This window comes from Castor canadensis, chromosome 10 (genome assembly GCF_047511655.1).
Source record: "Castor canadensis chromosome 10, mCasCan1.hap1v2, whole genome shotgun sequence".
NCBI lineage: Eukaryota > Metazoa > Chordata > Mammalia > Rodentia > Castoridae > Castor > Castor canadensis.
The window spans coordinates 33675535-33963892 of record NC_133395.1 but is presented as its reverse complement, the minus strand read 5'-3'; the positions used below and the strand labels follow the sequence as shown (position 1 = coordinate 33963892).

General features: G+C 38.5%; 1 protein-coding gene across 7 annotated transcripts; it reads right to left on the bottom strand.

The window, feature by feature from the left end:
- Positions 1-92090: 92090 nt before the first annotated feature.
- Tbc1d4 (TBC1 domain family member 4) lies at positions 92091-270282 on the bottom strand. Of its 7 annotated transcripts, none has more exons than XM_020183844.2 (20): positions 269417-270279; positions 158967-159524; positions 157228-157317; positions 154117-154221; positions 148249-148381; positions 142979-143070; positions 142625-142735; positions 140703-140822; positions 131058-131132; positions 129550-129776; positions 127616-127780; positions 117780-117940; positions 114859-115068; positions 111647-111805; positions 109298-109456; positions 106615-106859; positions 103265-103424; positions 101250-101419; positions 97937-98113; positions 92091-94441 (listed from the first exon to the last, which is right to left on the bottom strand). In XM_020183844.2, exons 1-20 carry the CDS (start codon positions 269912-269914, stop codon positions 94208-94210), a joined length of 3849 nt encoding a protein of 1282 aa, XP_020039433.2. In that variant the 5' UTR covers positions 269915-270279; the 3' UTR covers positions 92091-94207. The 7 variants fall into 7 exon arrangements, with proteins under 7 accessions (XP_020039433.2, XP_073899324.1, XP_073899327.1 ...); XM_074043223.1 differs by lacking the exon at positions 127616-127780 and adding an exon at positions 123803-123826 and having other exon boundaries at positions 269417-270278; XM_074043226.1 differs by lacking the exon at positions 269417-270279 and adding an exon at positions 169495-169645.
- Between the last annotated feature and the right edge of the window lie 18076 nt (positions 270283-288358).

Below are 288358 nucleotides of genomic sequence, written 5' to 3'. Positions count from 1 at the left end.
TTTGGTGCAAACAGCTAAGGAGAAGCCCTCATGGTTAACTTTGTCCTAGAATGTAATAAATATCATTATGGTCCCCTGCACCTGATCCCAAGTGAAGAACTAGTGCTGGTCCAATCCAGTTAAAGTGGGCTACTTTAACCAAGAGTTGCCTTTTTGCTCATTACCATGTGATTAGAATCTCATTATACTTTTAAATTTTCTCCCCTTCCTCCTCCATGGGTTTTTTTATAGGTGGTCATAGGTAATCACATAAGTAGAGTGATTCTTGAGACGTATCATAATTCTTTCACGACTTTCATGTAAATCACTACCTGTAAGCTGGTCTTGGGGACAGACTTGACACTTCAAGACCCTTAAACATCGATAAAAAGCTTAGGCTACAGTGGCTGTCATCATCATCCTTGACTTCTCTTTCTGAGGCAACTCCCTCTCACCTCTGAAAGTGCCTTCTCTATTCTAAAAGACTATACTTTCATACTTTGCCTCGCATCTTGCCTGAAATCTCTTGCAGGACACAAGGATGGAAATAGCTGAGCTGAACTTCTGATAACAGAACACAAAATTACAATTTAACTCAGCTACCTTGAAACCTATAAATTGTATCACTTGTTCCCTAAAAAGGATTATCACAAGGCACCAATACGCAGTTATCAAAGGGGCTCGGTACCCTCAGGGCAGCCAGCATGGGCCACACCTGAAGGGAAAAATTTTCCTCTATTTCTTACATATTCTGCAGTTGTCAGAATGCCACATATATTTCATGAGATAAGCATAATCACTTTATTATCTTTTTTTCCCTTTCGGCAACTACTAACTTTATTAACACCAGCATGGTACTAAGCAGATAGAACTAACCCAAGTAAATGCACCAGAAAGACATTCCTTAAAGGATTATTTTATAATGAAATGCACTGAGTTCTGCATTAGAGTCAAGAGTTACTCCTGGCTGTTTCCTTTAAAAGACTTGATTATTCAGTGATTACCTAGTCAGGAGAATAAATAACTCAAGAAACCACTTCCATCCCAACATTACAGGGAAGAAGTCTATAAGAAGGTGGGACATGATCTGGGAAGGACCACTAACATCAAAGATGAAATACAATAGTACAGATTATGACGTATCTTTGTAATCCAATAGAAAAGTCGTGATAGCCCACCACTGCATTTATCACTCAATGAAATTCTGTCTCCCACTAGAACAGATAAAGACAGGAACCATTTCAAATAACTCTCATATCTCCATATCACTCAGTTGTGCCAGGCACATAGTAGACTCATTATGAATTTCAAACAAGGAGTAATACTTTATTTTACATACGTGCTAGTCATAATGCCATATTCACACAATAGACATTCAATGACTACTTAGTAGATCGAATAAAAGAACATTTCATTTTCACACATCAAGGCTCATTCACAGTTTCACAGTTTAAAAAGGTTTGAAAAGAAAAAAGACATCCACCAGATTCTAAAAATTGAGAAAGGAAAGGGACATAGTGTTTGATGAGCCACCTATGTGCTAGGATCTATGCATTCTGTATACATTCAACTAATCTGTGCACTCTTTGAGGGCAGTAGCGAAGTTTTACTAGAATTATTTCTATAACTCCAGTACCAGGCACCATTCTGGTATAAGGCAGGCCAGGGTAAATGCCTGTTGAATAGGAACAAAAGAAAATAACTGAATTCTTCCTGTTTCATAATTCAATTCTCAGGACAAACCTATGAGGAAGACACTACACTCTCTAACATTGTTAGGAAAATAGTGCCTTGAACTTATCCTAGGCTTGCCCAGTCTTTGAGAGACTGGAGCTCTGTGATCAGCTAAAAGCTCTTGTAAATCATCCCTTAGATAATTGTTTCTTTCAATTTCTATTCTACATGAATGGAGCATTTATTAGCCACAGCTATACCATTTTGCCATTTGTAATTCCAAGTTTCTAAGTAACTATTTGAATTCTTGTCAAGCATAAGTAACAATCTAAGTTAAATGGCTGCCCTGTACTGTACTCTAAAGTTAATCATACAAATATATTCTCTCTTGAACGGGGCCTTGGCTTATATCTCTCATCTTTCTTGCCTTGACTTGACTTTTACTTGCTTAAGGCATTGATTTGGGATGCAAACAGCTCAAGGTCCAAGTTAATGGTTCCCCTGCTGTAGCTGGCCAGGTGGGTCCTGGGCCCCTCCTAAGTCCTGAGTTTGCTTACCTGTCCAAGTGCGTACACACACGCACACACACTCAAAACCTTCCCAGTTACTCTATTTCAGGCAATTCACTTAAATACTTTGGTTCTAAATCTTATAATTGACGAGGGAATCAGAGGGAATAGTTGACTAAAAGAAAATAATAAAGCACAAAAACAAAAGCAATCTACCAAATGAGTAAAATAAGTAGAGTGCCTGATCTTACCTTAAAGGTTCATTGGCCTTATTTACATAGCAGTGTGTCTCTTTCATATAACATCCTGGTGAGATTTATTCTGCATATCCAATGAGACTGTCTCTTTAGTAACACATTTTCCATTCTGAGAAATGCCTAAGAAAGCAACCACTTAAGCCATTAGAAGACTTGCACCTTTAGTTAAGGCACTGTTTTCTTATTCCTAGGAACTGAAGTTTGTATCTCAAGCTTCAAAGTTTTTTCAATGCCACAATTACAGGCTGATTATTTAGCAGGCTCATTAGCATTCTTGCAAATAATGCTCACCAATTAATTCTACTGAGAACTTAATAAAAGAAATCAGGTTTGCCTTTCTTAAAAATGTCTATGCAAACAGTGATGTATGGGGACTATATCGTACAGTGGCACTTATATCAATTATCTTGAAACAGATCAAATTGTCTGGTTCAAATACAATATCTTATTTTTTCTGTTTTGTATGAAAAAGAAGTGTTAAGTACTGAAAGGTCTTAAAGTTAGATAGCAAAACTATCTGGAGGATAGTTTTCCTCTAGATTATTTGCTTCCTGAAAAATTGAGAGTTGATGTTCAGTATGAAGGGGAGGTTTTGACAAGATTAGTTTAGTTTTGTTTTTCCCCACACATCTTTAAACAACTACTCAAGATTATGAAGACTGAGTCTTTTATGTGCAGGAACAAATGACCAGAAAGATAGGTATCTCCCTAATACCCTCTTCTGGGCAGGCAACAATTCCCTCCTCCAAAGAGAGGAATCTATACTTCCAGGAGGATACAGCAAAGATGCAGATTGTTCCCTGCAAATTCAGTGCCTTTTGTTAAAGGATGCTGATTGGATGGAGTATGCAGTCATTTGTAGCCACCTCCTGTGGGGTGATTGATGTCACCATGGTGCATGTGCCCAGGGGGTGCAGGGGGTGCAGAAAGGTAGGCATGAGGCTGGGGAGACTCCTGAATCTCCAACCCCTGCAGAGGCACAGAGCAGGATGGATTTGTGGGTAGAAAAAAATTGACAGCTATACAAAAACAGACTGCTGGTTGAGACAAATCAATAATGACTTTAAGAAAATTAAACCCTGGCTGAAAAGGGGTGAAAAAGCTTTTGCAGCTTTGCAGCTCTAAGTAGCAGTGGAAGGGCTAACCTGTTAAAGGGCCTCTTGGGAGTTTTCCCAGCCCCAAGCTTGGATTCTGTGTGACCACTCTCTAACTCCTTATCAGCTCACTATCTCTGATGACAGGGTGCCAGGCTTTCCTTGTATAAACAATTGCTTAGAGAAGAGAAGTCACAGGAGGGGGACCCCAGCTATCTTTTATTTGTATCTGTTGGCTCTGAAAAGGATTACTAAATGAAAGCCCTGGGGTTGTCAGGACCCTGACATGGCACACAAAAAGCAGCCCAAAGACATTTTTACAAAAGAAAGAAGGACATAAATACTATGTAATCATGACTGAGGGCTTTTCTTCCGATGTGACTGTGACCATCCAGTTATCTAACATATCTCCTTTGGTCCCAAAAGGCCTATTTTTAAGACATACACTGGATAAGTGAATAAAAAACAAACTCTGAAGAAGATCCAACACAATTACATCCCAATTGACATGTAAAAGCCACATAATAGCATTCTAACTTGATGAATATGCTATTTCAACCCAATCTTACAAAGTCTTTGTTTTTATTAGAACATGGAAGGTCATAGGGATTTAATGACTTTTGACTGGAAAACCTCTCTTTCTCTATCATACTATGCAGAATGATAAATGATGTAATTCCCAAAGACATGGAATTTAAAAATGTTCCCTCCTAGAAGCACCCACTCAACCAGCCCCTCTGAATGTTGAAATTTGTCCTCCCATGTCCCAGTTATGCCAGCTCTGGCTTTGGGGTGCTCAGACACTAGCTGGCAATAAGAAGGGTGGGCAACCAGGACAACAGAGGAAGCTAGGGCTGACACCATGGTGAGAACTCTTTTTAAAGAAGACTGCTCTGGCACCTGTGGTCCACTCTGCTCCTCAGTCTGCTCCTGCTGTCAGGTTAATGGCCTCAAGCAGCAGACAAGAACACCTGTGGGATCTTGTGTGTATTTGGCTCTTTACATCTTACAAAGCTAGTCCTTTTCAGATTACTCAATTGATGAACACAGCCATATATTATATGTAGTTGGCAAGGCAGATAGTTTTGGTCACCATAGTATTTAGATATGTTTAAATGCTAAATGATTTGCTCAAGACACCACAGCTAGAAAGAGGCAGATCCACTGTGCAAGAACTCAGACTTTGATATTTGCTGCAGGGTGGCTTTTGCTATTGACTTTCTCCCACAATTCTTTCCAAGAGAAGGCTTGACCATGCTCAAGGAATAAAGAGAATAGACCTTAAAATCGTTCCCAGGAAATTGAAGAAGGTAGACTCAGACACTATGGCCTGAAAGGGTTCAGCAACCAGATGGACAGCTTTGATACAAATAAAGACTAAGCAGTCATCATGTCGTAGACTGTCAGATGACTCCCCAAAATGTCTAAGTCCAAAGCCCTGGAACCTGTGAATGTTACTTTACATAATAAAAAGGGCTTTGTGAACATGATTAAAACTCTTCTTTTTGACAGTACTGGAGTCTGAACTCAAGACTTGGGTATGCTGGACAAGCACTTTACCACGAGTCACAACCTGAGCGCTTTTTTTACTTTAGGTTACTTTCAGACAGGGTCTCATGATTTTGCTGGGGCCAGCTTGAGACTAGGATCCTCCTACCTATGACTCCTCAGTAGCTAGAATTACAAGAATGCACCCACGTTGTTTTTGAAATTGGGTCATGCAAATTTTTGCGAGGCTGGCCTCAAACTGTGTTCCTCTGGATCTCTGCCTCCCAAGTAAATGGCATTGTGAGTGTACACCACTGTGCCTGCCCTAGACCTTTGGAGGGCAAGACTATCCCGCATTTTTCAAGCAAGCCTAATCACACGGGTCTTTGTAAGCTAAGGTGCGAAGGATAGAGAAAGCAGAGAAGGCAATGGGACCACCAAAGCAGAAGTTGGAAAGGAGATTTGATGACAGAGCAGAGGTCAAAGAAAGTGAGAGATCAGAAGCTGATATTTGCAGATGGAGGAAGGGGATCAAAAGTCAAAGAGTTCAAGCAATCTTAAAAAGTTGAAATAGACAAGAAAATGGATTCTCTGCGAAGGCCTTCCAAATGAGGGTAGCCTTGCCAACATTCCAATATTTGTCCAGTAATATCAGTATCAACCTTCTGACCTACAGAACTGTAAGAAAATAAATTTATGTTGTATTAAACCACTAAGTTTGTGGGAATTTGTTACCTTATCACTAAGAAACCAAATCACATGTCAGTTTTCTCTTTCAACTGCCCTAAAACATGTTTCCCTAAAACCACAACATACTATCAAGCCCATCGAAAACAACTGCCAAAGGCAATTATTTTGGCATTCAAAAAAAAAATAAAATAGTTAAGATTCATTGCATGGCCTATGCCATGTAATACTCCACATCTTATGATTGTGTTTGTATGTGGGTGTGAGCTCATTTAATCCTCAGCATAACCCTAATTATTTCACCATTCTGTGCACCATTCTCCTCAGCTATAAAATGGGTACTATCAAACACCTGTTTCATATATTCTGCTCCAGTTACCAGCTTCCAAGATGGCCCCCAATGATCATGACATCTTGGTATTCGTGCTCTGTGCCTTCTCCTCCCACATGGAATAGATTGACTTGGGAAACCAATCAATAGGATATTGCAAAGATGATATAGTATACTTTCCAAGGCTAAGTCATAAAACTATTGTATCTTCCATCACTTGGATAACTGACTCTGAGGGAAGTCAGCTACCAGAAGCTCTAAGAAGACAAACACAAAATCAGAATTTAGGCTTCCTCCCAACCACACTCACTTGTCAAGCATGTGAGTGAGGAAATCACTTGGAAGCAAATCCACCAAACCTGGTCAGGCATTCAGATGATTGGAGCCCCAAATGATATCTTGACAATAACCTCATAAGAGACCCCATAACCAGAACCCCCAAGACAGGCTGTACCCAGATTCCTGACCCTCAGAGGTTGTGTGAGATAAACAATGTTTGTTGGAATTTTAGCCATTAGGTTGTAAGCTTATTTGTTACACAATAGATAACTAATGCAGTTGTTAACTGAACAGAATTACCTAATATTTTAACTGATAAAGAAAGCATGACAGAGAATATTGAGTGGTCTTTCAATACCTAAGTATCCACCTCTACCCAAATAACTGTTATCCCCCCAATCTCCACAGTTTATAGATTATATCACCAAGGGGCTCACTACAGCCTAGCCAGGGAACAGAAATAGCACCTCAACCTAGCTAATGACTGAGCCCAGTCAGCACAGTAATTGAGTCAAGGGGAAGATAACAGGTGATTAAAATACCCAATCAGTCACTCACCAACATAGAAGCATAACACATCATAGAAGCATAAAGAGAAGAAGGAGGCCAGGAAATCTTTCCCCCAATCTAAAAAAAAAAAAAAAAAAAACCCAGCAATTCAATAGAGAATTTAGTGGAAAATGAAGCAAATGAATATCCATTCATTACAGAGATTGAAAAACTTACCCTAAAGTTCATTTGAACTCAAAAGACTGCAAATAGCCAAGGCAATACTGAGTAAAAAGAACGATGTTGGAGAAATCACAATACCCAACTTCAAACTATACTACAGAGCCACAGCAATAAAAACAGCTTGATATTGGCACAAAAAACAAATATGAAAACCAGTGGAACAGAAAAGAGGACCCAGATATGAATCCACACAGCTCCACCCACCTAATTTTTTACAAAGATGCCAAAAACTATGATGGAGAAAAGACAGACTCATCAACAAATGTTGCTGTGAAAACTGGATATCTGCCTGCAGAAAACTGAAACTAGATCCATGTTTGTCACCCTGTACAAGTATCAACTCAAAGTGGATTAAGTGCCTTAACATATCAGACCTGAAACCTTGAAGCTAGTACAGGAAAGAGCAGGGTACACACTGGAAGCAATAGGCATAGGCAAGGACTTCCTCAGTAGAACTCAAATGGCTCAGCAATTAAGGGAAAGGATCAATAAATGGGACTACATGAAATAAAATAGCTTCTGCACAAAAGAAATGGTCTCTAAACTGAAGAGACTACCCATAGAATGGGAGAGAATCTTTACTAACTATACATCAGACAAGGGACTGATAACCAGAATATACAGGGAGCTCAAAAAACTAAACTCCCCCAAAATCAATGACCCAATATAAAAATGGGCAAGTGTACTGAACAGAACTTTTTCAAAGGAAGAAATCCAAATGGTTAAAAAACATGAAAAAATGCTCACCATCTGTGGCCATAAAGGAAATGCAAATAAAAACCATACTAAAATTACATCTCACTCCTGTTAGAATAGCTAGTATTAAGAACACCAGCAACAGCAAATGTTGGCAAGGATGCCAGGAAAAAGGAACCCTCATACACTGCTGGTGGGAATGTAAGCTAGTACAACCACTATGGAAAACAGTATGGAGACTCCTTAAAAAACTAGAAATAGATCTTCCATACAATTTAATAATAGCACTCCTAGTGATATACCTAAAGGAATGTGAATCAGGTTACCACAAAGGCACCTGTACACCCATGTTTATTGCAGCACTATTCACAATAGTTAAGCTATGGAAACAGCCAAGATGCTCCACTACTGATGAATAGTTTAAGAAAACGTGGTATTTATACACAATGGAATTTTACTCAGCCACAAAGAAGAATGAAATCTTGTCATTTGCAGGTAAATGGATGGAATTGGAGAACATCATCTTAAGTGAAATTAGCCAGGCTCAGGAGGCCAAAGTAGTACATTGTCCCTCATGTGCAGATTGTAGACCTAAAACAAACTCAGCAGTATTATGGGACACAGGTCACACTAAGGGGAGGCTGTGCAAGGGAAAGATAAGGCAGGGGAAGGAAACCAAAAACTTGAATGAGGTTGATGTGCTCACTGTACAGGAATGAATATAAAAATTTTAAACTGGCCCAGGCCACCATGGGAAGTGGATTAGGGAGGAGTGAAGAGGACTGGAAGAGGCAAATCAATTGGAGCTGTAATCCACATATGCATGAGAACAACACAAGGAAACTCCCTGTGTAGTTATCTTATCTCAAACTAGCAAAATGTCATGTTTCTCATTTTATCTTTATCTTTTATGTTTTTTCTTCTCCAAATTTGGAGAACAGGAGGGCTGAACAGGTTCTGCTGGGGGGAGGGCAGGGTTGGCATCAGTTGGAGGGGGAGGTGGTGGAGAAGGGGTAGGAGGGTGAACACAGTGCCAACAGTGTATACACATGTATATAAATGCAAAAATGAGAATTGTTTCAGGAACCAGGGGAGGGGGAATGGGGAAGAGAAGTGGAGAGGGAAATTCAAGTATGATATATATGATACATAGTAAGAAACTTTGAAATTCCTTCAATGTAAAATTTTAAAAGTAAGTACTGCATGGTATATAGTAAATATTATCTAAGTGTTTATATATTAATTAGCTTTCCATCAGTAAAAAGAAATATCTGAGCTAGTTTATAAAGCAAATAGGTTTACTTTGGCTCTGTTTTGAAGGTTCCAGTTCAAGATCAGATGGATCACTTTTGAACCTGTGGCAAGACAGCACATTATGACTTGGGCATGTGGCTTAGAAAAACTGCTCACTTGGTGGCCTGGATGCAAAAAAGAAAAAGAAAGGGCCAGGGTTTCATAATCTCCACAGAGGCATGCTCCAATGTCCTGAGGACACCTCACTAGGCCTAACTTCCCATAATGGCAGTCTGGGAACCAAGCCTTTAACACATGGGCCTTTGGAGGATACTCAAGATCAAAACTGTAGATGTATACAAAGTTAATTATTAATTAAATGTGAAGCTAATTCCTTGATTAAAGATATGAATAACCTACTATCGCTAGATTTTGATAAGTAATGGGGATCACAAAGATGAGAACAGATGATTCCTGCCCTTCAGTACTCTCACATTCAGAGGGTGATGTAGAGAAATAAAGATACACAGAATTGATATGTTCAGCATAGCCCAGGTATAGAATTCAGCACATGTGTATTAACATCAAATATTTCAACAGTTCAAATAACTTATCACGTGATTTAATTTTTCTGTAATTGCTTTTCTCCTGCTTGCACTTAGTTGTTCCCTTAAACCATGCACCAAATAAATTAATAAAAGGTAATATTTTCATGTAATTACAACTTGCAGTCCCTGTTTCCAAGGAGCTTGTATATTAAAATTGCTGCTATTACAATTACCAGAATGAAGAGACAACTGATAGAATGGTAGAAAACCTTTCCCAGCTATTCCTCAGATAAAGTATTTAGATCCAGAATATACAAAGAGATCAAAAAATTAAGTACCAGAGTAACACATAATCCAATTAATAAATGGGGAAATATGGGCAAATGAATTAACAGACAGTGCTCAGAAGAAGTACAAATGGCTAATGATTACATGAAGAAATGCTCAAATCCTTATCCATAAGGGAAATACAAATCAAAATAACACTCAGATTCCATCTCATCCCAGTCAGAATGGCTATCATCAAGAAAACAAACAACAATAAATGATGGCAAGGATGCAGGGAAAAAGGAACCCTTATACACACTTAACACGAATGCAAACTAGTACAACCACTATGGAAATCAGTGTGGAGGTTCATTAAAAAACTTATGACCCTGATATGCAACTCTTGGACTGTAAATCAACATACAAAAGAGAAACCCGCACGCCTATGTTTATCACAGCACTAGTCACAATAGCCAAACTATAGAATCAGCCTAGATGCCCAACAACGGATGAATAGATAAAATAAAATATGTTATATATAAAAAATGGAGTCTTATTCAGCCATAAAGAAGAAGGAAATTACATGGCTTGAGGGATAATGAATGGAACTGGAAATCATCATGTTGAGTAGGATAAGCCAAGCTCAAAAAGCCAAATATAACTGTTTTCATTCATATGTGCAATCTAAACCTAAAATGATAATAACAGGGCATGAGTATAAAAGGAGGACTGTCTGTGGGGGACAGAGGAAGAGGGGTGGGGGAAAGAAGAAGGTACAGGGGTAATGAGGATCAAAATACATATACTATATTATATTATACTATACTATACTATAAACATATACTATACTATATTATATTGTATTGTATTATTATATTATATTATATATGAAGATAGCATAAGGAAACCCACCAAACACTGTTTGAAAAAGGAGGAAGAAGGGAGGGTGCTAAGGAAATATAAAAGAGAAGGTGAACTTATTCAAAATATACCATACACATCTGTGGAATTATCACAATGGAACCCCCTTGTACTAATACATAAGTTAGTAAAAATTATTTGCATAACGTAAAAATTGCTGTGATTAATTTACACTATTAATTTTTGCTTTTGCTATCTTTAGCCCATGTGTTGAAGCCATTAAGTAAACATTCTAAATCACTGAATAGGCAACATAAGAAATATTTTTAGAGGAAGTTAAACTTGTTCTTTATTTTCTCCTTATCGCACAGACCATTTGGTAGTGAATTCACCACACCAGCTTTTAACAAAGTAATGTTGAGAAACACGGACAGTCTCTTTCTCTGTGAAACATGAATCAAAAATTATCTGAATGAGTCTAAATGAGACGGAAGTACCACGTTCATCTATCTCTACTCTTTTGTGCCAAAGATATCTGGCAATTTATAACACTGATCAGTGCAGTAATGGTTCTGGGGATTATTATTTTTTAGCCTCTGCTGCTGAGGCTTTCATTCCTTCCTACAATTTTTGCAGCTGATAGAGACAAAAACCAAAATATCATTTTAGCTACTGAAAAATATAGATTGAACATTCATTTTAGCAGGTAGAAACGCTCTAAGAGAAAAAAGTGGAACAAAGAACACCTGTGACTACAAGGACAATCTCCAGTTTCATGGAACACTAAGAATGTAGGGAGCTGTCAGCTCTTATAATACCTGCCTGAAGTTAATTTGACTTCTTCATTCAAGTTAAAATGAGCTGTATAACTGAGCAGCCGAATACTTACCATCTTGTTAAACCAATGGGTAAATTATTCATTGTGCCCTTCCAGACATCCAAACTGTGAGCTCTTCACTCACAGTCCAATTGCATAAGCAACTAGCATTGTCACTTGAGGCTCTACATGGAGTAATGAAGAAGACACTAAGTCAAACTAAGAGAACTCTGATACAATTACATTCTGCCTACAAATGTGCAAATAATCAGGGGTCTGGGTATACCTGTGCCTCCCAACCCCACATATTTTTAAAGATGTACACTTGGAACTGGGGAGAATTCCTGGGCAGGAAATGTTGACCCACTTAAATGGGTGGAACGAATTATGTTATAAATTACCCACAAGAATAAGCGTAAGGACAACATAGAAATATAAGAAGGTTGTGTTGTGTGTATTTGAGAAGCACAGGATGGTGAGTCTGGCTGGAGGGATGGTGTTGCTAACTCTAAAAGAAGTGACTGCAACAGGATTGTGAGGAGGAGTTACGGACAGTATATTCCCAACTTGGATATAATGACAAGAGGCAAGGGGGGCGGGCAAATCAAACTTGATTCTTGATAAGGCAACATTGGTAGTGGACATATTGAGAAGGAAAGAGATTGAAATGTACTGTGAGAACTAGTAAAGTCTGGACCCAAATAACTAACTGTGGATTAAGTACTCAGAAACATACTCTATTTAAATCCGTGTTTTGAATAACAAAAAGTAAAACTGATCTTATTAAAACTAAATAAACTAAAGCAATTAGGAAGAAAGGAAAGAAGGGAAGGAGGGAGGAAGAGAATTCATGTAGGAAAAAGGAAAAAGTCATTTCTAATCAACCAAATGTCATCATCAGTTTGCTGTGAGAATGAATAAGAAGACAAGACAAAAATGAGGCCTGGATAATTAGTTTGAGACTCCGTCTAAGAGACTCATGAAGTGTTCAAGAGATGCAGTTGGAAGTGTGGGTCCAAGGCTGAGGAGAGGTCATGGTTGAAAATAAAGTATTTGTCATCAGATTATAGAAAACGGCATTTATTAAACACTCATTCCCTTCCAGAAGTGATGCTATGTTCTTTACATGTGTGATTTCTTTTAATAAAAACCTCATTAATAAAAAATTACTTTTTACAACTGAAGGACTTTGGTTCAGGAAGATAAGAAACTTGTTCAAAATCATAAGGTTAACAACTGATTCAGCTAGGATCCAGAAATCAGTAGATATTCAGTTTAATTTCAGCTGAATGAATCTAAGTACTTTAGAAGACCTCTTATTCTTTCACATTCAGTATAAATAGCTGTTGATTAAAGCAGGGATCACTTTAAAATAGATACATATAAACCTTAAGCATCTCGTGTTAACCTGAAACACATACACATCAATGATTCTTTAGGTTTTGGACCAAGATCTCTTCTTTTAGTAGAGGTTTACCAAAGAAGATGTGCCCCTCCATAAATCATCCACGTGAATCATATCCATTATCCAGAGTGTATGATTTCTGCTTTGTAGTTCTTACAGAGGAAAAAGAATCTATAGATATTCTGTAAGGTAATACGAGTATAGACAGACTTCCCAATATATTTCTGTTTCATTTCCCACTGAATTTGACAATTTTTAAGAACCCATTTATGTCAAGTCTTTACAAAGCATTCGACTTAATTTTCTAAAGAAGGCAACTTTTTCATTTTTTCACTCAAAGTCTGACCATTTGTCCAATATTTTAATAAATGATGTTACTGGAATAAGTACCCCTGGAATTAGAGGCTCAGAAATAAACATAAGTCTATTTGTAAGAAAGAAACTCAACTATCAGGAGCAGAAATGTGCTGACACTCATGAAAACAGTGCCTGCAGTGTGGAAGGAATTCTGAGCATGACCGGGCATAGGTCCACATGAGTTAGGAGGAAATGAGAGCACTGGTTAGCACAGCGAGACAGTTAAGCAAAGATATGCGGAGGGTGCCTGTCTTAATCCTACGCCCTGAGAATTACTGGTTGGAATGAGCATCCTAAATTTCAATCGTTTTTGAGCACATGAATCATTTTATATTAAAAAACAAGAGCAAGACCTGATTTTTGCCCCTTAGGAAGTTTAAAATCTGGTCACTGAACAGAATGACCCTTAATCATAGGAGAAATAAGCAAAATGCTATTTGTTGAGTACTTATGAATACTTTCTTGCACTCTTTTAAAGGCTGTGTCTTTATTATTTCACAATAATCCTTGTAATGGGTACCATTAAAATTTTCACTTGTCATGCCAGGAACTTGCAACACATAGGAGTTAGGTAATTTGTGAAAGATGGCCCATTTGGTAAGTGATGGGTAAATTTTAAATCTACACTGCCCAACCCCAGAGCCTAAGTAAGCTATTGATCACTATCACATACTGAAAATCTACTATGTGCCAGTAATTGAACTATGCCACTAATGTGTGTGTGTGTGTATACATATATATAGAGAGAGAGACTTATGTTTTTATGTACAATGGGATGCCATATATAGAGGGAGTACCATTTCATGACATGTCCCAAGTAACAGAAATAGGAAGCAGCAGAGATAGAGTTCAAATACAGCTCATTTAACATTATGTTTTATATTCTTTACCCTATGCACTCCTGTCTCCTATTGTTATTTACAAGGAACTGTGTGGTGATCTGCATGGAAAAGCCCTGAAGTTAGAAAAGCAAACAAACTGTACACGTCTAACTCAAAGAGTCAGTAGAGACTCATCATGGAACCATGGGGCGCCATTAGCACTCAGACTAATTACCCTTGTTCTAAATAATGGAACATGATTTTCTCCCAAAGAAAATAAACAAAATAAGTTTGGACAATTTTTCCAAGATGCTTATTACAGAAAAATATTTAATTACAATGCTGACAGTAAAAGCATCAAGAATTTCATCATCAGATGTAGTCTGTTGGTGTTTTCCTATGTTATCTTCTGGATTTTTGTGTATGTTTATGTGCATAAAGGAATATAAGTTATTTAACATGAATCGAATAATTGAATAATTAAGGAACTTGGTTATATTATGTGGAGTGTTTTTGTGGCTTTCTGTTTTGTTTATCATTCTTATGGTGATTAATGTGATAAGAATTTGAAAGAAATTCTATAGAGATGAGAAAATTTTCTTGGCTTTCTTCCTATCTCTTTCTGGCTGCTGCTGCTTATTTTCCTTGGCACATTCCTCCTTCTCTAACAAATAAATGTTGGTTTGCCTCAGGGCTCTGAACTGAGCGTTCCACTCTTCTTACTTTACATTTTCTCCAGAGTATTGTCATCCATTCCCACAGTCTCCACAGTCAAATTAAGAAGCCTAATCCAAAATGCTCGGGACAAAAGGTGTTTCAGATTTCAGAGATTTTTGGAATTTGGAATATTTTCATAGACTTCACTGGTTAGACATCCCTAATCCAAAGAATCTGAAACATTTTGAAATGTGAAATATTTTGAGTGTAACATTGTAGATTTTAGATTTTCTAATTAGGCATGTTCAGCCTGTATCTATGATCTGACATAAATCTCATGCATTTTTATTTCTATTCCATTCTTCTCTTCTGAACTTGAGATCCAATATTTATAAACATCTGATATTTACTAGATTTTTTTAATGGGTATATAAAATACTTCTCAAAATCAGCTCCTGATAGACTGCCTCACCTGTTCTGGTGTTTCCTACCATAGAGTTCATTAAGACTTTGAGAGATATGACCTATCTCTTTCACTCACATTCCTTAGTTAATTCATCCCAAAATCTATAGGTAATACCACCAAAATCTATCTCTAATCCTTCTCTTTCTCTCCTGTCTTACCTTGTTCAAGTAACAGTCATGTCTTACTCTAGTAGGCAGTATTTTTATGTTTCACTATTTTCAGTCTTAAACACTAACATCTCTTTTTCACATGGAAATTGAAATGATTGTTCTAAAATCAGAAATGGACCAAATCATCCTTGTTTTAAAAATTATGTAGTTTCCCATTGTACCTAGAATAAAATCCAAACTCCTTCTTAACATCCTTTACATTGTCTGACATGTCCTGACCCCTCCTTCTTCTCCAGCTCCTCATTCCAGACTCTTGACTTCATTGCTCTTGAGATTTCTTCTTCAAGTTCCTCAGATACAATTGACTCTCCATATCATCTACATCCTTTGATTCAACCAACTTAGAAATAAAAATTCAGGAAGAAAATTGTGTCCATATACATGAACATATACATGCTTTTTTTCTTGTCATTATTCACTAAATAATACATATAAATGGCCATTTACAAAGCATTTACATTGTATTAGGTATCATAAGTAATATCATAAATAACAGAGAGTTTTAAAGTAGAGTTTATGGGAGTACATACATAAGTTACATGCAAATATAACACCATTTATATAAGGGATTTGAGCATCTGTGGATTTTGAGATCTGTGGGAGGTCCTGGAATCAATCTTCCATTGATACCAAGGGACAACTGTATATACTGGACCCTCTCTCAGGACATGAGAAAAAACAACTGGTATTATGAAAACTTGAACCATAACCTTGATCTGGACAAGAGAGCATAGACCCATTTCTCCCTTTTCTTTCCTGAAAGCACTACAAACCTTAGAAATATTGCAATAGATGATCAAAGGAAAATTCTGAACTGTGATAAGAAGATGGCAAACTTGTTTGGAACAGCAAGACTCAAGGAACATAGCAGCTTTCTCTTTCTGTCCTCAACAGAACTTGAAAGTCACCAAACCCCATGTTTTCATACCCCTAACCTAACAACAAAAGCCAGTCATACAAAATCCATTATAAGAAAATAGAATTCTGTTGTCTTATTCAAAAAGTGTTAAAACAGCAGACTTAAGTACTAACATATAAATATTACCTTATATGTAAATGTTCTAAACATACCAATCAAAAGATTGGCAGAGATTTTTTAAATGACCTCATATATGCTGTTTACAAGAAACTTGCTCAAATCCAATATTTATTGAAAGCAAAAGGATATAAAAGTTATACCATGAATACATCAAATTAAAAAATCAAGAGTGACTATATTAATATTGAGAAAAGCATTTCAGAAATTAAAGACAAAGAAGAAAAATACAAGATGATGCAAATATCAATGCAGCAGAAAAACATAACAATGCTAAATGTGTGCTCACCAAATAGCAGTTCCAAAGTATGTGAGGCAAAAAAGAATAGAGCTCAGTGGAGAGACAGACAAATTCACAATGATAATTGTGGATATCAACACTCACCTTGATAAAAACTGCTAGACAGAAGATCATCAAGAATATAGGACACCTAAATGACACAATAAACCAACAGATTCTCATGACATGTGTACAGTCCTCTCCTCAATATGAGCAGAATATAAATTTTTTCAAGCACTCATGAAGCAGTTACTTAGACCACATCCTGGTTCATAAAACTCAACCCCAAAACAAAGAACTAAAATTAAACAGAATATGTTTCTGACTATGCTGAAATCAAATTTGTGACAGAGAGACAAAGTAGATTCACCAAGAAAGTGAGAATTAAACAAAACATCTCTAAACAGATTATGTATAGAAGAGAAATGCTGTAAAGAAAAAATTTTAAATTTATAGAATTAAATGAAAAATGTACAGCATATCATTGTACCATTGCTAAAACAATGCTGTCAGAGAAATTTATAGTATTAAATGCTTACTTTAGAAATAAGGAAAGGTCTCAACTTAATAATCTAAGTTCCTACCCAAAATAAATAAGGATCAAGACAAACCCAAAACAAAAACAAAAAGTAGGAAATAATAAAAATAGCAAAAGTCAATAAGTTGAAAATGTATAAACAATTCAGAAAATTAGCTAAGCAAAAAGTAGTTCTTTTCAAAATATCAATAAAATTAAGAAGTCAACTAATAAAATTGACAAAACTAGGAAGAAAGATGACACAAATCACCAATATCTGAATGAGATAGATGTTATTAAAGATCCTATGGTCATTAAAAAGATATTTAGGGAATATCATGAGCAAGTTTATACTCATAAATGCAGTTAACTTAGAAGAAATGGACCAATTCCTCAAAAAACACAAACACATCTAAGTTGAAATAACAAAGACAAAAGGAAAGAAAAAGCTTCTTTCACAACAGCTTTCATGAATATAGATTTTAAACATTCTCAACAAAATAATAGAGTCCTGAATCCAACAATATATAAAAAAATTATGCATATAACCAAGTGGACTTTATGGTAGATATGCAAGATTGGCTCAATATTTGAAAGCCAATCAATGTAATCCATATTACCATCTAACAAAAATCATATGATCACATCAGTTAGTGAAGGAAAAACATAAGGTAAAAATCTGACACCAACTCATGACTTAAAAAAAAAAAACTTTCAGCAAGTCAGACATACAAAATTATTACTTCAGCTTGACAAGCCATCTTCCAAAACTTAAGTGTAGCATCATACTTAATGGTAAAAGATTTAATTTTCATCAGGCATGATGGTACATACCTATAATATCATCTACTCAGGAGGCAGAAGCAAGAGAATCAGAGTTTCATAGTAGTGAGACCCTGTCTCAAGAACAAAATAAAAACAAAATGGCTGGGGATGTAGCTCAAGTAGTAGAGTGCTTGTCTATCTTGTGCAAGGCCCTGGGTTCAATCCCCAGCACCACAAAATAATGAATTTTTCACAGTAAGATTGGGAGCAAATCAAAGAAGTCCACTCTTACCATTCTTATTCAACATACTACTTGAAGTTCTAGCCATTGTAAAACAGCAGAAAAAGGAATAAAAGGCATATGGGTGAGAAAGGAAAAAATACATAAAGCTATCTCTATTTGCAAATAACATGATTATCTATTTCAAACATCCCCAAGTAGCTACCAAAAATTCCTCTGATCACCAACACTGAACAAAAAGATCCTCAAACTAAAAATTATGCCAAGTTCCTAGCATATAAAGTCAACACACAAAATCAATTGTACTTCTTTATACTATCGTGAAATGCTGAAATAAAAATTAAAACCAAAATACTATTGACTATCTCTCCAAAGAATAAGAATTACTAAAGTATACACAATTAAATCTGTACAGAATATGTGTACAAATAAGACCTAAATAAACGAGACATGCCATGTTCATGGGTGGCAGACTCAGCAGAGTAAAGTTGTCATTTTTTCCAAAACTGATTTATAGTTTTAAAGCAAAAACTATCAAAAAAAAATCCCAGCAAGGTGTTCTCTAGTCATTCACAAGTTTATTCTAAAATTTATATAAAAAGGCACAGGCCCTGGGGGAGATTCCAAGATGGCGGCTAGAGGTAGGAAGCAGAAAGCGACCCTCCTATAGTGAAATCTTGGAGAGACGCTGCAGACACACTTTGCAGGCATAATCACCGAGAAAAGGCATAACTTTGACTCCTCCACATCTCCAGCCGGCTCAGAGAATCTCCACTTCACGTTAAACGGAGAACCGAGGAGGCCCCGGGGCCGCCAGTGGCCGGCGCCCATATGGCTTGGGAAGACGCGGACCAGGTGAGCTTCGCGGTACCGCGGTTCCCCCACAGACAAGCCTGGGCCAGAGCAGCATAGCCCCCTGGACAGACTGACCTCCACCCGGGAAAAAAAGAGAAACTGAGTACTAAGCAATAAGAACAGTTAAGACACGCTGGAAAGAGGGTGGGGCGCCCTGAGCGCTGAAGATTGGGGGAAGGGAATCCTTCCCGGGACTGTAAATAAACGAGCCGGGCGGGCCGGAGAGGCTCTGGCGGGAGCGGGGCGCGCCAGCAACCAGGAGCGGGGACGCTTGTGAGAGGAGGGAAGACCCACTTCCCACGTGAACTATAAATAAACACGCAGGCCTGACAACGCGGGGCAGTGTCGCCTTTCCCAGTGCTTGGAAAGGGAAAAGCCTGTAGCAGAGGCCCCCCTCCCCACAGGAGAACTCTGAGCAAACAAAGCCTGTGCGACCAGGTGAGTGCTAAGCTCACCCCAGAGATCTGCATAAATAACACCGCCAGCTACAGGCTGAGAGCAGCAGGCAGGCAAGCCACAGTTGCAGATACCACTCTCAGAACTGCCTCCAGACGCTTTTTTTTCTTTTTCTCCCTACCTTTGATGAGAGAACAACCGAATTACACCTGCAAGCCGAAAAACTTACTGAAACTGTATTGCATTTGAACTGGGGACACTTGGTGGGGCTTTTTTTTTTTCTTCTGTGTGTGTGTGTGTGTAGTTTTGTTCTACTTTATGCATCCCCTTTGATGAGACAACTACAGAACAACATCTGAGGCACCAACTCCAGGACTGGAGATTGAGACGGACATCCAAATTATTAAGACTGAAATTGCATTGCATATAAACTTGGAAGTTTTTTGGTTTTTTGGGTTTTTTTTGTTTTTTTTAATTTTCTATTTTCCATTTTATTTTAATTCATTTTTATAAATAGATATTACTTTCATATACTTATTTTTTATTTTTTTATCTTTGATTTTCAATCCTCTCTCTGTCACTCTATTGTCTGTTCAGCTTACTGTCGATTAGTACACTAACACTCCCTGTTTATACCTTTGAAACTCTCTTGTCTGATACCTTGTTCTGCTTTCTCCCTCTTGTCTGTATATTTGTTTTCCCCTTTTCTTTAACTTCTTGCTTTCCATCTCAGCTCACTCTTCCATTCTCAATATTACCATTGTTATTATTACAAGCTAGAAAATACTTAATTACACACAGTACAGGGACAGTAACAACACCAAGGACAATGACAGGAAGACAGAAAAAACAAGGAAACCAGTTTCCCCACAGCAAAAAATTAGTACAGGAACCAGAGGGGAATGAAGAGAACAGAAACTCAGAGCCAGACTCCAACAAAAAGAAGATAAACTATGCCAAAGGACCCAATGAAGCCTACAAGAATAATTTAAAAGAAGACATACTACAAGTACTCAATGAGAATTTTATAGAGATGATACTGGATAGGGTCAACCAAAATGTACAGGAGACACTCAAGAAATTCCAAGACAATAAAAATAGAGAATTTGAAAAAGCAAAAGAAGAAATAAAGGAAACCATAGAAGCACTGTATAAACACCAAAGTGAAAGAGAGAACACAATGAATAAATGGATAAATGAACTCAGGACAAAAGTAGACAACAATAAAGAAGAAAACAGCCAGGATATGGAAAACCTCAGAAAAAAGAACGAAACAGAACTGCAAAACAAAACAGAAGGCCAATCCAGCAGAATAGAACAAACAGAAGACAGAATCTCAGAACTTGAAGATGAAATGGTAATTAAAGGAAAAACTGAAGAACTACTAATTAAACAACTCAAGACCTGTGAAAAGAAAATGCAAGAACTCACTGACTCCATCAAAAGACCAAACTTGAGAATCATGGGCATCGAAGAAGGAGAAGAGGTGCAAGCGAAGGGAATGCGTAATATATTCAACAAAATAATAACGGAAAATTTCCCAAATCTAGAGAAAGATATTCCCATACAAATGCAAGAGGCCTCCAGGACACCAAACAGACCAGATCAAAATAGAACTACTCCACGACATATCATCATTAAAACAACAAGTTCAGAAACTAAGGAAAGAATATTGAAGGCTGCAAGAGAGAAAAAACAAGTAACATACAAAGGTAAACCCATCAAAATCACAGCAGACTTCTCAACAGAAACATTTAAAAGCAAGAAGAGCGTGGGGTGAGATCTTCCGGGCACTGAATGAAAATAACTTCAACCCCAGGATACTCTACCCAGCAAAGCTATCATTCAAAATAGATGGAGCAATAAAAGTCTTCCATGATAAGCAGAAACTAAAACAATATGTGACCACAAAGCCACCATTACAAAAGATTCTGCAAGGGATCCTGCACACAGAAAGTGACACCCAACTTAACCATGAAAAGGCAGGCAGCACCAAACCACAGGATAAGAAAAAGCAAGACAGTAGAGAGTAACATCAAGTTAGGTACACACAATCAAACCTTCAAACAACTAAGATAACTAAATGGCAGGAATCACCACATACCTATCAGTACTAACACTTAATGTTAATGGACTTAATTCACCCATCAAAAGACACCGTTTGACAAAATGGATTAAAAAAGAAGATCCAACAATTTGTTGCTTACAGGAGACTCATCTCACCGACAGAAATAAGCATATGCTTAGGATGAAAGGCTGGAAGAAGATTTACCAAGCCAATGGCCCCCGAAAACAAGCAGGAGTAGCAATACTTATCTCTGACAAAGTAGACTTCAAACCTACATTGATCAAACGAGATAAAGAAGGACATTCCATACTAATAAAAGGGGAAATAGACCAAAAGGAAATAATAATCATCAATCTGTACGCACCCAATGTCAACGCACCCAATTTCATCAAACATACCCTGAAAGACCTAAAAGCATATATAAACGCCAACACAGTGGTTGTGGGAGACTTTAACACTCCATTATCATCAATAGATAGGTCATCCAAACAAAAACTCAATAAAGAAATCCAAGATCTAAAATATGCAATAGATCAAGTGGACCTAGTAGATGTCTACAGAACATTTCATCCAACCTCTACACAATATACATTCTTCTCAGCAGCCCATGGAACCTTCTCCAAAATAGATCATATCCTAGGGCACAAACCAAGCCTCAGCAAATATAAGAAAATAGAAATAATACCATGCATACTATCTGACCACAATGCAGTAAAAGTAGAACTCAACAACAAAAGTAAAGACAAAAAACATGCAAACAGCTGGAAACTAAATAACTCATTACTTAATGAAGAATGGATCATCGATGCAATAAAAGAGGAAATTAAAAAGTTCCTAGAAGTCAATGAAAATGAAAACACAACCTACCAGAACCTATGGGACACAGCTAAGGCAGTCTTGAGAGGAAAGTTTATAGCCATGAGTGCATATATTAAAAAGATTGAAAGATCCCAAATCAATGACATAATGATACATCTCAAACTCCTAGAAAAACAAGAACAAGCAAATCCCAAAACAAATAGAAGGAGAGAAATAATAAAAATAAGAGCTGAAATCAACGAAATAGAAACCAAAAAAACCATACAAAGAATTAATGAAACAAAAAGTTGGTTCTTTGAAAAAATAAACAAGATCGATAGACCCCTGGCAAACCTGACTAAAATGAGGAGAGAAAAAACCCAAATTAGTAGAATCAGGAATGCAAAAGGGGAGATAACAACAAACACCATGGAAGTCCAGGAAATCATCAGAGACTACTTTGAGAACCTATATTCAAATAAATTTGAAAATCTAAAAGAAATGGACAGATTTCTAGATACATATGATCATCCAAAACTGAACCAAGAGGAAATTAATCACCTGAATAGACCTATAACACAAAATGAAATTGAAGCAGCAATCAAGAGTCTCCCCAAAAAGAAAAGTCCAGGACCTGATGGATTCTCTGCTGAATTCTATCAGACCTTTAAAGAAGAACTGATACCAACCCTCCTTAAACTGTTCCACGAAATAGAAAGGGAAGGAAAACTGCCAAACACATTTTATGAAGCCACTATTACACTTATCCCAAAACCAGGCAAAGACACCTCCAAAAAGGAGAACTATAGGCCAATCTCCTTAATGAACATTGATGCAAAAATCCTCAACAAAATAATGGCAAATCGAATTCAGCAACACATCAAAAAGATTATTCACCACGACCAGGTAGGCTTCATCCCAGGGATGCAGGGGTGGTTCAACATACGAAAATCAATAAACGTAATAAACCACATTAACAGAAGCAAAGACAAAAACCACTTGATCATCTCAATAGATGCAGAAAAAGCCTTCGATAAGATCCAACATCATTTCATGATAAAAGCTCTAAGAAAACTAGGAATAGAAGGAAAGTTCCTCAACATTATAAAAGCTATATATGACAAACCTACAGCCAGCATTATACTTAACGGAGAAAAATTAAAACCATTCCCTCTAAAATCAGGAACCAGACAAGGATGCCCACTATCTCCACTCCTATTCAACATAGTACTGGAATTCCTAGGCAGAGCAATTAGGCAAGAAGAAGGAATAAAAGGAATACAAATAGGTAAAGAAACTGTCAAAATATCCCTATTTGCAGACGACATGATCCTATACCTTAAAGACCCAAAAAACTCTACTCAGAAGCTTCTAGACATCATCAATAGCTATAGCAAGGTAGCAGGATATAAAATCAACATAGAAAAATCATTAGCATTTCTATACACTAACAATGAGCAAACGGAAAAAGAATGTATGAAAACAATTCCATTTACAATAGCCTCAAAAAAAATCAAATACCTAGGTGTAAACCTAACAAAAGATGTGAAAGACCTCTACAAGGAAAACTATACACTTCTGAAGAAAGAGATTGAGGAAGACTATAGAAAGTGGAGAGATCTCCCATGCTCATGGATTGGTAGAATCAACATAGTAAAAATGTCTATACTCCCAAAAGTAATCTACATGTTTAATGCAATTCCCATCAAAATTCCAATGACATTCATCAAAGAGATTGAAAAATCTACTGTTAAATTTATATGGAAACACAAGAGGCCACGAATAGCCAAGGCAATACTCAGTCAAAAGAACAATGCAGGAGGTATCACAATACCTGACTTCAAACTATATTACAAAGCAATAATAATAAAAACAGCATGGTACTGGCACAAAAACAGACATGAAGACCAGTGGAACAGAATAGAGGATCCAGATATGAAGCCACACAACTATAAGCAACTTATCTTTGACAAAGGAGCTAAAAATATACGATGGAGAAATAGCAGCCTCTTCAACAAAAACTGCTGGGAAAACTGGTTAGCAGTCTGCAAAAAACTGAAACTAGATCCATGTATATCACCGTATACCAAGATTAACTCAAAATGGATCAAGGATCTTAATATCAGACCCCAAACTCTTAAGTTGATACAAGAAAGAGTAGGAAATACTCTGGAGTTAGTAGGTATAGGTAAGAACTTTCTCAATGAAACCCCAGCAACACAGCAACTAAGAGATAGCATAGATAAATGGGACCTCATAAAACTAAAAAGCTTCTGTTCATCAAAAGAAATGGTCTCTAAACTGAAGAGAACACCCACAGAGTGGGAGAAAATATTTGCCAACTATACATCAGACAAAGGACTGATAACCAGAATATACAGGGAACTTAAAAAACTAAATTCTCCCAAAACTAATGAACCAATAAAGAAATGGGCAGGTGAACTAAACAGAACTTTCTCAAAAGAAGAAATTCAAATGGCCAGAAAACACATGAAAAAATGCTCACCATCTCTAGCAATAAAGGAAATGCAAATTAAAACCACACTAAGATTCCACCTCACCCCTGTTAGAATAGCCATCATCAGCAACACCACCAACAACAGGTGTTGGCGAGGATGCGGGGAAAAAGGAACCCTTTTACACTGTTGGTGGGAATGTAGACTAGTACAACCACTCTGGAAAAAAATTTGGAGGCTACTTAAAAAGATGGACATCGATCTACCATTTGATCCAGCAATACCACTCTTGGGGATATACCCAAAAGACTGTTACTCCAGAGGCACCTGCACATCCATGTTTATTGCGGCACTATTCACAATAGCCAAGTTATGGAAACAGCCAAGATGCCCCAGCACTGACGAATGGATAAAGAAAATGTGGTATCTATACACAATGGAATTTTATGCAGCCATGAAGAAGAACGAAATGTTATCATTCGCTGGTAAATGGATGGAATTGGAGAACATCATTCTGAGTGAGGTTAGCCTGGCTCAAAAGATCAAAAATCGTATGTTCTCCCTCATATGTGGACATTAGATCAAGGGCAAACACAACAAGGGGAATGGACTATGAGCACATGATAAAAGCGAGAGCACACAAGGGAGGGGTGAGGATAGGTAAGACACCTAAAAAACTAGCTAGCATTTGTTGCCCTTAATGCAGAGAAACTAAAGCAGATACCTTAAAGCAACTGAGGCCAATAGGAAAAGGGGACCAGGAACTGGAGAAAAGGTTAGATTAAAAAGAATTAACCTAGAAGGTAACACCCACGCACAGGAAATCAATGTGAGTCAATGCCCTGTATAGCTATCCTTATCTCAACCAGCAAAACCCCTTGTTCCTTCCTATTATTGCTTATACTCTCTCTACAACAAAATTAGAGATAAGGGCAAAATAGTTTCTGCTGGGTATTGAGGGGGGGAGCGGGAGGGGGTGGAGTGGGTGGTAAGGGAGGGGGTGGGGGCAGGGGGGAGAAATAAACCAAGCCTTGTATGCACATATGAATAATAAAAGAAAAAAAAAAAAAAAAAAAAGAAAAAAAAAAAAGGCACAGGCCCTAGAAAAGCTAAAAATGATCTTCATAAAGAACGAAGTAGGAGGAATTAATCTACCCATTGTAGTGCGCTAAATATTAGCCTCCCAAAATACATGTCTACGTCCTAATTCATGAATCTGTGGGTATTACCCTATATGGTAAATGAGTGACTATTATTTCACATAGAAAAAGATATGACTAAGTCAGGAATTTTGAAAGGAAAGACGCATCCTGACTTATGTGCGTGGGTCCGAAATACAATTTCATGTATTCTTATAAGAGAGAAGCAGAGAGTGTTTGGGGACACACATGTAGAGGACATAACATATGCAGAGATAAATATGATATGAAGGTAGAGGTAGCACTTTGAAGTGCTGTGGCCACACTTCAAAGAAACCAAGAATTGGAAGCAACCACTAGATGCTGAAGAGAGAAGGGACAATTCTTCTCCAGAGCCTCCGGAGGGAATGCAGTCATGCCCACACCTTGGATCCAAACTTTTGATGTCCAAAACTGTGAGAAGATAAGTTTCTGCTGTTTTAATCTACCAAATTTCTGGTAACTTGATCCTTAGGAAGTTAATACACAATACTAAGACTGACTGAATAGATACGGTAATCAAGACGGTGATAATTGCTGAGGAATAAAAACCCAGATCAATGGAACGTAAGAGTGAACTGCTGCAATGTGAGTGTATGCCACGTGACTTCATGTGCTGAAATTTCATCATATTGTGGGCTATTACGAGGGTAGAAACTTAATCCTGACTATGGTGTGTAGAGGTGGGGCCTTTGCCAGGCATTTAGGATTAGATTAGGTCATTATGGTAGAGCCCCATGGTTCAATCCTGGTGGTTTTATAAGAAAAGGGAGAATGACCAGAATAAACAAATGCACAGGCAAATGTGTATGGTGCCATCTCTTGCCATGAGATGCCTTCTTCTCACAAGAAGGCCATCACCTGATATGACCCTCAACCTTAGGCCTCTAGAGCCATGAGCCAAAATAAGCCTCTTTTTTTTTATAACTCACCTAGTCCATGGTATTTTATCATTGGTAACAGAAAATGGACTAATTCAAGAATCCAGAAATAGATCCAAACAAACATGCTCGATTGATTATTGTACAAAGATGCAAAAACATTTCAATGGGAGATAAAGAGTCTTTTCAAGAAATGGTGCTATAGCAATTGGTTATTTCTAAGCAAAACGTGAACCTTGACCTAAACCTCACCCTTTAGACAAAAATCAACTCAAAATAGTTCATGGGCTTAAATGTAAAACATAAATTACAACATTTTTAGAAAAATAAGTAGGAAAAATCTTCAGAATTTAGGGTAAGTCAAAGAGTACTTAGACTAACAGTAGAAACACAATCCAAAGTGCTACAAATATGTAAATTTAACCTCATGAAAATCTAAAACTATTGATATGTGGTGGCCAGTGAAGAGGATGAACAGATAAGCTACAGATTCAGAGGACACTTACAATTCACATAACCAACAAAGAACTAGCACTTATATAAACAACCATCAAAGTCTAGCAAATTTTTTGGGGGGCGGGGTGTTAGGACTGGGGCTTGAAGTCAGGGCTTTGCACTTGCAAAGCGAGTGCTCACAAAGTAGGCACTCTATCCCTTGAGACACACTTCCAGTCCTTTTTGCTCTGGTTATTTTGGAGATGGGGTCTCCTAAACCATTTCACTGGGCTGGCCTTGAAGGGTTAAATCCTCCAAATAGCTGGGATTATGGCATGAGCCAGGCAAAGTACAGCAATTTTTTTAAAAAATCAGGAGAAGCATGGACTTCATCAATAGATACTTAATTGAAGAGGATATAGAAATGATAATCACATGGAAAAGGCTTAACATTCTTAACCATCAGGGAAATACAAACTAAGGCAATGAGATATCATTACATAACTATCAGAATGCCTAAAACAAACAAAATAGTTGCATTGTCAAATGCTACTGAGGACGAGGAAAAACTGGATCACATCTAATTGCTGGTGGGGATGTAAATGGTATGCCCATTCTGGAAAACAGCAGCTTCTTATCAATCTAAACATAAAAATTAACTTGGGACTTTTATTTTCTCCAAAAATAAAATCCGATGTCCTATACAGTGAATAGGTTCTACGGAATACTATTCAAAACAATAGGAACCAACTATTGATAGACACAAAATTTTAGACTCTCCAGGGAAACACACTGAGGAGGAAAAACACAGCACCCAAAAGTTAATACCTTATGATTCCACTTGTGCAACAATTTGAAGGGGTAAAATTTTAGAAACAAAGAACAGATTTGTGATTAGGAAGGGTTAGGATGGAGGCAGTAATGGAGAATCCATGGTCAAGGAGGCAGGGATGATTGTGAAAGGGTAACAGTTGAAAATGCTCAAATGAAAAACATTTAAAAATAAGTAGAAGTTGGTATTATTAGAAACAAAAGCATGTTTGATAGTTAAATGCTACAGTGAGTATTTTGCAGTAATTTGTCAATCTATGTAGATAAGTGTTTATAGACATGAGAGCTAACTATAGTTTTTCTTTAGAGACACAGTGGATTTAAGTCAGTTAAATTCCTTCCAATATATGTGTATGCTCTCAAATAGAGACAAACCTAAAATAAACAACATGAAATATAGCATAATCATCTGAAGCTTTCACAGCTTTTACTAAGTGGGTCTTAATACTGTGCAGACACTTTAATACATGATACTTTTTATTTAAAATCAAGTCTGATAAAATATCTTCCATTTTTTGCTGCTCCAACCTTTGTAATTGCTCTTGCAGATCTGAGATCACTAATAACTCTTGGAAACTTGGTTTTCCTCGTACCTGACATGGGCAACGCTTGTCTACATGTCTGCCCTTAAGTATTTTTGATGTTACTAGACAAACTTCAATTATATCTATGCCTTGAAGTATACTAATCTAAACAAAAATGAACTGTCTTTACTATAAATGTATTCATCTGGCTCTCCTGTCACAATTCTATATACAGAGGTGTCTAAGTTTAAAAATTAGCTATTTAACCACATTTTCCTCTAAAACTGTGGAATTTTGAGTCTTTCACCAAAGTTTTGTTTTTAATATACAAGCAGTAAGTTCCAACTTCAGAATATTCAGATAAAAATTAAAAGGTCAATAAATCCAAAATTTTCTACCTATAGGAAGTCACAACTGACATTGTTTTCTGTTATTCTAAGTTGCTTTTATGCCTCTTTGTTCACATACCCATAATTATTTTAATAAAAATGACTACTATCTTGTATGCTATTTGATAATTTGCTTCTGCTATGGTTTAAATAAGTATCTCCCAGTGTCCATGTGTTGAAAGCTTGAACTCCAATCCATGGTGCTATTAGGAGGTAGTGGATCCTTTCAAATGCACAGCCTACTTGAAGGAAGTTAGATCAGTGGAGATGCACCTTTGAAGGGGATATTGGGACCCTAACCCTTCCCTCCCTCTCTTCTCTCTCTCTGCTTGCCCACCACCATGAAGTGAGCATTCATCAAATTGATGAATTTGAACATTCTTTTCTCTCTTGTATTGGATATTTCAGTTCTTGCTTGTGTGTGTGTGTGTGTATCATTAAGCCATTTTTTAATAGTGCTTTATATAATAAGAATATTCATCTTTGTCATATGTTGTTAATATTTAACTTTGTAAGTAACATTTTTATATTTATTGGATGTACAGCTATTTTCTAGTTTGCACTGTCAAGTCTATGCAATATCTTTTTTGATATTTTTTGGGGGACGTAGAATGTTCTTCCTCAATTCTAGGTTACACACTCTCCTAAACAAAGCAGGAATTAGAAGGTACACTGAGATATCATATAATCCAAATAAATCATTTAATTGTCAAGAGAAGTAGGATTTCACTAACAGTATATTTCACTAATTTCCTATGGCTACACTATTAATTTGTATAATTACCAGAGCTAAAATCCAGATATTTTGATTTCTCCAGTTGTTACAGAAATTTAGATAAATGGTCTCTCTTCCTTCTGAAAGCATGAATGAACCGTGGGGAACTTCCAGGTTCATTTAGGGTACAGTCTACCTTACCTCCCCCTCTGCTTTCCAGGTCTCTGGATAGTGCCTGATTCAAAGAAATCTAAGCAGGTCCTATAGCATCCTTTGGTGTAAAGATGATCTCTTTTGACAGTCTCTGAGTTGTTCCAAAAGTTTGGTTACCTTGGTGTGGGGTTTTGTGGATGACAATACAGCAACCTTGATTTGGGGGAAGGGGACAGAGAAAAGGAAAGTTTTTTCTAATACACATAGCTATGTATTTACTTTAAATGGATCAAATCAATGAGATAGACGTAACAAGAGAGGGGTCCATAGGGAAAAGGGATTTATAATAGAAGGACAGCAGTATTCTGAAGGGACTGCCAGATCTCTGATGTCTTGCTTAGCCAGCAAATGTTCCCTTGGGGCTGGCAAGTTACTTCTCCTAGATTCCAAATTACAGAACTTCCTTAATTTTGCCACAGAAGGAAATGTTTCCAAGTCTCTGCTTTCCATGAGGCTGATAATATTAAAACTTCTGCAGTATTCTTGGGATTCAGAGATCAGCAGAAGCCAACTGGTCACAAAATGAATGTCAACCACAGACCACGTGATGCTTAAAAGCAAGACACATTGGTGATTAAGATTTATTTAAACTGCATTAGAGCAACTTCTAAAGTCTGAAGAATTGTGAAAAAAAAAAAGCCATCCTCAACAGTTACTGTTAAATATTTTGTTTCCTGAAATCATCTGAAAAGGACCTCACAGCCATTTCAATGTTTAGCTGAGAAGGCTCTCGAGGTCAGGGCAGACACACTTCCCGCTTTTCAGGATTAGCCACTGCTGTCCAAGAACCTTGCTTTGAAGTGATTGCTTATCCAGCCCGAGAGGGAATTCTCCAAAAGATTATAAAGAGGGAAAGTGTTTTCACTGCAACCTGGTTAAAAACTGAAGCAGTGAAAAGCAGGCACAAGGAGTGGAGAAAAAGCTGACAGTGCAAGGAGTTACTAAGAAGAAACAAGAGGCCAGGTAACAAATAATTGTTTTAAAGAAAACAGAATAAATCAGAGACTTTCTTGTTTGTTCATGCTATTTGTTACGTATATTTGGGATATTTTTAAACAGTGAAATCTCTGAACCAAACTAAAATTATTCCCTCCCTTCCTCTCTTCCAAAAGATTACATTGAAAAAAATTCTTCTCTGAGCCACCGTTGTACATCTAATTGTAGCATTCACTACTTAATGCTGTGATCATAACCATTTTAAGGAGATGAAGATGCTCTTTGCTCACTAGGGGAGGAACGAAGAGATCTAATTTGGGGGGTGGGGAGGTTTGTTGTTGTTTTTTTCAGGAAAAAATAGATTGGCAAATGAATGTGACTTGAAATAAAATCTGCTTTTACTCTGCTGGAAATGGACCCAGTGACCTCTGGCTTCCAGCCTCCACCACCACACCCAGCGGCCTCCATTTCATGTTTCACCCTGGCAGGTCCCCAAGATACCAAGCTACAGAACTCCCTCCCATTAGCTGCAGGAATCCAGAATATCCATGGCAACCAGTCTCTAACCCCAGGGAGAAGGCAGCAGAATTGAAAGGCTCCATTCTCTTTCTACATCCGCAGCTCAGTGAATTGACAGCTTGGTAGTTCCCCTTAGTTCCATTAGATTAGAATGCACTTTTTATTCCTTCTTTCTTTCTATCATCTTTGTACCCATGTAGGTCTCGGCCGCCATTCAGGCACTTTTTTAAATGGGTGTTTCCCCCTGTCTTGCCACCTTTACACCTATCCAGACCATAGTCCTTAAACATTTGTTGCTTTACAGCATTTCTCTAAAGAAAACAAAACATAGTTCAGCTATTGGTCTTTCTGCCTTTCTACAAGATATCCCATGTTTGGGTGCATGTTGTGCAAATTTCTAATGGATATCTGATTTTGAGCAAATGCAAATCATCTATATGACATGATCTTATAAAAACTGGCAGAAAGATAGCAAAATACATACAATTTTATCATGAAATTAAATTGTAGCATCAAATAACTATAATCATGTTTAAGTCATTGTTTGTGCCACAGATATTTAGACAGGATAACAGATTGCAGAGTGCTTTTGCTGCTTGCCAGTGGAGCCTGAATAACTAATTTGCACTCCATGCCCTGTGGAATGGCAGCTGAGTCCCCAGTGGATATGGGGAGAACTTGACAGAAGCAGACCGTTTGGTCTGCAGAATCAAAATGAGGCAGAAATGGTATGTATGGTGCACAGTCTACAGTCATGCTTCGTCCATAGTTGCCTAATTAATAGGATTGCAAAACAAGGTCAATCTGTCCATCAGTACTTCTTAGCCCTTTTTGGTAAAGTAGATATCTTATAAAGTTAATAAGAGCTATAGATTCTCCTCCCAGAGGAATGAATGCCTTTATGTGTGAAAAAGGAAGTTAAGGTGACATTCTCCGTTGCTCAGAATTTTGGCAGATCCTTTAAAGGAAAAGAACATAGTTGGCATTAAGAACCATCCTCACATGTGAACTAGAGGTCACTTCCTATATAGTAACTACAGGGACTCCCAGTATCCCTGGGGTACACCAGGATTTCCACAGAGAAAAATGAGCACAGATAGTTTTAAGAAATTAATTTCTAGATTCTAACATCCTTATATATTTTTCCCATGATTCTTCTGTAAAAAGTTTTGTACCTTCCATTTCAGAAGCCTTCCTCCCTTGAAAGGATTTGGCAATCCCTAATTCAGCTCTGGTATTTTGCTTGGGTTATAAACAACCCCATGATCCCAAACAAAGAGGCAAGACACAAATCCTTACCTGTTGAACTGCTTTTCATCAAAGCTGAGGCTTTGAGTCTTAGCAGTGTATTTTGTGTGGTTTCAAGAAAAAAAAAGTGAAAAGTTCCAAGTTTACTGATGACAGATTAAAATTATAGCCTTAAGTAAAATTATATAAATAAAAAGATAACCAGAGCATTCAATCTTTTTGTACATTTACTCAGACTTTTATTTAAGTAAAAACATTATTAAATCACAGTAAGGAAGACCTTATTAGGGACCATCACAATGGTACAGGGACTGCAAAGGAGTCCTTCAGTGAAGGCTAGAGGTTGGCTTAACTTTGAATATAGTATGGACAAGTGAGAATTTATAGCCAAGGACCAGGGAGGAAGTCAGTGGAAGGAAAATTACTAAGAGGATACATCACTGGTGTGTTAGTCAGCTTTACTGTCACTGCGACAAACACCTGAGAGAACAACTTAAAAGGAGGAAGTATTTATTTTGGCTCACAGTTTCAGAGGTTTCAGTCCATGGTTCGTTTGCTCCATTGCTGTGGGCTTGTGGTAGACAGAATATTATAGCAGCAGGATAGAAAAGAGAGGCTCAATTCATTGCGTTTGGGGAAGCAGAGATAAAGGAAGGGACCAGGTATAACAGCTTCCTTGAGCTATGCCTCACCTCCTAAAGTTTCCACCATCTCCCAAAATAGCACCACCAACTGAGGACCTAGGTTTCAGCACATGAGCCCCTGGGGACATTTCAGATTTGAATATAACAAGAGATAAGGGAAATTCTGGCTAAGGTAACATAACAGGGTTCTGACAGAAGACAAAACAGGCATCACTTGGAGGATGATGGAGAAGGAGGAACCTGGTCAGATATCTAACTGGGGACAGGGGGTTGCTAAACTGACTTATCATTGCTCTTTGCTAAAACTGGATTTCACAAGAAAGTACACAAAAAGGCCTAGGAGAAGCTTCAGAAGACTGACTAAAGTCTGGTAAGGCAAAGGCTCTTTGTCAATGTTAAAAGAAATATCTTCCTTAACTTTAGCCAAAATATTATTGAATAAATAGTTATTTGATTTCTATTGTTCAGTGACTTTCGTTAATTACTTCTCTACTCAGGTGCATTCTTATACTGTATACTCATATTATTTGGATTTACTTGATGAAAAAACATTGTGTATTTCACTGAAAATAATGCAAATAAGGTTTTTAGTAAATCTTCTGAGACCCCATACTTATTCATGACCCAATGCTTTCTCTTCTCTTTGCTGTTGATTTCTACTAAACACTAACCAAACCTCAAAATTGGAAGAAGAAGGAAAAAGAGGATAAAGGGAGAGGCATGGTGTGGAGAAGAAGGAGGAGAGGGGAAGAAGAACAATTACAAGAGAAGGAAGAAGAGCTTCATTTCTCTCTTTCAAAGCACATTTCTGATAATTTTTTTTTTTCTCCCAGGAGAGCCCTGGAGGGAAAACACTGAGAATCAAGGGGCAGTCAGTGTTCCAGCATCATGGTGGATCACAGGAACCTGGGAACAGTGAGGGCTCCAGTGGGAGGGTGTGATGAGTCACATATGAGTGCTAGAGGAAGCAAGCCCAATGTCAAGAAAAATGGGACTTTGTAATTCCCAGTCATGGTGATATCTCTAAAAATACACCAAAGCACCCTATAAGAGAAAGAGCCAAGTTTTGATATCTTATCTCTCATAGCCAGAGAACATCAGAGCCAAATTAAAAAAAAAAAATTGAAGTTAAATCTTTTTTTAACCTCTTTCCTCTCTTGGAGGGGATTCAAAAACAGCTAGTCAGTGAATGAAAAACAGGAAAGAAATTCTAAGCAGGTACAAGTAGGATTGGAGAAAAGCAAATTGTTTGATGCTTGGTGATATGAGATTAATAAAGTGGACTATATGCTTTATCATATATCCAAGAAAATCTGATCCCTATCAAAAATTTCTTTCAGCAAGTGAGAATGAAAAGAAAATGCCCATTTGAGTGTAATGTTGGTGAGAAAGAATAAAGTTCCTTTCAGTTTCTACCCTATTGAAACTAGTACATTCAATAAACCAGTTATATGTCCATGTTTTCATCAATAGAAAAAGACTTACACACCTTACATCAAGACTACCTTAAGAGATGAGCAGTGATGAGGAAAGAAGTCTCCATGAGAGAGAACTAATTACATTAAAATGATGATTTGGCTTAATATTTATCTGATAGAGGCATTAGAAGTAGAAGATAGTGGTTTAATTTAATTGATTGGCTCATTTTTTCATTGATATAGCAAGATTGGAGGGAAAAGGGTTGAGCACAATTGTGACCTTTCTTAAAATTTAAAAGCTACACTTTTGCATATCTAGGTTGTATCCCAATCTTTCTCAGACATGTGGAGAAAACACAATTGAAGAGGTGGAAGTAGATGAAATCCTTGAGGGAGTTGTAAAGTAAGGAGTAGGTGGACATGAAATAAAATTGCACCAACATTTAAGGAGTTTCCCAAGGAAAGAGCCCACAAGGGACATTGGGGAAAAATAGCAAGAGAGACAGAAGGAAACCAGGAGAGGAAAAGCATGGATGCTGAGGAAAAACTTTCTAGAAAAAAGTGATCTACATTTTCATTTTACTTTTTAAATTTTCATTTATTCTTAATGGATACATAAAATATAAAACTATACATACTAATGGGGCAACATGATGTTTTAATACATGTATACATTCAGTAATATTTAAATCAGGTTAAACATCTCTTTCTCCTCAAACACTTATCATTGCTTTATGGTAAAAAAATCTTTTCAAATCCTTTCTTCTAGCTTGTTTGAAATATGTAATCTGTAGTCATCCTACTGTGCAATATAGGACACCAGAACTTCTTGCTCCAATCTAATTGTAATTACTACCCATTGATCAACCTTTCCTATTCCTCCCTCGCTCCCGACTCTCCCCAGCCTCTGGCAACCACCATTTTACTCTCATCTTCTAAGTGACCAAATTTTTAGGTTGGTAGAAGCCAAGTATTATATAACTGAAAAATGCCCTTGGTGTTTAGCAATGAGGAAATAAGGTCAGTAGCTTTGACAAGAGTAGTTTGATTGGAGTGGTAGAGGCAGAAATCAAGTTGAAAATACTGATTTTAATCCCAGCACAAGACTCTAGGATTAATCCCCAGCCAGCACTACCAAAAAAAAGTCTAATAATGTAAAATGATGTTTGGTAGTAAGGACATTTTCATGTGGTAGATTGTATTTTAATTCTTCTCTGCCTTCTACTAGAGGATTACACACCCCTGCCCATTACTTGATAGCCTGCAGGGCTTCCCTACAGGGAAAAGGTGCTTCTCTATCCTTTTGACGCTGAGCCTTTTCATGTGGCTGGCTTTGGACAATTGAATGTAAGTAAAATGGAAAGCAGAAAATGGAAATTTCATCAGGAAAGATTTTATTTGTAAGATGGGGGAAAGTAAAACATGTCTAAATGCTTATAGGAAAGGGCCAGTGCAAAGGGAAATCTTCAAGAGACAGAAGAGATAAGATAATCAGTGAAGCAAGGATCTTAAGAAGACAGACAGGAAACTGATTCCCAAAATAAATGAAGAGGACCTGTCTATTAGATGAAGGCTACCTCTCCAGTTAACAAGATGGAAGGCAGAATGGATGGAAGTGAAAAAATTAAGTTTGTGGGTTAAGTGCTGGCAGAGTTAAGATGCATCTAATTTCTCTGTGAAGTGGAAAGTGAAGTCACTTGATAAGGGATAGCAGATAGAAAGAGCAGAAAGCCTGGGGTTGTGGCTAAGGCAGTAGAGCACCTGCCTAGCAAGTGTGAGGGCCTGAGTTCAAAGCCCAGTACTGCCACAAAACAAAAACACACACACAAAAAAAAAAAAACAGCAGACAGAGCAGGAGAGGGAAAGGAAAGTGGTATTTTTAGAACTTGGAAGATTTTATTAAAAAGGTACTCTAAAGAACCAGAGAGAACAAAGCATAGAAGAATCAGTAAGCCATAATAAAGACCATATTGAGGTTGGGGATCATAAAATTTTATGATAAAAATATTCATAGTTCTGTAAGTTTCCTCCAATTTGGATCAGCACACAGATGTGGGAATGGAGAAAGCAAGATTGGGTGTCCACCAGGCACATAGAGTAAAAGGTTAACTAGGAAGAGACTGAAGATGTTGACAAGGAAATATTGAATAGAATTTACCACCAACATCAAATGTTTACAGTTGCTCTTGACATTTCCATCCATTTATATCATACATTAACATCTTTATGTGATATAACAACCTTGGGGTTATACTTTATAACTACTCTCTATAGATAGAGAAACTGAAACTCAGAGATATTACATAATTTGATGAATATCACCCAGCTAGCACGTGACAAAGTTTGAAGTAAAATTATTTTGAGCTGAGTGTGACAGTACAGACTTATAATCCCAGCACTTGGGAGATGGAGGCAGGAAGATCTCACGTTCAAGGTCAGCCTATGCTACAGAGCAAGACCCTGACTCAAAAACAAACAAAACAAAAATCCATCTCATATGATTCCAAGTTCAAGTTCAAGACTTACCCCCACTGCATGTTCTTTTTCTCTAAGCCTCTATAAAATACCTCAGTTTAATGTTAAAATTACCTGTAATAGAGAGTTCCAAGTAGTCAATCCAAGTTGCTAATGAAAACTTAAAGCTTCAGGTAGGATTTCTAATTTCTCCCCTAAGCTATATGAATCTAATCAAATGAAGACTGCTAGCCATATAATGTAAACTCTCTCTTTTTTAAAATGTATTTAATTTTTTTGGTGGTACTGGGGTTTGAACTCAGGTGATCTATTGCTTGAGCCACACTCCAGCCCTTCTTTGTCCTAGCTATTTTGGAAATAAGGTGTCACTTTTTGCAGGAATGTTTGGACTGTGAGCCTCCTAATTTAGGTTTCCTGCCATTGCTGTGATGACAGGTGCATCCTACCTCACCCAGCCTTTTCCATTTAGGCAAAGTCTTGTAAACTCTTTTGCCCAGGCTGGTCCAGAACAGTGATCTTCCCCATCTTAGCAGTCCATGTAGCTTGCAATGACAGGCACATACCACTGTACCCAGCTATTGGTTGAGATAGGGTCTCTCTGATTATTTACCTGGCTGACCTCAAACCATAATCCACTAGATCTCAGCCTCCCAAATTGCTAGGATTACTGGTGTGAACCACTGATGCTCTGCCTAAACTCTTAAAACAGAAGCCTAATTAATATCCCATTGCCTCCTCTCATCCTTCTTTCTTACTCTTATAAGTATCCTTGCTAAAGAATTATGGGGTACAATGAACTGGTCTCTGAGATCAATTTCAGCTACCCACTTCTGCTAAGACTTCTTAAAAAACATAGTCAAATTTCAGTGTCAGAAAGCCCCATGGTAACAGCATCCAAGGCTACTGCTGGTTTATATGATCTCAGAGTACCTGTCATCCATTCTATGTGAGTGGTGCTCCTTGGGCATACACAGCAGCCCCACGGTTGGCACAAGTTTTCACATAGCTGTTGCTCACTTAATCACATAGTGCCTAGGAGAGTTCTCAGACTGGTCAATTTGAAAAGATACTTACACTCAACCTTTGGAATCTCTATGTCCTTTTTTCCTTCTTTCTCTACACATTTTTCTCTCATAACATTTATCTGCATTAAAGTATGTAACTTCTATCCATCATGGAGTTTTGGACATATTTCCCTTAACTATGTTAAGCAAAGATGGAACAGAGAAAGCTGGTTGTCCTTCCTTCTTTCTTTTCCTTTTTATTTTTCTTCTTTCTTTTTCTGTGGGCGGAGATACAGAACTGGGGTTTGAACTCAGGGCCTCATGCTTGCTAGGCAGGTTCTCAACCACTTAACCCATGTTCCTGACCACCTTCCTTTGGTTTCATAACAGGGTTGGATCTCTACCCTATTAGTAACAAATTGCTGATTCTCTTAACTGATCAACTCACCTTTCAGAATGAAATACTAGATTTCTCAAGTTTCCCTTGAGGATAGATGTGTCTACGTGATTAAGTTCTAGCCAATGACATAGAAGTAGAAGTGTTATAGGCAATTCCTAAGAAATATAAAGGACACTATCTATTCCCTCTTCCTAGAATGTGGAGGTAACATCTAGTTTTCCTGCAGCTATCTTGCACTTAAGAATGGAAGTCATATTCTGGATATAATGATACCCAAAAAGAGTCTGGAAGTCCAATTTACCTCTTCCTTTCCCATCATCAACATTCTGGTCCTGAAACTTAAATGTCTTAATCTCCTCTTGTACCACTTGACTCCTGAAATACCATGCTCACTTGTTTAGGTATAAACTTCTGGAGGCTCCCTATTGTTTAAGCTCTTCATGGGTTGATGATGTTGGCCTCTTCAATTTGCTCTCCCTATTCTACTAACTTAGCAAGGCTTTGGTCACACTGATCTCTTTACCTCCAAACTATTTTTGCCTCTATGCCTGAAATCCTGATTTCCTGCCTTCCTGGAAAACCCTGATCTTTCTTTTTAGTTACCTTCTATATGGAGAATATTTGCTACACTGGGAAGCACTACATAAAGAAAAGATTTTTGTTTTGTTTGGGATGTATTATAGTCTCTTGAGAAAAGCCTAACACGTTAAGAGTACATATGTATGCTATCTATCTCTTGTTTATTTACCTGGCTACTCCGTTAGGATACAATCTCCAGTCGGGTTGAGGGTAGCAATTGTGTCTGCTTATGATTGAATTCCTAGTAGCTGACAGAGTGCCTGACATATGTGTGAATGAATCAATGTTTAATGTCTGTAACTGCCTCCTAAGTTACAAAAGTAGAATTCAACCTAAATCCTTGACATGGTTTCCTTGAGTCTGTTTCTTTATTTATCAAACAGCAAACTATTTTCAGACTCCAAATATAAGTTCTACATTCAACCTGACTTTTCTCCCTGAGATTTCCTCATAACATAGTGAAGTATCTTTGTCCCCCCCGATAAATCATGGCAATGCTGGCTAAAATATGAGGTTATAAAATATTTAAAACAGAGATTTGCTCTAAACAATTATTTAGCAATTTCCACTAAATAATGTTTGAGGAAGGGATGGAGAGTAGGGAACAAAAACAGTCAGGAAGGCAAGATAAAGTAAGAAAAGAAGGAAGATGTTAACAGACACTAATCATTGTACCCATTGCCTATTCTTCCCCTATTGGATTATCATACACTGAGTATGTGCCTGGACCTAGTAAAGACCAATTTTCTAGTTTCCTTGAAGCTAAGTATACTTTTACAATTAAGTTATGGCTTATATGTAAAGACAACTTTGTAGTGAAACTTTCCCCCAGAAAACATCTGGATTACATCTTTTGCTAATCCTTCACTCCTGCCTTCATCCTACCACTTGAGAGGTGGTATCACCTTCTTGGACTATATCCTAGAGTTGACAGTTAAGTGAATTGGCAAAAGACTGCATCTCACTAGTAATAGAATTTGTGAAGTAAAGCCACCTTATCAGTCCTGCATGGCTTACCACCAATCTCTTGCATGAAGGGAAAATAAGTTTCTATCTTGTTTGAGAGTTACAGTCAAAACTAAATCCTAAATAACAGAGAAGTCAAGAATAAAGGGATAAGGGCAGAAACAAGTTAAGAAAGAAAGGTAGTGAGACAAACTTGATTCCCTTCAAGGAACACATAAGAGCTCCAGATTCCAAAGCTACCTGTTTTATGGGGAGAAAAAAGGAGAATGGTTGGCAAGATGGCATTACTTCCTCTCTCAAAATTAGCTGTGGAGAAACTGTAACAGAGGAAAGGAAGTATTAAACTACCATTATCAAAAACTGTAAATTGGGAAGCTAAAAATTGACTTGAAATGGTAATGGAAGAGTGAATGACAAGAGGACTGGCTAAGGAAAACTCTTAAATTCTTCTTTTATCTCACCCAAGCCTTGCATGAAGTCAAGCTTTGCCTGGCACTTTGCTGCAGAAATTGGTCCCAACACTGATCTGAAATTAACACCAGTTTAGAGCAAACACCTATCATGCCCATATTACTAATGAAAATAACTAGGGCTGTCAAGCTGCTTTGGAGCATTTCCTCCTCAATCTGCTTCTATCTAGACCCCACACTGCCTCCTCTCAGGGCTGTTTTTCTCTGAGTGTTTAAATGTTTTAATCCAAGTAAAATACCACTGAAGGAGGCTGTGTGGAATTTAAGGATTATAGTCTGCTATGGTTCAAATGTGTCTCAAAAGTTCATATGCTGGAAACTTAATCCTCAATGTAACAGAAAGGAGTAGGTCATGAGGCCTCTCCCATCATTTTTTTTTTATTCATATGTTCATACAATGTTTGGGTCATTTCTCCCCCTTTCCCCTTTCCCCCTCCCTTAACCCCACGATCCTCTCTCTCTCCCCTCTTAACCCCTCACTTCCAGACAGAAACTATTCTGCCCTTATCTCTAATTTTGTTGAAGAGAGAGTATAAGCAATAATAGGAAGGACCAAGGGTTTTTGCTAGTTGAGATAAGGATAGCTATACAGGGAGTTGACTCATATTGATTTCCTGTACATGTGTGTTACCTTCTAAGTTAATTCCTCTCGAACTAACCTTTTCTCTAGTTCCTGGTCCTCTTCTCCTATTGGCCTCAGTCACTTAAAAGTATCTGCATTAGTTTCTCTGCATTGAGGGCAACAAATGCTATCTAGTTTTTTGGGTGTCTTACCTATCCTCATACCTCCCTTGTGTGCTCTCACTTTATCATGTGATCAAAGTCCAATTCCCTTGTGTTTGCCCTTGATCTAATATGAGGGAGAACATAAGATTTTTGGTCTTTTGGGCCACCTCACTCAGAATGATGTTCTCCAATTCCATCCATTTACCTGTGAATGATAACATTTCGTTCTTCTTCATGGCTGCATAAAATTCCATTGTGTATAAATACATTTTCTTAATCCATTCATCAGTAGTGGGGCATCTTGGCTGTTTCCATAACTTGGCTATTGTGAATAGTGTTGCAATAAACATGGGTGTGCAGGTGCCTCTGGAGTAACCTGAGTCACATTCTTTTGGGTATATCCCCAAGAGTAGTATTGCTGGATCATGTGGTAGATCCATGCTTAGATTTTTAAGAAGCCTCCAATTTTTTTTCAGAGTGGTTGCACTAGTTTACATTCCCACCAGCAGTGTAAGAGGGTTCCTTTTTCCCCACATCCTCCTGTTGTTAGTGGTGTTGCTAATGATGGCTATTCTAACAGGGGTGAGGTGGAATCTTAGTGTGGTTTTAATTTGCATTTCCTTTATGGCTAGAGATGGTGAGCATTATTTCATGTGTTTTTTGGCATTTGAATTTCTTCTTTTGAGAAAGTTCTGTTTAGTTCACTTGCCCATTTCTTTATTGGTTCATTAATTTTGGGAGAATTTAGTTTTTTGAGTTCCCTATATATTCTGGTTATCAGTCCTTTGTCTGATGTGTAGCTGGCAAATATTTTCTCCCACTCTGTGGGTGTTCTCTTCAGTTTAGAGACCATTTCTTTTGATGAGCAGAAGCTTTTAGTTTTATGAAGTCCCATTTATCTATGCTATCTCTTAGTTGCTGAGCTGCTGGGGTTCCATTGAGAAAGTTCTTGAGGCCTCTCCCATCATGACTGGATTAATGTTATTATTGCAGGACTAGGTTAGTTATCTTGAGATTTGCCTCGTTTTCAAAGCAAGTTCAGCCCCCTACTGCTCTCTTCCTCTTGCTCTCACCTTCTCTTGCCTTTCCTCTTTCCACCATGCAATGACACAGCACAGAAGCTCTCAACAGATGCCAGTGCTATGCTCCTGGACTTCTCAGCCTCCAGAACCAGGAGCCAAATCAATTTATTTTCTTTATAATGCACTCAGTCTGTAGCATTCTAATATAGCAACTCAAAACTGATTAAGACACAGCCTTTCTTCTTTTTAAGCCCACCAGAGTGAACACAGATTTGGGCATAGCCTTTAATCCTTTCCCAGAACACAGAAAATAGAAACCGATAGCTCTCAAGGGATATGAGCTTGCAAAACAACATATCTAGACACCTGAAAAAGCATGAGTACTGTAAAGACAACAACAGGAACAGCATCTGAAGCAGACTTCTGATAAGTAACAAAGAATTTCAAATAATCATGGCACTAAGTGTCTTTCAGAAGATAAGCTGTAACATGAAACATAAACAAGAAATCGTAAAAAAGGGAAGCTACTGAAAATATTAGGTATAGAAGTATAATAGCCACAATTTTAAAATAGGGTTGCTGGACAGGATGGAAAACGTTGGATTATAAATTTATGAGTTGAAAGATTAAATTGAAAAACTCCCTAGAAGGAAGTGTGAAAAAAATAAGGAGTCTGGAAAACTTTTTCAGTGGTAAGAGATACAGATGATAGAGGTAGAAGTATTAATATCTGGATAAAAAGAAGTTTCCAAAGGATGAGGAGGGAGAAAACAGAAATGGAAGGACATAGTTTAAGAAATAATGGAGATAAATATCCAAGAATTAGAGAAAGATGAACACCTCAAATTAATAGCATCCTAACAATACCAGACATGAAGGAAAATGTATGTCCAGACACAGTATAGTGAAATGTAAAGATAAAAACCAAAAGATAATTTTAATTGTTCCCAGAAAGATCAATACAAGATCCTATAAAAGAACAAAAACGAGACTAAACCAAATTTTGCAATAGTGAAATAACAATGGAGTGACCTTTTTAAATAGTTTGTAAAAAAAAAAATGTGAACCTATATTATATATAAGTGAACTATATTATACCTACATAAATTTTCATTCAAAAACTAAACTTAACACAATCTTAGGGATACAACTTCACAGAAATTTACAGCACAAAGGCCCACATTGAGATGCTCTGGGAGGAATAACTCAAATAGAAAAAAAATAGTCAAGAAACTTTTCAAAGACAAGAGAAGAATGGGTGATCAAATACCATGGCAAAGATAATTGCTACTGGTAAATTTTAAAAGAAAATAGAGCTGAAGAAAATTAAAAATTCTAGACAATATCAACCTTGCAGGAATAGAGAATAGATAAAAATAGGACACATTAGAGTTTGTAAAGTTATTGTCCTCTTAGAGGAAATAACTTATCTTGGTATGTTTTGAAAAATCAACTGGGATAAATAAATATTAAGAGTGAGTAATAAAGCACAGCAAGTTCTAAGGCAACTTTAAAATGGAATGTGCACTTTTACAATCAGAAAATTTCTCTTTCTAAAACAATTAAGGACAGGAAGGTTGAAAGAAGAAAGAAAAGTGAGTGAGTAGAAAATATAAAGCAAAATAGCAAAAACAAATTCTAAAATAGTTAATATTTAAATTAATAAATATTAGTCAGTTGTGATGGCATTTGCCTATCATCCTAGCATTCAAAGAGGCTGAGATAGAGGGTCCTGAGTTCTTGATCAGTCTAGACTGCATAGCAAATCCCTGTTTCAGAAAAAAAAATAAGCAAAATATTATTTGAATAAATAATAAATACTAATAAGGTACATTCACCAGCCAAAAAGACACTGGGACATTGAATTGAAAAATAATCCATCTGTTGTCTATAAGATTCAGGTTAAAACACAACACAAAATTTGAAAAGGCATGATACATACCAAGGAAGTATGAAGCAAAAACAAGCTGATTCCACCATCCTAATATCTTACAAAATATTCATCCAATGCTATGCAGAAAGTATAACTCAAAACCAGAACTAATGTCAGAAGAACTACTTGACCACTATGTCTATTTTCTGAATCTCTTCCAAAGCTATAGGCAACTTTGAAAAAAAACTTCCAAAGGTAGACAAAGATGAGAGAAGAATATAGCCCTTATATATGTACCATATTAATTCTAAACACTGTAGCAAAACCTCAAGGGATAGTCAGATGTTAAGACATTTCTGTAAAACCATGATGTCAACATAAACGCCTAATAATTTTCAATTGTGTTGCCAAAAATCCATTTTGACAATTTCTCAGAAATGGTTGTAAAGCAATAAACTCTTAGCTACCTGTCTGATGAGCATAAAGAAGAATGAAAGAGTATTTTTCTTCTGCCTGTAGCTCATGTGCACAGACACCCTCACAGGAGAATGCTGTACACTTTAATTTACAGAGAGCTACCCCAGGACAAGGGCAGTGCCTGGCTCATACAAAGTGGTGGATACTGTGAGTTAAGTTCAGCGGCAGTACAGAGAGAATGTTAGGCAGGACCTGGTTTGGGTTTGTTGTTGTTGTTGTTGTGTGTGTTTGCTGTTTGGTTTTGGGTTTTTTTTTTTTTTACAGCATTGGGGTTTGAACTCAGGGTCTCACAGTAAGAGGTAGGCAGATGCTCTTACTGCTTGAGTCACTCAATCAGCCCTTCAGAGAGGATGTTATATCACAAAATACTGTTGGATATGAAATACACTTCCTAACAGAAAAAAAAATTCTAAGTCTAAGCAAATATAAATTGATTCAAACACTTTTTAAAAACTGTGTAGTAAAATTAGAGATAAGGGCAAAACAACATCTGCTTGGAAGCGAGGGGGTGGGGAGAGAGATGGAGTGGGGGAAAAGGGAAAGGGCAGGGGGAAGGAAGAGTAAGGACCCAATCATTGTATGAACATATGAATACATGAAATAAAAAAACAAACTGTGTAGCAGTAATGAGGTAAAGAGGAGCATACACCACTATGAATGCAGAGTATACTGTTTGATCCAAAGTATAATTGTGGACTGATACATGGTTATCGTTATCGCGTTATTATCTGAAGCTTTGTTAATTGAACAGAAATTAAATTTAATTATAAAAGAAGTTTCAAAACATTGTTGAAACTTTAACTTTTAAATACACTAATTTTCAGGGCTCATAATCATGAAAAAAACTATTGTTGCTCACTTTTCAGACATTGGACAAATAATAAGTAATGGAAAATATACTTTATTTTTTCCTGTTTTTTCTTATTATTGTTCTAGGGGTACATTGTGACATTTTAAAAAGTTCTTACTTTTTAAAATTCATAGTTGAATTCACCCCCTCCATCATCCTTTATCCCTCCTACCCCCATTCCTGGAATAGTTTCAACAGGTCTGAAAATCTATGTTAAAATACACTTAAAATTTCCAATATCTGTTTTGCCTCAGTCCTTTCAAATACACCTGCATTTTATACATAGTTGATAGAAACATTCATATGACCAGTTGGAAGATAATTTTCCTACATTGACAAAAATTTTCTGCATTTTCCCTTGTCATCAAAGCAAATTGTGTCTGGAAAAAGCCTTGCATAGAACCTGCTTTCTCTGCCTGCTCCATCCTGCAGTGAAGCCATCATAATCTTATTTTTATGATACAACAGTCTGTTGCCATGAAAATTATTGCAATGCCATAAATTTGGATTTCAACTTTACAGCAGGATCAAGAAGGAAAAGATGAAGAAGCTGTTTGAAGTGCATGGTACAGTGTTTCTGGTAATTAGCCAGAGGAACATGGAAATAGTACACTGCACAGAGAGAAAGAAAATGGTTATCTGGGGCCAAGTCCTTTAATTTAAATCAGAAAGCTTCCTCCCATCCCATCCATAAAGATTTCAACATATGGCCACTTTTACCTTTAATTACTGTACCCATAGTGAGACCAGTGGACTTCCACGCCCTTTGTGGGACAAAGCATCTGTTTTTTAATTCAATAACCAAACCTTGGACCAAAGCTTGAACTTACAATATACAGTCACTAAACTTTTAAGGAAAGAAGCATTTAAAATGCAACAGTTTATTTTCTCCTAATCAGAGTGTTTCAAACATCACTTTAAGCAGGGATTTTTCATTACTTTGAGAAGGTGAATGAAAGACAATTCATGATTCCATTTAAAAAGAAACATTTCAAGATCAGAAGAAAAACATGACATCTAGATCCTGGAGTCCTCAGAAGCAATCGTTCTACATTTAGTTCTCTCTGATGCACAATACTAGGTCTTCCTTATTTGAATCTCATCTCCTTACAGTTGCAGATAGCCAGAGCCCAAATCTTTCCTTTGAGCTCAATACCATTTAAGCAGATACATCTCACATGCCATGGCCACTTGGGTGACTCAGATGTACTTCAAACTCAACTTTTCAGTACTGAGCTTGGCATCTTTGCAGAAAGATGGCCTTGTTGCAGTGGTCTGTATCAGCAAATGGCACCATTGTAAAGCTAGAACCCTCACCTCTCTTTCCTTTACAGACTTCCCTGTACTCATCTCTCAAACCTGCCAATTTGATCTTGCAAATAGTTCTCAGATTCATCTGTTTTGCTCTGTTACCTTGCACCCCACATCACACCATTCTGGCACTACCACAGCAGCCTACGTACGGATCTTCTGCCTCCTGTACTGCACTTTCTACACAGCAGCAGAGTAAATTGTTCAAAGTCCAAATCTGGTTATATCATCTTCCTGTTTAAATTCCTTCAATTCCTTCAGGTGCTCTTAAATAAAGACCCAATCATGCATGATCGATGGTTGCCTCCTTCTCCTAGCAGCCACTCAGGCCTTTTCAGTTTTCAAATGCACCTCAGAACCTTTGCACATGATATCACCTCTTTCTGAAGTGTTCTCCCCATCCTCTTTCCCTGCCCAGCCTTCAGTTAGTGTACCCACTCATCCTTAATTGCTGTCCCCTGGGAAGCCTTCACTGACCCCGGGTACTGCAATGTGTTCATTCATAGAATTGCATTTCTTTCCTGCAGAATTTGTATGTCAATGGTTAGTTATAAGATTGTTAGAATAGCTGTTTAATTAACATCCCACTCCTACCCCACATTTTGAGTTACATAAAAACAGGCAGGCTTCCTCTTCCTGTTTCCATTAAATCCCTTTCTTGGCATCGTACCTGGTACATATTATATGCTTAAGACATTTTTGGGATTTTTGACTGGTAGTCTATTCATTAAGATGTTATCACAGTGACTTTTTTTTAATTCTAAAAAAAAGAAGAAAAGATATATCTACTATACTACCCAGCTAATTTATTCTAGGTTATCTTTCATACTAGTTTTATACATAACAGGAAAGAAAAAGAGAAACAACTGGAAACTATTGATTGTATAGCAACAGGTAAGTAGACAAAATATAAGCCATCTTTATAAATAAGTTAGTATTTAGCAACAATAAATGCTGAAAAATATCTTTTATGCTCAAAAGACAACTTTAGAAAAGAGAATGAACTTTTCATATGCAACAACATAGCAATCCTCAGTCTTTATATAGAAAAAGTAAAAGTAAAAAAAGTCACACCAAAAGAGTATATGCTGTATTATTTTATTTGTCTAAAGAGCTAACAAATTCAAAGTAGATTATAATGACCGAAAACACAGCAGTGATTGCCTGAGAATAGGGAGAGAAATGCTTGCAAAAGAGCATAAGAAAACTTTTGGGAGGCGATGGACATGTTGATTGTCCTGAATGCAGTGGTCATGTCCTATATGTGTGCATTTGTCAAAAGCACTGAGTCTATTCTCGAAACATAGGCAATTTATTGTTTGTCAAGTATGTCTTAATAAAGTTGCAAAAATTATATCAATTCAACACAAATCATTTATACCTGAATTCAACTGGTTGAGATTTAACATAAACATAACTTATATAAAAATATCAGAAGAAAGGAATGAAAAAAAGGAAATAAGTTCCAAACTGCTATTACTTCATTATTTAGTCACTCCAAAAATATGCCCTTTTTTTTAAGCAGTACTGGCATTTGAACTTAATTCCCACTTGCTATAAAAGTGCTCTTTTTACCTTAGTTTATTTTCAGATAGGATCTCACACTTTTGCCCAGAGCAGGTCTGAGACTGTGAGCCTTCTATTTATGCCTCCTACATAGCTGAGATTATCAGCACATTCTACCATATCCAGTTCAAAATGTCTTATATCTAACAGAAACCAGGAAATTAACAATATTAAGAGGTCCTAGAACTTGCAACTAAAAAAGAATTATAAAATAATTCTCCCTCTCAAAAACGTAGGCAAATGAAAGATAATAAATGAAATGTTTTTGTTCCTATACTGACTTGCAGGGAATTACTAATTACTACAGAATGTCATGACTTGAGTCTCATAATCTTCAGGATATATTATACACAGTGGCCTTGGAAGATAACATGACCAAAATTTAAAATAAATCATGAGGAGCATAATTTTGTACTTTTTTTGTGGTACTGGGGTTTGAACTCAGGTCCTCACACTTGCTAGGCAGGTGCTTTACACTTCAGTCATTCTGCCAGTCCTAGCAGCATAATTTTTAGGTCAATAGTATTTCTAGCAATAATGAGAGAAAACAACTCTTTACCTTCCTTTCTCCTTACTTTTCATTTGAATCTGGTAATCTCATTTAAGTCAAGCTCTGAGCATTTTGCTGCAGGAAAATTTTATATTCTCCTAGTTCTGTGATATGGACACGTCGGCTATTTCAAATTTTTGCAGACTAAATAGAATATTAATGGCCCTAATGATTTTTAAATACTACTTGCAAGGTTGTTTAAAATGTCTTAGCCACAATCAATAAGACAATGAATGTGAAAATACTTTATATGTGGCAAAGTGCTACCCAAGCATAAGTAAAAAGATTAAGATATTTTAAAATTATTTTCAGATGAAATTGAAAGAATAGAATGAACAGTAAGCAATCATAACTTAGTCAAATAGACAAGTATTAAAATCAAAATTCAGCCTGGCACAGGCCACTTGAAAAATGGAGCAAGGAGAGATGATTTTCCAAATAGAAGAATAGCCAATCCAAAGGCATACTGTATTTTTAAACATTCAGAGAGAAATGTGCTTTCATTATCTTCCATTCTGAGAATCTTAAGTCCAGGACAGAGTTTGTCAAAATATTTTCATGAAACCATTAGAAGTGAACAAAGAATTTCAGAGTCAAATAAGTCTGGGGAATACTGAGCTAAACAAGGTTAAAAGGTTGTCAGAGTACTTTTCATAAACTCTAATATGATAATAAAAATATGAAAGAGAAGACAGTATCAAGAAAGGAGCACAATATGACAACCAAATTATTTTTTGTCTCAAAGACTCTAGGATTCTAACAATCCTGTTCCAAAACCACCATGAGTTAATCAATTGGGTGATTTAGGGATTCAGAAACCCAAATGAAGACCAGAGTTGCTGAGAATAGCCAAAAAAATAAAAATAAAAATAAAACCAGGCTTAACTTTGGTACAGTGATGTGAATCAGTGAGAACATTACAGATTACCAAAGTATTGCATAAAACCAGAAGGAATTTGATTACAGAGAAATCTGGGAGAAGTCTATATCTAAACTAAAAAGCAAATCATGGGAATAAAAGAGTTAATTACATTGGCCAAAAATAACTTGCATTTTGTGACCTGACTTACACAAAAAAACAGACCTGCAAGTAAAGTAAATTCCAAACCCCAGGATATGATGAGAACCTAGAGAAAGCTACAGGTTTCTCAAATTGCTATTCATGAAATCCTAGTCATCTGTGCTTTCTCTAAGAAATCTGTACTGCCTGCCCCTGGATGGCTTGTGCAATAGTGGCTGTCCCACCAACTATTTTCCTAAGCATTCCTCATTTCCCGCTAATGGCCTAAGAAACTCCATCAACTGCAGAGTACCACAGTGAAAGATGGTGGCTCCAAGAAGTGGTTCTCAGGCTTAGGGTTCTGTGTTCATGGGCCAAAAGAGCAAATAGGGCACAAAATCCAATCTGCATTGCGCTCACCAAACAGTGTGCCCTGGCACTGGGCTGCTTCAGTCTAAGGGAAGAGGGCCTTTGACTTTTGCAAAAAGCACTGGTCATCTGGCTGAGCCTGCATCTGCCAGCATCCCTCCATGTAGAGAGGCACCTTTTTTCTAAGTTTTCTACCCAGAGAGAACTTTTCTTAATTTTTACAAGGGTATACCACTGACTTTGATCACAAAGAGCCCATCTACCTCTAGCCCTTATTCAGTTATTTCTCCTCTATCATCTGAGAATTGCTTTCTGGATTCACTGACACGAATAAAGGGCTTCACTACCTAGCAAGACCCAGACTCCTGAACCTGAACTTGTTAGCCTGGGACTCCTCCCCTTCTCCTTGGTGAAAAACAATAAGACTTTGGAAAAAGAAATGGGGCAGTTGATGTATGTCAGAGTGTACTTCAAAATAAAGCACTTGCTGTAGATCCTGTTGACCTAACCCAGTCTCTGGATGGAGCATTCCTGGGACCAGCATCCACCCATTTGGTCTTCTCCTCATAGCTAGCACCTGGCCGGGGAGTAGGGAGAGAGGTGTGTTTTCACAGAGAAAAATGAGTGAAGGCTGGCCAAAATGCCATAAGACATGGGCTACTATTTTTCTGTAGCCTTGAGGATAGTATTTTTAAATATAAGTTAACTAGCTCTGCTTCTTTAACTTTCCACATTGTATTTTATATCCCAACTTCTTGAACTACAACTTTCATATGCACTTTCTTCAAGCTTAAAGTCTCCTTTTAGATGTGAAACAGAGTTTTATAAGCACTTCACTAAAGGTCTGAATCCTGAGATATACGAGGGAGAATGACTTGGTGATTTGTCACAGCTTATGCCTGTTTTCAGTTCCTAATAGCAGGTACACCTCTTAAAACATTTTCTCTTTGATATTCTCTTGGCCCTCCCCTAGAAACCTACAAAGGGAAAATAAGTGAGTCATACCACAGGGAGGAGGACTTTGTGAGAGAAATAGTCCCTGACTTCCTCCCCAAATTCCTCTATCAGTTCTCACTCCTGCCTGAACCCAAAAATGATCTGGCCACAACTGTGACTTGCTGAATAATATTTAGGGAGGGAAAACAAGTGAACAAAGAAAAGATTCAAATATACTGACAAAATGACCAGCTGTTTACTCTTGCCCAGGGAAATGAAACTGTGCTTCTATATGCTCTGTTCTGTGACAGAGCCCCCCCGTAAAACTGAGATGAGGACCTGCACAGAGCTCTGACTTAAAGACAGTGAGAGACAGGTAAGATTAGAAATACGGGGTGAGGGGGAAAGGGAACCTCTCTTGCCCCCTAAAAGCTCCACACACCCACAGCCAGCACAGAATTTCCCTGATCTAAAAATGTGGTTCAGAAACAGACACTGTAGTAAAGAGAAATATCAAAAGATGTGACCATGGAACCTCTGACAACCCAAATGAAATCAGAAAGACAGCTCAGGCAGGCTTCTTTGGAATTCTCGTTCCCCTTTCCTTCAGAGAGAACATGCAATGCTTATTTCTTCCATGTCAGAATTAGTTGGATGCTCATTTCCAACGCTCTCTCTGCATCCAAGGACATCGTTCATTCGTCACGGGACACTCAGCTATGGGAGAAACAAAGCACACACCAGGACCACATAGGACCAGAGGAGCTGACTGCCTTCCCCCGGAGTGCTCAGTAATTTCCCTCCACCAGCATTGTGCAAACCACTTGCAGCTGGGTATTTCCTACTTGTGAACCAGCATTGTCTTCCCAGCAGAGCAGGACCTATTTGATGAACGGTGGCAGAGGGCTAAGGTGGAAGTACATTTTGATTGCTTTGATTGCAAGAATCTAGGCATTTAAAATGACCTAGATGGTTTAACCCCTTCATTTCCTATCTGTGCAACAGTAAATGACATAACTGAAAAATCTTTTATATACTCAAGACACAAAACAGAAGATGAAATTGGTGTTTCATCTAGTATGTTTGAAACTCTCGGATGAGATTTATAGTCACTCTTCAAAAACTACCTCATTACATGAATGATACATTAATATATTTCAGCAAAAAGATTCAAACAATATAGAATTACAGAGAGTAAAATGAAATAGGTTCATTTTTCACCCCTTATACACTCCCATTTCTCTCCCCAAAGGTAGCCAAATTTGCAGCTTAGTATATGTGATCCTAGTCATTTCTCTGTATGTTAAGTAAATAACAGATTTTTCCTAAACATAAGCTTCTGCCTGTTGCTTTTTCACCTAACAATACACCTCTGAGGTCCTCTCATGCTAGCATACACGGGTCTGTCAACGTCACTCTTTCATGGCTGCGGAGTTGTTGTAGGTTGATAGAAGAGAAAATCAAAACTGTGTTTTCATGGCTAAAAAGAACTTTGAAAAAAAGCATATTATTTGCCCAGTTTTTGCAGTAACTTTTGAAAAACTAAGTGTAACTAGCAAATGCATGCTTAAATTGCTAGTCATTGAAAAACTGCTTAACAAAATGAATCACATTGCTCATTGCTACTGGAAGCAGCCTGGCATGGACTCTGGGTTGTAATTTAGCAAGTCTTGGAGAAAATTCTTTCATTCCTTCTTTGCAATACCTCCTTGAAACTGGTCAAGTTCAAACACTTTCCAAACCTGACAATACTTATATATATAAAATCTGTATTATCCTGTGATCCTGTAAGTCTATTAACATGAGGAAAGATTGAGGGGATAAAAACAAACAAACAAAAAAAATACAAGAAAAGCAACATTGAATTACTAGTAGATTTTCCTACCTGTGCTTATATCTTTCCATAAATCCTGGAATGACAGGGCAGTATTTCGTTAAATTAGCTCTTCTCAATTCATCTTATTACAATATGGTCTCTATTTTCCCCTGTAAATAATTACACTCTTGCTCTTAGCAACACAAGGATCACTTAACCATTTCTTATAACCAAGTTTCAGTTGTTATCTATAAAAATGCATCATGAGAGGTGTCCTGGACCTTTTCCTATTTGAGAAAATAAACTGAGCCTGAAGTTTAGGAGAGAAAATTCAAAACTAACAGTATGCTGTTGTCCTTAAGAGCCTTTTCTTTTAAGTAAAAGTGTATTTTAGCCCCTCCCCAGGAGCTAAGAACATGACTATTTCATGTCAACTTGTAATGAATTAGCACAACTCTTTGATCAACAGCATCAAAGGCTATTGATAGAAGCGATAATACAGACACTAGAAATTTTTGCATTGATTTAGTGCCTAAAATCAATCAATCTTTCACCGGTTCTCTTTCCTTTCCACTGTGCCTACAGACTCAGCCATAATATTCAGATCCTGAATCTCCAGAAAGCAGGGGATCGGATCTACTGGAGATCAGGTAATTGACAGCTACTGGATTTGAACCCACCAAAAGCTGTATTGGATCTTTTCACCATCCAAGCACATTCCTGCCTCAAGGAAATGTCAAAACTCAAGTGGTCATGGCCTTTCGAAATGGCCATATTCATAGGACTTTCTGATTTTACCTCTTGCAATCCACTGTGGTTATCCTAGGTCCCTGGTGGCAACAAGACCTCACAGTGAGGAGAGGAAGTCGGAATGCAGCTCAGGCATTCCCCACATTCCATTTGTTTGAGTAACTTTTCCAAGGCTATGCAGTCAGGCCAATTATCTTACAAACAAGCAATTATAACCACATTCACAGCTCCCTAAAAGGGTGAGTGCATTCTAGTAACAATTTCTCATGAAAGAAAAACAGTAATTGAAGGATTGGCAAGGCTATTGGAACCAACCAAGACCTCTGAAAGGATATTTAGTAGCATGCTCACGCGTACAGGCCGGCACCCACGTGCACACAGTCCTCTTGCTTCCAGCTGGCACTCTGGGTTCTGGACATGCATTATTCTTTAATTTCTTTGTTTGTCTCTTGTTAATATACTGTTGAATGTAAGTCCCAATATAAAATGATTTTCCTTCAGAGAATACATGTGGAAGTGCTTTAGAAGAATTATGGCCAGACATGGTAATGCATATCTGTAATCCCAGCTACTCTGGAGGTGGAGATAGAAGGATCATAGTCCGAAGCCACCCTGAACAAAATAGAAGACCCTATCTGAGAGACAAACTATAGCAAAAAGGTCTGAGGGTGTATAGCTCAAGTGGTAAAGTGCTTGCTCTAGTTCCTGAGTGCAAACTCCAGCACCACCAAACAAAAGGAAATTATTCTACCAATCTAAGTTAAATTTAGTCCTTTGGGAAGCTTAATTCATGTCTTTATCAATAGAGCATAGTACCAGCTCAAATCAAGCGTGGAACTGTGAGACAACCAAAGTGTACTAAATTCATTGCTAGATATATTGTTCCAAACGTCTACAACAGTCCCTCAGCTCTCAGTCTTGACGGAACGTTGTACAGGCCCAGCTCACACCTGCATCCTGCATGCACAGGTGCAAATGCATTCCTTTCACTCTGATTGTTCAAGGCTATTTTGCTAGGACTGGGTGTTAAATTCTTAGAGTGTGAGGACTATCTTTGCTTTCCCCACAACACAGAGTATAAGGCTTTTCTCTTCATCCGGTTGTACCTAGTTGCTGATTGATTAACCATCGTGTCTGATACTTTTTCAGATACTGGACATCTAAGATAACAATTAAACATCTGCTTTGACTAGACTGTTGAAAACCTTGTCAACAAACGTTTACCCAAGGGAAAGAAAAAAATCAGTTATTTATTTATGATTAGTTATGTATTTCTTTCTGGTAAAAGTAAATGTGGACTATACACAAAATACATCACGACATACACAAAATACATCACAAACCCACACACACATATACTTCGGGCCAGGAGGCCACGCACTCCACTAGGTTCCAGAAACTAAACAAGAAAGGCAAACCACAGTGGGAGAGAAAGCCGGTGTGTAACCTTGCTGCTTTGTTTTTCATGCATCCTACCAAGGTATTAGGACAGAGGAGAGACAAAAGGTAATTGAGCTGGGATTCTGGGGACGCATTTTGTAAGTGAATAAAAGGCCATGGTGATGAGTTCAGTGGCAGAGGGAGTTCCCAAACACATCTCCAGAGAATCCAGAGTAAACCTAAGTAGAAAGACTTTCTTTCTCAAAAACGCATGAAATGCTAAGCTTAATATCTGCCTCTTGCAGCGCGGGTGACACCGGTCGGTTGTGGTTGGACCACAGAGCCCAGCCCGGGTACCGCGGCTCGCTGATGGCTGAGCGGAGACGGAGCGCCACCTACTGGCCACGGGAGCAAGGAGCGCCCGCGACGACTGGGACCGCAGCGTGCAAGCGACAGGCATCATTTTAGTCAAGAGGGCTTTCAGAGTGGGGTTGTTCCAAGGAAAAATGACAAAGTGCTTTTTTACCCTGTCCCTCGCTCTCCTCCCCATTTATCCTGGGGAAGAAAAAGCAGAGGGAAAAAAAAGTGAAAACGTTCTTTAGAAACGCAGGAGTTGGCAGCATTGTTTGGGGGAGGGGAGAGGAGATTTGTTTCTGCCCTCTGCAAACTCTGCTTTCTAAAAGCCTTCAGAAGGCTCACTCTGGATCCTTCTCCACCCCTTCAGCTCGCCTCGCTAAGGAGGTTTCTGAATATCTGGGAATCAGGGAGCAACCTGAAACAAAGGGACAGTGGAACAAGACTGCATTGTGAGGTCCTGTCCGACCCTGGCCAAGAGAGGATGGTTCACCTGGAGAGGAACAAAGCCACGCTTTCCTCTGTGTTCCAGGCTTCTGCTAGATTGAAAGGCAGTCTCTCTTGGGTGGCCTCTGTGTCTCCAGGACCTTGGGAACCAACCAGACCCCATAGGAGTGTCCTTTCATGGAGGGGTCTATTTTCTCCCAATGAATCTCCCACCCTTCGGACCACAGAATCATTTGATCCTCACCACCATGTCGATTTCTGAGGAGGGTGGGGCTGCTCTACCACACTCTTTGGGCAGTAGCCCACTAAATGGCCACTGGGAAGTCTCCACTTCCAAGGAATTCAAAGAACCACAGGATTACTGGTTTCGAAGGGTTGGTACAGGAAAGCCAAAATTCACTCCAGGATACAAATTATGAACAATTTCTAAGCTATCGTGTTGGAAGGCTAGTACAACATGCCATTTCTGTGAAGTTTCTGTTATGTGATTTTATCAGAATAAGAAGCTGTTTATTTACAGAAAGCCCAGTAAAATCAGGTTAGAGGTTGTGACATAAGCACCATGGTTTCTGCAGAGACTTCAGTCTGTTTTTCTCCAACATTCCTTCCTCAGGAGGTCTGAAAGAAGCACACTTGGAATCTATTTTGCAGCCTTACAAAATTTAGCAGAAGGGATGTTAGAATCAAATTGCTTGGGTCTAGGTTTCACATTACTTATGACCAGGGAATAATCTCTATGTGAAAGAATCAAACAGGGGTGTATTACAGTGCAAAGTAAATTGGTGGTTGAAGAGAAATTTATAATGTATCTATGGTATTAAGAACCTATTCTTTATATAACAGCATGTCCTCTCTTTCTTTCAAAAACTCTACAATATTTCAGTCTCTCTTTTTCAAGGAAACTAAATCTTAACAACATCTGGTAGATTCACTTAATAGAGCCAAATGTGGAAGGGAATGTGTCAAGTGACCATCTATGGTGTGGGAGATGGAATTCAGTGGTGAACAGGGAGATACATTCTTGCACATCCATTTTGTGCTGACTACATCTCTCTAGCTAAAGCATCAAGCACTCCTGGAGAGAGACTGTTTTTCTTCCTACTCCCCAGTTAAGTTTCCTAGCACAGGACCATATAGAGATCATATACAAAGTAGTACCTTGCTCGTGGCAGCTAAGCCTGCTCCAATTTCTAGGCAAATCTATACGTGAGGGGGAAGCATGAAAACTACTCAGCAGACTCCATGAGACACGTAGATGACCATCTAGGATGCAGAATCAAGGAGCACAAGAGCAAGTTCAGAATAACTGCATTCTCTTGGTTTCCACTTGGGATCTAGATCCACAGGAATGAGAGAAGTCAAAAGACTTCTACCACCCCCATGTTGGCCTAGCCATGGATGGATTCAGGCTATGGAACCATGTCTAGATTCTGACTGGTAATTCCAACCAATATCCTCATTCCTCATGAACACAGAATTCATCTTGCACTCCTTGTGGATCCCTGAGCTCTGTTCTTGAATGAAGACTAGCTTGCCTGGGCTGCTAAACACTAAATGCCTCTACCCCTATGACTTGGGTTCCTGACCATTTTACCTCACCTTTAACTCCATGGGTATAAATCATTTACTGATTTTGATATTGTTGATTCTTTACACGCTTTCTATGCTCAAGTGCCTGGCAGATAGAAGACTTAAATGTACAATAAATGTGGAAAAAACAAATGAGCAAATTAATAAAAGGATAACACAAGTATTATCCAATTGATACCACTTCTTGAACATGGTCTATAGCTCTCCAGAACCAATTCATCCCTAATAGGTAGATTATATACCTGTTCTCAGCATCTCCTACACCTACCTTCCCTTGTAGATGCAAATCTAGTGATAACTTAATACTACTGACTCCCTCCCCAGAGCCTGGTCAATTCCAGTATGTACGAATTGAACCAGGCCTGGGTCTTTTAGAAGTACAGTCTAGTCATGGGAAGACAGCCATACCAAGAAGGAAGGTGAGGATCATTTGGCACAGATTCAAAATTTATACCAACTTGAAAACTACAAACCAATGCCACATATTCTGTTCACCTATCCTGTGCCCCAACAAAATACTAGTCAAGTTAGAGCTGGGAGAAGCCACGGTAATTCTACAGCTGAGGGGTAAGACTGTGACCATGAGGAAGAGCAGACTGGCAAGTGCATTAAGAAGGAGACGTTGTACAAAGGATTGTACTGTGACATTTCCATATATACTTACAATGTAATTTGGTTAGGTTCATCCCCTCCATCATTCTCCCTCATCCCACTCCCCTGTACTTAAAAAATTTCAAAGAGTTTCACTGTTCTATTTTCATACAAATATAAAATCTACGTTGACCATATCCGTCCTCCTTTATCCTCTCCATCCACCCTCCCCCTCCACTAGTACCCACCCCCTAACAGGACCTGTTAGACATTCCTGTCCTGCATTTTTAGGTGTGTATACATTGTTCAAAAGTGTTTCACCATGGTATTTCATCCATGAATATGTTGTACTTCAATCAGATTAAGCCCCTCTATTACTCTCCCTTATACTCTTCTCCCTTACTCCCTATTATTAGACAGCTTTTGGTGCATTTCATTAAGCTATCTTCCTACACACATGCAATGCATTTTGATATTATTTACTCCTCATTCTCTTTTCCTCTCACTCTCCACCCTAGTCCTCTTAAATAGTCCCTCTATTACAAACACGTTCATGATGTATACATACACACACACACACCCCACACACACACCCCACACACACCACACACCACACACACACAAACACACACCACTCACACACCACACCACACACACACACACCACACACACACACACAAACATCACACACACACACACATATGAGGAACATGTCTGTACTTGTGTATACATTTATCTTTTGTGTCTATCTTCCACATATGAGAGAATATATGAGACCTTTGTCTTTCTGAACTTGGCTAACTTTGCTTAACATAATACTCTCCAGTTCCATCTATTTTCTTCAAGCAACATAATTTCATTCTTCTTTATGACTAAATAATATGCCATTGTGTATAAATGCCACATTTTCCTAATCCATTCATCAGTTGTAAAGCATCTGAGCTGTTTCCATAGCTTGAATATTCTAAATATTCTGCAATAAACATGGTGTGCAAGTATCTCTGTTGTATTCTGACTTACATTGCTTCAGATAGATGCCTAAGCACGGTATCGCTGGATTGCATGGTAGTTATAGTTTTAGTTTTTTGAAGAATCTCCATACTGCTTTCCACAGTGGCTGTACTAATTTATACTCCCACCAACAATGTATAAGGGTTCCTTTTTTCCCCACACGTCCTCACCAACATTTGTTTGTGTTAGTTTTTTGAAGAATCTCCATACTGCTTTCCACAGTGGCTGTACTAATTTATACTCCCACCAACAATGTATAAGGGTTCCTTTTTTCCCCACACGTCCTCACCAACATTTGTTTGTGTTATTGATGACAGCCATTCTAACTGGAGTGAGGTAGAAACTCAGTGTCATTTCGATTTGCATTTCCATTATGGCAAGGGATATTTAGCATTTGTTCATGTATTTATTAGCCATTTTTACTTCCTCTTTTTAAATTGTTCAATTCATTTGCTCACTTATTCATTGGGCTGTTCTTTGTGGGTTAGTTTTTTGAGCTCCCTGTATGTTCTGGCTAATCCTTTTTCAGATGTGTAGCTGGCAAAGATTTTTCTCCCATTTTGTAGGTTATATATTTAATCTAATGACTGTTTCCTTTGCTGTGCAGAAGTTTTTAAGTTTGATGCAGTCCCATTTGTCAATCCTTTTTCTTCTTGCTGAGCTGTTGTTCTATTCAGGAAGTTATTGTCTATGCCTATTTGTTCCAGCGTTTTCCCTATTCTTTCCTGCAAGAGTTTCAAGTTTTCAAGTTCAGGTCTTACATTGAGATCTTAGATCCACTTTGAATTGATATTAGTACAAGGTGAGGAACAGTCAATTTCTATAGAAATTATACAGAAGATATATGGATATCAGTTTTCCCAGTACCGTGTGTTGAAGAGGCTGTCTTTTTTCCATCATACATTTTGGACTCCTTTGTCAAAAATCAAATTCAAATGGCTGTAGCTGCAAGGATATATCTCTAGGTCTTCAGTTCTGTTCTATTGGTCTGCATGTCTGTTTTTGTACCAATATCATGCAGCTTTTATTGGTATGGCTCTGTAGTATAGTTTGAAGTCACGTGTTGTGATACCTCCAGTGTTGCTCTTTTTGTTAAGAATGGCTTTGGCTACTCAAGGCGTTTTGTGCTTCCATATGAACCTTAGGACTTATTTTTTTATATCAGAGAAAAATGTCATTGGAATTTGATGGGGATTGCACTGAACATATAGATTGCTTTTTGTAGAATTATCTTCTGAAGTCTTAGTGTTGTTTGATTGAGTAAGTGATAGCATTTGTAGCAAAGATTAGGAGTATAAAGGTAAGAACAGGTTTGGTCAAGGAGGGGAGGTGATGAATTACTTACTTCTGTGCTGAAAAACACAAAGATGACTTAGATAGACTCTGCCCCCAAAAGTGCATACAATATAAATGATGGCACCTTTACAACATTGTGAAACAACTTGAAAACATTTTAGATCTATAGATATTTCTATTTATCTAAAATTTGATTATATTCTCCTCACGGGATCACTCACATATATCATCGAGTGCACGATATTAGCCACACTTTGATGATTCCACAAGTCCAACTTACACATGGACATGATTATTCCTCCCAAAGCTAGTGCCATACTCTGGCCAGGGCAGTGGGAGGCAGAGGCACGTCTGCACTCCATTACCACTCATCTCCCCGGGAGGCTTCTAGCAGACCAGGTTGTGGCAAGGGAACGCCTGCCAGGCAAGTCCCAGGTGTGGAAGGCATGCACAGACATGGTTTGTACCTCACCCAGGAGAGGTAGGGCCAGCTGGACCTGGCTCACAGGGATTCAGAATTGATTGAGACTAAAAATTTGATTTAAAGCAGGACATTTCTGGAATAAGAGAATCACAAGATCTAATATTAGAAACATACACAGTATGTTATGTTTCCCTACTCTTAGAAACATGCATGGCATGCTTTCCTGTCACCTCAGTGGAAATAAAGAAATGTTAGACTATGACTAGGGAGTGACAGTTCAGATACTCTCTTTCTAGAAGAGATATTTCAGGCTAATAAACTTCAAACCCACTTACGTGGTACTAGCCTATACTAACAGGTAGCCAGTTTCCGTGACTCACACTCAATTCTCTACAACCATCCTTTCCCCATTTCAGCCCCCAGAAAGAAAGCCCATGAGAAATCCACACCTACACTTCCTGTTGCAAAGCACCTGCAGTCATTGAATACACTGTCAGCAGGGGCCTTCCTTGTGTTCAGAATAATTCAAGTGCAACAAATCAAAAGTGTCTGCATAATGTGTACATGGGTTCCCCAGCAAAGAAAAACAGAAGGCTTCCAGTTAGGTTTAAATTTTAACCAAATAATGCTTTTTAGTAGATTTTTGTCCTGAGCAATATATGGACATATGCATATTATAAAATTATTTTTGTAAATTTAAAATTCAAATTTAATAACATACATTCTTCATTTTATCTGCAATCCTGTGTGGTGCCCAAAATTGTTTGGATTTTGGCATCTTTGAGGCTTTAAAAAAAAATCCCCTACAATATGCAAGTTCCCAGGAGAGAGGCAGAAAATAAAATGTTGCTAAATATAATTTTTTAAGGACTCAGAATTCATCTTTACTCAAATCCTTCCAGATTGTCCTCCTATTCCTGTTCCCTGATCTCATCAGTCATACATTCACCCAACCTAAAGTTGTGGAACCCATCCTAGATTCTACCCCCAGCTCCTATTCTCACTGGCCCACACATCTTTCTCTTAATGCTGCTGTGGACTTGTGTCCCCTCAAAATTTGTATGTTGAAGCCCTAGTCTCCAATGTAACTGCAGTTGGAGAAAGAATCTTTAAAGAGGTAATTAAGGTTAAATGAGAGTGCCACAGGTTGGGGCCCTAAATCCTATATAATAGAAGGGAAGAGGAAGACACATCAAGGGTGTGAGGTCAGACAAAATGTCACTTGAGGACACAAGAAGATGGTGGCATTGACAAGCCAAGGATAGAGAGCTCAGGAGAAACCAAACCTGCCAACACCTTGATCTTGGACTTCTAGCCTCCAGAACTGTGGGAAAGCAAATTCCTGTTTAAGCTGCCCAACTTGTGGTGTTTCTTATGGCATCCCTAGCACACTAATACACTAGTTTTCATTTTTGCCCCTCTCCTTCTACCACACGGCTCAATCTCTTAGCTAAAATACTGACATAGTCTTCTAAGGGGAGCTCTAGCTCCATTTGGACAATATTACCATATTGGAGTGATCCTAGAGAAATAGCTCCATCTAAAACCTGAATCAAATTTAGTGTTCTGCTTAAGCTTTTTAACAATTCCTTACTTAGATTTCTAGACCATCAGCGTTGTCTAAGAGCTAGCTCACACAGGCTGAGGAAAGTCATTTATGGACACCTATTATCAACTCTACATTGGGTGACAGCATATTGGTAACTCAAATTAGCTAAGGTGAGAGTATTTACAACATAGTAATCAGAAAGCTCGAGAAACCAAGAGGTTTTTTTCTTTTTAATTGGAGAGTTGTTAAATATTACAAGTCCACTATTGCCTCTTCAGTTAAGATACTTTTAGCTACAAGAAACAAAATACAACCAGTGATAAGCAAGCCAGTAATTTTCAAAATGTGGTCCTAGCTGGCAGAGTGGCTCAAATGGTTCAATGCCTGCCTAGCAAGCATGAGGCCCTGAGTTCAAACCCCAGTACCTCAAAAAAAACCTCAAAATGTGGCCCTAGCAGTTTGGAATTTGTTAAGAATATAAATTCTTAGGGTTCTCCTAGATTTATTAAGTTAGAACCTCAGGTGTCAGTCCCAATAATCTGTGTTGAAATAAGCAATACAGCTGATTCTGGGCCCACTAAAGTTCGAGAACTATTGACTTAAACTCATATTACCAAACTTCAGCATTTTACATTAACGGGGCTGTTGTTACAATGCAGATTCTGACTCCGTAGGTCTGGAATGGGGCTTGAGATTCTGCATTTTTAACAAGCTCCTTGGTGATGCCAACACCACTGATTCCCCAATCACATTTTTGGGTAGCAAGGGCTTACACCACGAAGTCATTTGCAATTTATTTAACAAAAAAATTAGAAAGAGGCCATTCAGGACTTGTTTGGTGGCTTAATGACAACATTGCCCTGTCTTTCCATCCATTCCAGTGGTTTGCTAGTAAATGTTAACAACTAGCTAGAGATATGGGGAAGGGGAATTACTGATCTATAACATTTGCCAGTTTCCGTGGTGTAAATACTCCCCACCATAGTTAATTTTAACCTACCAATATGATGACAACCGCTTTGCAGAATTCCTGAATATTTCACAATCAAATCTCTCAAGCCAGCATGAGCTGGGTCCAGTACACCACGGAGTATAGGGCCGCCATCCCAGGGCAAAGGGAGGATAAAACTGGCAGCTGAGTCCTCAGCTGTGCTGATGCATGCTAGTCAGCAATATATGTCCAAGGCTGATAGTTAAGCAACAAACCTGATTCCTATTTCTACTATCCCACACTGATGAGGACTCCCTCAGTGTTGGAAATTCTACCTCTATGTAAGGAGAGATACAAAAAAGAATTATGGAAAGTGAATTTGGTCCATAAATCAACTTACTGAATAAATGCATAGACTGCACCTCTGATGTCCCAGACATGAAGGGAACAAAATAGCTAGAATCCCTTTCATTTCTTTGTAGATAGCTGGAATCCCAGGAGTCATCTGGTAAAAGGCATGAAGGTGAGCCACTCTTCTATGCAGCATTGCAGCTCGGGGATCAGACCAGGGGAGGACCCAGGGACTTGTGAGATTCACAATGGAATATACAGGCGAGAACTCATTAATGTCAGGTTCCGGTGTGAAGCCACAGAGTCTAGATGTGGTATCTGCTGTTCTATGAGGTTCTTCACTGAGTTCATGAAGAAATCTCATCAAATTTATAGTAAGACCTAAATAGGACAGATGTTAAGAGACAAGAACTACCCAGAGCTTGGCAAAGGGCTTCTTGGCTCTTCCATATTCACAAAAAATTAGCCAACAGCAAAGGACGGCCATGTGATTCTCTGTGTGTGGTTCTTCCAGAGTTTTCAGTGAGTACATTCCTTTCTTTTCCCTACTCCTTTAGGAGTTAATCCCGACCTTTATGCTCTAGCACCCCCTTGTGCAATTTAAATGAATTAAAAGAAAAGAAAAAGGTTTCAGTTTTGAATCCTAAGGATGAAGGCTGAGCTCTGAAAAGGCCAGGAGAGGTAAATTTGAAGTGTAAACACACTGATGGCCCAAGAAGAAACTTGCTCACCCAGTCTCTGTTGGCAAGAAATTTACTTCACTTCTGAGGAAGAGCTCTTGTGGGGAGAGGAGCATTCTCTAATTGCACTTGAATGAGCCATATTTCTAGGTCTTCCCTCCAGCAGATTTTAAGAAATCTGTTAAGGCTAAGGTTCAAAACTGTAGTAGACTGAATTGTGTCTGCCCCAAAGCTCATACATTGAAGCCTAATCCCCCAGGGTGATGGTATTTGGAGATGAGGCCCTTGAGAGATAATTAGGATTAGAGGAGGTCATGATGGTTGGGCCTTAGTGATGGGAGTAGTTGTCTTATAAAACCAAAGAGAATGGGAGTGATCTCTCTCCCTAGGTGCATCGCCAAGGAAGGGCCAGGTGAGAGACAGTAAGACTGTGCTGTATGGAGTACAGGAAGGAAGCTCTCAAATAACCTGACCAGGCAAATACCCTGATCTTAGAATCTCAGCCCCCAAAATTATAAGAAAATTTCTATTGTATACCCCCCAATGTGTGGCATTTTATTATGATGGCCTAAGAAGGTGAATGAATAAAGAAAATGTGGCACATACATATGTATACACACACACACGTATACAATGGGGTAGTATTCAGCCATAAAGAAGAAGAATTTTTTTTTCTTTTATGCATATGTGATACAATGCTTGGGTCATTTCTCCCCCCTTCCCCTGTCGCCTCCCTTACCTACCCCGCCCCCTCCCTCTCTCCCACTACCCCCTCGCTATCAGGTAGAAACTATTTTGCCCTTATCTCTAATTTTGTTGAAGAGAGAGTATAAGCAATAATAGGAAGGACCAAGGGTTTTTGCTAGGTGAGATAAGGATAGCTATACAGGGAGTTGACTCACATTGATTTCCTGTGCGTGTGTGTTACCTTCTAGGTTAATTCTTCTTGATCTAACCTTTTCTCTAGTTCCTGGTCCCCTTCTCCTATTGGCCTCTGTCGCTTTGAAGTATCTGCTTTAGTTTCTGTGCATTGAGGGCAACAAATACTATCTAGATTTTTGGGTGTCTTACCTATCCTCATCCCTCCCTTGTGTGCTCTCACTTTATCATGTGATCAAAGTCCAACCCTGTTGTTGTGTTTACCCTTGATCTAATGTCCCCATATGAGGGAGAACATATGATTTTTGGTCACTTGGGCCAGGATAACCTTGCTCAGAATGATGTTCTCCAGTTCCATCCATTTACTTTCGAATGATAAGATTTCATTCTTCTTCATGGCTATGTAATATTCCATTGTGTATAGATACCACATTTTCTTAATCCATTCGTCGGTGGTGGGGCATCTTGGCTGTTTCCATAACTTGGCTATTGTGAATAGTGCTGCAATAAACACGGGTGTGCAAGTGCCTCTGGAGTAACCTGAGTCACATTCTCTTGGGTACATCCCTAGGAGTGGGATTGCTGGATCATATGATAGATCTATGTTTAGATTTCTAAGAAGCCTCCAATTTTTTTTTCCAGAGTGGTTGTACTAGTTTGCATTCCCACCAGCAGTGTAAGAGGGTTCCTTTTTCCCCGCATCCTCGCCAACACCTGTTGTTAGTGGTGTTGCTAATGATGGCTATTCTAACAGGGGTGAGGTGGAATCTTAGTGTGGTTTTAATTAAGAAGAATAAAATTATGTTAGTGGGCCAGGTGCTGGTGGCTCACACCTTTAATCCTAAATACTCAGGAGGAAGAGATCAGGAGGATTGTGATTTGAACCCACCCCTGGCAAATAGTTCAGGAGACCCTATCTCAAAATCACACACACACAAACACACACACACACACACACATACACACACACAAGGGCTGATGGATTATGTCAAGGGTAGGTCCTGAGTTCAAACCCTAGTACTGAAAAAAATTATGTTAGTGGGAAAACGGATGGAACTAGAAGATCATCATGTTAAACAAAACAAGTCAGACTCAGAAAGACAAATATCATATATTTTCTCTCATATGCAGAATCTGGACCTAAAAACAAAACAAAACAAAAAAGAAGTGATGGGAATGCAAAAGAAGCACTGTTTGGAGGGACCAGTGAGACAGGGGAGGTAGATAGAGAGGGGTGGTGAAGATGCATATGGAAGTGCATTATGTGCATGTGTGGAAATATTACAATGAAACCCCTCGCTTTGTTCAAGTAACATATGATAATGAAAATAATTTAAAAATAAAATAAAAAAGGTAAAGTTCCTCTTACAGGGAGAATGGGTGAGGTGACGCCTGGCTTTCTATGTACTGGGAATTAGCATTTGCACAGTCATCAGCTTGGAGCCACTGGAGGAGATGAAACGGACTGAGAGCTCCCCAGATGCCTCATTCCCAAAGAACTGTGACTATCTAGAAGGTTCCTGAAAATGTTCATTCATGGAGCTTGTCCTTGTCAGCACAATTAGGCAAGGGCAAGGGTGGGGGAGACATTCAAACTGTAAAAGGAAAAGCAAAACTATCTCTATCCCAGCCAAGACCTGGGTCCTAACTCCATCTGCTGGGCCTCCCTTCATTTACTCCTCCCACTCTACTTTCCCAATAAACATCCTGCCAGTAAATCTCAGAGACCTCCTCCCAGAATGCTGCAAAAAAAGGTAATTATGGAAATTAATTTTATTTTGCAAATTGTCAGTCGCTACTCAAATGCTTTACACTGTCACATCAGCTTGTGGGTGCTTCAAAGGGGTAAGTCATCAGTAAGTCATCAGTCAGCACACAGTTGCCATGCACTCGAGAGAACTCCGAGGACCAAACTTCCTCTCTCCTCCCCACTCATACCAGCACTCTCTAACCTCTAGGCAGAACCTACTGTCATGTATTTCTCAGGTGCATGCATTGGCCACTCAAGCTCCAGAGAAACCTGGGTCTCTGAGGACATTCCTTCCTCTATTACAATTGCCAGAGCCACTGCTCTCCTTTTATTTGCCACTGCCTCTATAATCCAGAGTTGTTCCACAGACTCTGCAGGAACAGACTCATTCAATACAGCTAACCTGCTGTCTTCCCATGGCCTGTGCAGTTGCTTTGAAGCTCCTTTCCCTTGGCAGAGGGCACTCCTGAGAGTGAAGTACTAAGCAGAAGCATTGCACAAATGGGATGGGATGTGGGAAAAGAAAGCAAGTTGTTCCATGGTGTCCCTCCTTCTTCCAGAACAGGCCTTTCCCCTTCCCATAAATCAGTCTATTCCTTCATAGGATTCCAACCACACTTACTGTTACTTCTTTTCTTTCTTTTGTGCTTATGTACTTTCCTCTCGTGAACAGTAATCTCTCAAGAGACAAAGGGTGGATATTCCAGGAGAAAGAAATAGTACAAACAAAAATGTGAAAAAAGAAAGTACACAATTTGTCCTGCAGACAGAAAGGGATTCATGTATTAAATTATGATAGGAAAGAAAAGTTGGGAAGCACGTGGTGGTGAGATTATAAAGGGACCTATAAACCAAGACAAGCAGCTTAGAATGTGTACCACAGACCAATAGTCACCAAACTAGTGTCCCCAAAGAACTAAGCTCATGAGACTGGCTCGGAGAAGAATTGTAGGGGTGGGGAAAGGCGTGTTTCCTGACCAGTGAAACTATGGGTACTACAACACCTGACATCTCCTAGAGATGTCCTCAGAGGTCCCATAGAGGGAACTGCCACGTGTTTTACTTTGTTTACCCCAATATTTGAAACCTTTATTTTTGTCATAGACAATTAGCACAATTTGTGGAAATATTTGAGGAAATACTATTATAAGTTAGTTCCTTAGTATATGAAGATGATTGAAAGAGAAAAACAACCTAACTAATGAACACAATAGAAAAATTGAAGTTCAGAATGCATTGAAAAGAAGGGTCAGTAAAGAGATTTTTGCAAGAGTCAAGACAAAGGTATACAGGTTCAGGAAATGGGGAGGAAAGTAAGGATGAAAAATTAAAGAATCTGTGGACCGCAGTTGGCAAAAATTGTCTACTGACTGAATTTAGGAAAGAAAGGAGATTAGGTTTACCACCTAGTTTCTGGTTAAAAGAATAATTTCATAGCTGGGAGAAATAAAAACAGAAATAGAAGGGAAAAGTGAGTGGATTTGATTTCAGATAGGACATTTTATTTTCATACTATCAGGGAACTTGTTTCTCTATGTGTTCCCAGTGTTTAACCCACAGTAAGTTTTCAATTAATGTGATTGAATAAGTGGTAAGAACTCCAATTACAAATTTTAGTAAAATATGTAAGAAAAAAGTGGGACTTCTGTGCCAAGAATAGTACTACTAAGTGAAAAAGTCTGCAGATAAACCAAAATTGAGTCATCTTGGTTTCTCATTCTAAATCTACATGTAAAGTAGAAAATTAAAGGTCTTGATAACTTCAAAAAGAAATGCTGGAGAATGGAGAGATCCCACTAACCAAACTGCATTTTAAAGAAGATGAATGAGGAAACAGAAAAATCAAAGGAGATAAAAAATAGTAATCAGCTGGGCATGAGGTAGAAGAGAAAAGACTGAGGTAGTAATTGAAGAGATGTTAAGGAGAGAAAGGGAGAGAATAAAGCTAAAACCCTAAGTGTAGATGGAAATTTTAAATATATTTTATGTGCTTATATACTCAAAGCTTATTATTTTTATGTGGGGAAAAAAAGGACCCTCAGCCTCAAGAAAGAGGAGGAGAAAAGGAGCATTAAAAATTGCATGCTTCAGGCTTGTGGAAATCTATTGTCTGCCAGCATCAGACATGGTATTTACTTCAGCCCATATTCAGCCATGTACAGTATTTCAGAACTGCCACCTAGTAATTTAAAATGACAAGAGAAATAATATAATGGATGCATGCCTGATTTCTCCTTCTCCTATCGCAGAAGAAGAGTAAGGAGTCTGAAGTCTCTTGATCATTCTCTCAACAGAAATAGCAAAGACTTTGAAAAGAACAAACTTAGTTTTGATTTCCACTTGGATGTTTCCTTCCAGGACCTGAAATTCACTGATTCATTCCCCAGGAAGAAAAGCAGCACACTCTGGGTCACCACCCTGGGGCAAGAGGGTGCACTGGGATTGCTATGGTCTAGATACTTGGGTCTTCCCGGAACTCATATGTTGAAACCCAATTTCCAATGGAATAGTATTAGGAGGGGGGGACTTTGAGAGGTAATAAGATTCAAAGTCCACATGAATGGACATTAGTCTCCTTATAAAAGAGGACCGAAGGAGCTTGTTTGTTCCTTCTACCTTGTTAGGAGAAGTTTCCATCCGTGAACCAGGAAATGAACTCTCTGCAGACAGGGAGTCTGCTGACACCTTGACGTCGGACTCCATAGACTGCAATACTTTCAGAAATAATTTTTGTTGTACTTTGTTATAGCAACTGGAATAAACTAAGATGTGGTGTTTCTGTTTGCCCCTGGGAAGTCCTTTCCCTCTCAGGGATCTGTGCATAGAACCTTGCAGAGCACAGGAACCAAATCTAACCTAGTCACTGATAAAAAGCTTTTGGAAAGACCATGTGAAAGAGCCTCCCCTTAGGGCCCAAGTTTACACTTCCCCAATGTCATCTCCCACCATTCCTTCCCTAGACCCTAGTCCCCAAGCTCATGGATGCACTCACAGCTTCTTTAAGCGAAGAAATCATGAGACTCAGAGCCAACCTCGTCTCACTGTCTGAGTACCTTCTGTTCCCCTGCCTGGACTTCTCCTCACTTCTGCCCAATTCTGATTCTTCCTTAAAAAGTATCTACCTCTGTAAGGAAACATTAATATTCCACCACAGCCATGAGACATGAAGATGTAGCTGAGGAGAAAATGAGGTTGATGATATCTACCTAAATCACAGGGCTCCTCAGTTTTTAAAAAGTGTATATACATGGCTGGTAATATCACAAAAATAGACAACTAGTCGTTTGAGATTCTATATTAAGGAAAATAAAGAACACCTCACATGAAGTATTCTTGCCAAATAAATAAATTTAAAAAACCTGAGCCTGATTAAGCCTTTTGATTTAAAGGCAACAGCAGCACAAAGATACCATCAACAAAATCAAGGCTCTGAGAAACTTCTCAAGATGAATGATCACGTTTTTGTCAACAATGCAATTATTAGGAAAAAAAAAAAAGATGTTGGAGGAGCTTTATATTAAAACAGACTTTATGTCTCGGGTGTTGGCAATGTGTAGACCTTCTTTGGATCTTAATTCAAACAAAGTATTCGAAAACTACATGAAACACTAGGAATCTGACTGGTTAACATTAGGAATTACACATTTTAGGTGTGAAAAATTGTGTTATGATCATGTTTAAAAAATAGCTCTTAGGATCTCATTTGACGTACCACTTCCTTAGTTTCATCACAACTCTAATGGTGAGACCCCACCATTAGGGATATCAGTATAGAACCCAAGAAGAAATTAGCTTGGTGTGGTAGCACTTACCTGCAAGCTCAGACTCAAGATGCTGAAGCAAGAAAACTGGACCAGAACAGAGAAAGTTCCAGGCCAGACTCACCTACTTAGCAAGAAACTGTCAAGAAAAGAGAAGAAGAAGGAGGAGGAGGTGAAGAGGAAAAAGAAGAAGAAGAAAGAAGAAGAAGAAGAAGAAGGAGAAGAAGAAGGAGGAGGAGGAGGAGGAGAAGAAGAAGAAGGAGGAGGAGGAGAAGGAGGAGAAGGAGGAGAAGGAGGAGAAGGAGGAGAAGGAGGAGAAGAAGGAGAAGAAGGAGGAGGAGGAGGAGGAGGAGGAGGAGGAGGAGGAGGAGGAGAAGAAGAAGAAGAAGAAGAAGAAGAAGAAGAAGAAGAAGAAGAAGAAGAAGAAGAAGAAGAAGAAGAAGAAAAAGAAGAAGAAATGATACATTCTTACCTTCTAAGATCAAAAAGCACTTTTCCAGTGAAAGACAACAAATATTTGAAAGGAGACATGAATAGTTTGCTAAAGGACAATTTTAAAATATTAAAAACTTGAACCTTACAACATAAAATTAACACATGTCAAAGATTTTATTCAACACATTCATTAATGAGGCAAACAGATATATGTGTATGTCTCATATATATGCATCATATAAATGTGTGTATCATATAAATAAAAACAGGAATATAAAATAAATTCACTAGTAGATGCAAAACTAGCTATCATCTTATAGGGCTATAAAACAAAATATCGAGGTTATGTTTTCTATAGATAGAATTCAGGAGTATCTTAAATAGTCAAAATCCGTCTGCATTGCTATGAACAAGAATCCTTTGCATTACTAATGGTTTTTAATGAGTTAACTTCTCCCCTCTATGGTGATATAAAATAGTCTAATCAATAGAGAGGAAATCACCTACTATGTAAGTGGCACATAATAGAGACAGATGTTGGCTTACCTAGGTACAAGAAAGTGGGAGACAACCCCTTGAGTTTTATAATTCCTAGAAGCTCAAAATCTAAATATGACCTTGATTTGACGACAGAGATTGAACCTGAAGGCCAATGGAAGGAGGAACAGTAGGAAGCTCCCTCAGAAGGCTACAGTGAACACAGTCTTCCGTTAGGATTGGGTGGAGCAAGTTACATATCAGAATACTGCTGGCTCCAGGGAGCAGAGGGGAGCCCCGTAAAACCTACCATGTGTCCATATGCATCCAAGTAAGCACCCAGCACTGTCATTCTGAGGGCCTGAAGGAGCAGGGCCTTCGTTGCCAAAGGACTAAGTCAGAAGAGAGGACATTCCTACCCATCCACTCCCTGCCTTATTCCCACAATAAGTCAATCCATGGAGAAAAGTGAATAAAAAATAAAATGCCCTGGCTGTGACAGGGCTAAATCTGAAGTGACTGAGACATCACCAAACGTGAGCAAAATTGCTGGGTTAGTGGATTGTTTTATGCTACACTCAGTATGGGAGTTCTGGGTCTTAAAATAAAATTTTATAGACAATAAAGTTAAATTTTTGCACACTCAACCTTGTGGCTATAAAACTTGTACCAGTTCAGGGATAAGAAACCTAGTCCCTACACTAACTAGAAACCTGAGAGTTTTCCAAAGATATACATGGAACTTGCTCTGGAAAAAGTGAGATGGGACTGAAGAGAATGAATAGAAAACAGTGGAAAACAGGGCCTCTCTACAAACAGGACCATCCCCACAGACACCCCCCAGTGACACTGGCTAATACTCATGGCATGGTTATTGTCTCCCACAAAATACCTACAGCACAAACTCTGAACAATAGCTGGTTATTTTCAAAGAAAAAAAATTTTTTTTTTGGCGATAATGGGAGTTGGACTCATAGCCTTGTGTTTGCTAGGCAGGCACTCTACTGCTTAACCTACTCTGCCAGCACTTTTTGAGTTGGTTATTTTTGAGATAGGATCTCACTTTTTGCTTGAGTTGGCCTGTACTGTGCTCCTATTTGTGCTTCCCCGGGTAGCTGGGATGGCATGTACACACCACTTCACTCAGGCATCGATTGAGAAAGGTCTCCTGAACTTTGTGTCTGCACTGGCCTCAGGCTACCACAATCTTCCTGATCTCGGCCTCCCAAGTACTAGGATTACAGACTTGAGTTACAGTGCTCAAAGCATGATGTCTATCTCATGCCTTTTAACTACCACAAGAAAAGAAAGGCATCCAGAAAACAGGCGATCCATGATTCTCAGCTACTGATTGAGTTTCAAGATAAACGCTTTGTTCTGCTGATACTTATGTTCCAGGGAGAACATAAGCACCCACTCCAATACAATTAAATACATAGTGTGGTAAGTGCTATAAAGAAAATTAGAGCTGGGTAAGGGAACACAAAGAGTGGCATATGTTAGACTGGATATTAACAGGAGGCTTCTGTGATAAAGTGACTTTCGAATAGTGATGAATAAAGGAAAGGAATAGGTCATTGGCTATGAGGGGGAGAGGTTCAGACAGAAGGAATAATTAGTTCAAAAACCTAAGAGGTGTGAGTGTTTGAAAAACATCAAAGAAACCACTGGGGAAGGAATGAATGAGCAAAGGCTGAGGGAGCTTGGAGGAAGCTTATGTAGGGCCTTGTAGTCATGAAAAGGACTTTGGGACCTGATTCAGTTGAGATGGGAATCCACTGCAGAAATGTTGAAGAAAAGTGTGGGATGATGTGATTTACTACTGTGTTTAAAATACACAGTGTATATTTGAAGTGGCAGTGGGAAGACTACTTAGAGGTTTTACTAAGGTCACCCTAGCGATCACAATGGACCAGGGCAGTAACAATGGCATTGGTGAGAAGTCGCTGTATTAAGGATACATGCCAAAAGTAGACTCAACTGGATTTGCTGATGGATTGGATATAGGGTATGAAGGAAAGAAAACAGTCAAAACAAGTTCCAAATTTTTTTCCCAGAATGGTCATTTGTTGAAGACTAGGTTTTTTAAAAAGTCAGTGTGGCAGGAGAATAAAGAATTTGAAAAGGTTAAGTATATTCGAGTCAAGAATCCGTGAAAGAGGTGAGGCTGAGTGTATCATATAAAAGCATGGGCGTGAGGATGGTATTTAAAACCATGTCCGAAAAGAGTACCCAAGAGTATTTTCATCTTGAAGGACCTGCAAATTTATGATGAAATGTTATCAATTCACACCCTGAAAAATCACTCATAGAATGTTTATTAATCTTTTACATCTATCAAAAATATTACTGCAAGATAAGACAAAAATAACTATTCCTACTAGGACAGTATTCCAGCTAGGTGAAGTCAAAAATCCGGATTTTAAATTCTAAATTAAATTTTAAAACAAGAGACTGACATTTCCCTTCTTACTGCTTCCCTTGCACAGTTTTATATGTATTAAAAATATTTGTGCTTAGTTTTCTGAAGCAGACTTTATAGCAAGTGTCACAGATACAATTTTTAAAATCTTTCAGTAAATAGTTGAAAATTATTACTCATTACTGATTAATAGAATTATTCAAATAAATAGAAAGCAGCAGATTAAAAGATACTATGTTCTTTGCCCATGCAATTTGTTTGAGTCATGGAAGCATATTTTACTGTTAACTCCTGTTGAAACAATTTATTGGGATGTCCTGGGTTCCAGCACAAGCAAACTGAAACACAGTTTCAGTTAAGTTCCAGAAAATTGGAACTTAAGTTTAACCGACCTCTAACTAGGGATTTTCTCCACTGCAAAAGTTCAAAAAACGCTGCTGCTCCACATTAACCCATTGGGTAATCTTGCTCTAGCTGCTCCTGCATTCACCCTCTAAATATCCTCCCTCAGAGCAGAGCCCATCTCGATCACTTCTGTTTGGAGCTGTGCAATTCATGTGTCTGTCTGTGCAAATAAACTCTTTTTTTTTTTTTTTAAATTAATGTTTTTTTTTTCATTTTTCTTTTATTATTCATATGTGCATACAAGGCTTGGTTCATTTCTCCCCCCTGCCCCCACCCCCTCCCTTACCACCCACTCCACCCCCTCCCGCTCCCCCCCCTCAATACCCAGCAGAAACTATTTTGCCCTTATCTCTAATTTTGTTGTAGAGAGAGTATAAGCAATAATAGGAAGGAACATGTTTGAATGTGCCTCAATTTATCTTTTAACACTCCTTTTCAAGAGTTCCTTTCTTTTATTCTTTTCTTTCTTTTGTGGTACTTGGGATTGAACTTAGAGCCTCAGGTTTGCTAGCCCAGTGCTCTACCACTTGACTCACACCCCAGTCTTTTTGATTTTAGTTTGTTTACCAATATGTTCTCACACTAATTTTGCCAGTTCTGGCCTCTAACAGGGAGCCTCCTGTCTCCAACTCCCAAGTAGCTGGGATACAGGCATGTAACACATCCAGCCTATTCAAGATTTTCTTGACACAAAGGAAGCACTTGCCAAACATTCAATAATCAAAGCTAAATGGGAAAATGTGACTTATGATGTCTCACAGATAACACACTGTGTATGTATAAGCTAAATTTGAATCACCAAGAAAAGGGAAGACTTATTTGTGACTAAATTAAATTTTTTCATAATATATGTAAGTAATAATGATTTCACATTTTTTAACAACTCAATATGCAGATTTCAATTGTAATTCACAATATTGTGCAAATGGTAAGAAAAATTTGAAAAACACTCTATTGATAGTGATAAAATTGCTTTGCAATTTATGTAATACCTCTTTGAATATGATTTTAATAGTATTGCATTGACAGAAAACTTAGTGAATGTACTTAACTTGGACAGATATTACTCTGAAACTCATATTTGACTTCAAAGTCAATTAATATTTCTAAAAATGACAGGAATGTGAATAAGAGAAAAAATTTATTTTTAATATTCACTTTAGTTATTAGAAAATGTTAAGTAAGTTGGGAAAAACTTGGGGATATGAATTTATTTTTCAACCAGAAATTTTATGAAATCTAAATACAGACCTAGTCTTGCCATTGACTTCTACATTTAGCATACAAATTGACATAAGCCATAGTTACATAAGATACCAGATTTTAAAAGCATAGTAAAAAAAGAGAATGCAAAAAATCTCATTAATATTTCTATATAGATTATAAAAATGAAATGATAACATGTTTACTAATATATTATTAGTAAAATAATATTTATTATATAAATATAATAAACATGTTATTAAAATTAATTTTGCTTATTACTTTTTTAATGTGGCTACTTGAGAATTTTAAATAACCTATGTAGGGTTATACTGAGGGTATAACTCAGTAGAACTTGAGCTAGCATGTGCGAGGCCCTGGGTTAAATCCCCAACACCAAAAAATAATAATAATAATAAATAGTAGTGGGGGATGTGAGCGGGAATGAATGTGCTTGTGCAGTGAAGACTAGAGGGCCGTGTGAAAGCTGTTATGAACCCAATGAAATGGATATGAATTGTTTAAATAGGAGCCTGGGTATGCAACAGAAGTTTATTGTTTTGTTTTTATCCACTAAGGCATTCATTTTCTGTTTAGACCTTAAATGGAAAGTGGTTTTCCCACCTAAAAAGATCAAACTCATATGCTAGCATTAAATTTGACAGTTTGGCAGGGAGGATTCAAGTGGTAAAGTCCACAGAACACTAAGCTTTTAGATTAAAGAGAGACAAAAAAACATGGCACCAATGTTTTATAATGAATCAGGCACTCAGCCTTTTACAAAGCATTCCATAAAGAAACCAATGTACTTGAACTAAATTTAGTATTTTGATATTATGACTTGGACAAGTACCCGAGCAAAGAGCCACTTTCCACATTTTGTAGTAGGGTCCTAAAGTACCCACCCAGCATGAAATTGCAGAAGGGGAACTAGGAAGACAGAAAGAAAAAGGGCGATTAGAGCCAGGTAATTCTGTGGTACACACTACCTGCACCGATTCAGTAAGGAAGAATGGAAGTTCACATTAGAACTCACTATAAAGTATTCCTAGTTGGTGCATATTTTATGCAGTTATTACTTATAAAGTAAAAACAACAGAGAGGTATTATTCAATAATATTAGTTCATAGATTCATAACTTACATTTTTAACAATTTTAAGAAAATCTTACTTAAACAGCCTATCGAGGTACATTAATGGAAAGATATTAGGACTGAATGACCTGACCCTACAAAGGAAAGATACTGATACCATAATATGTTTTTTTTTTTAAAAAGGGGAAAACAAATGAACATCCCTCTTAAAGAATTCTGCATGATGCCTGTTTCTGTTGAGGTGTGCGACAGCCCAAATCAGGAGAGAACAAAGCATGATCACATCAACACTTGTCTGTATACACTTCTTCCAGAGGATAATATAAGAAAGATTACTTGCAAGGTATATTTATATATTAAATATCTTCAGAAGATTTAAAAGTGAATTAGATATCTGGCCTTAAGTAATACCACTAGAGGGTATTGCTTTCTCTCTCTCTCTCTCTCTCTCTCTCTCTCTCTCTCTCTCCCTCTCTGTCTGCGTCAACATGAAATTTATGGTTCGCAGTCACATGTGATATGATTCCTAATTCTGGGGAATTCTGACTTTGGTAGAATGAGGTTGATCAGGAAGAAGTTTGTCATGTGGCTTTTCAAAAAGCTCTCAGGCTGAGTCTCACACACTGTTCTCTTTGTCCACCCCTTCCTCCACCTCAGTTACCAACCAATTTAGAACCACTGAACTAGATAAATCACCATAGTCCTTCCCAACTAACAGAATCCTGATTCCATGACTCAATGAATCATGAAATAATCTAATGGATATGCATGACACAAGGGATCTCCTGCCATTGGATTCCGTGACATTTGACATCAAAGAGCCTTTAGAGGATAACGAAGTTCCTGTGACTGAGCACTCCTACCCCTCCCCCCAAAAAAACCCTTAACAACCTCCTTTTAATTTATTCAAATCAGTTTCACATACAAACCAGAACCAAATTAGAAAATTAAACCCACCAGACAGAAACGCACCACACATTTGCAGAATAAGCATATGGAAAGAACAAAAATCAGTTTTTATTATGAAATTTGTAAAAGCAACTTGCTTCCAATTTGGAATCTTCTTCCTAATGAAATCATTTCTTGCATCCTCCCAGCTGTGCCAGGACGGCGAGTTAACGTAGGCCTCCCTGTCTTCACTCCAGTTCCACAGGAGTCTGAGAAGGAAATGGGCTGCTCTCTCACCATGTTGAATTGATGTTAGGGATTTCACATTTTACTCAACCAAGACACATTCTGTATATGTTGTCTTTATCAAATGTTTGGATATCATTTAGCATGTATGACAGGGTAACTAACGAAGGGCAAGTCAACCAGTAAATGTCTTTAAGTGTTCTTCTATTCCACTTCGGAATAAAGTGTTGTTCTAGGATTATTTTTTTGGATGATATTTTGATTAAAGCAACATTAAAGTTGCATTTTTAGGGCTGAGAGTGTGGTTCAAGTAGTAGAGCATCTGCTTGGCAAAAAAAAGGCTCTGAGCTCAAAACCATGTGCTGCCAAAATAAAATAAAATTGTGTTTTTAAAATAAGAATATAGATGAAAGAGATTGCCCTGAACAATTTTGCCAGACTTCCTGACAACATGCTGTGATATTATATATTTTTGATTTTCATACACAGTTCCTTGCTCATAACTCCCTCTCCAAGTCAGGCCATAGAAGGTAGACTTTCTTTTCCTTAAAGCCGGCTGACAGAAATGTCAATCTTCTTCTGCCTTGGACTTGGCCATAAAAAAATTCTCTTACCTACTTTGTCTAATAGTAGATGTTAAGACCCTCATTTGATAGGGCATCCTGTCCTATGCCTGGGTGTAAAGAATGCTTTATAGACGGGTCAAGAAAAATCTGGACAGACAGACCTTGCTGGGTGTCCTCAGCCAGTCTATTAGCTTTAGATACACAACGAATTCTCCAAAACCCCCCAAAGGACAGGGTTCTGAGAGCTATAGAGAGCTGAACATGTGCAGATAGCTGAAGAGTGTGGGTTTCAAAGAGGTTAAGGAAGTCCTGCACCCCTTTACACATGTATGGCCCTATGCATCTGTTCATCTGTCTCCTTTCTAAATCCTCTATAATAAACCAGCAAACATGTTTCCCTGAATCCTATGACTAACTCAAGGAAATTTATTGAACCCAAAGAGAGGAAATGGGAGCCCTGATTCAGGGCTGTTCAGTCAGAAGCACAAGCAAGATCCCTGGGCCAGCAACTGGCATCCAAAGTGGAGGGAGGGGCAACCCTGGAAACAGAGCCCCCAAGCTGAGGCCATCTCCAGGTAGTAGGAGAGTTGAATTCGATGACACCCAGCTGGTGTCTGCTGCAGAACTGGTTGCTTGTTTTCAAAACTGCTGGGGAAAAATTCCCACACCTGTTAGGGTCACAAAAGTGATCTGTGTTGTCAGTGTAATAGCATCTCAGAGTTTTGTTTTTCCACTATATTTTCAGAGATACCAATAAATGAACTATCCATGTTAGACTGATAGGAAAATTGTACATAAACACAAAAAAAATTTTTCTACAAAAAAATTTTAAATTATTTCTCCATTTATATGCTTTATGAAAATAATAGTAAATTCCAAAGTGGAGAGTGAAATATTCAATGTACCATAACAAAAAAAGAAGCAAAAAACAGAGCAAATGTCTTTAATGATATGTGTGGCTGGTCACTTGCACCTGCATTTCAAAACATAAGCAAATGTTATAGGCAACTAGAGATTGGGCTTGAAGTAACAGGAAAAAACCTATAGACAATGTCATGTTTCATTTTCAAAGATAAAATTTCCAGTTCTGCATATGTGGTTAATATCTTTTATTCTAAAGTTATGAATTTATTTGCTTTATGTCTTTGTTTTACTAATATTTAGTATTTTATTGTTCAAATAGTGTGTACTTATTGAGAAAAACAAGAAAAATAAATACATTACACTCTTATTACCCAGAGATGATTTCTAGTAGCATTCTCTGTATTTCAATAACTCTTGTATCTGTGGATGGACAGAACAAGGCATTTGGAGGAAGACTTTTTCAGGGAAGAGTCACTTGACTGACCTGTCTTTGTTACACAAAAGTAGGCTAGCAGGCACCTGTTATCTGGGAAGAAAATTATTACAGAATCTTGGAAGCCTGACAAAGTCTCCCTTCCCTGTATTCCCTGAAAGCTAGAGTCAGTGATGGTAGACAAGTTTGTGTGAGAATCTAGGAACCTCCTGGGAGAAAAAGCCTGATCTTTTCCTTTTTTGAAGTTCAATATTATTTTAATATTTGGATGGTCTTTCCTGATGGTAGGAAAGGACTCCAAAGGCTCCAGGTGAGATGCATAGGAAGTAATAGTCTGGGGTAGTCGTTTCTGTCAAAAGAAGGGTCTGAACTTCAGGGAAAGGGCTTTCCCAACAAGCATGTGGTCCAACCTGTTGAGTTCAATTAAACTAACACAAAACAGGTAGCCTTGGGATTCTGCGCTTTGAGCCCCTGTTGAGGCCTATGTAGAGATCTAAGGTAGCCAACAGATTCCAACCTCAGTGATGCTGGGAACAGAGACACAGAAGGTGGTACTCCTAGAATACTGTGTGACCCAGAGAAAGTACACAATAAAGAGTCAAAGGAAGAATTCAGAAAGAAAAGCTGTGGACCAAGTCAACCAAAGAAAGAGCTGCTAAAAACAGGACCCACCATCAAACCAATCAGACTGTACACTGCCTTTTTATACTGAACACACTCCTGGGTTTCTTGAACAACACAGGATGAATAACAGTCCTCAGAAATGATGTAAAACTTTCTCCTAAAATAGATCTGTGGGATCCTAAAAGATCTGAGGAAAGGGATGGAACTGTGTTCCCAAGTTGGTTAATATGTTTGATTATGTATGTATTTTAAAACAGAATATCATATGAAATATAAATTCTTGTAAATTGCTGCTTTTCACTTAGGTTTTTATATGCTGATTCAAATACTTAATCACTTATTCAGTAAATATTTGTCAAACACCTATTTTGTACCAGCAACATGGTAAGTAGAAAAATACACCACCTAGCCCTCAAGAGTGTCATTGCATAACAGGAGAAAATAGTAAATTACAACATCACTTTGTTGTCGAGGAATGAACAAAGTATTATGGCAATCTAGATTAATAGTGCAGAGAAGATATTTTACTTCCCATTTCTCTGGTTGTGACTCAACCTCCTTCATGTCTCCTTTCTGCATTGGTCTTAAGCCAGGAAGTCACAGAATGAGAAAAGGGCAAGTGGGATGTTCACCAATGTCAAATGGTCAAGTCAGATGAGCCCTGATAATGTTGTTGGATTTGGTACTTTTCAGGTTGTTGGTGAATCACTTAAAAAGTCTTTTAAATATTGCAATCTTTACATTTCAATTAATTGGAACTCAACATGAAGGCCCTTTTGGATAGAACTTACTAAATAAATTTTGCTAATCTTTTAGGTTATTCTACAAATAGTAGTTATTATTTTCCAACTCTGGATTTCTGTCACGTTCACTCTACATTCAGAGCAAATATCCTACCTTTCCTTTTGGAAACACCCTTTTCTTTCAAGGACAAATGAGGATTTTCCTTGCTCCACTCAGAGGACCTCATATAAAATGTGCATCCCAGGTTTCTTTGTCCCTAGTTTAGAGATTTTGCATAGGGGAAAAATTTCTGTCCATTGTGACAGGAGTTAGAATGATTGTCCTTGAAAAGACAAAGGCAGTTGCTTCTTTCATTCATTCTGTAATCACTTTTTTCCTATGTCCTCTGGACCCCTCCAGGTTGAGCCTGTCTGGTTCCCCAGAGTCAACATGGAGGTCTCATGCTGAGGATGAAGAAGGAAGAAAATGATTTCCAGTGCTTTCAATTCCATCTTCATGACGTGATATTTCCCCAGCTCCTCCTCATCCTTTCTTTCTATGTCCAAGGAGGCATTCTGCAAATTTAGGAAATGGGGCTTCCAGACTTGGAGCTTAACAAGCCAGATGATAGTTAAAAAAAAAAAAAGAGTCACTTGATGGATATCTTCACTCATCAAACTTTACCTAGTTGTAATGGCAGCTGCCCACTCAAGTTTCCTTTAAAAATTCACATATGTGTTTAGGACAATCATTGTAGGTCCACAGCAGCTGATCTGTTTTCACAAAGTGCAGGAGTCTCCATCTAAAACCTACAAACTGTCACAGCCTGTCATCATGAGAGATGTAGCCATTATTTAAATTAGACTGAATGTTGTTTTTTTCCTCTGTAATGGCTTTTCACAAGGTGACATGCCATACCAAGCCACAATAAACTTGTGTTAAGCATTTTCAATACATTGGTCCTGCCCATAATTTGTGCTTTCAGAAAAACATACCAATGATACAAAAAAGATTTTTTGTCTCTGTTTATGCCTGTCAAAAAAATCCAAGGAAATATGTTTGACATCATTACCTGAATATAAGGCTAGATATTATGGCTTCTGCATGTAGAGAAAACTAAACTGGCCTCACTTATTGCCACTGTGGCTGATAAATCTCTTTGGACAATGGGAGAAAATAATCCTTCATGTTTGTTTAGTACTCAAGAGTTCATAATCTCATTTCACGTTCACAATAATGCTTAACATGATAGAGAATATCTTCTCATTTTTCTCACCTTACGCAAGGGGAAACCGTAGTTCGGCACATATTTGTTGACTTACTCAAGGTTACAAAGTGTTCATAAATTAAAAAAAAAAAAAAAAAAAACCTAAATCTTCTGCCTGTAGAGCTCTTTAGAAAAGCCTGCTGTAGCCAGACATTACGGTGTTGTCACACACCTGTAATCCCAGCACTCAGGAAGCAGAGGGCAGGAAGATCATGAGTTCAAGGCCAACCTGACTGCAGAATGTAAACCTATCTCAAAAAAGAAGACTGAACTTGCATCTTTCTGGCTTTAACCTCTTTTGTGTAAGGAATTCATTTTCAAGTGTTTCAGAGAAATGAGCAGTCAAGTTCAAGAGAATATCTTATTGCAGTAGTTCTTACAAATTCTCAAGCTGTGATATTAGAATCACCTGGGGAGGGCTTAAAACTCCTAATTTCCAAGCCACCCCTAACACAAATAAATCAGATTAGCTAGGGGGTACGACCAGATGTCAGCAATTTTTTTTAACTCCTAAGAGACTGAATGAACTGTAGCCAAATGCACTAATTTTCAAAATTGCTGGGCACTAGAAGCACCTGAGTACCTTGTCAGATAACAGATAGCCTGTACTATCCTAGATTTGCTAGATAAGGGTAGAACTCAGGTGCCTGAGTTTTTAACAAGTTCCCCTATTGATTCTGATGCACACAATTTGAGAATTGTTGCTTTAGGGGTTAAGGTCAACTTTTAAGTTCAGGGAACTAGAATTTGACAATTCTGCTGTTTTCCAGCTTTGTGACTCTAAACAAGTTATTTAAGTTCGTTAAGCTTCAGTTTCCCAGCTGGGCGCTGGTGGCTCTTGTCTATAATTCTAGCTCTTGGGAGGCTGAGCTCAGGAGAATTAATGATCTCAATTTGAGGCCAGCCTGGGAAAACAGTTCTCTAGACCCTATCTCCAAAATAACAGGTGCAAATGGACTGGAGTCGTACGTAGTTCCCACAGTATAGCCTCTGCTTTGGAAGCACAAAGCCCTGAGTTCAAACACCAGTCCCACCAAAAAAAAAAAAAGCTCAAGTTTCCTTATCTATAAAAGAGATAATCAGAGTACTTACAGATGTTTCGACATTTATATGACACCATGTAGTTGATCTCGAAGTGTGGCCCTGAACCAGCAGCAGCAGTTATCACCTAAGATGCTGTCAGAAACACAAACTTTTCAGGCTCTCCCAGGACACCCAGTGAATCAGAACCTAAGAGGCTGGGGCCAGTGGTATTTGACAAGGATCCCTTAAGGTGGATGTTGTGCGTGGGAAAGTTCCATCACCGATAATGCTTATAAAGTGATTAGTCCAGTACCTGGTAGACAGTGAGCATGTACTCAACAAATGTTTGATATTCTGTCGGATTATCCCCATCACATCTTCATTCCCATTTGTGTACCAGGTGAAAAAAAGCATGGTTAAAAAAATAACTTCAAATTTCATAGCTTGAAATAAATTTACAAAGGAGGCATAGGCTCAGTGTGAAGATGACTACTATAATTACTGGTAAATTTTAACCATCTGATTGATCATTTGCCTTTTGAAAAAACTATCAATTGCCCATAGTCCAGAGTCAAAAGTCTGGCCTTACCTTCTTCACCTGGTAGGCATATGTAGCTCTCTTCCTCTGTCTTTTTTTATTTTTCAGAGCTTCAAATAACTCTTGATTCCTGAGAAATTCCCAATTAAGAATCATTATCTGTACAGGAGAAAAAAAGAATGTAAAATAAATCCAATAGATAGTTGAAATAGGAGTGCTAAGTTCCTACTTTGTGTTGAGGCTTTACAAATGAATAAAACAGACCACATCCCTAACTTAATTGAGTCTAACAGAGAAAAAAACAGATATTAAACAAATGCTCACAAAAACTAAATTGCTGTATGTGTGCAAAATTCTACCAAAGACAAGTACAAGATGCCATAGAACTCGTGACCTAGTGCTCATAGCAGCAGGTGGTGATGGTGTCCTCAGGGGTGACTCCTGAGAAAATGATGCTCAACCTGAGACCAAGGGTGCAGAGAAATCCTTTCCTGATTCCACAGACCTTGACATGCATATATGAATTCACTTGGAGAGAGAGTTTATGATTTAAATGCTATAGCCCTCCTTGAATTCCTGTTTTGAACCCTGACTCCTCATGATGTAACTATTTGGACTTTAAACAGGTGATTAAATTCAAATGAGGCTGAAAAAATTAGGCTGTTAGTATCAATCCTTAATACAACATCACTCATGTCCTTCTAAGAAGACAAAGTGGAAGGAAGGACACACACACACACACACACACACAGAAGACCATGTGATGTCACCAGAAGACCATGTGATGTCACCAGAAGATGGCCATCTGCAAACAAAGGACAGAGACCTGGGATAGATCCTTCTATTGATGCCTGCAGAAGAAACCAGCAAACTAGCTCTGTGCCTATACCTGGGTTATTGAACTTTTAGCCTTCAGCAATGTAAGCCAATAAATTTCCCTTGTCTAAACCAAAAAAAGAAAAGGAAATGTGACACAGAATTAAAAGAAATTATATTATTTTTGCCTATAAAGAAAAGATGGAGCTGCGCATGGTGTCACATTCCTGTAATCCCAGCACTAAGGAGGCTGAGGTAGGAGGAGGATTACAAATTCAAAGTCAGTGTGGGCTACACATAGAGTTTCAGGTTAGTCTGGGTTACATATGGAGATCCTGACTCAAATTAAAATAAAATACAAAATAAAATAAAAAGCAATTTATGTTGGTCTTGCTTTTAAAAGGTGTTTACAGGTAAGAAGATCCTGGTTTAAAAAAAAATAGAGAGATTTGATATGAAATACTTTCTTGACAGTAAAGAAAATTGTTTTAAGGGCACTATAAAGGAACACATAACTAGTTTCCAAATAAACCAGATTTTCTTATGCTAGAGCTATTTTACCGGAAGCACAATAATGAATTCCCTAATTTCTTCAGGTAGCTGTTGTCCTATGAAGATCATTCCAAGAAGTGATGATCAATGCAAACAAACTGAAGCAACAGCACCATCTGGTGGATAACTTGGGACTCACACTCAATATACCAATTTGATTGAATAAATCCTGGTATATTTTAAATATAAAATTTAATTAATTTTTAAAGATAGAGTCAAAGTCATCCCAAAATTATATTTTACCATTCATGCCTCACTCACATACACTGAAGGGAAAACAAGCCCAAAATCATCAGGCTGGTTGGTGACTGAACCCTCAGACAGGAAGTAAAAGATTGTAAGGACTTCAACAGTCACAGTTTAAAGGCTAAACCCAACAGAATTGAAAAGTTTCAATTAAATTCATAACAGACATTCTCCTAAGGTATGTCTTGAGTTTTCCAGATTTGAAGCCAAATTGCTGAAATAAGCTGTGATTACTGATTAGTTGTCATCTCAAAACTGAAATGGTTGATGAGCCTTAGGCTTCCCTTCTACTGTTCCTTCTAGGTGACCTTCTCAGACATAGTCTTATTGGAAACATCATGTAAAGTGGTCTTCCTCACTGCAGATCTAAAATACTAGCTTTGTCATAACATTCAGAAATATTTATATTCACACACAATGCCTTGTGCCAATAATGCTTAACTGGGGATAGAGTTCTTGTGAGAATTGGATGAGATAATGAATGTGATTTACATGTGTTAATTATAAATGCCAGTTATCAGTGGGTTGCCTTTGAGATTCACATATACCTTTTATCCTTTGCTCTGTCATAATGAAACTGGATCCTCTACTTCTTACTTGTAGTTTACATAATAATAAAATGTGAACTTTGTCAGTATTGGGTGCAGGAAAGACCCTGTAGGTGGGAGTTTTGCCTCTTGCTTTCATGGTACCCATCCTGTAGTTAATGCAGCCTTCACAGCATCCAATTGCCACGGACCAGGCAGCTTCTCCAAGCACTGGCTCCTGAGGTGCTAAATGATCAGCAGAATATGGAATCACCCATGCATGGCTTTCCTCCAAGCTCCTGTAGACAGCTCTCAGTGACCTGCCACTGGCCTAGTGCCAGCCCATGTATGGCTTCCCTGAGACCCCTTCGGGGGACATCACAGACTCAGTAAACTTTTCCACTATCCAGGGAGCCACAGCCATCCTTCTCCAATAGTCTCAATCTCAGTCTTGAAGTGAGAGTTGGATCTCCAGATCTGTTTCTCCTTTCTTATGGTGATTTCAAGAGGTTTAAATATTCTACATTTATTCTTTCATAGAAAGTACATGTCTTCAAGGCAGAAGACTGCTCGCAATAACTCTTCTGTCCACTTCTCCCAGCTCAGAAAGGGCAGAGGAACAGGAAAAAACAATTGCAAGGAAGTCTGTTTTCAAATTTGCACTTGTATTATGCCATACAATCCTTTCATATAAATAGCATGTGAAATGCATTCTTTCAATTCTTTATGTGGGACAATTTATCCAAAGACATACACATTTGATATTTGTGATACTTGATCATAAGTTTAGCTTAAGGAGAAATGGGAGGAACATCACTCAGGTCACTGGTACCTCCCTCCCTGCCTTGCCTTGTGATTTTAACTATAAGTACTATTAAAGTACGAAGGAATGCTCTAATTACATAAGCTTTAATAGACTTAAACAGTGAGTGGTGATTTCTCCCTTTAAGTATTCAATTTACTATAGAAAGGCTAAATTAGGGAGCAGGGAGGATTGGAACAGAGCAATTATTTGCTAGACAAAATAGAACATAGATGTATAAAGAAAATTGAATATACCCAAGTTGGTGAAAGGCAACATAGGAAATGCTTCCACTTAGTTTTGAGGCACCTTATTTCTGAGACCCCCCCCCAACATAAAAACATAAGATGAATTTTAACTGCAATGGTTATTTCTGAATAATATCATGTTCTGTTGACATTAGCAGCTGTGAATTTGCAAATTAACTCAATCCAAGAAGGAAAGCAATGTCAGACCACATAAAAATTTTACTTTGCAAGAGAAAACTTGAACCTTGGCAACATTTGACCAGCTCTTAGAAAAAATAACTCTTCTCCTATGTTTGCAAAGCAGCATTACCACTGAAAAAACCCAATTCGCTAACATCACACTTGTACATTCTAGGGTTCTCTCCATGTGACAACATGAGTAATTCACCAAAGAAGTGTCATTTATCCTGGCGCATTTGCTTGAGTTTGGTTCTTTGAAGGCTCGGAAATTTGATTTCATCAGAACACAAACCACAGATTCATTCTTCATGGGTGGACTCGGAAAAACCAAACTCCTAAGATGAATGTATTTGTGCACCCATGGTCATGATAGCATTGTTCAAAACAGCCAAAAAAGTGTGAGAAACACAAGTGTCAACTACAGAATAACAAAACAGAATATGGTATGTATGCATACAATGGAATATTATCTGGCTTTAAAAGGGAAGGGAATTCTGATGCATACTACAATATGGATGCTTGTGAGAAGTGGGAAAAGAGAGGAATGGACAGTTTCAGTTTTGAAGGAAGAAGAGTTCTGCGGATGGGTGGTGGTGATGGCTACACAGTAATGTGAATGTATGCAATGTTGTTGAATTATATGCTGAAAACTATTCAGATGCTAAATTTGATGTATGTATTTTTACCACAATTTAAAAAATTTGGAATTCTTGTTTTTAATTTATAGAGAAAAACAACTGTCACTGGGCCTTGTATATTTGCAGTTGTATAACCAGCCTAGCATTTGTCTATGACAGAGAGAAAAGCTAAATCATAAGTAGTAGGATGCCTGGGGGCAGACTTTAAACAGGGGTACAATAAGTGGGATTTTCAGAGCTCCTGTCCAACACAGATGACAAACCAGTCTCACAAATGGGCACAGACTTGTCAGCAGGGCCATAAGACATGGGTTCTGGAGGCCAGGACTCCTAGTATTCATTTTAACAATAAGACAGCCTTGCCTGGGGTCTTGGCAAAGGTTCCCTCCTGCTAGAAATGGCTAGATTTGCCAAAACCTGCCTGTTTTCTTTCTTCTAAGACTAGCCATTTTGGGGGGATTAACCTAATCTTTCTTTAGCGATGCTAATGTATTCAGTTAGACCACAGTCAAAACTTTCACATCCAGAAGGTATTCTGCTTACAGTGATCTTACAGACTATTGATTTCACTTCAGAGGATCTCTTATTTCCCTTATTTATGAGGTTTCAGGATACATCATTGTAGTGTGCAGGTATTAATATTTAGAGTTCTTGCCCACATGATAGTGAGTAAAATATTTAGTTCAAATCAAACTTTTTTCTGAATTATTTTGTGGGTACCATGGGGGAGGGGAGGGTCAGCATTCTCTAGATGTCGCCAGTTATGATAGTAAATGATGACAAATACCAAGAGATCTGAAATAGGCAGTATTGAGGAAAGGAGATGAGAGAAAGAAAATAGAAATTAAGTATGAGATAAACAATAGAAGGAAAACAAGAGAAAATAACAGCATCAGTGTTACAAAGTAAATGAATACTATGGAATGCCAGGTGGCTCCCAAATGTTACCAACACAACTCACTGAGAAGATAAAGATGAGTTTATTGCTTATCATGGGAAGAGAAACTACAACTCTGCAGAGTTTTGTATCTCAGAGGGGGGAGTTGGGTTAAAATGAGCCAATGTGGCACTTGAGGAAGTCTGGGTGATGATCATGATAGATTAGTTTAAGGTTGGAGAAAAGAGCAAGATGACAACTGTGAGGTGAGGACTTCAGAATCTTACCACATAAATTATTCATTGAAATTTTCATAAGTTTTCTGAAAACACTCCTGTGATGAGCAATAAAATAATTTTCTGGAATAGGTCACTTGAAATTATAAAATTATTCCAATGAAAACAATGGCATAGCAATACCACGTTAAGACCTAAATTGTATAGGGTATTAGGACTCGGTTCTCCATGTAACATGCACATGTATACTACATTGCATGTAACATATTGTCTCAGCTGTTCTATTACCCGACTCCAGAAGCACCATTCACACTGTAGTCCTGTAAATAATGTTCCCTAATGGAGCAACAGCCTTACTGTTTCATGTCATGTACTAGAATACATTTCATGTGGAGTGTAACATACAGTTCAATATATTGTACATGAGATGAATTGTGCATAGTACATGACAAATAACATTGAGGATAAGGGAGGAGCACTACAATGGTTTTCACAGTTTAAAAAGTGTTACTCCATGTTTTTGTTTTTCATACAAATGATGGGTTTATCAGACAAGAACTGACTCAGGGAAGTCAGCAGACAGGACTTTTTCAGGTCCCAACATCTAGCAAAACATTTGACACATAACTGGCCAAAAACGTAAGATGGTAAATCAAACTACACTTACCTCTCAATTTTTTACCTGAAATCCGTAACATATTTTTCTAGTAGGGTAATGATAAAGGTAGCTGTCAGCTTTTTGATATGCATAACTTCATTTAGGGCTGTTGAGATGTCTGTGAAGTGCAGCAACCTCCTGCTTGCAAATGCCATGACACCACTCCGTGGGGTTCATCCCATCGTAGACACCTAAGGACATCATGAAGGAGTGAGCCAGATGGACATACGAAAGGAGCCCTCCAGATCTCTGCAGAGGGAGTGGCCTGTGCAAAGCAAAAAGCATGGCTGGCTCGGGAATAAGGTGGAGCTCACTCATTGGATTAGAGGACCAGACAAGACCAGGCTGACAGGTTACAAGGGACACCCTCATGAAATCTCAGAGGATGCACTTGACCTCGGGAGGAAGGGAGAGCATTCGAAAGGTCTTAGATTGTGGATAAATTTGATGAGATTTATGTTTTAGGGAGGACTGCTTGCCTGAGGTGAGTTCTGACAAGGAGCAAGTCACGTAAGAGATGATAACCTGTATTTGGTGGGCTCCTTCTAACATGTCCTCATGGTGCCACACTCATGCTGAAATAGGACTTACATCAAAGGAGATCTTGTTCCACAACATGGAGCACCAAGATACTGACATTGTACCAAATGTCATTGTGTGTGGAGGGAGAACAGGTTACAAAAGAGCAATGCTTTCTTCCAAAACTCCCCACTTACTGTTTTCTATTGCTTTCTCATTCTTCCAGCTAATTCCTTCAATCCTAGATCTTTTGTTCCTCTTCAACTGAGCATCCAACCCTACCCTCTGCTTGCATTTCCCACTCAACAAAACAAAAGCCTAGTCGCTTAAGATCTGTGGCTTGTAAGTTTGCTCCTAGAAGTGGGAGTGATCTCAAGTTAGCCCACAAGAACAAGGACATGCACTAAGGTTGCTGCTGTAGAGCTGGGGAAAACAGGCAAATTTTGTGCAAACAAAAGAATCAGGTTTCAGTACTGGCTGTATCAGAGAGGGAGAAGTCAAGCTGACTTTTTCCCAAAGGCCACTGCCCTTGATCAGGGGTTTACTAATTTTCTGACTTGGGTTTTTTATTGCATTCCCCTAAATGCTATCTTCTGTTCCCTAGTTTCTGTGCAAATGGGTTGGAGCAAGTTTTTCTCCACAATACAGGCCATTCATGGCTCCCAATACTCTCCAAGTAGAGATGACTTTTACGTGGCCCACAAAGACATTTCGTGATAGTCTCTGTCCAGACGCATCTCCCACCACACCTACTGGGACTACACTCTCTGGTCTATCTACACTTCAGGATTAAGAATGGAGTTATGGTTTATATATCATCCTCACTTTTATACTGTGCTTTACACACCTAGTCTACTTCTGCTGGCTCTTTCAGACTCTGATCCAACCTCCCTCCCTCAGAGCATTTGTTACACACTCCTGTCTAGGCTGAATGTGACGACTCCTCTCTGAGTGACATTGCATCCATGTTATAGTATAAACTCTCGTTTTCGAACTAGTCCCTTCCTCTCACCTAGACCACAACACTCTGAGGCCAAGGACTGTATCTTCTCCAACTCTGAATATTTGGCATCCAGCTTGGAATTGGCTCATAGGTGTATTTGTTGAATGAATAAATGAAACCAAGATACAGATGATTCTTTCCATTAATGAACATGTCACATTGTGGCAGAGGGCAAAATACTACAGGCTATGACAGATTTCTTTCTCCTAATTTAGTACTGCAAGGAAAAAAAATGTTGATAAAATGAATGTCACCATGAACATTAAGAGACTATGTACTCTTACATTGCCTCCTTCTCCAAATATTTAACTACTATGTGTAGTGCAAGACTCAAAGGTTTAGTCCCAAAGTTAGCAAGAAAACATAGTATCTTGGAGAGTATCTGAAAGTTGTATTTTTATGTAAATACATTCATATCATATCCATCAACGAGCACTTAATTCTTAATTACTTGGGAGCAAATCCAATTAGAAAATTTTGTATTTTCATATCCTTTTCCTCTTTCTTGCTATTTAGAAGAGGACCTACAAAATAAGGTAGGACACAAACTTGTCAGTGTGGTTACCTTTTTCTTTCTATAGTCATAGGAAGAGACTTAACTGAGAGAAAAGTTGAAAATTGTAACAATGCACTTTCATAATGCATCTGAAATTATCTTTGGGGTTTTTTTTAGATTCTGTTAGCAAGAATGATCAGTTTTAAGTAGCAACAATCCATGTATTTTGTTATCAAGAAGTTCCCCCCACCAAAGTAACAAAAGTAAAAATAAACCAAGGAAACTGCAACAATGTATTTATTGGAAATGAATTAGACATTACAGGAGCCTGATGAAGAGATACAATTCATGGAGCATAACTGGTACATTAAAAAAAAATCACAAATGAGAAAGAAATTGACTTTCAAAATAAAATACCGTATCCAAGTCACCTTAATTTCTGAACACCATGATGCAACTTCATAATGTTGACTCAAAACATCCAGAATAAGTGTAATTTAAACTGAAGAGCAGAATAAAAACCCATTTCTTCCCCAACTTGAAAATCCCTTGGCTAAACCCGGGTGTCATACCCAAAAGGCAATTTTTACCACCACAGAGTCAGAAGTTACATCTGTCCTAGTTCTGGTAGGACACAACCTCCTACAAATAGAGAAATTTTCAGGAAATCCAAGCAACAAATCAACTGGTGGCCCCAATGGAATGGGGTCCCTAAAATTAGCATTTCCTAAAACCTAGAAATTACACTAAATTTATTTACTAATAAGACTTTACTGTCTTGTAAGAAACCACCTGGATTAGAGGGCATGCTGATCTGTAAGGAGTCCTTATGGTCACACTGGCTAACAGTAGAAGGGGCTTCAGGAGCTTGTCACTGGCTCATTAAAATTCTCTGAAGCACTTAGAGCTTGATTCTTGTACTCTGTAGTAAATTTCAGTTTGTGTATAGCAAACTCTCTTTGAAGAAAATTACCCCCAAATAATCCATCTGTGAAAACACAAGTACTGCAAAAAAGCAGTCACCATAAACTCTGTTTGGAAAGGCAAAAATTCTGCAACAATTTTCAGAGGCACTGTCGTCTCCGCAATGGAGAATTGCACGTGTACTTCGGAAATTAACTTTCCTTCCCATCCCCAGCATGCATGAATGTCCCCTGATAAGCTATTTGTAGGCAGTGGAAGTTGGGAATCTAAATGCAGAACTGAAGGTTTTAGTTGGATGGGTGCCACTTTCCACTCCCCTCCCAGTGGATTTCAATGGTTTGTTCCTAAACATTTCACAGTTACTCCTAAATTTTCACATGAAAAGGGAAAATGATTAAGCACTTATTCAGTTCTGTCAATTGGCAAAAAAAAGTGTCTCAACACAGTATGTCATCTTTGGAAAATCAATTATACCTGCATTTGCTTATCCTAAGTTGAAGGTAGAGAGAACTAAGTTGAGTACTCTCGTAATTTGGTGGGAAAATGTTGAGTCCCTTCTCACCTGGTAACTCCAGCACCAGGTAACCGTTCACAATTGCAGAATTCAGTTAAATAAAAACATAGAAGGCTAATCTATACAATTTGGGTTCTAAGTTATATTTTCAAGGTCAGATATTTTCAGTTTGATTAACAATGCTGGTCTGATTTGCTATTAATTAGCAACATTCTTCACCTTTAGTTGGGTAGACTCAGTTATGATGTCCTGCTTTCGCCTTACGGATGTCTAAAGCAAAGCCTAACAAAAATCAAAATGCATGGAGATGCAACATGCTAGTTGGCACAAAGCACATGAAAGGACCCAACCTTTCTAGAAGAGCCCACTGGAGTGTGACTAGCCACCAGCCATTTTTCTCAGATAGACAATGTCAGTAGAATTTAAGACAAATATACATAACATCACAGAGATGTTTTCACCTTCCCACCAGTGAGTGAAACATGCTATTCTTTGGAGGAAAAAAAAATACATTCGTTTTTTTCAAGTATATTGCAATATACAAAGATGCTTTAGCTTTGTTTCACTACAAAAACAAAAAAAGATTTCACAAATATCCAAGGGGACTCTCACTTCAACTTCACTTTGGTGTGGATTTCATGAAGTTCTGACAAAAAAAGAAAAGAAAAGAAAAGGAAAGAAAGAAATTGCTGTAAATATATGTCTACTCATTTTATTTGAAAGCATGAGTTCTCTGTGTCCATGTTATATATATGTACATAGGCAGCAAAGACAAGGAAAACCAGTAGGCTTAGGATTGGCATGGTCTGATGAGAGCTACGTCCACCTGCTAATGAGGGACTCAGCACCAGTGCTAGGTGGTTCCACCAGCTTCAGGGTCCAGCTTGGACCAGCAGTACACAGGCTCTTCCTCTCCAGTATTCAAAGGCTATTTCCTGCCGAGGCTGCACATCTTAAGTTATGGCTTATTTCCTGCCTTGGCTTTGTTGTTAGGGTTGCAGTTCAGGTCTCTGAGCAGCGACTCACAGTTGGACAGAGCATCTGCTGGCAATAGCTTCCGGATTTGCTCCACTGTCTTTTGATAAGCCATTTTATCTTGTTCCAGGGTCCGGATTAAAGTCTTCATTTTGGTCTCTCTGGTCAAAAGATTTTCCAGGTTTGATTCCAAGGCTTGGATTTTAGCATGAGCCACCTGTTTGGCAAGGAAAAAAAAAATCCTCCGAATCAAATGTCTGAAGAGTCTGGTTCTTTATTATAGCTTCAGCCAGGCCTCATATGTGTTATTAAACAATTGCATCAACTTGCTTAAAAAATATTATGTGAAGCAAACACTGTGAAAACCTGCATGAAATAGACTTTTAGGCTGCTCAGAAATATAACTCTTTGGCACTTGGGGATGTACTTCAGTGGTAGAGCACTTATCTAGCATGCAAAAGACCCTGGGTTCAATCTCCAGCACCAAAAAATTTAAATTAAATTAAAAAGTATGTATCTCTATTATACTAACAGATTCACCTCTTACTGACTACAACAATAATGCAACACTAACTCTGGCCCCACTGTGCTGGTGTTCTCACTCCATACCCATGGGGTGTCCATAAATGAGGCGGGGTCTGAGCTGGCTGAAGGAAGGAGAGGAGATTTCTGACACTACCTTGCAGTGCTCAAAAAGGCTTCTGCCTTCTGACTCACATTGTTGCTCACAGTTTTACAGGACCAACATGGTTCTGGTTCTGACAAGAGCCTGCCTGACTGTGTCACATACCATCATGGTGGTAGGAGAGGGCTGAAACAGGATAACAACAGGGTGTGATGCTGCATGCCTATAATCCCAGATACTCAAGAGACAGAGAAGACAGGAGGACTGTGATTCAAAACCAGCCCAGGCAGAAAGTTAGCGAAATCCTATCTCAAGAAACAAGCTAGGCATGGTGGTCCCAATGAGGCAAGAGTCAGAGGTAGGAGGATCACCATCTGAGGCCAGCTCTGGGGAAAAGTGTGAGACACTATCTAAGTAAAACTAGATAGAAAAAGAGCTCATGTGATACAGCACTTGCCTAGCAAGAGTGAGGCTCTAAGTTCAAACCCATTACCCCCACCTCCCCAAAAAAAGGGAATTCAGAGAGGCTGGACAGGGATGGCCACTCTTGCTCATTAATAACAAACCTTTTCCAAGAACTAGCCAGAGTCCTATGAAAGCTACCTTAATTCCTTCCATGGGCAGATGCTCAATGACCTCAGGAACCCCCCCCACACACACATTAGAATCAGGGTTCTCTAAACATACACATGAGATTCTATCAGTTTTTGTGGGTGCCAGGACTGTTAAGAAACTTGAGGAAACTACATAGAATTGTCATTAAAAACATCTGTAACAAGAACAATCATTAATACAGGTGCAAACTCACATTCCCTAACAAGGAAATGCTTAATGAATCATCGCTGAAATGCACAAATAATAAGGGACAACACAACTGCTTTGGCTTATCTTGTAATAGGAAAAATGAGGACATTCTCTATAAACAAGAGCTGGCATAAGACAAAGTGAAGGAAGTTAAACGCTCCTATTCTTGGGGAACAATTACTTTAGAGACCCTCACTTCTAACCTACTTCATTCCTAGCAGGTCTGGAGCAAGGACTCACCATATAGAAGCAGGCTTTGAGTCCTTTCTAGGTTGGAGACAGGTGCAGTGTTAGGGAAGTAGCAGGTAGGGGGTGTCAGTGAGCAGGAATCAAGCAGCCATTAGGAACTTAAGGTCTAAGTCAGAGTTAATCTTCCCCCAGAAGGTTCACCTGCTGCTATAGCTTGGCTATGGTGTAAGTATCTCCTGCCCCAGGTGCCTGTGTTGGAGGGTTGGTCCTCTGAATGGCAATCTTAGAAGGCAGTGAAACCTTTACCAGATGGGACTTGCTGAATGCTGATGGCTCACACCTGTAATCCTAGCTACTTGGGAGACTCAGGATCAAGGTTCAAGACCAGTCCCAGCAGGACGTTCCTGAGACCCCCCCCCCATTTCTACCAATAGCTGGGCATGTTGGCATGTACTTGTCATGGGAGGTTGAGATGGGGAGGATCACAGTTCCAGGCCAGCCTGGACAAAAAAAGATGGCGAGACCCCATCTTGACAGGAAAATCTGGGTATGAGGGCTTGAAGCTGTCATCCCAGCAATGGTAGGAAACTTAAAATTTTTGCTGCAGCAAAAAGCCTATCTCCCTATCTCCAAAATAGACCAAAGGAAAAAGGTCTGAAGGCATGGTTGAAATGGTAGAGTGCCTACCTAGCAAGCTCAAAGCCCTGAGTTCAAACCCCAGTACTGCCAAAAGAAAAAAAAAGACATGGGGTTATTTGGTGGTCCTTTGGTCAATGAGCTTGCTGCCCTTGGAAGGGATTCAGGTAGTTTTCATAGGATCCCAGGAAGCTCTTTCAATAGGGTTATTATCAAAGAGCAAGATTGGCTCCTCCCAAGTCCCTGGATTCCTCCTCACCACGTGATCGCTCCCTCTCTCACCGCCCCCACCCCCAGACCACCTCCCCACCCATGATACCATCTGCCATGTGATGTAGCCAGGGTCATTGCCAGAGCCAGCACCATGCTGTTTAGACTTTCAGCTTCCAGAACTGCAAACTGAATAAACTTCTTTTCTCTATAAGTTACTTACTCTCAGATATTTTGTTGTAGACAGAAAAGAGACTAATATGTTTATTAGACTCTTTTCTCCAGATCATTTTTAAACCCAGGCTTTCAGGGCATGGATTCAGAGCACGTATCATATTAGAGATGCAGAATGTTACTTTGTAATCAGTTTTTATTACATTTGTAAGTGTGTGATTATAAATGAAATGATGTTTAATATTCCCAAATACCCATGTATGGCAGGGACTATGTGTAACATTTTCAGTCAAGTCACTCAGAAATGACTCCATTTCTCTTTTACTCCCATCATTTCTAATTAGACTTTTGCAAACATCTTCTACCTGGCTAACCTATCTTCTCTCTCCAGCCTAATCTGTCTTCACCAATGTTTCTCAAAAACTTTGAGAGTTTCCCTCTCAAAAGGGACGTTTAAGGCCAGGCTCTTACGCTTCACAAAAGACAATCACCTCTAAGTCATCCTCCATCATATTTAACTCACCATTTCCCGACATAAGTCTTGATCCTATACCATGTTCTGCCACAGACAAACACACAGACTCTCCTCACTCACTGCTTCCCCCAACCCTTCAGAGTTCAGCTCAAGCCCAGGCACCTACAACTTCCCCAGTTTCTCATATTTGATTTTCTTTCCTTGAGCTTAACCAAGTATGTACAACATCTAATAGAAATGCAACCAGATTCTGCTTTGAATCACCATTCCACTATTTTGTGAGCATACATTTTCTCTCTCAAGCAAAACTTAAATTCTTAAATACATTTGTAGCTAACAGCACACTTAAACACAATGCGATACCCAGGCCATTGGCCACCAAGGATTCATTCCATGTACACACCCCAATCATTCCCATATGGTTCTGTGCATGCAGGAGGCATTCATATGCTTCTTTGGTCAAACTTTTTTTTTTTTTTTGAGACAGGATACCTTAGCTCAGGCTAGCCTAAAACTCCCAATCCTCCTGCCTCAACCTCCCAAGTGCTGGGATTATAAGTATGGGCTACCATGCCTGGCTGAAATCTTTACTTTCATACCTGTAATTTTTCGAGGAGGTCCATATTCTGTCTCTTCAGTTGGCTGTTGGCCCTCTCCAGCCTCTCTACAGATTCGCTATCCTCGCAGGCATACGAAGACTCTTGAAGCTCATCCTGCAGCACGTGATATTCCACCTCATAGGCATGTAGCTGTTTGGAAATATCCATCTCAAAAACCTGGCGTGGAAGCACCATGAGTTAGTTTTGCTTTGGCACATACACCAAAATACAAAGTGTGTATGCTGATGGACATGATGTTTATTTCCAAACACTTACTGATCAGGGACACTATACACAAAGGAGGAAACATAGATGTGACTGTCAATACAAGAACAAATTAGATAGAGATTACTCTATCGGTGTAAGAACACATGGAGTATTTCTACACAACTGAAACATGCTCGTGAGAATAAGTGAGTGTCTGAGGGTATTTTGCAACCAAGATATTCCTATTCTAGAAACTAACTCCTGAAATGAGGTATATAGATAAACAACGTTATTTATTGGGCAACTGTTATCTATGTTATATTATTGTGACTGATTAGTAACCAAAACTGCACAGGTGCTTTCTATAGTACAGAGACCAAAAACATTTCTAATTAATTTGTTCAGGAGAAGAAAACTCTGAATAAATAGCTTCACTCATTTGCTATTCCGTGTGAGCCCCTAGGGAACCATGTAGATATTGTACCACACAGGCAATCGTAAAATTACATACCCTGAGCACAGTCTAGAACTATAGGCTTAATTAGGCCTGCTGTGCCACTCTTCCATGTTATCACCAAAAAAGAAGGAGGCTACTTAGAAGTTAAGAGAACAGGTAACCCCACCCCACCTCTTAGTCTCAACTTCCTGAGGAGAGGGGAGGCAGCAGCTGCCATTCAAGCAATGTTCTATACTGATGCTGTAAAAGAAAAAAAGAATCCACAAAAAACTCTGATTTACCTACTCAAATAAGTAGATTTACCAAGATACTCAAATTAGAGATACTCAAATATTAAAATTTTAATAATAAGGGGATTTCTAGACTACCTGGTCATCCCCTCAAACCTTCCTTGCCTAGTAGGTATGAACACAATGGGCTATTATACAACAATGAAAAATGGTAACATGGACCTGTATTTATTGGTATGGAAAAACATCTAGTATTTTAACATATATTTTAATTAAAAATAAGGTTACACGATAGCATAAAGAGTATGATTTCACTTAAGTAAAACTGTATACATATCAATACATGCACATAGCAAAAAATGTAATAGGAAGTTTCAAAGGTTGTCATCACTATTCGTAGTGATATTTCTTCTTTGTGCTTTTCTACACACTTTGCAATTTTTATAATGTCCATAAATAAAGCTTAGGAAGGTCAGCTCATCCCACAGTTAATTAACTCCAATCCTGGTAGTAATCTGTAAATCCAGCAAGTTCCTCATTAGTTTTGTCTTATTGTCATTGTTTTGTTTTTTTGAGATAGGTCTCACTACATAGCCCAAGCTGACCTCAAAGTCATAAACCTCCCGCCTCAGTCGTCCAAGTGCCTTCATTAATTTTAGAAAAGAGGTAATAACTGACTTCAAATCTCCAAATATACATTCTCTGACTGCTTAGCAGTTAAAAAAGACATTTCTAGCCAGGTATGGTAGTGCATGCCCGTAATCTCAGCACTTAGGAGGCTAAAGCAGGAAGACTGTGAATTCAAGGCCAGCCTGGGTTACACAGTGAGACCTTATTTTTTTTTTAAAATGGCTACTTGTGAAGAATTAATGAACAAGTAAATATGTAATTAAAGCTTTACAGTACTTTAACAAATAGAAATGACCGACAGATATTTACAGAATAACCTGCTTGTTATTTAGGTTCCAAGTGATTGAAAGACAATTTTATATGTGATAATGTAAGTATTCATATTATAGTCTGAATTAAGAGTGCCTAAAACACTGAACATTAGTCGTTATTCCCTTTTTATGGGGGAAAAAGTTGAGATTCAGAGAGATTCTAACTTGTTTGAAGTCACACTGCTAGGAGTTGGAGCAGGACACCAGAATAAATTTCACACTCCCCTTCTCTTTTCTAAGCTCTATCTTCTCTGTGCTACCCCATGTGCCACTAGAAAAGGAGAAAACTTGACCGATGCTCACAAAGCATGAACACAGGATCTATAAATTGATCTTCAGCTGTTCACTCACCCAACCAGCCCCAATGTGCACTTTCCACTCTGCCATGTCTCTGTGAAGAGACAGGAACTAGATGCATGTTGGGCAGTTTCCATCCCATTTGCTTCCCAAATCTCTCCTCTGCTCCCATCCACTGCACACCAGGAGGCAGACCCTCTGAATTTCATGCCTAATTTCCTTTCTGGTTGGCTTCTGGTTGGGTTTGGCCAATATGAGGGGGTAGCAGGTCAAAGGAGAAAGAGGAGGGGGTGTTTCTTCCCTTCTTGTTTCGTCAAGAGTACATCATGGCCAGAGCCCCCTGCCCCACAACTGTGGCTTTCACAGGTCCTGGTGATGCTCCTGTGTCCTCCACTTGCTCCCTCAGCACAGGAGGGAACAGTCTCCTGCCAGCTCTACCTCCTGGGCACCTGTACGTCAGGTTGAGTTCCCTGTCTGCACCTCTTTAAGCTTCATTTAAGCCACTGGAGGGAGAGTCTGTCTCTTTATTTAAGCTTCACAAAACTCAGGTCAATACTGTGCCATTTTGAAGCTGAGGAAACCAGGATTCAGAAGATGATGGCAATGTGGGCAAGTCAAACAACTCATAAAAGAATCATCGCATGAAGTCAATGAAAGCTGTTTCCTGAACATAGTCAGAAGATGAAAGCCAGCACTCTCTAATTCCAAAGCCTATGCACTTGCCCCATGATCCCTTGTGTATTTTATGAAAATTAACAAGATTACAAAGACAAGTGGGCCTCATTTTGTTCTTGAATTTTCCTAATTGTATGAGTTCTATCTGTGGCCTTAGCATTGGTTTAATTTGAAAGGATTCCTCAAAAACTCATGATCCAACACTAAACACATTTCCTGTGCATAACCCCAGGCCCCATAGAAAATGTCACAATGTAGAAACTTATATCTGGTAAAAGTTAAAAAAAAAAAATCTTGGCTAGGGTTGAAGCTAGGGGTCAATGGTAGAAGGCTTGCCTCCACGTGTGTGACCCTGAGCTCAATCCCAGCATGGGGAAAAAAAAAAAACCCAAAAACTTGAAAAACAAAAGATCTGTCAAGTAAAACTATGTTTTTATGCTAAATCAGTTAGCATGTAACCAATATAGAAACAACTTTATAATCTTATACGATCATTGAAATCATACCTGGGTAATAATTTTTTCCATTTCAGAGGTATTCATATCAGGCAGCGTGTTTTTGAGGAACTCTACAATAGTTTCAAAGTTCTCACACTCCATTATAAGTGTCTCTTGGCTGCTCAGCAAGCTGAGTGCAACCTTAAATATAACTTCAGTTCCCTGAAGAAAAATCATATCTAAAAGAAGAGATATAAATTTCATGGTCAAAGCTATGCATCCATTATTGTAAAAGACACGTTCTTTGTGCTAGAGGAGTTCTTTTATTTTATTACTGCAGCAGAACCAGAAATAATTTGCAAAAGAAAACCAGTTAAAGCCATTTAGCTTACAGGTCCTATCTGGGGGTTGGTACCATTGGGAGGGGGGATATGAGAAAAAGGTGTAGGAGGGTGAACGCAGTGAAAATATTCTGTACACATGTGTGTAAATGGAAAAATGAGACCTGTTGAAACTATTCCAGGAATAGAGGGAGGAAACATAAAAGACAAAGATGAAGGGATGAATTCAATTATGATATATTATAAGAACTTTTCATAAATGTCACAATATACTCCCAGTACAATAACATGATAATAAAAAATGTAATTTAAAAAAAAGCCATCAAGCTTTTAAAAAATTAGAATGACTGAAATAAACCAATTTTTGAATAGTCCCTTATTTATTAAGAATCTCAGATAAGGCTGGAGGAACAAGGAACATGTTACGTATTGTTTGTAATTTTAATGTAGTGGAGACTAGGTAAACCTCACAGATACTTATTCAACTGATATCTAGAATTTTCTCCCTAACAAAACATAAAAATAAGTCAACTATTCTCTTGTAATGAAAAAGTCAAGGAACCATTTAACATGTAATTAAATCTATTCACAAGCAGGAAATTAAAGGAAAAACATAACCTAAATCAGATGAGAAAAAGAAATGCTGCCCTAATTCTAAACTCTGCTCCCCTACAAATGAAAACATGCAATGATTTTTGAAAAGTAGCAAATGCTTTTATATGGACATTTCTCCTAATATATGCCATTCTTTCATCAACCACATACAAGAAAGTCTTAAAAAGAGAGAAAAATTCTTGCGCAGAATTACTGCAAACTTGCTTCTGTATCTTTCCCTTTCCTGAGTCTCTATCCTTCACTAAATTCAAAGTTAAGAACTGAGCAAGTATTGTACTGCTGACAGCTCCAGTCACAATCTCACAACAGGAAACAGACTGTTTAAACAGACTACCGTGGACATTTGTTTCTTAAACTCCTAGGTAAGTCAAAAAGAGATGCCTGAAACATCATTTTGATTTCATACAGGAAAATATACATAAAGGGATTTTTAGAAGATCCATTCATAGGGACCTAGATGGCAGAGAAAACGTCACTGGAGAAAGCAATCGTGAATGTTCTGTAAACAAAGAGAAATGTGATAACCGTTTGTTTTACAGCAACTTGGTTTTTATGCGTTAGCTTCATTTTCATCTCGAAACTGTACTCCCACTGCTTGGTGACACTCTCTGGGCCATCTGGTCTTAGAGACTGGTTACTACCCCTGCATTGGCATGAAAGGAGAGTCACTTCATCAATGAAATAGGGTGAAATTTCCTCTGATAACAATGAAAAGAGAAAGGAATGTCATTAGAAATAACAATGAAAATAGGTACTTCCCGGACCCAGCCGGAGAACATGTTTCTCTATGTTTTGAATAAAAGTTTAAAAAGACAATGGGAAAAGAAGCAAAGAGAAAATTATATAAATGTCCAAGCCTATATTTTAAAAATGCATGTTCCGATTCTTATGCATAAATGAAAATGAGAGCTCCATTATAGCTCACTTAAATACAGGAGCCCAACTCTTTCCCATTCAGTTTTATTTTTACTTAGGGCTAATACAGTTTCAAATGACTACCAGAATAGAGCCAGGCACTAGCACTTTGCTATTCTGTGCAATACATGATGGAACCATCAAGACACCACCAGCTAGCAGTACATCCCTGGAATAACAGCAATGTCCCATTTGAGCACAGGCATCTCTTACCGAAAACTCTGGCTACAAATCCTAATGGAAACTGAGAGGCAAATAATGTAAGGAACCAGGGCGCAGCATACAGACTGGGGCTGATCTCATTTTCTTCAAGATGGTTGTAGAGATCTCTGTGGTAGTCATGAAGGAGCCTGGACAGCTGGTACATTTGAATCTAAAGTTCATTCAGAGAGGAAAAATACGTATTAATCTCAGTGCACATAAAATATACTAAATTTTGAATTTCATTATTCTAATATTTAATTATACCTCATACATACTCAATAAATAATAAAAATTCTACGAATTTATTTTTGTTATTACTTTAAAGTTGACATTCAAGTCCAAGTTCACTTAACTGAGTCCATGAAAGAAGTTACTGTAACCCCGTCCAAGCCTCTGGGCGAGGCTTTCTATCATGTGTGCTTGTGTACCATGTGCATACATGGCAAGAGTGCTTTTCTTCTCTTAGAAAGGCATTGCTTTTGGAACTTAACCAGAACTGTCCTGGCTCTGTACTCGCATAGAATGTACCTTCTGATTTCAGACGAATTTTAAAAGAGCCTCCATTTTAAAGACTCTATGGTGTCCAGTACAGAAGCAAATCTTTTCCTATTTGCTGGGCCCAGGATCTGAGTTATGATAGAATTCTGGCTTAGGAAACTCAGCCATTCTGTACTGCTAGGACAGAAGGAAGGCTCAGAATGTCCTGGGGAAAAAGCTTGAGATGTTTATTCCAATATTCAAGTTATTTCAGCAATATATTTTTCATAGCAAAGAAAAGCAAAATATAAAATACAGTTGCTTCTGAATATATCTAGAATCAGAAGAAATTACTTTATTTGGCTACTGAGTTGACTACTGGCATTTCAAAAACATTAAAAAGATATATAAGAACTTTTAAGCTTTAACATCTGTGATGCTAAAGATAAAGCAATTGTAACTGATACACAAATTTGTGAATTTAAATTTTAGCCACACAGTTAACAAACAAGTGGTAGTTCCTTGATCACTTATATAAGCTTGACATTTTGGTATGAAATACACATGATATTTCATTAGATCTAGTAGAATTTCTCTTACTAGAAGATATCCTTAAAATATCATCCTTATATTGATAGCTCTATAAAAACATACAAATAAGCAATTGTATTGTGAATTGAACAATTGTTTTCAAAGCACAAAGCTGAAATTGAGGTGAGTCCTTTGGGGAAAAAATCGTAAGTTTTATACATAAATGCAACAAATTATGTTTGACTCTTATTTACAACACATATCTTTGGAAACTACATTTCCACGCAAACTGTAAAAGAAAGGAATTGGAGCCACAGGAATTCATGGCTACAAAAAAAGCAGCTTAGTTGGTGTCAAACATAAAAGTATTTTTAATGAGATTATTACCTCAGTAAGTCATGATGAGAAAAAAGCCCATACATTTCCTTTAGGCCACTTACAGTTCAGAAACTAGTAAGACTGGGTGTCTATCAACAGAATTAGTATCTTGGTAAGCACAAAAATCAAACAAGTCTACTTAGTAGACAAAAGAAACCATGGTATCAAAGACATCCTGTTCTCCTCGTACAGTTGTGATCATAACAAAGAAGTAAAACTGTACTATTTAATTTTTTAAAGGATCTTACCTTTTTCCCCTATGCCATTTCTTCCATCAAGTTATATTTGGGCACATAAGTAGATAATTCAAGCTTCTTGCAAAGGAAGCTTTAAATATAAAATCCTATTTGCTAAAATAAAATAATTCTTCAATTCTGCTTTATAGATAACATAGTATATCTTCAGAGGGAAGAGACAGAACTGAAGGAAGAAAGCTTCAAAGAAGCCTGGGTGCACACCTATAATCCCAGATTATGGTTTGGGAGAGTCCTTGTCCCAAACCAGCCTGGGCAAAAGTTAACATGAGACCCTATGTGAAAAACAAACTAACGGCAACAGAACCAAGGGTGTGGCTCAAGCAGTAGAGTGCCTGCCTAGCAAGCACATGGTCCTGAGTTCAATCCCCAGTACAGGAGGAAAAAAAAAAAAAAGGCAGAGACTTGGGGAAGATGAAAAAAAGAGGAAACCAAATGCCTCAGAGAAAAAAAAGATTTAATGTTTTTATATTTAATACAGAAATCAGTAATCACAAAATGTGATGAGACAGAGATATTTAAAGTTGAGAGAGACCTCAACCCTAGGGAATTGAAAGGACAGAGTGCCCAAGCTCACCAGGAGAGAAGCAAAAAATAGGAAATGACAAGGGAACCCAAGCCCACGGCAGCAAGCAGTTATGCACACTTCTGAGAGCCCTGGTGAATGGACCCAAAACACTAACTTCCTGCTCTAGAAAGTAAAAGGTGTTTCAGCTCACTTTATAAAGTACAAACACCTATGCTACTAAAGATAGATTAGATCTTTAATATTGTAACCTATAAAAATGCTGCCATCAAATATTTACGTCATCTGCATGTTCAAAATGAAAGACCTATCATATTTCTTGGTAATTGAAAGCAATATATAATTAATGTACAAATCCAATTTATGTGAATCTTTGATAAGGCATTTTTTTCCACATTTTTAAGTTTTTATCATCATATTGCTATACTGGGGGCACATTGCGACATTTACAAAAGTGCTCACAATGTATCTTAATGAAATTCACCCCCTCCATCATCATCCTTTCTCTCCTTTCTTAGAATAGTTTCCACATGTCTTATTTTTCCATTTTCATACACGAATACATAAGATTTCTACCACACTCACCCTCTTCCGCCCTTCCCCCCTCCTACTGGTACCAACCCCCAGATAGGATCTGTTTTGCCTTCCTGTCTTTGATGAGGAATTTTTAAATGGAAAACCACTGCATTTTAAAACTGGTCACTTTCTCTCTCTCTCTCTGTCTCTGGAAACATATCAAACACTATTCACAGATGCTTTCTGTTCTCTGAAATTCTAATGGGAGCTACCAAACTGTTGTTTCTGAAACTCAGAGCTATTTAATTCCCCACAAAAGTGCCAATGCTTCCTATCTAATATAAGGTATAGGTGAACTGTTTAAAAATAAAACATTGCACAGCCATCATTTGACCTGTTAAACAGACCTATGAATAGTCACCGACCGGGAATCATATCACTGGATACCAGGAAATCAGGTATCCTGGGGAGCCCTCTCCATATGCATCCTACATGCCTGGGTGTTTAGCAAAAATCCCAAATCCCATACTCAAACAGTGAAATAAAACATACGTATATTCACCCAAGTTCTAAAACCCAGGTCCAAAACTTCCCTACATCTTAACTGTGATGCAGAAGAGGGCCGGTGACAAGATTCTGCTAAGAGCCACTGCTTCCTTAGTGAAGAGCCACCTCACCTGCAGCGACATCATGTCGGGTCTGTACTGCTTGCGGAAGCCCAGGTCATACATGAGGAACTTCAGCATCTCAAAGGCTTGATCTTCACTCATGTGCAGAAGCAGCACTCCAGCCACAAAGCTGATCCCCTGACAGTAGCCTACTTCCTTGTCCAGCAGAGAATATGCTTTCAGGAGGTTAAAGAGGGACAGCTGCCCTGCCCCAAGCTGTACGGAAAAGTAAGGGTGAGTAGGAAATGTCCTGCCTGCAGAGGGAAAGAAGACAATGACTTTGGAGATGCTCCGATACTTTGGAGACCAGCATGAAAATGCAATGCAGTGAACTCCGGGGTAAATGGAATATTCATTTAAGAGTCTCTCTCTCGCTCGCTCAAGTCCTACCTGCCAAATTACCATCCCATCTCCACATGTATGATACAGGAACATTTTATGCAGATCAACACATGTTTCTGGCAAACAATAAAATACAATAAAAATTCACACACCAACAACATATCCTGGAAAGACCACAGGAGGGCAGAACATAAAATTTATTCCGACTACTAATCAAGGCAAATTCTAAATTCATATAAAGACCACTCTTTAACTGAAATCATAATTCTGTAAGTTATCATATTATTTAAAAGGACATCTTAGTAGTCCATAAACAGATAAATTCTAGTTTTTATTTATTTTTTTTTTTAGTATGACACTAGAGGGACGTTTTAGTTTTGTTTTGCTTTATATTCTGTCTATCATTTAGGAAATGTTTCTTTTTCAAATAGTCTTTGCTCTATATTTTTTAAAATACCTCCAGGAAACATGCAGACCACTTTTCTTTTTTCAATTATCTCCAAGGGGGATAAAGAGAGTCAAAGGTCAAGCTGATTTCAAGCACTTCCCTCTAAAATTTACCACTGAATATAAAATGACCATGGAGACACAAGCTAAGAAACAAATGTCTCTACAAAGCCAAGGACAAGGTACTGAAACAGGCCCAAAACTGCTTCTGTTGGCTCAGGGCTTTCCTTGTGCCACAAAAATGCAGGGGATGTTAGCTTCCTTGTGAAACCATTACCCCTGTCAGTTAGAATCTGCAAGAATGCCAGATTTTAACATGTTTTCCACCACATAGGCTTAAAAGTGATTTTTTTTCCAGGAACTGATAAGATTAATTCTGCAGAGTAAGGGAAAGAAATGGAAAATAACAAGAATATGCTGCAGAAACACAGATGGCTACAAGTAGAGTCAAATAAGCAATTTTTTAAATTACCATTTTTCTTTCTCCCTTAACATTTTTCTAAAGAAAACTAAAATACACTGTTTATTCAAGAAGTGGACTCTAGCTCCACTTTTGTCTGACCAGCCTTTTCCTGTAACCTGACCTCATCGTTTTCCTCTCCATTAGGACATCTGGACTAACCCGATCACAACACCTCAGTCCCGGGCCTCATCATCAGTTTATAGTTCACAGAACCATAGCTATCCATGGGGACATAAGGACTGCCAAGCCCAATGTCCCCGTTTAACAGAGAGGCCTGAGACCTAGAAGCAAAGTAATCTACGACCACAGAGTCAGTGGTAGACTCAGGATAAGGACTCGTTTTTCCATAAAATTTCCATTTTGTTTCTACTGGGTTCAAAAAGTGTTTAATTGAGCTGGGTCCTTTCCCAAGAAAAATCGTCACTCAAAATAAATGGAGGTAAAAAGTTTTGGCCAGTGATTTTTTTTTTTAATATATGCCCTAATGTAAGACGACCCCAACTATAAGATACTCCCCTATTTACCCCAATGGGTTCAAATCACCTTTTGGGAGTTTGGATGAAATAATCAAATGCCCACATCCAATATTTACATATCTTAAAATAATAAAATGTGTATAATGATATGGTTTTAGAAAAAAAATAGATAACATAATTTTTACAACCAAACCATTTTCACTTCCCATTGTTTAATGTTTTCCACTTAAAAGACTTATGGATGCTGTCACTGGAAACTCTCCCCAGGTCAAAAGTACCCACTCATACACCACTGAATCAGCTAATCTTGCATATATCCTACAGGTAGGAGGTCACAATTTCTATAACATAAACACCTTAATGTATTGTTTTTATCCCCTGGGGGCCTAAAAAGTGGCCACCCTCCTTGTAAACAGCAGGCTGGGCCCAGCTGTTGCCCACTTGGTCTCTGCCTTCAGGCTTGCCAGCAGCTACTCAGTCACTCCTAACTCCACATTATGACCACTGTATTGCTTTTTTGTATGTTATGTACTCTGATCACATCCATCCCACAGCTTGTTTTCAGCAACACATCTATGAATTCCTGATGTACCTTCCCTAAACATTTTGGGACCCATGTAATCTATTTCAAAACCTGCCCTGACTAAGCTATGGTTGTCGATCTAAACAACTCAGTTGTTCAAAATACAGTGACTGAGAGCACCCCATATTATAATCCTTTACAGTGATTCCTTTCTCAGAGGGAAAGTTTTGGGATGAACACATCATTTATAACTCAAGCATTTACGGTAAAAAAGTGCTTCAATAATCTATAAGACCAACTTACCCCAAAAAAGGAAGTCAGCAGTTCTACAGATGTCAACAGAGCCTCTTTATCAACACCATGAACACCTCAAAACATCAAGAACAACAAACGCCAACACCTATTCAGTTTTGTGATTTGCAACCAGTATGCCAAACATACCCAAATCCACGAGAATGGCGTGCTGCTGAGCAGTGAGCTGCTTCAGAAGCTCCTTATACGACATGTCGGGAGGTTGGTGTTTATTGGGCAGTCTGTGCCTTAGACGGTATTGTAAAGCCAGAAACTGCCAAATTTCTCCTCGTCGACTTTTAGGAACACCTACAGTCAAAGAAACAAAAGAGCAGGCCTTGAACTCTGGAATGAAGTTGCTAAATCACCACTGAGGAACTGCCTAATTCTTGAAAATAGGCAGCTGTCACCTGCAGTTCACATAGTAGGACACACTGATGGAAACACAGTGTGACAAGTTTAACCCTAGGGTTCCAGACATCTTGTGAACAGAACCGTCAAATAACAACAATAATAATGCGACACTAACAATAACATCAACCAACACGGATTGAACACCTAATAAAAGATTTATCGAGGCTGCCTTAACTGCTGATTATTGGACATGTGCTCAGAGAGCTACCTAGGATGTAGGTGATCAAAATTACTTCCACTTTACAGACAGTAAAGCTGAGGCAGAAAGAGATTAAGAGAGCTGCTCAAGTTCACACAGCAGGTGAAGTGGCAATATTGAATTAGAGCTCTGAAAGTCTGGTTTCAGAAGCCAAATCCTGAAATGCCGGATGGTATGGTTGCCTATTCTCGCTTTTTTATTTGGCTTGACGATAGCAACAAATGCTAATCCTCATTGTAAATATGTGTCACCCACAAGAACTTTAAAAGAGGGAAGAGGGCGGGAGGAGGGGGGAGGTGGTCCAAACAATGTATACACATGTCAATGTAAAAATGATAAAATAAAAGAAAAAGAACTTTAATAGATAATTAAAGATAATTCAAGACCGTTCTTCTATGGTCATAAAACAATGACCATGTATCTTCTCTGAGAGAGAATAGGACTCCCAGGCAAGGACTATGGGCAACCAGCACTTCACAAAGAGGAGCCTGTGAAAGCCCTGAAGAGCAGCAGAGAAAAGGGAGGAGAAAAGAGGAGCCAGAAGAGGAGGGGATGGAAAGAAACAGAGCCGGGAAAGGGGGAGAAGGTAGACAGACAGGTGAGAAAGAAAGAGTGGAGGGAGGGATGGAATACCCCACACAAGAACTAGCCTGGGATGCACTGGCACCCAAAGAAGCCCAGCCTCCCTGGCGGATACAATCCCAAGGAAAGAAGAAGCAGAACACGAGATCAGAGAGGGGGAGGAAGGGAAGACTGTGGGGGCCTTGGGTACCTGCGAGGAAGTTTAAACTGTACCTGTAAGGAATGGGAAGATGAGCACACCTACACATCTTTGAAAGTCAGACCAAAGAATGTGAGAGCTACAGCTCACACACATTTCACTAACTACTGTTTTGTCTCCCACATTCAGTGGAAATCTTTAGGATTTACAAATCTTCCAGAAAAGAGGACATATGACACTTGTAAATGTGGTATCTTACAAAACATATTTTACCTTAATCTAAACTTACCTATGTAACACTTTCAAACATTATCATAGAGTGGTGGGTGTTTTTGTTTTTGAAGACTTACAAAGGTTTATTTAGTAAAGCGGGGAAAAATAGAAAGGAAGAAAGGTGCACACCCTGATGTAAAGGGGGTGGGAGCAGAAAGGCTCCTATCATAGGCTTTTAAAACACATCCGGTTATCAGACTTTTGGGGCGTTTTTTGGAATTTTTATTCTATACCCAAATTGTGCAGGCCATGAGACTATCATTTAAATATTCCATCTGGGTCACAAAAATTGCATCCCAAATGCTCATATATTAACTTTAATTTTAAATTTAAAATGTGCAAGTATCAAAAAACAATAAAACAGTAAATACATCATAATAGCTAAGTAAGAGCAATTTCCCCAAAACAAATGAATGACTAGAAAAAGGGAAATCTGTTGATAATCAGAATATAAATTTGTATAAATACATATATCATGGATATATAAACACATTCATATAAATGTACACATACACATAAACAAATACTTCTGACCAAATGATGGAAATGAGTCAAATCTATAAGCCTGAACTGTTCTGATCACTATGGCAGTGATATCAAAGATTTGTACCAAAGCACACACTTCTTCCTCAGTAAACAACAAAGAGCTGAAAAGAGCTGCTGAAGTAGCAGGAGAGTCTGCAGAAGAGGGGTCTGTCACCTCTTCAGTGACAAAATCTCTACTGCCACCATTTTATTATCAATTATGTCACCCAGTTACAGGTAGAAACAAATTACTCTCATTTCTTTATAAGCAAATCACAAAGACAAAAACATGCCTGTGCTGCACAAACTTTTAAAAATATCTGAGGCTTTCCTTATTTAAAAAAAGATTTGAAATTAGTGCAAATACCTTCTTTCAGAGAAGTATGGATATCTTCCATATCACATCTGATTTTAGCTCTGCAGTTTAACAACTTCTTATCCCAGGTTATCAAGACTTCCTTCTGACACACACCAACTTCTTCATAGTCTAACTTAATTTTTCTAGACTGGAGTTCATCTCTTCTTGCTTAAAAAAAAAAAAAGAAAGGAAAAGATTTATTAAGACCAATGTGTTTGTAAAACAATATTTTAAACATTGTATGTATAGTTAAAACTACATCCAATTGCTTTTAGGAATCAACCACTAATATTTACTCAAAAACATAACTTTTAAAAAACAAAGACAATATGAAAGTTTCTCAAACTTTGAGTCATTTGATGTGAGAAAATATAAGTAGTAACTTTCTAAGGTGGTCCTATTCTATCTTTTATGTGGTTAATTTTAGTAAGCCTAAAAAAATTGGCTATGCTATAAATTTCAACTTTTGGACAAATGTGACAGCCTCAGATGTGATACTTCATAACATGTTAATTACATTACAGTGTAATATTTTATATATGTCACATGAGAAGATAGTACCTCATGCTACCCATAAGTTGAAGAACACAATAACCTCACACATTCCAGAGTCATCCACACTGCCCTCAACACTAGGTTAAATAGTCCTGTGTTCATTTTGAATAGCTTTTGGGGGTCTGGGGGCTAGGTATTGAACCCAGGACCTTCACATGCTAAGCACATGCTCCACCACTGAGCTGCACCCCAGTCCCCATTGTGAATAGTCTTAAAAAAAGAAAATTCATTTCACTGAAGCTAACACAAATTGCAATTTTTAAATAATATAGAATTCTCATTTGGTGATCTAAAATACAAGCTCAAAGCTCATTTAAAGAAAGGTCCACAAAAGAAACCACTATGTTGACTTATCTTTATCTTGAGTAAAGAAACAGGGATATATAAGTGCACTTCCTGTTTGTCACTAGGATCCCTAGAGAGGACTGTCAGAGTGACCTGGGGCTCCAGGTGCTCCACTGGTCACCTTACCTTCTGCAACACAAATCTTTGTCATGTATCCAAAGTCCTCGATAGCAGAAAAACAACAACAGGAATGGATGTTATCTTTACTTATTATGCTTGAAACCATTTCTCAAGACTTAAAATACCTTAAAACAGACTGTTCTGTAAGCAGAACAGTAAAAATCCCCACTTAAATGTCTACACATATTCCAAAAAAAAAAATCACACTGAAAAAAAGATTCCCTGAGCTACCACTAGATGGCTCTCTAACACAGGTTAGCCTTGCCTTGCTTTGCAGTCTGCTTTCTGCTCTTCTAAGTATTTTTTAAAAGACTAAGTTTATTAAAGCTAATAGTAAATACAATTGATCATTCAGCTTTACTAGTGATCTGCTTCACAGAAAATAACGCATAACATTTCTTTGGATTGTTTTCTCCAATTTTCTCTGTGTCACTGTGCGTTTAAAATAATCTTAAGCACCTACTCTAAGACTGAGGATAAAATGGGTAGTAAGAATAGGTAGTATTTGTCCTACCTGAACTGATAACTATAAAGAACCTTCAAGAGTCTGGGTTGGTGGCTAACACCCAGCTACTTGGGAGGTGAAAATCAGGAGGATTATGGTTCAAAGCCAGCCCAGGCAAAAAGTTTGGAGACCCCCATCTAAACCAGTAAAACTGGGTATGGTGGTGCATACCTGTCATCCCAGATGCATGGAAAATGTAAACAGTAGAATTGTGGCCTAGGTCTGCCCAGGCATAAATATGAGACCTTACTGAAAAAACACCTAAAGCAAAAAGGACTAAGGGAATGGCTTATGGAGCAGAGTATCCTGAGTTCAAACTCCACAGCAATCAAAAAAAAGAAAAAAAAGAGTCTTGAAAAAAAAAAAAACGGTTATAAGCTACTTTCTTCTTTGTTACTTAAGTTCCAAAATAAACATAAAAGTGGGGCTAGGTACAGTGGTTCATGCCTGTAATCCCAGCTTCTCACCTGTTGTTCCAGCCACTCAGGAGGAGGATCACAGTCCGAGGCCAGCCAAGCAAAAAAAGCACTAGACCCTAACTGAAAAATGACTAAAGCAAAAAAGGGCTGGGGGCACAGCTAAGCTGTGCTTGCCTAACAAAGAAAGGCCCTGAGTTCAAACTCCAGTACAGTCAAATAAGAAAAAAAAAAAGTAAATATAAAGGTAAAGGTTTCTGAGAACATATTCTGAACATCAGCTCCTTTCTTATCCTGTAAAATTGTGTAATATAACTAACCTCAGAATAGGCATCTAACCATTTGTATTCAAAACTCCATTTTTTATATTACCATGCACATCTGAGAATGACTGCCATTCCTGGGCTCCGGACTTGCTCCACTTGTCCCACTGTTTGGCCTGAGCTCAATTCCTTAGCTTCCCCACAGCTGGCTCTAACTGGACTATAGCTAAACATCCCGAAGGCCATTTCCCATTCAAATCCACAGACTCTAAATCTATCCTTTGATGGTTGATACAAGATTTTATTTGAACATACTCCCAAATGAAGTATAATTTCATGCTTTAAACATTTTGAGGGAATGGTAACCATCTGTTTGTCAACCTCTTTTCTGTTTGAGTTAGTCAAGATGTAACCAATTGCTTAAAAATATAAATTCAATTCCTGCTGAGGTCATTGAAAGCTCAAGGACACTGGCACAATAGCTATCATTAATTATTGGATTATAAATTTAACGATTGGGATGTTTTAAATAGAAAATTTACAAAGCATTAAAAATAAGAAATGATATAACAAATTAATTATAATCAAACAGTTGAATTGGATATAATCGAAACAGAATTTGTTTGAAATAGGCATATTTCTTCCATGATAGAATATCATTAACCTGAAAGCTGAAAATCACATTCAAAATGAAGCAACTTTGCCTTTTCACATTTAAAGGTTTTTTTCTTAAGTAATGCACAATGATATTAAATTTTCACCCACAGCAAATACACTGATTCTGTGTTATCTACACTCCTTATTACCCAAATACACTCTACAGGCTTCTGGTATTTTCACTCTATTAAACAAAAAGGTAAATACCTCAAGCCGATCTTTCTCAAGTCACAAAAACAGGAATAATTACTCACGAAATAGAAGTGATTCTATCACTAGGTATTATAGTCAAAGTGGACACGCAGTCCAAGAACGAGTGTGAGCACACAGGAAGCACACAGGCCTGTTTCAACAGCTGACCTTCAAGCTTCTGGTTTTCTTTCTCCATTCGAAGCAACAAGATTTGTTGATGGATAGCTTTCTTCCACAAACTCTTTAGTTCTTTTGACTTCCTTTTCTCTTCAACCTTTTCTGGGTCATCGTCACCAGACAAGAATATAACCAGGGGCTCCTCGTCCATGGTGGGGGTGAGAGGTGACAGTGGTAGCAGCTCATTCCTGTCCAGTCCCTCTGCAGAGAAGACAATGGTGAGAGGCATTCCTGAGTCCTCACCCAGACCGTAGGAGTTTTCTCTAGAGCTGACACTCCCTCAGCTTAGGCTTCCATGCTTAAAGGTGTGCAAAGAGCCACTTTCCCAGTAAGTACTAGTTTCTGGAACTCGTGATTTGAGTAAATTCTGTAGATTGAATTCCCCTTTCAGATTTCCCTCTTGCAGTGAAACAAGTGCCTATGTCATTTCACCACTTCTTCTTTCTATACAAAAGACCTGTAAGAGAGCTACTCCAAAATGAACTGGTCTTTCCCCAGAGTCCCACACTTCTGCAATCCATCTGTGTTTATTCTCTGGTTGTACAAAACAGGATGGTGGGGGTAGCTAGTAATGATCTCCTAAGCTCCACATCTACCATCTGAGCCTCTTGGAAGAGCACAGCTGAGCCATGCTGGCACCACAGGCCTGCTGCTAGCTCCCCTACAAAATCTCAACTGACCTCCTGGAGCTCAGCCTCACCCTTTCCCATATGCAAATTATCTTCCTATCAACAAACATAGTCACATCTCTTAGAACATTTCAATGATTGTCTACATATCTCAGAGAACAGCGTGCAGACTCTGGGGAATTAGCATGTAAATGCCCCCATCAGACTCTCTTCAAGTCACCTTTCCATTCTTAGGTCTCCATGTCCCATCCTGTGCACCCTTCTGCTAAGTTTCCCACAATCTTCTCACCTGCAGCATTCTCTCACATCACTCTAGAACTCTACTGAGACATGTTTCTCAACCATGAGGATACATATTTTTCTCTGAAGCTGTTTGTGGCCATACTAGGCAAACTTAATTTATCTTTAGTAATGTCTTTTACTTTTTGTAATTCATCAGCCTCTGCTCTTACCCTCATTACTTATTTACTTGTGGTTTTACTGGGTTTATTCTATTTTATGGCTCTGTTCTAGTTTCTTGTGTTGAACACTCAGTACACCTGATTTTTAAATTTTTTTCGTTTGCCTTTTTTTTTTTTTGGTTTCAGGTGAATGCATCTGTGGCTATGAATTGCCTTTGAAATCCACACAATTGTGAAATGCAGAGTGAGGATCAGCACATTTCTTCTAATTTCTAGGAGTACAGGTTTCTAAAACATGAAAATTTCAATTGTCTTTTTCTTTGCAGTACTGGAGGTGGAACTAGGACCTCCATGCATGCTAGGCAGGTGCTCTACCACTGAGCTATACACCCCCAGCCACAGATGTCTTCTAGTCCTTTCTTCCCTTCTTTCCTTTCCTGTCCCCTCCTCCCTTCTTTCCTCTCTTCTTCCCTCCCTCCCTCCCTTCCTTCCTCAACACTATAGTCAGAGAATATAATACCCATAATCATAATTTTGTGAAATTTATTAAGATATCTTTCACCAAGTACATAATTTTTTATAAATGTTCTACATGTGCTAAAAATGGACGAATTTTTTCTACAGAGACCTAAATAAACATTAGATGAAGTTTGTTCAATAGTGCTATTCAAATATTATCTATATGTAACTTTATTTAATTTTCAGAGAGGAATATGTAAAATCTCCTGTGAGAGCAACTGATTTTTTAAAAAAATTTCTCCTTGAAATTCTTTTCAGTATCATTTCTTAGTCCTCAAGACTTCATTATAAAGCAGGTCCTCATTACAGTCACACCTTTGTGCTTGCTGTTACAGGTACTTCGCCCCTTTGGATACCTTTTCTGTCATTTCTAATAGGTCCAACATTCAGTGAAAGCTACCATACTCTTTTGGTTGCAATGTGCCTAGTGTAATATATCTATTTCTTTATCATTTAGCATTTCTTGATAGGTAGCAGTTAGACATAAGCAGTGGCCACAAGAGGAAGAAAGGAAAAAAATCATTATAATTCAATTTCCCAACTCCACTATTCTCTATTAAGATCAGGTAGCCAGAGCCCAGGGGTTATCATAGGATGCTTTGAAGTTGGCCTCTAACCTAACAATCCACTCTTTACCCAGAGTAATCTACATCCTAAATGTCACATAGGCCCGGCACTAGGAGTTTCATAGGTAAATTCAACAAAACAAAGACCCAGACATAAAAAAGAATGAGATAGAGCTCTTAAAAAAGAAATTCTCTACCAATTAGAGCAGGAACTGGTTGTTTGCACACTGTCTCTCTTAAGTTTCTCAATAAATATTCCAACTTTAGAACCTGACGTATCATTTTCTCCCTTGAGGAGACCGGCTCTCAGTCTGTTGAAAGTGTATTTCTTTCCTAATAAACTTTACTGATAGTTTTATTACAATCTTTGTGTCATATTTGAGTTCTTCTTCTGCAGGACACAAGAACCAAGATATTTATTAGTGCTATTTTTCTGGTAATATTGTCACTTTTATTTTATGTGTGACACTTATGAAGGATGATATTCTGTATTGATTTCCTTATAATTAAAAAAAAAAAATCTGTGACTTTTTTCCACTACCATCATAGCTTTCTATGCATTGTGGAATGGGCCCCAAAACAGGTTTGGAAAACTCACTCACTCACTCACTCACTCACTAAGAGGGCACGAGTGTCTAAACTGATACTGGAACAGTAAACCGTTGCATCACATTCAGAAAAATAAGTTATTTTTCCACTGCAACCTTTTAAATCTCTTCATATACAAAGCATTTTCATCCTTCTCTCTGGTTTATGACACTGAGAAGGGGAAATTCCTTCCCGATTGCCACACAGACCTTTTTCCTGCATTGCTGAAGGAGATTTGTTCATGGGAGATGCCACCCGGAGGAAAATGCGCTGGCGCCAGGAGATTCTGCGAGGAGTGACAGGGGTTCCTCCAACGTTCAGGGACTCATTGCTACAGGTGGATGAGGTCCTTTTCCTCCCTTCTCCATCACTGTAGAACGCCAATAAATGTATATATATGTGTATATATATATATATATACACATATATATATATAAAGTGTAAGAAAATTTGCATAGCACAGTACTGCACAAAGAAATGTTCACATAAGCCATTCTCAGTTCTGCCATGGGCAGGCACAAGCAACACGGAGCAAGGCATCACCAGTCACCCAGGCCATCACATCTGGGGAAACTGCATTCCAGGCCCCAGAAGCTCACCTGTTTCTACTCATTCCTTAATAGCCACCCAGTCCTGGTTCTAATCTGAGGAACAGAAGTTCTTTTGTAGAGGAGGAAGTATTTCCTAAGACATGAACTTGTGCTTTGCCAAAGAAATAAAACAATTTACCTACACAATGTAAATATTCCACAAAATGCTTAGGAAGAGCTCTTCTTGTGATATAGAACACGCTGGCAAAGACAGCTTCCAACTGTCTCTGACTGTTAAGATCTGCCTACAAATTGTTAGTGACCAATAGCTGGGTCATGGCAGAAAACAATCTGAATAAAAGCAGAATAATCAACCTTGGGATTATTACTAGGTGACATATTAAAAAACAAACAAACAAATAAACTGGGGTTAAAGAAGATTAAGTAGGCTAAGAACAAAAAAATTAACCAGATTTCTTTACAGCAGGACTTGTTAATATGATGGCATGCATTGGGACTCTCCATTGAGGGAAAAGTGACAGAAATTCTCTTGCTTAAATTAACTGGCTAAGACTTACCACACTCCCAATTTTTTGTGGAGGAGGGGAAGGGGAGAATATCCCATCATTCTACATTAATGCCTTGTGAAATTAACATGTGGAGATACTGGTCTGCTCTAAAAATTGAATTTCCTAAGAAAAGTCCACCCTGAGCAACGGAAGTTCAGTATGAGTCAAGCTACCTTTGGGACCAAATCATCTGTAGCCAGGAGACTATGAAATAATTGTTGCAGTCAGGGGCAGGAATATCTTACTTTCACAGCCTTTGAGCTTTCCTGGGAGAATGATGAGGACAGCAATGTTTCCAGGCAGTGATACCCACAAGGGAAGGTATAGGGCTTTTGATGGAATCAAGAAGTTGGTCTTAGGTCAGAAATGAAACTCAGCTAGAAAAGCCACAGACCTCTCAGACACTCAGAGGATCTCAGAAGTGCCAAGGTAACTGTATTCGAAGAGCAATCAAACTCGCCCAATGGACTTTTAGGTCATTTATATATTCACGCCTACAATCATCAGGCAGTTCAGTCATTTCTAACCTGGATCTATCCTCCTATAAATGTTAGCTTTGAATCCGTTAAATTAAGGACATACCCTTGTGCTGAGCTGCAGGCAGCAAGTGTCCTGCTGTGGTGATATTTTAGAAAGTTGCCTACGCACAAGTCTCCACAGCCACACCCCTTTGTTATGTATCCTGGATAAAATTATAACCCTACTTACTACATTCCAATGGCCGGTGCCCAAAACTTCCTGCAATACTGAATTAACAGGTTTGCCAATACTTCTGCTTCGGGAAACAGAAGTTCAAGTGTGATTGGAGCGGTTTCTGTACAATATGCATATTATAGTGAACAAAAAAGTAGTCTGTGCAACACTACCTCACCAGAACTGTTTGCTAAATACCCAGCTCATGGGTATATTGCTAGTTTCTAGTGTAGTAATGGGTAAATGATAAGTACTAAACAAATAACTACTGACTCAATGAGTATTTTATAAAGCCATATGAAATACTAATTTTAGAAGGCTAAGTAAAATGTAATCTCAAGTAGAAGAGAGGCTATAAGATCGTGGTCTGAGGCCAGCTCCAAGCAAAAAGGCAAGAACTTACCTAAAAAATAACTAAAGAAAAGAAAGCAGTGGAGGGTGTGGCTCAAGTAGTAGAGTTCCTGCCTAACAAGCACAAGGCCCTGAGTTCAAACCTGAGAACCAACACAGAAAAGAAAAAAAACAAAGAAAAGGAAATTTCACTGTATCTAAAATTTTCAACCATGTAATATCAACTGGCAAATGATAAATTTCCCTACCATATCTATAATTTAACAGCTAGTAATACCCCAAAATTAACAGACAAAATATACACCAAAAAGAAGAATTTACATACTAAACCTTATGTTGCACTAAAAACCTACACTCTCAAAAAGCAGTTTGGTTACTGAGATAAAGTGAAAGTTGGTTGGCTTCATTTAATAAGAGAAGACATGAACTTGGAAGTCGAGTTACAAGTAAGGGTTCAACCAAACAGTCCACGTGTGCAACTTGCACCTGCTCACTGATTGACATTCAGCCAGCAATCTGACAGTCTTAAGGTGACAACCTGAAGAACCCACACCACATGAAACCCTCTTCAAAATTCCTATATCTTGACTTGGACATGGAGCATTCAAATCGGGGAGCGGAATTTACTTTCTCCTTTCTTTTGTTTCTTTTGTTACGTTAGTCTTCACTTTAACTTTTCCTTTAGACTTAGCATGGAGGCCAAGAATAGTGTCTACTTTTTGGGTGAAAATAAAAACAGCATGTGGTGTTCTCTATAGTAGTAATAAGAATGCTAGGAATCACAAAAGGCAAAGTAAGAATTTCATCCTCATAGCAACCACAGGTGGTGGGTGTAATTACTATTCCCATTTTGGTGAGAAACTTGAAGTATGAAGATGAGTAACTTGCTCATAGTTGCACAGACAGCAAGTGAAAGAAGCCAAGACACAAACCCAGGCACCGTGGCTTATCCTGCCAGTGCAGAGAGTCTGTATTTGTTCCTACCCAGTTCTACAGGAACTACAAAACGAAGCTGTCACAATGCCCAGGATTCTCTGTCTTTTTTTTGTGGAAAAAAAAATCAGTCTCTAATTAGCATTAAGTCTTTTAGTTATAAACTCTTTCCACCTTTTAATAGAATAGTTGATTCCTACAGCGAAATGACTTCAAAGTAATATTAGGTGCTTTATTTCTGTAAATGTCTCACTTCTGTTTCTGTGCCTTGAAATAAATGCAATTCAAAATGTATATACCTACGTGAATAGAAGGACCAAAGAAAAACACCTCGTTATCGTAGAATATACATTTCTAATCTGATCATGTTTTTAGAGTAACCAAATTAGAGCCAATCCCTTATTTTCCATGTAATTTTTGCCTCCTTCCTTTGTGTTCTGGCACATACACATGTGCCTTGTAAAGCTGCTTCCCAAGAGACATTTAGGAAAAGGATTCTGCTCCAGCATTACAACTTGGAGGACTCACACCTTTTTGGGGGGTTGGTATAGTCTATATGCACTTCCAATCACCAGGTACCAATCAATCAAGAAGCATAATCTGGACTGGCGGACTGGCTCAAGTGGTAGTGCCTGCTTAGCAAGCGTGAGGCCCTGAGTTCAAACCCCAGTAGCACCAAAAAAAAAAAAAAAAGCAACACAATCTATGAACAGAAATGAGGGCTTTAGAACTGGGATGATTTCCCATGTTATATCAAACACTATGGATATAATCTGGATGACTAAAGCTTCATGATAACTTCTTAAAATATCCTTGAACATTTATAATCTTTATCACATCAACTACTAAAATAACACTGTACTTCTTAGGTTACCACAGAATGTTGAACACATACTTGTGTGCTTTAATAAGAATCAATCATTGGCCAGGCATAATGGCTCATTCCTGTAATCCCAACCACTCAAAAGACGGAGGCAGCCAGGTGCCAGTGGTTCATGCCTGCAATCCTACCTACTCAGGAGGCAGGGATCAGGAGGGTCTCGGTTCAAACCCAGCCCAGGGGGTAAAAGTTCGTGAGACCCTATCTTGAAAAAAACCCATCACAAAAAGGGGCTGGTGGAGTAGCTCAAGGTGTAAGCTCTGAGTTCAAGAGCCAGTAACGGAAAAAAAAAAAGGTAGAGGTAGGAGGATCTTAAGTTGACAGCTTGGGCAAAGTTAGTGAGACCCTATCTTAACAAAATACAAACAAAAAGGCGGAATGTGCAGCACAACTGTAGTATGCTTGCCTTTGATGCATGAGGCCCTGGGTTCAATCCCCAGTACCTCAAAAAAAAGAATCAATTCATTGGATATTGCACAGAATGAAAGTGTTCTAATGGCCACTCTCCTACTATGGCAACACAGATACCCTGGCAAACACCAGTTTTGCAAATGTGTTCTGTGGGGCAGCACACTGCACCGCCTCCCCTACTCCCTTAGCACCAAACTAAAGCTATAACATCATAACGTTCAAATTCATGACTACATACTGACTAAATCTATCTGCATCACCATGTATTATGACTTGAGATAAGTAATAAAAGTCGATTAATCTTGTACTGAATGTTTAATAGGAAGCTGGGAAGGCCTCCCCCTTGTAAATGCTGTGAGCCTGTGAGAAGCCACACAGTGCAGAAATCTGAGCTCTGTTCCACAGGGCCCACAGAACAATTCCACTAATACCTGCATCAGGAGCACTAATAGTTTATATGTGCTCTGAGTACACACCTGTCATCCTATGGAAAATCTTTACTAGTTAAATAGAATTGAAATTCAACCATTCCAGTGGAAATCAACACAGAGTAGTTGAGCTGTGAGTCAAAGTGACACATTAGTCAATGGAACAAAGTGTAGGGAAAAGAATGAGGAAAACAGAGTTTTATTTCCTAAACTCTACTAACTGAATGCAGATCTTTAAAAAATGCTTTGTATGTCAGAATTCAAAGTATCTCTAGGTAGCCTGTATGTTTTTTCACTTCCTTATAATATTAAATAAAGAAAATGATATCCAGGAAAGTGTAAACCTCTGTGGGGCTCAACCTAGCCATGTGTAAAATAAGGACACTGTAGGATACGTTCTCTAAAGTAATAAACAGACCTAATTCTATTGTAGATCCTAAAACGACATGAGGCCAAACAAACATTCTATTAGACTTCTCAAATTAGATAGGAAGTATTCTTTAAATGGTCAGACATACATATAGACACACACACACACACACACACACACACACACACAGAAGATACATGTAGGTCAATTACAAATGTCAAAAAAGTCACTTAATCTTAGCCATGTGGCCAAAATAATTTTCTGAGGCTTCTTCTCTTCCTGTGCAGCTCATTCTAATGCTGTCTATGATACTATGCTTTCACAGCAGCTACAAAAAAAATGGAAATGTTGGTGACCCCGGAGAGAGGCTGGGCACTTGTGCTTCTCCTGGGGCTCATGACACAGCAATGCAGAGAAAGTGGAACAAAGCAAAGAGCAGATGTTTGCAGTTACACTGGTCAGCAGGGATTCTGGCTGCTTTCCAAAGAAAGCACGTGAGGTCACGAGGAAGAGATTCACCAAGATGTGGTGAGACATCCATAATAAGGAACTAGGTGTTTTTCTGTGTCCAGACCAGTGAGATACCTACAAGGCTTTGACGGTATCTCAAAGTGACCAATGTGACAGGAACTGAGATGAACTGAAACAGATCAACAGTCTTCAGCAGGAAAACCAAAGTCTATCTACTGGGTTATGTTTCTTCTAGGATGCTCATTCCGGTATCTCTTCAGGAACTGGAAGACAGTCCCCATAGTTATGTATGTATTTCCCAACTAGCAAATTCACATTTATTAATTTTGCATTCAAATTAGGCTATGATTGGAGGCCACAGCACAGCTCTAAAGGAATTCCAAGATGGAATAGAGTAGAAACAGGATTTCTGTTTGCAATGAACATTTTATAGTTTTATTCATGATCTTTGATTACACCAAAGGGCACATTTCCCATTAGGCACCCAGAATGACAACATGCATTCAGAAGATAATCAAAACTGCTTCTTAAACTATCAGTGATATTCAGTGGAAGAATCAGAATTTTTAAGTGAAAATATTTAAATTTCTGATCACCTTGATTCCGAAGCAGTGTCCTGTCTAATACAACAGGAAAACAAAGAATGTCATTAGCACGCAGAGAGAAGTACATCCCAAATCAGGGCTTAGAATAAAGAAGCATGCCTTAAGTCATCAACGAGGTTACTTCAACAATAATCAGTTTTTGAAAATATCATTTACTTTGATCAATGTACTTCAATATAAATAATTTTTAAAATATAAGTTGAAAGGAGTAATGAACATACCTGTTGAGGGAAAGGATATATTTATTTGATAAATGGATGTTAGAAACATGGTATCATCATACACAATTATAGTTTAACCATTAAACAATGAAACAATGTTAAGTTTTTAAAAATTAATTTTAAGATAAAACAAAAATATACTTATTTTTTTCCTTTATCATTTCAATTCTGTGCAAATGAACCTACTAATCAACGAGTATTTTCTCGGTCTGATTTCTCTTAAAAACAGTAACCTAACATGGTTTTAATAATTCAGGACAGTGGTCTTATAGAAGAAAGTTTAATTTGATTTTAAAATTTCTAACTAATAATGGTATCGTTAGTCTATATGCTACCTTATCTTATTCCTCACTTGCCTGCATATTTAGACATTTTATGTAATTAATAGGATAGCAAGTAGTCAAATGGCAAGAATATTGTAATTGGTAGTATTATGCAGCCCCGCCCCCCATTATTCTGAATAGTTTCAGATACCACAGTTCGTGATCTTCTCTCTGAGTAAATGTTATTATGAGGGATATAGAGTTCAGAAACCACAGGATTAAAACCATGCTCTTTAATATCTTTGTTCTCAGGAAATATACCCCAAAGTATTAAGAATTAAGGACATGACACATGCAAACTAATGACTTAGAATGAAGAAGTATACATACAAATGCAGCTCTGCACACAGAGATTGTTATGTAAATGGACAATGACAACGCACACCCAGTGTAGCAAGACGTTAAACATTAATCTAGAAAAGGGATTAAAAGGAAACCTCTGTAATATGTTTTTAACATTTCTGTAAATTTGAAATTACTTCAAAATACAAAGAAAAAACTTCTCTCTCCAAGATTTCAACTAGTAACTAAGTGACTTACAAGTTAAAGTAAGCCTAAGAGTGTGATTTGTCCAGTAATTTTACTACTTTGTAGCTATTCATCAATAATGCATATGTCTGCATAACTATGCATACAGGATTAATTTAACTAAGACATATTGTAAGCAATTTTTAAATGTCACAATATACCCCAAGTATAACAATAATATAAGGAAAAAAAAATTTTAAAGGCAGCACTCTTTTCAAAACCAAAAACCTATAAACAACCACATATCCATTCACAAAAGCATGGATAAACTGTGATATATTGAGTGAAATACAATGCAGAAATAAAAGTGGATGAACTAAAGAGCACATGAAATCAAGAATGAACCTCACAAAGTACTGCCAGTGAAAGAAGCCAGATGTAAAAGAATAGATGCTGTATTATTCCATTTACATACAGTTCAAACCCAGGTGACACTAACCTGTGTTCTGGGAGGTCAGTGTGGTCGTGGTGGGGTGGGAAGATAAAGAGTTGCTGCAGGGAGCTGGCAGCCTTCCAACTATCACCTGGATGACGGTGACATTGTGGTGCATTCTGTGATGACCCACTTAGCTGTAATGCTTAGGACTGTGGTGTTTTTAAATGAAAATGATTTTTTCAAAGTATGCTTTGGCCTAATGATTCTATGGTGTCAAGCTAAGAGTGTACAAAAAACACTCGGACTTTTAGAATTTCTCGCATCCAAGACAAGATGTAAATGCAATGAGAATGATTTTTGGTGACATTGACAATTAAAAAGTTCTCTGCATGTGTAAATTAATACTTCAAATAACACAGCTACCAAAAGAATCAACTTTCAACCCCAAATTAATGCATACTTGCTCTCTGACTTCACTATGCTAGAATGAAGTCTCCAGAGCTATGGGGACAGTGATTGTTGGCAAGAATGACACGTTCAACTGAGCAGGGCAATCCCTGCAACACAAACAACCCTAACAGGAGAAGTCCTGGCTTCTGTACTTTCCAACCTATTCACAGCCAACCTTTGGCCTTCCTTATGGCTATTTCTACCATCGCTTTCCAGGCTTGGTTCTGTTGAAGGAAAGAATTTAGGATTCTCTTTATAATCACTTGAACTAACATAACAATAAGAAACTGCCACTAGGTTGACTGGAAGTGTTGTGTTCTGATCAGGAGGCAATATTACAGAAATAAGGCAAACTGACACTTTTATGTATGTACATTCCACATTCTTGGTTCTCTAAATTCACTGTATGTTCCAAATATTATATCATTTTTGTGGTTAACTTCCTTGAAAACTTCTCTATAAGGTTGTTCCTAAAACCTCTTTACAATAAATTCTTCATCTATTCTCTATACCAGAAAACAAATTCAGTGTTATCAAATATGACTTGTACTAATTCAGAGGAAAGTTCAGATTCATAATGTATTAATCCAAATTATCTTTCTTGGAATGAAAAAACTGGCACACTGAACAAAAGATACTCAGAAATAACTCAGATTAATCTAATTTAACTAATTAATGAGGGCTATCTAGTCATATGTTAACTTTTAGAATTTCCTAACTTAAGAAGAATGTAAGCCCAAAACAAGAAGGTCTTAGTGGCACACAGATTGGCTGATAGCATGTATTCCTCTCCCTGACTAAAAGAATTGCTAATGATCAAACAACTAGCAACAACCCAAATATCCATCAGCAAGACAGTACGTAAACTATGCTATATTAAATGGAATATTATAAGGCAATAAAAAATGAACAAACAAGCTACACACAAAAACAGGAAGGAATCTTACAGGTTTCTAAGCCAACAATAACCCTTTTAAAAGGGACCAAACTGGGTGGGAAAAAATAAACAAACAAACAAACAAAAAGGTCCTAACTTAGCTCACCACTTCCCAGAGGTTGCTAACACCAAGAATTTGTACGATCCATACATAACTTCAAATTGAAAAGAGGCAATTCTCTAAAAATCACTGTATCTCATTTTGTGTAAAGCAAGCATAGAGCATTATACACATTTTCTATATCAGGGACAAAAACAAAATAGAAAAGTTACAAGATTCAAGAGACGCCTCATGCCATCCTAGAATCGCTCTAGGATAACCCTGTACCTGTTACTTGATGTACATGGAAACTCAGAAAAGTAAGTCTGTAGTTAAAAACAAAACAAAACAAAGAAATGCCTGAGAAATACTTTATGTACTTAAAAAAGATACATTGCTGGAGGTGTGGCTCAAGTGGTAGAATGCCTGCCTAGAAAATGTGAGTTCAAATACCATTACCACCAAAAAAATAAAAATTAAAAATAATAAAATAAAGATATATCGCACCAACTCTTTAGTTCAGCCATTTTAATCAGTGGCTTTTGGATTCCGTGAAATATGCCCAGAGAGGCTCATTTTTTTAAAAAAGGCAGGGAAGGTTTGCTTGGTATATATTAGCATCAGGTTTCGTGCCAAACAGTACAAAGTTTAGATTCTGGGCCCAAAGCAAATAAACACACAAATAATACCAAACCAAAAACTACAATTCAAAAATATAATCACGCCATCAAAAAGCCATCAAATCACTAATTTAAAAAGTTTTCTTAATGAAGTGAGTTAGAGTGGAAACCAAAGTATTAGAGACAGATTAGCACAAGCACACAGAAAGATGTATCAATGTCACTTCAAAACTAATCGGCCACTTTTTAGTAATATATCAGTGAATCGCTGGAGAGAATTTAGCTTTGCAGACAGCACACTGCTCTCACCTGACTTCATTTTCATACTGTGGGGACAGTCTACCTGAATTCTGGTAAAAGCTTTTCAGGAAAGAGGGGGCAGTGAAGGAGGGGGCAGAGAAGGAAGTGTGAAGACTTGGAAGGCTGGAAGAAGAATTACTCTCCTTGTGCATACGTCGGACTGATGGAAGAATGCTAAGTACAGAAAACACAGCAAATTTGTCTTAATTTATATTTCAGCAAAACCTTCATTCACTATGAAAAAGCATATACACAGGTTCTTGCTATTACTTTACCCTTTCCTTCAAAGTCTCGGGGTGGAATCTCACACAGAATTTTAAAAAGGGAGCATGCAGTTGTCTAGTTCTGTGACTATGCTGAGTTTTCCCTTTTACAAATTGAATTCCTCATCTATGCAGGATCTCTATCCATCTGTATTTATGTCTCAAAAATTCTTAACAATCTTAAGACAAAAAATATTTGTTTTTACATGGCAAAAGACACTTCAAGAGAAAAAAAAAGTAGGAAGGCACAAATAATTACAGGAAAATGAGTTCCAGAAGGAAAAATTGATTACGAGTAGTTCAAAGACTTAAGCTATTTTAAAGACACAAACCATTTTAAATACTTAACAACAACATGTTTGGTTATTAGAAATCATCATAATACCTCTGGCTTAGCAAATACTGACATCTGTCTTCTTTCCTAAAGCCTATGGGACTGTGCTGTGGTTTAATCCAAAGCCCCAAATCTCCCACACCGCTCTTTTTTGTTTAGAAGATTCTTTATGTAGCAAGATTTAATAATGATAGCAACTTTATACATGGATAGATAGAAATTACATAAATTCCGGAAAACATAGGGGAAAAATAGAGCTATCACTTAGAGTCTAAAATAATTAATGTTTTTAGTTCTTGAAAATAATTTTTCCTGGGGAAAGAGATTGTCTTCAGTAAATATAAATGAATTATAAAAAGTCTTTGTATGCATTTGAACACTTAATCTCACACAGAGAGAAAATCTGAAGGTAATGAATTCTGTTGATTTACTATCAGAAGTATATTTTTAAATTTCAAATCATTTAGAAAATAAGAACAAACCTGTATCCTTAAAAACATGCTAGTAAATGTGACAACACTTGATATAAAAATTAGCCTTTTTACTCAAGATTTTACTTGAAGTTTTGTTTTTACTTACTGCTCCAACTAGCATCTTATCTTGTCTACCCTGTTTTCTACATCAGCTCATAGTTCAAGCTCATGGTAACATAGACCTTAGAAAGTTCTAAGAGATACATCTTGATCTGTGTTGCACAGTAAGAAGTGTAGTCACTCTACATTTTCAGGTTTACTCCCCATACTATTTCTTATCAAATCTCTAACAATTGTTAAATTACTTTTCAAATGGCCATGCAAGATAATTTCTAATGCACACTGCATATAATCATGATATAGGTAGACTTCTTCATAGACATTTTATTTTAGATAAAATTTGTAGTAATTTTTATGCTTAACTTTATTATATAATAAAATACAGTCAAATATTATATCATGCATGAAAGTAACTGAGATGATTCTTTTAACCCTGGCATTATTTTGTAGACCACTGTGTCACTCTTTCCAGAAGTGCCAACTTTGCATCTAGAGCCATCATTAGGAAGACACTGAGCAGGATGTGCTGTCAGTTAAGTTTTCACACAAAACAACTGCACAATGCCTTGTTTTCCTTATTTTTCTGGGGAAAAAAAGTTTCCATCCAAAATGCATTAACTCTTCTCTCTTGGCTGTGCCTTTACCTTGATCCACCTTAGTCACTGAGATAAATACATCCACTTATTTGTATGGTCTTTCTAAAAACTGAAAGCTGGCTACAGCATGAAGTCATAATCCACCTTGACTTGAGTGACCCAAACAGGGTGCATGACAATGGGATTTCCCATTCTGGGCAGGGAGAATTGGACTTACCTGCACTGTTCGGTGGAGCTTTGCCTCAGCAGAGGGGAGCGCATCCCGTGAGCCCTTCCATCCTGCAAGTTCAGCTTTCTCCTTGTACTGGAAGGTGGGTGGCTGAATGTGTGTGCCCGTCTTCGAAACTGCGGGGAGTCAGAATCTTCCTCTGGGAATGCTTGCCAAGCTGAGGACAAGGGGGAGGCTGGCGGTGTCCCTGGAGGAGAGTCCCCTGGTGAGTAGTCCTGGAATGCAAGCACAAGGGAGGTCTTTCTTTCCTATAAGGGTCAGAGCAGACCTGCCCAGGGCTCAAAAGAAACTCCTGAGTTATGACAAAACTGGTTTGCCTTTTTTTTTTCCTTTTACTCAATCCATGTGCAAGGTTAATCAGTTTCAACACAACCCATGTTTTCTGATAAGCAGCTGGAAGAGAGCATCCGTAATGATAGGCTAGAAAGTGAAAGGGATGATAAGAAAAGGTATTCTTTCCCGACCCTCTGTAGCAAAATGCTCCAGCTACTCTGCTTTTCTCACTGTCGCCACAGAGATGAAAAGAGACCATGACCAAAAGCGGATGGAGTCTGTGTTTACATATCTCCTCATTTCCGTGACATATTGGCTGCATGTTTCCTGTACTATCAAAACAACATCACAATGCCTGAGCGTCCAGTCTCATGGCAAAGCCTTTAGGAAAATAAAATAAGACCTGTGAAGTATCTTCCTCCACTTTGGATGTTTCTCCCAACAACTGATCCCTGAGGTAAAGTTCTTTTAAAAGACATGAAAAACAGGAAATGAATGAAAAGTGAGCTATCCTGGAATGCATCTCCCATTGCATGAAAAGACATCATAAATCTTTCAACTCAGTCAGGTATGCTGTTTATTCTTTCCCGAACAGGCATCACTATAAAAAGGTTTAGCTTGATAAACATGGCTTAGGGAAAAGACTCATAGCTACCTAAGTCCCCAACTGCATCAACAGAAGTTTAATGAAAATATTTTAATATTTTCCATTTAAAATAAAAAAGTTGCATATGCCCCCAGGTTACATGTTGCACAATACAGGAAACAGGAAACCAAACCTACTGAGAGTTGTCTACGAGATAAAGAGATGAATGTTACAGTTGAAATGATTTTAAAAAGTAAGGAAGACAATCTAAAATGGAAAAAGAACAACAAAAATCACTGTACAAGTACAGAAATTACATGGCTCCTTTTTTATGGCTTCAGATCAAGATTTGCTCACATACTGTCCTCCAAAACGTGCTATCTACAAAGAGTAACTAGCCTGATAGACCAAGGTTAGCCTGTAAGGGAAGTCTTCTGTCCCACAGGACAAAGTTTAGCTGAAAGAAGACACATTGATACCCAGAAGACTTCTCATTTAAAATAATAAAGCCTCAAATATTTATTTTTTAAAAGTCAAAAGATCTCATTATAAAACATTAAGGCATGCCTATTATCATGTCAGTGATGGTTTTTGTTAAGTGACAATTAGCAGTGAAAAGGAAGCTCTCATTAGATACCTTCTCTGAAGCAAGACTGTTAGACCTTTCGAAGCTGTCCACACTTCCAAGCCGACCTCTCATTCTGTTAGCTCCCTGAGTGAAGAGAATAAAAGGAACTCTATTCAGTTTGCATTTTTACTTTAAAACTACAGATGACAATTTGAGGTTGTCACTCCACATGAATATTAAAAACCGATGCTTTTTAAATTCACTCAAATTTGTCACCTGTAGTAAGAGCCATTGTGGCAAGGCAAATTAGAGCTATTCCCAATCTGTTTCCATAATTTCTAAGTCAACTATTGTTAGATAACACAATACTTAGATCAAGCTTTTTGAAGTTATTTGGTTACAATGTTAAATATTATTCATCCATGAAATCAGTAAGAACTCCAATGATTCTGCACCTTAGACAGATAAATACAAATGTAGAAGGTACATTAAAAGAAGCCAAAATAGTTACAAAGATAATGGGTTAATACATACAGCCTCCATACTACATATAGGATTATAGGATAATAATGAATAGGCTACAGAATGTAACTCCAGTACTTCAGAGACAGAGGCAGGACCATCACAAGTCTGATTAAATTTCATTTACTTATTTTTTTTTTTGCTTATGCAAATTTGTTTCATTTTTTGTTGGCAGGGAGAAAGTGCTGGGGTTTGAACTTATGGACTCATACTCTAGCACTCTACCACTTGAGCCATAACTCTGGCCCTTCATTTTATTTTATAATCAAGTAATACCTACACAGAGTTTCAAAAGTTAAATTGTGTTGTCAAAGCTTATAATGAAAAGTGGTGGTCACCATTCCCTTCTCTCACACTTTGAACCCTACTCCCCAAAAGCAAATCTAAACATGATTTATACTGATGCTTCTGGCATTCAGCTCACACTACCATTTCATAATCTTTCCATTTCAGGCACTACTTATTGGTTTCCTACTCTGGACTATGAGACTTTAGTGTTTTTACTTCATTAACACCACCCCCCGGAACACACACAAATTTCCCCCTTTCCTTCCTCCCTCAATATGGTTAAAGTTTCAATTAATTATTTGTGCTTAGATTATTATGACTTCGTAAACAGTGTTGGCAGCTGAGCTATATATTTATGATGACTACATCTCATATATTGCATATTTTGTTTCTCTTTTTTAATGGTTGCTTCAGCATCCACAAATTTATTACAAAACTCTCTAACAGATTATGATATGGTCAAATATCACATGATCCAACAGTTATAGTTTTGTTTTGTTTTTTCTTTTTTTCCTTTATCTTTGAGCTACTCATTTGGGAGATCTCTATCCTCCTGCTCCAGTCTGAACTTGCTCTACAGAGCTTCCTAGTACTTTCCTCACTATTAACCTGGAAATTTTCTTTGACCCTCTCCTTTGTTGGGATTTCTGTCTCTTTGATCCTATGTCTTCCTCTTTTCAAGTCACTTCCTCATTTTGGGGGAGCACATTCACCAGGTACTTTCTGATAAAAGAAAGACTGGGAGCAAATGTCTCTTCATTTACATATGTGTAAATGTCATTATTCTATAATTATGCTTGCAACTGTCACTCTAGAGTCTGTGTACGAAATGCTATTTCTTTTTGGAACAGAATCTAAGTTTACTCTTGGTCATTCTGAAATTTCACAACATGCCTTGGCATGACTTTCATTCAGCTGCTCTAATGTGTACTTTCTGAGCCCATTAAATCTGGAAAGCCATGTTCTTTAGCTCTAAGACATTTCTAAAATTATATTGTTGAGAATTCTCTGAATGCATTGCCTCTTTTCAGAACTCCTGCCATTTGGTTTTTGGATTTCCTGACTCATCTTTTATTTTCTATTGCTCTCTCATTTTGATCTGTTTTCTGAAAGTTTTTTTCAGCTCTAATTCCCTAGCCTTCCATTGAATTTTTCTTTTTATGTGTACTACCAGAAAGTTTTAAGAGTTTTTTCTTCTTCTCAGCTCTTTTATATTGATGGTTTCCTAACTTGTTTCATAGAAAAAGCACTTATTCTTATCCACATATACTGTATTAATAATATAAGTTTCTATCCCCAGATGCTCTCAATATAACAAGTCCTACATCAACATTAAAATTTATAGCTGCTTGTTTTAAGAAAGGGGAAGGGACAGTGGGGGCCAATTTGATTGGGGTATAAGCATGAATGGAACTATCACAATGAAACCACCTTGTATCACTAATTCATCCTAATACACATTTCTGAGTCCTTCTTATGGGCCCTATATTGTGTTAAGCACTTCACACTATGATATTTCACTTAATGGTCACAATTCTGTGAGGCAGGAATAGTGACAGCTCAGTATCACAGACAAGGAGAGTGAAATTCTGCCAGATTTGGGTGCCCATGTTTACACAGCAGCAATATGAACACAGGAAGCACAATTTAAAGCCAGAACTCCTCCACACTGCCTTCCTAAGACAGAGCTTTATAGGAGGCAGAATTACAAATAAAACTCATCAGCCCACACTGCTTAGGTGGCCTTTCACAAGTATCCTAGAACCTCACCAAGGTTTCCTCAGTTCTTCAGCTCTATGCTGTAACTAACATACTTCTGATAATAAAGTGTACATGTGACTAGGAAATTATTGGGCTAGTATGTGTGCCAAAAGGAAAATACAGTGAAGACCATGTTGCTTTCTGCTATTTTTAACTGCTACATATATACTAATGTGCCTGATAGCCAAATGGTAATTTGGCTACAATAGAGAAAGTAGTCAGATGGGTACCAAACCATTTCCACTATTAGAAGGGGAATTTAAACCACATAGTTTACTCATTGGGGTGTTTTGTTCATGTCTCTGTGTGTGTGTTTGCACAATGGAAAACAAGCTTACTTTAAAATTACACTCTACCACTATCAATTCACTCATTTCTACAAGAAAACAATGGATATTACTCGGAAGAAAGCATAAAATGAAGGGCTATTTTCAAAATGACTCATGTTTTATCTTAATAAGCATTTTGGAAAACTTCAACAAGATTCCTTTACCTTTGAACAGGCAGGCTTTTCAGTTTTACTGTACTGACTTGGTAATTCATGTGTCCAGTCCTTTCCCTTGGACTCACATTTTAGTGTTAATGAGCTAAGCTTCTTAAGCATTTTAAAAATGGACCCCCATCTCACAAACAACTAAAGTTGTTAAACAAAATATGGTGACAGATAAAAATGGCACCAAATATGAGCTAAACTCAGTGACAGGAATGTGAATTTTCTACTGCACAACTCAGAAGAGAAAAAAATGACAAGCTGTAGTGCACACAACCCCTTTTGTTATATAACCTTTAATACAAGGGGAGCTGCCAGCCTTCCTAACAAGTTCATTCTACGTATGGCGCCAGCAAGACCTTGTTAGGTCATGAAATTTATGGCACTTGGCATCATTTTGGGATGCAAAAGCTATACTATCTACCTCACCCAAAATAGATTGGCTGTGTCCTTGCTAAGAAAGTCGGCACAGCAATTCATGGCATGCAGAAGAGACACTTCAAAGTCGGTCATGCAAGTGCTATGCAGACGCCAAAGCACTAAATGGAGATAAACAGCAGCACTCTAAATATCCTCTTGGTACTTTGTAAATGACAGCAGTTTCCAGCTTACCACTGAATAGACCACGTCAGATCTACAGTGTATTTTCCCAACATACTAACATTTAATTCTTACACTGATGTGAGGCAAATCAATAATTACTGTGCACATCTGACAAATGGAGAAAAGACTTAGGAAAGGTAAGTAAGCTGTCCAGGTTCATACATACAGAATCTGCCAAGGGCCAGGTCTTGTCTTGAAGTCCCCTGAATACCTATTTAACAGAACTTTCTAATAAGATTCTTACTAAACACTGCATTCAATTCTAGCAGTTGATGCTAGTGGACGCTGGCTCCCTGTTTACGATGTCAGTGCTTTAAGAATGACTCTTCCCCAGAGTTGTAGCCTGTGTCAGTGTCACCTGGAAGGCTTGATAAAACCAATCAATGGACGAGACACCAGAATTTTTGAATACGCAAGTTTGAGGTGAGCGTCAGGATTCTGTATGCCTGATGAGTTCCTGGATGATACTAACACTACTCATATGTGAACATACTTTGAGAACAAATGGATATCCTCTAGCATGGGCAATCACAAAGTGATTGCAAATTTAAGATTATATACCAAGACCAGGAATGGTAGGTTGAGCCTGTAATCCCAGCCTCTTGGGAGGCAGAAATAGAAAGATAAAGGTTCAAGGCCAGCCCAGGCAAAAAGTTAGCAAGACTCTTCATAACAAAACAAGTCAGGCATGGTGGTATATGGCTGTAACCCCAGCTACTCAGAAGGTGGCCATAAGAGGATATCAGCCAGAGACCAGCCCAGGGAAAAGTGGGACACTATCTGAAAAATAAACTAAAGTAAAAAGGGCTAGGAGTGTGGCTCAGTTGAAAGAGTGCAAGCACAGGGCCCTAAATTCAAACCCAAGTGCCACTGCCCCAGAAAAGGCTGAGAAGTTTCTAAACCACAGTTTCCTCAGCCTCACACTCAAACCTAAGATACGCTGATTGAATGAGTGTTGGGCTGCTCCCAGATGAGGGAGCTATAGTTTTAGAAAGCTTCATTAATGATGCCATGGTATGACCAAGACTGAGGAGACTGGATGGGAAATTAGAAATATTTAAATGCTTTTTTCTATGAAATAAGTTTTTTTCTTTAAGAGTAGACATTCTCATTAGGATGGCTGCTATTTTTTTTTTAATTACCAGAGTTTGGCAATGATATGGACAAAATGGAAACTTTGTGGACTACTGATGGGAATTAAAAAATAATGGCACATCCACTATGAATAGCAACATAGTGGTTCACTCTCAAAATAAAAACAGAATTACCAATAATTCAGCAAATTTCATTTCTGGGTCTATACCAAAAAGAATTGAAAGCAAGGACTCGGGTATTTGTATCCCCATAGTCATAACAACAACAACCAAATTGTAGGAGCATCTGTCAACTGACGATGAATAAATAAAATATGATATATACATACAATGGACTATTACTGAATCTTCAAAAGAATAACATTTTGATTTACACTGCAACATGGATGAAACTGAAGATATTATGCTTAGCAAAATAAACTAATTACAAAAAACAAACATATGTTTCTATTTATAATGAGGAATATTAAAAGGTAGAACGGTGCTGCTGGGAGGTGGAGGTGAAGAACAGGGTGCCAAGTGTTAACTGTATGCACAGTTTCACTTTGAGAAAATGAAAAAGATTTTAGAGACAATAGTGGTGAGGGTTGCACAACAGTATGAATGCAGTTACTGCCAAGAAAATGCACATTTTAAAATGGTTAGAATTTTTATATTGTCATCTGTATATATTAACCACAATAAAAGAGAAAACAGAAAAAATGAGTGGCATGATTTAAGAATCAATGTCATTGATCATTCATTCACTTCAGATATACTACAAAAGATTAGGATAAAAACTCCTTAATAAAAACATCCTCAAAAGTCTGATTCTCAGTTTCTCCTGAGGATCCTGGCCTAGACTCTGAACCTTTCCTGAGGATTGTGTTGACTCCGGGTACAGCCTGGGTTACATGGAGAGGCCAGATGAGTTTTTAACTAGCTAGTGAACGTTAGTTACAGCCAGTGCTTTACCTCGCCATCCACTCTTTTCTCAGTTTAATGGTTAAAAAAATATCCTCTACACTTGAGAGAAGATATCCACTTATATCCAAACATGGATTTCTTTCACAATACACATCATTAATTTATAGCTCTATGACTCTTAGCCTTTGTAATAAAAAAGGTTCCTCTACAAACAGAATAATAATTAAGACCTTGTAACTATAACTTCTATGATCTTGAATTACAACAAATGCTACTTAGCATGTCACAGAATTTAAGAATTCAGAGAATCACTTCTCGGATATGTTTGTATAACAGCTCAGCGTTAAAATTGTGTACAAAAGTCATTTCATAACAATAATAGCCTACATTATGCTAACTGTATGCCAGGCAGTGGCCAGTGTTCTAAGTACTCCTCACTTATACCTCACCATATCCTTAGGCAGTAGTTAAACCATTGGCCTCACCTCACAGATGAGGAAACTGAAGGAAAAGGAACTTGGTCAGCCTGTTTCTTCCTCTCGTTGCTATTGTTAGTAGCAAAATACCACAGATTGATTATTTAAAAAAAGAAAAAAAAGAGTTTATTTGGCTCACACTATTGGCTCAAGGCACGAGGTTGCATCTGGTAATGGTCTTCTTGCTGGCAGTCATGAGGTGGTGCAGAGCAGCTCACAGCAAGACAAAAGGGATAAGCGAGACCTAACCAAACCAGCTTTTATAGTAGAGCCACTCATTAGCCAATCAATCTATTAACCACATGAATAGATTAATCCATTCATCCATGAGCGTTCTTAATTACCTCTTACAGGTCCCACCTGGTCCCACTTCTTAATCTCTCATAATGGGAATTAAATTTCAACGTGAGTTTTGGAAGGGACAAACCACAGCACTCTGATAATAAGAGACAGAGCTGGGTTCTAACCAGGCATTCTGGCTACAGACCACTTTGCCGTGCTGCCCTGAAAAGCAATCTGATTCTCAGTATGGGGCTTCTTGACTCAATAACGGTATTTGCTGACTAGATATTAGCCTTAAGATTAAAAAAATCTCCTTTTCATCTTTTGTCTGAGAGCAAAAGATAAAATTTTAAATTTGGTTTTAAACCCACAAATACAGGAGTATTTCTAGATAATTTTTTCAAGAATAGATTTTGGTTCATTTTTGGACTTAGAAAGAAAGGGGGAAAAAAACAAAGGAAGGAGGGAGGGGTGCTAGTTTATGAATTTTGAAGGAAAAAGTCATGAAAATTTTCTGGACAGTTCACTAACATACTTCTGACAAATCTTCTAGGTGTTCTTTTCTGAGAGTCTGTTTAATGCTGATCAAATAATTGCATTCACAGCTAACCATGTTTGCTGCAGGACTTCTGTTAAAATTAAAAGAATCTCAATTATTAAGAGAAATATCTACAAAAATATTTTGAGGTCTAGTAAAGAAATGAAACTAAGACCAATAGGTCTTTAATGCCCTATTGGACAAGCATGGCAAAATTCAAATCACACCCAATTATTAGATTAAATATGTTCTCATGATGCTACTTATGTCAAATAGCCCTAAGTACATTCCTAAAAACATATACTAGAAGAGTTAAATGGTTACTTTGGAGGCCCTCTTAATGTCTAAGAACCTATATCACCATCTGTCTCTTCAAAGGCATTTAGACATCACTAAAGGACATAACTAAAGAATGAGGGTGGGGTTTTTGGGTCTATTTTAACAGAAAGGCCAAGAAACAAACAAACAACGAGAAAGTCATAAAGACCACCTTTTGAAACTATTCAGGTGTTTGAACACCTACCACCAGACTTAGTGCCTATTCACAAGGCTCTGCAGAAAACGACACAATTTATGACACAATGACGACAATATCTCTGACCCACAATAGTCTGTGACATTTATTCACACATACAACAAACTAACAAACAAAAACCTCAAGTGTGTTTCTGTAGAGTGTGTGTGACAAGTTTACAATTATCATTTTGTTTTCTTTTTTCCATTTACAATTTCGAGTGCAGAGAAAAGTTAACAGTGCAATACAAATTTTTTTCCAAAAATATTTGTGAATAATTTGGATGAGGGATCTAAGACTCCATCATCCTGAAATATTTTAGCATGCATTTCTCATGTAACTAAACACAAGGTTTAAAACCAAGAAACTAATGTTGACACATTGATACTATTTAATCCTTACATCTCATTCCAACTGTGTCAGCTGTCCCAATAAAAAGTTATATAGAAAAATAATCTAATTCAGAATCTCCTATCTCACTTAGTTTTCACATTTCTTTAGGCTTCTTCAGTCTAAACAATTCCTCAGTCTCTTGACCTTTTTGACCTTGACACTTTTGAAGATGGAAGGATTTTTATTTTGTAGGCTGATCCTTGGTTTGGATTTGTTGATGGCTTTCTCCCGATTAAATTCGGAAATTGCATCTGTGGCGGTCAGGCCACAGAAGCAGAGCTGTGCTCTTCATGGCAGGGGCTCAGGATCTCAGTTTGTCCCTTTGCTGGTGATGTTCATTTTTCATTTGACTAAGGTGGGTCTGCCAGCCTTCTCCATGGCGAAGTTATTTTCTCTTTTGTGATGGATAAGCATTGTATCCTATTCAGGATCAAAGGTTCATTGCATTCATTTGTTTTACATTACCATCATATTCTGAATACTTACTTGCTATCTAGAATACCAACATGTTCCAGACTCATCTTGAACTTTCCCTAAAGTCCAAGGGTCCTGGATCCTCCTAGTGCAGAAGGACATATAGAAACCAAAATCCAGGTAATAGATGTCACCCAGCCAGGCTTATTTAGTGTGTATGGAAAAGCTTCTCCAGCTTCTCTCAGTGGACAGAGCTTAGGGATATATGTGCACACACACACACACACACACACACACACACACACACCCCAATCCCACACAAATACCTCAAAGTTAAATTTCACAACACGGAGTTCATTATAATTTCTCTCCTTTTCATATTTGTAATTCCCTTCCCCCTGGATGTCACGATCCTTTACTTACACATTTGATCAGTGCATGTGAACAGTCTCCTGTGTGTGACCACCATGTAGACTCTCCTTACCCCATTCTAGCTCCAGTACCTTCAACCCCAAGAGCTACTACCCCCACAGGTGGACTTGCTTGCCCTCTCTGTGTCTGCTCTGGCTCTGACACCCTGCACTGGTGCTCCCTCTGCAGGCATGCTCTCCCCAACCACTCAGGCTCCCACTCCCCAAACCTGGGTCCCCTGCTCTGCTGACAGTGCCTGCACCACATGCGAGCTTCCACCCTGCACTGGGCCACACCACGCTCTGCTCTGAGCTACCCCAGGAGCCCCAGCCTAACACCTTCTTGCTGCTTTAAGACTGGATTGATTACCCCAACAGCTTGTCAGGAAGAAGAAAATGAAGTGGATGGAAAATCCCTTGCTTATTTTTAAATGGAATATATAAATTTACTAAATCAGATACAAAAATCTCCGCTACTTTATATTGTTTTTGGCATTCCTATCAGCCCCTAAGAATGGGCAAAAGAAGGGCAGGCACCTTTATAACCTTTATGAGGTTATTTTATGAGAGAAATAACAAATATTTATGACAGAAATTAACAAAAAAACCTCTTATAATATTGGGCATATTCTATTTTCCCCTTTCTATGTCTCTACTAGTAAATCTCTATAATTCAACTTCAGATATAAAAGGCACTAGAATAAATCTAGGTCTTGAAAAGAAATTTATTTTGAGAGATTATCTTTTTATCATTATCATTATTATTATCGAAATAGGCTCTCACTATGTACCTTTTTCTAGGCTTAAACTCACCATTCTGCTACCTCTGCCTCCTAAGTGTTGGGATTACAGGCATGTACCACCAAGCCCAGGGAGATCTTACCTTAGTGTTAACTAAAATTAAAGTTAGTTTAGCAGTTTTTCTTTCCCCCCAAGGAAATCTTCATTGAGTCTATTGAGAATGAAACAAAACAGTCAGAAAGCATAGACATGTATACTAAAAGAGCCTCAGCTTAATCTTACCCTTGAGAAGATATTTTCCAGGGAGCTGGTTAAGGATCTCTTTGCTTTATTTTTCAGAATGTCAAGTTTGAATCTTCCACTGCTTGTTGCATTTTCTGGGATTGTACTATTTGAAATAGTCTAGAAAAAGAAAAACAGATAAACGTGAATTTGGAGATACATACTCAAGGTTAAATGAGGCTTTAAATACAGGCTTAAAAAACAAGAATTCTTCATTAGCTCTATTAAGAAGTAATAATTTAAGTTCCACTCTGTGAACACAAAGAGTGTAAGAAGTGTTTAATATTGTAAGTAATCAAAAAGAAGAAATAAGATCATTCCTTCATGCCTTTCCTTTCCACTAACTTATTTCTGCTTCATTTAACAAAAATTAAACTTCAGATGTCAACTTTTCTGCTGCTATTTTCGTTAACTGCCACCAACCCTTTCCAAGATGCATGTTTTATATCCAAATTACTGAGGAAATAAGTTTCAGAGAGCACAGCATCTTGCAAACAAAACTGCATTCCAACAATGCCTCTGTTATAATTCTATTTTCAGTTGTGAGTAGGTTACTTATCACTTCAATCAGTGAGAATTCACCAATAACACTAAACTGCATGAGCATCTATGAGGTGTCCATTGTAAGAGGACCTCCATATACTTTATCTCATTGAAGTAAGTGCCTACTGTGTATAGTACATAGCTCTCAGTCCTAAAAAATTTTCAAGAGAGAAGCTTCATCATTTGCTGAGGGAGAGAATAGTAATACAGAACACAAACATCAAAAACAGAAGCATGAAGATTGGTTGTAGTTGTCAGTAGTCAAGGAGGAAAGGATACACAGGATTCAAGCAAGCAAGAAAAAAGAGACAAAGACTCCCCTAGAACTGGGGGTTGGTGGTTGGCATCAGGTGGACTAAGGGATGGAGTCATGGCTAAAAGTGAAGGGAGTAGTGGAAGGCAACAAGAGAAGGTGAGGCCGAGGGGAACACCCTGAGTGGTCCTAGTGCAAGGTTCTAGGATGAATACAGAACTGAATGTATGAGAAAAGAAGCATCCCTATGAAAGAAAGTCTTGTTTTAGGGAAATTAATCTTGAAGGAGTGTACAAAAACACCTAAAAGTCAAGGAAATCAGAGACGGAAAGACCAAACTAGAGTTTTCAGTACAGTCCATGCAGGAGGCCATAAAGGCCCACACCAGCAAAGGCTCCATCTAATCATTCAAAAGTTGCTGATAGATAGCAGGCCAAGAGTGGTGGTGAAGGCCAAGAGTAGTCAAGAGGCTGAAGAAGGAGGATTGCAAGTTTGAGGCTATACTGTGCTACTTAGCAAGACCCATCAGAAAAAAGAAAAAAAAAAGGTACTGACATAAAAAAATGTAGTGAAACAAGACATAACAGGAACCAGTGTTCTTAACAGGTGAGATATGATGAATCCCCTTTGCTGCTCTGGAGTGCTCTTGTTTTGTCTCTGCGCTGCTGGGAATAAGTCCTGAACCACGAGCTCAGAAGGGCCAGCCTTTAGTCTGTAGAGGGGCAGCCCCTCACAGGATGCCCCTGCTGCTTCTGCCCCTGTTGTCACCACCCAGGCTGTCTAAGTGAGTAAAATGCTCACATAAATTTCAAAAAATAATGGATGAGTATAACTAAAAATATATACTGATTCTACATCATGAGCATAGATGCCTGCTCTTTTTTATTTTTACCGAAATCCACAAATTCTTTTACATTTTAAAACTATAATTATTTTTTGTCAATATGCTAGTGCCTGCCAAAACTTCTATAAAATTCCTAAGGTACTGGGGGCAAGTCAGATGAGCCTCAGCCCTGAAGAAGATGAGAGCACCAAGGAAGAAACTCCTTTCATGTTTACTGTGATGTTTTAGCTAAATATACAACCAACCAAACAAGCACAGGTCAAGGGGAAAATGTCCTCTCACCGGTGGCCCTTCCCCGATGTGCACGTGCGTCTTCTGCTTGGTTTCACACAGCTGCCTCAGGTGTAAAATCACAAGTTCATTTTCCTCCTGGTCACTGATAGGCTTCATTTTCTGTTGGAAAGACAAACGAAGAGCACAAAATGACAATATCAACTCTCCCTTCTTATTGTGTTCTCACTTAGCTTTATCGGCCTGGCAGATAAACAAATGCAACAATGGCTTCCAGTTCTACTAAATAACCCCATAGGACATACACCTTTAACTTCAAATAGAAGAATGTAAAAAGAACGCATGACGACAGGATCCAACTCTCATTTCTTATATTTCACTTATGAGATCTACAAATAATGTTACCTGAACTCGTTCAAAGATGTCAGCTTGTTCATTATCTGTCAGTGATGAGAGATGCCTCTGTATCACCAGCTTGGCTCTTGGCGGGTAGAGACCTACAGAAAAGGATGAGGGAAAGTGTGAGGACAGGCTGGACACAGAGATCCAAATGCCTACTGGACACTGCACGTCCCTCTTCCCCAGTAGGCTTTGAACATCAATATTCTCCAGGAGCCTGTTCCTGCCTACAACAGGACAACACTGGAGCACGGCACTGAAATGATTAAACACTAATGACAAACAGCTCCAAACTCAACAGCCTCTGCAGTGATCCCAGACCTAGGATTACTGACAAGAGATTTCAGATGATACCAGGTACAACCAGGTGCCACTAAGTATACCAGTGAACACAGCCACTGTAGAAACTTGCAAGTGAATTAACATTATCCTAGGGCCTGCCACAGAAATAAAAGCTTAATGCTAGCTGTGGCCAAGATCTCTGAACTTACAACTTGACATTTGAAAAAGAAAAATAATAAAAATATCAAAAGGCAGGACTACAGGTGAGAATGGGTCTTTCTCCTCTTGGAACTCTTGTTCCATGGGAATAAAACTTCACGGGTGGTATTAGTGTTGATTGCACTTCGAGTGCCACTATTTTACCAAGAAATTGTTTCCTTCATTATAGTGTGATAGTTACAAATCTTTCACCACATTCTTTTCTTTCTTTCTTTTTTTTTTTTTTTTTGAGACAGGGTCTCACTGTACAGCCCAGGCTGCTGTGAATCCCAAGATCCTCCTGCCTCAGTCTCCCCGTTCTGGGATTACAGGTGTGTGCCTGGCAACCAGCAAATCTTTCACATTCTTACCCGTTATTTATAGTATGTGTTGGGCAAAAGTTTTCCATGAAAAAATTTGCTATTTTTTGGAACTTTTAAAAGGGAAAGTTTAATTCCCAGTCACGATGATTCAAATGCCCATAATTTTTTTTTCTTTTCTTTTTTGGGGGGAGGATACTTAAGTAATTGTGGTATATTGTACAGTAGAATATAGCACAGCAGTAAAAATAAAACTAGAACTACATGCACCAACACAACTAACTCTTATGAGCAATGCTGAAAGCAAGTTAGAACAAGTATCACTGGAGAAGACAAAGAATATGGTTCCATTTATAAGTTTCTTAAATATGCACAGCTAAACAATATATTGTTGGGAGATAAAAGTTATATGATTAATTTGGAATGATAAACTTAGGAAGGTAATGTGGTAGAATGAAAAAACAATTCACTATTTGGCAGTGATTCCCATTAAAAGATGGAGTCCAAGCCGGGCATGATAGGGCACACCTGTAATCCCAAACACCCAGAAGGCTGAGATAAGAAGATTCTGAGTTTGAGTCCAGCTTGGGCTACCTAGTGAGACCCTTCCTCAAACATCCAAAAAACAAAACAACAAAAAGGTGGAGGTTTGTTTTTTTTTTCCCCCACTATTTGAATATGGGGGAGGCCTTGGGATGTGTTTTGTTCAGTGGAGCATTAGAAGATGTCACATGAACAGAGGCTTGGGAAGCACTTGTGCTTTGGGACTGCCCTTTCATTGGGGCTGCTGGGCACCTGAGACCAGTGTGTGAGGAAGCCTGAGCCAGACTGCTGGAGAGACCATAAAGAAGAGAACTGAGGTGCCTGGGCCAACAACGCGCTGACTGCCAGGGGACAGAGAGAGACCTCCCTGGACCCAAACCCTAGGCTGAGCCTCCAGCTGCCTGCCTGCAAGCACAGGTGTGAGCCTCGGCAAGGCCAGGTGACCATGCCTTTCTAAGGACAGATTCCCATTGCGTGGTTTAGTATCACTTGTACTATAGTTATGATACTTTGATAAAAGAGGATAGTAGGCTATACATGATATTTATAAACCTTCCAGATGGACTAGCATTTTAAAATCATTTGTGTTGTTATAGACTATTTTTCTTGTGCAGTAGTGAAATACCTACATTACATTACATGAAGCCAGAATTTGAACATTTTCCATGTATTCATTATTTTTATTTACAAAGAATAAGACAAAGTAATTAACTGAAAATGCCCTCTTATAATTTGTTTTGCTAAGCTGTATCATAGAATTTAAAAATAAACAATATCACAATCAATAAGCATATCATAAAGTTTTCTCACTGTATTTTCTAAATACAAGGTGACAGACAATTGAAGCAGTCATCTATCTATTCACATTTTAGCCACAATTTTAAAGAACTGTCCAGATCACTGCAGACAGTATGGGAGAGAACTACTTTAAAATACACAGTGCTTAAAATGAAGTGTGATTCACCTCTTGAGTGCCAAAATGCATGCAGAGCTGGCCTGTGGTGGCCTTGCTATAAGTGTACCTTTTTTTAAGCCACTCTGGGGTTTGGAACAGAAAAGAAACACTGCAAACTTCTCAGCCTTAACTTTCCTTATACAACATTCAGCAAAGTTCTGTGAAAGCTTCTGTGTTCACATATAGAAAACTAAAATTCATTTTGATGGTAGGGTACCACTCATAATCCTAGCATTTATCTGCTGGAAGTCTCCTGACGAGGCTCACAGGCAGCAGAGAACTGCTATTGATTCACACCCTTACAGGATGAGGAAAGATGGATGAAAGGCTGCATGCAGGCTGGGGGAGGTCAGGGCAAAACAACTATGAAATGTGGGACCTGACCAGATCCTGAAAGAACAAAAGCAAGGCATTAAAAAAAGAAAAACAGCTGGGCACTCCTGGCTCACACTTGTAATCCTAGGGATTCAGGAGGCACAGATCAGTAGGATCGCAGTTCAAAGGTAGCCCCAGGCAAATAGTTTTCGAGACTCTATCTTGAAAAAACCCATCATAAAAAAGGGCTGGTGGAGTGGCTCAAGGTGAAGGCCCTGAGTTCAAACCCTAGTACTACACACACACACACACACACAAAGGTGAAGATCAAATTTCATTTAGATAATAGTATGCTACCAATATTAATTTCCTGTTCTGATAATTGTACTGTACTGTATAAGATACTACAGTGGGGGAGAGGATATTTGGAAACTCTGCAACTTTTCTGAGTCTAAAAGAAGATATTTCACTTAATACAATTTTAGGATCCATGTTAACATACATTTCAAGTTCATTCCCATTAGTTGCCTCATTACATAAACATCAATGGTAATACTGATAAACTTTTAGGGGTTTTTTTTCCCCTATTTTCTATTATTTACGAATAGGATAGCCTTGAAAATGTCATCTTTTGCCCCCATTTAAGAGTTTTTCTTATGAAAACATGGAACTTCTGGTTAACAGGGTATGTGCAATTTTGCATTAATGATTTTATATTAACTGATCCCCAAAAATGGCTATTATCAACTTACACTCCATCAGTGTAACATCACTAAAATTTCTCTAATTGTTAATCTGATGAGTATATTATCGTTTTCACCTTCATTTCTCTGACATCCAATGAAGTTTAATATCTTCTCATTTTCATTATTGGTATTTTTAATTTCCTTTTCTGAGAGATGCTTTTTTGTTTGTTTGAGTGATTGTTTTGATAGTACTGCTGTTTGAACTCAGAGCTCCTGAGCTTCCTACAAAGTGCTGTGCCACTTAAGCCACACCTCTAGCCCTTTCGGCTTTAGTTATTTTTCTCATAGGGTCTCACACTTTTTGCCCAGGCTAGTGGGCAGGATCCAGCCCAGGATCTTCCTACCTATACCGCCTGCATAGCTGAGCTCACAGGAGTGCACTACTGCATCTGCCTTATTCTTTAAGACAGACAACACTGAGTTTGTTTGGTTTTTTTTTAACCTGGACTGGCCTTGAACTTTAAATCACCTCCTAAGTAGCTGAGATTACAGGCATGAACCACCACACCTGCACACTTTTTAAAAATATGATTTTGCATAATTTCCTACTAAGTAGTTTTATTTTTTTCTTATAAAGTTTTTATAAAATCTGGATGCCAATCTGCTGTCTCTTTGTTTTTTATCATTTTATTTCCAAAAAGGCAGTCATTGTTATGAAAACACTGTTTACTAAGTCAAATTTGTTAAGTGTCCTAATATTTGTTGCATTTTTATATATTAATAAAGGTTTCCTTCTGCAAGGAATAAGAATATCATTATTTCCTTTTTTCATTTGTTGGTTTGTTTGACACAGGATCTCACTATGCAATCCAGGCTGGCCTCAAACTCACAATCTTCCTGACTCAGCCTCCTGAGTGTTAGGGTTACAAGCATGTGCTACAATGTCCAGGTTCTATAAAATTATAAGTATTTAAATCTGAATATTACATTGACATAGTTTTGGACCACACAATTGTGTGGACATTTGATATACACTGCTCATCACAGTTGCTCCAAGTGTCTCTGTCTGCTCTATAAAACAAAATCCACAACTTGCAGTTACAGTGGCTAGACAATGCCCTGCTTTGTTCTAGATTTTGCACTCTTTCCAGCTGTTATGACATTCTCATCCTGAATTGCATTTCTTTGCACACACATGGCTGTCGCCCACTCCATACTAAAAGCTTTCTGGAGGCCCAGTCCATGTCCCAAGTATTTCTGTATCCCCATCTCCCAGAACATCATGTTAGGGAAAGATAATGAGAACAAAGGGAAGTTGAGTCACAGGGTCGCCTCTCCCTCATGTCCTCTCCTTTCCTCAGAACACATCTGAAAACATAATCATAACCTGCTTTGAGCTAAGCTTGATGGTTTACGTCTGTAATCCCAGCATTTGGAAAGCCGAGGCAAGAGAAGTATGACGTCAAGATCAGCCTGGTTCACAGGATAATCTTGTGTGAACAAATAAATAAATAAAAAATAAGAAAACCTGCTTCATGATATCACCTCCATTATCTCTGTCATTCACAAATGCCCCTCAAAAGCCAAGTGAGTTTCACTACAGTTCTCAACTTTTAGAGAAAGAACACATCACCAAGGGAGAGGGAACAAAAGCAAAAAGTAAACAGTCTGTGATGATTTTGCCTTTCTTCATTCATTCAACAAATATTTGGTCAGTTCCCACTGTGCACACAGCAGTCTTAAGAACTGTGGGAAATATAAGTCCCTTTCGTGAGTCTGCCTTCAGAAAGAAAAAGAGAGTGTGTCAAGCACCCCGAAGAGACTGACAGCACGCTCACATCTGACCGGGCATGAGAAATGACTCTTGGAGTTCTTGTTTCACATAGACACAATGACCTATTCAATGGCAGTGGGGACTTTCTCATAACCAAACGCCAAATCAAACGCCTCCCGTGCCAAAGCCATGTTCTGCTGTACCTTCGATCCTCTCACAGAGCTTATGCAAAGAGTGCATGGGGCAGGCCTCACACAGCTTGATCTGCGTCTTGGCGCTCTGCAGCGCAGCGGCTGTGCTGAAAGCCTGTTTCAGAGTCAGCATGACCTCATCCACCTACGAAAAGGAACAAAACGCCGGTCTATAAAAGTTGGCTTTCATGGAAGCATTAAAAACCCAACAGCAATGTGAACCTCTATTGCTGCTGGCTAACTGATAAATAATAGAATTTTGATGACTACAGAGCTGGCAGAGAGAAAGCACCAAGTCTTAAACTGAGGCCTTTCATCCATCTAATTGAAAGAGGGATGAAATAAGACCACTTCAATGTGTGTCATAATCTCTGTACTCACAATATTTTCAAGTCCCACAGGGGACTATGCTATCACAGACAGATTAATTTGTACATCAGGTCTTTGTTTAATTAAATGGAAGTTCATCTGCCATACACAGGGAACAAAATAGGTTCAATATTCATTTGTGTAGGTATACCGCTTATTCATTCACTTTACTGTAAAAATAAACAAAGCATGTGTGAAGTGAAGTTCTGGGGGAAGATGAGTTTAATTTAAATAACAGTGGGAAGAGTCTACATAACAGTGTTGGTCTTACCACTCTGACTTCTGATTTATCCCAGTCTACTTCTAACTAGGAAGTTCTGGCATCACAGTGCCTAACAGCTGGCTCTCAACCTATACCAGCAGCTCGCAAACTCCCAGCTAGCTGCTTCCTGCTTGACCCAGTCAAGAAGATAAACTCCAACTGTCTAGTTTCCTGGTTGCTTCTTTGAAACCAACCCTCTGCTCATCTTCAGGCATTGTCAAGCCTATTAGGATGCAGTTCCTTCCTGTGACACCATCAGTAGGGTACAGTGTGATTTTTCCACATGGTAGAACTTAGAAGTCCAGAACCTTCACCACAGAGCTGTTGAATCCTAAGGGACTCATCGCAACTAACTAGCTTTGATACTCAAAACCTTTACCATGCTGGGTAAACCATGATTTTACTCTGCTTTACAACTTCTCCTATGGCCTGGACTTTTTTTTTTTTTTGGCTGGACTGGAGTTTGAACTCAGGGTTTCATGCTTGCAAAGTGCTCTACCACTTGAGCCACACCTCCAGGCCATTTTGCTCTGGCTATTTTGGAGATGGGGGGGTGGGTCTCACAAACTATTTGCCCAGGTTGGCCTACAACCACAATCTTCCAGCTAGGATTAAGGAATGAGCCACTGGTGCCTGGCAGAATAAGTCATTATTTAAAGGATTTTTTTTCTACTTCTGCGCTGGAATATATGAGGAACCTGAAATAGAGAGAAACTTTATTCTTCTAGCATTAGTAAAAGGAGAGATCAAAACACTAAACAGGCAGCCACTATTGTCATGTTTTATTGTATTGCCAACCTTAAACGAGCTTATGAATAATTTCACAGCATTCCATACACATAAATGAATTTTTCATAAAATGGTATTTTATACTATAATTTTTAAAATGATGATTTGTAAACCTTAAAACTAAAGGTCCTGTGTGTTTAATATCTTTACATTTTTATTTGATTTGTCTTATTCTATATTCAAAGGTAATTTAATTATGCAGATACTCATTTGTTTCTATTTTCTTGGTTCTCATTTATTTAAGACACTAGACGAGATGCTGATCTGCTTAGTAACATAAAGAGTTTTCATACAGGCTATTTGTCATTTAATAAAACTGTCTCATAAAAGGCTTCCTGTGCAAATACTAAATGTTTCCATTTTATTCTGTTTCTAGATGAACAAGAGACCATTTCAATGGCCTCTGAAATATGGCTACAAACTTCTCCCAGCCTTAAATATTACTAAAAGTTTTATTTGACTAATAAAATGTTAAGTGATTAATTTCTAAAATCTACCACTTTTTCCAGATGGCCTATAAATTCTAACTTGAAATCATGCAACTAGAAGTTCAAATTAGTCCACCATGAATCCAACAAGACAAAAAAAAAATTGCTGGAATAGGCACAGATAAATCAATTACAAACAAGTGAAAAGAAGTATTCCTGGCTTCGCCATCCAGGAAAACTACACTCCTAGTAATAAACACAACATTGGACAAAAAAAGCCGATTTATGACACCAATGACAAATCCATAACGAAGATAATTTCAGGTCCTAAACATTATATACCAAACTTAAGAATTATATAGCATTTTAGAAAAAGAATGACAGAATGTGTCATTAACTCTTAACCTCTTATAAATTCTGGGTCTTGAATAGGATACATATTTTTTCTTTTTTTTTTTTTTTCCTTTTGGTTATACTACCCCTGAATATTTTCCTTTGCATCTGTGGAATTTAGACATTCTTGGTCTATAAGTAGCTGTAACTTGTACTTTTTTCACATTCTTTAAATCAACTTTAGAGAGAGCACTTTTGAAAAAAGGGAATTTTCTACAAATTTCAGGAAGTGGTTAAACAAAATTAGTTTTCTGCCTACAGCTCAGGAAGGAAGGAAGGAAGGAAAGAAGGAAGGGAGGAAGGGAGGGAGGGAAAGAGGGAGGGAAGGAAGGAAGGAAGGAAGGAAGGAAGGAAGGAAGGAAGGAAGGAAGGAAGGAAAGGAAAGGAAAGGAAAGGAAGGTGGATAATCCTCCAGGACCCATCAAAACATGACAGTGTTTGCAAACTCATAACACAGTGTTATAAAGAAACAAAAGAATATGCTAGCTGTGTGGTCTGGGTACTCAGAGAAGGTAAGTCAGCATGCCTGATTTTGCAATACTTGGTTTTATACATCTGCCAAGCCACATCAATGGTAATGCTGCTCAGACGGTTATTATTAAATTGACTGTTTTGTTTTGTTCCACTTGTCAGCTGCTTAAACCATCTTCTATTACACAGGAAATGTACATTAGATTTTTTTTTCTTCTGGCTTGCAGGTCTGAAACCATACTACTCAGTTAAGATGCTCACTGATAATAGATAAACAGGGTTTGAAATATCCCAGCCTGAGCCTGTTCTCAAGAATACTGAGGCCACAACTCAGACTGGTAACACTTCCAGTAATAGGAGGGCAGTCACAGCCACTGTGGTCTATTGCCTTAGCCACAGAGTGGAGGGAAAAAGTAGCAAGTAGCAGAACTTCTGCAACTCCCTGTCTTTCAAAACCCAATGTACACGCAGGAGGGAAAAGCAACAGCCTCTCCAAAACACAAAAAACAAAATCAAACCCTAAAACAAAACAAAACCTGCCAAAGGAGGTTGGAAATAAGGTTTCACCTAATTCTCCTTTGGTTCAAGAAAGGGAGATGGTCCAGCACCTGGAAAATGACTGCCTGCAGTTAAGAGCAACATGCTCATTCCATCATTCCATCACTCAAAGTACAAAAACATCAAGCCTGCCCAGGATACAAACCAAATAAGAGCTGGAGCTCACCATAAACTTCACAGTGGAGTGAAGTGGCAGGTCATGTAAACAACACAGTTGAGCAGGGCTTGACAAGAACTGAGAACCTGTGCACAAGGTGTCATCAGAGCTGCAAGGATGGGGCAGTGAAAGGACTTGATTCCTGAAAACAGGGATTAGAAGATGCTTCAGGAGGATGTACCACTTCACCTGGGTCCTGAACACAACACAGGAAAGGAGAAGATGAAGGGTGCCCTGGTTACGGCCAGGCAAGGCCAGGCCTGCTTTATTGCCAATGAGGCAGCAAGGAATAGACGCTAGAACTAGGTAATCCCAGCTCTGCACAATCTTGCTCAGAGGCAGGGTGTCCTTTTGAGGCTGACAAGGCCCTCTCATCCACTCTGACAGAATAAAATGCAGTGAGCCAAGAAAGGCCTTCAGAGAGCTCCAGCCACTACCTGAAATCCTAGCTCTCCAATTGGAGGTGTGGCTTGATGGTATTCATTTATCTAGCATGTGCAAGGCCCTAGGTTCCACCCCTAACATCACAAAAAATAATTTTTAAAAAAGTAAGAAAGAAAGTCTTTGACCTTATATGTATTCCATGCACTTCATCATTTGCTGGTTTCAATAGCAAACCCCAATAAAACCTCCATTACACCGTCATTTGACCAGCCTTTGTGGCTGGCCCAGAAAACAGCTTGTGAGATAAAACACGATGTGTGGAGACACAGTCATGACAGGGCACAACACTGAAGTCTACAAATAAAGCTGGAGAAGAATGAAGAAGGCCCAGCTGTACGCTAGAGGAGCCAGATTCTATTCTTTGATAAGGAGGCATCAACTGGGTTCTTATGGGGAGATGTTATGAAGAACAAAACATCAGCATAATACAAAAAATAAATAGTTGGCAGACTGAACCAGTGGCAGGAAAAGTAGTTAGGACACTAATTCAAGGGATCACGGAAAGACGATGAAGGCCCAGGATCGAGAAGCAAAGAGGAAAAGGAGAAATGGATGAAAGAGACATTTCTATATCTGAATCGAGAGGATTTGGCAAACAGAAAGTGAAAGAGAAGGCATTGGCTGGGAAGCTGGGTAAACAGTGCTAACAAAATAAATCATATGGTTCTATACTAGGTTTTGAAAAAGCAGAGCAGTATGGGATCAAGAACATGGTAGAAAGATCAGCCTTAGACGGGACAAGGAACAAAATGGGGAAGGAGTGAGGTATGAGCAACAGGGCTAGGACATAGGTAGCAGGACATAGGTACAACCTCTTACCTGGCTGGCATTTTCTAGTGTTGTGTCATTGGTTCTCTTTGGCTTTCTTTCTCTTTTTTCTCCCAGGTGTTCACCCTTTCCTAGGCCTTCTACTACCATCAACTAATGACAACTTTCAAATTTTTATCTCGAGTCCTAAATTAAACATATGTAGCAGGGGTCACCAGGACACCAACATGCAGGTATTTACTACATATGGATAATTAATTATCCAGAGGGAGAATGAAACTCAAATAGGACTCTCTACTGGTAGAATTTTATATTCCCTAGAGAAAAAGGTATGAGGGCACTAAACAAAAAGTGCCTTCATACTCCAATGTCCTCACTACTCCTGACCTCAGGTTCCTCACTGGGCAGGCAGAGGGCAAGAGCTTAAGCAGAGGTGATTTCCTTATGACCTAGGAGACAGGACAGTGCTGCCTGGCTTACTTGCATATGTCTGAGTTGTATGTGTTTCCCTGGGAGAATAGTTAGGAGGGTTATACATTTAAGAAAATATTTTTCTATAAACTCTTCTAAGAATGGCAATGTATATAACTGAAGGTTTGTATTAAAATGGTTAGTGGAGATAGCACAGGTAGAAGAATAAAAAAAAAAAAACTTTGAGGGGAAAAAAAAATCAATATACTTGTTAGTCACTCCAATGTATTTCCAAGCCTGCCTTATACATTTCCTGGCAAACTCAAAACACCCCATAACAGAGGGCACAAAAGGGAGGGTGTCACAGAATTGTCTTGCAAATTAAAAAAAAAAAGAAAAGAAATGAACAAAGCATTTTGAAAGTGAGGACACAGGCCAATGAATGAAAGGGAAAAAACAAAAATAGTTCTTTACTTTCTTGATATAAGCATTATTTGCCCTGAGATGTTACAGCAATTAAGAAAATAAGGTCAATGGCCTTTGGCATCTTTACATTTGAACAATAGGAAAGTAACAGCTTTTTTCCTATTTTTAGTCTTTTTCTACCTTTTAGAAATACTCCTGGTAACATGATGGGTATTTGTTAAGCCCAAGAAAGTATCTGGGCTAAAAACTGCCATTTAAATTTCTTTTTGTTTCTCTTCTTTTGTGCTGCCTTGAGAGATAAAAATGTATTTCTAGATGCCTCTGAAGCTTGGCTTCGTGGGAGCCTAGTCTTCTGTAGGATGATGTGTTGGCAGAAGCCTATGGACAGCATTGACACCACTTACCAGAGACTCGCTGGCACACTGGAACACGTAACAAATGTACTGGCTCAGCCCAGGCTCTGGAGACTCCCGGCAGATGAAGCCAAAGTGATCAACATGCTTTATACCCTAGATGAGAGAAAGAAGTGCAAACAGCAGCTATGAGAGCACATTCTTAACACCAATGTGGAAAACAACCTCAGTTCTACGCTTTCCAAGTTCTACACATTTCTCCTTCACAGAACCGTGATCAGGGACATCACGTCACAGCAAACTCACGCGATGGCTTGTTGATACATAAGATAAAGTGAGACTCACTCAGATTGTTTTTGTTTCTGATAAACACTTGGTGACTCAGGGCCACAGGAGGAAAAGTATTGATGGCACAATCCACTGTATCTTATAACAAAACCACTACTCCATGTTTGCAAGTAATAGAACCTTCAATTTATCGTCTTCTTATCTACATGAAGCGAAAAATCTGAGAAAAACTACTATGACAACACTCAAGTCAAATGCCATGCAATTCTCTAAAGTACACTTAAAAATAGACTATTTATAAGCATTAAAAGAACCACAGTGTTAAAAGACTAATATATTCTTAAAATAATATTGCAGGTACCGATTATCTATATTCACAAATTGCTATACTTCTTGGATTGGGGCTAAATAACTTCAACTGTATTTAATAAAAAATGCAGAACATATGTAACTTTCATTTGAATATATGCAAACCAGTAACTAGAGGACACTTTATTATTTTAATAGGCATTGCCGTACAGTGCTTTGAAAAGCCAAAGTAGGCAAAAAATTTAAACTTGTGCTAAAATCACCTAAGTCCAAGGGAGAAAGAAATAGACTTTAAAGTCAAGTAATTTGTGTCAAACCTCAGCTCAACTAATCTGCTAGGTATAAGACTTTGTGCAGAGCTGCTCATAATTGTCTCTGAAGTTCCATTTTTCATTACAAACTATCAGTAACAGCACCTATTGTCAGGGATGTTTAAGATTCATAACTAGGAAATGTCTGTGATAGCTCCTGCAATGTTTGATAAATGTTAACCACTATTCTTGCCAAAGCAGGTCGATCTATCCAATGAATAAAATGGAAAAAGAAAATCAACTCTGGTAAAAAGGAGCTAGTAAGAAGAAGTGAGGCTGCAATCTATGAGGTAAAAATAAGCTTGATCTGGTACAATCACTAGTGATTAAAGAATATCTTTTACTAGCTTAGTACTAAGTAAGAAAATTCATAAGCCTTCATTAACTCAATGGGTCTTTAAATAGTGGCAATGTTTCCCGTAAAGAAAACCACTCCTTGACTCCCAATGCTTGCCAGGAAAACAGTCGTAGAGATTTTGAAGAAAAACATTTGTAGGTGTGTTGTACTCAAAGGTAGGCTTGTTCCTGAATACAACCACGTTGTATCAATTCACTTCAGTACAAAAAAGTAAGGAAAGCAGAGCTACTCAGTGAGGACCACACAGGCAGTGACCATGAGTTTCCCTCATGCTTTTGTCTAATTCTTTTTCTGAACCAGAATATCAGAAAGCTTGACTTTAATAAAAAATAAAATGGAAAAGCAAAGATCATACTTGAACTTCCACTTGCATACATTTGGTTTGGTTAGATCTTCTTTTTCTTTGTATTTCTCTTTGTATTGTTTTCTTTGGCTTATTCATTGAGCATTGATAGTTTTCTTACTGGGAGGCTGGGGGGTGGGGTAGGAGGCAAGAGACACTGCTCTTAGGACACCTCTTGGTATTCTGCAGGGCAGGAACTACATTTGATTTACACATCACTTTCTCTTCAAAACTTGGCACAAGGCCCAAGATGGAGAAAGGGCTCATTCATTCAATATTTACTGAACACCTAACGCTTGGCAGCTCTAATCCCAGTATATCTGATTCTAAGGTCCTATGGAACAAGACACCAAAGAACAACACACCTGTCCTTGGAGGGCTTATGATCTTGCAGGGACTCCCAGTATGTGAGTAATTATAAGAATACTTAATATTTTTTTCAAGTACAATAATTTTTCTACCAATGTCCTTTAAATAGGAATTTAGAAATTTACAATATATCCTTCCTATATTCTGATGCTACCACTCTCTAACTTGCTAAAGTACAGAATGTTTTCTCTACACCAAAATTTTATATATCCCTTTATATAGTAGAGAAAAATATCAAAACAAAATGTTAGAAGTGAGACTGAAGCAAACAACTAACAAAATGTACAAAAACTCTGGTCATTTTCAGAAAGAAGAATGCCTAAATATCCTATCTGAAGCAAAGAGAACTTTAAAATTCAAAAAGAAAGAGCAGAAAATGTAACAGGCAGTCATGATTTTTCAACATCAAAATATAAGAACCATGGCAAGATTCACTTCTTAAAAGTAAATTGAGTCACCAGGCAAGAAAAGACATCCATTCTCAATTCCAGGGACCCCTTCAGAGGTGTTTTTGCATATTTAACCTCCTCCATATTTGTATTTAGATACTCCCTCTATTCTGACTTCGAAAATTCTAAATATGTGTTTACATCATATTTAGATGGCTCTAACTTTTGCACAGATATTCTGAAATATCACTAAGGTCATTAAGATACTAGTTTATGACTACATAATCTTGCACCCATTTGGCTGGTTTGATTCTTCTACAACACATAGTTTGCAAACTGAAAGTAAAAGAAGAAAAATAACAAAGCATCCTTTTCAAAATTTAGCATTTACATTAACAGAAGTGGAAAACACTATTTCTCCTTTCATGACCTACCATGGAATAAAGAACAAACATGACTCAGTTACACCCACGAGGCCCATGACCAGAGATTATGAGAAACACTAGCTGGGAAGTATTTTCAAAGGAACTCACCATACAAAAATTCCACCAGTGGAAGGAATGAGGTGAAGCATCATTACAGAGAAAGACTAAAGGGAAGACAGTGTTATGATAGACTGAGGAATTTGTTGCTATCATTGACACAAATGTACCAACAAATTTTGACTTTCAAAACAAATTCTCTTCATAAAACTTTTTTAAAAAAATTTTTAAGAGTTATAAGCCCAGTTCTGTGGTTAATTTTGAAGCAAGACAATTAGTTTCTTCAAACACTATTTTATAGTTCGATACATACCTGAGAACAAGAGGAGATATCTTTAAAATTCTTTTCTAGCACAACTGATTTAGTATCTGGACTGATAAGGTTAATCTCAAATCGCCCAACCTTAAAAATGAAAGCAATTCAATTAATTTCAATTTATAAGGACTTAACATCTTACTTTGCACTTAAATATTCAACTAATAATATAGATTCAAATGCTATATGCCAAATAGACCTATTTCACGTGTGCTCCAACCTCCAACCCACCCAATACCTTAACTCCAAATATCAATTGTCTCAAAACATTTCTCTCCTTCGTCAAAAAATCATGAAAAGTTAAGTTGGTCTTAATTTCCACATCAGAAATGATGTGCTTTGGAAAATATGAAACCTTTCCTCACTTCATGATTTCTCCAAACACCAATTATTTATTTATGTTATACACATATTTGCTCCCAAATGGCTAATGAAATGATATGTATGTGATCATTTGTTTATGTGTATGCAATTGGACTAAGTTACATTTGTTAAATAAACAGCTCCTCCAGAAAATTAACAGCAAGGTCAGCTAATTTCGACTAGTTAAGAAAAAGGAGCCAGGCGTTGGTGGCTCATAGCTATCATCCTAGATACTCAGGAGACAGAGATCAGGGGGATTTAGATTCGAAGCCAACCTGGGGCAAATAGTTCATGAGACACTATCTCAGAAATACCCATCACAAAAAAAGGGCTGGCGGAGTGGTTCAAGGTGAAGGCCCTGAGTTCAAGCCCCAGTACTAAAAAAAAAAAGGAAAGAAAACGTACAAATCCGATAGCCTCCCAAAAGAGGGAGAACTCAGTTATAACATCACCAAAGAAAAGACGAGAGACACTTTGACTACATGTCTAGAGTTAAACAAAACAAAACAAAAAAACCCCACAACAAAACTTGAACTTCTGATCAAGCAAAAATTACACACTGGGACTGTTGACCAAGGCTGGCTGTGGAATCTCCCTCTTCGGGATTCTTTAAAACAGGATAAACAGGCAGTCATTGTTTTTTTCAAAACAAGAAAACTCTATGTTCCAAGCTGATGATTCACTAAAAAAGACCCTGTAAGGACACCAATACGAATTAAGTTCTTCAAGTGGAACTTGACATTTTCTATGCCCTGTGCAACATTCAAACATTAGTTTTAGAGTCAAGAATTATCTTTTACACCCGTAATACAGGTTGCATCAAATTATTTAACAACCCACTCAGTGAATTATCAGACCAATAACATTCCTTTAACTTTCCCATCTGTGAGGCACAGTGACTGGATGTGTCCTCATCTGAAATACACCTATGTAAGTCTCTGGGATTTTCGGTTTTCTGTCTAGGAAAAATCCTCTTTTTTCTCCATGCCAGAGCACACTCCCCTAGATTCACATCTTTAAATCCTTTGTCAGACTGGCTCTGAGGATATCTTTTTTAAAAGCTGGTGACAGGTAGCAAGAGTATGTCACTGTCCTAATCGCAGACACTCCAAGCGACCTATTCCTTCCCCAGGTTTCCATGACGCCCCTTTCCTTGCGCCTCTCTCCTCCTCTTCCTTCCCTTACTCCTTACAGTTCATACCCCATATGTCTGCCCTTTCTCTGCTCTGCTGTGCTTTTTCTCCAACTGCCGTCTGCTTTTGAGTGGCAAGCCCGTGAAAGTTGCATTATTGCTTGGGGTCACTGGGGTGAGGCCATGAGGGACTGGGGGAGTTGCAGCCCAGCTGCTCCTGCCCAGCAGGTCCGGGGCGCACCTGGAAGAGCATGGTTCTGTTCTTCTCTGAGTCCGAGGGCTGGACGTGACTGGGCGCGCTCGCGTGCCTCCTTCTTGGCTGGGATTTTTGGCTGTTCCTTTGCAGGGCTCCGGTGACACTGCTGCACCGAACCCGAAACTCCTGCTGCTCATCAAAGCCACAATCTTCCAAAATCCGCTCAGGGAAGCCGACTCGCGAGCCAGACAGCGCAGGCTGGTTGGCCAGGGTGGGCAAGGCAGGGTGGCTGTTGGCGGCGGCGGGGTCCTCGGCCTCCTCGGGCAGGCTGTCCCCGCGGGACTCGGGCGCCTCGGCTTCCAGGGCCCCCGGCTCCTCACCCTGCAGCCGCAGGCGCTGCTGCTCGTGCAGGTTGAACTTCTCGATGCAGTCATCGATAAGGCTGGACGCTGCTTTCTTGTGGGTCACGGTCACCTTGCCGCAGTATAGGACTTCGAACTTCTGCGAGTTGTAAAAGGCATCCTCGTTGTCCTTGTTGGGTTTGGCGTCCTCTTTCATGGCAGCCTTAGATAACTGCCTTATACTGCTGATCACATCAGGAACCTGGGGGAAAAAATTAAATTTCTTCTTTTAATGAGACATTTTGAGATAATTTTTATGTTTACCTCCACCTATGATTAGCACAGGAATTCATCCTAAAGGAAAGAATGCAGGTAGTAAAAAACCCTACACTGATATTACACTGACATTAATGACTTCAAGGTAAAATTGAAATTTAGTTAGAGTTCATTAAAATTGAAATTCAATAACCGTATTAGATTTTTCCACTTTAAGTGTATTAGCTTCCCCAAAACAAAAGCACGAAACTATACAGGCCACTGCCAACTTTTAATAAATTATATCTTTATGATGGCTTTTAAAACTTTTAATGGTTTCCTGTCAGTGAAAGGAACCGAAGTTCGAACAATGAGGATAAAATAAACTTTATGGATAGAGATTAACACCCAGACACCCTCATCAGCATTAGCCACCAGGGAAAACGAAAACTAAAGCCACACCAGATACACTACGCAGCAGCTACAATGGCTAACCTAAGAGAGACCAAATGGGTGGCTGGTTAAGACCTGGCCCCCTTGAGGTGTCCTGTCCCTTTGTAGGCAGTTGGCTCGTTTACCTGCTCATCCCATGCCCCAAGGTGCACTTATGCTTTGCTCGTTGCTGTCTTTCTATGTGGTTATCTTGTTGCCTAGTTCTACATCCACACCTGGGACAGCACCCTGCACGGCACACCCCAACCACAGTTAATAGTGTGGTGCTGTGACTCAGATCTGCGAAAGGGATCTGTTCTCACCTGCTATGTTAGCTAGAGGACTTCTTTCTGATCTCTGGCCATTCCATGTGCTCTCTCTCTCTCCTCGCTCTTCTCTCTCTCTCTCTCTCTTGCTGTTTTGGTGGTACTGGAGTTTGAACTCAGGGCTTCACACTTGCTTAGACAGTTGCTCTACCACTTGAGCCACACCTCCAGCCCTTTTTACTCTGGTTATTTTGGAGACAGGGTCTTGCTTTTTGCCCAGGCTAGCCTGGATCATAATCCTACTTTAAGCTTCCCTCTGCAGCTGGGGTGACAAGCGTGTACCACCACACTGAGATGGGGGTCTCACAAACTTTTTGCCTGGGGCTGGCCTGGAACCACAGTCCTCCCACTCTCAGCCTCCCATATAGCTTGGAATGACAGACATGTACCATGGCACCCAGGTACCCAGGTACCCAAGGTACCCAGGCTGAGATAGGGTCTCACAAGCTTTTTTGTCAGCACTGGCCTTGAACACAGTTCTCCTGAGCCCAGCCTTCCAAGTACCTAGAATTACAGGCGTGACCACAGGCTCTGGCTTCTACCTCCTCTTAAATTGTGACCTGCCGAGCCTCTGTAGCACCTGAACAGGAATACCATCCTAACTTATGAAATGGTATGTTCCCAATACATGTCAAGACTTCCTTTACCATCACCACTCCACGTGTCTACGCTTTGCATGTTGCATGGGATTTGATTTGACCCCTTTTCAACCTTAGTCCAGGATGCCACACAATCAGATTTCTTGCTGTTTATCTTGTTAGTTATTTCTTCCAAGGTCACAATTTGGGAAATAAGGAAATCTATGGGGAAGCCATATCCAAGACCTCCAAGACTGGAGGCCCTGGACACCCTCCAAAGATTGTGTGACATTTATTTAAAGGGAAATGGGATTTAAGGATGCCCAGTTGCAGGGCATACATCCAGGAGCAACTAAAATCATCCTGAGCCACAAAATGAATGCCCAATAGTCCACCTGGACAGAGAGGAAGCTCCTGGGTAAGGTCCCTGACAGAACACTCCGGCTGAAGGCGGGTCACTATGGGAGGGGAGGCTGCTTCCACTGTAGGTAGGTACACATGACTCTGATAGGATGCCCTCAGTCCTAATAAGGTTGGTTCACAGGCAGCCCGGGCTCAGGGGCTGCTTCCCCCTTCCCAGGTCAGTACAGGAGAGGACATTTCCTCCATAAGTAAGTAAATGAGGAGCGAGCCTCCAACGGGCCTCCTGCAACTTCCTCTCTCTTTCCTAACTGGGAAAATAGCCTTCCATACTTTGGGATTCACTCCTAGGTTGTATTTAATTTGAACCCCAGTCCTCAAGACTGGCTTAGTATACCCTAGGAGATGAGATGTCCTGACTTACCAATGGGTCTCTATATAAGAACACCATCTTATAATTAGACCTATTTTGTAGGAGATTGGGGAAATAGCCAGAGGTCTCATATGTACTAGCATTCATGATTTTATGAAAGATCCATGGAGAGATCATAACCCAAAGGAAAATTTCTACTTTGGCTCTTCAATCAGATCTGACTGCTTTACCATCTGCTAATTTGTAAGCTCCCACTTCCAAAAGAGACAAACCAGTTCCCTCATCTGAGAGGGATGGACCTCTTGCCCCAATTCTTCCTTTAATTAAACCTAAAGTCCATGTCTGTACCCCAAAGATGGGTTGAAATGCTTGCTCTCCCTCTTCATATGTTTGGCAGTTTAAGATTGCCTTCTTCCTGAGTCTTAACCTTTTGCCCTATGTCTATAGCAAGAGGGGTTTCTTAAGAATACTGTTCTGCTCTTAGTAACATTTGCAAAAACTGATCTAAAACTTCTGTGACTTTGTGCTTTAACAAGAAAATTGAATTTTCTCTAAATATTTTAGGCTTTTGATTATTTAGGAAACTAAATCTTAATAATGGTAAGGTTCACTAAGCATCTGTTTTGTCAGTTGCTGAACTGTTTCTCAAAATTCTAACCGTGATTATTCTACCTTTTCTTGGCATCTATAGTTTGGTCCTTCTCTGGAGCACTTGCAGTGAGTCTCATAGAGGACGACTCCTTTTTATTGGGGGGGGGGGTACTAAGCCTTGAACTCAGGGCCTACACCTTGAGCCACTCCTCCAGCCCTTTTTTGTGATGGGTTTTTTGGAGATAGGGTCTCACAAACTATTTGCCCAGACTGGCTTCGAACCATGATCCTCCTGATCAGCTAGGTAAGCCACCAATGCCTGGCTGAGGCTGACTCTTACAAATACTTATTTGTCAAATGAGTTAGTTTTCTTAAAATATTTTCTCCTGGTGGTTTTTTGCATTTTCCTTGTAAAACAGAATGTCTGTTGACATTCTACAGAAGTACAACTTTTTTGTTTGTTTGTTTTGGTGGTACTAGGGTTTTTTGTTTTATTTTTTTGTGGTACTGGGGCTTGAACTCAGGACCTTCACCTTGAGCCACTCTGCCAGCCCTTTTTTGTGAAGGGTTTTTTTCGAGTTAGGGTCTCATGAACTATTTGCCCCAGCTGGCTTTGAACCTCGATCCTCCTGATCTCTGCCTGAGTCGTTAGGATTATAGGCATGAACCACCAGTGCCTGGCAGTAATAAGGTTTGAACTCAGGACCTCACACTTACTAGACAGGAATTCTACTGCTTGAGCCACACCTTCAGCCCTCAGAAGCACAACTCCTGAAATAACAGCCTGAGCAGTGTTTCATACATCACCTACAGGACAGACAGAATTAAACTTAAGAATGAACTTCAGCCTAGCCTAAGAGCTACTCCTTCTAAACCTCTCAGTTGCTTAAATTTAGCCAAAAGGGTTACTGGCATTGATTCCCAACTCTCTATCACTTCTTCCCTAGCATGGGATCAAATCACACCACCCAGTAAATATCATTCTGGCAAGGAGGGAAGACCAATCAGGAATTCTCATCCTGGGGATAAGGAACCTTTAATGAGAAAACTGTCCAGAGAAAAGGGGAAATCTTACCAGAATAAAAATGGAGGGCTGGTGGAGTGGCTCAAGTGATAGAGCACCTGCCTAGCAAGCTGTGCTGCCCCTCCCCACCAAAAAAGAATAAAAATGGAGCCATGCCAAGTGTGATGGTACATGCCTGTAATCCCAGCATTCCGTAAGCTAAAACAAGAGGTTCACAAATTGGAGACCAGCCTGGGCTACACAGTAAGTTCTAGACCAGCCTGAACTATATAAGACCCTGTCTCAAAACCAACAGCAAAAATAGAGTCACTTGTGCCAACTCTTCCAAAGTAAATAAAATTGAGATTATGGAGAACAAATTACCTGATACTAAAGCCCCTTCCAGGCACCTGTGACAGAATGTGAACTCTTCTGATTTTTGACTCCCTGTTATATTCTGCTTTCTAATGATGCTTAAAAGTATAGGTATAAACCTTTTTGATTGTATATTTCAGCCATTACAACTTGTCTACTTCTTATTTACTAGTTTATCCATGGCAGCCAGGAAACCTACAAAGCTAATTTCCTGAAGATCAAGCACAAAGGGAAGAATAACAGCAGGCACTTAAAACTGCTTTTCCTAAAAAGCAGTAGCTCTTCACATGGACCTACAAGTGCTCTGCCATCCTTGGTCTTCTCATTCATTGTTTTCTCAGGTTACCTTGGATTCCCAGAACGGGACTACTGGATAAACTTCTTGTGACAAGAACTGAATCTACCCCAGGTACCAATGGCTTCCTTATCCAGCCGAAGTCCTGCCTGACTAATCTTGGGATGTTGATCAACTGACCACACCTTTGGCTGAGATTGCTTAATTACACATACCTCCTGCCCCCTGCTCCTAATCATGCCACTTATTTCATTGAGGTCCCCAATTTTTAACACCCTTACTAAATTTCCAGGCCATAGGACACATTTTCCTGTGTGGATATGGTGACCACTTCACTTTGTAACAACCTGCTGGTTCAACAACAGGAGACCATATTGTCAGCAGCCATCTCTACCTGGGCCTAATCAATGTTACTGTGTCCTAATAGAGAGCAAGACCCTGCGTACCGATTTGCTCCCATCAGCCAGAAGTAGCCAGATTGATCTCACTGTCCTGGCCCCTGAAAGAATTTGGGTCTGGAGCTTTGATGGGGGAATATTAGTGTAGGCAGATCGATGAGACATGAGCAGGACTCGGAAAGTGCCTCAGGCTTCAAAACCCCCAGAGGGCCCACATCTGGATTGACATAATAGTCTACATATGGAGCCAACAATTAAGAAAATGGCCCTATATCCTTATCAAGGTTCAACCAGGGAAGGGCAAAGAGTATCAAACATACAGTCATATGCCTTCTTACACTCAGGCCACCTCTGCACAGTGGCTACACCATTTGAGGAGGGCCACAAGCAGAGGGCCCTGATTTCATACCACTCAGTAACCCCAACCTATTGGACAAAACCCCAGACTTCAACAGATTCTGATAATGTGGCCTTATTCAATTGCCCACCTTACTTCTTGAGGTGGACTGTCTCCATTTAGGCAGTTGACTCTGCAAAATGTACTTGTCTTTTGCTAATAAATCACTCTTTACTATCTTTTGAAAAAAGAGAGAGAAAGGAAGGAAGGGAGGGAGGGAGAGGGGGGAGAGAAAAAGAAAGAAGGAAGGAAGGAAGGAATGAACGAACGAACAAACGAAGGAACGAAGCAACAAAGGAAGAAAAGAAAGAAAAAAGGAAAGGTAGGAAAGAACCAAATGCCAGCAAAGATACAGAGCAACTGGAACGTTCATGCTTGCATACAGAAATATAAAATGACACAGCAATTTAGAGAGCTGTTTGGCTGTTTCTTAGGCATTCAGCATAAACCTACCTCACCACTCAGCTATTCCACTCCTGGAGATGTTTCTAAAAGACTGAAAAACATGTTTACACAAGAGCTTATACACAAAAATTCATACCAGCTTTGATGGCAATACCAAAACAATGGAAACAATCCAACTATCCATCAACACATAGAAAGAAAGTGTAGTATATGAGTACAATCACATACTATTCATTATCTCTCACCTGGTTTACATCAATAGCTTTTCAACTGGTTTCCCTCCTTCCCTTCAACCTACTCAAAAAAGCCCTTCTTAAACTTTAGGCATGTTACTTTAGGGAACCAAACTACACCATCCCAAAATACACTAATTTAACATATTGATTATTTTGAGTTAAAGACATTTGAATGACAGCAAATGCAAAAAGACATTCTGGCCTGCCTTTTCTTCCTGAAAGCAGGTGACAACTCCCACCTGAAAGGTGCCCACCTGGAATCATGAGGAAAGAAGATGTTTTTATCATCAGAGATGGCGGTTGAGACTAAGAAAAACAAGACCAACCAACCATGTTAAATGAGCCCTATCTTCCTAGGCACCTTTCCACAATAAACTGCTCTAATCTAAACCCCATCTTGTCTCATTTTCACAACTTACTACTCTTTTGTCTAACCTTGTAAATATTAGCCCTAACTGCTTCTTTGGGTCTGGATTTTTGTTGTGAGGATCCTGAATACATATAAAAATTACTACATAAAATTTGTATGCATTTCACCTGTTAATCTGGCAGAATCCCATGCCAGTTCCACTGGAGACCAGACCCTGCTGGAGACCCTAAGAGGACAGAAGAGAAACTTTACCTCCCCTACATTACTCACCTTGAACTCTCCAGTACCTCCCTATTTCATAAGGAGTAAAACTCAAGATCCTCAGTGTTTCCCTACAAGGCCCTCATCAATCATATAGACAGACGTTCACATTACACATGCACTGTGGCTGCATATCCTCCCTATGACCAGATGGTCCACCTAGACTTTCCATGCTCAAGCCGCCTCCCAGTACATTCCCTTCCCATCCACTCTGCTCCAGTCACACAGGCCTCCTTGCCAGTCCCCTACCATGCTAGTCCTGTACCTACCTGAATGTCCCTGAGCTCCAAGCTCCTACCCCACTTAGCCACATGGCTCACTCCCTCACCTCATCTACTGCCATGCTCTAACGCAGCCTTGTGAGACAGCACTTCCACAGTTCCCACCTCAGGGCACACATAGACACACACAGCCAGCATTCCTCTGGATTTTTCTCTGCTTTATTGCTAGTACTTAACATCTTCAATATTCTGTACAATTTATTTATTATGTAAGACAGAACATATGTTCTAAGGGGAGGGCAATTTCAATCCTTTTTGTTTTCTTTCATTTTTTCCTATTGTATCCCCAAGAGCCTAGAATAATTCCTGTTTCATAGTAGGTTCTCAATATATGTTATTAGTCTCGCAAAAGCTCTTTCAGTAATTTTTATCTTTGGCAAAAAGGGAAGATCATCTTATATTCAGGGTTGCTTCATATTTAGACATATACAGTATGTCTTTAAATCTTCTCCTGCCAGATTTAAAACCAGAATTTCTTCTCTTTCACAAAATTATTTGGGATATACTGCTTACAGCATTTATAGCTTTAAAATCACAAGAATTCTCCTCAGATCACATAAATCTTTATCATTCTTTCTAAAGGGCAAGAATTTCAAGGCCTATGTAAGTATTTCCTATGAAAAGATAAAGTCCTCATACTATAGTTTCGATGACTCACCCTGAACATTTGACATGTCTCAGGGACAGTGTCAGGTGTTTGTGTTAACATGTGACTAGCAATCTTAGCCCACCTGACATATTCCTCTTGCCTTCCTATGTGATTTACCCTTCTTGATGAGGCCAAAGCTTTGGAGAATGAGCTGGCTGACATTCAACCCTGAAAAAAGTAAAATTATTTTAGTGGGTTGAGCAAAGCCCTAAAAGAATTATCTTTCTTCCTCACTAACTCCAGCCTATTAAATACTTTTCATCTGATTATCAACCCAAGTTACTCCTAAACCTCCAAAGGTATATATAGAGCACAGAATCATAAATTTTATCTGTAGGACTTTCTTTTTTAACCTATAGGGCTTTTTAAAATCTTATTACAACTATGTAAATTATTTGGGTGCAGCCTTGAAGTTATAATCCACAAGTGAGACTGCAAACAAAGCCAGTTCAATCCTAGTTGTGTCCAGTTCTCTGAATTATTCGTTTGTTGTTCTTTCACTGCAGTTACTTGGAGACCTCTTAAGTGATCAGTGGCTGAGTTTCCAGAGTCCCCAGGATTCTTCCCTGTGACCACAAGCTCAATAGCTAAATGTAATTCAGAAAATGACCCAAATTGCATAAGCAGACCTTATCATCTTGAATTCTGAACTGAGCAGATAATCTTTCAATGATTTGAGACATTTACATCATAAAACAGACTGCAGGTACCTTTGATACCTTCTCCCAGATTATGGTTAACCACAGCTCCAAAGACATGGCCTGCAGACTCTAACCACGAAACTCACCTAACCTTCAACTGCTTCTGCTGGAAAGACACCTTATAAAATGCAGCACTATACAGCCCCTAAACAGCACCTCATCCCACTCCAGAAGGCGCACACTGATAATGCAAGGATGGCAAAGGATCCAGAGCTGCTGGGGCGAAGCTCAGTGGTAGAGTTCGCCCAGCTTACACAAGGCACTGAATCTGATCCCCAGAACCACAAATAATCATCATCCCCAGTAGAGAAATGAGTTATCCAAGAGCTATGGAAACCTTTTACTGAGGCAATTATTTAAGGAATTCAGAAATAACACAAGAGGATAAAATCTCTATCCTATACTTAGGATAGTATTAGTCTAGTATTTTGGAATAATACCATTCTCCTATAATATAATGTTATTTGACATATCTACGCAGTAATAAATGCATGGCTGGAAGAATTTGAATACTTAGTGAATGTGTGTATGTTAAATCTTTCCAGCATCACTTTCCTGTGTCATTAGTTTTTATGTGAAAAAGACTGAATTGACTTTGTTTCTTGCTATGGATGTTTTATAAGACCCTTGGAAAACTGTGGGTCTCAGAACTTGAATGAATGCCGTCAGCATAAAGAGGCATATACATAGCACTGGACAAAACACCCTGAACTCCGATCAAAGTTCCCAGTATTAAAACAAGGTTAGTAAATTCCTGTTTGATGATTCAACAGATCTGGCAACCTTAAAAATGGAAAGTTTCTCAGTCTGCTCAATGCTCACCCAAAGTAGGAAGTAACACTTCACTCTCCACACTCTAACTACATATTCAAGTTACTTACATTTGAGCAGCAATAATTCCACTCATCAGACTCTACCTACAACCCACAGAGCCTGACGCAGATTTAAAGCCAATTCAAGGCAAGGTTTGTACTCTGTGGCACCATTCAGTCTTCAACATCAAATACTGAAGAAAAAAAAATCTTCACTAAAGTAGGCGCTAAGAGATTTATATTCTATCCCTGGCTCTGCCAATGTTTTTCTCAGTACCTGTGGGAAGAGGTGTTTCATCTTTGCAAACAACGTTTCTTTCAAGTGCAAAGCAAAGTTGGAAGTGGATAGATGGTCAAAAGCTCTCATCTAGATCCAACTTCTGCGGCTTTATTTTTGGGTCAGTGTCAATATAGGAACAAGATAATACTACTATGCATTCAAGGGGAAGGAAAAACTACCTTTATTATTAAACCAGAAGTGATGTTAGTTATTGAAAATATTCATTTTCATTAACATACAATAATCAATTTAACAAACAACAAAATGAAGTGAGCTTTTCCCAAGCATTTTTTGATATTTAGAAAAAGCACAGTGCCACCTTCAGTCAGTATTTTGCCATTACACCTTTAGTGACCAATAAAACATTTAAATTCAAGTATCAAGATTCAGACATTAAAGCAATTCCTAACCCCAGACCAAAAAAAGTGCTGCCAGATTCCTTGATGTTATGTGTTCTTTCTTTCTTTCTTTTTTTTTTTTTTGTGGTACTGGGACTTGAACTCAGGGCCTTCACCTTGAGCCACTCAGCCAGCCCTTTTTGTGAGGGGTATTTTCGAAATAGACTCTGACAAACTATTTGCCCCAGCTGGCTTTGAACCTTGATCCTCCTGATCTCTGGCTCCTAACTAGCTAGGATTACAGGAGTTAGCCACTCACACCCAGCATCATGTGTTATTTCTCATTAACTATAATAATTACCTATCACATTTTTCCAACAAACTCATTCGTATTTTTAAAACTATATTTCACCTGACTTCAAAAGAAAACAACTTTTACAACTTCCATGTTTAAAGGCTGATGCATACACAGAAGAAAAAAACCTGGATAGCAAAAAAAAAAAAGAGGAAAGATACCTTTGATCAGGAAGCCAGTTGAATATTGTCGTCTTACACAAAGAGCACTGGATATGTCAAACTGATGTCATCCTCAGTTTTAGCCCTTTCTAAAACTTAAGAAGTTCTCTTTTGCTCTAAATAAGCCAGCAGTTCACTGCACTTGTGAAAGTCCACACTATCACTGTACAGCCAATTGTGAGACTTCCCATGAATGACCGTTATTGCTTCAAAAGTTAAGTATTTCCTGAGTCTGCAATCAGGAAAAACACAGATTGTTCAGGACTAAAGAGCAAAAGCTTTAGCTTTCTTTAACAAGAAACACTTTATTTTTGGTGACTATTTCTTTTCTTGCACTGTTTAAATAATCACAAGTGTCCAGCACATACTAATTGTAGGGGTAAGAAATTAATCTAATCTATATAGTATGATGCCTTTTTTCCCACAGGACTTTGATGAACTTGGGTAAATCTTTAAAAATAGATACAAATATGAATGTGAGAATAAACTTTTTAAAATATATTCTAAAAAATAGCAATTGGGTCAGTCTTTTACAACTGATGAAAGTTTAACTGCTTGGTTCATTGTTAATCTTTTTACTATAATTATAGTAGGCAAAGCAGGATTTAAATAAGTATAAAAATTAAAGTTGAGGAAAAACATTATAGAACATTCCAAATAAACCGAAAAAGCTGCCTAACAGGAGTAACAATTTAAAGTACTTTCACTGACATTGAGACAGTGGGGGAAAGATGTATTTGTTTTGGGAGAAATGCATGCCTTTAGCAGAAAGGCAAATCTCCTTTATAATTCTGTTTTTTAAAAGAAACAAGATAATAAGCCACCCAGGCAAAACAGGAAGATGCTAAAAATATAATGTTGCAAAGTAAAATTCAGCAAGTTGAGAAATGAGTAATTTGATCATTTAATACCATCATTTCTACTGGACTTTTTTAAAGCTCATCTTCAAATAATGGAAAATATGGATATACACCATTAAAAGTTCATCTGTATTAAGTTAATACTAGCTGTTCCCAGCCATCTTTCCAGCCCAGATTGTCTTGGAAGCACAACCAGGCTGCAGGATTGTTGAGGTGAGGCTGGCTGACAATCTCATTTTAACCTTTGTTTGTTGCAGGGGTGAGGCTGCAGGATTGTTGAGGTGAGGCTGGCTGACAATCTCATTTTAACCTTTGTTTGTTGCAGGGGTGTGTGTGTGTGTGTGTGTGTGTGTGTGTTTTGTTTGTCTTTGTTTTTGTTAGATGAGATCTCACTATATTACCTAGGCTGGTCTTGAACTCCTGGGCTCAAGCAATCCTCCTACTTCAGTACCTAGTCTTACTGAGTAGCAGGGGCTGCAGCTGTGTGCTGCCAACTCAGCTTCATTTGACCTTTCATCCTAAAGTACTCCAGAGATTTTCATTTGTTTAAAAATTATTTTGGTTAACATTATTAAGGTAGATTTTCCACAGTAAAATGAATATTAATTTTGACTGATTCTATATTCAAAATAAACTAGAATAACACAGTAACTTTATTTATATTTGGGGGGGGTGGTACTAGAGTTTGAACAGGGCCTCACGCCTGCCTCTACCACTTGAGCTACTCAGCCAGCCCTGTTTTGTGTTGGGTTTTTCTCAGAGATAGAGTCTTGCAAACTATTAGCCAGGGCTGGCTTCTAACTGTGATCCTCCTGATCTCTGCTTCCTGAGTAGCCACAGGTGTGAGTCACCATCCCGTACCCCAGACCTCTCCTGCAGTGATTTTAAAATTACAGGATTATAAAACTAAAGGTACCCTTGAAACCACGGGCCCCTCTCTCTTTACACGTGAAGAAACAAACTGTTTACACAAAAAGTTAAACCAATAAAAAGGAAAATAATGAGATTAGAAAAGACTCAACTATTTGGGGCCAAAGAAAGCAGAGTACAGTATCTCTGTGACTTAAACCAGAGTCCTACAAGCCACTTTGCTTTTGATCCCTTGGCCGTCAACCAAGACAGTTTCCTCTCAGACCAGGCTTTAGTTCTTAGATATCCTCAGTCATTTTGCTCCAAACCCATCTAGGGTTCAACTCCTCTCACTGCTGCTTCCCTGATACCCGCTGAGTTAGCACAAACAAAAGCAAATTCCTTAACCTTTCTACCAAATTCTCTCTTCTCATTCTGTGTTACCACTCAAAGCACTGAAATCCTTCTTTGGAAGTGGTGACTATGTTTTCTTACCTATGACCATGAAAATTGCAACAGTGATCAGAGAGACAATACACCACCGTAATTCACAGGAAAAATACCTGGGGAATCATGTGATTTGATTAAGAGACTAGAATCTTCTGAGATACAGCTTCGTTCAGGGCTAGAGGGAAATATAAACACAAGAAGACAGATGGGGTAGGTGGTAAGAAGTTCAATGGTGGAAGGAATAGGCAAAGAGTTGTTTTCAAATTCCCCATCAAAAGCAAAATTGTTATTTTAAAAAGGAAGTATTCCATCTCGATGGCATATTAAAAAAGCATAAAACATAGAATTTAAAACCCCACTCTGATACCTACTATTGGTATAGAAAAAACACTATACCCTTCTCAGTCTCAGGTTTTTCATCTGAAAAATGGAAATCACAATGTTAATACCAGAGGTAAGCTGGGAAAAGTTGAATTAAACATGGCAATATGCCTGACAGTGAGCTGCGACAGTGAACACATTCAATAATGTTTAATTAAATCTAAAATATAATTCTTGTTGGCAATAATGGCACCGATAGGTTTCAGTTCTTACTGCACCCTTAAGCTCCTGTTTTCCAGGGTCACAGTCCTGCCTCCCAGGGTCACAGTCCAGCATGAAGTCTAGCTTGAACCCTCCTTCTGCCCCAACCTCCAATCAGCATGACCCATAAGATGCTAACCAATCAGATCATGCTGGGTCCCACTGAGGGGTATTGAAGCCCCTGCCCCTCTCTCCCTCTCTCTCTTGGCTCTCTCTGCTCTCTCCCTCTCCCACCCAGCAATAAAGAATCTCTTGGCCAGATCACTCCTCTCCACGTGGTCATTTTGGGGCCTATATTTCCTTACAATTCTGATTTGTGCTGTGAAAGGGAACTGAAGAAGTAAGAATCTGTTTCTAAATAAATATCCCTGCTATGAAATTTAAAATGTAGAAGGAGAAGAGAAATAGGAGAGAAAAAATAATAAACAAGATAAATAGATTAGCAAGGATTTTAGATAGTGGAAATTCCAAGGGAAAAAATATGCAAGGAAGGGAACAATTTGATAGGATGGTACATTTGGAGGGTCTTCATTGCGGTTTTAGAGAAAGGACTCTGTGTAAGATGGTATCTGGGAAAAATCTGAGGTCAGGAAGGACTTGAGCCCTATGCGTATCTGGGGGAGGAATATTCCAGGCCAACAGAACGTCAAGTCCAGTGGCCTTGACGCACGGATTCCCGGGTGTGTGGAGAAACTCAGGGAACTCATGGGGCTGGATATAATGAGTGCACAGAGGAGTAAGGACTAGGTCAACTGTGGGGGACACAGGAGGTCAGCATCATGCTGGGCCTTCAAAGGGCTTTGGCTTTTACTTTTCCTGAAACAGAAAGACACTGGGAGGGTGCTAAGTGGAGAAATGATAAGATTTAAGTTATGCTTTCAAAAGATCTGTTTAGCCACTGTAATTGATGGCTCACATAGGAGTTACCACCATGGAGGTGCCTAGCAGCAGCCAGTTTCTGGATACTTTTTTTTTTTTTTTTTAATTTTTGTGGTACTGAGATTGGATCTCAGGGCTTTGTGCTTGCAAAGCAAGTACTACCACATGAGCCACACCTCCAGTTCTGGATATAATTTTAAAGGTACAGAAGCATGGCTTGCTGATAGATCTGATATGAGGTGTAGGAGAAGAGGCCTGGATGACTTCATTGTTTGAGGACAGAGGAATTAGAAGAATGGAGCTATAATGAAACACATTAAGGGACTGGGATGGCTTAAGTGATCAGGAGCTTAGCTAAGGACAGGACAATTTTTAACAGTTTACAGATATCCAACTGAGATGTCAGTAGGCAGTTAGATATGTGCGTCTAGAGCTCAGAGAGAGATCAGGGCTGAGACAGAAAACTGGACGTTATCAGCAGTCATGAGATTAGAAGAGTCCAGCAAAAGAATATAGATGACCCAGAGAGAGGGAGACAGAAGTATCTCCAGGACCAATCCCTGAGAGTCATAATGCTTACCGTTTGGAAAATGAAAAGATAAGAACAAGGTGAGAGCATGGGGAGGAAGATGTAACAGGGTACTGAACATGAAACATTAAATTAAATTCAAAGCAATGTAGGCAAAACTGTAACATTCACATGTAATTCTAGCTACTCAGGAGGCAAGGATAAAAGGATCACAGTTCAAGACCAGCTCAAGCAAAGTTAGTGTAAGTTCCCATCTGAAAAACAAGCAAGCAAGCAAAAGGCCTGGGGGTGTGGCTCAAATGGTAGAGCGCTTGAGGCTTTGAGCTCAATCCCAAGTACAGAGAGAGAGAGAAACAGAGAGAGAATGACATGAACAAGGGAAAATATAGCAAGAGCCAAGGATAAAAACCACCTGATTTATGGCATCCTAAAGTCTCGAAGCCAAGGAAGAAAGTTTTCCAAGAAGGAGGCTGTAACAAATATGAGATCACAAGTGACTATGACAAGAAAAGTTTTAGTAAGGGCCAAGGCAAACCGTTACCAGTGTACATTCAAAAGAGAATTTCAGGAATGAAATCCAAAGCAATAGGAACAGGCAACATATTATGGCAGGAGAGATGGAAGAAATGGACGGCTTCCAATACAGACTGTCCAACGGTGATGGGGAAATTGATCATCACAAGAATGGAGGCAGAATTGCTGCAGAAATGTCCTTAGTAGGTGACACAGAAAAGGCTGAAGCGAGCTTGGGGATAGACACGGTTCATCTGAAAGAGAAAGGCAAGACCATAAAGGCACAGGTGCAGGCAGATGTGGTGTTGAGAGTTGGCAAACGTTCTCCTCCCACGGCTTTAATTTTAATTTCCTCTGTAACTAGCAAAGTTTTTGTTTTCTTGTTTTTCTTTGGTGGTACTGGGTTTGAAGTCAGGGTCTCATGCTTGCTAAGCAGATGCTCTGTCACTTAAGCCTCTCCACCAGCCCTTTAATTTCCTCTGTAAAACAAAAAGTATGCACACGAGCTGAGTTGAGGATGGGAAGGATGATCTAACAGGGTATTGAATGTGAAAGATTAGATTTAATTCGGGGCAACTGGAGGCGAACTTGTGAAGCGAAGATGTCTATAGAACTTCAGGCTACCTTTTCTGAGCTTTCATGGGGGCGTTTACATTTAACTCTAAGGTTTAACCAGAAATCTTAAATATCTTACGTGAGACTCAGGAATAAGGCAATACAGAACAGGGGATTTGCACCGTGAAATGAAACCATATAGGTAAGCAGCTTTCCCTGCCTGGGATGAGACTGAAAGCTAACCTATGGAAGTTACATTGATATAAGGAGTTAACTTGGGGAAAATTTTGCATGTACTTAGGCCAAAACCCACAATGCTGTTTACCAAAATAAGAATAACATGATTTGATTGTAAAGTATCATGCCACTTGTGAAAAATAACTCTGCTTCTTTTCTTGGATATGGCCATTTATATAGATATGATATTTACAGGGCAAAATAAGAATCAAAGTCATCAAAGCAAGAAAGTAAGACTCCTCATAAACGTGTAACCAAGAACGTTTATTTTCCATTTTCTAATTATAATAACACAGAATAAGGACCTGAGAAATATCTAAGAAATAAATGCCATTTAAAAAAAAATCTGGCACTATGAGCTCTATGGTTTTGAATGCAGCATATCTTTCTACCCAACCACAAAACACTTACAGCGTGAGGTCATTCTACTACCTATTTATTCAACAGGATGCTCTCCATTTGTCAATTTAGTCCTACTATGTGCTCAATTCTCATAAAGTATACAGTTCAATACCATCTTTATGTACGCCAACAAACACTAGAGGGAGCTTTCTCACATGGACTAGTTTAAGTTAAAAAAAGAACTTCAAAAAATATAGTATCAACAAAAAGATACTACTTATAAAATATTATTACCACTGCTCTCATTTTAGGTTCATATAATTAACCACAGACAAGTCAATTAACTGGAAATTCAACTGATCAGACAAGTTTGGCAATAAAATAAGAAGTAAGTAGCTACCTTGCAAAAATTAGAATACAGAAAAATCAGGATCTGATATTTAATCTGTTAGATATTTTCAAACAGAACATAATAAGCATAATAATAGAAATGTATCTGGTTCCTTTATTGGAATATATAAAAGTATAAGCCAATTAAACAAAATACTAAAACTGGACAGTAAGTAGTTTTAACTTCTGAAATGTCTGAACTCATAAGGAGAGAAACTTTTGAGCAAGGCTTGGTTGTGCAATAGACTGAGCCTTGGGAAAGGGGTAAAGGGTAAAGGCTAAGCCCAGAGGGAACTGGATGCCATAAGCTCTCACTGAGATCAGTTGATAAAGTTGTAATATTACCAGGAAACACAAACGCCACACATTTCTCAGAAACCTATTTTTGTCCTGACCTTCCATATTACTTCAGATATTTATACCATCACAACAGATTTTTGACATTGCAAATGAAAGGCATACAACATTCTCAAACATTTATTCAAAGACTTCAGTGGCTTATAAGCATTATTAATCACTAAAGGGGGGTTATGCCTCCCTTCTTTGAAGAAGAAAACTCCTAACTGCACATCACCCATGAATAAAAAAGAAAACACACAACTGTCTCTCTCCAAAAATAGGCTGGAAGGGCAATAGCAAGCAACCAGATGCCTGATCTCTGACCCAGGGTTGGCACATCTCAAGGGCAAAACAACATCGCTGGTCTCCAACTATTCATGTTGGAGCTCTATATGACAGTCTCCAACCTTCACAGCAGAATTAAACTCCTGCAAACAACAGCCATCACAATAGAATGTGCCTGATTCACTGTTCCCAGTGAATGAAAAATTAGTACTCTGACATCATGCACCAAAATTGCCTTCTGGGCCCCCATCCCTTTCTCCTACTTGGGACTATAGTGAACATCACTTAGGAGTGGTTCTAAGCAGAAAAGGCATTCTAAGAGCTGGTGTAAGCTGTTCAAAGGTATTCTTCATTGTTCAGTCCCTTCTATGGTCTGACAAAATGACACCAAGGGAAAGCATATAACAATTCAGGTGACTCCACAAAGGACAGGATTTTCCTGTCACCTTTGATTGCAGAAAACAATGAAAGGCTTGAGACTTTCAGAGTCTTGGGGGGAAAACACACACACACACACACACAAACACACACACACACACACACACACACACACACACACACACTTCTAAGTACTTTACAGACATCTGACTTGAAATCAGATTAATAAATATATACTTCCACAAGCAATAAACCTCTACCTTTGAGGTCTCTGAAATGTCACCACATTGCTTGAAAAACACCTGAAGGAGAACACTGTCAGTACTAGCCTTTACCCAGTTCATATAAAGCCCTATCCACTGTCTGTACCCACAACTTCTAGACAGATCTCCTCTCTCCCTCAACTCAACTCTATTCAGAGACACCATTAACTTTCAACTAATTGCTCTTTCTCTAAGATTTGTTAAAATTTCAAGTAAACTTTGGCAATTCAGTATACCAAAGCCCTACCAAAAAAGACATTTTTACTTCTCAAATTTTATGTATTGCAAACATATAACTGTCAAATTTTAATTGTCAAAGCAGCTCTCTGATCCTTAATTATTTAATGTCCAAAATACTTTCTAATATCTACATTAAAAGGAGTAACAATTATAGCAATGTTTCAATGTTAGCATTATAAGCAACATGACTGAAGATAAAAGAAATCAGGAAAATCCGCTCAGTGGTTACTAGTAATTAACCTGTATGCTGTGATGATGTGGCCAGAATTCATTTCGTCAATGTTCCCAAACAAAGGATTTAGACAAACTGTAGTTTGGTCAAACTTCACAACTTCAAAGTCAGAAAACAAATTAAAAGCAAACTAGCAGCCCTGACTTTCGTTTTACACATGAACTACTTTCAAGAAAGAATAAATTATTCTAACTATAAATCATTTATGAATGACTTAGCTATAATAGACAGCACGTTGTCTACATAGCACCCACCGTAATTTAGAAAAAATAGTTTCAGTGGACACTGCCATTCCTTGCACCCTCCCCTTGGTCCAATCTCCCCACCCCTCACAAGAAAAGGCACAAAAAGGGCACGTAATTCAAGCTGCTCTGGGGACACACACAGAGATGGTAAGTGACTCAAGCAAGGTCAGTTTGAGTTACTCCCAATATTTTTCCAACATAATATGAGACACCACTGTTTTGCATGGGAGGCCTCCAGCTGCTGGGGTACCACAGATGGCAAGATCCTTTCATTGGAGAGAGCCAGTCTGCAGTGACACAAAATGAAACCAAGGGGAAAGAGAATTAAAACCAACATATGCAAGGAAGAGGTCTGGGTGGGGTGGAGTCACCGGATGTAGGGTGCAGACATCCTGGGAGGAGTGGCTGATGAGCTCTTGGCCCCCTGCAATTCTGGGGCCAGTCCAGGATCCCTTCGTGAGTGGCAGTTTTCACTCTTGCCTCTAAGAGTCCTCACTAGTATACAAGAAATATACTGTGAGAAATATACTCGTCAAGGAATCCGCCAATAGCACATGTAACCTGTGAAACCTAATCATCGGGATTGGTTCATCAATGATGACTGACACCTAGACCAGCAACTGACTACACAAAACAGAAGTTCATTTCTCCCCCACATAAAAGTGCCCTTGTGGTATGTGGCTGTTATGGTACTCATTATCCTTAAATATCAAAGACTCAGGCTCCTTCTATCTTGCTTCTTTTGGGGTTCTTGACCCCATCATCCAAAACACTGGCAAATGTATTCCAGGCAACAGAATCTGAAGAAGGGACAAATAAGGAAGAAAAAAAAAGAACAAGGAGAATAGAGAACAAAGGGGATCACCCAATACACACACACACACACACAGAATGAGAGAGACAAAGAGACAGAGACTGGACTCTCTCTTAGGAAGGTTTCTTAAGGAAGCAGTCCCAGAATCAATCTATTTACACCCTCCTGGCCAGAACGAGAGGAACCTCTAGTAACAAGAGTAGCTGAGAAATGCAGTACTGACCCTGATTGGCCAAGTACATCATTTGAAATTCTATTTCTAAAGAACAGAGAACAGACATGGGCACAACTTATATTCTCGTCATAGCTAGCAACAATGCAATAGACAAAAAAGTATGAGTCAAAGCTCTTTGACAAAGAAAAGCTGCTGATATGTGTAAGTCAAAGTGTTTAAATCGTATAATGGCTACAAAAAATTAGTCAACCCAAAGCTGCAGGAAACTATCCCAGACTGAACACACGTTCTGACGAAACCTCAAAGACAGTCATGGAACTGTCTCTCAAAGATAGCAAAGAGCTTCTGATGGCAATGCCATCAGAAAATTGTTTTCCTCTTTATTAACATGTATTAATTGTACAAGAGGTTTCACTATGATAGTTCCACACGTGTGTGATGTACTTTACTCATATTCAGACCCCTGCTACTTTCTTTGCTCCCTCTCCCCTTTTACAATTTTAATGGGTTTCATCATTCTATTTACAGAAATGCATATAATGCACTTAGATCACCTCTATCACCCTGTCCTTTAGCCTTCTCCACTCCTGCTGACCTACTCCCAACAGTCCTCTGTATTTTTTTCTTAAGGTCTAGCTTTCACAGATGAGAGAAAACATGTGATTTTTATCTTTTCCATCTGGCTTATTTTATTTAACATGATGATCTCTAATTCCATGCATTGTCCTGCAGATGACATAAATCTTATTCTTATTTGGGATTGAATAATACTCTATTGTGTATATCACATTTTCTTTATCCATTCATCTATTGGTGGACACCTAGGCTAATTCCACAGCTTGGCTGTTATAAATAGTGCTGTAATAAATCTGGGTGTTCAGGTATCTCTATTGTATACTGATTTACATTTAAATATGTTTTCCTAGAAAATGGTAGTCTGGTGATCTTTAGGTAAACTTTTACATTTCTGTATTGACAGCAGTAGGGCAATGAACCACGAATAAACAACTAAAACTTATTCCAACTTGCATATTTCTGTACCTATTATCCAGAGGCAATCACAAAGCATTGTGATTAATTAATAAACAGAATTAATAAATTAAATTTCTACTTACATTGCAGTTTAGGAAATATATATTTAATACATTCCCACAGGCAAATACAGGAAACAGCATCATGTTTTTAATTATCATTTATCCTGTTATAAGAATTTGTTGAGCATTAGAGCTATAGGCATTTGTTGAAATGCCTATAGTGTTTCATTTTAACTGTTTGAGGAGTATATTATATACATCTGTCTTCATGAGCAGTATACACCATGCATAACATAAATTTTGCTGTCTTATTCACGTAGGAACAGCATGCCTTCAGTGTAACACAGTAGGGTTTTCCAGTTCCTACCCAGCTGCTAAATAAATCTCACAAACTGTGCAGTACAACAGAGGTCCTTAAACTTCAAACTGAGTGAGGCAGCTAAATGTCAAATATGCCATGAATTCTCTTCAGGAAATACACCTTTTATGAGGACAGGAGCCCTACAAGAGTACCAGTTATGACCATCTGCTACCTTTGTAGGCTCTGTTCTCCAAACTATTGAACAAGTCTGAAACAGAAATTACTTCCTGATTCTACCAACATTAGGTTTGTTTCTAGAATTATCTCAGCAATTGACTTTAATGCAGGTTTCAGAATGTTCCTGAAAGCCAATGGGAGCAGACAAAAGTCCAATGGGAATACAAAGGCCCAGACTCAACAATTATGTGATTCAAATAACACTGTACTATCCCATGGGTACTGTTACACCATGTCCTCAAAGAAAGATGACCAAAATTAAAAATACTCACTTACTCTACTACCATTCAAGTATGATTTCACTCATCAATCAAGCCAGTGGTGGTTTGAATTTTTTTAGTATAATTTTTTAATTTTTTATTGTACATTTTATTTGTTTACTTTTTGCATTTTTAAAATATTTTTATTATTGTATTGGGGGTGCATTGTGACATTTACAAAAGTTCTTGCAGGATTTCATAGCTTGACTTGAAGAATTTGAATTACAAAAACATCTTACAGGTGTTTGATTGAGATATAAACCAGGCCTAATAAGAGTTCACTGGAAAACCCCGTTGGCACAATGAATACATAAAAATAGTATGCAATACTACATTAATAGCATGCAAGATATAATTCCAATTGTTAGAACCCATTTATTGCATTTAGTTTCCCTTCTGAGAAATAAAAGCCCTTATTTGGGATTTGCTACTTTAAAAATATCAAAGTCCTAAATTATAATTTTTAACATGTTAAAAGAGCAATACAGGGTTGTGTGTGGCATTTTGTTAGTATGAAATCTATGAACACAATTTTACTCCTTATTCTTTGACCTTTGCTTCTATTTTCCATACATGCCAATTTGCATAATAAACATTCATCATATGTTTTTTAATTTTTATTTTACTAAAAACTTAATTATTCAAGTGTGTATCAAGTCTGTATTAATGGTTAGAAACTGATTTCAACTGTCTGGTTTTCAAATGACCTGCATGTAAAAATAGTACAGGACCAGGGACATAGCTCAGTAATAGCACTTGCCTAGAATGTGCAAGGCCTTGAGTTTGAACACCAGAACTGCCAATACATAAATAAATATATAAAAATTTAAAAAGAGATGAAAAATACAAAATCATTACAAAAGGATGATTATTCTTTTGTGGCTTCTTCTTGATCCCTAGATTTTCATAAAACTCCATAATTACAAAAAAAGTCCCTAGTGAGCAATACTCTTTTCTGGACATTCCTGACACCCTGCATCAAATCAGTTGGACAGTAACTTTCCAGACCCTTGAAATTTCAATTTGGAAATACAAAAAGATGAAGAAAAAAATGGTTTAAGAAAAAAAATGCAAGTACAAAAAAAAAAATGAGCTCAGAGATTTGAAAATTCATTATCAACAAAAGATTTATTTACACAGACACCAGCTAAACAGCTTTGGTATGATTACCCTAACGTTTATGGGCTGATTCAATAAGACAGAACTTGGGAAAGATTATTCCTTCAACATCTCTGTAATAAATAAAAATCACTCTTACATTTTTAAAGAATTTTACAGTTAAAAGAACCCAAGGAAATTTTTTCCAGAAATTCCCTTCCCTTTATTAAATCTTCTAAAAATTTTTCAGTTAACTATAAATAGCGGGTAACTACATATGCTCTCTTTGAGCCTAGTGAATAGAATATGAAGCACATAAAAAATGTCACAGTAAATCTTCCATAGAAATGGCCTCTAGGGCATACCAGAAGATGACAAGTTGTACTCAGAGGCAGAGAAACTTTGAAGAACAAAGCTTATCTGCCATCAGCTAAGGGGAGGTCGCTTCTGCCCACATTCTCCTCAGGGAAACTTCCCTCCATGACCCTTTCAAACTCATGCCCAACCCCAGAACCCATAACGCAATAAGCGCCTCCAAATCGCCCACAACACCCAGAGTTTCCCCCTCAGAGCACTTACTGCACTATATTTAGTCACCCAATGGAGTCTTTGTCTCCCATAGATGTGTCTCATTCCTCTTTATCTACTCCCAGCCCAAGGGCCAACACATGGCTCATGCTCAAAAAATGTTTGCAAAATAAATGAACAAATGAATAAGCAAGCAAAGACTCAACGAGGAGCTTGTAGTTCTGCTCATACTAGCCAGGTTGGCCCAAACCCAGAGTATTTTCATATGGGAAAGTAGTACTCATCAAATTAACAGCTTCACCTCCAAAAGCAGGTGCCAACTCTAAAAAGAGACTCGGATGACCACTGCTAATGGAAAAGCATGAACAATTTGTAAGTCAAGATCTGGAAAAGTTAGTCTTTGTAAAGTATATTTACTGTGGACTTACTGCTAGTTCTTTCTAGTTAACAGCAATCATTTTACAAGTACTTGTTATATAATAGGCTCTGTTCTAAATGTTTTGTATTGTTTATCTCCTTTAATCCTCACCTCCTTTGAGGTGATTGTATTATCTTCATTTACTGATAAGGAACTGTCCTAGATTCTGCAGATTTACCTAACTCACTGGCAAAATCACATTTACTGAATCAACAAAGTGAATATGACATTTTCCAATCTTGAGAGAGGGATGAAATCAAAGATTGTGTCAACATACCAAAACTAGATATTAAATACTGCATTTCTGTGACAGTGCCTAAAGCCCTCATATCCTTGAACAATTTATGGGATTTTCATAAGCATCACCAGTTTAATTCAGTACTTATTTATTTCATAAATACTAAACAGAAAACAAAAGGATTGGTAAAGTTCGTAATGCATGGCTACATTATAAAGTATCCTCACCACTATCTACAAGGTCAAACCAGGCACCAGTGGTTCACACCTGTCAGCTACTTGGGAGGCTGAGATTGGGAGGACTCACAGTTCTAGGTCAGCCTGGGCAAAACAGTTCACAAGACCCCATCTCAACAAACAGCCAGGCATGGTGGTATGTGCCATCATCCCAAGAAGTATAAAATAGTAGGAACCAGGTCTAAGCCAAAACTGGACAAAACTCAAGGCCTTATCTAAGAAATAATAGGAACAAAAGGGGCTGGGAGCATAAATTAAGCAGTAGAATGCCTACCTAGCAAATGTGAAGTCCTGAGTTCAAACTCCAGCACCACAAAAAAAACCCTATAGGATCAAGCTACCAATGACATTTTAAACACATCCATTCAAACTACCACATTAAAGTACAGGGAAATAAATTTGAACCAAAAATCCTAGCTATTATCTGGGATCTCTACAAAATAATACACTATAAGAACAGTTTTTAAGAGCAATGTTACACACTTTTTATAAAAATGACAAATGTTATAAAATAATAAGATGTAATTTTCTTTCAAGTTCCTACACTTTTTACCACAAGAGTTTCATGAAGATGTCATTTTTAATATAGCTTTGTTGTTCTCTTCAATGTACATTTTAAAACAAAAGGGACCATAACAACAAATAAGAAAATACCCATAGAAAACTCACCTAAATTTTAGAAAACAATCCTCTACATATCTCCCAGTATTAAAATAGTTAATACAAGCACAAATTTTTTAATAAAGAGTGTCATTCTAAACATATAGCCTTATGAGCAACTTTGTGTTTGAAAACATGGCTTGTGTATTTTTCCATGGCAATAATTTAGATCTTCATCGTCAACCTTTATGGTGCTTTCCAGAACAATTCCCACTTTTCAAAATTGTTGACAATCCCTTAGAGTTTTTCTATGTGTAACTATATCTACAATATTTACCAATTTAGAAATTCAAAGTGAGAAATGTTTAAATAGTAAGATAATAATTCATTACACATGACGTAAAAAGTTATTTTTATAAAATAGCTTCATTTCTCAAAGCAAAAAATTAGTGAAAGGCTTATTATTTCACATTTTTGCAAATCTCTTTAAGGTCCAAGTTAATAAAAGGCAGTTGGATTATCTGTTTCTGCAACCAATGTCATGATACAAAGAAAGTCCAGCCTGAGAGAAATATACAGAAATGGAAACAGCAGTCTTTTAGGAGCCCTTTCAGACAATGGTAAATATTCTCACTGATACAATCCCCAAACTCAACAAGTGATAGTTTCTCAAAGGTTTGTGGCAATGTGAAGTTTTAAACTGTATCCGTGAACCTTCTTGATTCTTTTCCATTAAAATCCATTTCGTGGTCTTGCACTTCAAATGGATGTTTTGACAATGCATGGCTTTGTAACTCATGCATTGGTCTCTTGGAAAATACTGGTTCTCTCAGTTGTACAAATTTTGTCAGATTTTATAAAACATTATCAAAATATCACAGAGGTTAATATACCACCAATCACATCAAGTCTTCAGTATTGGCAAGCTATCAAACTCGCAGTGGCAAATGCAAGATTTTCCAAAATTCTAAATGCTACCAGTTGTTTTCCTTGACGTGGCAAGATTACTTTGTTCATTTTCAAGAAAATGTCTGCCAAAGACTGACTAACCATATTTTGTTATGAGTCACTCTTTCAAATAAAAATGTTCCATGAAATAATGGCTTGTTCAGCTCACATGTATTAGTTTTCTGTCACTATGCTAATGAACTGGCACAAATTTCATTCATTATCTTGCAATTCTGTGGGTCAGAGTCCAGTCCAGTCTCACCAGCCTGAGAGTCATGGCAGACTGTAATCCTCATCAAAGTCTCTAAGGAAGAACAGATTTCCTTATGGTTGTATGACTGAGGTGTCCATTTTCTTTCTAGTTGTCACCAGAGGGATGTTCCCAATTTCTAGGGGCCTCTGAATTCCCTGCCTTATGGCCCTGTTGGTCTATTTTGAAAGCCAGTAATAGTGGCTCTGTCTCTCCAACCTCCTCTTCTACCTTCCTCTTTCCCTAATCAGGACCCATGTAATGAGGGAAGTCTTACTTGGACAACCCAGGATCATCTTCCCATCTCAAAGGCCTGAAACATAAACACATTTGGAATTTACTTTTGACAAATAAAGTAATATAGACACAGGTTCCCAGGATCAGGGCATGGACATATTTAGGGGGAGATATCTTTGCCTGTTACTCAACTCATACAAGTACACAAATGCTTTTCGTCTAGAAAAGCATTTCCTGTTTTGCCATATATTACACTAATAAGATGTGTTCTCAAGGGTCAAATTTTAATAAACTGAATAATTTCTAGTCATTCATCAAGATCAAGACACTCTTAAGTGGATCTGGCTTTATTTTCTTCTTATCTGTGAATCCTCGATGATAAAGACCACACTGACCACTAGTAGAGTCTTGTACCACTACCCTGGTTCAGGTGATGGCAGCAGCTTTGCCTACCATTACTTGTACACCAACAGCGTGAATGTCAACATACCGGGAGAGACACATAATGTCTCAAATTAGAATGAAAGTAGTTTTCACTTGCTGACCACAGGAAAGCGTTTTAGGGAACTCCAGAATTCCCTAAAGCACACTTGGAGCCATTCTTCCAGTGTCTTCCAACACGCCCATGGTAATAAAGTATTATAACTTTGGCCTAAGTTACCACCATTCCATTCAATTACCTACCAATCTTCTGGACACGTACAGGTTTTAATAAGAATTTAATGCCTTCCAAAATTGCGCAAACTGGCTCCAAAATTAGCTCTCCAATGTATTGACTATGTGGCCTCAGACAAATTTATTATTGACTTCTCTCACTTTCATTTCTTATGTTTAATAGGATTTCCTAATACCCACTTTAAATAATTATTACAAGGATTTGTGAAATTAACAAGACAGTACATAAGCTTGACACCTCCTAAGTGCTCACCAAATGGCAGTCATTGTTGCTCACCATCTATTCTGGGTTCAAAGATTTTTGTGTGTGATTTTTTTTTTTTTTAAGTTAACAGACTGCAATATTGCAGGCATTTCTTAACTTGTATTTAAAACAGGAAACGCACTATGATTACTGACTCTCTCAACTTTGTGACAACTTTGTGGTAAGTTGGCAGGAATATTTACCCTACAGACGGATCCTGCTTCTGTCATGGGCTATCAGTGAACCTGCAACTAAAATGAGTTATAAACAATTGTGAAAGGAGATTTGGAAGAAAGGTAAAAGCATTATCCATACTACTTATGTTTCTTCTTAAAACTAAGTCACAGCCACATCTCTTTTCTATTTATTTTTGTTTATTTCAGAGGCTACTATTAGGACTTTTTTTGTTGTTGTTTCTTCAAAAAAAAATATGGTTGTAAAAACAGACTACTTTACAGAAAAGCTCAAGGTTTTTTTTTTTGCATTATTATATTCCAGAGTTGATTTTTGCTGTTATTTTGTTTTCAATATTGTAGACTATGAGACAGTTAAGCTGACTAAATACCACAAAATTTAAAAATTTTTAAAATAATTAATTCATTCCATAAGTTTAGGAAATCATTCTAATAATTCCAGGAATACATTATGAAAATTTGTAAGACCAATAAAAAGCACCCATTCAATTACATAATAATGACTGGCTATTGCCCACCAATTGTAAGCATCAAGACGATTGTGTTACTCAGATGGGGAGAAGGTCCAACAGATCATGTGAACAGAAAGAACAGCCTCAAAATTAGTGAGCTGAAATAATGGAAATAATGGAAAACTAACAGCAAATATGAAATCTAGCCCCCAGAAAAATAGGAAAATTAAGTCTCTAACACAGGTTACTGGGTTAAAATCTTAAAGAAGATCAAAACATGATAAATGGATAGACAGTGGTTCGAAGGTCCAGAATCATGGAGGTTAGGTACAAGCCTATGTCCAGAATGATGAAGATACAGAATCCATGACACTGGACTTCACTTACTAACCCAACGGATGGCTACTGCTCAAGAGTATCGTTTGTTTGTTTGTTTGTTTGTTTTTTGGGGGGGCTGTTGTTATTGTTTGGTTGTTTCATATTATTTTGGTTTTTTTGGTGCTAGGAATCAAATTCAAGGCTTTAAGCATGCTAGGCAGGAACTCTACAACTAAGCTATGTCCCAACCTTGAAGAGTATATTTAAAGGTACTACTAATTTCTGTCCCCAAGAACACTTTCACTGCACCTTAAGCAATTTTCATTCACCTTTGGGATTCCCACTCTCATTACTAATGACTCATGAGACATGGCAGCCTCACAGTTAAAACACAACCAATGAAAGTGAACTGGCCTCTAACATTCTGCCTAACAGTAATTCCTCATGGCTTAGAGTGAGGGCATATGGATGCCGCATGTGAAGTTCAAAGAGAATTACAAATAGTCAGAAAATTACAGCAGGCTCAAGGTATGAATCAGCAACTGTCAAATGACAAAATCTCAGTTTTTCTCTTCTGTTTAGTTTGGTAGAATCATCGTGTATATGTAGCATGTCCACATGTATAAATAAGTAAGTAGGCAGATAGATAAGTAGATAGATAGATAGCACATAGAGACACACATAAAATACGTTATCTTCGAATATATATCCAGAGAGTTTCTACAAGTCCCTAACTTCACATTTACCATCTGAATTTATGCCCTTGTATTCTCCCTTCTCTCACAATACTGTGAACTATCACCCTCTTCCTGCCCCCACACCATACAATCTTGTACATCAGAGGACATCACCTCTTGCATAAAGGACACAGCTGTAGCAATTCTCCCTTCTCTCTTCTAAGCCATCAATTTTTCCTTCTGTTTCTCTCATCCACTCACAAACACTATTTATCTCTTCCATCCTAAGACAAATTCTCTTCACCCCATTTCCCTCTCTAGCCACCAGTCCAATTCTCTCCTCTCATTGGCATTAAACTTGAAGCATTATCTGCCCTCATCATCTCCAATTTCTCCTTTCCCTTTCCTTCTTGAACCACATCAGTCAGGCAATTGCTCCTGTCATCCAGCAAAGCAGCTGGTATAGGCCGTTCTGCTAAATCCAATGACTGATTCTCAGTGCCTACCTTACTAGACCCAAGGGGAGACTCTGACAAATAGATCCCTTCCTTCCCTTTGAAATACTTTTTTCACTTGGCTTCCAGGAAACTGCATGGTCATAGCCTTTCCCCATGTCCCTGACTCTCCCTCTTCAGTCTCCTGTGCTCATTCCTTCTCATCTCCCAGAACTCCAAACCTTGAAGCTATGCAGTGCTCTGTGATTGGGACACTTCTCTTTTCTATTTATGTTACCCTACTTTATCATTCACAGTATTGGCTCACAAGACCCTACACTGTCTGATTACCTTCATGAGAAGGTCAGAGCCATACTCCTGAAATCTAATTCTCTCATTTTCACTCTTTCTTCTTTTTCTCTCCTTCTCTCTCCCTTCCCCTTCCCACAAAATTTTTCTCCTAAGATTGTACCATGTATGATGCATATTTTACCTCCATGTGTTTTCAATATCTGTCTTCCCACAGTAAAATATAAGCCCTAAGAAATCAAAGATTTTCAACAAATATTTACTGAATAAATAAGTAAAAGACACATTTAAAAAGGTATAAAAAAAGGCCACAAAATACTCATATTTAAAAATTCAAATGTTTCTTTTTTTTTTAATTTTTATTTTTTTATTATTCATATGTGCATACAATGCTTGGGTCATTTCTCCCCCCTGCCCCCACCCCTTCCTTTACCACCCACTCCGCCCTCTCCCTCCCCCCCACCGCCCCCTTGATACCCGGCAGAAACTATTTTGCCCTTATCTCTAATTTTGTTGTAGAGAGAGTATGAGCAATAATAGGAAGGAACAAGGGTTTTTGCTGGTTGAGATAAGGACAGCTATACAGGGCATTGACTCACATTGATTTCCTGTGCGTGAGTGTTACCTTCTAGGTTAATTCTTCTTGATCTAACCTTTTCTCTAGTTCCTGGTCCCCTTCTCCTATTGGCTTCAGTTGCTTTAAAGTATCTGCTTTAGTTTCTCTCTGTTGAGGGCAACAAATGCTATCTAGTTTTTGGGTGTCTTACCTATCCTTACCCCTCCCTTGTGTGCTCTCGCTTTATCATGTGATCAAAGTCTAATCCCCTTGTTGTGTCTGCCCTTGATCTAATGTCCGCATATGAGGGAGAACATACGATTTTTGGTCTTTTGGGCCAGGCTAACCTCACTCAGAATGATGTTCTCCAATTCCATCTACTTACCAGCAAATGATAACATTTCGTTCTTCTTCATGGCTGCATAAAATTCCATTGTGTATAGATACCACATTTTCTTAATCCATTCGTCAGTGGTGGGGCATCTTGTCTGTTTCCATAACTTGGCTATTGTGAATAGTGCTGCAATAAACATGGGTGTGCAGGTGCCTCTGGAGTAATCTGTGTCACAGTCTTTTGGGTATATCCCCAAGCCCACTTGTTCTTTAGTTACCTTAGTCCAAAAACAACAGAGAAAGTCCTCACAGCTCACAATGCACCTGTGGTTCACTGGCACTTGTGAAGCCACACATGTGAGTCCTCTCACGGGCTCCCATTCCATTTCAGGGTCTCACTGTCCCTACAGCTATTTTCCAAGGCTCCACTCCAACCTCTGAAGACATTTTCCTTCTTTCTCTACAGTGAAACCTTTTCATCTTTTCTGAGCCCCAGTCCATCAGCCCTTCACTGGGACTCCAAATCCTACAATGTACCTCTTCTTTAAGATCTTCAATGTTGCTGTGGGTTCACCTTTTTTGCAATCTTAAAATTTTTAAATTAAAATTAACACACATGGCTGTCTGATCTTACTGCTGCACTTGACTTTTTTTGGTCTTCCTTTTGCTGCCACGCTCTCTTATTATGAAGGAGAAGTTCATCTCTTAGACACATTTTCCTTTGACTCCCACTCTACTAGGCTGGTTTCTGGCATGTTATACTTAACCACCCATCTACCAGAATAATTCATCTTTTCTCAGTTCTCAATATTTATATAATAAAAATGGCATCAGACATACTGTTTTCCAGGTCCTGCTCCAAACATTTTACAAGTATGAATGGATAGACATCTTTCACTGCACATGATCCGCTAAATAACACACTACCCACTAACAGTCACTGGCTTGTTAGGCACAGACCAGAACCACAATGAGGAGACTTCCAATGCAACCACACAGCATTTTGAGGGTACCCACACCTGGAAAATTTATAGGTTGCACATTCTTGGTTAAGTTTTTTAAATGGTAGAAATAAAAGTCTTTTTTAAAAAATAACACAGATATTTACTTTCCTACAAGACAAATATGAGTCAGGTTATCACAATGATTGGTTTCTGAAAATGTCTACAGAGGTCACTTTGAAACGTGGGCTATCTAATATGCCTTGGTAATTATAATCTTATATATACAACTTAATTGCTTAAAAGGAGCTTGTCAAGTAATGTTAAGGTGACAATTACAATTACCTTATGAGGCAGACACACAAGCATAATTAACTTGGAAGAGTAAAGGTCATGCAACTAGTAAACAGAGCTGATACTCGAACTCTGATGTTTTAAAAGCAAGTTTGCTGTCATTTCAGACACTTGTTTTGAGCTCAAATTCATATTACCATTTCCTTCCTTTCTTTATTGACATAGCCTCCGCAGAAGCACAATGTAGATTGCATGAATTTTAGACCTTGCCATCATCTCCGTAAATTCTACAAAACAAATCACATTACCAAAGGCATTGACGTTCATAGAACAACAGTGGTAATCTGGGCTGTGAATTAAATCAGTTCGTCAGATGGTTAAACTGCATAGTTTTTAAAAATTAAGGAAAATGTAGGGAAGAAAAAAAATATTTAGCAAGAACCACAGCATACCAAATACTTGCCAGGATATTCATCTTATTATTAAATACCACAAATAATTATATTTCAAATGCAACAGGAATCATATTTTCCAGCCATTCTTTAAAAAAAGATGTAAAAGTGTGTAGCTAGTTGTTTTGTTTTGTTCATTCATTTGTTCACTGTTATAAGCCACAAATCAAACATGTTCTTGGCAATGATTCAGAGCATTGGAGAAAACAATACTGTGCTTTCAGTATAGTAGATTGAACTACAGGGGAAGAATTAAGACCAGAACTGTAGCGTATTAATGTTGTTCAACAGACATTTGTTAGGAAACTACAATGTGTAAAGCCCATGTTAGAATTTGGCAGAACAAACAGATCGGGGGGTAGGGGAGCAGGAATCTCTCTGCCCTTTGTGGAAGAGAATGAAAGCACCCAAGTAGAAAAATAACTGCTGACAATCAGAGTGAAGGCACAAACACAGAAGTGTGTTTGCAAGAAGTGTGTGAAATAAATGATGACATTTTCACATTTGAATATATCTTAAAGGAGTCCTGTAATAGATGTTTCGGGTCAGAAGTGGAAGGTCCCTGAAATGCAGTCAGTGGCTATTCAGCAGTGAGTAAGGATGGGCCTGAAAAACATATGTTTACCACACTTCCTCCTTATCCACTCCTCATCTAAGTGGTGTGGCTCTTAACCAGACAGATTCTAAACAGTCATGAATGTGTAAAGGGCTGAGGTTAAACTCAAAGACTCCTTTCACAAACATTTTCTGAAAGTGAGTGAATTGCAAAGGTCATAATATGAAATCCATTCCTCCACCATCATAATAAAATCTCTGTATACTATCAAGAGTTATTTATAAAAATTCCTTGTGTTACTCAATGAGCTACAGAAATAGAAAACCCATAAACAGTTTATGACATTCAAGACCCACTAGTGAAATAAGTGATACCTTGGCATGTCTCTAGGCTCCAGAACAGTTAATATTTGCGTACCTTCCATTTAACTGGTTGTCTGTTTAAGCTTCCGTATTTATACACAGATTCAGGCTGTTTTTGCAATTCATTGGCTCTGGACTTCCCTACTGAGCCCTTCTTTGTCTCGTGCCCTGCTATTAATGCAGTACCTGCTTTCCAGCAATGTTTTCCACAGATTATTTCTCCTGCTTATAATTTCTGTAAAGGATGAATGTTTAACCCAGTTTCTTTACTTAAAAACCACAAACTGCAAATCTCATATCACTAGAGGTAGAAAAAACTCAGGATAGCTTCCCAGATATTTCAATTCATTATCCTAAAACAAGAAAGTCTATTTTCCTTCCAACCACAATGCTGTTAACAGAGCTGATAGCTCAACCTTTGCCACCTCAGCAGTTGTTTCAAAGTAGGGTTAACAGAAGTGGCCTGAGGAGCCACACTGCCCAAAGGTCCGCAATCTGCCCTAAGTTGTCCACTTTTTAAAACACAAAACCCAAATTCACCCATAGAGATAATCCTTCCTGTAACAAGGCATTAAGAGCATTAAGCAATGTAGCTTGTCTCCTCAAGGAAAGAGCAGATACTCTCCAGTAAGGACAAGGGTAATCTCCAGACACTGTGTGGCTTCCTGTAAAAGAGCACTATCTATTTGCTTCATAAAGATTTCCTAGTAAAGCCATTTAGCAGGAATTTCACATGGTTGTCATCTAGTATAGTTCATTACCAACTTAAAAACCCCAGTGGGTAAGATCTCATTGCAGTTTCTAGAACTCAACACTATGAATGTTAAAAAAGTAGACAGCAGCAATGAGGTGGACAAATGTACTATAAAACAGATTTTGGGAAAACCACAAAAACAAGGAACTATATCCCTTACATTCATGTAGAGCATCCTTAGGAGATAATGGTCCAAGTACTTGGGGACTTTTTTTTTTCTACAAGGTTAGAAAAGATTCTGTTCACAGAATAGACACCTTTTTACCCAAGTCTCTTGGAGAAGTTATTTAAAGATATGTTGGAACAAAACAGAAGCATAAAATAAGAAACAGGAAACCATGGGATGTAGGAAATAGTGAACCAGCCCTGAGGACTGTGTCACAGCCTCTGCACCAAACCCACTGAAATGGGAGCAGAAGACCTGGTACAAGAGCAGCTGGGAAATAAATGGATTTCACAGAATAGTTATTACTTGAGATGTTAGCAGAATTTAAGGGTTTCATTAAAGCAGAGAAGGCAGGAAAAAGTTTGTAAATAGAAACTCTAGAAAAAACAAAGAACTATACAACAAAAAGAAGTCTAATGATGACAGACTAACTCTTTATTAAATATTTACATACTCACATAGCATAAAGTCTATTGCTAAATGCTCAACCCACACAGCACAAAGTTAATCATGGGCGCACAGCAAAATGCAATGACATCAATTTTAACAACATAAAAAATGAAGAGCAGATATCAGAAACCAGAACGTGGTGGTAGAGGAAAAGTGATCAAAGGAAAGGTGGTAGAATGGTCACAGAAGTTTGAGAGCTACTGTCCACACTGATAGAAAAGGAAACAGACAAAGGACAGGAAGGGGAAATAATCATGCACGTAGCTATATGGTGAAGAGACGGTGAGGAGAGGTAGGTAAAGTCAGTTTACAACTCTGGCAGGACTTGATTTATTTTCCTTTGTTGTTGCTGCTGCTATTGTTGTTTTCGGTTTTTGTTTTGATTTGCTTTTTGTTTTGAAGTTGGTTTCTTAGAAATGCATTCATGAATGAACCATAATGTTTTCCAGATAACCAAGTTCAAGTGAACAATATCAAAATCTACCAAGGTTACCCAGAAAAACCTGGGACTTGGGTTGGGGATAGAGCCCAGAGTAGACACTCGTCCAGCATTTACAAGACCCTTGGGTTTTATCTCCAGCACTGAAAGGGAAAAAAAAAATCCTGAGACTTATCCTAGAATAGTGGACTAGAAATGGCTACAAATTCTTTGGGCAGAAGATGAGTTCAAGTAACATTCTGGAATCTTAGAGCTCAGGTGCTAAGAACTCTTGGCTGCTTTTACACTCAGAAAAAAAGCCAGCTGCTAAATCAGATGCCACATGACCACAAAGCCACCATGCTATGAAGGAGCCCAAGCTAGTCCTGTAAAAGAAGGAGAGAAACAGAGGCCTGGTCGGCCCAGATGTTTCAGGCATCTACCTACAACTCCTGTTCTCACAAGCTGTTCTCACCACGGAGGAGCTCAGATTGCAAGGCAGCCAGTAAATAAATGCTGTTCTCAGAATATAGACATGGGTGCTTCCACAACAAAATCCTAAAACATGTCATTGGCTTTCGGAGAGTGCAGTGTGTGGAGGTTTGCAAGGCTCGAAGAGACTCTAGAGGGAGCTAGAAGGGCAGTGAGGAAACTGCTCTGGACAGCTAGAGAAAAGGGACACAGGTGTGTTCCTGGCAAAATGAGTGAGACTGTTGTTCACAGTCAGTCATGTGCATACAAAGACATCTCATGAACTTGAGGGTTGAGTTAAGGAGACTTCCAGTCAGAAAGCCTGCAGAGCAACTAACTGACCTCATTTAGCTGCCTGTGATAAGGTATGGAAGAAGCAAGGCAAGTTAAGAAGGAACTACTGAGTTTTCAAGTAGAAATTAGAGAAAATATAGAGCCAGGACTTTATGAGTCCAAAAGCAAAACTGCTTCTCATGTTCAGTCTTTCTCAGCCAAAGAATCTCACAGAAAAAAAAAAAAACAGTCTAAGACACTGACCAAAATAGGGCTCTACCAAGGGGGAAAATGGCCTCAGGGTAAATATCAAAGAAATAAAACCTCAAGGATCTAAGGACCTACCTACCTCATAGATAGTCTTAGCTAGACACAAGGGTTTCTAAGATTCTGGAGGTATTGTTGCACGTAACCTGACACTCATCCTAAAGTAGAGAAGAACCAATTTATCCCAAAATTATTTCTGCTGTGACTGTTGTCAAATAAAGTAGACTGCAATTTGACATATTGACAGCCCTTAACATTTTCAGGAGCTTTATTCTCCTGAACTAAAATTGAAATGAGACTTTCCAAAATGAACAGAGGCCTCTGGACCCACCAAACTTCTATGGGCAAGAAACAGGCTGAAAAAGCTATTCAAAACAGCAACTGTTTCTTTTTGGAAAGGGAGCATGACACAGAGGATACAGCCAGGAACCACAGAAAACCATTCTCAGTGAAAACCAGGCCCTAATCAAGGTACATTCTCTGTTCCCAGAAGAGCAGGAACTGGCAGCTTTCACACTTGCTGGGACAGCACCTCCTATAGGGCTCTACAGCCTACTTCTGCATATCACTTTGCACAGGGTTGTCTTCTGTGCTGATCTTGTCCCTACACTGCCACTTTGTATTGGAGAGTAGGGAGGAAAAGGTAGATAACTTGTCCTTTTAGTACACAGGTCTCTGCACCTGACAAATTATACCCCACCTGACTCATCTGCACCTGAATATGATTTAATCAATGAAACTCTGATATCTGGTGCTGGGGAAGGGGGTGGGGATGACTGCTGGTTATTTTGAGAATATGCGTGTTTTGCCTATGAATAAATGTGAATAATTTGTAGCCAGAAGGCAGCCTGTGGTAGACTAAATACATGTCCATAAATTCTTTTATGGGAGCTATTTCCCCGAAGGTCTGGCCCTGTGACTATTCTGAACAGAATATTCTGAGATTGCACCCCAGTATTAAAATATAAAAAGGCTTTCCTATTTTCCTTTTTGAAGCCAGCTACTCTATAAGAATTAGACTACTATGAGACCAACACGGTGGGAGGTAGCTGAAACTGGCCCTTCTCGTAGAGACCACAAGAAGACAGAGCCTGGTCAGTCCCTAGATGACACAACAATCTTGGCTGACAGTGAGGACAGCGCAAATGTCGTCCTGAAAATTCCAGCTGTGGCAGATGCAACACAGAGCAGACGTGAGCCACCCCCACCCAAACTGCAGGACCGTGAGCACATGAACAAGTGCTGTGAATCAAGCCATTAATTGGTAAAGGAACATGTGATGCACCTAGAAAACCAACACACTGAACCATCTCTCTGTCCTATGACTCCTTTCTACCACCAATGTCCAAAGAGTCACTAAGTCCTATGTGTCTACCTTATCACATTGCTCTAACCAGTCCCCCTTCCTTCCACTCCCACTCTGAAGACTGTCTCACCATTCTTTCACAAACTATTCCAAGTAGCTTCCTGATACAGTTCCTTCACCCTTTACTATTGCCACCACCCCAGTACACCCCATTATCCAAGTCACCGCTGAAGTGTTCTTCCTAAGTACAAATCCTTGCCATCACACAAAAGATAAGATGAAATTCCTCAGCATGACCCGCAAATTCTTCCACAATTTGACATCAAACCACCTCTCCAACCTCACGAGCCTCATCTGCCATGGGAATAGCATTCCAGAAAAAAGTAAGTCCATCAGAAAGAACTCCAAATAAGTTCCTAGTATTTACACACAGATGCTGCCACTAATAACCATGTCACTTTCCCAAATCACTCCAAACAAGCTTCAGTTTCCTTCAGTTAATACCATGGTAACAAGGTGATCTCAAGCTCTCATCCATCTTTAATGTGCTGTATTTCTCAAAATGCTTTTAAGAAATGAGTCAGAAAAGTAGGTAAATATGTTTCAAAGGGAAAGTCATATATACCACAAATCTTTCTGCCCCACCCCTACCCATCTCAAGTTTGCCTGAGAGTTGGTCTCTAGGATCAGCTCCCTTGTCTGCTCTGAAGTTCCTTTCTTCTTCTAAACTCACAGTATTTTCACAACCCCCAAGCATCCCTGCCATGATGGCTCCCACAACAGTGGGCAAGAACAAAGTAGCAAGCTCACATGCTGTAATGTGTTAGCATGTACTGTTTTAGAATCAGGTACTTTCTTGGTCAAGGACTACTTGTGTGACTATTTTCAGTCAGTCCCTAATACTAAGTGACCTTGGTATTAAGCAGCTTTTTCAATAGCTGAAAGCAAAGTAAAAATCAGAAAGAACACAGTATTTCAGTTCCACACAGGAATTACATAATTAATTCTTTCCTGTCAAGATGTATGTACAGAATTCAAAAACATAATGCGATAGCAACAAGAAAGTCCCTGTTTAGCAACAATTAACTGAAGATAAAGATTAACACATATTTTCTCACTCACAGAATGCAGTAAGTTGGTTTACTTTCGAGTTATTGAAGACGGCTTTTGGTTTGGAGAGGTTTTTCCTTTCTCTTTTTTTGTTTTTAGCCACTTGAGAATAAAGGCAACAAGTTCAAAAAGTTTTTAATGTTTCTTTAGAACCAGAAATCATGGGAAAGACTACACTGTAAACACCAAGAACCTAGGCGCTTTTTTAGTCTGAGAGATTGGAACTTTTGTCAAATGAATGAAAGGATGTTTGCATTTACTACTCAAATCATGAAACCTAGTAGTCCTTTGTTTAAATGAACACTTCAGTAAAAATTGTGCTTGGAAATTCCTACAATGTGTAGATCTTGAGCAGGTCTTCCTCCAACTGTGACAAGGCTAATTAGACAAGCTATGTGCACTCTGCAGCATGTGCAGTACTGTGCCAAAGGTGCCCCAAGGACAAACACGAGTCTACCATTCCAGTAGACTGACTTCCCGATTGAAGGGAAGGAGGTTAAGATAATTTTACTGGTAAGCAATTTAACACATTTTATATTAAAATAAACAAAATGTATTACAAAATAAACTTAAATCTTTAATAAGCACAATGAGTCAAAGTAAATTAGCGCTATGGCAGACTGAAAGGGTCCCACTCCCCCTCCCCAGATATGCACCTTCATTTTTTCCTGAAAAATTCCAAAGGACTCAACTGAACATTTCACCACTGTATCAAGACAAGAACTAACCATGTCTATAATAAGGACTAGTATAATACATACTTCCATTCTCAAGTCACAGCTTCAAAGCAAAGTGTACAATACGTAACATTCTGACCACATTCCATTTAAAAGGCCATTTGCCCGCCTCACCCCATGTATTTTATTGAGTACCACACTTTCACTTTAAAAACTACTTCATTTGCAAAGTGGCCTCCCACCCTTAGTACACATGTATATTTTGTATATGTATTTTAATGAAGGTTAAATTATAAAGAATAAAGGATAAAATTTATAAAAAGCATAAGAGTGAAAGATATATGAGACTTTTTGTATCATAAATTATATACTGCTTAAGCTTAAAAGTGGAAAAGGGAGTGTACAGAGGTGAAAAGTCACACTCAAGACATCGATTCATCTACCATCCCCTATCAAGCAGGAGGAAGCTGTGAAGCCAGCCAGTGATCAGGCATTGGGTTAATGAGCTAAACACACCAAGATCATGGTATGACTGGCATCTGCAGTCATGGGGAAAGAACAATCAGCTGCTTGCACCAGGTCCCCTCTCTCGGGGACTGTTCCAAAATAAACCAAGCCAGGAGATTGCACTGCCTCTCATCTATGGAGGACGACATATTCTTGTGCCTGCTCGGGTACCCGAGGATTCAGGGTCAAGGCACTTTTCATTCCTTCACCACAGCTTCAACTTTACATGACTCATGTCACTTTTTTATTAAGTTTACTTTTTAAACTGGTATATAAAGACGTAACAATTGTACATATTAATGGAGTACCATACTAAAACATCTTTCAATATTTGTACATATGTTCAAATCACTGTAAACATGCCCATTTCCTCAAACATTTATTATTTCTTTATGGTGAAGACATCAAAATCTAGCTTTTGAAGTACACAGTATGTTACTGTTATCTAAAGTCACTCTACTGTGCAATACACCAGAACTCCTTACTCCTGCCTACTCATTTTATTTTTACGAGAAAAGATTTCAGGCAAGGGGAGGAGGATTACATTAATGATTGGTTCTAACTTCATATTTAGTAATAAAATTATTTGCTAGCAACTAGTTTTTCATTATTACCAAACAAAATATTTCTGTTATAGGTTCTACTCATTTTGCTTATACAGACTACATTCTAAATGTTTTAGGTTTTCTTGCATACAAGAACTTACTATTTTCAATCTACCACATTTAATAGAAGGCTTAAAAAGGAAATATAGTAAACTGTTAACAGTAACTATGTTTGAGAACTGAGCGACTATGGATAACCCCTTTCTTCTCTAGATTTATCTAAATCATTTTCTAAAACATGTCACTAAACTCATTTGTTATGACTTCAAGAGGAACACTTAGAGGGAAATACACATGGTTAAAAACTGAACAATGGTAGAAATATGTCCATCTGCTGTCCTTCCAGCCACTCACAGAAATGGGACAGTCACATTTGTCACCAGCTGATGCTTCTCCTCCATGTCACCAGCAGCCGCACAGTTGATTTGACAGCTGTTGAATGACTTCTAGCCACTTGCACATCATTTAGGGTATGGGTTCAGAATGGCAAATCATTTGACATCTTTCTTACAAATGGGCCATCATATAACTAATATTCTTATTGAAACAAGAAGAAACCAGTTTATTAAAATGCATTGATGTGGAAACAAGACCATGACCTTCTAGGTCATGGCCTATTAGCATGGCTTAAAAAGTAGAGCACCTGTCTAACAAGTGCAAAGCCCTGAGTTCAAACCGCAGTACTGCCAAGAAAAAAGAAAAAAAGGTACAATATGGTAAAAATTATAAATTTATACATAATATATATGCATATATATATGTATGCACTGTCTTAAGTCTAGAAGGGTATTATATATCAGTATATAATTCCCTAAAAGGAGAGAAAATTGGAAGGTAAGTGTTTGGGGGTGTTGCCCTTTTTATACTTTTATATTGTATAAACTTTACCATAATCATCTTTTATTATTATCAAAAAGGTCATAATGAATGCAGAAAAACTTTAAGCCAAAACCTCATTTAAATTAACCACCGCATATAAAATGAGGTGCAGTTCCAAAGATTAGACAAAAAAAGGATGTTCAACAAACTTCAAGCATGATATACCAAGATTATAATTCTTCATTTATCTTTTAAGAATGTCAGTATTGTTTCTTGTGTGTTGTGCTGCTCTGTAATTGAAATTAAATGTAGATGTCTGCATTATGGCACATCTCTCTTCCCTTGGGTACTATTATTTAAGAAGGATGCTGATGGCAAGCACTAACATGGGAGAAAGAGGCTTCACTGCCAAAATTAAATTAGTTCACCAAGGCCTTTCAAACAGCTGCAGGGTCTAAAAGTATCCAACCATGAGAGTTCATCATGTTTTGCCTTTTAACAAGCTGATTTGATACACATATCTCAGGGAGACTCTGTTAAGAAACCCATCCAAGAATGGGGACAGAAAGGTAACTACATCAAACATTTTCACTCCATTTCAGAAGCCACAATAAACACTGGGTTCCTTATAATTTAATGATTTGCAAGTGTTACTTTTATGATTCCCATGTGTGACTTATGGCCAAGACCACTGGGCATCACCTGGATTTGAAAAATGGCAAAGCTATTCAAGTCTCCCATTCAATTCAGCTTCTTTTGAGTTAAAACATTGCTAGCCTTTGTCAAAACACCAATAAATATGACGTCCTGAACACAAGGCCCATTTCATGACTTTGCGCTTCACTTCTACCTCAACACAATTTTCTCAAAGAAAATGTGGCAAAACACAGAGCACCAAGGAAATAAAACCTTAGAAGGTACATGTTGGTGAGGACAAGAGGATCAGAACAGATTTAGCTGGCCCAAGGCAACGCAGAAGTAGTCTTTGAATACTTGGGGGACTTTATATCTGTGACATAGTTTTTTACTAACTTTTTTACAATTCCTACAAGAGTAGATAAAACAAAAGTAATGTTTACAGACAGAGAGTTCAGGAAAACTCAGGCAGTCCCCACCCAACACACACATGCACACATCAGATGAGAAAGGTCTTGTATCACTAGAAATTGTATGTGATTTGTTTACCCACAAGCAAGGTTTAAGGTACTTTGGGACAGAAATAAAAAGTAATTCAAAACCATGGTCATTTGTAACACAGGCCCAGACCTGAGGGTCAATTAAAGGTTTTTACCATCCTCGCTCAGGTGCATATAGAATGTGAGCACCTTAAATCGTCAATATCCTAACAGTACTGGAAGTCTAGCATAGTAGTTATGTGTCATTTGCAGATATTCTTGATAAACTGAGGCATGGAATGCTGAATGCTGAGGAGTTAACCAAAATAATTAGGAGTGTATCTGATCTGTATGTAGAGGGAGGTAAAAATAGTCATCCAGGTCCCCGTGTTGTCACCACTGGTAGATGGATACTAGCTATTAATTCTAGCCCACCTCATTTAAGAAGTCATTCATCTCTTTGCACATCTATTTCTATTTCTTCAGCAAGTGTGTATCTGGGTGTTTACTAACTCTGAGGCTTATGTTTTTGGGTCAGTCTAAAAAAATCACTAACTAATCCAAAGTCATGAATTTCTTTTGTGGGGGGGGGGGTGGCGGCAAGGTTTGACCTCAGGGCTTCGTGCTTACAAAGCAGACACTCTAGCTCGTGAGCCACACCTCCAGTGCAAGTCATGAACATATATTCCTATGTTTTTTCCTAAGAGTTTATAGTTTGGGGCTCTTACGTTTAGAACCATGATCCACTTTGAGTTTACTTTTGTGGAGGGTGTGAAAAGTGTTCAAAATCATTCTTTTGCATGTGGTTATTGAAAAGATAATTAATTCCTCATTGAATTTTTCTCTTGCTGAAAATTAACTGATGACAAACGTAAGAGTTCATTTCTGGACTTTCAATTCTCTACTACATGTCTATCCTTATGTGAGTATCACCTGCCTTGATTACGGTTGTTTTATAGTAAATTTTAAAATTGAGAAGCATGGGTATTCTAACTTTGTTCATATGTTTTAGGATTGTTTGGGATATTGGGACCCCTTACCTTTGCATATAAATTTCAGTCTCTGCAACAAAGTAAATTGTAATTCTGATATGGATTACACTGAATCTGTAGATCAATTTGAGAATGTCATTTTAACAATATACTTCCAGCCCACGAACATAGAATGGCTTTCCATTTATGTAGGTCTTCTTTAAAATTCTCAGTGATATTTACAGTTTTTAGTATACAAACCGTTTACTTCTCTTAAATTTATTCAAATATTTTATTCTCTTTGACTATAAATAGAATTCTTTTCACAAGATCATTTCACTTATCTCTAGTGTATAGAAATATAATTGATTAAAGTATATTGATCTTGTATCTTGAAAATTTATCAATCTCATTTATTAGTTGTAATAACTTGTTTAGTTGATCCCTTTTGATTTATACTACATTCAAGATTATGTCTTTCACAAAGAGGATTCCTTGATTTCCAATCTAGTTGTATAATAAACTATGTATAGAAAGCAGCTAGTATGACCCCTAAAAGTAGTAGGTGCCAGGTGAAAATTGCATATCTTAATTGTTTTACCTAATTGAACTTAGCATAGCATAATATACACACACATTTCATATGCATTTATAAAAATCCAGTTTTTCACGTAGAGCTGTTGGTCTATTACTAGTCTTGCCTTCAAGAAAACTTTTATTGAAAGCTACATGCATAACATATAATTTGCTTCCTCACATAATTATACACAAATACATGCTTTTTTTCTGTTTGGTTGGTTGGTTTTTGGTGGTACTGGGGTTTGACGTGGGGTCTCATGCTTGCTAGGCAGCACTCTACCACTTGAGCCACTCTGCCAGTCCTTTTTTGTGTTGGGTATTTTGGGGATAGGGTCTCTTGAACTATTTGCCTGGGCTGGCCTCAAACAGTGATCCTCTTCATTTCTGCCTCCTGAGTAGCTAGGATTACAGGTGTCAGTCATTGGCGCCCAGCTCACATATATTTTTTTTAAGACTAGAAATATATGTTCCAGAATCTATGATGACTGGTTATATGCAAATTTTTCCTATTTGGTCAATTTGGCTTTAAATTTTTTCTGCAATAAATATGTTTTTTCTAAATTTAAGTTAGAGAATTTAATAGTGTGTTTTCACTTCTTCCCAGGAAGTTTAAGACCCTCAATTTAGAAGTAGGGAAATATCAGCTGGGTTCACAATTTTTTTTTTCTGTTTAAGTAGGCCATTTTGAATCAAACATTTGATTCTTTTCCATCATGGATTTATTCACAAAGATTCATTTATGGTCTTCTTCACCCACTCCCCTTTCAATTCTTTAACTAATAGATAATTTAAAGTATTGGATCCAAGTCAGGTACAGCGACTCATGCCTGTAATCCTAGGTACTCAAAAAGTGGAGATCAAGAGGATTGAGGTTCAAAGCCAACACAGGCAAAAAGTTCCAAAGACCCCATCTCAACAAGTAAAAGCTGGTCATGGGAGACAGGTACCTATAATCCCAGCTACCCAGGAAGCGTAAATAGGAGGACATGGCCCAGGCTGTCCCAGGCATAAACATGAGATCCTATTTGAAATATAACCAAAGCAAAAAGGTCTGGGGGTGTGGCTCAAGCATTCAAGTGCCTGCCTGGTAAATACAAGGCCCTGAGTTCAAACCCCAGTACTGCAAAAAAAAAAAAAATAATAATAATAATAATAATGAAATATTGGGTCCCTCTTGAAGTTTTGCAAATTAGTTTAGTTCAATCTATAATTTGATTCAGATTAACTCTTGGTGAAGCTTCAAATAAAATCCTAATGTTAAGGAACAAAAACTCAAATATCCATAAAATAAAATAATATTCTGCTGTGAACACAAAACCCTTCAAGGAAACCACAAATGTTCTCTGCAATCCCAGCTTCTCTTTAGATATTATGTAACTTCAATTAATAAAGTTAGCAAACTCTTTTGTAGATAGCTGTAAAAGTTTCTTCAAATTTTTCTTTAAACTGTTCTGACATGGTTGACAAAAGTTTTACCTGATTTCCCCAGTATTTTTAAATTTGTTCACCAGATTTGTCTCTCTAATCCTAATTTGCCACTGACCTTAAAACTGCTTTGTACAAAGGATGTAACAGTGCTCTCAGAGTACTGCTACAAGGCGAAAGGTGCCAGTATACACAAAGTATGGCGTGTGCTCCTGGTACTCTCTCAGGAACTGGCAGCTACACTGACTGTAATACCCATTCGTCATATTCCACTGAAAGCTCTTTAATATCATAGCCATCTCCCCTTGCCATAATCAAAGTTCCCGTCTTTCAGTCAGCCCCGCACTGTGACCCAACTGAACCACAACTGACACAATGGACACAGTGGTCCAGGTGTGGACATGTCTCAGTGAGATGCAAAGGTGAGGCGGCATTTCTTCTGTCTTCTCCTCAGCTGATGCTGAACTATCACACCCCATCACCCTAATCCAAATAAGGGAGACGCCAAGGAAGACTAGAGGTCAAAACTATAAATAAAGTCCACCCACGCTATATTTGCCTGCACACAATTAGTGCCACCGTGTCATAAGCATCTCTACATTTGACTACCAAAAAAATTAAACAGCTCTTTTTTTTCCAGAGATACCATAGGGAAATTAAAAGTAAAAATACTACTGCAGAAATATTAAGAGGAGTATTTATAGTCTACATTCTAAGCATAGATGTAAGATATTTCAACGAATTTCAAATGCCAGACGCTTCATATGTACCAAGGGGAAGGGCTGTACCAGGCCACAGAGATAAAGTAGCTAAAAGTACCCTAACATTGTGCCGCATACTTTATAGCAAATGCCTTAAAGGCTCTTCTTCGGAATTTCTCATTTGCCTTACTGGGTCTAAAAGGCCAGCAAATGGGAAATACAACAATTCAAATTCTAAAGTAGAAAGAACAAAATGAAACGCATAATATCCTTCCTTCCAGCTTTACAATGTAACAGAGTAAAATGGAACAGTACAAACCAGAGGTCTTCCATAAAACCCAATTAATATTTTCCATATGTCTTCCCCATGGGTCTTTAGGATCATTTTCAAACCCACAAACATTTGGGGGAAAGGACTTTTCCCAAAATGCTTCAAAGGCAAGGATCATTTGAAAAAAGTGTTTCAGAGAACAATACTGAGAGAGACTGTTACATGAAGCTGTAGTGATAGCTCCCGGCTACTGAGTCAAGAGAACCACAGTGCTTACAGAGTCTGTTAAGACTCCTGTGGTTCAAGAAACACTGGCTCTATTTGCACTACTAACTTTAGTGAACCCTATAGATTTTCATAAGGCTAAGGATGAATCAGTCAGCTTGCCAAGACTTACTTTGAACTGGCACTAGTTAACCCAAAATAAACAGATAACTGAAACGTGGTCTGGAAGGCAGGTCTGGGGACAACAGAGCCCTGCTAGTATGTATGGGAGAACACGCTTGTAAACTACAACAAAGGACCTGAAATTTTGCAAGAGTAGTAGAAGTTTGGGCTATACCATAACAGTTTGCTCTGATTTTGCTTCCCCTCACCCCAAAACACATATCTGAATGAAAATAACAGTGTTCCAACTCAAATAGAAACTTCTAAAAATTTCATTAACTTTATTTTCAATTTGCTTGTTATTCACGTACAGAAATACAAATGGTTTTTATATATTGACCCTGTATCCTGCAACCTTGCCTCCTTTATTAATGCTAATGCTTTTTTTAGTGGATTACTTAGGAATTTTTTTTTTTAAGTTTCTCTTTTTTTATTGTCGTGCTGGGGGAACATTGTGACTTTACAAGTTCTTACATACATTATAGTTGAATTCACCCCCTTAATCATCCTCATTTATCTCCTCTCCCCCCATTCCTGGAATAGTTTCAACAGGTCTCACTTTTCCATTTTCAGACATGAGTACATAATATTTTCACCACATTGATCCTCCTCCCTTTCCCTACATTCTCTCCCCACCCACTGATACCAACCCCCAGACAGTATCTGCTTCACCTTCCTGCTCCCTATTTTTGAAAAAAGACATTTTTGTTTGTTTAAGATAGCTATACATGGAGTTTCATTGTAATGTTTCCATGTATATATGTATTATAACCCAAATTGGTTCATCCCCTCTATTTTTCTTCTTCTACCTTAGTCCCCTTCTTCTGATGATTTCAACAGGTTTAAAAAAATCTATATTCATTTTTGTATAAAAAGTACATCAGCATATTCACCTTCTTAACTTCCTTCTACAAAAAGCTTCTTTTTAAAATAAATTATAACTTAGGGAAGTAATCTTCTATCACTTCTATATGCTCAAGTGGCTTCAAAGATCTTTGTACTATCACCCATAATATCAAATGATAAAATAAACTATCTAAGTTGATCCAGTGAACTTCAAAACAAACAAACAAAAAGAAGAGGTAAAGTTATTATATCTTCCCAGTTCATTATTTAATTAAAAAATATTAATGTGGGAAGTTTATTTGAGCATATAATGAAAGCTTTAATACTAATTCCCAATCTATTAAGAAACCTAATTTCCAACTTGTTGATACAGAGAAATGCTTGTCATAATCCATACTTAAGTAGCAACACAGTTCTTGAGTTACAGACATATTTACAAAGTTCATTCCTTCAACAAATATTTATTCTGAGCCAGGTGTGGTAGGGCACACCTGTTATCCCAGTTACTGGGGAGGATTGTGAGTTCAAGTCCAGGTTGTGAAAAGTCAGTAATACTCTATCCCAAAAGCAAATAAAAACAAAAGGGCTGAGGGTTGTAGCTCAAGTGGTACAGCATAGGCCCAGACTTCAATCCCCAGAACCAAAAAAAAAAAAAGAAAAATTCTGTAACCTACAACCTAGAGGACATGAGGCAGAATAATGAACAAGACAAAGGAATGGTCCCTACTATCACATACTTTACAGTTCGTTCTGTAGGCAGTAAAGAAAAACAGGTGACTGTAGAGCAGAGTGGTGAATGCCGTGACAAGGGAAAGTGCCACGAGAGCACGTGGGTAGGAAGGCCAGAGACAGCAACAGGGGAACTGCTCACACACTCTGAAGAGCCAAATGCTATGGTATTTCTACCTGAGGGTAAAAGTAATTGCCTCCAAACCGAGTGCTTTGTATTTTAAGTGTAAATATGGAAACTAAGAACTTTAGATTTCCTGGATAATAGTGTCAAAAACACTAACACTACCATACTCAGAGAAGGTAAATAATGCTCGTGAATGTGGATGTCCCCATGTGTTCCTGAGCCCAGTATAATGGATGCTCTGGCACTGGGTGAGTGGACTAGGAAGATACCCAGGGTCACATTCAATGTCCCTATTAGCCTATGGACAGTTTCAGATCAAGTTCACAGGAAAAACAAACCCCCAGAACTGGCCTCCTTAATAGAGACCAGCTATTTTATAGAAGGATAAAAATTCACATGAACTAAATATTGTAAATTCATCAAACATTAGTTAATATTGACTGAACATCAAATATACAGAGATTCTATTTTTGCCAAAATCTCTGTGAAGCCCATGACCACACGCATAGTTATGGAGTTTTCAGAACAAGAGGCCAGACTGTTCATCTTAAAAAGACAGAGTTCCTTCTGCCACTGGGCCAATGTCTACACTGGTGTGCTTTGTGGATGCTCAGAGCTGTCTGCTCTGCTCGCAGGTGGGTCCTCTGTCCCATCCTTGCAAGCAGGAATGCACTGGCTCTGGACTGTCACTTGCAATTTCATTCAGTACCTCTAGGGGGAAGCTGTTACTTCTCATCCTCTACTCCAAGCCACTGTCAAACCTCCCACACTGTCCCCTGGATCCCCCAAACCTCAGGGACTACATGTTGGGCTCTGCTTGCTGCCCTCTCACTGGGATGGGCTCACAGCACACTACTGGTGCTACAGACATCACCTACCTCTAATTTCCAAATCTCTTTCAGCCTCCCCAGCCTCATTTACAGGCTGAAGACAGGGGTTGAGCTGGCATCATAAACCTGTGTTCTACACCATCTGCCCTGGGTAGGCCTACAGAGGAGGGGTGGTACTGATCTTTGGAGTTTAAGAGTGGGGAGTTCGTCGGATCTTAGCTAAAACCAAACCTCACTTATCATCTCTCCACAACAACACTAGATAGAAAACAAACCGTAAGCACAAAAGCACTGCATGGTTTCAGAATCAGATTCTGCTTTAGCCTAGGTGATCAGGGTAGGTTTAACCAAAGGTCTTCACTTGGGGAGAACAGAGTACATGGAGGCCAGCTGGAGGAAGAGGCACATACACAGAAGAATACAGCCTCCTGGAGTTCAACCGGGCTTTGTGGTTTTCCTTTTCTTTTTCCAGACAGCTAGGAGTTACACATGAAACCTATTTTAGCTGGCAGGATTTACTCTTATTCCATTGAATTCATGTGTTCGCAATTTATAAATAAATGTCCCAGGTGGCTGCCTGGCTTTTCACCTTTTAGTTCTAACTCTGTTTGACAGATAAGCTCAGAAATCAGATAGGCTTAGATTCCACTACAGCCAGGAACGAGTCTGCGACCTTGAGTAAGCCATACAACCTCTTCCACATCTGTCCATGTGCCATTAACAACCACCACACCTTGTTATTAAACTTAAATGAAAGTGAGTAGAAGCAATGTGTGGAATACAACCAATTCCTTACATATATGTGTGACATCAGTGAGCTGGGCCCTAAAGGAGAAGCAGGAATGTGCCAGGCGAACAAGGGGAGCAGAGCACGCCCCCCACAAAGTGAAGACCCTCAACACAAAGACTCACACTGAGCAAGAGGTCCTGTTCATTAATCTAGGAAGTGGCTCTGTAAGCTTTCCAAGTAAATCTGCATTTCTAAAATAGCATACTTGTCATCTACATACATATTTACATCTACATACATATTTACTACCATTTCAAAGAACGTTAAAGAGAAGTGAAATACACTGGCAACATGATCACAGTTTTACACACACAGTTGCTAGTCGTCTGTCTCAGAAGGCAAGCTCTGCTAAACACTTCCTTTCAACAGTTTATGGGGTTTTTGTTTTCATTTTTGAACTCAGATATTCTAAAAACTTCAATTGCTGTATATGAATTGCACCCTTTATTCTCTCCATTCCTTGCTCCCCTCCCCCAGCAAAAAACAAACACACATGGAGCAGCAGTTCTAGATCGAGGAATGAGGCAGGACAGGGGTAGACCTGGCCACATGCAAGGACACTTGCTTGTCATAACTCTAAAAGGCATCACTTTCAGATTCCTGATCTAAAAAAGTCTGTTTCCTGCAACCATTCATTTCTCTCTCTCTCTCTCTCTCTCTCTCTCTCTCTCTCTCTCTCTCACCCACGCGAACACACACACCCACACAGTTATATGTTATATAACTCATGACACTTCTACAATACAATAATTCAAGTCTGAATATGACTTGACTTAATTCCTTTTACTATATGTAACTAATTTTCACAATTCCTGGGATAACTGCTTTAAAAACTTTTGCTGGAGCTCATTTTGCTGGTCAAGTTGTGTTGCAATCTAAAAGGAACATTTAAGCAATCATTTGGCCTCCTTATAATTTTGCCCTCCCCACCCGCCTTGCTGAGGCTGGAGGAAAATCAAAGGGACCATTCTCACCCTGTTCCTCAGATTTCTCCCTAACAACATATGTATCTAGTTAAGAATGCAAACTTTGCCAGCTTTTCAATCCCAGTGTTCTATTGCCAGCTTTAAGTAAATACAGAGTACAAGAAGGCAAATAATAAGTTATAGGCATACCTCAGTTATATGGAAAACAGTATTAAAAATAATAATATTAATAAGGAAAAACACCCTTCAGCTATTCTAATAGGATATTTCTTAAATTCGAATAGGAAATAAATGGTAGGGCAATGGAGAAAAACAGTTCACAGCATTCCAGATGGTGAGGCAGAAGTGGACACTGTACATTACCTGCAGCCTCCCAGGCATCACCACTTTGTACCTGGAGGTATATTTGTAACTCACAAATTTCATTAAATTCAAAAGTTGTGAGAAAATTTTTTGGGGGGGAGTGGTGGTACTGGGGTTTGAACTCAGTGCCTCGAGCTTGCTATGCAGATACTCTATCACTTGAGACACATCCCCTGTCCTTTTTTGCTTAGCTATTTTTCAGATAGGGTCTCGTGGTTTTTAATCTGGGGACCAGGCTCAGGTAGTGATCGTCCAACCTGTGCCTCCCACAGGGCTCGAATTAGACATAAGCCACCACGTCCAGCTTGTTGGTTGAGGTGGGGATCTCACTAACTTTTTGCCTGGGCTGGCCTCCAATCTTGATCCTCCTGATCTCCACCTCCCAAGTAGCTAGTGCTACTATATCTAGTAAATCTCCAAATTTTCACTGAGTACTTAGTGTGGACATGATACCATGCTACATGCTTGCTATGGAAATATAAAAATAAGCAATACAGTGTCTGTCCTTAGGAGTGATAAGACAGACACAGAATACCACAGTAAAAGGTCAAATATGATAAGCACTAAAAAGAACCCTATGCCACTAACAAAGATTACAGTTTCTGGAAAGTTCAGATGGTCCCACGCAGGACGTAGCATTGGGGCTGGATTGTGAAGAGGATTTCTCTAGGCAAAAATGGGAAGAACACGGCATAAATAAACACAAAGAAGGAAGGAAGGAAAGTAAGTATTTGAAGAATGGCTAGATAGGGATGGAAAACCTGGACCTGAGAAATTCCACAGTTGACAAGTAAGAAGTGAGATGTTGCAAGCTCTACAGAGGAAGGAGGATTCGAGCTAGGCACAGAAGTGGAAAAAAGAATGCAAATGAGTCATCTATCTCTGAGGGAAATGTGGCCCCAGACAAGTTCCACTGGATAAGGGCTGCAACTTCTCACAGCTGTTCTCAGTCTTCTAACTACATGGCTACTGAACTTTAGAGAGCTGTAGAAACAGCCAAAAATAATAGGTCAATTTATGATATGTTAAATCCTAATTGCAGTCTCAATATAATTGTTAGATTTTTATAAGGTCTGACTTGCTTTTTAGAGTGCCATATCAGTGAGGAGCAAACAAAATCTGTATGTGTGTCCTTCCTTGTGTAGTTTAAAACTACATGGACCTCAACTGGGGATTTGTTGAGGCAAAAAAGCAAGGAGTGTTTAAAGGCACCTGAAATGCAGACCCTTCGATTTTCAAGAAGACAGGCAGGAGAAAAAAGCTTTCTTGAACATAAGCGTTTCAAATAGCCCATATGATTATGCTTCCTGAAATCTTTGTAAATTCTACCCAGCGATAATTTCACAAGTTCCATGTAATACAGCAGGGCGAGCAGGTGCAGGTGTCACAGGTATAGGAAGAGATCAGCTCAAGTAACTATTAAGGGAGAAAGTTACTCAAGGAAAGGGTGGGCAAATCCTAGTGAAGAAAGCACATCTTAGAGCTGAACAAGGCCTTTAGAAAACAGATTTTGCTGGGAGTGGTGGTGTAAACTGTAGTCCTGCCTACTCAGAAGGATGAGGCAGGGGTTCAAGGCCAGCCTGAACTACAGGGAGACCCTGTCTAAAAGAAAAGCAAGTAAGTAGGGGCAGGGGGAGAAAGAAAGGAGAGAGAAGAAGAACAAGAGGGAAGGGAGAGAGAGAGAGAAGGAAGAAAGGAAAATATCTTGAGTGAACACAAACTGCTGCGTAGTCACTAGAAGTGGGCATGGCTTAAGAGACTTACATCTGGCTATGAAGAACCCAACCTCAGACACTGAGCCGACACAGAAAAACACCTTTCATCCTTAGTTAATCCTCTCTTCCTTAACATCGCTTAATTTAAAGTGTAGAAGATTCCTGATCAATGGAAACGCTACCACATATCCACAATGCAACCCAGTTAGAATCTCCACAGCCCGCATTTACTTCCACGTGCTTGAGAGAAGGGACTCACTGGGGAGCAAGGGGGGGCTTCACCACTGCACAGGAATTTGAGGTGCTTCTGCATATCTCACTGGACGAACATGACGTGTCAGAACAGTAACAGTAAAACACCATCCTCACAGAGCCATCTCACGTTATTTTAATTGTTTGTATTTTTATTTTATTAGTAGTCTGAGGATTGAAAGTAGGACGTGGCACGTGCTAGGCAAGCAATCTACCGCTTCGCCAGCACCCCCAGCCCTTCACAAAGTCTTTTCTAATACTTTATCACACACAGTTCCTCCATCATCAGAGGCGACCCTGTTCCCAGTTTTAATCTCTCTGGAGCGATTTCCGGTCTCACTACCTGTGTGGTCTTATTCCCCACTGAGTTCACAAAAGTCTCTAAAGATAAGAGTTGGGTTTCACTTCTCTTTGCAACTCCTGGGACCTGGCAGAAAGTGTCTTCCATAAGAAGTTACTGGACTGAACACTCTGTTACTCAATTTTTCTTCAGAGTATATTTATACATGCTTTCCTGTTACAAAATGTTCTAAAACAAGAACTCCAGAATAATTATTTTTGCTAAGAACAATTACACTTCAAAGGGGCACTGACTGTTACGTGTAGAATCTTGGAAGAAAAACATGATACAAATCAGCATATTAGGGACTGGTGAATGAAAACCTCTGTAATAAATTATAATTTAAACAAAAGAATTTTAGGCTGAAAATATACCTCATTTCCATTAATATTAAAGACAGGAAGTATTTTTAAAGTGGCACCTTTCTTAGCAAAAGACAACCACATTCTAAAGCTATAAGAGGTGTTTGTTTTACACAATGAGGTATCACCACACCCCCTATTGAGATGGCCATAATCAAAACAAACAAACAAAAAGGCATTAAAGGTATTTGTTTTAAAGTTAATGATTGTGATATCGTTTCAGACATTGGGATGGATCAATCACTTATGTTCTTGGTTCTCCCATTTCATCCAAAGCTCTACAAAGGCATTTTTGCCTCATAGATAATAGTGTACAAAAGTCATACACTCCAGTGTGCATTTAAGGTACCAAACGCCATCTTGAACGTCACTGTTGAAAGCACACAGACCTTCGCCCAAAAAGCTAAGGTTGCTGACGCACACTGAAAAATACTGAGCTAAGATGAGTCTACCTGCCCCAAATCTCAAGGAGTTCCCTGAATTCTGACCAAAAAAATATAGTGTTAAAAAACTGGATGTAAAAAAAATACATGTATTAGCCAGGCATGGTGCTACATCCCTGTAATCCCAGCACTTGGAACATGGAGGCAGGAATATCGTGAGTTTCAGCTCAGCCCAGCTCAAAACACAAAACAAAATCCATATACATCAAATATATCTGTAGGTAGGTAGATAGATAGATAGATACAAACAAACATACATAGATACATACACAGATTTATACCAAAATAATTCAGACCTGAACTTAGGAAGGCTCTGCTCTGTGACCACTGTAGGGTGAAATCAAGAGTGTTCCTTCTTTCTCACAACCAAGATGAGAAAAAGTTCTAACACGGTCCCCAGTTGCCAGTTCATTAGTTTCCATCATGATCTTTGATCAGCACATTGCCTTTGTGTCAGCAAAAATTCACTCACTACTCAAACAGAAAATTAAGTAAACCTTGAATCATAGGAAAAATGGAAGTCCATTTTAATAGATGAAGAATTTCTACTAGAGAGTTTTTATCAAAGAAAATCCTTTCAAAATTTCAATTCTTTGTAATACTTAAATTCTTCTTTTACAACTGCTGTACATGCTTATTTAATTACCTCTCCAAACTAAGCCAGGAAGACTGTGCAAAGGATTGAGGCTGGGCTAAGTTACCATCAGTATAATGTTTTCCAGGGAAAAATGAGGGTCTGGGGAAAAGACTCATGTATTTCTAAAGGTCACAGAATACTTAGGATTACCTTTAACTTGATATTTTGTCTATGTAAGCAAAATGGAGAATTCAACCAAGGATTCACCATTTGACTTTTTAAATACACTTGTTCCTTGGTTTCCATTAGCTCGTATGTCTGTTCACCAATTCTCCTTTAATTCACCTTACAGATTTTATTCAAAATCTTCAAAAAGTCAGGCCAGTGTTAGCCCTGCACTTAGCACTAGTTAGGCTGAGGGACCCAGTCAACAGAAGAAACAAGTTACAGTGACATTATTAGAACAGAATTTGTTGAGGGAGAGAGTTTCAAAAAGCAGCAATACTCTAAACTGAAAACTGGACACTTAGCCCAAAGTTATCCTGATTGAGGTCTGTATCTGATCTCCAAGAATAGAAAGTTGCTACAGTTCGGGGTTTGGGACAGGGGTATTTGTATCGATTTGTATAACTACAGATATCACATATTGCAGACTTTCTTCTTTGTTTTAAAGTCAATTGGCAGGTTTTTAGGAAATACTTCAGTAAATTGCTATATAATTTATATCTAAAAGAAAGCAACATAGTGACATGCTTTTTGCTACAGGTTTTTATTCTTTCAATAAAATTTTTTTTAAATTTATAGATGGTATCAGAAGTGGGTCAGGGGTACAGGATTTCAGTTGTACAAGATGAAAAAAGTTCTAGAGACTGTACAACAATATGAGCACACCTAACATCACTCAACCACATATTTACAAATGGTTATGATGGTAAAGGTCATATTATGTGTATATTACCACATTTAAAAAAAAATACACTCTGCCACTTTGAGCCACAACTTCAACACTTTTTGCTCTGGTTATTTTGGAGACAAGGTCTAGCTTTTTACCCAGACCGACCTGGAAAGCAATCCTCCTATTTTATGCTTCCCACCATTGCTGGGATGATATGCATATGCCACCACATCCAGCTATTGACTGAGATGGGGTCTCGTGAACGTTTTTTGTCTGAACTGGTCTCCTGATCTCAACCTCCCAAGTAGCTGGGATTGTAGACTTGAGCCACCATACCAAGCTTATAATTACTTTTAAAGATATTTTTGATAATTAATATCATTAAAATATTCATACCACCCACAGTGATGTATAGATTCAATACAGATTCCAAAGACATTTTTCACAGAAATGGAAAAAGCAATCCTGAACTTCATATGGAACGACTAAAGATTCTGAGTAGCCAAAGCACTCTTAAGCAAAAAGAACAAAGCCAAAGGCAACACAGGATCACATTTCAAAATCTTTTACAAAGTTACAGTACTCAAAACAGCATGGTACTGGCAAAAAAATAGGCACTAGACCAACATAGTACCAAAAGTACCTGGTAGGGAACCCCGAAATAGATCCACACATCCACATTCAGTTGATTTTCAATAAAGGTACAAAAATACAATTGTGGATAACCACATGTAGAAGAATGAAATTAGACCCTCATCTCACCCTGCATACAAAAATCAACTCAACATAAATTAAAGGCTTAAATGTAAGACCTGAAACTGAGACTACCAGAAGAAAATGTAGAGGCAAAATGACTTTAGTGTGGATGAAGTTTTTTAATATGAACCGAAAAGCAATGCAACAAAGGCAAAAACAGACCAATGAGGTTACGAAACTAAAAGCTTTTTGCACAAGGCAAACAATCAACAGAGTGAAAAGACAGCCTATAAAATGGGAGAAAATATTTGCAAACCATGCATCTGATAATGGGTTAATATCCAAAATGTATTAGAAACAACTCAACACTAAGAAAACAACCCAATTTAACAATGGGCAAAGAACTAGAATGAATGTTTCTCAAAAGACATACAAATGGTTAACAGATCTCACAAAAGCCTTTTTAAAAAACGTTCAACATCACTGGCCATCAGAAAAATTAAAATCATAGTGAGATATCACCTCCCAGTTGTTAGGATGTTTACTAGCAAAAAGACAAGTGATAGCAAGTGTCGGCAAGGATGTGAAAAAGAGGGGGAAGTCACTTTTGATAATGCTATGGTGAGGGCACAAATCAAGCTCTTTCATTAAAAAAAAAAAGTGAGTGAAATTACTAAGTGATTTCACAGAAAACACACACTCAGTTAATAAACAGGAGGAAGTTAGCCCTTTGTCACAATTGGCTATAGCTAAGCCTCGATTCTATATATTATAATAAATATACCTAAATCACATTTGAATTTACTTCTGAGCAACACTGGTATGAGACCCTAGTCTAGTACTCACCTGTAGCTCACCATGTTACCTGATGGAGCAAAAGCCAATAGAGAGTTGGAACAATCTTTTACGAGCCAGTGTCTGTTAATAACCACAAATGGCTGTTGATATCTACAACTAGATGAAAGGGAAAACATGTCCAAATCAAAACTCTTTAAACGAAAGGTAGAAAGAACGAAAAAGTGCAAAACACTTAAAGTACCTGTGCATATCTACAATGTTATTAAGACAGATCTTTCAGAGCAGCTAGCTAACCTCACACCACCATGGCCCCAACGTGAAGCCTGAGGCCAGCGCCCTCTGCTTGACACCTGTGGGCCTTTCCATGTCCTCCACAGTCATTCTCACATTAATCACATGCATGACTCGGACTCCCTAGACTAAGACCTTGGGAAGGCTGGGCCACTCATCTGCCATCCCCACAAAGCCTACCACAGTGTGTGACTCACTGTCCAGGTAAGGAGACTTTAAAACCTACATTTCTGTCCTCTTTTGTTTGGGTTAATTTAAGAGAGCAAATGCATCATTGATTTCTGATGCATTTTGGGAACAACTCCTCTTACAATTTATCAACAAGAGCAAAGGCTGAAATAAAGAATAAATTGTAAGAGTAAGAACCATAAAACTGAAGCAAACATCTAACACCTGGTATTCTTTACATGTACTAAAACTTGCAGGGGATTTAAAAGCAGTCTTCCGTAATGAAGGGCTTCAGGGCTTTGCAGCCGGTTTCTGATGGTTTGGGGGGAGTGTGGGGAGGGCCACCAAGCATGTGCCAGCCTTACAGTGTAAATGCTTCAGCTCACGACACAGACCAAGGACAATGTCTGCCTCTCTATCACTCGAGGCTTAAGCCTCATGTGAACTGCCAGAGACGACTTTTAAGGAAAGGAAAGAAAGTTTAGCTGGAAATTTTTCCCATTGTTTATATACCTTTCCAGGGTGTTTCTTCTTCCACTTTTGCTTTTTAAAATCGTACAAAAAGTAAACATTGGAAAACCAGCGTGTTAGCTGATATGAATCTTCATTAGATTTTTCTAGAAAAACAAATCAAGAATTGATATAAAATAGAGTCCTTTAGTTCTTATGAATGAGATCAATATTCATAAGCTAAATTACTCTATGTACACAGTCAGGAGACTGAACACAACAGAATCGAAACTGTAATAGATAAATGAGGAACAGTTTTCTTCCAAAATGGCTTTTATGTAGTTCCCTGGATTAGCTCATCCTGTTCATTGCGAATGAAGTAATATCGCAAGTCATTTGCCTTCTTGGTCAGAGACTTGTCCTAAACACAAACAGGGCAGCTCCAGGGAGAGGTAAGAGGGAGACTGCAGCTCCTTGCTGTGACCCCTTCATGGCACCCTCCCCTTCCTCCCATACCCCATCCATGACAGCTTTGGGTTTTTCATGGAACAGGGCCAACTCTGACAGCAGTAGTGACAGCAGTGGCCCCTCTGCCTAAACCCCTGCATCCTACGGAGATAAGAACAAATTCACTGTGGAAACTGCCACTGCTGAGCCACCGATGATTGTGCATTGTTCAGACCACACGTCCAGGTTGCCACCACAGTCACAAGTGGCGACAGTCCTGGCTCTGTGTGAGAACGTTTTGTTTTCTATTTTTAAGTATCAGTGAAAAATGAAAATCATCCGATTATGTCTTTGTATCATAAAAACCACACTGGAGGAAGGAATGAAACCTGTAACAGACACTGGGCCCCTGTTCATACTTTGTGAGTATAAAGAATATCACCATAGCAATTTGTTCAAATGCCTTCACAAACACAGAGGCAAACCATTCAAATGCACACATGGCATTTACTCGTACTGGGGATCATGGCTATTACATGGATAGGAAAGTGCAGATATACGATATACGCAGCCTGCATCCTGCCAGAGCTCTACCATTTACCAGTACCATCACACAGATGGAAAAGCCAGTCGGCCTGCCCATGCAAATCTTTGCAGTTTCTGCATCTGGACAGAAGGTATTTCGAGAGCTAGGGATATCTGTACTGTAGATTATTTAAAAATAAAAAGATTTTAAAAGTAGCCAGGGGCTAGTGGCTCATGCCTATAATCCTACCTACTCAAGGGACTGAGGTCACAAGAACTGTGGTTCAAAGCCATCTTGAACAAATAATTCACAAGACTCTATCTCAAAAACACCCAACACCAAAAAGTCTGGTGAAGTGCCTCAAATGTAGAACACCTTCCTAGCAAATGTGATGCCCTGAGTTCAAACCCCAGTACCGCCTAAAAATATAAATAAATAAATAAATAAATTCCTCCTTTTCAAAGGTTACTGTTGGCTATTAATTTCCTGCTTTGTTATGTATTGTTTTTCACCTTAGGACAGATAAAGAATCAGTCCCATTTTACTGTGCTTAAGAATTTAGGCCAGTCCTAAAACTTCTGTACAGTCCAAAAACTTACAAAAACAAAATCTAATGTTCATTTGTTAAATGGCAAATGCTGAATTTCCAATATTTTCATTTAAAAAAAGTATGTCATGCACAATATATCAGAAGCCATACAAAATAAAGCAAACTGAAAAATATGGATTCCAATTTTGATACATATTCTTAATAGTACTTTTGTTTAAATTAGCTGTCTGATAATTTTTTTAAAAATCAATTCTCAAAATTGAAGTATTACATGACTTTTCTAGGAGGGCTCAATTACCCATACCTCTGAGAGTCATGGCCATAAATTTTAATGACTAGTAAACCAAAAATTCTTTGAGCAAGCTAAAATATTAATTTTTTCCACATATCCTGAAGCAAAGCTATTTGTTAATTGAAAAGGATAGTCTGAAGAAAAGGTTAGCACACCAAAAAAAGTGATTAAAAAAAAAAGAAAAATCTAAGAGAAAATAATGAAGACATTGAATTATCTGTTAAAATTATTGAATGTGTTTTACAGGAATGAGTAAGTGAATGCACTTTAGGTGAAGAGCAGGACTTTTGGACAGCTCTTTTAAAAAGGAGCAATGCAATCCCAAAGCTACAGCATAGCCTCCGATGCCAATCCTGAACTCTGCCATCACAACCACACTCTCCTGGCTCTGCTTTCAGCAGGCCACAAGCTCAAAGAGCCAGACTGAGTGAGGACATGCTACCTACAAAGACACACATTTTTCACTACATCCCAATGATTGCTGTGGAAGACTGGTGAGACCATCTTCCCTGCCTCCTGACACTCCAGGTAACACCACCCTTTAATCAAATGTTGATAAATCAAGTTACTAATGTTTATGGATGTCAGTACCTTAAATCCTTTTCTGATCTATTGTTAAATTTAGTATCCCTTCTATGAAATTAGCAGTCTCCATTGTAGAAAAAACATTATTTACTGGAAACAATACCCTGTGCTCTAATCCCAATCTTGTCATTAAAGCTGCTGTGTGATTTTCAGCATGACACCTATCTGGGTGTTTATTTTCACATCTTTAAAACTGGGATCAAGTTAGGCATGGTGGTGCATTTCTCTAATCCCAGCTACTTAGGAGGCACAGGCAGGAGGACTATGAGTTCAAGGCCTACCAGAGCAAATTTAGCAAGACTCTATCTCAAAAACAAAATACAAATGAAAGGGCTGAAGGCATGGTTCAAATGGGAGGGGTGCTTACCTAGCATGCCTGAAGCCCTAGGTTCAATCCCCAGTAATGAAAAAGAAAAAAAAAAATCAAGATCAAGACTCCTCCCTTTTGCATGCTATTGTGAGATTCAAATAACATGACTTCTATGAAAGTATTTTAAAAACAATATCTGCTTTAATTTTCTTCTTCCAGGTAAGATTGAGGCAGACGGTTAATCAGAAATATCCCAATTGTAATGAAGACTGAATAAGTGCTAAACTGTTATCCCATGCCTATCCCTAAAGAAAATCACAGTAGAGGTAGAGCCAAGAGATTCCAGAACACTGCACTCACTACACAGAAGGTCATTAAATAAGTAAAGCATCATGATCCAAAATAACATTAACATTTTTACATTGCTGGCAATTCCCCCTGAATTTCCATCACTGAAAGTAAGTCTTTCCATCACTGAAAGTAAGTCTTATTTTCATGTAAACACAGAGTCCAGCTCCACAGCTCAATTAATAAACTCAAAGCGCTAATGTGGAACAGAACTTCTAGGATGTGTTTAGAAAACACAGTGACCTGGTTGACTCAAAGCTTCCTGGATCTCTGGGATTATATGCCTCGACTTTCAAACCTGGGAATTCATATTTTTGTTAGTTAAGAATGCCTATATGGTTTTTCTTCCAAAAGAAAGCCTTTAATAAAATAAAAGGTGTAATTTAAATGGTACCAAAATGCTTTTTAAATTTATATAAAAGTGCTACTGTTCAAAAGTGGGGTAGGGAGAAAAAAAAGGGGGGAGGAAAATATCTAGAGTAAAAAAACTGGAAAATTTGCAAAAAAAATCTGAAATTGCTCATGGAACCCATCCCCCTCCCCCAAAAAAATCCTTAAGACACTGAAATGTGAAAAACTTCAAACTCTTCAGTCTAAAAACCCATAAATTTTCAGAGCATAGATAGTCCTACAGAACTTGAATAGAATTCCAGCTGAATTTTTCAATTTACATAATAGTGTATTCCAAAAAATATCCATCTGGAGAAAGGAAAACTAGATACAGTCCACACAGAACGAGCAAGATTAAAGTATTTCACTGTAAACCTTCCAAGCAGAACTAAGCAGGCAATCTATGGATTTACTATAGCAGACAGCCCCGTGAACATGAAAAAAGAAAATTCTGGCACATGTGCATCAGTTGAGAATCCATGTTCACGTGAAGTATTTCTACATTTATAGCTTTATAAAGCTATAAAGCGTCTATAGCTTTATATTATAGCATAGAAATTGGAAATTTTACTCTGCAAATGAGAAGACAAGAAGCAGAGACTTCATGGTGGAAGACTTTCCTTCCTCAAGTGTGAAACACACATCACAGATTCCCACTCTGAATAATGGAGTTTAGCTTCATTTCATTTCCTTGAAAAATTAAACAAAGGGCATTTTCTGAATTCTAAATTAAATAGGCCATTCTCGGCCAAAAATCACATGAAAAAATGTTCGCCATCTCTAGCCAAAAAGGAAATGAAAATCAAAACCACACTAAGATTCCACCTCACCCTTGTTAGACCACCAACAACAGGTGTTGGTGAGGATGTGGGGAAAAAGGAACCCTCTTACACTGCTGGTGGAAATGCAAGCTGATGCAACCACTCTGGAAAAAAATTTGGAGGCTACTTAAAAATCTAAATGTAGACCTGCCATATGATCCAGCAATCCCACTCCTAGGGATATACCCAAAGAAATGCAACACAGGTTACTTCAAAGGTACCTGCACACCCATGTTTATTGCAGCGCTATTCACAATAGCCAAGTTATGGAAACAACCAAGATGCCCCACTACTGATGAATGGATCAAGAAAATGTGTATTTATACACAATGGAATTTTATTCAGCCATGAAGAAAAATGAAACCTTATCATTTGCAGGTAAATGGATGGAACTGGAGAACATTATTCTGAGCGAGGTTAGCCAGACTCAGAAGACCAAAAATCACATGTTCTCCCTCATAGGTGGTCTTTAGATCAAGGGCAACTACAGCAATGTTGTAGGACTTGGGTCACATGACAAGGGGAGAACACATGCGGGAGGTATGGGATTAGATAGAATACCCAAAATATGAAAGCATTTGATTTCCCCACTCCAGAGGAACTAATACAGAAACCTTAAAGCAACAGAGGTCAACATGAGAAGGGGATCAGGAACCAGTGTAAAGATCAGTTAGTGATGAATCAACCTGGGTTGTAACACATTTGTACATGAAAGCAATGCTAGGAATCTCTCTGTATAGCTGTCCTTATCTCAACTAGCAAAAACGCTTTGTCTTCCTTATTATTGCTTATTTCTACTCTTCAATGGAGAAAAGCACACAATAGGTCCTGCCTGGAAGCGAGTGGGGTCGGGGGAGAGGTTGGGGGGCAGAGCAGGGGGGAGAAATGACCCAAACAATGTATGCACATGTGAATAAATGAATAATATAAATAAAAATAAAAATAAATTAAACAGGCCATTCTCAAAACAGTGCACATGCTCCCTCACGAAACTCAAGCACACACTCCAAACTACCTTTTCTTTCTTTATATCACCTCTTCCCAAACACCAGCAGAGGGTCACTACTTGTATTTCTGGAGCAGAATGAAAAACTGGCATAAACAGGAATGAGGACACTGCTGGGCTTCTCCTGCTTAGTGCCATTGCTTTACCCCAGCCTGGGGCTCCAGGCTCATCAGGGGACAGATGGAGAAGTCCCCACTTACCAAATGTTTATTGTACATGCAGGTGGCGGTTTCTGTTTTGAATCTTCCACTTTTATTTCCCAGGTAGTCTGTGTGATATAAACACTGGCTCCCTCAAGCCTTTTCCTGTGCAATTAGAGCTCCTCTGGCATCCCCCCTCTCTGTCTCCCCCCTCACCTCTACCTTTTAATACAGTCAATACAGTTCCATCGCCAAGCGCACTTGCTTACTCTTGCCTTCCCATACTACTCCACCTACAATCCTGCCATTCTAACAGAATATCCTTGCCAATTCCCCTTCAAAGGCAAGGTGAACCAAAGCTTTGTGGCTTAAACTGAGTTGGACTCAAACTCAGCTCCAGAGGAATGCTGAGTAAATGGCACCACCCACCGCAAGCTTAAGCTAAGTTATTTCTGGACATGACCCAGAGAGAATAAAAGGGAAATCAGACTGTCAATTGTCTTTGCAAAAGCTTTACTAAATTCCTTTAAATAATCATTTGTAGAACAGAAGCTAGAAATTACAACTGGTATAACTTGTTAATTGATGCATTGAAACTAGTAATAATATGTGCAAGTTTTTAATACGAGCAATCTGAGATCTGACTTTGTTTCTATGCAATTTTCATTCTTGAGAACTATGAGGAAACATTCTAAATTTATCAAGTATACAGATGGTAGGATTGGAGGAAACCCTCTTGTACATTTTCTTTTGCTTTCTAAATTTTCTAAATGATCTTCATTACTTTAATGATCAGAGTTAGGCAAGAACTGTAAGTGCCAAGAGTAAATAAAAGGAATTTTGTACTGCATTCTGACTACCCGGGATCTTTATTAAGGACTTATTTGCATGTAGTTTTGAAAAAGGGAATCTGTTGTCTCATACTTCAATGAATTAAACAAACATTTACTGAATGTGCCTGAACCTGTACTAGTAATAAGGATTCTAGAAAATGAATACAGTAAGAGACACAGACTTGTACACAAATAAATTTAAACATAATATATTACCTACTAAGAAAGAACCATTGAGAGGAACTATAAGAGAGAAGAAGCTTCAGTTCAGTCCAGGGTTAAGAATGAACTTTTTACAAGGATTGAATTTGCTTGAACTGAGCCTACAGGGAGGAGTACAATTAGTCCACTGAAGTGGAAAAGGGAAGAGGATGTCAGGCAAAGTTCATACTCTGGTGTAAAGTAAGAGACACCAACTCAAATTAGCTTAAGCAAATAAAGAGAACCCATTTTCCTTTGGTAACCAGAAGAACAAGCCAGTGTGGAGTTGGTTTAACAGCTGGAACCAGCACCCTTCCAGCTCTGTAACTGAAGGATAGGCTGAATGAAGAGTTCTATCCACTCTGGCCCATCCCTGGAAGTGGACTACTTGCTCAGATGAAGTTTTATGCCCCCAGGTACAAGGTGGGACATGTCTAAAAGCTCCACCAAAACCACATGTTCTGAGGCAGTGGTTTCAAGTAGCACACTGTGGACCTGGGCAGAGGAAACAGCAAGGTCCACAACACAACAGGAATGTCAACAAACCACGCAGAGAATGAAACCCCACAGGTGGGATGCAGAGGATGGCTACTCCCAGAACCCTGGGGGAAGTGACACCTGACTGGGGTGTGTGTGGCAAATGCAGAGTGTGTGATTATCACTTACAAAGAAGAACGATTTACAAGAAAGAAGCAGAAGAGGGCAAATGACAACTTCCTAGATTCTCAAAAACACACTGTAAGGTAGGTATCATCATCTGTATTTTATAAATGAATAAACTGAGTCTGAAGATTTAAACAGTCTGCAAAGGACATATGACTGGCAAGAAGAAAAAGGGGCACTAAAAACCATGCCCATCTTGGAGCAGTACCAGTGCTCTGGGCACGCAGCCTCACACAGGAGCAGCACAAAGACCTAGGCAACAACTGTCACCTTTCCATCAGTTCCAACTCAGGTGCTTGTGGCTTCGCCCAGTCTTACACCCTCACTCACTGCGGGGAACACAGGAAGCCACTCCTGTCCACTTATCCCCAGTGTTCTCTGAGCCAGACTTCCTTACTACATGAGGATGCCTGGCAGCAGAACTTGTAAACAGGCTTAATGACTGCACAGTCGGCTCCCACTCCTGACCATGTACATATACTTCTACAAGCATCGAGACACAGAGACCATAACCTCTGCAACAAAACCAACCTCCTTTCCCTTGTGAAGGAAGGAAAATACCAGCTGTTGAGGCACATGAGTGTAAGATAAAAGCAACGGATGTTGGTTAACCCATTAAATAAATTACCTGCAAGAGATATAGGTCTTTCCTAATATACTTGATTCATCTATTACATTACACATAATTCACATATACCAAATAATATTAACTTACACAAAAAAGCTCTAGAGATTCAATGGCAACTTGAAAAGCTTCAAGTAGATGTTTCAAATGTAGGATTTTTAAATGTTTTAATAATGCAAACTCAATCTAACAAGGAATATAACTTGCACATTTTAAAATGTGGATAACAAAAAAAGTTCTCAGAATTTCACCGATCCAACCTAAGAACAGTTTATTTTATTGCTTCTAATTATATTTACATTACTAAGAGGGGAGGAAAAAAAGGTCAACTAAAACATACACAATAAGAGTAGAAAATGCACTTTGATATCTGGGATATAATTTAAACATCTTTGAAGAGAGACAATATGATTCATTCTTCATAAGTTCAAAAGCAAACATCATCAATAATATACAACTAGCATGAGTTCCTAATTTAATCTTTGCAAACTTTAAATATTAAAATGCTAAGCTAAGCCATAATCTTTATCACAAGGACATCATGTTGTTTCTATTGCTTACTTTAAAAAACATGAGATTAGGGTGGGGGAGGGGTGTGGCTCCATGGTAGAGCACTTGCTTGGCATGTGTGAGGCTCTGGGTTTGATCCTCAGCAATACAGGGAAAAAAAAAAAAACGAGAAAAGAAAAGTGAAATTTAGGGCTAGAGATACAGCTCAATGGTGGAGTATGAGCTGAGCATGTGTAAGACCTGGGTTCCATCCACAATACCACCACAAAAACAAAAATATAAGATTAAAGTACTAGTTTAAACTTGTCACAGAAAATAGTCTCCTATCTTATTCCTTAGTCCTTTGCACATATATGTGAAGTTGCCAGGGAAACTGCGCCTGGCCGGTGTAAATGGCGTGTTCAGTGGAGCTTAAGGCTTTGGCCAGGCTAGTTAGCCAAGGAGGCACCATGTGTGTTCTGGAGACTACACAGCAGGAGCTAAGAATGCAGTCAACTTGATCAGACCATTTGTAACATCCAGGAGAATAAGCAAATAAGGAAATATGTCAAAGATAATGAGAGACATTATCACTGATGAAATGGGCAGTAACAAATTAAAATAGGAGTCTACAGGTATCCTAAAAATGCCTATTCAATAACTGGTACTTTTCAAAGACGAAAGAGAACACTACGAAACTTCCAGATTAAGGAAGACTTAGACACATATAAACAAATAGGATATTATTCAAAACACTGGTGAAATTTGAATGGAGTGTCAGTAGATTCAATAGCAATATGGATTGATATTTATTGCATGGTTTTGAGGATTGTACTGAGTTAACCAACAGCATCCTTGTTTTTAGGGAAAAAAAACTAATAAGATATTAAGAGAGTAATGGGGTGTCAAGTCTACAACTTATTTTCAAATAGCTCAAAAAATTATAGTAACATGTAGAAATATATTTTGCAATAGAATTATAAGGCAAATTTGACAAAAGTGTTAACAAATGTGAAATCTGCACCAGGGTAGTCATAAAGTTCTTTTTACTATTCTTTCAATGTTTCTGCAAGTCAGAACTTATTTTAAAACAAGAAAGTGTTTGAATCTCCTTTAATTGTCCAGGGTGCACATACTGTCTGAGCCCCGTAGAAGAATTACTCCTCTGGAGTAAATTCCTTGAAAGTGATTCTCATTATAAATCATTTTTTAATGTTGGGTATTTCTAGCTTCTCCAGAAAATGCCAGTAGACAACTTTCTACATTTGATACAATAACAAGTAGCTGATGTTTTGAAAAGTTTGGCAGGTGTCCAGTGGATAACTAACCAGGAGCAGCTAATTCCTCTATAAAACTGACCAAACTGTTAAGTGGCCTGACTTCCCAGCGAGAAGTCGCTGCGACTGGCAGTGAACTATCTGCAGATGCATTACTTCTGTCTGACAGCTGGTAGAGGACTTCCCAAGAAGTACCTGTCTTAATATCAGAAAATTAGTCTAAAGAATTTTAGATGAAATACATCTGCAATTATTACAGTGGAAGAAAATGTTCTTAGCTTAAAAGGCAGCTCAAAAGCTAAACAAATAAGGCTAAAAGAAAATACAAATTCTCCCATCACACTCCAGCTCTTCAATGTCATAAACTTCTTTTTCTCACTCTGCTGGACTCAATAACTAAAATGACAATGAGCTGCTCTGTCAAAAGACGACTTCAACCTTTTCAATTTGAACAGTCAAGATTTCTCTTAAAGCATAGCCCCGTCTTGTGCACATCCTATTAATCAGATTTTCCTAGAAACTTTTCCTAGGTTAACACTGCTAACTTAACCATGCTATTAAAAAAAATTCCAAGTGATTCATTTTAGGAATGCTTGTGTTCAATTTCCTCTAGTAATACTTCATTACTATGCTTTTGAACACTGGCTGTTCCTGAGATACACATCTCAACACAAGCTTAAATGACACTTGTAAACACCTAATGACGGGAAAAAGAAGAGCTCCATCTTAGATGTACAAAAGAGGGCAAAACCAATCAATGTCCCCAGAGCACTCACTCTTTTCGAAAGCAAGCCAGCAACCTTGTAGCTGACTTCTACGACAATGCTAGATACAAAGTGAGAGAACATGCAAAGTAATAACCTTGGGAATTCAAGTTACACATAGTACAACATTATAGAAAACTTTTACAGTATTAAGGGACTTTTCATCCGAAAAAAAATGTTTCCCTTCACTTACTCTTTGTAGCAGTTTAATATCAACTTCCGGTACTGCAGATAAAAAGGAACTAATCTACTTCCCCAAGACTTATATTTTTGAAAATCTAAATAGTTTCCTGCAGTTATGTACATTTGTAATGAAAAAGGCACATGGTACAAGATAAAAATATTTGCAGTTTAAGGTAAGATAAGTGGAAAGCTATGTTCTGTATTGCCAAATATTTTTCTATCATGTTCTGTGGACCACATATTTTAAGAGTAGTTTAGCTGCTACAGCTGCAGATGAACTCACACAACATAACAGGTAATGCTTCTGTTGGAATGTTCTGTGTGTCAGCCATACAGAAAATCTCAGGAAAGTGCCTTGCTCTTCAACCGGTAATTCCAGTTTCTGACAAAGTCCTTAAGGGAATTTTCCACAACAAACTTCTTTCTGTTAAACCTTACATATAAATTTTCATTCTTACAGTATTAATCCTGATTTTGATTCATTTAAGGCCAAGAAATGTGTAAAATTCCTTTTACTTTTTTCACTACTCAAACATAATACTTTGTCATCTGCCTGAATATGCTACTTACAACTCAACAAACCCAATATACTTGGTCTTTTAAGCCCATGTTCTTTCACCAATGTAAATCATACTGTTTACTGAAAAATACTATATTAAGTATACAAAACAGTAAGATTGCCCCATATGGAAAGTATTTCACACTATGTTCAAATGTTGGCATAAATAGATAATACCTTACTCATGCTTACTTAGAACACATTTCTAGATCTGTCTGTTTTTTTATTTTTCTTTCAATTGCATTTTTTGCTTCACTTACTGTATAGGAAAACAAGTTTTCAGGAGTTTAACTGCGATGGTAGGCAAAATGATGCCTCACACACCCCCCACCACCAGGACATTCAAAAGGGACTTTGCAAGTGTAATTAATTACAGATCTTCAAGTGGGGACATTATTCTGGATTTTCTCAGTGGACCCAATGTAATCATGAGAGTCTTTACAAGGGAAGGAGGGAGGCAAGAAAGTCAAAGAAGGAGATATGACCATAGAAACAGATGTCAGGGTGATGCAATTGCAGGAAGGTGGCCACAAGCCAAGGAAAGCATGCAGCATCTAGAAGTTAGAAACAGCAAAGAACAGATTCTCCCCTGGAGCATCCAGAAAGAAAACAATCCTGCCAACACACTGCCTTAAGCCCCATATGACCTATTTCAGACACTTGACATCTAGACCTGCAAGGTGATAAATCTGTATTGTTTTTAAGTTTACAGTAATGTGTTATAGCAGCAATAATCGATTTTATTAAGTATAAGTTGGATCTATCTGAAAACTAATTGATATATATATATAATGTCCAAAACTACTGAGAAAATAATAAACATTAAGATTAACACCTGAGCCAGGAGTGGTGGTGCATTTGGGAGGCAGAAGGAGGAGGATCTCAGGTTCAAGGCCAGCCTGGATAACATTGCAAGACCTTGTTTCAAAATAATTAATTAACTAAACTAACATCTGGCTTTAAACAGTATCTTTGACTAAAGGATTCTTGCATACCTAATGATCATTATAGTTATGCAAGACTCTGAGGACAGTACACAATCATTAGATAAGCTTTTGTTGTTGTTGTTTTTTGTGGTACTCAGGCATGTACTCAGGGCCTACACCTTGAGCCACTCCACCAGCCCTTTTTTGTGAAAGATTTCTTTGAGATAAGGTCTTGCCAACTATTTGCCCAGGCTGGCTTTGAACTGCTGATACTCCTGACCGCTGCCTCCTGAGTAGCTAGGATTACAGGCGTGAGCCACCAGCGCCTGGCAGATAAGCGTTTTTTGATCTACAGTGTGTCAGGCACTAATAACGAAAAGATGAATAATATAAATATATCAAGGTGGAACTCTCCAGTTTTAAGTAGTTCCAAACAGACATACAAAAGTATAATTGAATAACGCCCCTCCCAAGATACCCATGGACTAGTCCTCAACAAATTACATGGCAAAAAGAGACTTCAATGGTGATTAAATTAAGGATCTTGAAGTAGGAAAATTATCCTACATTGAACAGTTGACAATAATGTGACACCTGCTATAACTGGGGAGAAAAGCATTTCGACTGGAGGTGGAGGACACACAAATGAAATGGCTAACTCTTAAAAGGAGGGATGGGTACCTAGAGAAGCGTGGCTAAACCGAGACAGGTTGCATCATGAAGTGGATGATAAACCACCCACAAAACTGGATTTCATCCTGCAATCAGAAATCAGAGAGGGTTAAGCAGAGGAGCGGTTGACACGACCTAAGTTTAGAAGAAAAAACACAGCCCGTGATGAGAAGCACTTGAGGGCTGGACTGAAAGTATCCATATTGAACAGTGACCCAATTGTTGTGTCCTATTTTATACCACCTGGAGAGATGCAGTTTGACCTAACTGTGCACCTTGAGTCACTGCCCCTGGTCGGTTTCCCCACAGTTGCCAACTTCACTATATACAAACGAGATCACTAGAGTAGTATGGGGAGCTTTATGACTAGGCCCTGACACCATCAGTACCAGGTAAGTGCCTAATATTTTTTATATTAACTTGAGATAAACTAGATCCTAGCTTGGATTAAGTCACTTTTGTCCTGACCACTCTATGAGGCACCTAGCTTCTGATCCAAATTGTGGGGATCCACTGATCTTGCTACCATCTAAGATACACTCCAATATATAAGTCCCCAATAAGTTGCACTCTGTGCAATCTATCTCTTTCTCATAGCACCTTGCTCCTGGTTCTCATACACTAGGGCTGGGTTTGCTAGAACACCACTTATTTTAATATTCGTGCACAAAAACTCACTGTATACATTCTATCAGTTAGGTGGTGCTATGCAAAATGCTAGATGATTAAATAAAGAGAACAAGACAGATGTGTGCCTTTAAAACATATAAAAATATACAATTGTATATACAGTATTCAAAACGGATATGATGAAAGAAGTAATCTCTATTTTAGGGGATCATCTCGAAATTAAATATATATCCATGATCCTCCTGACCTCTGCCTCCTGAGTAGCTAGGATTACAGGCGTGAGCTACCAGCATCTGGCCGGAAATTATATTTTCAAGAGTAGGTACCACCAAATTCATACCACAGGAAAACAAAAATTAACATGAAGAAACGATCGTGTACATACTTTTCAAAAATGCAATGTAATATATCTCAAAAAGTGCATTCTTCCAAAAAATACTCAAAATGCATTTCCCCACAGGTACCTTAAAAGTGTTTTTAATATCTATAAGAAGATTAAAAATATGATTTCTTATTTCTCCAAAGCCCAATGTCTTTGTATTATACACAGACTGTGTTCAGCACCTACTTTGTTGGAAAATTAAATAGTAATAACACTTTGACCAATTTAAAAATGCAAGTTAACAGGATCAGTTAAACTCAGAAACAGAATGACAACTCCATAGCCTAACCTCACCTTGCCAGTAAACTCAATCACCTTTTCTCTGCTCCCATTAGTTTCCCCCAAAATTACAGCAGCCATAACGAAGTTACCGGCATTAGTGGCGTAACTGCACTCCTATCTGTTTCATCTATGAGAACATCAATTAGACTGTCACCTCTCTTTGATTGCAGTGGTATGGTGTAGGTACACTCAAGTTCCTGCTTAATGTGTAGAAGAGAACTAAGCTAAATGTGTTTAATTAACAATTACCCACAATTCACATTTCAAATCTACCCAAACACTGATTTCAGTAAACATGCAAGCAATTTATAAGCATCGTAATATATACTATGGAGGGATATGTGCTTTTTTACTTCCTCAACTATATAGTGGAACCTCAAAAGAAAAGCATTCGGTATCAAACAGGAGGAAGTGTGTTTAGTTTTAACAAATGGTTAAAGGTTTTACATTTAACCTCTCAAATTTTCAGTTTTCTCATCTATGAAATAGCTTTAATAACAAAGGTGACTCAGAGAATCATTTTGGGAACTAAATTTTTTAAATGTTCAGTATAGAACCTAATAAAGAATCACTGCTCATAAACATTACTGTTTAAGATTTTATACTCTCTCTACAACAAAATTAGAAATAAGGGCAAAATAGTTTCTGATGGGTATTGAGAGGGAGGGGGGAGAGGGAGGGGGCGGAGTGGGTGGTAAGGGAGGGGGTGGGGCAGGGGGGAGAAATGACCCAAGCCTTGTATGCACATATGAATAATAAAAGAAAAAAAAAAAGATTTTAATGACTTTGACCTTTACACTGTGGGCAAATGTGATATTTCATAAATACATACAATTATTATGTGTTAATTTAAAAGAAAAATAAATAAATAAACTGACTATCAACAGTAATAAAATAGAACAATACTATGGAAATCCCAAAATAAAAGTTAAGTCTAAAAATCAATTTAATTTGGTTCTGAAATAATATAACTAAAATTAACATTTAAATTTGAGTATGACTGACTGGAGAGTTTTTAAAAAATGAAGAAAAAACTGTGAAAGGTGACACAGAAAAAACCAGAAAAGTCCAGGCTCCCTGTCCTGCCTGAGTTGGACACTCTTCTCTGGGTCTATACTATGCTAAAAATAGTGTTACCACTTAGCTTGATGAAAAACACCAGTGGCAATGAACTGCTCCATGTATCATTGTTCTGTTTATTTTGTGAAGTTTATCACAGCTCCTCTGGGCTTAGGTAGATAATTAGTTACTTCAGTTTAGAGATCCCTAGTTGGATGAGGGCAGATGGAAAAGTGAATGCGAACAAGGGCTAGGGTATGTCACTGCCAAATAACAGTGTGTTATGGCTCGAGTATGAAAATTCCCCCATAGGCTCATGTGCTGAAACGCTGGGAAAAATAGGTCACGGCGGCAGGGGGGGCGGGGGGAGGCTCCTTAGATGCTATGTCTTGTCCTGGCCCCTTCCTCACTCTCCCCTCTTCCCTCCTCCCTCTCCCCTCTGTCTCCTTTTTCTCCTTCCTCTTCTGCCTTCTTCCTGTTCCCTCCTCCCCTTCCCCTTCCCTCTTCTCCTTCTCTCTCTCTCTCTCTCTCTCTCTCTCTCTCTCCCTCTCTTGCTTTCTCTCTCTCCTGCCTGCCATGAGGTGAACAGATCTTCTACAATGATTGTCACACTGATGAAAGTGTACCACAATGTTTAACTACTTTCTTACCTGCTAAGGTTAGCCTCTGAGAGTGAAAAGCACTGAGAGTTTCTAAAATTTGCAAAGGAAAAAAAAAAACAAAACAACCTTGAGAACCAGAGGCATAAAGGCAGAGAATGTTTGTGCTTTCTATATGAATCTTTCAAGTGTTTCTGTGTTTTGGTTATACAATAGTCGCCAAACTACTTTAGAGCAGTAATTATATATGAATCAAAGCACACTGCCAAGTGTGGACAAGATCAAGCAAATTGTTGAAGCTCTCATCATCACATGTCTAGAATACAGAGGAGCTGGGTTTCCCTATCAGAATAGAATACACGTCACACAAAGCCTTCCAACCACCCTTCCAAAGCCCAAGGCACAACTGAGGCAGTAGTCTGAGGGTTTGCTCAATGAAGGGAAAAGAAAGAATGTCAATCCAAATTACCAGAGGCTCCTTCCACCCAAAACTGCTTCCTTTCACCCTAAAAGGACAACTGTTTTCCAGAGAATATTGTTCTGTATTTACCACTGAGCTCTGTTCCTGCTCAGAATCAAAGCCATCTGCAACTGCAGAGATCAGGGAAGCTGGGCTATCTCCCACCTGCCCTCTGACTACCAACAACTTTGGAATGCAGCTATTGAGAATTAGAAAAATATAGAAGCATGACTAAGGGGCAACTTTCACAGTTTCCCTAAAGCATTTCATAAGCAGAAAAGTTGTTTAAAAAGAAAACTGAAAAAGCAGGAGCCACTAGGGTAAACAGAGAACATGGGCAAAGTAACCACTGATCTGAACGTCAGCAAAAGCTCAAGAAACTGTATTGAGGTGCTGAGGGGAAGGGGAAATGACAGTTTTAGAAATCAAATGATATTCTTTAGCAAAAAATTGTGAAAAACTAAATGCTTTGGTTATCAGCTTAGATAAGAGAATAACAAAGTTCAAAAGAAGGGAAAAAAAGAGCAGGCAGACATGGTGGCACACGTCTATAATCCCAGCACTCGGGAGGCAAAGGTGGAGGACCTTGAGTGCGAGGCCATTCTGGGCTACATAGTAAGACACTGTTTCAAAAGAAAGAGGAAAGCTCAGCACTGGTGGCTCATGCCTGTAATCCTAGCTACTTGGGAGACTGAGATCAGGAGGATCTTTGTTCAAGGACAGCCTGGGCAAAAAATTTCATGAGACCCCCATCTCAACAGAAAAAAATCTGGGTGTGGGGCTCAAAGCTGTCATTCAGGTGACAACAGCATAAAATAAGAGTTTAGCAGTCCAGGCTGGCCTAGGTAAAAAAGCAAGAGCTTATCTCCAAAATAACCACAGCAAAAAGAGCTGGAGGTATGGCTCAAGGTATGACAGAATGACTGCCTACCAAGCCCAAAGCCCTAAGTTCAAGCCCCAATAACCAAGAATGATAAAGGAAAAGACAGAGAGCGAGGATTAAAAAGGGAGTAAACCAAAAATTTCATTATTTCACTATAATTAAGAAATCAATTTTTGATCATGGTCCATTTATTTTGTTGAACACCCTGATGAAATTTATAATACTGGATTTGAAACAAGCATGATGCCAGGCATGGTAATCCCAGCAGTCAGGAGGCTGAGGCAGAATAGTGAGTTCCAAAAATAAGTAAGTAAATAAAACAATGGAACATTCCCCAGCTATCTTAATGCCATATCTTATCCCCAGATACCTATTAGCAAACTTAACACAAAACAACTCTAGGGAGAAAGAATAAATAATAAAATAGCTCTGACTTTGGGGTTGATCATTTATAGTTGTTAAGTCTGAATGTTTGCTCATAAACATATATCTCAATTTTGGTGTTAACATGACTTAGTAATGGAACTTAGTTATGACTTAATAGGTTTTCATTTCTCTACTTTTTACTAAATACTGAAGGGAATGATATTAATAGCTACCATTTATTGATTGCTTACTATGGGCCAGCCACTTTTCTAGTGGCTTGGCACATTACCTCATTGAACCCTCACAAATCTCTGTGAAAAAGCATCTCTATTTTCCAAATAACACTAAAAGCAAATCATTTGCCCAAGGCCACAGACACTCAACCACTGGAAAAGCTATACGTTGGCCTGGAAACAGTGTCAATCCCAAAGCCCATGCTTTTTCCTCATGCTACACTGACATGGAATTTTCTAACAAGGACTAGTCCCACTTCCCAGCAGTCCATCTTTATAGATGGGAAACAACCTATGGCTATGTATCATACTTCACTGCAGCCCATACAGCATAGAGAGTAATACTTGGAAATGTTCTCAAAAATAAGTTTTTACTGAGCAATAAGTGTCATAAAATAGATAGAACAGCATATTTTCCTGTGTACATGACACACTGGAATTATTATAGAGACTCCAATATAAATTAGCTACAAACTTTGAGCACCTTATTTTTTCATTTGTACCAAAAGGATAATAATAGGTGTTGTTTTATTTTCCTCAGAAACCACTGAAAGGCTCCAATGAGCTAAAATGTGCAAAATGCTTCATAAACTATAAAACCCTCTATAAATGCAAGGTCCTAGAACACTAAAATCAGCAATCTCACCCAGAGTGACAGTTAGGAATGGTAATATTCATTTCATCAACTTTGTTATCTGTGATTGGTATAAAGGAAAAGAAAAAAATTTGGATTGGTAAACTGTTAGGTTTACCACCATACTACATATACTGCTGATTCAAGTCTAAATGGGATTTACCACTATTACCTAAAAAAACGAAAACAGATTTTAAAAAAAGGAGTGAAGGATGGCTGCTAATCAGCTTACTCTCACATTCACACTCTTAGTTTGATGATGACTAAGTCAGAGTCTATAAGTCTTTGTATTTTTAAGGTTATTTCAGGCAATTCTAAATTACAGTTGTTTTGGGGAACTCTTCAATAGACTTTCTTTCATATAATTACTGTCCTTAACCAACTCTAGGAACCCACATATTGTAAGATGCATTCAAACTATGGTAATATTAAAAGGTAGGAAGAAATGTACATTTTACAATTAATCATAATAATGAAACAGGTACAGGGCAAACTCACAGCTTTATTTTAGGATAACCCACCCACTAGGGAGCATCCAATTTAGTAGCATTGTAGCTGTACCTCCCTGACTTTCCATAGTTTTAAAATAAACCTTGTTTGTATTTTTATAACCAAGTTACTATAACTTCTTTTACAGAAACTCTATAATATTTTGATCTTAATTGTCAACCTAAATAATTCTTGATAACATCAGGGCTACTTGATCAGACTTTGAAAGGTTTTCTACACTCAAAATGTCTAGGCCTCTATGATCTGACCTTGAGGAAATCATCACTCCTGTGATTGTTACTTCATCTGTGAGGAGAGGAGATGAGAGAAGCTATGCCTGAAGTTCCTTCTGGATTTAAAATTCTATTTCTATTGTCAGTGTTATTAAATTGTTTCTTACATGCACTCTTTGCATCTCCAAACAATCAGTTCTTTAAGGACAAAGACGTGGAACTTTTTCCAGGTGCGCAGCCCTGGTCTGGGTCTCTGCCTCGCTAGCACAGGTCTTTTCTTTTCAAACCCCTATGCCACTAGCTAGAATGCTTTCCTCTTGGGACACAGAGGAGCATGCTCCTCCCTTTCTACACAGAATTTTCCAGAACTCTTGATCACGGCCTCGGTAGTAAAAGGACAAATTCAAACCTCTAATGCCAGTCCCTAATTTTACTATTCTTCCAGTTCTTCCAACAATTTCCTGGTAAACCTCCTCTGACTGCAAAAAAAAAAAAAAAAAAAGATATCTGTCCCCTGCAGTAATGCCTAACAAGCAACATTAAATTTATATCATTTCTTATTCAAGACAAAATACATAATGCATTAGTTTATTTGGAATCATAAAAATGTCACTATGTCACTGGCCGTCCACACTTAAAGGACTATATTAAAACTATTTGTAGTATTAAAGTTATTTGTGAAATATGTACATACAAATATATGTATTAACACTATACATTACAAATGCAATATGCAATTGTAATGAGATATATACAATGCAGTTCAAATGCATGAGTGCACATACGTAACTCTTCCCTTGGTGTGTCTGAATTCACAAGCTGTTATGAATTCATATTTTAGGAGTCAATTAATGGAGCAGCTTTCACATAATCTGCTATCATTTCAAAGACTGGCTTAATTTTTAAAGGGATGGGGACTGCTAAAGATTATCTTACTCAATGACCTGAGGAAGTGTTTTAGATACACTGGGTGGGTGGTAGTAAGTATCTGTTTATATTGATACATTTTCTCATTACCAAAATATTTTGCTTCTTTTGCTAAAAGCCTACTCATACCTTATGGCTTAGATTTTAACACCTCTTCTATTCAGCCTTACAACAGAAATAAAATACTTATTTTAAAATATTTGCTATACAATGTGAAGTACTTTTTAAAACATAGGAAATACATTTTTAAATTTATGCAAAGTAGTATTTCACTCAACTCTGTCCCGGTTGGTTCATTCAGTCACCCAGTGATTTTTATTACGTGTTCAGTCCATGAAAGGCCTGTAGGAAGAAGTGAGGCAACAGGAATGTAATGATTAAAACAGTCCCGGTAGAGGACACAGTCTCAAAGTGTCAGACCATAGCTTCTTTACTAATCACAAAGGAGAAAAGTTATCTTTAGACAGAATGATCCAGCAAAGAGCACCTTAATCTAGCTACCAAAGGTATGATGAAGCTGGAAAAACACCTCATCCATGTAACATTCCACAATGTTTAACTTAAAGCTGATGGCGAATACATCAGACAAACCCAAACTATGGCACACTATGAGAAAACTTGCCTGTATGCCTATTTATCAATATTATGAAAGATAAAAGGGAGCAGGGGCTTTTTCTAGATTAAGGAGACTCAAGAGACATGACAGTCAACACAAGGTATGCTCCTTTTTAGAATCCTCAATTAGGAAAGAAAAGAAAAACAACTAAAAAGGACATTTCTGAGACAACTGGGAAAAACTAAATATACACTGATGATAGCTAATTCTACTGCATCAGTGTTAAATTTCTTGATTATAATAATATGGCAATCATGGAATGATTGAAAATGTCCTTATAATTGTATGTGTAAATATCATGTCTGTAACTTTCAGGTGGCTCAACACTTAATAAAGTAGATAATGTAAACGTCTTGAAATGTTAACAAATGGTGACTCTACATGAAGGGAATACAGTGACCATAGAACTGTTTTTCCTCCTTGTCATAGGTTTGACATTTTTTTAAATAAAGAGATTGAGGGTAAAATATAAGGAAACATGCCCATTGGTTTATATAATCTGATGTCACGAATTATATCATCATGGCCTTCAGCACCCTCATCCATAAATAAAGTAATAGTAAAGATTCTTTTCTTGCATTATATTTAAAAAGTGTAAATGATTACATCCAGTGCTTACAAGTAGGCAATGAGAGTAGAATTCTCAAGAACTGCTAGTTGGATTATGAATTAGCAAAACCTTCAGGAAAGGCAACTTGAAAATAGATGCATAGAATAAAATTACCTTTATCCTTCTATACTTCCAACATTGATAATAAATGTATCAAATCTAACAAGTAATTTCTGCATATGTACAGCCTCTAACTATTAACTATTTCTACATTTGACACTCACCAGGTCAGTTGACGAAAAGAAGTAACTCCTTTAACCACATGCAAGTCCTGAGTCTTTGTGTACAGAGAGGCTTATCCTTCATAGCATCTACTCCTCCTTGTATAAACATGTTTATTTAAAAAAAAAAAAGATTTTAGCCTTGGTGATGGTTAAGCTTGACTGTCAGATTGACTGGAATGAAAAGCTCCTAGAAGATTAGTAAAGCATGTTGAGGTGTTTCCAGAGAGAATTAACTAAGTGGGGAAGACCTGCTCTGAATGTGGCAGCACCATCCCATAGGCTGGGGTCCAGGATGAAATAAAAGGGAAAGGAGGAAATTTGCACTCTCTCAATCTCTCTCTCTCTCTCTCCCTCTTTTTTTTTCTCTCTCCCTCCTCCCTTCCCCCCACTTCCTGGCTGCCATGAGGCACACATTCCCAAAACCATAATATTCTGCCTCACTTCAGGCCCAAAGTAAAGAAGTCACTGACTAAGAACCAAAACCTCTGAAATCATAAGCCAAACTAAATGTTTCCTGTCCCTTTAGGTTGTTTTCTCAGGTATTTGTCACAGCAACAAAAGCCTGACACAGCCTTCAATCTTTAACATTCCACTATTAAGTGCAAAACATACCCCTAATGCAACCTGGCCCCAGGCCACCCCACTCAGCACCTGCTGAAGCTGCCACCTTGGCCACCAGTGTTCCTGCCGATGGAGGGCGTCATCAGCACTGCCTTGCACCATCCGCCTTCAACCTGTCTATAGTTTAAAAACAAACAAACAAAAAACCTATCTGGACAAATCTGAAATGAAGGAAGTAGAAGTTAAATATTTATGGTTCTGCTATCTCTAAAATTCCTATCATTCCCTTGAGAAAATAAAGAGCCCTTTGCTTTTACTGAAGGTTACCACAGAAAGAGCCATACCTAAAACGCTCAGTATATACCTTGAAATTGTCATTTCTCAATGTCGCATCAAGTCCCAATTGAGAAATTTCATTCAGAACTGAGAGTCAGGAAAAACTGTTTCCTCTAGAGCTGGTCCTCTCTTCTTTCAGAGGGACCTTTTTGTACTCTCACTGAAAGGTTTAATAACTCAAACTTGAAGTTGAATGAAAGCTTCTCTCTTCTTGCCTTGGTTTTGATCTTCCATCTATTTTATTACTCCATTTTATGAATAGCCTTCCTTTTTCTACATAAACCAGCACAGTATACTAAAATTCTGCAAATAAATTTAAAAGTGATTAGTGATTAAAAAATAATTGTGAAGCCAACAGAGGGGGCGGTTACATACTATTACAAATGTACTAAACTGTACACTTTATTGAAAATAGTTAACTTTATATTAGATGAATTTTACCTCAATTTTCTTTAAAGCACAATTGCAGCAAACTGCACGTGGTCAGCAACCACACAATCATCACATACCCCTCCTTTTCACTGTGGTGTGTGGAAAGAAAAGGAATCTCTCTTCTGTATTGCTTCTCCCTTGCAATTATTTCTCTATGTTCTAGCATAATCTTCTATTGCTCAGCTTATGTTAAAATTCTTTAAACATTCTGTGAGGCCCATAGTTTCTAAATCAGCTAGTTTTGGACTTATGGAATGTTTTTTTTTTTTTCAAAAGACATCTTCCACAAAAACTCAATACATTAATCAAATAAAACCAGCTCTTCTGGTTAAATAAGTCAAGCAAGAGACCTAAGACCTCAAGCTAGTATCCCTTGGGGTCCCTCTCAGGTTTCCCCATCACATCTCAGGCCACAAAGAAAACTCAAGACAGACACCCTACCAGGAGAAAAGTATGACTTTCATGTCATACTTCTAGATAACCACAACTAAAAACACAATCTCCTGTGATCCAGGAAATTACTTCACTCCTCCACGTCACTCATATGTAAGGGACTGAAATCTTTTAAAATAGAATAGAGGTCAACCTCCCCCAATTTCTTTGGTGAAAATTACTGATGGCAATTTGTAACAACTTCTATGGAGTGGTTACACAATAGAATGTGGTTTAATATTTAATTATAAAAATTAACAAGTTTTTAGAAAACTATGAAATAAAAATGATTTTTCTATAAACTCATTATAATTATTTTACTGCAAAGTTAATAGAGGTTTCAAATTATATTTTCCCATCTTAATTGGTGTTTCAATTTAGCTTTGTCACTGAATGTGACAGTTTTAGAAAGGTATGCAGTTTTAATTTTTTGATTGGTGCTTTAATTCAGCTTTGTCAACCAATGTGACAAGTTTTAGAAATATATGCTCATATCACATGTTCATAATTTCTGAACACATGGACCTTTCACATATTAATTAGTATATTTTTGTTCATAAACTCCAACGTGGTATCTTTATTTTTGATAGAGGAGGTACAAAAAGCTACCCTAAATTCCAATATCTGGGCAAAATAGAATTTAATAAGTAATCCCAGGTACTATAAACTGATTATACAACACTTGGAATAAACAGTGAATTTACATGGAAGGAAGAATAAACACAAATATGTACATAATAAATGTAAGCAATTAATAAAAAATAAGTTAAATCTTAAGGAATGGGTGTAAGGAATGCAGCAATAGAAACAGGCACAGAAATAGCCAAAATATGGTTCAAAAGAAATTTACTTACTTAAAAATTACATCCTACATTTAAGAATTAGTTTACAGGGGTTGGGGCTTGGCTCAAGTGGTAAATTCCTGCCTAGCAAGGGCAAGGCCCTAGGTTCAAACCCTAGTACCTCAAATAAAAAAAAAAAAAAACCACACACACCAAACACATATGTCATTCAAAAATATAAAACTAATACAACCACAGGAGTTTAAAACACCAGTCATTATTTGGTTTGCTTGGCAAAAATGTCAAAGCAACTATATTATCAGTATCTTTGCTAAATTCTCCTTCATCTAAATAATATATTTTATACAGGGCGCTGGCAGCTCACACCTGTAATCCCAGCTACTCAGGAGGCAGAGATCAGGAGGATCGTGGTTCGAAGGCAGTCAAGGCAAATAGTTTCCAAGACCCTATTTCGAAAAAACCCATCACAAAAAAGGGCTGGTGGAGTGGCTCATGGTGTAGGCCCTGAGTTCAAACCTCAATACTGAAAAAAAAGTATATATATATATATATATGATGTATTTATTATATATTTACATTCACTATACATAATTATATTTATACATAATATATAAATTTTGAAGTAGGGTATGTGTAAAATATACATATATATATATATATATATATATAATTAATATATTTGTTATGCATGTCATATATTTTTCATAGATGTCAAATAGCCAAGTTGGATGAAGACAGTCTAATGGGATGCTTATATATAGCAGGAAAAAAATTACTGATTCTTAATACAGCACTTTGACTACATTACAAATATGCACGTGATAATTATTTTACACAGCACCTTTTATGTGCAGACACTGTAAAACACTTGGTTGTCTTTCCTTTAATAAGTAGATGCTATTAGCTCTATTACACAGATAAGAAAATTGAGACTCAAACAAGTGATTTGCACATTAACAAGTCACAGAGAAAAGATCAATCTTTCGGGCAGGCACCTAATAAAGTAAGACATAATTTTCAGGGGAACAGAAGGGTGTGTAATAAGAATTTCTCCTAGTCCTGAACAGTAATTGCTAAATCCTCCCAACTTACCTCTTGATGAGTAGCTTCTTTATTCATGAAGGGACCCTCAAACCACAGCTGACAATTCATGCCATGAGTGGCTCAGAGTGGGCATTAAATAGTTTATGCCAATAACCTAGATCAGACTGGGGACTGGCATGCCACAAAAACCAGCCTTGGGATTGGAGAGTGGGGCTTTGAGCCACATGACAATAGTCACCCAGTATTAGTCCTACCTGTGGAGGAGAGAGGTGTTTGAACACTGAATTCAACCATGTGCCCATTAACTCCATCAGTCATGCCTGGGTAATAAAACCTCGATAAAACACACTGGACACTTAGATTCTGGTGAGCTTGCCTGCTTGGCAATAAACATTCTACAGATCGCCAACAGTTGAAGTCCTGGGGCTGGCAGAGTGGCTCATGTGGTGCCTGCCTGGCAAGCATGAGGTCCTGAATTCGAACCCCAGTACACCAAAAAAACCCAAAAGGTCTAGAAAGTAAAGCAGAGTATTGAACAGTGTTATATAATTATAAGAGGAGGCCAAAGCTACCAATTTCAATCTTTCCTTTTCCTAGAAAAAAAAAGTGCTAACACGCCTGCATGTGTTTGTGTATTTATGTTAAAACTTAAATAAACGTCAAAGATGGTATCAAAAGGTTTAATAGCACTAAAGGATCTGATACCTCTTTCTGAAATTATAAAATAAAAGAACAGGCAATAGTAAAATTTGATATGTGTATCTTTTCAGGAATGTTGCCATAACACTAAATGAAATATAGCTCTAGAAGGAAATGAAATTCTGAGACTACAAAAAATGAACAAAAAAAAGGAAATCAAACCATAAGAGATGGGGCCACAAATGTAAGGTAGGGGCTCGATAAATACCGTTTCATAAACCACTAGATGACATTTCTGAAGCTGTAATCACTGACCAATTTCTGATAGATATTAGTCATAAGCAAAATGTCAAGAAAATTATTTTCAAATGCACTAAAATCCTTATCAACTTGTGTTCTTCTTTGTATCTACAATGTACCTGGCACAAATTAGTCATGATGAATGACTCCTTGATTAATTACAATTGACATTATATTGCTCTTTGAGTACTTTAAATAAGACGTTTCGCTAGAATTTTGTTGTTGTTGTTTCCAAGTATTATACTCAAGCACTGAGTACCACATTAGACTGGTGGTTTTAAGGTATTTCTAACTATTCATAGTCAAATCTCCTAAGAATCTCTAAAATATATATCTTATATATCATATCCTTTGTTTGGGATACAGTAATACTAATTTTAAAATTAAGTCTTAAATCTAGATTTTTTTACCAACTTTTTCTGTAATTCTGCCAAATACTTGAGCTCCACTTAGACATATCTAAACCAAGTTATTTGATTTCCTTAAAGCAATATTAACTGTAAGTGTAGTAACACATATGCTTCCACCAGAGGAAAAAAGTATTTTCTATTTTAAAAAATTCTTATCCAACAATATCAATTTAAGAAAATCATGTATATAAGCTGGTACCTTGCAATACCAATGAATAAGGGAAATATGAAAATAAAAGGATTTTGTGAAATACAGTTATTTCTAATAATCCAGTCTATAAGTAATCTTCATTGCAATTTAGAAAATAGTCTACCATTCTGAAATGTAGCTTAAAATATCTATTTATATTTACTTAATAGGGTTCTCTCTATGCTTTAATAAAAAGATGAATACAAATGTTAGCATCAATCTTCCATTTTAAATTAAGACTTCTTCCATGGTGTATAAAAATACCGTTCACACCATCATAAGGCCCTTGCATAAGGTGTTGGTTTGACCCTCAAAAAAATAAAAATAAAATACTGTTCACATGGAATTAAACCTACATATAAGAATTGCCAGCAATATTTAAGGAAAAGATGCTATTGCATCCAAAATTACACAGAGTCCACCTTGCTAGATTTATTCAGGTTTCAAAGAGAATATATAGGAACTGCTAGACTTTATAAAGCAATAGGTAGTCTTAAACTGCTTTCCAACAGAACTTATAGGATAGATTTGGGCATGTCAGTACAAGGATGACTTCAGCTACAAAAAAGCATGACCTAACAAGAACCTGCAAGTCCCCAGTCCTTTTTCCCAGGGTTTATAATGATTTGTTTGAAAGGTACTTTCCCCTTTGGGTATGTGATCTGTAAAGTACGTTACATAACTACATTGGAAACAGACTCAAATAGAACCTTGTACAAGCATCATATTCCTCTATCTAATCCCAAACTATTACTCAAATGTGAGACTGAAGTATTCTTGGCAAAAAAATGTAAACAAGAATAAATGCTTTCCCTGGTTAAATACACAACTGCTCTTTCATCTACTTCTGATTGTTCAGTTAGAGAAGGAACAAAAAGATAAAAGTACCTGATCTGCCCTCCCTGCCATCTTATCTTTCATACATAGCTCAATGGGGACGGGACAAACTTTCTTAGTCAGTCTTCCAGAAAATGAGTCAAATTAACCCTTACTCTTACTCTGTAAAGCACACATGTTCCATGCACAGCTCACTGGCTACTGGTAGCTGGGGGTCCCCTCCATACATCAAAGTATCTCTGTCCCCCGAGTAGAATCCTATGCCATACTCCGAGTTTGTCCACATTCCTGTTTGTGTATAGTTTGCTATTTATTATGGAATATAATGTAAGCTAATAAAATGTAAGATCAAAAGTGGAAAAAAATGTCTTATATGATCAAGACACTGCAACAAAATATTTCCAAATTAAGTATAAATAAAACAGCTATAAAAGAAAATGAGAAAAATTATTAAAATGTAGGATGACTTTGCACTCACAGCAATACAAAGTGTCTTTACATTCTGCCTCCACTCTAAAGGTACCTTTAAAATGTGACTGAGTCACAACAGGGAACAGTCTCATTCTTCTAACACTCCTACATACAAAGAAAGGGCCCTGACCTGGACCTACCTCAAAATGACTGATTGAAAATGTTGAAGAAGTATATGCCTTCTGATACCCTGCTTCGGCTACAGTATTAACCAACCAACTGGTTATCACAGCTTGTCAAGTAAAAGGATTTCTCCTCTAATACATACATAAACACAGGCTTTTACAGAGTATCTAATCTAAACCATCTGTATTATCCCACCCCCAAAAAAAAACCATGTCTTTAAATCTGGTTCACTACAAACAGCCAAGCTAACAATAGAGGCTTGAACATCAAAAGACCTCAGATTTCCTAAAGATACAAAAGTACTAACAGAAGACTGATAAATTGAATTGCATTAAAATTAAGAACTTCTGGTCTTTCTCAAAAAATAAGAGAATGCAAAAGCAAGCAACAGACTATAAGAATATATTCATGAGACATACATCTGAAAAAGGACCCATATCCAGAATACACACACACACACACACACACACACACACACACACACACACACACAGACATACACACACATATGTATATAAATACATATATATTCAAATCATATTAGTTATCTGGGAAATACAAATTCAAACTGACATGAAATACAATCACACTTTCCCCCAGAATGGCTAAAATGTAAAAAAAACTGACAACATTATACACAAGAAAGAGTTTCTAAACAAGAACAAGCAAATCCCAAAACAAATAGAAGGAGAGAAATAATAAAAATAAGAGCTGAAATCAACGAAATAGAAACCAAAAAAACCATACAAAGAATTAATGAAACAAAAAGTTGGTTCTTTGAAAAAATAAACAAGATCGATAGACCCCTGGCAAACCTGACTAAAATGAGGAGAGAAAAAACCCAAATTAGTAGAATTAGGAATGCAAAAGGGGAGATAACAACAAACACCAAGGAGGTCCAGGAAATCATCAGAGACTACTTTGAGAACCTATATTCAAATAAATTTGAAAATCTAAAAGAAATGGACAGATTTCTAGATACATATGATCATCCAAAACTGAACCAAGAGGAAATTAATCACTGAATAGACCTATAACACAAAATGAAATTGAAGCAGCAATCAAGAGTCTCCCCAAAAAGAAAAGTCCAGGACCTGATGGATTCTCTGCTGAATTCTATCAGACCTTTAAAGAAGAACTGATACCAACCCTCCTTAAACTGTTCCACGAAATAGAAAGGGAAGGAAAACTGCCAAACACATTTTATGAAGCCATTATTACACTTATCCCAAAACCAGGCAAAGACACCTGCAAAGACACCTCCAAAAAGGAGAACTATAGGCCAATCTCCTTAATGAACATTGACGCAAAAATCCTCAACAAAATAATGGCAAACCGAATTCAGCAACACATCAAAAAGATTATTCACCATGACCAAGTAGGCTTCATCCCAGGAATGCAGGGGTGGTTCAACACATGAAAATCAATAAATGTAATAAACCACATTAACAGAAGCAAAGACAAAAACCACTTGATCATCTCAATAGATGCAGAAAAAGCCTTTGATAAGATCCAACATCATTTCATGATAAAAGCTCTAAGAAAACTAGGAATAGAAGGAAAGTTCCTCAACATTATAAAAGCTATATATGACAAACCTACAGCCAGCATTATCCTTAACGGAGAAAAACTGAAACCATTCCCTCTAAAATCAGGAACCAGACAAGGATGCCCACTATCTCCACTCCTATTCAACATAGTACTGGAATTCCTAGCCAGAGCAAGTAGGCAAGAAGAAGGAATAAAAGGAATACAAATAGGTAAAGAAACTGTCAAAATATCCCTATTTGCAGACGACATGATCCTATACCTTAAAGACCCAAAAAACTCTACTCAGAAGCTTCTAGACATCATCAATAGCTATAGCAAGGTAGCAGGATATAAAATCAACATAGAAAAATCATTAGCATTTCTATACACTAACAATGAGCAAACGGAAAAAGAATGTATGAAAACAATTCCATTTACAATAGCCTCAAACAAAATCAAATACCTAGGTGTAAACTAACAAAAGATGTGAAAGACCTCTACAAGGAAAACTATACACTTCTGAAGAAAGAGATTGAGGAAGACTATAGAAAGTGGAGAGATCTCCCATGCTCATGGATTGGTAGAATCAACATAGTAAAAATGTCGATACTCCCAAAAGTAATCTACATGTTTAATGCAATTCCCATCAAAATTCCAATGACATTCATTAAAGAGATTGAAAAATCTACTGTGAAATTTATATGAAAACACAAGAGACCACAAATAGCCAAGGCAATACTCAGTCAAAAGAACAATGCAGGAGGTATCACAATACCTGACTTCAAACTATATTACAAAGCAATAACAATAAAAACAGCATGGTACTGGCACAAAAACAGACATGAAGACCAGTGGAACAGAATAGAGGACCCAGATATGAAGCCACACAACTATAACCAACTTATCTTTGACAAAGGAGCTAAAAATATATGATGGAGAAATAGCAGCCTCTTCAACAAAAACTGCTGGGAAAACTGGTTAGCAGTCTGCAAAAAACTGAAACTAGATCCATGTATATCACCCTATACCAAGATTAACTCAAAATGGATCAAGGATCTTAATATCAGACCCCAAACTCTTAAGTTGATACAGGAAAGAGTAGGAAATACTCTGGAGTTAGTAGGTATAGGTAAGAACTTTCTCAATGAAACCCCAGCAGCACAGCAACTAAGAGATAGCATAGATAAATGGGACCTCATAAAACTAAAAAGCTTCTGTTCATCAAAAGAAATGGTCTCTAAACTGAAGAGAACACCCACAGAGTGGGAGAAAATATTTGCCAACTATACATCAGACAAAGGACTGATAACCAGAATATATAGGGAACTTAAAAAACTAAATTCTCCCAAAACTAATGAACCAATAAAGAAATGGGCAAGTGAACTAAACAGAACTTTCTCAAAAGAAGAAATTCAAATGGCCAGAAAACACATGAAAAAATGCTCACCATCTCTAGCAATAAAGGAAATGCAAATTAAAACCACACTAAGATTCCACCTCACCCCTGTTAGAATAGCCATCATCAGCAACACCACCAACAACAGGTGTTGGCGAGGATGCGGGGAAAAAGGAACCCTCTTACACTGTTGGTGGGAATGTAAACTAGTACAACCACTCTGGAAAAAAATTTGGAGGCTACTTAAAAAGCTGGACATCGATCTACCATTTGATCCAGCAATACCACTCTTGGGGATATACCCAAAAGACTGTGACACAGGTTACTCCAGAGGCACCTGCACACCCATGTTTATTGCGGCACTATTCACAATAGCCAAGTTATGGAAACAGCCAAGATGCCCCAGCACTGACGAATGGATCAAGAAAATGTGGTATCTATACACAATGGAATTTTATGCAGCCATGAAGAAGAACGAAATGTTATCATTCGCTGGTAAATGGATGGAATTGGAGAACATCATTCTGAGTGAGGTTAGCCTGGCCCAAAAGACCAAAAATCGTATGTTCTCCCTCATATGTGGACATTAGATCAAGGGCAAACACAACAAGGGGATTGGACTATGAGCACATGATAAAAGCGAGAGCACACAAGGGAGGGGTGAGGATAGGTAAGACACCTAAAAAACTAGCTAGCATTTGTTGCCCTTAATGCAGAGAAACTAAAGCAGATACCTTAAAGCAACTGAGGCCAATAGGAAAAGGGGAACAGGTACTGGAGAAAAGGTTAGATCAAAAAGAATTAACCCAGAAGGTAACACCCACGCACAGGAAATCAATGTGAGTCAATACCCTGTATAGCTATCCTTATCTCAACCAGCAAAAACCCTTGTTCCTTCCTATTATTGCTTATACTCTCTCTACAACAAAATTAGAAATAAGGGCAAAATAGTTTCTGCTGGGTATTGAGGGTCGAGGAGAGGGAGGGGGCGGAGTGGGTGGTAAGGGAGGGGGTGGGGGCAGGGGGGAGAAATGAACCAAGCCTTGTACGCACATATGAATAAAAGAAAAATTTTAAAAAATTTTAAAAAAATTAACCTAGAAGGTAAAAAAAAAAATGGCTCATTTCTCAAATGAATTTAAAAAAAAAAGAAAGTTTCTAGAACTGTCATACATTGCTGGTGAGAGTGGATATAGGTCAAACACTCTAGAAAACCTTCTGGCAGTTGTATTATGGTTCTCCAGAGGAACAGAACCAGAAGAATATATATATTTTAATACAGAGATATGAGTATCTAATTTAAACCATCTTACTATATGTAATACATATTAGATACATACATACATATATATGGGCATTTATTAGATTGGTTTACATGATTGGAGGCTGGACAGTCCACTGTCCAGCCAGTCATCTGCAGACTGGAGAGGCAGAGATCCCAAAGGCTGCTCAGTTCAAAAAGTTGGAAGCCTCAGAAGAAGGAGGAACAATGATGCAGTCCTACTCTAAGGCTGAAGGCCTGGAAGCTCCCTGGAGAGTTGCTGGTCGGAGCCCAAGTACAAAGCTGATACCCACAGGGATGGCAGCAGCAAAGGATGCACTCAGTCAGGAAGAATGGAGCTTGCTGGCACTGGCCAGCTTTCTCTTCTTCTACTTTTATTCCATCCAGGCCCCCAGTCTATTGGATGGTGCTGCCCACATTCAGGTTGGGTCCTTCTCCCTCAGGTACAGCTCCACACATCAATCCTCTCTGGGAACACCTTGTACAGACACACCAGAGGTGTGCTTTACTAATCTGAGACAGCTCTCATAGTCAAGTTGACAATCAAGATTAACAGCAGTATTGATTATGACCATGTAAACACTACCTCAGACCCAGCAATTCCCCTCACAGAACATATGCAAAAGAAAGGATTGTATATGTCCACCAAAAGACATACACAAACGTGCCCATATGGCTCTACTCATAACAAAAGCCAAGCCTTGTAATAACAAGACCCATCTACAGTAAAACAGATAACTACAGTGAAATGTGGTACACATAGCACAGCTGCTATATGCAACTCCAAGACTCTACCTCCCAGACCAAATGTAGAGCAACAGAAGTCAGACACAAAAGAATGCATACTGTATGAGTCCATCTGTATGAAGTTCAAGCACAGGCAAAACTTATCTACAGTGACAGAAATTAGGATAATGCTTTCTAAGAGGCACTGGCAGAGGGCACAGAAAGCACTCTGAGTGTTAGAAATGTTCTATGTGTTAATGTAGATGGTGTGACAAGTAATATACACCTTGACTTCACTAATTAACTATCTAACTTATATGGTAACTAACACAGAAAGACCTTAGGAGTTAACCAGAGTTTTGCAACCTCTGTACTACTGCTATTTTGGGCCAGATCTTTTGTGGAAGGCTGTCCTGGTCACTGTGGAATTTAAACAATGACATTGGCCTTTCAGATGCCTATAGCACACACAATCCTAGTATGATAACCAAAACTGTCTCTGAATATTGCCAAATGTCTCTTGGGGAATCACCCTGGTTGAAAATTCCTACACTTTGGTCTAAATAGGAGAACATTGTAAACATTGCTTATGACCTCTCAAATAGGAACCAGAGAACAATCAGGCCACGACTTAGAAATTACATACTGCCATCCTTGACCTACAAATGAAGTCTTTCATTTGACCCAGGCACTGCCTTACCCCAATTTTTTGTGTCCCAAGGATCTGTGATGCTTACAAACATAAATTTCTAGGTGCTTGCCTTCCACTTTCAGTTTCAGTAACTGTAGCTGAGAAACAATTGTTCAAGAGTTACCTTATGTGATTGTTATAAACAACGAAGCCTGAGAACAGTACTCTAAGACTTCTGTTTTATGTGCATAACTTGGGTAGAAAGCCTTTGAAGTACACTGCATGACAGAAGTCTTTAACAATTCCACAAGTATAATTTTTAAAAAAGATTTTTTTCAATCTGTGCTTTGTGTGTACACATGTGTATGTGTGCGTGTATGTTGCTGGGATTAAACCCAGGGCCTCACATATTCTAGGAGATGCTCTACTACTAGGCTACATCCCCAAGCCTAAAAATGTTCCTCAAAAAATAAGTCTACAAACGCAAAATAATGGACATGGGAGTTCTCTAATATTGAGGGAAAGACAAGTCAAGTGAATAGCTTTATGCTCTCTCTTAGGGGCCTGTGAAACCAGCCAGTCTAAGGACCTCATAACCTTCCCTTTCATACCTAAACCCTTGCCCTTAGAACTTTAAAGAGAAAGCACAACAGAGATTTAAGATGGGGGTCTTGTTTCCACTATCCTTCCAGCCATTCTTTAGCCTCACCAAGTTATTTACCTCCAGCAGGACTCTATCTCTTGTCAAGATCTGCCCCTCAGGCAGTTTCCCACTTTCCACAAGTTAACCTAATTACCCATTTATTCATTTGGCACATCTGCTTCTACCAGCAGGCCCTGGGCTGGTCACTCTGGGATGGCTCCAGTTTCAGCAGGAAGTTGATCCTGTTTTTAGCAGCCTGGGGCAAGCAACGCCTTAGCGTCAAGGTCGTGTTCTTTCCGCTTGTTCTTTGTGTTTTGTTCTCAACTGCTCTTCAAACGTCCCTGTCTTTCCCTTCCTCCAGTGCAGATCTGGTGCCAGTTCATGCCCAGTTTCCCACTGGCTGATCTGATTTCTCACCCACTGCCTCACCTTTGTCTTCCTGCTGTGTCTCTGGTTGCTTGTCTGGCACTGTTTTCTACAGTTCCCCCATAATGATACAGTTTTATGCCTGGCCACACAACTTAATGATAACAACAAATTGCTATCATGTGAGCACTTACTTTAGTCATTGTACTAAACACTTTATATGAGTTACTTCTGTTCTATTTCATAATTCTGTGACATAGGTACTAATATCCTACAGATGAGGGAAAGAGACAAATAAAGTAATTGGCTAATTCTCCCAATTTCATCTAGTCTGTACTCTGCACTGCTATTGTCTTGCTTTTCCGCCTTCAAAATACATGCTACCCTCCATCCTACTTCTTTATATCTGTCTTCTTTATAAACATTACATTATTTACCCAGTTCTCTATTGAGGACCTATCTGCTTCCTCCATGTTCTTTTTCTTAAAATGGTTGGTGGATCTTTAGCACCACAATGGTACTATCTCTCTGCATTCATCTTCTGATTTGTCTAATAATTATGAAACATCTTCCTCTGAAATGTTTTCTTCTCTTTGTGCCACATGAATAGAAAATGAAAAACCCAGAATTCTCATTTGTGTTCGGTAAAAACTACAAAAAAGAAAAAGAAAATCTAAAAAAAAAAAAAATTGGTGGTATCATTCACTGTCTTCAATAATTTAACATTTTCTTCCTGTTTCTTTTCTCTTCCAGACACAACATCAACCTCTTAGTGTCCAGGTCAAACATTATACTCTTTTGTACCAGTATACCACAGTCATACTCAGATAGGAAACACTCAAAGAACTACAACAAAAACATGTATCATGTTAAAATTATTTCAACAAAACATATAATGAATGTTTCAGTCATTGCTAGATGCTAAGGATATTCTTTAAAGGCACTGTATCTACTTTCAATGAGTTTACAAACCAGTGGTAAAGAAGGGATTGAAAGGCAAGGATAAGAACACTAGACAGCTACAGTATTAAAGCCATAAATAGGGGTGCATCAATGAAGGAGCAACTTACAACTGAAGGATGGGGGTTGTCTCAGTACCTTTTGTGCTGCTATAACAGAATACCACATACTAGTGTAAGAAAAATGATCTTTTCTATCAAAGTATTTGTTACCCTCTTAGATTACTTAAAAACTCCTCAGGTCGCCATATTAGTTGACTTGCATATTTAAAGGGTCCTTACTTCTTCCAGATTCCTGTACAATCCCATTGCCTGCCAAACTGCATGCCCTAACCCATCCCACAAGCCTTTTAGTCAATCAGGAAAGATTGTGAACCTCTGACCTGGACAAATCCCTGGTGAGAGGCAGGTACGACTGCGTCAGGGATATAAGGAGGAACCACTGTCAGCCACTTTGTGCCTGCGTGTTTGCTTAGCAGGAGTGAGCACATGAGAAAATTTCCTTGTCAAGATTTTCTGTCTCTTGTGTGTCTGTTTTTGGCACCAGAGGGTTATCAATTCCAACACTAGGAAATTTAGAATGAACAGCAACTTACTTGGCTCACACTTCCAAAGGTTGAGAAACTCAAGACTGAGAGACCAGCATCTGGTGAAGTTCTTCTTGCTGCATTATAACATAGCAGAATGAAGAGCGCAAACTGGTCCTTTTATAAGGAGTCCACGCCTAAGAAAATGGCACTGATCCATTCATAAAGATACAGCCCTTCATGACTTAAATGTCCCTTAAAAGACTATCTCCCAACACACAAACATTGGGAGATACATTAAACAACAGCAAGAGTTGATGTCAACGAAGACTTTATAGGAAAGAAAGTGACTTGTGGGATTTGTACAGATCAAAACATCAGGATTATGAATAAGAGGGCATTCACAACAAAAGGACCAGCATGTGCAGATAGAGATTCCAAAGACCAAGTAGGCACCAGCAACAGTGAGGTTCAAGAGGCTAAAAAGCAGAGCTGTACGTTGGGGTGGGGGTGGTGCAATACACACTAAGCCATTGGTAAGAGGCTCTGCCATTGTCTGAGTGATGGCATGGAGCATAAGTAAGGAAGGACTAAAGTGAATGGTTGAGCCAAATTTCCTCATAGATGACCTCAGAGTCTTACAGACTAGACGCTGGAATTAAACAAGATTAAGCTGTATGCATTCATAATGTGCCTCCAAGAACAACCAGCATGGTTTTCATCTTATTCTTCAAGACCATCATGATTACATAAGCTACAAGCTCACAAAATAGTGTATCTAATTATTCTGCTATATGTTTGGGACCATTGACTTTTCATCAGCCAAGCAATCAGGAGCTCAAAATCAACTTAGCCCCTTTTTTAAACTATTATTTTCTTACCTCTTAGGATCTACAATACATCATGGCATGAAAGAAATGCAAGTAGAAGATTAAAATAAAAGGAGATTTAAAGACTGTGTTTATTTGTTCCTTACCCCATTCTAGAAAGGGCTGCACATGAAGGACTGTCTGTGGACTGCAGTCACCAGTGCGCTCCACTTCAATTTCCATGTATAATGGAGTTATATATTTGTTTAATTCCACAGCTTTAAAAAACCACTAGGTGCTATAAACTTTCTTGCTTTACCAAAATGCTTTTCACAAGTGGCATGATTACATTTCTAAGCAAGTTAGAAATCACCATGAAGCCAGATAAAGAAATTTTTAACTTGATTAAACTTATAAATGACACATTCTTTATAGAAGCTTAAGAATGATAGAAAAAGTAGTACCACTCAAATATCATAATCGAGTTCTTCATTTCCTACATATAGTAGGTACATTAACATTAAAAGTCTCAGATTGATGCAGTTCAATAAAGAATAAAACCCTACAAGAAGCTTAAGTGTTAATTATTGATCACTGTCCCTAACTCTTTTTTTTACCAATTTTTAAAACTTCGTTAACATATAATAGTTGTATAGGGGGATATATTGTGATATTTACATATGTGCTTACAATATATCTTAGTTGCATTGACCCCCTCCATCATTCTCCCTTCCCCCCCTTCTTAGAACAATTTCAACAGGTTTCATTCTTCTATTTACAACATATATCCACCATATTCATCCCATTTACCCTTTCCTGATGCCCACCCCCCTTCCACTGTACCCACTCTGGGAAAAGACCTATTTTACCCTTCTGCCCTTCATTTTTTTTTTTAGGTGTATATTGATGGTCCAAGAGGGTTTCACTTTGTTCTCTTGAACCACACCCTGAAGCATCCACATTCCATGAGGCCACCTGCAGACCTGTCCGGGAACACAAACATGTATTTGCTCCTCGGCTTCTCTTCATAATTAGCGTGGGCTTATGCCATTACCAGTGTTTATCTGTTTCTGCTGAAATCACTTAAACCTCTTATTCCCGGTTGCTAACCTGTTAATCTTACACTGAATTGGCCTCAGTCAATATTTGCTAATGGCCATGGCGGAGATGATGACAATGATGGTGACAAGTATAATTAAAACACTGCCACAGCTACAAGATTCTCATGGCTCTCACTAACATATAAACAAAAATCACCCTCTAAGAATCCTATGCTGATACCATTGTTATTTTTGTTGTTTTCAGACCAACTAATTTTAAATACAAAGCCAGTTTGATTTTGGATTACAAACAAACCAGAGGAAGAGAAGCAGATGTGGCCAATGTTCGAAAGCTTAATATGATAGCTAAAGACACTACCAAATGGCGTATTACCTCCAAAGTAGATAAGCCACAAGAAGAATGCTATGTTCACATCTTGCTTGCTTTCTGACTAACAGAAACCCATAGTAACCTGATAATAACCCTATCGCTTACTAGACAGAACAGTTAATATATAGCCTCCTTCCAGGACTCACATATTTTCTCCTTCCATCATTCATATCCCACCTAGTGGGATAGAGGGATAAAAGAAAAAGGAAGAAGGAGGAGGGGGAGAGGGAGGGGAAGGGAGGAGAGGATGAAGAGGAGGAAGAAGAGGAAGAGAAGAAGAAGAAGCAGAAGGGGAAGGAGGAGGAGAAAGAAGTGGCAAAGTAAAGCCAAATACTGTTCCTGCTTCCAAAGGCCTAGAGCATCATTTTCCAAAGGAAGACAATCCTTACCACCTTGGGCAAATTGGCAGACTGCCAATGCAGCACCAAATGACCATAAATAAAGTCTTAATTACATTAATTAGAGTAATTTCTTCCTGCAGACCAGCTCATTATTTGGGGCTCTGTCTTAGTCGTAGAGTTGGTGCCTTCCTGGGCATATTCATAGCACAGATACTCTTACCTCCCCACTGCTCAGAATACCGCTCCTTATTATGCTTCAGTGTGTGCTGGACACATTTCTTCTCCAAACCCCACCTCACCAGCTGACAACCAATAGTACTTGCTGGCATTATCTAGCTTCAGCAATGGGTAAGTAGTAACATCATGTAGCCTTGTGAGTATAGGCAGATCTGCTGTCTGATTTCTCATGGACTCGCCCAATTGCGGTATGTATTTTAAATACTATTTAAAAGACAGATTGATCAAACACCCAAGCATTTGGTAACTGTTAATAAACTCACAATATCGCCTATATGCCTGCTGTCAGAAATGGTTTTGACTATCACTACAGGAGAGAAAAAAAAAATGTGTCCTAACAATTTGACAAGAGGTGGTATCAAAAAGCAAGAATGGCTGGGTGTGGTGGTGCATAACCATTTATCCCAGCACTTGGGAAGCTAAGGCAGGAGGATCTTAAGTTCCAAGCTGGCCTGGACGACATCGTGAGACTTGTCTCAAAAAATTAAAAAAAAAAAAACCAGAAGCAGTAGTGGAATGAGGTATTGTGGCAAATCCTGTGGATCTTGCCCTTTCCTGAGTAGGTTAAATGGAATTGGTTCTGGTGTTATAACCAAAAACCTTGTACAGGACGGGGCTTTGGATCTTCAAATCCACATGTACGTGCTAAGCTAACATCTTTCCAATTACCTGTTTTTAAATAAAGATTTCCAGAGCCATCCCTGAGATTCTGACTCAGCATATCTACAGAGCAGCCTGATCTTCTAGTGGACATGTACATATATATTGTTTAATCCCTACAAAGTTCTTATGTTGCAATCCAGTTGAAAAACATCAGAACATCATCCCACCAAGATTCGTCAGCACCAATGCTGGTGAAAATGGTTGCCACATCTCTAAAACTCACAATTAGCAGAAAGATGTCCTATCTGTCAGGTATCTTAGGGCAGAGTTTGCAAATCACTGCTAACATCCATCCCTCTCTTTAGAAGTAAAAACCCTTGATTTTGTCCCCAAAGTTTACTTATTCCTCATCCCCCAACCAGCCTTTCTAATACCTACACATGGTATCAAGATCACAGTAAAAAATGAGCACCCTAGGAGTCATCCTTCATTGTCATCTCCACAAGTCCATCTCTTGCTTATAGCTACAAATAGCAGAAAACCAACTGCATAAACTGAAGAAGCTCACAGATGAATGGTAGCCAGGCTTATTTTTATCAGAATTAAGATATAGTATTTCAAGTTTCAGTTCCTCGCCTCACTGTGTTAACCTCATCATCACTCCAATAGCCAGGTAACTGTAAGAGTTTAAATGAACACTCAACAATCAAGGAGGAACTTCCTCAGGAATCCCTAGCAAGTGTCCCTTATCCTGCATCTGCATTTAAGATGTGTTTCCTGGAGCCACTGGACCTCTGGTACATAATTACAAACTGGCCTGGGCCTGGGTTCCTGGATATATCAAGGGTATAAGTAAGTTCCTTCTCTTTGCACTGTTTCAGTCACCCATGGTCTACCACAGTCCAAAATATTATATGAAGAATTCTAGAAATAAACAGTTCATAAGTTTCAAATTGGCATACTGTTCTGAAGTGATGAATCTCGATCTATTTGCTTGGGACATGAAATCATCCCTTTATCCAGTGTATCCACACTGTATATTCTACTCACACACACTGGTTACTTTTGGTAGTCTTGGTTATCAGATCAGCTGTCTCAAAATTATAGCGCTTGCATTCAACAAACCCTTATTTTATTTAATAATGGTCCCAAAGCACAAGACTAGTGATGCTAGCAGTTTGGTTATGCCAAAGAGAAGCCATAAAGTGTTTTCTACAAGCAAAAAGGCGAAAGCGCTCAACTTAATAAGGAAAGGGGAATAATCATATGCCCTGGTTGCTAAGATCTGTAACAAGGATGGATCTGCTACTTACTTACTATCTGTGAAATTATGAAAGGAAAAGAAATGTGGGCTAGTTTTCCTGTCACATCTGAAATTGCAAAAGGTATGGACATAGGTCATAAGTGCTTAGTTAAAATGGAAAAGGCTTTAAATTTTGTATATCTGTAGAACAAAAGGCTTGGTACATAGGGTTCAGTAGTATCTTCAGTTTCAGAAATCCCCTGAGGATTTTTGGGATTTTGGAACACATTCCCTGCAGATAAGGGGGGCGCACTGTAATTTCCACCACGGAGCTAGGAGTGGCTTTCCTGTAGCATATGGGATGAGTGACACAGGGAGAGATAATAGAATAAAAAATTAAGATTTTATTAGGAGAAGAGAACGGGAAACTGTACCTACTCAACAATTCAGAGTAGCTCCTTTTCTAATTCTCTCATACCATCACATTCTTTTCCTTCATTGCCCTTATCACAATTTGAAATTCAGCATTTGTGCATATGTAACCTACATTTACAGGGCACTTACTAAACGGTACGGTTCTAATCGCTGGTATGGATGAATTCCCCTAATCCTCACAACTCTGAGGTTGGCACATTTTACCATCCCCATGTTACAGAAGAAGCTATTAAGGAACTGAGAAATGCAGGATCTTGCCAAAAGCCACAGGTGGTGTGGGTTGGAGCCCCATGCCTCAGCTACTGCACTGTGCAATATTTTAACATGGTTTTGTCTCACTCATCCACAAAACTGATAGATCCACACAGCAACAGGTACATTTCTCTCACTTCTGTAACAGCGTCCTCCAGCACAGTACCAGGCATACGGAAAGCACTCTGCACAAATGAAGAGATGATCGAGGAAATGAATGAATGAATGAGGTAATGAACAAAGGAATAATCTAAATCAACTGACTGTTCATGTTAAATGATTGATTATGAAAGAGTGGGGTCCAGAGCTTCAATGACCTGGGATCCATTCGGTTTCTCTACTTGGAGGTCTGCTACCTCTGTTCCACACGGTCACACCTGTCTGTTACTAATAAGTGATCTTTTCTCCTCAGCAACACCACCAAACAGCTAATGAAAACTCAAGGTGGAGTCATTCACTTTGTTTGAGGCATATCACTGTGAATATGTTCAAAACAGAACGATGGGAGCTCAGGATGTGCTTTTCCTGTACTCATCCTATTTGCATTGGACAAATAAACTTTTTATTCATTGACAACAAGAACCAAAACCAGAAAACACATACAGTACTACAAAGCTTTGAGCATTACCAGGTATACTGAGGAAATTTAACAAACATTTTTTAAATAAACTGGTCAGTTCAAAGTCTTCACTTTAATTATGGAGATAAAAGTATTTTATGGAGATAAAAGCATTTGTTGTAATTCTCTTTCATGGTGGCAACATGGCTTTAAAAAATAATTCAGCTGAAAAATATAAGCAGTTAAAAAAAATTATAGGGCATACATAAGTTGATTTCTATCACCAATGTTCAGAATAAATTCTGCTCTCAAAAGAAAAATCATAGAAAAGAAGACTTCCAAATAAACTAGTAATTGTTACAATCACATGCAGAAAAACTGGTTCCTACGTAAACAGGGTAATTAATGTCTTATGACTGAAATTCAGTGCCAACAAGTATCAACTCTCATATTCAGTAAGTATACTGTGGTTTGCCCTATTACAGGAAAAAATGATTTGTGAGTTTATCTGCCACTCCATAAGCAAAAGAAAACCCTAGTAAATAGGCAAACACATTGTGAGCTATTTATGTGTCCACCTTTTGCTTTAATAAGGAGCTATATGTGCTATTTTCAACAATGCACAATCAGCAGTACCTAAGTCTTCAGGCCAAGCTTAATGGAAAGCAAGCAGGTTTTCAAAGATTATTTCAATCATGATAAAGAGCAATGACAAGACTGATGTATTAGTCACTGTGACTAAATACCTGAAGGATACAACTTGAGGGAAGATTTATTGTAGCTCACAACGTCAGAAGTTTCAGTCCATCATGTCAGGGAAGGCACAGCAGAGCAGATTGCATCATGGAAAACAGGAAGCAGAGTGTGGCAGTAACAAGAAGGAGCCAGGGCAAGATGCAACCCCTAAAGACACGACTGCAATGACCTACTTCCTCCTACCACCACAACAGAGAGTACATACATAAGACACACAGTGTCGTCAATGAAGTAAAACTCAAAGCTGTTTTAGAACCTGTGGTGGCTAATCTTGACCGTCAACCTTACTGGAGTAAGAAGCACCTAGGAGATTAGTAAAGCAACCTCTGGGAGTGTCTGTGCAGGCATTTCCAGAGACAATTTAGACTATTTGGGCTCTAGCCCAATCAATGGTTTAACCCAGTGATGGATTCAAAATCTGAACAGATTATCCGGAGGTGGGGGAACTGTGGATGGTGGGGTCTAGTTGGAGAAAGTGGGTCTCTGGGAGTGTGCTTTTGAAGGATATATCTTGACCTGGACCCCTTCCCATCACTCCTCTTTGCTTCCTGGTTGCTATGAAGTGAACAGCTTTCCTCTGTCATGCCCACTTCTGTGATGTTTCTGCCTTGCCACAGGCCTAAAAGTAATGAAGCCAGCAGCCCCTGGTCTGAAACCATGAGCCAAAAAATCTTTCCTCTTTTAAGTTCATTTTGCTCAGGTATTTTGTCACAGCAAACAAAGTCTGACTAGCATAGAATTTATTATAAATAAATTTTATTATTATTTATAATACTAATGTTATATATAGACAATTAAAATTAATATTTACAATATTAATGTTATATCATGCAAGGGACCAAAGGTTGACCAAATCTGGAGATGAATATTGCTCAGAGATGAACAGACTAGGAAAGAAAAGAAACTGCCTTTTTGAAGGGGGATGAAGTTGGAGACCGGACACCTGTGTTTTTAATGGCGGTGACAATGGCACTTTTCAGTTTCTTCTAGAAATTCAGTCACTTCTCTGCAGAACATGAGCGTCATCTGACTTACAGATCAGTTCATGCCCTGGAGATCACTGAAAGATATTATTGACCTGTAAGAAGATCTTAGTATTGGTAAAACAAACGTAAGAGTGGAGATTATTGTCACAAGGTCATGTTGTTTGAGTAAATAAAGAACTCTCAAATACAAACTCTACCTCTTAATCTTTGATCAATAGTTCACGATGGACATTGACCACAATTTTTTCCTTTCCTATACCTGGCCTCACTCAGTTGGATATTCTCTCCATTCATCTCTCTTTTTGATATAAAAATGGCCTGCCCTGCCTATTTGTTAGGATAGGACTTAAGAATCAGGGTCTGAGGAAAGATTCAGTCTTAGACTTGGCAGTAAAAACTTACAGAAATCATTCTCCAGCACTATGTAACTAAATAGCCTTCCAAATGAGATTGAGTTTCCACTGAGAAGTCTAAATAACTGAAGCTAATGAGGCTGAAGCATAATCCAATTACTTCAAGGATATATTCACAAAACCATCCTGGCTGACCATCTTCCAATGTCCAAATGCCCAATTTACAGAGGCCACAGAGATGCCTGTTCTCATGCTGGCAACTTTAGTAAACTTCCTGTGTTCTGATGAGGAGGAAGAAAAGCATTTCCAAAATTAGTCTACAAAATATTTTCACAAATTACTTTTTTTAAATGCCTGCTTGGGCCCGGAATGGCACATGTTTGAAATCACAGACTCAGGAAGCCTGATGCAGGAGAATCGTGACACCCAGGCCAGCCTGGACTGCACAGTGAGACCCAGCCTCAAAAAAAAAAAAAAACCTGCTTTATAATCCCATTTAATATTATAAGCAGAATGATATCTCTAAAATTATAAACATCCATACAGAATGGTGGTAGTAGTGATGGAAAGATGTGTAAATATTAAAAATAAGTTTTGGCAGGGTAGGTCAGTACATATCTATAATCCCAGCACTCAGGCAGAGGCAGGAATACTGCAAGTTCTAGGCCAGTCTGGCTACATAGTGAGTTCAAGGTCAGCCTGAACTACAAAATGAGTCTATCTCAAAAAAAAAAAAAAAAAAAAAAAATGGAAGACAGAAACTGAGAAGAGAAAAATAGGATTCAACAATAATCCCTAAATTACCAGGTGGTAATTTAATTCAAATTAAATTAATTCAAATGCAGAGTCAAGTAAGCATTTAGATATAGGGAAAAAGTTGGAGCTCAGAGAAAAGGGCTGAGCCAGTGATAAATCTGACAGTCATCAGTAAAAATATACAAAGTGGGTTTTAGAACATACTTGGTGATTGGAATATCAGATCTGCCACCTCCTATCTCCAGTCCTTAGGAAAATTATGGAGCCTTCGTTTTCTCTTCTATAAGATGGACATAAAAAACACCAGTTTCTTCACAAGATGGTCTAAGAGCAGGGGTTAGCATCTTTTTCTGGAAAGGGTAAGATGAATAAAGATTTTTGGCTTGGGGGCCATAATGTCTCCATCACAAATATTCAGCACTGCCATTGTAGCATCACTGCATAGAACAATATGTAAACAAATGAGGCTGACTGGGCTTAAACAAACTGTACTTACAAAAGCAAAGAACATAGTTTGCCAACCCATCCGTCTAGAGCAAGCAGTGTGTGTCAAAGCATGCTTCCAAACCAGCAGTAAGCAGCACTAATATCATCTGGTAACTTGTTACAGATGCAATTCCTGGCCCTCACTCCAGACTTACTGAAATCAGAAACTGTGAGGGTTTGGGCCTAGTAATCAGTATTAAAAAAAAAAACAAAAAACCTCCAGGTTAAAGTGGGGAATCTTTGGTCTAAAATGTAAATGAATAGAAAGCAATTATTATTATGTTGTTATTATTGCTATTGTTATTATTAATCTGACTCCTAGAAGTTTAGTGCATGGTTCCTAAAGACAAAGTCAAATGCTGCGTAATTATGGGGTATCAAGCAAAAGAAAGGGAACAATTTGTTACATTATAAGGTGGGCTTAGGTAAGAAGACTCAGGAAACTAAAGACAGTTTTCATATATTCTTTATTCCAAAGACCTCTTCCAGCTTCTCATTAAGATGTATTTAATTTTGTCATGTTCAAAATCTGCTTATTAAAATGAACAATACAATTTCAAACGCCCATCTCCAACCTAAGGCCCAATAAAAAAAAAAGGTTATAAGCCTGATTCCCCAAAGGCAGTTTCCAGGCCCCTAATGGCATATAATCTCGTAGTTGATAGCCTCTATTGCTACAACTAATACACTTTACAGAACATGGAACAACAAATTCATCAAGTGCCATATTATTTCAACAGAGTACTTTGACCACTAGAAAGGTGAGGATTTACAGTGGAAGCTAAAATATAAAGGGCTGTCCATATGTATGCCTTTTTCTTATTGTTTTAATATTGTCATGAAAAACTAGAGCGAGATCTGTCCCAAATTAGATAAAAGAATTATAAAAAGATACAGCGGAGTCATGCTTACCCTACCACTATGTTCATAACAACAGGACTTTGCAAAATTCTCACATGAAAACTAAAATAAAATCTGTATACAAATGGTTAACAGCCTTGGAAAGAGCTAACAGAAAGGGGTAAAGACCAGACATCAGACACTCTCAAAGGAGAGATCCATAACTGGAAGGAAATCCAGTCAGACAGACAGTATATAAAGAGTTAAGCAATGGTACTGGGTAGTCTTGACAGGGAACAGCAGGATCAGGGATACTCAACACAGAGTAATGAGGAAACCCAACTGGTACCCTTAAGAACACACTACTGATAATCTACGAGTAAGAAATATCTGCAGAGCCAAGCAGGATGGCCATCACTTTAATTCAGGTAAACTAGGGAAAATCTCTCAGGCTGCCCTGCCAATGCAAATTAAATGGCTGGAACCAAGGCAAGAGGTGAGCTAAAATTGCTGAGAGCCGTGTAGGGTCTAAAAAAAACAAATTTGCTAATTAGTTTGGAAAAGATCTAAACCATAATGTATTGTCCAGATGACACAACCCATCCCTGAAAAGGTACATGAAGGTCCAACCTGAGATATAAAATGCTCACTCCAAAGAACTGCTTGACATAGAACCTGCAACTGACTGTGAGTAGTTTATTACTACTCCAAGTTATGTAACATTGACAGCACCTTTGAGAATTTCAAAAATTGATGTGAAAATTCACAAAAGTTAAAAATGAAGACTAATGTGAAAATTCACAAAAGTTAAAAATGAAGACTATTCAACTAGTTAAGGATATCCACAAAATAAATGAAGCAGAACAGCAAATTTAGGCTTCTAATTTTACAGGAAGTTTCCATTACTTGAAGATTCTCTTTCCAACATCTTGCAAGAAATGAGACTTGGAAGAGATCAGTCATTTCAAAAACAACAATAATTCCCATATTCTTTTAATGAGGCTTCAAAATTTATGCCAAGATTATTTAAAATTGAACAACAAAAGTTTTAATCACTTATTTTGTCCCTTTCTATCATATGATAGGTATATATGATACATATGATAGATGATATATATTATATATATAAATGTATATAAAAAGCATACTAACATCTGAGCTTGCTGACTTTTTGTGTTCAAAGCCCTTTTAAGGGCAAATTAAGATGTTAGCCATTTTACTGTGATGGTAGTATGTTTGCAAAACTCTAGATATGACCTTCTATACTTACAGCTGTGGATTTTAAACAGCTCTAACATAAAATCTAATAGGGGGTGGTAAAGAGAATAGGAAGGTAGGTAGGACCAAAGCATAATACATGCATGTATCAAAATGTCACAGTGAAACCTATTCACGTGTACAATTAACATGCATTGATAATTATAAATTTAAAGGTTCAGAAATAAAGAGTGTAAATAAACAATAAAACAACTTGCAAAACAGCCACAAACACAGTAAAAGCCAGGAATATTCAGTTCAATGGGATGAAAGATGTTACTTTCAAAACAAGGTCACTACAGCACAGGTTCGGCATGCTGATGCTACTATTTTTTTAATCATTTTCCTATACTTGAATTTGATAAATTGTGCAGAAGTTCACCTGGCCATTGGACTTAACCTAACTTTAACATTTACATTTTACATCCCCTGCTGTTCTTCTCTCTTCAACCCCAGATGACCAAGACAGCATGACTTGGTGTCAATGTTTCTTACTTCATTATATGTGCTTTATAATAAAAGTAAGATGCACTGTTTTTATAACTTATAATTTTATACTTCATATTATCTAACTATATAATGTGTACATTATAATTTAATATTTATCATTTATGCTTTGTAATTTTATATTTATATGCTACACTTTATAAATTCAACAAAATATATTCAAATGCCTGGTTTTACCTGTTCTTAAATACATATCCTAATGAGCTTTATTCTAAAGTAAAGTTATAAAGGTTACAATAGACTCATAGGCTATTACCCTGCTATTCCTAGAGACATTAAATAAAAGATACACCAGAGTTTAGCATTACCAACATAACAAACCAGACTTTTTTACTTCCCATAAAAACGAAAGTGCAGCCAGACACAGTGTACATTCCTGCAGTCTCAGCTACTCGGGAAACTGAGGAAGACCGCTTGACCCCAGGATCAGCATCACAACAAGGTCCAGTCTCTTTAAAAATTAGAAAGAAAAAAAGAAGGCTAAAGGAGTAGATCAAGCAGTAGAGAGCTTGCCTAGCAAGTGCAAAACCCTCAGTTCAAACTCTAGTATTAATTGAAGATAGAGTTTCCCAATCTGTTTTAACTTCAGGTAACTCCGATACACTCAAGTTTGAGAACTTATGGTTTCTGATAACTAAAGTGACAAAAGACAGCCTCCACCTTCAGCACGAGGCTCCCATCATCCACTGCTCCTTGTAGCTGGCAGGCTCTGCACTCAGTCTTTACCTTTCCCTCAGACACTACAGTCAAGATTCACCCATGGAGCCAAGCCAGACCAAGCTCCACCTCAAACTGGAGGGAAGGATAGAACAAAAAGTGGTTACAACAAACAAGAAAGAGACAGGCTCACTCATCAGATGGCAGAGAGCAGAGAGAAGGAGAAGGTGAAAACTTCCAGATTCCTATTTCTCTGGTTTTCTGATAGGTATATCAGATATACCTGATCAGATATACTTATAGGTTGATAGGTATATCAGTCCCAAAGTCACTGAGCACCAACCAAGAAGAACTGAGAAATTACTTTGTTGAAATAAGTTAACAAAATGAAGTTGAAATCTAGTAATATGAATAAATAATATGTATTTTAAGACAGTATTTTAAGAGGAACAATAAAAACGGTAGATTCAGAGAACAAAGAGCTAGAAGGAACTAGAATTAAAATTACTTTTAATTTTAAGAACATTTAATTTTAAGAGATTGAAAAATCTCTTTAGAGTTATTCTTGTAAGCTTCAAGAAATATATACATAAACATAATCAATGAAAAATTATAACTATTATGTTTTTGTTTATCCAATATAATCATGCTAGTAAAGTTACATACAAATGCTAATTAATACCTTTAACTTCTAATTCTTATAAACAGTAATTTATTTTTATTGTAAAATGTTCATAACATAAAATTTCCTTTTTAATAGAGAAACTGAGCTAATGCTATACAGTCTGATTCTGAAAGTTGATAAAGTATTTGCAGAATATTGGTGACCCATCCTAGATCTTAAGGAGAAAACTAGATATTCTCTGTTCCCCAATCAATTTTAAATCTACAACCCAATTTATGCCAGAGGAATGTTAAAGAGTGTGTATATTTAGGTCCTTTTCTAGTTCAAGTATCCAAAGTAGGCAGAAATGTGCTAAGTCTGACATTCCTCCCACATAAGACTACACAGTGTTGACTAAATGGGACCAACCTATCTGTGTTAGCACATCCATCACCCCTCATCCATCTCTCTCTGCACCTGAAAGAAGCAAGGCTGTGTATAGGCCTTCATCTGAGTGCTCCTCCCAAACGTAAATCCTTAAATTGACTGGGTCCAACAGGAGGGCTGTGGAGCCTCAGGGAATCCCCACAACATACTGCAGCTACCAGAACAACACACCCCACTCTTAGGTCACATGGAGAGCCACCCTCAGAAAAGATATTTGAGTAGATCATCTGCAAAAACATTATCATTGTCTATTAGAAACCAGCCTTCCAACTCAGCAGCTGAGCATAAATGCAGACTCTGCCATTTAGCCATGGTGAACATATGTCCAAGTTGACACTGAATATTCCAGGTTTGCAACTTATGCTTGTGTAATTGTTAGTGGTGTCTTCCTTTCACAATAAAAATTGTTCCAGATCAATAAATTGCATGGTCATTCTACAGACTGGCCCATGGGAAAAAAGGGACAGGCATACAAGACAAACCAGAAGCAAGTCTTATTGTGGAACATTTGCAGACCACTGCTTCAATACTTTGCTTAGTGACTGCAGAAAACAGGAGACTCTTAATAATGACCCTAAGTCCCCCTGAGTAATTCTCCACTTGAAATGTAGAATTCGGGACAAAGCTAACAGGTCTTCTGATTTCACAGGTGTCTGGAACCATCCAGAGCCTACTCTCCTGGATGTGAATGCATCCCTTCAGCATGTCTGGTTGCAGAATAACCACTTCTGGAGTATTACCTGTAAATTCTTTAGTAATAATGGCCCCCAACTCATCCTCCTATGACAGCTATATTGTGTGAACTCAAGATGCTCAAAAGGAAATGTGATAAACAGCACAGTGTTGGTGATTGTACTCATCCACTCAACAAATATTTATATCAAAGGTCAAAAGGGGCAACCCACAGATACCTGGAGCCCTCCTTCGGATGTGTATTGTTTGGCCCAGAAAGGATTCTTAAATGTTTAAAGTATTTGCCAATACTTTAAAATGCGCAGTCATACATAAAAATTACCGTTTTCATGCTCTCTGGAGAAATCAGAAGCTGTAGAAACACACAGCTTGCATTCACTCCTGTAATTTTCAGCTGGAGCTGAGTAGCACCCTGAGAGAAGACACCCAGTAGCCATCCTGGCCCCCTGACCCCATTCCCCACCTCCTTACTCAGCTCTCTTCCAGGGCATTTGAGTTTACAACCTTAATTAATAGCTGGAGAAAAATCCCTACGGAGATTACATCGGGCCTTTCACATTAATGATCCTCTGCCAGAGATTCTCTCAATTCAGAGCAAATAAGAATTCTTATCTTTAGATTAAGGATTCATACCAGAAATTAAACAGGAATGTTGAGTACTTTTTGTTGTTGTTTTCTTTTATCAGAAAGCTATATGGCTTCCACTGCTCCCACTGGACTAATGGGGAAAAATGAGCCTAAATATGTTATTTGTAAAGTAACAATGCATTCAGTCTCCAACATTTAAATATATAATGGAGATAAGTAAAAGGATGTTTTTAATTGATGAATCTAGCGGATTCTCAAGAGCCACTGTTGAGAGTTCAACGAAATTAGCAATAATGTATTATATATCAGATTTTTAAAAACTCTTTACATAAACCACCAAGTCATAAAACATTTCTTATAAAGGCCTGAGAAAGTACAATTCATTCTTCTGACAGAGCCAGACATTTTTAAACAGTAAAGATGGTGTTGACTTTGCAGAAACTTTACAATTTCATCACATGTGAAAGCTAAAAATGAGTTTTGAACAACTGAGCACAAAATGAAAGTCATTAAATCATGGCCCGGATGTTGTTGAGATCATCCTCCAGAAGAGTAACAGAGATAGCAAGTTAAAATCGCTCTTCTCACAGATTGATTAGCACATGTAACTATTTTACAAAGTAACTGATGACATTAAAAATAATGAACTTCCATTTTCTTCAGTTCCACAATAGGCCTTTTGTGGAAAACTATTGCCAAACAGGATAGCTTTCCATTAGAAGCTAGAATTATACAAGAGAAAACTAAAGCCTTATTTATAGGATGTTTTCCTCACCACACTATTATTAATTTCCCAGCTATCAAGGAATGCCATGTGATACAACCTGAGACTTTATTTATTTATTTTATATTTAGACAACACTTATTTTTTCCCAAAGAACCTAAAGCACATTTTTAAAACAGTATTTTGGGAACTTTTGATATTGTAAAACAAACAAATCCACAAAAAAATGCTTTACACATTTCTTTAAAAAGCCTGTTTTCAAAGGCACAGAAAGTTTTCCTCTCAGTGTAGGTAAGGTCTATACATGTTTTTAAGGAAACAAGTTCAGTTTAGTAGCAACACTTCGATTCACTAACTGGAGAAATGTTGGGGGAAATGGAAAAGAAAACATTTTTCGAAATGCCATTTGAGGGCTGGCAAGTGGCTAAAGTAGCAGAGCACCTGCCTTACAAGCATAAGGCCTGAGTTCTAACCCCCATACCACCAAAATGACAGTTGAGGGCTGGGGGTGTAACTCAGTGGTACAGCATTGTCCAGCAAGTGCAAGAGCCTGGGTTCTATCCCCAGTACCAGGTGAGAGGGTTAGATATTTGAAACCCCTACTCCCACACTGATCTTCTAAGTCACCCAAGCAGATACTGATTTCATCCCCAGTGAGTGTGTAAAATGCAAGAAAGAAGGTCTTTTTCCCACCTCCAAATGCAAGATTGTACTTTGCTGGCAATCTGACAATGTCTCCGAACTTTTGCCTAAGCCCCGATCCACCTCCCCCTGGACCAGATATCTGCAGGTGCTGCAGTGACAATGACGCGACCGGCCGAACAGGTTAAGGTGCAAGACTCCACCGCCACTGAGAACCAGTGATGGGTTTTTGGGCACCCACCCGTCACACGCACACACAGGCGCACACCCCGGGAAAGCCAGGCAAGCAGTCTCCAGTCACACTCCAGACACGGCGGTCCTCCCGGGACGCGCGCCTCTTCCTGCGTCCTCCTGGGACGCGCCAGGTCCTCCTCAGTCCCGGGACCGCTGTCTGCCACTTTCCCTCTGCCCTGCTTCTGCTGGCCATCGGCTCCCGCCTCTCGCCCAGCAACCACCGCCTTTTCTCCTACTCCCAGTGACATGGAGGGAGCGAGCCGGGCACTCGAGCGCGCCACGTGGAGCGCGCGCGCCGGCAGCCGGACCACAGAAGGTCATCAAAGTCGGGTCCCAGCCCCTTGGGCTCGGTTCTCCCAACCCCCGCGAACCGGACAGACTTAGCGCCTGGGACTTGCCTGGTTGGGATCGGTGGCACGGAAAACGTGGCAGGCCATCTGCGACTCGGGGTCATCGGGCTGCGCCTTGATCAGGTAGGCAAAGTAGGTAAGATCCTGGCTGTTGTGGATAAAACGCGAGATGTGCTGCGCCTTGTGCTCGAAGATGAACACCGCGGGGTTGGGCAGGGTGACCGCGGGGCCAGCGCCCCCTGCTACCCCGGCACCGGGCGCGGGGACGCAGCGCAGGAAGGGCGCGCTGAGCACCAGGAGCACCTCACGGGCCGCCGGTGCCCCGCAGCCGCCAGCCTCGGGCTTCTGGCTGCGCCGGCGAATCTCAGCCATAAGCCAGGGCAGCATGGGCAGCGTGGTCCTGCGGTCCAGGCACGACCCTCCCACGTACCACAGCCGGAACCGCTTGTCGCCTGGCTTCCCCGGGCCGGGCAGCGCTGGGGCGCCCGGCTCGGGCTCCAGGGGGTGCGCGAACGGCTCATCCTGAATGCAGCTGGGCGACTCCATAACTCGCGCCAAGCGAGGGCACGGGGGTGGCCCGCCAGGCACACCGCGCCCCCAACTCTCGCTCTGCAGACGCCGCCGAAACTGTGCCAACTGCTGCGCGGGGCTCCCGCGCCTCCCTCGGAGCGACGAGACCCCGAACTCCGCGCCTCGGCGGCCCTGCCCCACGCGGCACTTCCCCGGGAGCGGCTCAGAGGCTCGGGCTGCGAGCGCAAGGGCGGGATCGGGCGGGCTAGGCTGGCATCCTCACTTCTCGGGCTCGGGGCCCGGAGCCGGCCTTCCCGGTCCTCCGCCGCGGGGCCGCGGGTCAGAGGCCGCCGCCGAGGGCCCCACCACCGCCCGCTCCTGCGCTGCAGCCCGCTGCGGCCGCCGCGCGCGCCTCGAGCAGGCACTGGAGGCTGGGCGGGGAACAGGGCTGTGGGCGGGAGGGGTGACTTGGGGCGGAGCTGACTCCTACCAGGGTGACCGCCTGTCACCTGGAAGGTCGGGGCTCAGTCCTGGAGCCGAGTCTGCCCCTAGTACGATGGAAAATAACAAAAACAAAACGTGGCCTCGCGGGGGCCGCTGCTCCCGCCGCCGCCGCAGCCCAGCTCGCGGCTCCTCCTGCTGTTCCCGTCCCTCCCTCGCTCCTTCCTTCCTTCCTTCCAGGCTGCTTCTTTAATCCGGCGGCTACCCCGCCTCTTGGCCGGGGAACGCACGGCGTCGCCGGCGAAGCTTATCTGAGCCGCCTCTCCACGTCTTCCCTCGGCCCCAGCGCGCGCCCCAGGGAGCCCTGAGCCTGGCGCGGCCACTACCCGGACCAGCTCGGCCTCTCCAGCCTCCCCCGGGTGTCTTTGCTGCCCCCTGGAGAGGGGATCACTAGCTGGGATTTTTTTTTTTAAACAGTATTTGCTTGGTTTCAATTCCTTCTATAGCCTTCATATTATTTTCTGCATTCCTTTTTCCTAATAATCTTAAAAAACTGTTCGAGTTTTAAATCACAGTATTATAATTGTTTGACAGCATGAATCTTTCTAGTTCCCACTGCAGTCAACTTATTACAATATTGAGAAATTAGATCGTTTGTTATATACCTCCAGCTCACAACTAGTGTAGATTTCTCCCCTTTTATATATGGGAAAACATTTTTCTCCAAAACTGAAAAAAAAGTTCATGGAAAATTTGGTCGTTCTAATTTTAAAGCAGAAAGGTAAAGTAATACTGCTTTTCCTGTTTCAATAAATTGAACTCTTTTTCTTTTTAAGTTGCTTTTTAGAGAGTGGGTCTTTGCTATGTAGCTCAGGATGGCCTCAAACTCTTACCCTTCCTGTATCCAAGGCATACCCCATCAAGCCCCTCCCTCATTCTCTCCTTTTACTGATTATTATTAAGAATTGAATGAGAGGCTAGCGTAGTGGCTCAAGTCTTAGAGCGCCTGCCTAGTGGGTGTGAGACCCTGAAGTCTAACCCCAGGACCACCAAAAAAAAAAAAAAAAGAATTGGATGAGAAAACTAGACACCAGCGGCCACGCCTGTAATCCTATCCACTTGAGAGGCTGAGATCAAGAGAATCACACTTTGAGGCCAGCCTGGGCAGATAGTTTACAAGTCCCCATCTCCAAAATAACCAGAGCAAAATGAACTGGAGGTGTGGTTCAAGGGATAGAGCACCTGCTTTGCAAGTGTGAAACCCTGAGTTCAAACTCACTAAAAAAAAAAAAGTTGAATGAGAGCTAAAAATAAAACAAATAAGAAGACACTAATTTCCTGATTTTTTTCCCAAGTGCTTTAGAGAAAGAATTTTGAAAATGCCAGTTTCTGTCTGATTTTAGTTTAGTGGGATTCTTACTCTCTCTAAAGCCCTGTGGCCATTTTTGCTCCAATTTATATAAAGATCAATTTGACCAACTACCATTGTTCTTTTGCTGTTTGCTGAATTTTTGGGAGCACCTGGATAACCTCTTATTAATAACCAACTAAGCTGCAAGATGGAGATACCATTGGGTTAATTGAGTTAAGTCATTTGGTTTAACTATTCCGAAAACCTTTGTGTGAAATGGACCCAAGTTTTTAAGAAGCAATGAAAACAATACAAAATAAAAGAAAAACAAAAACAACAGCAAAAAAGAAGCAATGAAAAGTTCAAAAAACACAGACTGATCCTCCTAGGACCTTAGCAGAAACATTCTTCCACAGATATTATTTCCCTAGGTTGCACATCCGTGACTTCTGAAAAAAAAAAAAAAAGAAAAGAAAAGAGCGAAGGTATAAGCACAGAAATCTTGCAGATTCCACCAAATCAGCCAACTTGAAAGCACGGGTTGAATTTGAAGCTCCTACAGGTCAGTTCCTAACTGCACAACAATGTGAAACAAGGAACAAACTCATATATTGACAGAAAAATAAAATCATTGTATGACTTTTAATCATTTTATAGTGAAAATTATACAAGCTGAATAGAATTGCGTCTCTTCTGGAACGCCTTTAGCCCTGTCTTTATAAAGTTCCTGTGTTGTTTATCTTACATTGATACACATTGTTACTGTCTACCAATATCTGAGCCTTCCTGCAGCCTGACACGTGGAAATATAGCTCTTTCTGCCCCCTTGAAGTTAGCCATGGTCACCTGACTTGTTTTGATAGTGAAATGTGAACAGAAATGACTTGGGTCACATTTGGGGTACAAGTATTTAGTTGCCAGTACAAGAGTCTGCACTTGGCCCAGTCTTGCTCTCCAGTGGTCCTGGTGAAAACAACACGTTCATAGGGAGGTGCCTGGTGACTACAGCAGCCCAGAATGCTGAGCCACCACGCGCTAGACAGCTGTCCTGAAGAGTCTGCCAGGCGCAGAGCAGACTCCTCGTGCATACTAAATAAACTTTTGTCCTCTTAAGCCACTAAGACTGTGGGCTTGTCTGCCAGTGTGTTATTAAATTTACTAGCCTTAAGTAGAATTGTTATGCTGTAATACAAGTTTAATATCAGTGGTTTTATAGTCATTTATACAATTGATTAGAACATGCAAATTGACTTAGTGCATGCATAACTAAACAGCAAGCTATTAGCTTCTTAATGCCATTGTTTCACTTGCAGAACTTACACAATTACGTACATATAAAAAGTACTCAGTTATGTACTGATAACTCGAACTTAAAATAAGGGGACAAGTTACTAAAGAATTGGGTTATTACACAGAATATATAAGAGCATGATGTTTGCTAAATACTGAGCCTCTGGGCTCCAGCTCTTCCACTCTCAACTCCACCTACCCCTAGAGAAGGCCAGAGGATACGCTCATGAAAAGTATTTCTAATAACCTCATGGAAATACCTCTCCTGAGTGGTCTTGAAGGAATCTGCCTGTGACACCCAAAAGTGAACTATAGTTTAAAATGTTCCTCTACTATTCCTACCTAAATTGTATCACTTCTAATTAGAAGTCGTAAGATGTAATCAGATCTTAAATTATTTATGCCACATAGGGCTCTGAGCTGGTGTGATGGTATAAGATTGAAAAGGATTGTGGTAATCTCTTACCTTGTTTCCTCGCCCTCAGCACACAATGTTCTCTCATTCTCTCTCTTAAATTGTGTGTCACCCTCCCCACATTCCTTTTTTTCTGCTTAAAATTGTGTAAATAAGGATACCAGTCCTAAATAACAAAGCTCAAATCTTTCTCCCACATTTGTCTCTCCCCACACCCCTATCCCCTATCTCCCCATGTAGACACCTCTCCATTTCTAAACATATTACATGCTCATATCTGCATGGATCGCCACTGATTTCTTCCTCTCCAATTGCCATCTCCTCCTACCACTCCACAACTTGAACTTCCTCCATCCTTCACTACTTAAACTCCTGTTCTTCAAGACCCAACTCAAGGGTCATCTCTTTGTGAAACTATTTCTTACTTTCCCAGCCACAGTTGTTAACCTTCTCTTCTTTGCTTCTTTTTCTATGAATCCCACTATTGCAGCTTTTACCACATTCTGCATAATTGCTGGGTGTCTACATTCCAACCACAAAGAGAGAATCTTGGAAGAAGAGACTGCCTGATTTGTCTCAGATTTCCTCCAGCAGAAAACACAGTAGCTGATAATTACTAGTAATAGGTATTGAATGAATAAGTGAATGAGTTGAATTGAGCAAGTAGCCAATTAGAACCCAAAACACCAAAGAGAAAAAGAAGAGTTTTCCTATCACAGAGGTGATATACCAAAATTTTTTAATTAGCTAATTTCCTGTTAACATATCAAATAGATCCACCAGTTAATTATAAAACAAAATTATAGACTGTCTCCCAAAAAATGTGATGGGTTTCTGACTACGGATGTTAAGCAGCATGAGTGTTTATGGCTGAGTAGGATTTTGAGAAGTTAAGAGGGTTTTTTCCCCATGCTCCCTATGACCTTGCCCCAGCCCAGGCAGCTGGGGCATCCATCTTCCCGATTCTGGGAAAAGATGACACAGCAGAACACAGAGCACAATAGTTCATTCTAAGCTTTCAGGCGTAAGAGCTAAGGACCTGGCAAAGGCAAGGGATTTGGAATGTATGATCTAAGAATCCATTTCTCTTGCTTCAGATAATGAAGAAAAATTTCCTAAACTTGGAAGGTGAAGAAGAAAGTGAGTGGGCTTAGGCTCTGTGGATCTCCAGAGAGGAGATCTTGGCTCTGTCTGCCTTGGCTGAGCCACTGCAGGTGAGGGTGGCGGGGCACAGTGTTCCAAGCAGAAGCCTGTTCTACCTTTTCCCAGAAGTAGCCCAGAAACCTACAAGACCTGAGCATAAGGCTAAGGAACAGAGGGGAGGGAGTAGGCAGAAGCCCAGAAAAAAGCCTTTGCAAGTGATCTACTTGCAAAGTAGAGCCTACTTTCTCATGCAGAAGGAAGAGTGTACAGACAAGCCAGAGTCAGCAAATGGAAGAGGCCTGGCTGTCAGAACAAGGAGGACAAGGCCATGACTGTTGGCTGGGGCACTGGCACACATAAGAGAACATTCACTGGGAGCCCAAGAAGACAATGAGGTCTAGAAATCAGTCAGTCCAGCCTGAAACGGGAAAGCAAAAAAAAAATGAGAGAGAGAGAGATGTGCTTGGGGTGGGGGGCGGGCGTGGGGGTTGTTGTTGGGCAGAGAAGAGGGAAGACAACATAGAATAGAGTATAATTGAATTTCTAATATGATTGTAAAAAGGTATTTAAGCTGCTTTTGCTGAAAAGCACTGGCTCCTTACTTGGGGTCATGAATAATCTCAAAGCAGTAGAAAAACATGACATCCCTGCCTCCATTTTTATATCTGTGTTCCTTGTTCTAAGCCATTCACCTTGTAGGCACTTTGGAATTCAAGGACATGGCTGATTGATGACATCTTTACAAGGAGAGATAGAGAAAACTGCCTCCAAAGAAGAGACAGCAAGGTCTCCTCGGGACATGTGCTTATCCTAACAGCAATTACAACTTCTCTGAAAGCTCTCCCAAAAGAAGAATTGAGCAGGCACTGGTGGCTCACACCTGTAATCCTAGCTACTCAGGAGGCAGAAATGAGGGAGACGCAATTCAAAGCCGCCCAGGCAAATATTTCTGTGAGACCCTATCTCAAAAAAACCCATCACAAAAATAGGGCTAGTGGAGTGGCTCAAAGTGAAGGCCCTGAGTTTAAACCCCAGAATTGAAAAAAAAAAATAAAAAAAAGAATTGAGATAATGATCCATCACAACACACTTGTGACCAGGAGCTATGTGTAACATTTTCCCCCTGCCCTAATTCTTTGCCTATTTAAACCTAAAGCTAATGTCTATAAACTGAAGATAGCTGGAGATGAGCTGACATGCTTACTTTGCTTCTTCCCATGTCTGCCTAAGCCATGTAATAAACCTCCCTCACCATTATCATCTCTTTATTTGGTATACAGGGGAAAGTGGTTGCTTCTGAAATGTGTTTGAGCCTGGAGTTTGGGCCTGGGGTCTAAAACTGCAATTTCACTATGACAGGTTGCCTTGGTGTAAAAGGTCTTCCCACCAACCCATAGTCCAAATACATAAAAATGCTAGCTGAGATAGAGACTTTAGGTAAAGAGAAAAATCTCCAGATGCCAGAAATGAAGAATTAAGCCCAAACAAGAGTGGTCAGTGGCTGTGAAAACAAGGATTATGAGGCTACAGGATCTAGAAATAGGCCTTTTTGGCTAGGGACCACATTTTGATGTCTGTGTGGGATTAGAGAAGTTGGGAGCTGAACCTAAGCTCCCTGAGAGGAGACAAAGCTGACAAGCTGTCTCATCAACAAAACAGAAAACTGTCATCATCAATCTTGGGGAAGCAGTGAAGAGTTTGGCCTAGGCCAAATTAACATGAGGTACATCATAGGACACATGGAAGTTAAGAAGATGATAGGAAAAAAAAAAAAAGCCTTGACTAATGAAAATGGAAGAACTCTCTGGACATCTATACAAACTGGTTCCTGGAGGACCCAGTTGTATCAGATCTCAGCTCTGTTTTCCACTGTTGGCCTCATTTTTAGTTAATAAGTTAACCTATACCTCAAAGGACAGCCTGGGTTCAAATATTGGCAGGGGTATTAACTGGAAATTGATGTTATTTTTCTTTTGACCGCTAACCTGGGAAAGACACCAAGTAAGGTCAATGTTAGGAACACCCTGAAGAGCATCTTAAATTGGATGCACTTAGCAACCTGTCTATAGTGAGGAATCACACATGTCAGAGAATCCCAGAATCTCAAGGAACTACCCTATTACCATTGGAAGAAATTTTTTATCATCAGAATTGACCATAGTTCTCACAAATAGACTTTTTCCGCTGTCCAAGTCAGACAAAAATTCGTGCACTTTGATCCTGCTTGCTCAGGAAATCATTTCAGACTCAGCCCTGAACACCCTTTCCTGAAGAAAGTGTGGTGTCAAGGGAATTCACCTGTGGTTGGACAGCCTAGGTCTCACAGCTGCTGGGAACACACCTTCCAGGTGGTGAGTTCTAACAATGTGCAATAGCAAAAACTCCCTATGCTATTGTCAGTATTCTTTTGAATGGAGCAAAGAGTGAAAAGCTTCCCATGTCACTTTCATAGTCAAATACCAACCCTGGAAAATAATTGCAAAAAAACTAAATTATAAACCAATCTCATACAGAAGTATAAATCACAAGTCCATAATAAACTTTCTAAATTAAATCCAGCAATACATATATGTAAGTGAAACATACATATATATACATACATATATTTTTATAATATATGTATAAAATATAAAAAATATTTTATATTTTTCACCTCAGGCCCACAGTCATGGAACCAGATGATCATGGACTGAAACCTCTGAAATTCTGAGCTAAAATAAATCCCTCCTCCCATGAAGTTGTTTCTCTCAGGTATTTGTCACAGTGACAAAAAGGCTGATTCACAGTTATCTCCTAGAAATTTATAACACACATCATGCTTAATGGTATATTTGAATTTGCCTAAGAATTCCAAACTTCAAAATCCATTAACAGAATAATAATTAAACGAATTATAGTACAACCACCTATGAAGTTCCATACAGCAAGCAAAAATAAATGAGATAAATGGTTTACTGACATAAAAGATCCCCAACATAATTAAATGAAAAAAGAGGCACGACCTGGGGAAGTAGCTCTGTGATGGATCACTTGCCTCACGTATGTGAGGCACTGGGTTCTTCTCCAGCACCACTTACACAAAAAGAAAAGGAAGCTATTGCAGAACAGCATATATGATTCCACTTATGTTTTCCTTTCAAAAGACTGCACAGTTTATGTGTATTATATGTTTATCTGTGAGTAAATGCATGGTAGAAAACTCAGAAATATAGAGACTGTTAATAGCAATTACCTCTGTGGGGTGCTACGAATTTGGAGGATTGATAAATTAATAAGAGGAACATTTTACTTTTAAACCTATGTAATATTGCATTTTGGATTTTTTTAGTAATCATGTATTCTTGATATGTATGTGATAAAAACAAAAATTTCCAAAATACTCCTCAATGTGTCATTGGATGGCTACAACCAGGAATTAGTAATGCAAAACATTAATAAAGAAATGGCACAAGACATTCACTTATCTTATGCAGACATTCATTCAGGAAATATTGATTAGCATTTCTTGTACCTTAGTCATTGAGGACCAAAAGTGAAAAGTGACCCTTCTTCTTAATCACACTAAAGGCTTATAAAGTAAATAAGCACAGAAACTCAGACGGTGCTTTATCTGCACTGACTGCTTCATTTATATCTCAGCAGCAAGTCTTTGCAAGAAATTGTGTCATTTCACTTTGGTAGTTTCCTTCCACTAAAATTGAGATTGTGAACTTGTGTAATAGCCCAGAGTGCTGTAGATATACACAGATAGTAAATTGTGTCACCTGCAGTAGTGCCTATCTAATCTGCCTACCCTCACATTTCCAAATCCAATGGGAAATGTTCAGAGACCATTTCCTCCTCCTTAAAATTTTATTTTCCCTTGGCCTATATTAAGATTTTTTTCTTTGAGGGCCAGGTGTGGTGGTGCATGCCTGTAATCTCTCAGTTACTCAAGAGGTAGAAATGGGAGAACCAAATTTTGAGGGCAGCCAAGGTAAAATTAGTAAAACCCTATCTAAAAAACAAACTAAAAGCAAAAGGACTGGTGTGGCTCAAGTGGTGCAGTGTTTGCCTAGCCTGCATGAGGCCCTGAGTTCAAATCCCAGCACCACTAAAAAATATGTAAATGCAAATTACTTTTACAAACAAAGGACAGACAGACATGTAAAGATCCGGAAATACATTGTTTACAAGATCACTTTTTTTAAAAAAATAGGATATAGAAACTTGAAAAATAAATAAGTAGAAGAAAATGCATCACACATATATGAATGAACAGAAAGCCAGGATAGTGGTTCCAATGTTAGATTAAATATAATTTGAATATTTATTGGTAAAAATATTAAGAAGACATTATCATTTTAAAAAGTATACATGAGTGTACTAAATAATATTGCCCTGAATGCATAAAGCAACAACTAGCAAAATGATTGAAAAAAATTAATGCAGCAACATTTTAGTTGGAGATTTTGAAAAACGTTCTCAGATACTATAAGATCAAGTAAATAAAATATCAAATTTATAGATTATAATAACATTTATAAATTTAAATATATCCAATAAATAAATGAATAGAATATATAATAATTTTATACAGCATCTGTAAAACATTCACAGAAATTGACTATACACCATGAGTCACAAAGGAAACCCATAAATTCTAGAAAATTTCTATCTATCATATATACCTGATTTCTGATTATGACTCAAGGCAGGTTCTAAACAGCTTCAAGCTGGGCATGGTGGTTTATAGCTGTAGTCCCAGCCTTCAGGGTGCAGGCAAGAGAAGTGTAAGTTCCAGGCCACCTGGATTTATAGTGAGACCCTAGCTCAAAAAAAGAAACAAACAAAAACAGTTTTAGAAATCTATGTGGAAATTTGAAAGCATGATGTTGAATGATTCTTAATCAAAACAAAAGCTATAAGAGAAAATTTAAAATATAAGGAATTAAATGACAATGAAAAATTACTAATTCATGAGAACACTTGTAGAATACAAGCAAATATACTAATTAAAGTATCTTTATCAAAAAAGAGAATAATAAATAAGTTAAGAATTCAACTTATGAAAGAGAACAGAAAAAATTTGACATGGAGAAACCAGAGCACCATAAAAATAAGTAAAAGAAAAGTACTTTAATTAATTAAAAAGTTGATCTGTCCTCATGGTTACCAGGACTTGGGGGGGAGTAGGAGTCGGGAGCTGTTGGTTACAATTCACAAAATTTCAGTTCAAAAGATTTAACATACCACTTGGTGACTATAGTTAGTATTCTTGAGAATGCTTAAAGTAGATTTTAAGCATTCTTACTGCAAAAATACCAACCATGTGGTTAATTAGCTTGATTTAGACCTTCCACGATGTATATATATTTTAAAACATCATGCTGTACACAATAAATATTTATAATTTTACCCATAAATTTTTAAAAAGAATAAAGACTGTTCTTGCTAACATAAACAAGAGACAATAAGGAAAAGAAAGATGGAGAAGAAGAAGAAAAAGAAAGGAAAAAATCAGTTCAAAATTAGGAAAACCATGGAAATGAACAGGAAATAATAATTTCAGCTTTCTTGACCATCCAGTTTTCTCCTTGAAAGATTTGCTATGCCTGTCTTGTGCTATTTTTTAAACTCAGCTTAAATTTTACATCTCCATGTATTAGGCCAGTAGCACTTTGTCCAACATGTTTTATAGATTTCTCACAGTTTGTAATTACCTTTTTGGGACAAAACAAAGATACAGATTTTTTTTTTTCAAACACACATGAAATACTCAGAGAAATTAACTATATTTTGTCTTTGGATATTTCTTACAATGTTGACAAAAAGTTAAATATTCAGTTCTGTCCACACTGAAATATAGATACTACTTTTTTTTTCTTTTTTGTGTTGGTACCGGGGTTTGAACTCAGGACCTAGCACTTGCTAGGCATGTGTTCTACCACATGTACCACTCCCCCAGCCCATAGCTACTATTTCTTAATGCTCCTTACAAATAAATGGATGCCAAGAATTCTAAAAGTGGCATTGTTTTGTAGATTAGGCTGGGATAATTTTACCAATACCCTTTTGTTTGTTTGTTTTACTGCATAATTCAGAAGTATGTTTGGCTGAGTATGTTTAAGTGCCAGTGCTCTGAACACCCCTTTGTCATAAAGCCTATTTGAAAAATGAAAGGAAACACAAAGTTCAAATGAGCATTTACTTAAGTTCTGCTTTCAGAAGGGCAGTTGCATATCGGCCCAGCATAGGAGATGAGCCACACGTAAAATTCTGTGTACTTGATGAGAGTGTGGATGTGGACAGTGAACACTTGCCCCTCTCTGTACTCCTTGATTGTTGAGTGAAAGCTCATACTCAGACTCTCCAGAAATGTATGACGTTACATCTATGTCATTGACTATTTTCTGTTTCATCTAATGAAAAAGGTTTTACAACTAAAAGCAGAATGAATGCTTCAATGAAATGGTCTGTACAGAAGTGCTGCTTCTTGTTTAACTACTCTTCCAATGGTCTCTAAAAGTTTAAATATAAATCAGTTTTAAGTTTGTTATGGATGAATGGTTTCAAGTTTTTATTGCTTTTTAGGTTTTTTTAAATTTAAATTTTCTGGTTTTCTGAGACAGTCTCAATTCAATATGTATCCTAAGCTGGTCTTTTTTTTTTTTTTTTTTTTTTTTTTGGTGGTACTGGGTTTTGAACTCAGGGCCTCAAGCTTGACCACTCCACCAGTCCATTTTTGTGTTGAGTATTTATTTATTTATTTATTTATTCACCATACTGGGAATGGAACTCAGGGCCTCATACATGTTAGGCCTTAACCACTAAGCTATATCCTCAGCCCCTATATTGGGTATTTTTGAGATAGGATCTCATATACTATTTGCCCAGATTAGCTTCGAATCACAATCTTCCTGATCTCTCCTCCTGAGTAACTAGGATTACAGGTGTGAGCCACTGGTTCCTGGCCCCAGGCTGATCTTGAACTCCTGATCCTCCTCCTTCAGCTTTCCTAGTACTGGAATTACAGGTTGAACCACCATGCCCAGCTTTTATTGCTGTTTTAAAACTACATCAAATCAAGCTATAAATAATAGAGATTATATTTTGGTGGTTCCAGGGTTTGAACTCAAGGCCTCACACTTGCTAGAAAGGCACTCTACCACTTATGACACACCCCAACCACATACTAAAGATTTAAATGAACAGATTACACGTGTCACATTTTTTAACTCAGTCATTGTTTCAATAGGCAATGCTGGCTGGGCGCTGGTTGCTCACGCCTATAATCCCAGCTACTCAGGAGACAGAGATCAGGAGGATCATGGTTTGAAGCCAGACCAGGCAAATAGTTCTCGAGACCCTATCTAGAAAAAAACCATCACAAAAAAAGGGCTGGTGGAAAAAATAGCTAAGGCTATGATTTGGATGTTAAAGATCCTCCAATGGCCTGTATATTAAAAGCACAGTTTGCAGGTGGTAGAAGCGTTGGGAGGGGGAGCCTTGTGGGAGGCCTGAGATTAATGGGGCTGTGCTCTTGACAGGGATCATGGAATCCCAGTCACTCTCTGGTCCCTGTTTGAAATGTGACCTTTTGCTTCAACATCCACTCCCACCATGCTGTGCAAATCTCACCAAAGCCAAGCCTGCATAATCTCGAACTTTGAAGCTCTAACACTAAGCTAAGTAAACCTTTCTCTCTATAAGTTGTCTGCCTTGAGTATTTCTTCATAGTAGCACAAAGGCTCCAAAAAGAAATAATAGTAACAATAACAGCCACCAATTATTGAGTTCTCCCTCTGGACCAAACAGCCTCACCTCAATCGTGTATTAGTATTAGTTCTTATTTCACAGATGAGTCACGCAAACACCGTAACAAAGAATTTTTAGGAATTACACTTTGTAGATGGAAAAATTTTAGTTCAGATAAGGACCACTGCTCATGTTTTGTACAGGTACCATACTGGAAAGCATAATTCAGAAAAGACTAAGGGGCTGGGGGCTTGGCTCAAGTTGTAGAGCTCTTGGAATCCAGGCCCTAGGTTCAGTCCCCAGCACCATAAAGAGAAAGAGAGAGAGAGAGAGAGAGAGAGAGAGAGAGAGGAGAGAGAGGCTACGTGAAGTAGTGTAAGTTACTAAGGTAATAGATATTGCATAAAACCTAACAATGATTTCTTTACAAGATCTTTCCCAATTATGAATCACTTTATTTAGAAAGTAATAATGGTTGACTATCTACTACAGTCCACACACTAGAAACATTCTTGCCATCCTCATGGAGCTGTGTACTGGGGGTGCAGACAAGAGAAAGGCAACCACATTACTATGCAGCATATGGAATTGGGATGGTGCCATAACAAAACTAAAATATGTAACATTGATTTCAGGACTGTGTGGCAGATGGGAAGGAAATTGTTAGTGGAGGCTGGAAAAACAGCAAGGAAACTATCACAAGAGACTGGAAAATGGCAAGGAAACTGCCAAAGAAACTGAAAAACACAGTGATTCACATTCTGTCATGGTAAGAGTACAACTTGATAGACTTGGATTTGAGCAAAGAGATTTCACGCAGAAAACCAGAGTGTCAGCTGGTTTATACTAGCTGCAAGTAAAAGGTACTTCAAGAAAGAGATGTGTTCAGAGAAGAAATAGCCAAATTGCAAAGACAACTTGGAGAATTAGATAAGGGTTGGAATTTGCTAATTTAGACAATAAACTACCTCTATGTTTCCAGATTCTCAAGCAAATAAAAGATTATCAAATTAAGAAATGGCTTCAGGATGAAGATCAAATCAAAGGTATCACTGTAAGACACTTTTTAAAGGCTTCTAGGGAATTAAATGAGTGCTTCCTCTGCTGGACAAAATGACTCCTTAAAAGTTTAAAGACATAGTAGTCCCATGGAAGTTTGACCCCAGGGCAGAAGTTAAGTCTAAAGAATAGAAATCTGTCTTGAAACTAGTTATGGATTTGACTTCATAGTGAATTCAGTCTGATATACAGAAAGTCCTCAAAGTTCTTAAGAGAATATATCAGCAATTCCCCATATACCTAGCCTAGACAATAGGGACCACAGATATTCTGAGTTTGAAGAGGTGTTTGCCCTGATAACTTTATCCAGAAAACATAGGAAGCTGTTCATAAGACACACTGGGAGAGGAATTGAAATTGGATGTTTGAAATTTTGAGTATCAAAGGATACCAGAGCAGAGCAATCACTGGAGTTGAATATATAATTCTGAAACTTAGGATCCGAGCTAGAGATATAATTTTGAAAACCATTAGCACTTAGTGCAAATACAAAACTAAAAATCTAAAATTTCCACCTTGGTTGAAGTGCAGGTAAAAATCTTGCCCTACCCCCTCCCCACAGTGTTATTTAATGAGAACCCTTAAAAGAAGCAGAAAATGTTGTCACAAAAGCATTTGAGAATGAAAAGCACTGGGCTAGTTTTACAAAAACATTATATCAGTCGGATTCCTGGAAAGACAAAAAATTCATTCTAGATGGGTTCAAATTAAGACTTTAATGAAAGATCTGTTAGCAAGTATGTGGGCAGGACTGATGAGACAAGTGCACATGGAGACACTGAGAGACTCATAACAGAGGGAAACCATTCCTGCTATTGGAACTGAAGTCTCCCAACAGAGCTATAGTTGAGGATGCACACAGCTAGTGCCAGAGACACAAACAACGGGCTGGGAGGAGGCAGAGGGTTAGATACCCTGACCTCCTGTTTTCCATCTCCTGCTGGTACGTCAGGTAAACCAAACATGCATGACTGATAAGTGTCCTTAAAAGACAACATCCCCAGAAACAAGGTAAGGAAGAGAAGTCATCTGTGAGCAAAAAGAGAATAAATAGCACAGGTTTAGAGGTAAAGGCGAAGATCTAAGGGTTTGCAAACAGATGCAATAAGTGCACCAAGAATATTTAGCAGTAGCTAGGTGGAGAGAACACAGTATTCAAATTATAAGTACGTATATTGATCCTGTACCTTATTAGCTTAAATATAGATCCACTGAGTGAATTTCTTGTGGTTTATTGAGAATAAAATGAAAGCTTATCTTGTAATATTCTGCTTTTAACTGCAAAATGATCACCACTATCATCATCTCCTTTGAAATGTAACTTTAACCCAAGGCAAGAGATACTGTAAAGTTTGTTCTTCCTCTTTGTTATATTTCTGAACTGCGTTCGGGTTACATGAAATTGTATCTGTTAAAATCTTTGTTGTAAGAACTGAGTCTACACATCTAAGTTGTAATACATACCCAGCGTTGTGGTGATTAAAACACTCACTGAAAACTTAATAACTTTATTCTATCACTCGACCAGTATTTAATTGGCCTGAAATCAATTGTTGATCCGAATTCATCAACCTATTTTTGTTTTGGCTTTCTCCTTATAAACCTATTTAAACGAGACAATCTTTGTGGTTCAACAACTTCATTTTTGAGCACAATGCCAACCACATTTTTTTTGCATGATATGGATGATGATTACAGTTTTACGAGCTGGTACCATCAACCATGAATGTGTTAACAATGAGAAAGGAAGATCGCCTGGGATACTGTAAGGATATCAACATTAAAGGGAAAGACAAAAAGGAACTGAGAGAAATTAATCAAAAACATAAGAGTAATGTGGTATCACCAAGACAAGTAGAAAATAAGAAATGGCACACATTTTTAAATGCTGTGTACAGATCAGGTAAGGTGAGGACTGAAATTATTTGATTCAGTTTAGCCACAGGCAGACTGTGTTAGTCAGCTTTTTGTGACTATAATGAGATACCTGACAGAAGCCATTTAGGAGAAGAGGCTGACTTAGCCCATAGTTTTGGAGGCTGAAATTCTAGCAGTACGGCACAGGCTTTGTTCCAATGGCAGATAGTAGAGTATGTGGGAAGAAAGTATCACATTTTGAGCAAGGAAGCAGAGAAAGCTGGTAGGGCCACCCTTGCTTCTTCTATAACAACCTCTTTCAAAAACTCAAGGGATCACACGAGAATTACCTTACACCCCCACCTCATGACCTAAGGCGATCCCACTAAACCCCACCTCTTAAAGATTCCACAGCACCTCCCAGCATACCCACCCTGGGAACCAATACTCCAATCACATGAACCGAGGAGGGGAAAATACAGATAAACAATTTCCAAATATAGCGCCAAGTTGTTGGTACCACAGGGAAAGCATGTGAGGATGCAGGGAGAAGACTGATTCCAGTCTAAAAGCCAGAAGCTTCCCCTCAGCATACATGGGACCTCCTACTGGTTTGAGCTGAAACTTCCCAGCCTCTTAAACAGTAAGAAATAATTTTTTGTTGATTAAGCCACCCCTTCTATGATATTTTTGTTATAGCAGGCTGCTTTAACACCAGGGGTAAAAAAAAAAAAGACCTGGGGAAGGCCTACTTCATTGTCCACTCAGTCCTTTCCCTCAAAGCCTGAGTCGTCTTTGGGGAAAGAAGCGAGGACAATGGAACTCTATCCTTAATCTAGTCTGTTCCAGGGCTTATGTCCTTCCATCTGTCCAAGTGACTGATAATGGAAAGGACTTGTAATCCTAGCTCTTTAGGAGGCTGGGTTCTTGAGGCCAGCCCAAGAAAATAGTTCACAAGATCCCACCTGCAAAATAGTCAGAGCAAAATGGGTTGAAGGTGTGGCTCAAGATATAGAATAGAATGCCTGCTTCGGAAGCACAAAGCCCTGAGTTCAAACCCCAGTCCAACCAAAAAAAAAGAAAGAGACCTTGTTCTGAAACCAGAGGAACATAACCTTAGCATAGAGCCCCCAACAAGAAATCCCTATCAAATTGTACCTCAGAATGATTAACACCTTTCTGAAAGAGACAGGCAAAAGGCAAACAATCAGAGGAACTCTCAAATCCGTATAAGCTCAAATATGACAACCCAAAATGAATCTCAAATGGAAGTATGAGTAAATTGCACATTGACTTTGGTCCCTACCTCACCAATAAACTATGCGTATATAGGGTATTCTAGATAAACTCCAACATTTTAAGTTAGTTTTTGTCAAAATTTCAGAGAATGCAAGAAAAACTATTGAAAAACATATATACTTTAGCAGAGAACTTTGCTACAATAAGTGGCTTGCTAGTAATGAGATTATTTAAGAGGAAACACTAAAAAAGGTGGCCTAGGAAGTGTTTTTAAAGCAAACTGGGTGGGATAGGGTGGAACAAACAAAAATTGATGCCTCAGGAATAAAACCCTCTAAGAAGCAGTGGGACAGCCTCTAGCTTATAGAATTACTAAATTTTCTCAGTGCTGCTACAGTGGGGATAGGAAAAGTTATTTAGGCCGGACAATAGTTTTTATGGTTATGCCCTATAACTCTAAAGAAGAATTGCTAATCTCTGCTTTGAATCATAAATTAAATATATGTTGTTTCCCAGCCAGTGCAAACAGCTTGGACTAGAGGTGCAACTCAAGAGGTAGAGCACCGAGCAAGTGGAAAGCCCTGAGTTCAAACCCCAGTACTATCAAAAAAATTGTCTACAAATATATGCCATTATTTAAAATTTCATTTCTTTCCCATCTACCCAGTAAGACATTCCCTGTTTTCAATATTCACTTGACAAGAGATCTATTGCTGTATTAAAAAAAAAAAAAAAACATGTCTGCAGTGAGAGGCAGATCTCTGAAAGTTTTTTTTGTGTTTGTTTCCTTGCTATTTGCAACAGAAGGATTCTTGGAGCAGGGAAGCTAGGAAGTTTATCTTATTGGATAGTCTTCCCCATTACAAAAGTGTGGGAAAGCTCATTTTGTTCTCAAAATAGACAATTGAAAAAAATTGTGACAAAATCTAAGATATTGGCTATAGGTTTGTCGTACATAGATTTTATAATGTTGAGGATTGTTCCTTCTATTCCTAGTTTCTCCAGAGCTTTTATCATGAAAGGATGTTGAATTTTGTCAAAGGCTTTTTCTGCATCTATTGAGAGGATCATGTGGTTTTTGTCCTTGATTCTGTTTATGTGTTTGCATATGTTGTATCATCCTTGCTTCCCTAGAATGAAGCCTAGTTGCTCAAAGTTTATGATCTTTTTAATGTGTTGTTAGATTGTTAGGAAGTATTATAGAGGATATTTGCTTCTAAATTCATCAGAGATGTTGCCCTATAACTTTCTTTTTTTGATACATATTTACCTGGGTTTGATATTAGTTAATACTGGCTTCACAGAGTGAGTTTGGTAGTATTCCTTCCTTTTGTATTTTATTGAATAGGTTAAAGAGCATTTGTATTAGTTCTTCTTTAAAGGTCTGGTAGAATTCAGTAGTGAATCCATCAGGGCCTGGGCTTTTCTTTGTTGGGAGGCTCTTTATAACTGTCTCAGTCTCATTGCTTGTTATAGATCTGTTTAACTTATTAATATCCTCTTGGCGATTTCTGCACTGATTTTTATAATCTCTTTCCATCTGGGTTTCCATTTGGGTTGATTTGTTCTTGTTATTCTAAGTATTTGAAGTACGTCATCAGATTATTTATCTGAGAGCTCTCTGATTTTCAGATGTGGATGCTCATGTCTGTAAACTTCCCCCTTATGACTGCTGTTGCTGTGTCCGACAGGCTTTGGGAAGTTGTGTCCTAATTTTCATTTGAATCTAGGAATTTCTTAGTTTCTTCAACAACCCATTGATCATTCAAATGTTTTTGTGGTTTTCCCTGCTATTGATTTCTAGTTTTATTCCATTATGTTCTGTTAAGATACAGGGGATTATTTCAATTTTTTCATATTTGCTGAAGTTTGCTTTATGACTTAGGTAGGAGGTGATCTATTGGAAAAAGTTCCATGGGCTGCTGAAAAAAATGTGTAATCTGCTTCC

Coding starts and splice junctions, on each gene's coding strand:
- Tbc1d4 (XM_020183844.2), bottom strand. CDS start 269,914: ATGGAGTCGCCCAGCTGCATTCAGGATGAGCCGTTCGCGCACCCCCTG. Junction 142,736..142,978: donor ACATCTTTGAACGAGTTCAG/GTAACATTATTT, acceptor TCTTTCCAACAG/AAAATGAAGCCTATCAGTGA. Junction 94,442..97,936: donor ACCTCCTCGAAAAATTACAG/GTATGAAAGTAA, acceptor CTTGCCAAACAG/GTGGCTCATGCTAAAATCCA.